The following is a 243,793-nucleotide window of genomic DNA, read 5'->3' on the forward strand; positions in this document are numbered from 1 at the left end:
CCTCGCCTGAAGCCCCAAATCACATTAAGGATCAGATCAAGTTCCCGAAGGCTGCTCGTATCTTGAATTGTTCATCTAGTCTATCGTCTATTCTGCCAATGTTCTACAAGTTCAGCATGAGAAAGGACATGGACAGAAATCACAAGAAAGGCTTCCCAACACTTGAACAAACAACCTTCTCTCAGCTGAGCTGTTGACTATTTAGAAAGGGGGGTGGAGCTAAAGCTCCAAGTCTTAAAAAGGTTTGAGTGTCTGACCTGCAGAAGCGGCGGCGGTGGTGGCGGCGTCCTCGTCCCCGCCGGGTTGGCACTCGGTGTTTGCGCGCCTGGACTTGGGGATGACGCGCTTCTTGAAGGAGGTCCAGATCTCGTTGGCGTGCTGCGTAACGCTGGCTCCGCCGCTCACCTTGTCGTCTTCACTGGCCTCCGCCTTCTCCCGGTCGGCCCGGGCCTGGGCCTGGTTGGCAGCGGGCTCGGCGGCGGGCTCGGCGGCAGGCTGGGCGGCGGGCTCGGCGGCGGGCTCGGCGACGAGCTCGGCGGCGGGCTCGGCGGCGGGCTCGGCGTCCGGCGCCTCCTCCGGCTTGTCGGAGCTCTTGGTCTTGCCGCTGATGCCCACCATGGACGTGTCCCTCTTGAGGCCCTGGAATGTCCAGGAGCGCTTGAGCTTCCACCTCTTCTGGCCCGACTCCTTGGAGTCCAATGTGGAGGAGTCTCCGCCTCCTTCTCGTTCGCCGCCGTCTTCGGCGCTGCGCTTGTGTGCTTTCTGGGCCATGAGCTTCTTGAAGGAGTGCCAACGCTTCATGTGCTTGGTGGAGGCTTTGTGATCCGCTTCCGCTGCCCCTTCGGCTGCGGCGGCGACGACGACGGCCGAGTCGTCTGCGTGAAGTGCTTGGGGATCCTCCAGGCGGTCCAGGGACTTTGAGCGCGCCTGGACTTGTTTGGGAGATTCTGCGCTGTCGTTGCCCTCCTTCTTTTCTGTGCTCCGATGGGAGAAGATCTTGGCCACCGGCTTCCTGATCAGATCTCGAACGGAAGACTTGGACTCTTTGCACTTCTTCTCGTGCTCCTTCTCTCCATTTTCCAGTGTTTTCTCATTTTCCAGTGTTCCCTCGCCCTGGCTGCCTCCTTCTGCTCCCCCCTCAGATAGCGGCAGCTCGCCGGCTTTCTCTGGCTCCTCCGAGCCGGCTCCCGCGTCGGCCTCCTCTGAGCCGGCTCCCGCGTTGGCCTCCTCCGAGGTGGCGCTGGCCTCTTTCTTTTTCCGTCCCGACATCACTTTACCCAGGCCGCTCTTGTTCAGGAAAGAGTCCAGGAGGGAGGTCTTGTGCTCGTGGTTCTCGCAGCCGCGGGGGGCGGGCGCCTCGCCGCCGCTCGCTGCGGCTTCTTCTTCGTCGTCGGCGCTCGCCCCCGCTTCGACCGAGGCGTCGTTGTCGACTGTCTCTTTGGTCAGGTTGACCCCGCTGTTGACCTCGCTGCCTTTGTCTTTGTCTAGCGCTTGACTCTGGACACTCTCTGAGTTGTGGCTGGGTTGTTCGGCCTCTGCCTGCTTGCTTTCCGGAGTCTTTGCATCTTCTTGGACCGCGGGTGCCGTGCTGGCTTCTGTTGCTGCCATTTCCCAAGGTGGAAATAAAGTGCAGCCCCCAAAAAAGTGTGTTCCTCCCTGGCTTCCTGCCTTCCACCCTGCCTTCCTTCCTTCCTTCCTTCCTTCCTTCCTCCCTGCCTTCCTTCAAGCCTCCTCTTTCTGGTGTTGGCGAGTGATTGGTTCCTCCCGTTGGGTGGCGCACTCAGCTCATGGAAAGCAAGGGTGGCGGCGTGGAGGCAAGATACTCAGCATCCTCTACTACTCCTGTGGAGGACAAGGTGGCAAAGACTTAGCACCAATGAGTCATCGCTGCCACATTGACGGCAGAAGCCCAGTAGCTGCTCGCTCGCTCGCTCGCTCGCTCACTCTTCATTCAGCCATTTTCAACATGTGTGCTAGGCCAGGAAGGGAAGGATCCCGTTCGGAGAAGCGGCCTATATGGCGGCCCACATGACATCTCGGTCATATTTCAGCGCAGCGAGCGTCGGCTAGCGCGCGCGCGCACGCACGAAGGCTCGCAGTTTGGTTTGGGCGTCGATTGAAACTTTGGTCACTTTCATAAACGTGCCTGCTGCCAAATTGGATAATATGGCTGAGTCAAAATGGCTCAGAGGGAGGGAGGCTTGACAAAATTGACAGATTGAGCCATTTGTGTGCATGTCGTCAATCTGTTTGGGATTTGCGCAGCCGCCGCCGCCGCAGCTAAGCTTTGTTCAAGCGGCAGATGATGCTAACCCGTGTGCTTTTTATCGCCAATTGTTGACACGAACGTGCGGCCGGGCGTAACGTGTCGTCCCGTCGCCGTGGAGCGGATTACGCGCCAAACTAATCCGCCAACGGAAAGGGGATTGACTTCCTCTCTGGCCACGCCGCCGTTCGCCCCGGCTAACGTTAGCACAGAGAATAATTCAGCCATTGCTGAGTGTGAGCGATGGCTCGGACAAGGTTGTGCTTTGGGTCCACGTTGGGCATCCCGGCTCGGAATCACCTTTGATTTTGGAAACGCGGCAAGCTCCGCTGCTGCTTTTTTGCCTCGGGGTGCGCCGCTGCAGTCGAGCCAGTTTGATGTCACACGGCAAATTGCAAGCCTTCAAACAAATGTCACCCTTCAACAAGTTGCGTGCTCAAAACCTCCAACGTGGAGAGCCTTGTTCCAGGCCCTCTCTGACAAACATCCTGTCGTTTCTCCCGAGGTGCGCCTTGAGCGGCCAGCACCTTGACCTCTGACCTTTCTCCTGGAGCGCCTTGCAGCCTAAAGCGGCTTAAGCCTCCAAGATGTCCATGAGCTGAGTAGGTCCGCACTCGCACTTGCCATTCAAGTTGCAAATCCAACAACAACAACAACAAGACGCGCGCGCACGCACGCACGCACGCACCTGAAGGCAACACACCACGGCGTGCGGATACTGCCACCTGCCACCCTAAGAACGGCAACCCAAAAAGGGAAGCTTGGCCAGCGTGTACGTTACAAAGTGACGTCGGGCGATGGATGACTAATTAGGAATCGCAAAGCGACTCGGGTGCGCGTTTGGCCGAACAGAGGCCCCTTCATGGTCTCCGGGCTCCCTTGACGGACACAGAGTGTCCTTTCTCTGCCTTTCTCCGTGCGCGTGACCCCCTTTTTTTTGGTTGGGGCGGGCCCGGCGGCGTGCGCATGCCAAGCCCGGGGGAAAAGGAGCAAAAGGCTGCCCCCAAAAACAAGCATCTCTTCCTCGTCGGAGCGTGCAACTTGCTCCTTTGTTTGTCGTTAACGTGCCCTCGTATGGATTGTCCATCAAATCAAATGAGCCTTGCCGGTCGGAGCGTTTGTGCCCCCCCCCAGCCGGGATCGTACGAATGCAAAGCCGCGCGGCCGCCGATGAAAAATGCTCTTGAACTTGAGGAGATTGCCGCAACCGGTTTCACTTATATATTTTTTTTCTTCGCGCAGGGCGAGCAAGCCACCTGCGAGGTGAACGTTGGCAGACCCGCGTGAATGCCAGAGCATCTTTTGGAGGCGAGGTAGGCCAGCCAGCTTTTGCTGCCAATACATCGGGCACCTTTAGCACGCGTACCTCCACCGAACACGGAATGAAATTCAATGATGAAAGCATTTTGCTCACTATATTGTCTGTCTGCAAACGCTGCAGCACCATTTGTGTGTTTGGAGTAACACCGCCGCCGCCGCCGCCCCCGGCTGCATCAATGCTAAAAGTTAGCCTGTGCACGTGCCATAGAAGTTTCTTCCCCCCTATGTTAGCACAAAGCTAGCAGAGGCTGTTTGCTAGCTCCAAAAAGCTGTATGAATTTTTTGGGCGGCTGACATGTTTACAACAACCTCCTTTCTTTCCTCCTTCCTTGCTTCCTCCTCATGTGACAGTTTTGGGGGGAGTGGGGAAAAAGGAGGAGGGGCATGCTGGAGACAGCAGGTGCTCCAGTCCCACTGAAGAGAAAAAAAAAACGAATTTGCATTTCTAATAAGCCCCCCTTCCCTCACCCATCACACACACACACACACACACACTGTGTCCTCTCCTCCATTTTGGGGCCGCAGCAAACTTCTAACATGGCGGGGGGTCGACCACCGACCGACCGACCGGGGATGCCTTTGCGTGGCACGAGGCGCTGCCTTCATTTCAGCCAAACATTCTCATCGACGCAAGGTTGCCAAGGAACCCACCCGAATTTAAAAAAAAATGCTTGCCCCCTAACTGAAAGTCCTCGTTTCTCTTCAACACACAGAAAACGCCTTGGCGGGCACCCTGATTCACGAGGGGCTTTCTGGTCTCGAGATACGAGCAAAACGCCGCCATCGGAGCGCACGCTTGCCGCGCCGCGCACCGGCCGGCTTCCTTGCGGAGGGAGGACAACCCATGGAAAGGAACGCTTTGGACTCAACTGGCGTTGCGCTTCCTGCATACGTTCAAGTGGCTTTCGCCAATTTCCGCCATGCAGTCGAGCACGTTTGAATCATTGCGCAAGCGATGCGCGCGCGCTCTCAAAGGCAGGCAGGCGTCATTTGGGATGTGCGAAAAATTCGGAGGCGATTTGACCGCCCCGCTCCAAATTGCTTGCTTTCTTATGCCAGCACCCCAAATTGGCCAGCCACAAATATGCCACGTTGGCCCGCCGCCGTCATCGCGCTCCGGCTACTCGAGCGATTTGGGCGCCATCAAAGTCCAAGTCTGATGACGCAAACAATAATATTAATCGCGACCCCCCAACCCACAAACACACGTACACAACCCCCCCCCAAAAAAAAAAAGAATCGACGACGGTCGGGCCGGGTGGACAAGTGCCCGCTAAATGGGCGGGAAGTGGCTTTGGGGGATGGGAGGGTGAATTTCTCATTGAACAAAACAAGTGAAGCGCCAAATTCCCAACAAGCAGCCTCCTTGTCTCGCACGCGCGCACGCATGTGCGCATACTCAAGGCCAGAATCACATTCAAATTTCCATTCTAAATTTGCATCATTTGGCCAGAGAAAATGGCTGAGACGTCCCCCCATCCCCCCACCGCGCTCCTTTCTGTCTGTCTGTGCGCACGCACGCTGTCATTCCGGCTTTTATTTCTTGCATTTTATGGTCGAGGCACGTAAACAAGTGCATGCGTGTGCGCGTGAGGGATTTGTGTCTCCTCGTGCACGCACACAACACACGCATGTATGACAGACGCACACGTGCGCTGGAAGATGAGGACCATTAGAAAAATGGAATTGTAATCATACAACCCGTACCAACGCCACCGCTGAACCCCCCCCCGTCCACAAATGTGCGCTTAGCATCAGAAGGCGTGCGTTTATCTGCTTTGTCGCCCCGGAGGAGAGGGAGGACCTGTAGCCTCACCTGCTCGAGTGGGGGGGGGGGGGGGGGGTATGGGAAGGCGCGAGAAAGATGACGGAATGAAAATAAAAGCGGCAAACTCACCTGCTTCCGTGCGCATAAATCCGTTTGGGAGCTCGCTCGCTCGCTAATAAGCAGCTTGTTGTGTGTTGGACTGCCAAAGACGCCACCGGCGCCAAATCCGCCCAGACGTCGTCCTCTCTCTCTCTCTCTCTCTCTCTCTCTCTCTCTCTCTCTCTCTCTCTCTCTGTCGCTCGCTCGCTCCCATTCTTCCCCTCCCCCCTCCCCTGTTGTACGTCTGCGCCCCCCTCCCCTCGTGTGAGAGGCCCGCACAGCAGGACATAGGCAAGTCCTACCCGTGCACGCGCACGCACGGGTTCACTCCTCTGGTTGCCCGTAGCAACGACAAAGACCACCAGACGCCCCGCCCCTCAACCATTTGAACGTTATGGATTGAAGGGGCATTTGTAATCTACCACATGCGCGCTAAAAATAAACAAGAAGAAAAAAATTGTCTGGAGAATAGCGTCGCGCCTTTGTAGCGTTCCCCCCCATCCCACTATGGATTCTCCATTGACGCCATTGTTTGCGCGTGTGCGCAATTGAACAATGGGAGCAAAGCATCAGGCTGACTAAGAGAATGGAGGGCGGGGCAAGGCAGGGCAAGGGGGAGGGAGGTTCTCACCCTTTCAAACGGGAACTGAAGAATCTCCCACATTGTCCACATTGCGGCCGACGAACGGGGGCCGGCGTTGCTTTTCACGAGCCGGTCGTGAAGCTGGTTACGGGATGTGCCTGCGCCTACCGTTCCTCCCTCCTCACGTACCATTTTGAAGGCTGACTTTCGGTTTCTTTGTGTGTCTTTGGCATGTGGAGAAATTGACAATAAAGCTGACTTTGACTTTGACTCTCCACGGCGTTTTGTGCGAGTGTCCCGATTGGGATTCGGCCATGTTCAAATCGGACAGGTTGCCGTAGCAACAAGGTCGGAAGGCAGCCAGGCAGTAAGGCCTACGTCCAGCGCGGCGCCAAAAACTTTTGCCTTCACATTTTGGAATCGGGACTTTGAATCTAGTAAACCGTACGAGTCCGACGTCATCGGCATGTCAGCAAATTGAAAGTAGTGACGGATGACCGTGAGCCCGAGACCGAGGAACGGAGCGAGTCAACTGGAAAAGCTTGAGTCACGTCGACGCACGGCAGCCACGAGCAGATGCGGAGACGCGCACACAATCACGTCAGCTAATTAAAGAGGGTGATTGCCGAGGGGTTGCTCTCTTAGTAGGCCAAAGCGGAGGATTGTGGGCGGGCGATAAACAAGCTGCGGCAAACGGAGACGCAAAGCAAGGCCAATTGACCCGGGGCGAGCGAGGCGCAGACGGCGAGCGCTCGGACGGCGAGCGCTCGGACGGCGAGCGCTCGGACGGCGAGCGCTCGGACGGCGAGCGCTCGGACGGCGAGCGCTCGGACGGCGAGCGCTCATCCACCTGACCGGTCAACGATGGACAAACGGGTCGTGGCAATGGACCCACGCGTGCCCGCTTGCACTTTCAGGAACTCAAATGAAGGATGAAGAGATGTTTGCATCCGGACTTGATTGCAATGCTGTTAGCCAGCCAATGCAAATCAGCCACATTTGCAAGTAGACAATGAGAAGGAAGGTGGCCAGGCCAGGCCAGGCCAGGCCAGGCAAGCCCAGGCCCACTTTTCTGTGCCCCGACCAGCTAAAGTGCACCGGAAGGCCCTTTCAAGCGGGAGGTTTGAGTCGCAAGGAGGAAAGGGCGTGATGTGACTCGACAACTTCCGCCGCCGACCATAAGTGACCCTGTGGTTGACGGCTCTGCACCGGATGAACCGGGATAGGCTCCGCCCCTTCGTCCTCTCATCGCCGGTTAATTGCTGTGCCTTCTATTTTGGGCCGTGCGGCACCCGCGGCCGGTCGAGCCGCGCCGTGATTGGCCGAGGCCGCCGGGCTATTAGCGGAGGCCTTGAGCCGGGATTAACTCCTCCCCCTCCTCCGATAGCTCATCAATCGGGACTGGCTTTGAGAAAGCGGGAAAGAAGGACGAAGAAGGGGCCGGCGGTAGCGCTGGATCACGTGACCGCCAAGAGCCAATCATGTCGTTTGTTTAGCGGGAAACCTTTGCAGCACATGACGCCGTCCGGGAGGCAACGTTGGTCTGGTCTGGTCACAGACAGCTTCCTTCACTGGAGTGGAGCGAGCACTCCGAGTGCATCATCAGCCCCCTCCGCCCCCCAAAACAAGCCAAAAGAATGGACAGGTAATCAAAAAAGAAACCCAACACCCAGTGGTTTATTTTGTATCCTATTGACCAAATGACAGACAGCACTTGTTCCTATTATGGGATGCATTTCCATGCTAATGACAAGATGAGGAAGAACATCGACGCAACAGTACACAGCATGCAAAAGTACGCACAAAAGTACACTTGGTGACGTCACGGTGATGTTGTTTTGAGCTTAGTTGGACCAGAGCCGCGCGCGGCTTGTCGGCTCATCCATACTCGCTGACAATTATTCACGGGAGCGCTTTTGTCGTCGTCGAACTGACCGCTTTGTTGAGGCAAAATCCTCCTCTCGAAGAACTTTGTCGCCGGCCTGCCTGCCTGCCTGCCTGCCTGCCTGCATGGCTGCCTGCGTGGCTGCCTGCCTGCCTACCTGCCTGCCTGGTGGTCGCTCGCTCGCTCATTGAACAAGAGCACAAGGTGGATTTAGTTGGAGACCGACCGTACGTGAATGTGCAATAATATGGAGCTGACGGCAAAGGAAGCCCAAGCGTGTGTGGCATTGCCCCAGAGTGGCGGCAAATTCTTCTGACCGGCCGCGCCGCGCCACGCCACAAAGCAAACAAGAAGGGGCCTTCAGAAACATGCTGATTGTTTGCCACGTTGGCAAGGCTCAAAGTTGAAAATGTTCCAAAGAAAGGCAGAAAGACTTTGCAAAGTGCACAAATGTTTGGGCCCCCTTTGCACTTTTGGTGCTCATCAACTCCATTTGGATTAAGTCTGCAAATGTGTGCCGCTTCCGCCATCAACAATCTGATGGATGCAGAGAACGGAGCTGCCAACAACCTTCTTGTTCTCGCCATCCAACAGACAAAAACCGCAATTTGCTTGATTTGTCACATTGCAAGCCATTTCTCCGTTCAAACCATGGATGGACGGCGTGGCTCGGTGAGATGGCTTGAAAAAACACAACAAAACCAAAGCAAAAGACAACAAGAGCTACAAGAGATGAACGTAAAGCACAAAAGCCAGCCAGCCGGCGAGCGAGCGAGCGAGCGAGCGAGCGAACGAACGAACGAACGAACGAACGAACGAACGAACGAGCGAGCGAGCGAGCGAGCGAGCGAGCGAGCGAGCGAGCGAGCGAGCGGCCGCTTTTGCAGCTCACGTGGCACTCGACCAAAAAACAAAACAAAAACTAAAGTCGTTAGCCGAGTGCGAGCCGGCGGCAGCGAGGCTTTCTTCAGCGGGAACGCAGAACATCCGATGGACAAGGCACTCAAGAAGAGTGTAAGGAAAGACTGGAGAAAACACGTGAGCTGACAGCGCGGGACGGGAGTTTGGGAAGCTCGGACCACCACAGCCGTAGGTAGGAGGAGGACGGACAGACGCACGGACGGACGCACGCACGCACGCACGCACGCACGCGCGCCTTTAGGATTGCATCTCGGCTCGCAGCATCCACGGGAACCAACAGCAGAAGAGCAACCTGAAGCGGACAAAGACGTTGAAAGAAGCGACCGGGCCTCGGCTTTAAGGCGCTCCCACTTACCTGGATATGGAGCTCTCGGAGGTCAGATCTTTAGGAGAGCGAACGGCGCTGAAGTTGCGCTTGGGCTGAGCCACTGCGGCAAAAGGCCCAAAATGTCAGCGGCGCTCACGCCAGACAAGTGGGTCCTCGGGTCGGGATACTCACTGGTGACTTGGTGAACCTTCTTCACCGTGGACATCTCCTCATTCTGTGAGCCTTCTTTAGGTCCTCCCATCCTGAAGAACAACAAAGTCAGCCAGCGCACGCACGCACGCACGCACGCACCTGACTTGACAGCAGCCGGGTGTTGCCCGCTCACCTCTGGACCCGGGAGGGCGGCGCAAACACGCCGTACTTGGGCAGGCAGCTGAAGTAGCGCACCCCGAATACGGAGCCGTCGTGTTTGCCCGTGGGCTGGTCCAGCTCCACACCGAACCACAGACCTGCCGAGTGAAAATGGAGTGAAATGTGCAAATTGAGCAAATCCCCCAAAGTCCCCTTTTCTGACCTGGCGCAAAGTCGGTTTTCCCGAAGAAGCGCACGATGCCGTTCTTCTGGCCGGCCACCAGGACTTGATCTCCCACCTGGGCGTCGAGTCCTTCCGCTTCGGGACTGACGGCCGACGTCTTCTTCTTCTTGCGGGCTGCCGAGGCACAGCGCAAAAGCACGCCTGGGTTTATTGGTCCCGCTCGACTCCGGAGCGGATGTATTGCGCTCGCCTTTCTCCTTCTTGTCTTTGTCTTTCTTGGTCTTCCCGGCGAGGCGCGAGGCCAGGTCCCGGCGGGGGGTCCGAGGGGTGGAGGTGACGGAGGAGATGTTCTTTTCCGCAGGCTTGGAGATCTTTGACGCCGGCGCAAAGATCCCTGTACGAGGGAGAAGGAAAAAAGGCCAGTCGAGCGACGGTCAGCCGAGCGACGGTCAGCCGAGCGACGGTCAGCCGAGCGACGGTCAGCCGAGCGACAGTCAGTCACCGACGGCGGCGGCGGCAAAAGCGCTGACCGAGCTTGGGCGGGCAGATGAAGTAACGAACGCCGCCGACGCTGCCGTCGTTCTTTCCCTCGGGCTCGTCCAGTTCCACGCCGACCCACTGCCCGCTGGCGAACTCTGTGGTACCGCAGAACCTGAGCGTCCCCGTCTGAAAGCGCAAGCCGTTACAAGGACGAGCCCGTCCGTCGCGGCCCTAACCCTCTGGCGGCGTCTGACCGACCTTCATGTCGTCCAGCACCACCCGCTGGCCCAGCTTCATGCCCAGCGAGGACAGCATCAGGTTCCCGGGAATGTTGTCGTAGTTTGGCAGCGTGGCTCTGGGCAGGTGGCAGCTCAGCGGGACGGCGTCCAGAAGCAGCCGCTTCAGCTCTTTGGCCACGGTGGCCGCCTCGGCCTTGTCCAGACTCATGTCCATGGGGTCGGGCACCACCTCGGCGGGGACCTGCCCCTTCTCATTCTGCGCACAACAAGACAACTCCTTTTTCCTTGCCACCTTTGGCCTCATCTGGACTTTTGCATCAAGAGCAAAAGATCAGGTCCTGACCCGGACGGCGGGATTGGCACCGTGCTCCAGAAGACACTTGACCGCACCCAGGCACAGGTTGGAGGCGGCGATGTGCAGAGCCGTCCCGTAGTGGAAGTCGCTGCACGTGGAGTTGAGAACTGGCGCACAAAGGAGTTTGCTAGCCCGCTGACCCCAAAGAGTCGCTCGCCCGAGTCGCAGCGCTTCTACCTCTGGGATTCGCCGCCTTGAGCAGGACTCGGACCAGTTCCGGAACGTCAAAGTAGGCGGCGTAGTGCAGCGCGTTCATGTTGGTCCAGCGACTCCTCAAACTCACGTCGGCGCCCAGAGAAATCAGCTGGCCGCTCAGACGCAGCGCCGCCGCCGGGTCACCTGTGCGCGCGCGCAGCCCAAACAGCCAAGTAGCAAGCGCCCGCCGAAGCTCGAGCGGCCTCAAGACGTGCGTGCTCTCTCACCCACCCACGCCGTGCGCGCCCGCCTTGCAGCTGTAGTGGAGAAGCGTCATGTCGGTCAGACCGTCGCGGTCATTCACGTGGCAACCGCGCTTCAGAATCTGACAAAGGCACACCACAGTGACCGACGGACGCTTGAAAAAGAGCCCAGAGTGGGGCCACTTTGCGGACGACGGACTCGCACCTCGTTGCCGATGACGTCGATCTTGTGCTGCACCTGGGGAACCCACTGGCGCACGATGGCAAACAGCTCCGGGATGCTGGTCCGGGGGTCTGTGAGGATCTCCAGGCAGGCCGGGTCGTTGGGGTCAAAGAAGGTGAAGGCTGGACGGCCGGCCCACAAAGGCAAAGTGCAGGTTAGCGCCGCGCGCGCGCACGCACGCACGCACGCACGCACACGCTTCAGGCTTAGCTTAAGGCAACGGAACCAACGCAGGTGCTGAGCTGGGCCTACCGTAGTCTTTGGGGAGGGGCGCCTGCGCCGAGGGGTGCACCACGGCCCGACGTGGGGTCTCGCGGACCGGACTCTGGAGCGCAGACACAGACTGCAGCTGGCTCTCGTCGGCCTCTCCGGCCAGCGACTCGTGGAGCGGCGCCGGCCGCCGACCTTGTCCTCCCTCCTCCCGCTCGTCGTCATCCTGGCGCGCCTCGGCCCGCTCGTCTTCATCTTCTGCTCTCTCCTCGTCTTCATCTTCTGCTCTTTCCTCGTCTTCCTCCTCCTCCTCCTCCTCCTCCTCTGTCAGCTCCCCCTCCCTTTGGACCCTGTCGTCGTCCTCCTGTTTGTCGCGGTCGTGCCGCTCCTTCTCCTGCATCTCCAGGTTCTCCCCTTTGGTCATGGCTGCGAGCCACACAAAAGTCAGCGCCGCTCATCATCTTGGCTCAGCTTCATTATGCGTCAATCGTCATTGTCCACTGCCATTATTTACGGCGTCTTGCTTTTGCTGACTAATCTCTTCCAAAAATCGGACTAAAAGCAAGTCATAGGAAAAGCAAAGCGGCGCTTGGCGTTGGAAATCGGGACTTCGAGACGGCTAGTGTGTTAGCCCCCTCTAGTGGTCAAAGGTTTACAATGTAGCTAAGCAGCAAGGAGCAGCACAAATTTCTAACTCCAGTTTTCTTTTTCAACTCGAATCTTCACGGTCAGTGTGCATTTTTTAATCCGATTGGCCTCAAAATTGGCAGATTGGCGGGCCAGCTCTGGCAAAAGCAGAAGAATTGTAGAGCGCCTACGACGGTGCTGGAAAGCTTTGTTACAGCTCCTCGTCGGAAGTCAGCGGTGCACTTAGCAAATGGAGCCAACATGCCATGAATATTTTGCTTCTTTTTTGTTCAATTACTGTCTTGCCCTTCGGCTTCTGTGTCGATGCTACCTGTCAACATGCCATGAAGATTTTCCTTTTTATTTTATTTTTACTAGTAAGCTAAGTGGACTTTCACTTTTGTAGACAAAATTGTGTTGATTCAAATGCACAATGTGTCATTTATGTTTGCTTTAACAGTAAACTTCATCACGGAGTGTCTTTAAACAACTTAAAGGCATTTTTGAGAAAACAATTGTTCACCAATTTGCAGCTTATTGTGAAAGGAGTTGAATTGATTTCACTGCTAGCCTTTCGTTCCTAGCAAGTTTGCATAGGCAAGTCAAAGCAATAAATAAATAGAAATAGGAAATGTTTACAAATGTAAATGGCCGAATGTATCTCGAAACTCGGCAGGTCACGTGTAGCCCAAGCCTCAAGCAGCCCATCTTGCATTTAGCATCCTAAATGGATAGCAAAGCAGGTGGATCGCATGCATGTTATTATTTTATTATTAGAGTCATAAGCGCGTCCTGCGTCCTGTGTGTAATGTAGCTATCTGTGGTCCACAAGCAAGGAGGCCGTGGCTCCCTCCCCCTCACCCCCCCCCCCCCCACTTCCCCCAGCCAGCCTCCATTTTACATCCACACAAAACGTCGCAGCAAATAACACAAAGGCGCATCGATCGCACAAATCCGAGTGCGAACTTGTCATCTTCATCAGTTTATGATTTTGATGGCGAACAAAACATTAGTAAACGAGACGCTATGAAGGCCAACGTGCGCAGGTAAACAGTTCGCGCGCGCACGGACAATACAAACGATGATATGATCAGAACAATTATTGTTTTTACAAGACGCTGCGTGCAGCGAAAGCAACGACATTTTTTGCCATTCGATAACACGTTTGCGTTCCCTTCCATCGTCGTGACCGCGCATACGAGCATGCCGAAGGTGCACGCCAATCAATGAATTTAAGAAAAAAGATGTATGTATAAAAAAAACTCAAGTTTATTATTTTCTTTCTACTTATCGATTTATCCCTTTATCTTACCTGAAGACAAGCCACTTGCTGCCAAAACGTGACGTACGACCGCGCTCAGATAAACAACGATGATGATGCTGAGGCTGAGGAGGATGGTTGTGAATGGCGATGATGCTAGAACTCTCGGGCGCTCGCTCGCTCTCTCTCTCTCTCTCTCTCTCTCTCTCTCTCTCTCTCTCTCTCTCTCTCTCTCTCTCTCTCTCTCTCTGAAATATATATGCAAATGTAAGCATTTAGGTAGCTTTTCTCTTTATTCAAATGAGCTGACAGAATGTAAAGAAACAAACTCGTAACGTCATAACCAGAAGAACGATTGACTGTACATATGTAACGAGCAGTTGGTTTTGTTCGTGTCACTTTAAGAAACCAATCTTCTGCTTGAGAGGAACATTTCTGTTGTTATTTTGGATTCACAATCAGACCGTCAGGAAGGAATAAATAGTCCCGTCACAGAAATTGGTGTTTGATCATAATATCAATGTATTGCTGTATTATAGTAATAATAATAATAATAATAAGTATGCAAAGTTAAGCAACATTGTAATAACTTTGGGGATTTGCCCTCAACCAACATGGCCAAATTGTGTCGTCATGGAAGGGCAAGCTCCTTCTTGCTTCTGATTGGCCAGTAAAGCAAGGCGCGCCCATTTAGTGTCCCCCCCCCCCCTCCTTCCCCCACCCCTCCTTGAGCCCTCGCTGAGAGGTTGTCACGCCCGTCACTCACAACCGCAGCCAATCGTGTGTATTTGTCCTTTTCCTTCGCGACGGAAGTAAGGAGGGCGTTCGCGGCGCTCGTCGCTAACTGCCATCCAAGATGTCGGCTACGTGTGTCTTCCCCATGTGTGTGCGAGCGAGCCGGGGCCTCTTCAGTTTTCGGAGCGCCGCGGCGGACGTTGCACGCACACTGTCCACGGATAAACAGCCGGCCGGGCATGGCGGTACGACAGGTCTGGCCCAGGCGATTCTCCAGGAGCGGCTCCGACAGCAGAGTCAGGTGAGGCGCGTCGGCTGTGCCGTCCAAACCGTCGGTAGCTTATTTCACCTTTTCACGCGTTTGAATGAATGAACGAACGAACGAACCCTCGACGGAGCGGGCTTAGCGACTCTTAGCATGCTAGCAGGCTAGTGCTGTCACTTGACGCAAAGGTAAGGTTCATGGCTGTGGCGGAATGACGACAGACATTGCAACGTCATGTGATGCGCGGAGCTCCTTGCATATGTTGCCTTAGCGAGTTCGGCGTGAAGGTCAGGAGCAGAGGAGAGGAGAGGAGAGCCAGCCAGCCCCCTCCTCTCTTTGCCACTCCTTCAGGTATGCTACGCTAAAGTTCCAAAAACATGCAGCGAATGAAAGCAGACCCTTGTTGATTTGCCTCTCCTTGACCCAGTAGATCCGGAATGTTGGGGTTCAAATGAAGATGGCTTTTTGTAGGAAAGACTTGCACGATATCAAGAAATCATTTACCAAGCCGCACAGGGCAAACTTCTTCTCCCGTCGACCGCACGCTCGTTTGACATTTGGTGTTGGACCGTCACCATCAAGCAAACCTTGTCAATGGAATGGAGCTTTTGCTTCCAAGGAGGTCTGCATTGGTTGTCTGGACTTGTTGCCCATTCGGCGCACGTGACGTGACGTGACGTGACGTGACGTGACGTGACGTGACGTGACGTTCAACTAGGTCAGAGAAAATCGGTTTTGTTAACCCTCTCTTTTTTGGGGCATTTATTCGAAAAACACCATTTGTTCATTTCAAAGTTGAAAAAGTTGCCATACCTGTGTTGAAAAATACAGTTGAAAGCGAACAAAGTCTCCGTTAATCCAAATAACGATTGACTAATTTGATCATTGATCAATTGTCGATGAATCGTTGTCGCTGTACTTTGTATCTTACGCTGAGTTTCAATCGGAAGCACGTGACGATTCGAGTCGGGTTGATTCCTTTTCCGCCGCGCATGATCAATCCAAGATGTCCGCACGCTTCACCCATGAATGGATTTGCGGTGTCGCCACGCAGGGCCAGCCTCCTCCTGCAGAGGGCGCCGAAGCCGCGGCCGGCGAGCAGGCGGCCGGTGAAGAGAAGCAGAAGCAGAAGGAGAACACCGCCTATGCCAAGAAGATGGCATTGAGGTTGGCGGGACTGATGGGCCTGGGCGGCGCCGTCACCGTCGTCTACGTTTTTGGTGAGCCTCCTCGACTCGTTTGTGCCGACGCTAAAGGCGCTCCGTCGCTCACCTATGTCGAAAGCACGAGAAGCGCCAGCGGCTCGGATAAGTCGCAAGGGAATCTGTTTTCGGGCGGCTCGTGTTCTGCCAGAAAATAGGTGGCGCCGTCTCCCTCGCCAGGACGCTCAAAGCCAAATTGAACTGGGTTTCACTTCACGCATTTACACCTTCCCTTTTCTTCCTTTCCAGGGTCCAATTCGGTGGACGAACAAGGAAAACGGGTAGGTTTTGCGCACCGCTTGGGAAGTTGACCAAAACGTTAGCAAGTAAAAACAAAGCGGACACGTGGCGGCGGCGGCGGCGACACCTTTTATTGCTGTGACTGGACTTTTATTGGCGCGTCTGTCGGGCCGGGAGGCATCAAAGAGCCCGACTGTCCTGACTGCGTCACTGCTCTTCAAAGGGCACACTTGTCGCACCCTCCACGGCGCACCCCGCCTGGACGCTTCCTGCTCGGCTTTCAAGCTGCCACGGCGGGAAACCTTTCAACCGTGGCCGGGCGGGCCTTGGTCAAAACGCTGCATCTTGTCTTGGGCGTCGCCGCGTCTCATCAAGATTCCTGAAGAAAAAATATGATGATGCACTTGTTGGACTTTCTCAGAAAATCTGATTTCATTGCCGTCATGTGTTTTTTTCACGCCAATTGTTTTCCCATCCTCGGCACACTTCTGGCACGTGTCGTGAGCGAGGGAGCGAGCGAGCGAGCGAGCGCGGACGGCGCACACTTATCTCACCTACGTGTGGGTGCCATTTGCCGCTTCAAAGGTTGCGGCAGTAAACTGGAAGCGCAATCCGCACTCTTAACCGGGAAGCGCTCTCTCCCGCTGTCCCTTTTGCCGCAATCCTTCTCGGGTTGGGAGCGATGCCGCCCGGCCCGGGACGGAGCGTGCCGGCTTCACGGCAGCTTTGCGCCGGCCTTACTCCAGCTTTGTGCCGGCTTCACGGCAGCTTTGTGCCGGCCTTACTCCAGCTTTGTGCCGGCTTCACGGCAGCTTTGTGCCGGCCTTACTCCAGCTTTGTGCCGGCTTCACGGCAGCTTTGTGCCGGCCTTACTCCAGCTTTGTGCCGGCTTCACGCCAGCTTGACGCTTTGAACCATCCAGTCAAAGTTGTTTGCGTTTGTCGACACTTTCTCAGCCGGCCCGTCGACGACCCGCGTGAGCCCAAATTGGACTCGCTGGTGTCTTTGCGCAGGGCGCGCGGGTCGGGCTCGCTCCGTCGGACCGCTAATGACGTGAGGAGAGCTCATTCTCCCTCCCGACGTGCCAAAGACGGGGGCCGGCGGGATGGGCGTCGCGGAGGTGCCGACGACGGCTAAATGGCCTGGGTCGCGCCTCTTTTTTTTTTTTTTTTTTTCTTTCTACTTAGCGTGCGGTTGTTGACAGAGCAACAACAAAGCTGAGAACCTGCCCCGGTTTGCATTCTCAAGGGAAGCCAATTTGGACATGCTTCTGCGGCAATTTGCCAAAAAGGCCCACGTGCATGCGTTCTATGTCAGACATTTTGAAAAAGACTTCTGTCCAGATTTTTTCCTAATGCTCGTGTCCTTTCCCTGTCTCGCAGGTTCCCGATGAGTTTGACCGAGGTGAGTGTGAAAGTCTTCCGCTGCGCATCCAAATGCAGTTGGCCAGACGCGGAGTGAAAAAAGCCCACTGTTTGTGTGTGCGTGTGCGTGCGCGCGCGTGCATGTGTTTGCATCAGCGCGCTCAACTTGTTGTTCCCTCCAGAACATTCCTGCCGTGTGTTTTCACTTAGTCATGTGGGCAACATAAACATGTGGCGGCTGTGGCTCAGGCAGTAGAGTGGCTGGTTTAGTAACCGGAGGGTTGGCGGTTCCATCCCAGCTCTGTCACAGTCACATGTTGTTGTGTCCTTGGGCAAGACACTTGACACACCTTGCCTCCAGGTCACCATTGTAAATGAGAAAGTGTTCTCAATTGGCTTACCTGGTAAAACATTGAATCACCCCCCCAAAAAAATGATGCACGCACGCGCATGCAAATGCGTGCGCGCGCGTATCATTTATTGACACGCACTGCAAAGGAGGGCCGAGTTGACGACAGATGGCGCCCGGCCGGGCACAGCGATGGTGCCCGAGCGCAGTGATGGCGTGCTCGCCTCGCCCCGTCCCGTCCCCTCTGCGGCTTTCCAAGCCTTTTTTGCTTCCTTAGCAGTGCTCTGCCTGGGAAGCCAGCCAGCCCCTCCTCAGCCCGCGTGCCAGTGCACATGGGCGGGGCTTAAGCGCCTGTCGCCCCGCTCGCTCTCACCTCAGCCCCTCCCACTTGCATTCCTTCTGTTTATCATCCTTCATTCATCTTCTTCCCTCTCGCGAGCCAGCCAGCCAGCCAAACGTTTCCGTCTTTGCTTTGTTTTTCTCTCCATCGGCTGCCTCTTTCACTTTTCACGTGATTACACAATAACCGGTGACCTTTTTTTTTTTTTTTTTTAAATCTTTAACTTGACCGCCATAAAAAAAGCACAAGTCATAAATAAACGGAGCCTTTTTGAGAAATATCAAGGCGCTAAGAAACCCGCTCCAATACGCGTGGCTCCCGTTTGATTGAGGGCGCTGGTGTGTCCCGTGCGGCGGGCGCCGCAGATGGTCACGGCTTGAGCGAGTGCGACCGTGGCTGGCAGCCAGACGCGTTATTTGCAGTGATGTCGTATCCCAATTATTCCAAAACCGATGTCTCTTTCAGAGCCTCCGGTGGTCCAGCAGCTCAAGAGAACCGTCAAGTACTTTCAGGACTACAGACAGGTGGGTGGGCCGTCGACCTCCGTGGCCGAGGTCCTCAGACTTTGATGCCGTCCGTCCGTCCGTCCGTCCGTCAGATGATCATCGAGCCCACCAGCCCCAAATTGCTGCCGGACCCAGTGAAGGAGCCGTACTACCAACCTCCGTACACGCTGGTCCTGGAGCTCACCGACGTGCTGCTGCACCCGGAGTGGTCGGTACGTCCGCGCTCTCTTTAGCTCTCTTCCGCTTTGGTTCCGGTCTCGCCCTGTAGACGCCGGCTCGCTCCCGTCCGGTTAGACGCCATCGCCGCCGTTTTGGTTAACTTGCATTTTTCTAGCCCGTCATTCAGTTGGGTCTAGTCCAATGCACCCAGTCTCACTCTTGTGGGGATCCAATGGCTTTTTTGTCATTGCGCCTCATTTGGGGTGTACATATGCGTGGAGCTGTGGCCCTTTCCACCTTTCTCCTGGCGTGCGCACACACACGCACAAACAACTCTTTTGGAGTCATGGGGTGTGTGCTTCCAGCTGGCCACTGGGTGGCGCTTCAAGAAACGTCCAGGCATCGACTACCTGTTCCAGCAGCTGGCGCCGCTTTACGAGATCATCATCTTCACCGCAGAGACGGGCATGGTGAGACATTGGCTGGCTGGCTGGCTGGCTGGCCGGCCGGCTTTTTGATGGCTCTCATTTCAACTCGATCGACTGGCCGATGTGCTCCAATCGTGGCTTTGCGCGCGCAGACGGCGTACCCTTTGATCGACGGCATCGACCCGCAGGGCTTCGTCCTGTATCGCCTCTTTCGAGACGCCACGCGCTACATGGAAGGACATCACGTCAAGGTGCGTGCACGGCCTTTTCTATTTTGCGAGCGGCGCCCCCGTCGGGCCGTCTTCAACGCGATCGGCGCCACATCCTGCTATTGTTTGCTGCGCCGATGAACTGCGCTCTTCTTGGGCCGCTTCCGCTCGAAGCGCCGCGCTCAGCGATTGTCGCGAGGTCAACGAGAGCGGCCGTAAATCGTCCACCGGCCCCTCTAAGTGCGTTTTTCCTTCCCAAAAACGGTCGGCAGCGAACGTGGCGGCGCCAAGCCGCAATCTTTTGGCCTTCCCGCTCCAAGCCCGGCCGGGTTAGGCGGGAAAGGCCACCCCGGATTGAAAAGGCGCTGATGCGGATATCTGCCAATGTCCAGGACGTGTCGTGCTTGAACCGCGACGGCAGCAAGGTGATCGTGGTGGACTGCAAGCGCGAAGCCTTCAGCCTGCAGCCCTTCAACGGGGTGGCGCTCAAGAAGTGGGACGGCAACTCGGACGACCGCACGCTCTACGACCTGGCCAACTTCCTCAAGAGTAAGGGCGCATGCCGCCGTGAGCCGGCGGTTGGCTAGCACCTGACCGCTTTTGCTCTCTGTCCGGCAGCCATCGCTCTGAGCGGCGTGGAGGACGTGCGCTCGGTGCTGGAGAACTACGCCGCCGAGGACGACCCCATCGACGCTTTCAAGCGCAGACAGGCGCAGCTGGCGCAGGTAGGCAAATGCGGGCGTGCGGCGGAGAGGAGGAAGCCACCCGAACCCTCCCTCTTCTCCTTCCCAACATTTTGACCAGCAATGCGTGTGCGTGTGCAGGAGGAGGAGCAGCGTGTCGGCGAATGGTCGCAGCAGAAAAAAGCGGGCGTATCGCTGGGCTCCATCGCTTCACGCTTTTGGCGTTCCAAGCAGCAGTGAGTGCTCGCTCGCCAGCGCGTGAGCGGACACCGGCGGCCTTCAATCAGACGCTTTTTGTGGAGCCACCGCAGCTTTTGCTGGCTGGCCGGCCCCGCCCCGCCCCGCCCCACCCCTTCCAGGGAACCAAGAGTCCGATCGGATCGGCGGGGCTCCCAACTTGGCCCCTCCTTCAGAGCTCTGCCAAATCATCAAGAAAGACAAACGATCCATCCACACAAAGATGGTGGCTGACACCGGGGCGGAGGGAGGCGCTTGCTGTCTGTCGTCACAATTTTTTTTTGTATTATTCCTATTTATGAACTTTTCTCTGTACACCGACTTGACGCATCAACTTTGTGTGTCCGCTTAGTTTCTGTCACTTATTTGTACTTTGTACATGACATCCATTTAAAAAGACAGTGAGTAACAAACTCCAAGGTCTTTTTTTTTTTTGCATGGGAACTTTTGATGTTCTCATTTGGTCAAGTCTGGCCAGAAGCCTCATGTCAACATTTGCTGAATCTTCTTTTGTCCAAATGTGTTCCCTTCTGTTCTTAATTTGCAGTGGCACAAGGCGTTGCAGATTTGCGGCGGGCGGGCGGGCTTCAGGCAGGATGGTGCAGCCCGACCCGGAATCCCGCGGGACCCAAGGCGTGCGTGCGTACGTCCCGCTGGCTCTCCGGGCCGTAAGGTTTTGTCAGCCGCTATTCTCGCGCAGCGGCACCGTAGGAGTTGCGCTTGTGCTTCTTTTACAGCCGTGTAGTTTGGTGCGAAGAATGTCGTTAAAGGCGAAAGAATGTCGAAGCGCTTTGATCATCTGGCTGCGTTCAGCTCGTAAGCGATGATGTCACGACATGGCTTTCTGCTTTTGCTCAAGTTGGACAAGGAGCGTCACGTTCCATTTTTGCATGTTCGAAGGAAAAGGACGCAAGTGTGCAGCTACCAATCATCCTCTTTCAACGGCAAACTCGTTGACTTGCCAACGTGCAGACCTATATTATGATCAAAGGAGACATCAAAAAATACAAATAAACAATGCCTCCGTTTTTGGGGGGTTGAATGTTGGCCAAGTGCTAAACAAAACACTTGCATTTTGTTTCTGCACTCACGCATGCACTCCAAAAAAAAAAAAAAATCAGCTCGTGGGTGTAAAGTGCGATGTTTTTAGTATTTAGCCAAGGACAGTTTTGCTCATCGTCATCCTGGCAAGGAAGTCACCGTACCTTTCTGGAGTCGACACGTTTGCATTGCCTGTTCTCCGGCTGGGGGGTGTCAAGATTCTCACTGAGCATCCCAATTGATGCGTGAGAACGCGTGCGGACATTTCAAAGCTCATTCTCGGCTCGCCGAGCAGTTGAAGCCATTTGGAGCTTTTCAGAAGTTTTGAAAAGAAGCAGCCTCGCTGCCACTTGATCGCTTGATTGTGATCCTTGGTGCGTGTTAAGCGTGTGAACACGGGAACACTTTATGACTGAGGACCATTTGACCCCCCCCTCCCACACGCACACACTTGTCATGCTGGTGACAAACTGTAGCGACCGAAAAAAAAAGTGACACCTCCACGCTTTCACACTTGGCAATTTGCTCGAGTCTTTCAAATGGTTTTGCTATTTTCCAAACCCAACATCTTCGGGTGCTCAACTCAGTGCGATGTCAAGGCCGTTTGCAAAAGTCCAAGTCCCGTTCTATTGTCCTTTCAGCGGCGCGCGTCGTCCTACTCCCACGCACGCACGCATGCGTTGGGTTCCCTCGGCGGCGGCAGCAAGCAGGGTTTCTTCCCTCAGCGGCAGCGAGCAGGGTTTCTTCCCTCGCGACACGCATCCCACTCTCCTCTCTCTTCGCCTCGTTCTCCGTCGTCCTCCTCACGACGATCGGTCCTCTGGCACCGGCAAGGGAAGGCAAGGCAGGTATCAACATTTGGTCACATTTCGCTATACTTCGTTGTGCATTTGAGCAGATGAAGTGTTAAGTTTGCGATGGAAGATGACCTACTTCTAGCGCTTTCAGCACATTTGATGTTTGAATTTGAATAGAGCCGAATGAGCTAGGTGTCAAGTTTGGCGCGCGTTTACATTTCAATGGCCACTGATGCCGACCGCGCACCTTTCAAAAAGCGTCGCGTCGTAATGTCAACACTTAGTCGAGTTGCCAAGTTCACCAGCGCTTGCTTGTCTTTCTTCGCCTGGTCTTGATTGACAGACAAGATTACCAACAAAAAAATGATTGCCGTGCGTTTGTTGGTCCCCTGCACGCATGCGGGTGTCGATTTCGCACCTGACATTTATGACTCGTCACGCGTGGTCGCACCTCAGCAGACGTTCCCACCACGGCACCCCGCCGGGAGGAAAAGGTGGCAATAAGGGGAGCGGGGCGGGGCGGGGCTGCCCCGCTCCCTAACCCTCCCGCACCCCTTCCTCAAAGCGACACGAGGCCTTCACACGTACGCATGCACGCCGCTTGCCTTGGTGGAGTTGACACCTTCCTTCACGCGAGCCACTTGCTCACACGCGAACAAAAGGACGCGTGGCGAGAGCCCATCCGACCCCCCGACGGGCTCGGGTGATCAATGGGCAGATGGCGCGCGATCGAATATGCATGCATTTTGCCGGGCTTGCGCTTCCTGATGCGGCGTGCACGCGCGTCTTCACGGGGCGCTTTCAAATGGATGGTTGTGTATTAGGTTTGTTTACTATGCGTGAACGCACACGCACTCACACAGTGACGCGGGAGCGTGCCTGGTGCGGGTCTGGTAGTATTCGAGGCACGCGCTGCCCTCATTAGGGCGAAAAAAAGTGGGGCGTGGCCAGTCAGGTGCCAGCGCTCTTCGGCGGTGACGTCAGTCCTTTTGCCCGCCCCTAAAATGTGCACACCGTCACCGACGTCATGGCGTCCACTGTAGGTTTCACTCGATGATTTGATGTGCTTGTGCGTGTGCGTGTGCGTGTTGTGTGTGTGTGTCTGCTCTCGGCGCAGACTTGAAGAACACACTTGTGATTCGGATATAAATGTGAATCACGTCACGTCGACTCGTACGCGTTACGTGCACGAATGGCTGGAGAAGTATTCCAGAGTGTTGATGGAGCTCGCACTTAGTGCAAAGAGAGAGGGATGTCACGTGGCTATGCCCATACATGGAAGTGACATCAGCACGTCCAGCTCCACGTTTCTGTGTGCCAACTTGTTCCGAATAACTTTACAGTGCACTCGTGTTGTTGTGTTGTGTTGTGTTGTGCCGGAAGTCACGTTGCGTCCCGCCGGCAATTGATTAACCAGAAAGCACTTTCAGTTTGACAAACATTATTTTTAGCCTTCGGGCGAGCGAGCGAGCGAGCGACATTTCTTGCAGTGGACGCGCCCTCCCTCCCGCTTTCGTGTCGGACCTTTTCCCCACCTACCCGTCTTCCTTCTTCCTCCTCCAACTAACCCCCCCCCCCCCCCCCCCCCCCACTGCTATAAAAAAAAAGTACCTCCGGGCCGGCGCTCCAGTCTTGAGTTTTCAACCTTCCTACCTGGCACTACCACTGCCGCTGCGCTCGTCTCTGTGACTGTCGTCGAGAGCGCGGCTGCCTACCTACCTCACCTACCTACCTACCTAGCCACCTACCTACCTAGCCACCTACCTACCTAGCCACCTACCTACCTAGCCACCTACCTACCTGCCTGCCTGCCTGCCTGCCTGCCTGCCTGCCTGCCTGCCTGCCTGCCGTCGCTGCGCTACGCACGTTTTGGACTTTCGTGTTGGTAACTTCTGGATGCAGCTCGGAGGCGCCATGGCGCGCTGCCTGCTGGCCGCTCTGCTCGTCATCCTAATGCGAGCGCTCACCGTCAGTACTTTGCTTTACTTTGCTCAAATCGACTCCACTTGTCTACTTTCGCTTCGTCGCCCTGACTCGACTCGTGTTGACTTCTTGACTCGACTCTCCTCCGACGCCCTCGAGCGCTTTTACGCACACGGGCGCGCGATCTTTGACTTTCTTCTTTTAATTGCTTCACGAGTCAGTCGTGAATTCAGACTTGTTGAACTTGTATGTGGCTTGCTCCTACTTCTTGTCGTGTGTGCGCGTTTTCCGCTAAGTTAGATAAGATCACGAAAGAAAAAGCAAGAGCTGAATGTCTTCAACGTCTTGACGCAGCAGTAATATTAATGATCATTTTCAGACGGGCTTTCATTTTTTTGAACGTCGACCGCCTTTCTATTTTGAACGACATTTTAGATGGTAACTTTTTTCCAAGAAAGAATCGACCGTTTTTGTGTGTTTGCATTGCCGTGATTGAGCCCCATTTTGTCTCTTTGGGTCGCGTCCGTGCCGTCGTTTTTGTCCCAATGACGTCATGGATGGTGCATGTCAACCTGCAGACGGAGTCGTCCGGCGTGTTCGAACTGAAGATCGAGTCGCTGACGCGCACGGGCACGGGCACGAGCGCGCCGCTGTGCCGAACGCCGTCGCGCGTGTGCCACCTCTTCTTTCGGGTGTGCCTCAAGCATGCACAGGACGTCATCGACCCCAAGCCGCCCTGCACGTACGGGACCGCGCTCACCGAGATCCTGGCCACTGACCCGGGCTCCATCGGCGGGAGCGATCCCCTTCGGGTGCCCTTCCACTTCAAGTGGCCTGTAAGTAGGCCCCCGCCGACCCCCCCCCCCCCCACCATCCACTGCTTTGGTCATGGACGTTTTGCTTTCCTCCAGGGAACTTTCTCTTTGATCTTGGAGGCCTGGACTGCCGAGTCTTCCGAACTCGACTCCGCAGGTACAACTCTGCTGCAGTACCTCAGTTTCTACACCGAGCGGCGCCTTCACGCACTCAAAGTGGCATATTCACCAATTGCAGCTCATGCCCCCCCAATCTTTGAAGTCATTTCCCATTGGGACCCAAAGAGCTGCGCTTAAAGCAAATGAACCCTGTGGCACCACCTTGCGGCATCAATAGGCATTGCAGTGCTATCGAACCTCTTTTTTTTTTTTTTTTTTTTTGCTGCATCTTGTTGTCTGGGGCCTAAAACAGCACCTGGAGTCGGAGAAAGCGGAACATCGAATTTTATGGCAAGCGTGTTCAAGGTGTTTTCCGGAGAACAATTTGCTGCATCATTTTGAATTTGGCTTCTGTGCAAGGGCCACCGGTTGAGGTTGTGCATCAATGACCTGACTTAGGTTGTCACCCCCACAAGTGGGCTTGGCTGTACGTATACGTTTAGTGCCTGCCTCAAGCTTTTTGAGGGGGCCTCAAGCAGCCGTCAGGTTGTCTTGTGCCTCAATCTGGGGGTGGGGGGCGAGCAACCGTTCTATAAATCTCTCCATGGCGCCTTGCGGTTGCCTGTAGACGCCACAGGGTGGCGGCAAAGCACTGCTTTTGCATTAGACAACACAAAGGCTCCTCACTAGAGCCTCGAGATGGTCCACTGAGCACCAATCTAGGTGCGTTTTCAGCAGACGACGGGGCCTGGCTCCCCTCCCCCCAAATGGCGACCGGGCGGACTTGTACTGTGCACCTTATTTGGGATTCCTCGTGAACGAGGCCCAAGAACGGAGCTCAGTTAACTCGTGCCTCAGTCCGCTCGCCTTGAGGTCCACAAAGTTGACACCTTGGCTGCGTGTGGCCCCCTTTTTCTTTTGCCTCAGAGAACCAGAACAACCTGATCAGCCGCCTGGCGACAAGACGGCAGCTGCGTGTAGGCGAGGATTGGTTACAGGACGTCCACTTTGGCGAGCGCGGCAGCCGCGTGCATTACGCGTACCGCGCCGTGTGCGACCAGCACTATCACGGCGACGCCTGCGCCTCCTTCTGCCGGCCCCGAAATGACACCTTTGGACACTACACCTGCCAGCGCGACGGCCAGCGCCAGTGCCTGGACGGCTGGGCGGGCCAGTACTGCGCTCGGCGTGAGTCCGCCGCTCACTTTGACTTCTTTTCCCAGCTTTGGCCATTCTCTCCTTTGCTTCCCTTGCTTCCTTTTCTCCAACTTTTTTCCAATTGTATTTATGTGTGTGTGTGTGTGTGTGTGTGTGTGTATGTGTCACTTTTGTTGCGTAGACCACCTGCATGCAAGTGCATGTCGTGCGTGCGCGTGGTTGTGTCGTTAGTGTCTGATAATGTGTTTGTGTAAATCTGTATGTACTTTGTACTTTGTACTGTGTGTGTTCATGCAAAAGTGCTCTGCGGTGTTTGTGCGTGCGTGTTAATATATATATGAGGGTGCAAGTATATACAGTATTATACATGTGCATGTTCGTGTAATTGAGGTTGTTTTGTGCACACTTGTGTGTAATTGTACTGGTGTGCGTTTGTGCATGTGAGGTCATGTGCTTGTGTGTGCGCACGTTCCAGCAACAGTTTGGACCTTGTTTTTTTTTCACGCGCCCTGGCTGACTTGCTGGCATCTTTGCTCCCTCCCACCCCCCTCCCATCCTTCCTTCCTTCCTTCCTTCCTTCCTTCCTTCCTTCCTTCCTTCCTTCCTTCCTTCCTTCCTTCCTTCCTTCCTTCCTTCCTTCCTTCCTTCCTTCCTTCCATCCATCCATCCATCCATCCATCCATCCATCCATCCATCCATCCATCCTTCTTTCCTTCCTTCCTCGCCTCCAGCCATCTGCGCTTCCGGCTGCAGCGCCGAGCACGGCTTCTGCGAGACCCCCGGCGAGTGCGCGTGTCGTCAGGGCTGGCAGGGCGAGCGCTGCGACCAGTGCACGTGCCACCCCGGATGCCAGCACGGGACCTGCCGGCAGCCATGGCAGTGCGACTGCAAAGAGGGCTGGGGCGGACTCTACTGCGACCAGGGTGAGTGCCGGTGCAAAGACCCCGCCGGCCGGCCGGCCGGCCGGGTCACTGTCGGGCCCGCCTGAGCGATGGGCTTTTTTTGCCGCCCTCAGACCTCAACTACTGCACCAACCACAAGCCGTGCCGCAACGGCGCCTCGTGCACCAACACCGGGCAGGGCAGCTACACCTGCGCCTGCAGGCAAGGATTCAGCGGGAACAACTGCGAGATCAAGAACGACCTGTGCGACAGCGCCCCCTGCAGGAACGGAGGCAGCTGCAAGGTGAGCCCAACCGGCCCGCGTCCGCCCGCCCGCTCGTCAATCCTTCTGTCCTGAATATCCTTCGGCCAATCACAAAGCGTAGACCGTTGACCCTCGTTATTTTGGTAATAATTGAAATCATGATTTTTCAAAGGGGCGCTTGATTTTTTGGTACCAAACGAGAAAATATTGAATCAAATCAAATAACGTTTAACACTGTAAAAATGTACGTTCCATTCTGACCAAAGAAAATGTATCAAATTGGTTATTTAAAAACAAAAAAAAGAGTGCAAATGTATCCATTCACGTTTCCTTGTCAAAACAAACATAGTGCATTGGTAACCCTTGATTTGTTTTGTTCATATAGCACTATAATCTGGCACCTAGTTCTCCCAAATGACACCTACGATGGAAATTTGTCACGTAGCGCTCCCTCCCTCCCTCCCTCCCTCCCTCCCTTCGCCAGCTCGCACAGCAGTCATACTGAGAAAAAGGGTTTTAGCTGAATATTTTTGTCAATGGATACTGTGACTTCAATATCTCCTATTTCTCCATCATCGTCACATTTTCAGCTGTAGTAAGTGGGTGGTCGACCGACCGCTACTGCATTCGGAATAATAAGAATGAAAAAAAATCAATCTTATTTGATTTGGGATTGACATAGAACAAACATAAGACATAACATAAACATTGAACGTTTTGCAAAACATATCTTGCACCGCATATTTTTCTACACTTGGTCTTGCCAAAATGTTGCCAAAATAAGCAATTTCCACTTGCCTTGCTTGTTTACAAGCGGTCCCCTATTTTTTAGATGAGTGCTAGCTAGCTAGCTCGCTAGCAAGCTCCTTGGATGAACTTGTGTGCGCATTTGTCAGAACAAGTCCGAATTAATACTACTCATCGTTTTTACGATGATGCTACTTTGCCGCTCTTTGCCCAGTCTACGCATGTCGGGTTACGTATCGACAAAGGATAGAATGGTCGCCGCTCAATATCAGGCCACATGCAGACAAACACCAGAGCAGGCAACCCACTCCAGGCTACTGCCAGCTGTTACGGGACGGGACAAGACAGGACCAGCCCATTGTCCATCTGTGCCGCCCCTTTGCCGAGTCGTCGCACTCCAAAGAATCGTCAAGTATGATTGACCGCCTTGAGGAAAGGCTCCCCCCAACGATGATTGATGAGGTCAGGAAACGCCAAGTCTCGGATGACGACAGACGGCCAGCCGGCAGGCCGGCCAGCGGGCCGGCGGGCCGACGGGCCGGCCAGCTGGCCTCGCGGCAATCCTTCGCTGATGCCACCTTGACCACTGTCAGCAACTGTCCGCCCGCCTGCCGGCCGCCTATGCTGACTTTGTTCTCTTCTCCTTGGACGTTGGCCACCGCGAACTCCCTTACGTCAAGGTCTCCCGCCGCCGCCGCCGCCGCCGCCGCCACCTCTCCCCAAGGACACAGGCAAGGCTCCGCCCAGAATGAAGTGATACCCACCACCTGAAACACCGCACGGAGAAAAGTCAAAGTGTTCAAAAGGACCCACCTGGCTGCGTCCCGTCCGCCAGCGGTGCCGACTCGCGCCGCTTCTTCTGCTACTCTCCTTCATCGTTGCCGCCAGATCTCCCTGAGGACCGAGGCACCCGAGCGGCCCACCGAGCGCTGATCTGCAGTGCCTGCCACAAAAGCAGACCTAAGGAAAACGGCAGCTGAAGACGTGGGCCCCCACACTCAAGGATGACCTCGCTTGCAGGCGCAAATTTGCCAGGACACGCTGTTAAGATGCCGACCCAAAACTGCACTGGCTGAATGGAGGCCCTTTCAACAACAGCAACTCCCTGTCAGGGCATGCGGAGATAAACCCTGGACTGGTTGCCACATTTGACGTCCCAGGACAAACAATGGATCCGTCACCAGTCAATGCCAGACTACATTTTGACCAGTGAATGGGGGGGTGTCCAAAACTGGGTCCATCTTGATAAACCCTGAACCAGTCACGAGTCAACTTGCTGGCACAGGGCTGTATCATCCAAAGTCTTCTTTGTTTGCATGTTTGGCACACTTTAATGTTTGCCATCATCAAACAGAGTTGTCAAAGAACACACAAGTTAAGACAAAGTGAATATTTTTATCATTTAGGAAGAAGCATATATACATATACACATATATATATATATAATGTACATATGTGTGTGTGTGTATGTACGTCTATGTGTATATGTATGTTTGTGTGTGCGTGTGTGTATGTGTTCTGAAGTATATACACACACACACACACACACACACACGCCATTGTCTTTTGGAAAAGGCGAGAGCGGGCCTTGTACAATTGAGTGGATGAAGAGCAGGCAAATGGGTCGCCGGTCCCCAAACTCTTTCGGCTGACTCAGCAGCATTCCAACATGATGACTAGAAAAAAGCCAACGTCTTTCAACGTAGGAACATTTAAGGCCAAATAAATGAATTAAAAATTCCTCTCCATTTTTCTTATCCTGAAATGCATTATTTGTCTTTTGATCCATTTTTGACAGTCTAGATGTCTGTCTGGAACCGCGTTAAAGCGCACAACATCCAACTTTAAAGAGCAAAATGAAAACGTGTAGGCAGCTGAAGCCAGGGGGCAGCCATCTTGGGTCGCCAGAGGGCAGCCATCTTGGGACGCCAGAGGGCAGCCATCTTGGGTTGCCGACCGACCATCGCTGTTATGTTTCGGCTGTTCTCGGTGCGTGCTTTACCTTAGGTTGGCGGACGGCGGCCCCTGACAGCGCCTTGCTCTCCGACACCCAAAGACATCATCGATACATCCGTTTTGCTGTCTGAAAGCAGAATGGCTGCCTCATCTGGGCACCTGAGATCACAGACATGCCGCTGGTGTGGTGTCTGGGCTGCTGACAGAATGAGCTTCCATCCAGCCAAAGACAGCTGGCCGAACATTTGGAAGTCACCCAAAAAAAAAAGGGATTTGCTTTGGGACACACACACACACATTTTTGTGTCAAAAACATCACGTGAGAGCATTGTTTTCCTTTTGAATGGCAAGAATTCAAATGTGCTCATCTGAGTCCATTTTCCTTTCAATTGGTCGTATCCTTTTTGAAACAGTGGCTCTTTTGAGCGCTTGTGCTGGTGCTAAAAGTCTTTTTCTTGGTTTGCTTTCAGAATTTGTCGGACGGCTACGTGTGCGTGTGTCCTCGGGGCTTCTCCGGCCCCGATTGCGGCACCGGCGGCGTCCTGACGTGCGCCGACGAGCCGTGCTTCAACGGCGGCGTGTGCCAGGCGGCCACGTCGGGAGGCGGTGGCAGCTACACCTGCCGCTGCCCGCCGGGCTACGCCGGCTCCAACTGTGAGATGAAGGCCAACCGCTGCAGCAGCAACCCCTGCGCTAACGGTAACTCCATTGCGCCACACTAAGCTAGGCCAACATTCGTCTCGAGCTTGTCGGATGGCGAAAAAAAGACTCTTAAGCGGACAAAAGTAGACTCCGAATAGTGACGCCGCCGATGTACGACGATATAACGATTCTGCTTTCGAATATCTTGAGTGTAGATTTGGATCCAGGATTCCGGGGGGGGGGGGGGGGGGGGGCAAATGGATTGTGCCCCTAAACCACACACTGTGCAGGAAACAAGGATGTTGCTAACATTAGCGCCGCTCTTGTCATTTTTGCTCGTCTCTCTTTTGGAAAAATTGTTGCCGGAGGGCTCGGCGGCACTGTGGCTAAAGCGCAGCCAAAACACAGCTGACTTGCAGCTAAAGCTAAAAAAAGACTGCAGCGCTGGCTAATCAGGAAGTGACGGACGGCGCCAGCGCGGCCCAAACAAGAGCGTGAAAGGGCCGCATTAGCCGATGGTTATCTCCCCTCGGGCGCGTTCATCTTATCCTCAATCTCCAAAACGTTCCCGCCTGACAAGCAGCAAACAAGAAAGGCCGCCGCCGCCGCCGCCGCCACACAAACGTGGACCCCGGCCAGCGGCGTGTTTACGAACACAAGCAGAGTAAACACGCTAACAGAGGCGTTGCATTGATTCCTGGACTTTTGTTCAGTAATAAATGGATTCATATGTCGCGGACCTATTGGCCACTGGCCAGCCTGGAACGCCTTGGAATCAAAGCGGCTTTATATGGGCCAGGACGAGTGAGCCAGCCTCCTCTGGCGGCGGCGGTGGCGGCCGCTTCCTGTTGCTGACATTCATTCGTTCATTGGTTCATTAAAAGCCCTTGTTGAATGTCACCGCAGCGCGATTCCGTCGGAGCGAGTCCCGCCGCCGCCGCCGCCGGCACGCCGCTGCCGGCACGCCGCTGCCGCCGCCGGCACGCTGCCGTCCGTCATCCGGCCCAGCCACGCTGCAATGTTGCTTGCGCGAGGCGCGACCTTCGACTGCGGTTTACGCCTGCCTGCCTGCCTGCCTGCCTCACTTTTGCCAGAACCACCTTTGTAACTTGAACTGCAATTTCAGTTCCTTCACTGCAAAATATGACGACGTTAAGGTTTGATTTTTAAAAGCCTTTTTTTGTTTTATTTTTTTTAATTTCATTTCGACGACGACAAAGTAAGCCACGTGTCAAGCGTGAACTATACAATAGCAAAGTGATCGCACGCTAGTTGCGGGTGGGCTTCATTTTCAACCTAGCGTATTTGTACCCGTTTCAAATGAATACATACCGTGGTGGTGGTGGTGGCGGTGGTGAAGCTATTCCAATGTGAATGTGATTCATTCATTTTGTTTTGTAACTTTTGACACATTTAACAATCTCTTGCAAACAAAAGGGTCGTCTTTGTGTAGTCACACACAGGAAGCTTTGATTTCAAGCGCGTGCTCGTGGAGGCAGGCAAATCCAATTGCAATCCCAATTTCAGGGTGCGAGGGGGCTATTTTCCATAATCCTTTAGTCAAGTCGTATTTTGATATCCTTGGAAAACAAGGAAAATAACTCCATTTGGAACACACTGGTATTTTTGGGGGGGGGGTGTCTTTCCTTTTGCTTACTTGTTCTGCTTAAAGTGCTTGTTAGTTGTTCCAATGTCATGGAGTGTTGTCACGTGTTTTGAAGGTGATGCCGAAGGATCACGTGCTCAATGAATGTGTCTGTCATGTTCTCTTGAAGGACAACATGCTAAGCTAACGTGGTGGCGTTGAAGGATGGATGACATGCGAAGGCAACCTATGGTGATGTTCTTGCTTACAGGAGACGGGTTTTTTTTTCATCATCATCATCATCATCATCAGCCAATAGGTTTCGAATGTGTTTGTGATGGCCAAAGCGCAAAAGCAGATATTTGTTAAGGCCAACATTCTAAGCTAACACGAAGGCGAATGTGCTAAATGAACTTGTTTTCGTGGCTGTTCGTTAAGGCAAACCTATGCTCGTGCTCTTTGGAAGGCCTTTTTAAGGTTAGGGAGCTACGCTGATGTGCTTAAAGATCGTTTGTAAGCCCCATGTCTTGTTTATAATGTGCTTTTGAGAGTGCAGATGACAGGAATATCTCAACGCCAAGCAATCAGCAGCCGGTGCTGGGACCATTTCCACTTTTCGTACCTCTTTTATCGTGAAAGACTTGAAAACTTTTGCTCTGCTAGGATGCAGACGTGCTTTTTCTCTTCCATTATTTGGCAGGCAGGCGGCCAGGCAGGCCACCTGCTTTGGAAGCCATTGTGTCTGTCGGTGGTAGGCTGCCACGCTAAGCCAAGGTGTTTTTTCTTTTGCCCCAAGGCGGCGAGTGCGTGGACTCGGGCTCCGACCAGGCGGGCGCGGTGGCGTGCCGCTGTCGCGCAGGTTTCGCTGGCCCCCGCTGCCAGACCAACGTGGACGACTGCGCCAGCAACCCTTGCCGCAACGCGGGAACCTGCACCGACGGCGTGGCCGACTTCACGTGCACGTGCGCGCTGGGCTTTGGCGGCAAGGACTGCTCCTTGCGCTCCAGCCCCTGCGACCGCTTCCCGTGCCTCAACGGCGGCCGCTGCTTTGCCCACTTCTCGGGCCCCGTGTGCCAGTGTCCGCCGGGATTCATGGGGGCGCGCTGCGAGGACGCGGTCTGGCCCGCCGGGCTGCCGCCGCCTTCCGAGGACGCGTTCCCTGCCGCGCTGGCCGCCGCCTGCGCCCTGGCTGCCGTGACGCTGAGCCTCCTGGCGGCGGGCGCCGTCTTTGTCTCGCGCCAGCTGCGGCGCGGCAGGGAGCTGGCGGCCGCCTCGGCGTCGGTCAAGAACAACCTGGAGGCCGTGAACAACCGATTGGTGGCCGAGGACAGGGGACACGTCAAAGTGTCCAATAAGGACGTGGTGCTGAGCGGGGACGGAGCCAGGCGCGGTACTGTCTTCAAAAACAAAATGGCCACTGACTACAACCAGGCCGTGGAGCAAATCAGCAACAAGTTGGACAGGTAAGAAAGGGGCAGGCAAAAAACATCCGCCACTACCCTGAAAAGCCGGGCCGAAAAATGCTAAACCTCCCCCCCCCCAATTTTGAACGCTAACTGTATAAAGAGGTTGGGTGTACTCCAAACGATAACATTTGAAGTGGAACAGATGAACAAAAGTTTGCCATTTTCAAGAAGCCAACAGTGTTTGCTTGCTGCACTTTTGTAACGATGACGCTGAGGGTGACCCAGGTGTCAAATCCCCATCCGGCTGGGGCGGTTCCACCGGACACGCCTCTGCAACGTCGCCGACGCTGCCTTGAAATGTCAACTTTGTGTTCGCAGCGCAGTGGCTGTTCTAAGACGTAACGGGTGGGCTTTTTTCTTCATGCGGCCGACCCTCGGCAGCTTTGTCAGCATATTTTTTCTTCCAAACTCTTTGTGTATTCCTTCCCTCAGTTTTGGGGCAATGTGCTCGGGTACCTTTTTCTCATCACTTGGCGTGAAATGTCAGGAAGGTGTTAGTGTTGTGCAATCTAATGCTTTGCCCGTCCGTCTGTCTGTCTGTCTGTCTGTCTGTCTGTCTGTCTGTCTGTTAGAGTGGAGCGCGAGGAGGCGGCGGCGACTTTGCTGGCAGAAGTGCGCTACCAGCCCATCCTGGCCCTGCCCGAGCAGATGGAACACTGCGTCTTTGCCACCGAGGTACACACACAAAAGCTGGGCGTTTGGGAGGAGGAAGGAACGGAGGGCGCCCACTCACTCGCTCGCAAGTCAGCACCCGTGTGCACTCAACAGGCTTCTCTCCAACTCAAACAGGAAACAACGTGGCGGCCCAGCAAGACACAAACTCACCTCTGACTTTTGCACAATTTGGGGGCGGGGGGGACGAATAAGGGATGACTTTGTTGGTTTTCAAGGATGTATGTGTACGAATGTGTGTGTGGTTGTGTGTCCATCCATCCATCCATCCATCCATCCATCCATCCATCCATCCATCCATCCATCCGTCCATCCGTCCATCCGTCCATCCGTCCGTCCATCCGTCCATCCGTCCATCCGTCCATCCGTCCGTCCATCCGTCCATCCGTCCATCCGTCCGTCCATCCGTCCATCCATCCGTCCATCCATCCATCCATCCATCCGAGTTAAAGAAACAAAATCACTACAACTAAAAATGAAAAAAAAAACATTCTTTTTGTTCACGCAAGTGCAAAAAACACCAGACAACAAACTGAAAGTGGATTTTCAAAAGTAGCGAAAGCGTTTAAGGTTTACACCTCGAGCGTTGCACCTAAAGATGGCTAAAGATAAGGAAAGATGGCGGATTCCGCTTCAGGTAAGACAAACTTGACCAAAGAGGTTTTTCGGCCAATGTTTCCTGGTGCTCGTACACAACGGGTGACTGAGGGCCTCCAACTGTGTGCTTGAAAACAAATTCAACGCAAGTGCGACTCACGACTCGCACACGCACAGCGAAGATGATGGGCAGGCCTTCCGCATCACGTCAGTCACTGGCATCTTTGTCTTCTTTTTCCTCCGCAGGTTTGACCTCCAGCGCGCCAAAGGATTTTTCTTAGGAAGAAGCCGACGGAATGAAAGAAACCTTTTCCTCCTTTCTTTGCTTTTGCCGGCCAAGAGCGGAAAAGCTCGAGGAAACCAAAGACTGAACGTTGCGCACCCTTTGCACTTTTCCAATCCGGGCCTCCGTCTTGCCGAGCGTGTCGTTAACGTGCGCGTGCGCGCCCACCCGCCCACGACCGAGCGTCGCCGATCGACAAAACGTGCGCACGACATGCCACTTTGCCTTCGTGGTTATCTTTTGATACCAAAATTGTGTCTGTAGTGCCAGTGGGCGGGTCTTAAATTCAGACCATGCAATGTGTATACAGTTTTATTTAATTTCTACGTCAACGTGTACATAGTTCCTATTTAACAAATGCAATCCGCATCTATTTTCCTAAATAAATGACAAAAGCAAACTCTCTGCACGCGTGTCGGTGTGTGTGTGTGCGGGCGGGCGGGCGCGTGGGTGTGTTTGACTTCTTGTTTAAAAGTTTGCAAACATTTACTAAGTCAACTTGTTGCTTCCCACAGAGCCCTATTTGGCCAACAGCTGCCCCATAAAACTCCACTAACTGTGTGTGTGTGTGTGTGTGCGTGCGTGTGTGCGTGTGTGCGTGTGTGAGTGTGTGTGTGTGCGTGTGCGTGCCAGTCTGTCATTTGACTTCCTGTTTAAAAGTTTGTAAACATGTAAGAGGTCAACTTTGGAATTTGTGTGTGGCCACTATCTCTTGGCCGTCAAACTGCAATTCTTCAGAATACTTAGCGTGTGGGCGGGCGGGCGGGCGGGCGGGCGGTTGTTATTCCTGCAGCTTCCAGGTCATATGACCATTTTGAGCATAGTGAAAATGTGTGGGTGTTTTTGTAGGACACGTTGATTCCATTTTAATAACAATTTGTGTATTGTTGCCTCAGCCTGGTACTGTACATGTACGTCTGTGTTTGTACCTTAATGTGCATGTGTGCGTGTGTGTGTGTAGGCCCCAGCTTTCCCGCCGTGACTCTTGTTGTGGCTTGAACTTTCTTTTCTTCTTGTGTGTGAGCGTGGGAATGTTGTGCTTGAGAATGAAGTGGTGATGGATATGTCACACCTGAGAAGGAGGAAGTGCACATGAAAGCAGAACACACGCACACAGACGCGCACACACGCACACGCACACACACACACACACACACACACACACACACACACACACACACACACACACACACTCATAAAATACACAGTCGAGCACCTGTCATCACTTGGTCACCCTCTGCAACCTTTAACCCAGCCCCAAACCTTTTCCCAGCTTGCCAACCGCGTGCGTATGTGTGCTTACGTTGCGTTTTTTCCTGCAAACATTTTTGCGGCTTACCTTTGTGTGCGTGACAGTTCCATTAGTGTGCTTCTCTTAACAGAGTTTGTGCCCTGGCTGGCCTAAAAATGTCTGTCACCTCCGAAAGCTTCCTACGTGTACGTCTTTGCGAGGCTCTCTCGCTTGCGTCACGTTAGCGTGCCGACCGTTAGGATTTGGCAAGCCCTGCGATGACCGTTAGCACAGCTGGCTAGCTACTCTTGGCACCTCCTTAGCATTTCAAGCCAGTCGCTGCGCTTGCTACCGCTTTCCGTTGGGCCACTCGCAACCAAGCTGGCGCACATTCTTTATATTTTCAGAACGGAGAAATGTGCCTGTCGTCGTCAAACACAAAGCAAGCGTGGGGCTTGGAGCCCAGCAGCGCTCTTGACTTTGCTTGGGCTCATCTTCACCTCATCCTCATTATGTTTTTTCTTTCTTGCCTTTCCTCCTGCCGGCTTCCTCTTTGCATCCGCCTTCTGCTGACCTTTGACCTCAGGCTCGGTGGGAACGGTGCGCAATCCGAGAGTTGGCGTGACGGTCACGAGGGCAAAGCGCTGTTGCAGACGCCGTGATGACAATAACAGAAGACACCTGTCCACGCACACACACACACACACACTAACATATCTTGAAATGAATCCTTTTTTTTTTCTTAATGCACTCTCAGAAAAAAAAGCTAAGCAAAGCCATAACTTCCCTTAGATGCATAAGTGGGTCAAAAATTCCCCAGCAAGGGTTAGTTTGAAACCCTAACCCTAGTTCCAAACCCTAGTTTGAAAGCTTAAGCCTAGCTTTAAACCCCCCTAACCCTAGCTTCAAAGCCTACTTTGAAAGCCTAAGCCTAGTTTGAAAGGCACTTATGGAAGAGTCACTTGTGCATGGAAGGCAGCATGTGCATGTTTGCTCGTGTTTAAATTCAGCCGTCCGAAGTGAATCACTTCCTAAAGTGATTCGTTCATATGACTTCAACCAGTAGATGCCGGTATTGCGCATTGAAGCTGGTGCCACCTCGCCGTAAATCAAAACGAAGAAGAAAATGACGTCACGTTGGTGAAAAATCAACAATCCAGGTCCTCCCGTTGAACCACATGCTCAGATTTCCATCGGACCCAAAACGCACCACAGCCGTCATAGTGTCACTCTTAGTAAAAGCACACAGCAACTCGTGATGTTAGGGTTAGTCGTTCTTTTTTCAGTTCATATGACTTCAACCAGTAGGTGTCGGTAATGCGCATTGAAGCTGGTGCCACCACGCCGTAAATCAAAACGAAGAAGAAAATGACGTCGCTTCCTGTTCACCAACGAGTCGTAAATTGCATTTCACGTTCACCTACTGAACGGAGCTGTGAGTGCATTTCCAGTTCATCGCGTGAAAGGATCAGTGAGGGAACGAATCGTGACTTTCCCGTTCGCGAGCGACTTCATGGGTCAACTGCCTTCGTTCCTTCCCATTGTGCATCAACGGATCAGTCAGTGAAGGTGTTGCGTTTCCCTCCTGGCGTCAACTACGAAAGCCAGAATGTCGATTGACGATTTGTCAAGGAAAGAAAGAGCCACCAATTCTTTTACGCGCGTTTTCTCCAAGCTAACGGCTAACTTTATTGCATGAAGGGATGCGCCGTGATGCAACAACGTGGGGATGATGCTTCTCTTTGGGTCATCTCGATTTTAGAGCACTTATAGTAGTTTTTAAATAACGTACATGCATATATACGCCTAAATATTGTTTCCAATCTATCTACTGCAATTTCACATTGGATTGCTGGTTTGAAATTTACTTTTATTATTATTATTATTATTTTCAAATAAACATTTATGTTAAAACTTGTCTGGTGTTTTATTCCTTGTTTTTTTTTATTCGCCAATTAAAACATAAAAATCGGACATTTTGTTAACTGCTTTATATGACAATATGTGTAGGTACACCTCATGGACACTTCAATAGGTTAAAAAAAAAAGAAGAAATATATAAAGGGTTAATTGCACAATAAAAGTATGCTTGGGTATATTCTCACACCTGGGATCGAACCAAGTTCTTACCGGGCGAAAACCTAAGTCACGTACCAGTCAGCTATTTCCACCTGACAACAAAGCATTGTCATCATTGTTTTGTACTAGTGATGTGCATTCCAGTTCTCAAGCGAACTGAATTTTTAGAATCGGTTCACTCGCCCTAAACTCCTGATTGGCTGTTTGTGACGTCACTTGGACACTCCATTAGGTACACCGCCATTTTCAAGTGTACCTAATAACAGGCCACTTTATTATCTTGTAAAACATGTTGGAATGCGGCCCCAAGGACTAGACCTTGACACCTGTTACCTTTGACCATGATATTTCCCTAATAAAGCGGCCTGTTATTAGGTACACTTGAAAATGGCGGTGTACCTAATGGAGTGTCCGTGGGATACCCTCGTTAAGTGCAGGTGCGTGAAAACTTTTAGCTCCTTTTGAACGTAAAAGTGGCTAAAAGTTTTCACGCAGCTGCACTTAACGAGGGTCACTTGGAAAACATGTTGGAACGCGGCCCCGAGGACTAGAGCTTGACACCTGTGACCTTTGACCATATTTCCCTAATAAAGTGGCCACTTTATTATCTTGTAAAATATGTTGGAATGCGGCCCCAAGGACTAGAGCTTGACACCGGTGACCTTTGACCATGATATTTCCCTAATAAAGTGGCCTGTTATTAGGTACACTTGAAAATGGCGGTGTACCTAATGGAGTGTCCGTGTGGTTCCTTCGTTAAGTGCAGGTGCGTGAAAAGTTTTAGCTCCTTTTGAACGTGAAAGAGGCTAAAAGTTTTCACGCAGGTGCGCTTAACGAGGCTCACTTGGAAAACATGTTGGAACGCGGCCCTGAGGACTAGAGCTTGACACTTGTGACCTTTGACCATGATATTTCCCTAATAAAGTGGCCTGTTATTAGGTACACTTGAAAATGGCGGTGTACCTAATGGAGTGTCCGTGTGGTTCCCTCGTTAAGTGCAGGTGCGTGAAAACTTTTAGCTCCTTTTGAACGTGAAAGTGGCTAAAAGTTTTCACGCAGCTGCACTTAACGAGGGTCACTTGGAAAACATGTTGGAACGCGGCCCCGAGGACTAGAGCTTGACACCTGTGACCTTTGACCATATTTCCCTAATAAAGTGGCCACTTTATTATCTTGTAAAATATGTTGGAATGCGGCCCCAAGGACTAGAGCTTGACACCGGTGACCTTTGACCATGATATTTCCCTAATAAAGCGGCCTGTTATTAGGTACACTTGAAAATGGCGGTGTACCTAATGGAGTGTCCGTGTGATACCCTCGTTAAGTGCAGGTGCGTGAAAACTTTTAGCTCCTTTTGAACGTGAAAGTGGCTAAAAGTTTTCACGCAGCTGCACTTAACGAGGGTCACTTGGAAAACATGTTGGAACGCGGCCCCGAGGACTAGAGCTTGACACCTGTGACCTTTGACCATATTTCCCTAATAAAGTGGCCACTTTATTATCTTGTAAAATATGTTGGAATGCGGCCCCAAGGACTAGAGCTTGACACCGGTGATCCTTGACCATAATATTTCCCTAATAAAGTGGCCTGTTATTAGGTACACTTGAAAATGGCGGTGTACCTAATGGAGTGTCCGTGTGGTTCCCTCGTTAAGTGCAGGTGCGTGAAAAGTTTTAGCTCCTTTTGAACGTGAAAGAAGCTAAAAGTTTTCACGCACCTGCGCTTAACGAGGGTCACTTGGAAAACATGTTGGAACGCGGCCCCGAGGACTAGAGCTTGACACCTGTGACCTTTGACCATATTTCCCTAATAAAGTGGCCACTTTATTATCTTGTAAAATATGTTGGAACGCGGCCCCGAGGACTAGAGCTTGACACCTGTGACCTTTGACCATATTTCCCTAATAAAGTGGCCACTTTATTATCTTGTAAAATATGGTTGAATGCGGCCCCAAGGACTAGAGCTTGACACCGGTGATCCTTGACCATAATATTTCCCTAATAAAGTGGCCTGTTATTAGGTACACTTGAAAATGGCGGTGTACCTAATGGAGTGTCCGTGTGGTTCCCTCGTTAAGTGCAGGTGCGTGAAAAGTTTTAGCTCCTTTTGAACGTGAAAGAAGCTAAAAGTTTTCACGCACCTGCGCTTAACGAGGGTCACTTGGAAAACATGTTGGAACGCGGCCCCGAGGACTAGAGCTTGACACCTGTGACCTTTGACCATATTTCCCTAATAAAGTGGCCACTTTATTATCTTGTAAAATATGTTGGAATGCGGCCCCAAGGACTAGAGCTTGACACCGGTGATCCTTGCCCATAATATTTCCCTAATAAAGTGGCCTGTTATTAGGTACACTTGAAAATGGCGGTGTACCTAATGGAGTGTCCGTGTGGTTCCCTCGTTAAGTGCAGGTGCGTGAAAAGTTTTAGCTCCTTTTGAACGTGAAAGTGGCTAAAAGTTTTCACGCAGGTGCGCTTAACGAGGGTCACGTGGAAAACATGTTGGAACGCGGCCCCGAGGACTAGAGCTTGACACCTGTGACCTTTGACCATATTTCCCTAATAAAGTGGCCACTTTATTATCTTGTTAAATATGTTGGAATGCGGCCCCAAGGACTAGAGCTTGACACCGGTGATCCTTGACCATGATATTTCCCTAATAAAGTGGCCTGTTATTAGGTACACTTAAAAATGGTGGTGTACCTAATGGAGTGTCCAAGTGACGTCACAGCTCAGCCAGCCAATCAGGAGGTTAGGGTGAGTGAACCGATTCTAAAGATTCAGTTCACAACTGGAATGCACATCACTAGTATAAAGCAGTGCTTACAAATCATTGTTGCCAGGTCAGAATAGCTGACTGGTGCGTAACTTGTGTTTTTGCCCGGTAAGAACTCGGTTCGATCACAGGTGTGAGAATTTACTCCTTTAATTGTGCAATTAACCCTTTATTTACTCTTTCTTTTTTTAACCTCGCGTAGTGTACCTGTTGAAGTGTCCATGAAGTGTACCTACACATATTGTCATATAAAGCAGTTAGCCAAATGTCAGATTTTTGTTTTCATGCCCCAAAAAATAAAAACAAGGAATAAAACACCAGACATGTTTTAACATAAACGTTTATTTAAAAATAATATTAAAAGTAAATGTCAAACCATCAATCTAATGTGAAGTTGCAGTAGATGTATTGGATAACAATATTTAGGCGTATATATGCACATACGTTATTTAAAAACTACTACATGTGTTCTAAAATCGAGATGACCCAAAGAGAAGCATCATCTCCACGTTGTTGCATCACGGCGCATCCCTTCATGCAATAAAGTTAGTCGTTAGCTTGGAGAAAAGGCGCATAAAAGAAGTGGTGGCTCTTTCTTTCCTTGGCAAATGGTCAATCGACATTCTGGCTTCCGTAGTTGACGCCAGGAGGGAGACGCAACACCTTCACTGACTGATCCGTTGATGCACGGGAAGGAAGGAAGGAAGGAAGGAAAGCAGTCGACCCATTGACTCGTTCGCGAACGGGAAAGTCACGATTGGTTCCCTCACCGATCCGCTCTCGCGATGAACTGGAAATGCAAATCACTCACTCACTCACAGCTCCGTTCGTTGGTGAACGGGAACTGCAATTCACGACTCGTTGGTGAACGGGAAGTGACGTCATTTTCTTCTTCGTTTTGATTTACGGCGTGGTGGCACCAGCTTTAATGCGCATTACCGACACCTACCGGTTGTAGTCATATGAACTGAAAAAGAACGACTAACCCTAACATCACGAGTTGCTGTGTGCTTTTACTAAGAGTGACACGATGACGGCTGTGGTGCGTTTTGGTTCCGATGCAAATCTGAGCATGTTGTTCAACGGGAGGACCTGGATTGTTGATTTTTCACCAACGTAAAATACCCAGCCAGTCAAGTCGAGACTCAGCCGCTGCGTCTTTAAAAGTGACTTTGTTCTTAATGTCGCAATATTAGAGCTAGATAGAGCTAGTCTAAAACAGTCAACAAAGCCAGAGTGATTCTTTTGGATTTTGATCACAATCACTTTCAATAGTTTGTTCTTTACACGGTCCAAAACCTTTTTTCAAAAACGGTCACTTTAAATAATACAATTTAAAGAATATTTAGTATTTATTTTTATTCAATTATTCGACTCTCCATACATATATAGGAATAGAACTTTACGTCTTTTGTTGTAATATAACTGATTTTAAAATAGAAGCTGGTGTAACACTGAAAAAAGGTGAATGAAAAAAGGTTGGGAAACACTGGTCTAGTGTGTGTTGACGTATGTATCTGTGTGATTGTGTACTGTGCGTTTGTCTCTTTTGTACAAGCGGTGCTGCGTGCTTGGCCGGCTGCTTCCTGTTTCCTGCTACTCCAAATTCTGATGTTGTCATGCGACAGGAAGTACAATCATGTACTCTCGGTGGGTGGACATTAAGGTGACAAATGTTTGACTTCCTTTGCGACCTTTGACCTGATTCCTCCCATTTTGCGGGCACGTGCGATGCACAACATGGATGCAAAAATGACAAATGATTTTTTCTAACCTGGATATGGTATTGCGAGAAGGTTGTGACTTTTTTTTTTTTCAATGAAAACCATAGAAAGGATGATCTTTTGTGTTCTGAAAGTGTTTTGCCTTCGGGCAGGCGGGCGGGCGGGCGGGCGACCCATCCGCCAACGTTCGCAACGGTTTGGTGTTACTTCTTCTTTTTCTCCGAACTCACGACGAGTGGCAGGTGTCAGGGGCAGGCTTTTCGCATGCAAGTTTAGAACAAGGAACAAGCCAAGCCGTCAAAGGTTTTGTTTTCACTTGACTTGACTTCTCTTTTTTGGGCGCCAACGTGAGTGAGCAGTCGCACCTTTCCGGTAAGTGCAACAGCAAAATGACTTGTGTCCATCTGTCCGTCCGGCTTTTGCAGGCAAGGGCGGCCAACTCGGGTCCCATCTTTTGCAGGAAGCGTGCCATACGTCAACGTGCTCTTTCATCTGTTTGAGATTGGTCTGAGGGAGCTGGGTGCCCCGGACTCTGCCCCCTCCTCCCCCACATTCGAGTGACCCACGCACGCTAAGGAGGTTGAAGATGTTGCGCTGGCTGCTGCCCCTGCTGGCCTGCGTGAGGATAGCAGCGCTGCCGCAAGATGAGGGGACCGCCTACGATGGCGACCCATACCATGGAGCGGCTGGCAATGAGATGTCTTGCAAGTGGACGTGCGTGGTCTTCACGCTGCAGTGGCCGGCGGCCTTCTGCCAGGTGACCTTCGACGCGGCCATCGTCGAGACACGTACCGCGTCGTTTGAGATGGCACGATAGGAGAGCAAGGAGGGAAGGAAGCAAGGAAAAGAATGCCTTTAGTGTCATTGTACAAATGCTATACAACAACTCCTAGGGGTGAGGATGGAAGCCGCAACCTTTGAGGTGGGAGACAAACAAGGAAGGAAGGAAGGAAGGAAGGAAGGAAGGAAGGAAAAAGAAAGGAAGGAAGGAAAAAGAAAGCAAGAAAGCAAGAAAGAAAGAAAGAAAGGAAGGAAAAAGAAAGCAAGAAAGCAAGAAAGAAAGAAAGAAAGAAAAAGAAAGCAAGAAAGAAAGAACAACAGTCATAACGTGAACCAATGACAGAGAAGCAATGTGGAAAGACTTGCTTGGCCCGTGACCTTGCGTGTTTGTTTTTGCCTTGCGGTGTGGGCTCAGTCGTTGGACAACGCTTCTCTCTGCACCATTCCCGAGCACGTCGACACCTGGACCATCCACGGCTTGTGGTAAAGCGCTAAACTCTCACAGCATCCCATTGGGTGACTCCAACTCAAATGGACGATCCATCCATCGATGGCATGTCTCGAGCGATCACGGCGAGAGCGCCGGCCGTTTGGATCATCCCGACGCGAGGCGCGCCTTCCAAAGCCACCTCAGCTACGCGCTCAACTTGCATTGTGCCTTGTCTTCTCAGGCCCATGAAGGTGCAACAATGCTGCAGGTGTTGGCCCATGTTCTTCTCCGACGTGCAGGTAAGGCCATTGGTTTCAATGTTTGAGTGCAAGCTTGGCCATGACCGGCGCTTCCCTCAGGAGCTGCACGACGCGCTGCAAGAGTGGTGGCCGTCCTTGTTGAAAAGTCGATCCAGCTTCAATTTCTGGTGAGAGAACGTGCGGCGTTTCGGTCGGCGGCGCCCAGCAGATTGGGCCGTGAAGCGAGCGAGCGAGCGAGCGAGCGCAAAGTTGCACGCAAACTCACTCGCTCGCCTGCCTCACACGCGGCGGAAATGGCAAACACCGGCAATCATTCAAATTGAAAAAAAAAAAAAAAAAAGACATTGAAAACGCTTGAGCGTTCTTGATCCAATCAGAGTGGATGAAAAGTAGCCACTGGAGGGGGAGAGAGAGAGAGAGAGAGAGAGAGAGAGAGAGAGAGAGAGAGAGAGAGAGAGAGAGAGAGAGAGAGAGAGAGAGAGAGAGAGAGAGAGAGAGAGGATGATGTGGCTGGGCAAAATTGGCTTTCAGGAGGGACGAGTGGGAGAAACACGGCACGTGCGCAGCGTGCGTGGAAGGCCTCAACTCTCCGCTCAGATACTTCCAGACGTGTCTGAAGCTCCGAGGCCGCTTCGACCTCCGCAAGTGAGCACACGCGTAACGCTGACATATCCTGCGTTACCCTGACAACAGCTTTGACCATACGTGTGTGTCACAGAGCCCTGGAGGACGCCGGGATCAAGCCATCCTGCGATCGACCTTACAAGGTAGCAGGCGACCCGCTCGACGTGATACGTCAACACGTTAAGTGCAAAAGCATGTCCCGGCAAAAGAGCAGCTCAAGCCACAAATGAAGTATGTTCACTTGCGTGCAGCTGTCTGAGGTGCAGGACGTGCTGGCTCCTCTGCTCGGCCACGCGTGTGAGATTGAGTGCGTCCAAGACGACAAGGTGGCTCGCTCTCCTCTCCTCTCCTCTCCTCTCCTCTCCTCTCCTCTCCTCACACATTTGGTTTGTTTGTTTGTTTGTTTGCCATCTGCTCTCACCACTTGGCCTTATCTTTCAGGGGCGCGAGGTTTGGTTCCAGGTTAAGATCCGCCTGTCTCGCAACCTGACCGTCGGCTGCGAGCACGCCGCTGCCGCCGCAGACGTGACCCCCATCTCTCAAGGTCACCCCTGCCCGGCCCAGGGGACCTTCTACTTGCTGCCCATCGACCGGCGGCGCCCGTCGCGGCCCTGCGACTGACGTGTCTGTCACTAAAAGGCAGGCGGGCGGGCACAACCCGCTGAGCAAACATTCCTTCAAACAAAACAAATTGTCCATGCATCAGAAAATCTGAACCCAGCCCAGTGTGGAGCTGAGCCCTTCAAACTTTGCTTTTTTTCTTTCTGGCCTTTTTTTTCCCCCCGACCAGCCAGCCGGCCAGCCACCTGCCGTCTCTGCGCTCGCTCTTCTGTTTGGTTGCTCTTTCCTTTTCCTTGCCTAAATGAAGCCATGTGGACACAATCCCATGTGGCCTGTTTCATACTTTATTGACATCCGTACGTGACTCAAATCTGATGGCGCTGCTAATAATTGTGCTGATGAACTAAGAAAAAATGAAAAACGAGGAAGAACAACAAGCAGCGTTTGGAGTAAAAGCCTCACGTTGACAGCTAAACACAAATGGGTGCTTTTCTTACGGCCTCAGTGGCCCAGACATCCCAGGAAGCGCAGGTTGAGGATCATGAGTTGGTTGTCCAGAACTTTGCGCACGATGCCGTCGTCTCCGTCGATGCTCAGCAGGGTGCCCGTGGCCTCCCGGTGCTCTCCCAGTATCACCTTCACCTGCGGGCAGACACAGCGCTCAAGTCCCAGGACGCGGCCGGGCCGGGCCGGGCCGGGCCAAGCCGAGCCGAGCCGAGCCCGGGCTTACCTTGTCGTTCTTGGTCGGCGTGACGGGCTCCAGGTGCTCGCCGCTGACGCTCACCACCTTCTCCGACTCCTGCATGAAGACGGAGCACATGCCGCCCTGCAAAAGACGCCCGGGCTCGGTCACAAGTCTTTCCTCTGAACCAACGCTTGCTACGGTGAACTCTCACCGTGACGCTGCGGATGACTCCCGTCTGTCCCATCAGGTCCATGAAGGAGTCCTTGACCCGCACGAGGATGTCGGTGGTCACCCAGTCACTGCCGCCCTGCTCGATGTTGGAGCCCGGCGTGTGGGGGTTGTAGCCGCCGGGAGATGGCGCTCCGGGCGTCATGGGGCTGTAGCCCACCGGACTCGGACTGGGGCTGGCCTGCGGGATGATCCGTGATCAAAGACGATCAGACAACGTTCAGAGATCTCCTTAGACGTCAACTCGTAAGCCGACCGACGTCTCGCGTTCGCCGTCGCGATCTGACAGCCGCCTGTCGAGTCCCACGATCGGCGACCCGAGTCGCTCGGCTCAAGCCACGGGGAGACGTTACCTGGTAGGCCATGGGGGACGGCGTGGGGTGGTAGCTGGCCGGAGAGTGGGTGTTCTGGTAGCCTACCGGTGAGGGCGCCACCTGGTGGTAGCTCTGAGGACTAGGACTGGGCTGGTAGGAGCCTTGGGGGGAGGGGGCGGTGTAAGGAGAATATTGCTCCGTGTTGTACCTGCACGGGCACACAAGGTGGAACACAAGGTGGAACACAAGTTGGAATACAACATGGGCACACAAAGTGGGCACACAAGGTGGAACACAAGTTGGAACACAAGTTGGAACACGCGACAGCGGCCGGCAGCTTTGTTTGCTGCATTTAACATTTTCCTATGTGAGGGAGGCTGCTAAGAAAAATGGTTCAATGACATGACGTGGCCTGAAAAGAAAAGGAAGCACAAGTCATTATGGAACCATGAGGAATGATGTGGAACAATTTCAAATGGATGACATGTTGAAGGAATGTGGGACTGTTACTGCGCCCGCCCGCCCGCCAAATACTTGTTTGAAGTTGAAGGAAGGGGAAAAATCGAAGCGTGACAATGTGAAAAAGGGGAACAAAACAAAGACCCGCTGAGGCCGCCGCCGCCACCACCTTGGCGAGATTCCACTCACATGGCAGGCGTGCCCGGCGTCTGAGGGTTGTATTGATTGTTGACCTGCGGAGATGGCACTTCGGGGTAACCTGGCGTCTGGGGGTTGGGGGTCCCCCCGTAGCCCTGAGGCGAGGGCGAGGGCTCGTCGTCAAAGCCAAAGTCGTACTCCTCGTCGTTCCTGCAACGTGAACATTTTGCGCATCAGCACAAGACGAGCGATTCCCCCTGGCCTGGCCTGGCCTGGCCTGACCTGGCGGCAAAATATCGATTGCAGCTATTTTTGGCCCAAACGTGTGGGCTTCACCTGGACGGCGTGTTGGGGTTATTGGGGTCCCAGGCTCCGCTCTGGCCAGGCGTCCTGCTGCCATCGTGCAGCGGCGTCTGCGAGCCGCTGTGAGGCGTACGGCTCCCTGTTTGGCAGAAAGCGGTACGAGGTCGGTGTCCTGTACTGGTCAGGTCGCGTTCTTGGCCTTCCGATGGCTCCAAATCATGAAGCGCCATTGCTCACCGTCATGCAGCGGCGTCTGAGAGCCGCACATGGGCGTCCGGGAGCCCGAGCCGTACATGGGCGTGCGCCCGTGGGTGGAGGTCATGCCCCCGTGTTTCTGCGCACCCCTGCAAAGCAGAGCCAAGCACGCCGTGTCAGCAAGGCGGCGGCAGCGCCGTCGCACGGTTCAAAAGCAAAAACGACGGCTGGCTTGCATGGTGGTCAAGCGCTGTCTGTCCACGGAGATGGTCTGACAGGTGGAGTGGAGCTCCACTCTGGCCGTGGACTCTGTGGCGTCCTTCACCACACCGATGTAACCTGGCGAGCGAGCGAGCGAGCGGACGGACATTAGGGCGTAAAACATTGCTAGGAAAACGCAAAACCACATGAAAGATAAAAACAAAAACGAAATCAGATCATCTCTGAGCGACCAACTGAAGCTCCTCCGATATTTGTGCAGATGGGGTGGGCGCTTACCTTTGTATGGACCCTGCGAGATGCGAACGGTCTGACCAATCAGCTCGTTGTCCCGTCGTCCTCGGCCCCGTCCCATGCCGCCTCCCCCTCCTCCTCCTCCTCGCTGTTGAGCACCTGCGGGGCGAGCGGCGGCATCAGACGCGAGGCCCCGGCTCGGCTCGGCTCAGCGGCGGGCGCCGCTTACCACCGCCGCCGCCGTGATGCACGGGGCTGCTGATGCGAGGGCTCATGGGAGCGAAGCCGCCCACCGTGAAGTTGGTCACGTCTCTGGGCTGAAACACGGCGTTACTATGGAAGGAGCCTCCTTCCGTCTCGGACCGCCGATGCCGACAAACCATCCAACTGGTTTTTCCCAGATCCAGACGGGCTTACCTTGGAGCCGCCGGCCAACACCAGGTGGCGTGTATTGCAGACAAACATCCCTCCGTTCTCCACCAGCTTCTTGCAGTGCAGGAAGGCGAATCCTCGGAAAAGGTGGCGGATCTCGCCTTCGCGGCCCTGCGGGCGGGCGGGCGCACATGCGTCTCAACCGGAGGGAGCGCCACCAGACTCGCTGGGCAAAGCCAGCCAGTCCCGAGCGCCCTTACCGAGTGCGGCCCGTCGATGACCTTCACGATGTCTTTGACGTGGATGTTGTTCTGCTCCGAGTCCAAGGCCACGGCAAAGCGGTTGTCCTTCTTCCGGTTGACCGCCTGGTGGCGCACCGTCAGCACTTTGCCGCGCATGTTGAGGACCTGCCGGAGGAAGAGCGGCGTGGTGCGGCGCTCAAGCGTGGACCGAGCATGCGAGCGTGGTGGTGGCGGTTTACGCCTGGCGGTTTACCTGGAAGGTTTCTCTCTCCAGCCGCACGATAACGCCCACCGTCTGCGGGTCCAGCTGAACCAACTCCCCCCACTCGTGCTGCCCCCCCGCGTCGACGCCAGACGCCGTTTCTGAGCAGAGCTGCAGATCTCTGGGCAACACCTTCAGCTGCAGGCAAGCAAAAAAAAAAAAAAAAAAATCAAAAACACAGACAATGAAATCCGAAATCCAGACGGCCGACACGACGGACCGAGGAGCTACCTCGTGCATGGTGAGGTCGGAGAAGAGGATGACAAAGTTCTCCTCTACGCGTACGATGAGGCCGGTGTCGCCTTCGTATCGGCCGGCGATCACTTTCACGTGGTCGCCCATTCGGAAATATTTCTTTAACTCTTGAGCTGGAAACTCCAGGGGGTCCTAAAGCGAAGACAATAAAGGCATACTTCTTCCAAGAGGACATGGTGAGACCCAACGTGAGCAATGGGGTCAGGAAGAGCAGAGCAGGGCACAGCACGCATGCTGCAAATCAGGAATGAAGCTTTCTCAAAAGAAAGGCGCACCTTGAGGTCTTCGTGTTTGGGCATGAGGGTGATCTTGTTGCCGTCCACGCTGAGGATCTTCCCCTGCAGGTTGATCAGCTCCCCCTCGCACACCTCCACGTTGTCGCCCGCCTGCAGGTTGTGCTCACGCTCCTTGCCTGCAGAAACACAAACGGCGATTGCTTGTGGCAAAGCGACCCCCCCCCACATCTTCGAGCAAACAAAACGCACGCCAACCTGATTCGGTGACCACCTCCAAGTCGATTCCTTCCGGCTGGTCTTCAAACTTCTCCAACTCGGACAGCGTGGGCTTCACGCCATCTGTGATCTGTCAGAGGAGACATGCATGCACACGCGCACACGCACACAACAATAGTTACTTGTAGCCCTCTTAGTTGGGTTCAAAAAAACAAAAAGAAGAGAAAAATGGAGCAATCGATCACGATTGGAGTCACGCGGAGGGAGGGAGGGAGGGAGGGAGGGAGAGCTCGCTCGCTCGCTCGCTGCTCACCACTGCCGACATGGCGAAGCTCTTGAACAGGAATCCTTTGCGGCTGTAACGATTGCCTTCGAAGATCATGAAGTCGCCGTCGTGACTGACCTCCCCGCCGAGCGACCTGTCAATCAAACACGCAGGTGTCACTGCGGCATACGGGAGTGCAGGCAGGCGGGCGGGCGGGCGGCAGACTTGGTGCGGACCTGATTTTTTCTGCATCAAAGAGCCTCTGAGCGGGCCTCTTGAACTTCTTCCTCTTGGCGTACCAGTCTTTCTGCAGACACGCAAGGAATGGGACAAAGCACTAATGCGCGTGCGTGCACGTGCCAGCGGCGACCTACCAAGCTCATCTTGGCTTTGATGCGGTCCAGTTCGATGCGAGGGATCATTTTGAGGGAGATGGTGTTCTGGCTGGGCTCAACGTAGTCCACCTGGAGGGAGCGCAAAGCACACAAATACACCGTCTTATCAGTCACAGGCCTCAACTTGCACACATTTGCTTTGGAAACAATGGTGCGTGCGGGTTACCTGCGCGATGTCTTCTTTGTACAGGCCTCGTTTGAGCCTGACCCAGGATTTGGGCTTCAGGTTGGTGACCTCTTTGACCACCTTGAGGACATCCGTCATCTCCTTGATGGGAACCATCTGCTGCTTCCACAAGCTCATGCGAAGGTTTCCGATGCCCTCGATGGCAGCTTTCACGTGCGTCTGCTTGTAGGACTCCACGTAGATGTAACCTTTCACGTGGTCCGGGGCCACCACCGACTTGATCTGGAGCGGCTGCGAAGGCCGAGCGAGGGCGGGTCAGCGGCTTCCCAGTCGTGCCCAGCCTTCCGACGAGCTTCTTACCGTGTCCGTGAACTGATAGGCGATGAACTTCCTCATCAGTGCGATGGCGGTCGCCCTCTCCTCCCCAATCTGTGAAGGCGGGAGGGACCCCATGAGCAAGTGTGTGCGCGTGCGTGCGCGCGCGCGCGTAGGAATCGCACCTTGCACTTGACAGTCCACAGATTAGGATCCCTGATGTTGACAAATGCAGCGGAGCAGTTAGAAGACGACGTGATTGCGTGAGCTGGCGGCCGCCGCCGCACTTTGCTAAAGCCGTGTTTACGTACTTGACACCCGGAAGATGCTGCTGCTGGGTGATGTCGTCAGAGAGCTCCTCCGACCCTCCCGGGTAGCTGCACGCCACAGAGGGAGGAGGAATAGGCTGGATGGCATTTGGAATATTGATGGTTTGCATATTGATGGAAGCCAATAGCTGCAAGCGCTTTTGAAGGCCCTTCAGCTGAAGACAAGCAACTAAATAGGGACGAATATGGGCTTGCCGCAACTTCAGGTTTCTTTCCACTCATTTCTGACCAACAGCCTGATTTGGGATTGCAGCGTTTTCACCCAACAAGTATTTCAAAGGCCACTTTGTGGGCAAATCCGCCGCTCCTCGAACAAGAACGAAGAGCAATCGGCGGTGAACTCTCCAAACGCTCATTTGGTCAGAGGAATACTCACTGCTCCCCTCCGGGGGACTTGGCGTACTTCCTCATGAAGTACTCGCCCATCTCCTCCTCTTGAGAGTCCCTGCGCACGCCAAACAGGCAAATATCCGTTAGCGGCCCTTCAGCACCTCGTGGCAACGCCGCAGCAGCCCAATGGCAAAAACGGCCTCGCTCTCACCTCCAGAGGTTCTGGAGCCTCCTGGAACCCGAGTGGTCGTCATCCAGGACCACGTGGTCGATTGCTGAAAGCAGGCGCTTGGTGTCACACCCGACGACGTCAACAAGTGTGGCGCACGCCAGCACGGCCACTTACCTTCAGCCTCCTCTGTGCGAGAGGAGGAGAAAATAGAATGTCACAATGAGGTAGTAGAATGAGGGCATTGGAGGCAGGTTGGGTCACACAAAGCAGGATGGCAGAAGAACAGAGCAGACATTGATGGCCACAGACCAGGAGCAGACTTAGCAGCAGTTGAGCCGCTACTAAGGAGAATTCGCACCTTTCTCCAGGATGTCCTCAGCTCCTTCCTCCTCTTCTTCATCCTCATCCTCGTCGTCCACATCTGAGAGGAAAAACGAGAGTTGAGAACTCGTGGGAGGAGGAAGCTTGATCAATAAAAAAAAGAATCGTAACAACATTCAATCGAGATTTTGTACCGGCTTCGTCCAGGATGAAGCCTCTGTGACGCGGCTTCTTCCGAGGACGGTCGTCGTCGTCCTCCTCTTCCTCCTCGTCATCATACTCATCATCCAGGTCCTCACCTTCCTCCTCAGCCACCTTGTCGCTCCCCACGGGGCTGGCCGGCTCCTCCTGAATGAACGTGAATGAAACCTGCTTGACACGCTATCTACGAATAAGGGCTGGAAGAGTTTAAAAAAAAAAGAAGCAGCTCTAACTGCGATACTTTTGCATTGAGATTTCAGATTTTCAAAAGCCTCTTCCCATGTGTTTAGGAACAAACACCCAAAAAAAGATATCATCCAGGCTGTTAGGATCCTGAACTCTCTTCCCCCTTATTGTGTTATTTGTTTATTATTTATTCACCACTCTTATTTAGTCATTGTTTGTGCCTTCTTGTTTTATTGTCTTGTGTTGTTTACTTGTATGTACATTGTGAACTATGTCTTGTCACCGTGGGATAGTGGGAACGTCATTTCGATCTCTTTGTGGGTCTTGGCATGTGAAGAATATAGCAGACAATAAAGCACACTTTGACTTTGTAAAGTTAAAGTCAAAGTTAAAGTCCCAATGATCATCGTCACACACACATCTGGGTGTGGTGAAATTTGTCCTCTGCATTTAACCCATCCCCATGTGATTTTGATCCATCCCCTGGGGGAGAGGGGAGCAGTGAGCAGCAGCGGTGCCGCCCACGCTCGGGAATCATTTGGTGATCTAACCCCCCAATTCCAACCCTTAATGCTGAGTGCCAAGCAGGGAGGCAATGGGTCCCATTTTTATAGTCTTTGGTATGACCTGGCCGGGGTTTGAACCCACAACCTTCCAGTCTCAGGGCGGACACTCTACTACTAGGCCACTGAGCTGGTATTCTAATGAACCACATCAGGTCATTACCCTGCAAAACAATGTTTGCTAATGGTGCCTGCAATTTAATTCATATGCATTGTATCAGAAATACATTTATTTAAAAAATGAATGCGGCACTGACAATTGTGGAAAAACATGGTTTGTTGACAAACATCGCGCTGGTAATAATACAACGTGGGTTCCCAAACATGAAGCGCAGAGCAAGACGACAATCATAGTTATCGTCTCGACCATAGTTGTGCAGGGAAATTAAGGCAAAAGAGGCGCACACGCGCGCACACACACACGCACGCACACACACACACACACTCACAGAAAATCTAAAAGAAGCCAAGTCCGGCGCCTTGGTTGACGTGTTGGCATTAGCATTAGCACGAGCCTACCTCATTCTCCACCTCTTCGGCTTCTCCGTCGCTGCTGCGCTCGCTTTGGTTGTCGGAGAAGTCGCTGTCGTCGCTGTCAGACATGTTTTAGGGCGCCGCGTGACTGCAGGAGCGGAAATGAAGACAAACATCAAGACAAACTCGCTCCGCTCCGCTCGTCGTTTGAATTCAGCGCAACCTGCTGTTCTAAAGCTAAGCTAACATCCACAGGCCTAGCCGAGCCTAGCCAAACGATGTTGACTTTGGCGCCAGCGGGACGTTTCTAAACGACGACCCGCTCTTGAGCTTCACAAGTTGTACGTACCGTCTTCAGCTAATCACTTGGGGCTGAGACAAAACAAGCCAAAATGAAAATGATCGCCTTGTTTCGCGGTCGTCGTTCCCAGCCGCTGGAATCAATCGCGAGAATTCTGGGGATCTGGCGGATCTCGCGAGGGTTTGGGTGGTTGCAAAGGAAGAAAGAAAGAAAGAAAGACGTCTCACTTGGAACTTGTGATGGAGGCACCTCGATGTTGACTGGATGGCTCCAGCAGATACCAGACAGGACGGAGAGAGCCATCTGATATGAACCCGAGGGGATGGTGGGCTTGCAAAAACAACAACAACGGCAAATAACACCTATCGAGGTTTCATTTTTTTCCAGTGTACTTCAATGGGCGTTTTTAGGCTACGGATTTTAGTTATTGATCTGACTCCAAATTGCGATCAACACTTAACACATGAGTTGCTATGTCCCAATCCACACACTGGCGCACCTAACAATTTTGCAAGTTCGTTCTGTCCAAGAGAAGACCAGTAGATTAATCAGACCAAATTTACCAATTGTTTATTCCCGACAAAGCAAACTAATACAGGCCTAAGTTCATGTAGTTTGCCTGCACAATCTTCGCCACCCACCAATCCACACGAGCACTCCAATACTAGATATTATATTGATATGTTTATAAGTTTAACACAACCTTAAAAAATATGTTTGCAAACTGCCGAAAGCACATTTCCCTTTAGCGTCTACTACGATTATTATTTTTGGGTGTCGCGCGCAGGTCTTGTGGGTCCCGCAGTAAACGAAGGAGTAAGCGCTCCTCCTCCGGGGATCTTTGTGTGAATGTGACGTCATACGTTGAGGTCCCAGGTTGCGTCTCGTGACGTGAGCGCAGCACAAAGTCTGTCTCAAGTGGCTTGTTTGTTTTCGTGGACTATTGTGGGCATTTCTCTCTCTCTCGCTCTCTCTCGCTCTCTCTCTCCGTCCGTCCGTCGCTCGAAAGATGAACAGCGTGGGCGAGGCTTGCACGGAGCTCAAGCGGGAGTACGACCAATGTTTCAACCGATGGTTCGCCGACAAGTTCCTGAAAGGAGAGCGAGGCGCCGAGCCGTGTGCGGACAGCTTCCGGCTCTACCAGCGCTGCGTGCAGAAGGCTATCAAAGACAAGGACATCCCCGTGGACGGCCTGGACTTCATGGGTCCAAACAAGGACAAGCCCGATGGCTGAAAAAGAGACGAGACGAGACGAGACGAGCCCGCCAACCGCCCGCCCCCAATAACAACCCTGCTGCTTCCGAGAGGCGGTCGGACCTGATCAGATGGCGGCGGCACACTCGCGCTTGCTTGTTTTTCTGTCCTCACAACGACGCCGCTGGCGACAGACAGAAAAGTCACAGTTCGGGACTAGACGAACATTGTGGGATGGACCTTGGCTTTTATGACCAATGCTCACCACGTGCACGACTGCAAGTGTCTTCATCAAATCTGTACAAAAATGGCATATTCGCTTCAAAGTGTTGCATTTTTGGGGGGGTCAGCAAGCTATTTATGAAATAAAGGGAACGGTATTTGAACAAGCTATTTTCCGTGACTTGTGATTTCAAAATATCAATCATCGAATCTTTCACATGATACTCCAGGGTACTGACTTGCGCATATACCGCCGAACGAACTGGCTGAGAAAGAATGGTAGTTAAAAAGAGATGCCAGCAGATGACGAAAAAAAAAGAATATGTTAGTTGATTTAAAAAAAAAAAAAGGTGTGGTGGGGGGGGGGATATTGCTGATGAAATAGATGCTTTCCGAATAATATCGTCGTGGGACCTGTTAAAAGACGGGATATGAGGAGTTGCCAAACCAAAGAGATGCACGCCAGTCCCTTCGGAGATTTGCAGTGCCAGCAAGTGCCTTGTAGCTGACAGCCATTTCAGGCAATGGCACTAAAAGCCGAGTTGATGCGCTCCAAAATTCTTTTAAGTTCCCGCAAGAAGTGTTGGACGTTTTCTTCTGGGTGGAGCTCACACGGACCACACGCTGACTGGTTCTGTAAAAATTGGCAATCCAAAAAAAAAAACACACACACACCCACCCCAAAAAGTGAGGAGCTTTTAGGATTTTGCGTGTCTTCGTGGTGACCATGTTGGGAGGAGCGTTGTTCTCATCAAACCAAATGCGTGGACATTGAAAATCAACTTTACTTTGCTTATTTCTCAACTGAATTTCAGAAGGTTAACTTTTGTTATATGTATCAAATGCATATCATCCTTTCTTGGCTGCTTACCTGGTTGTGAGGACCATCTTCTAAGAACTTGAGGCCCCGTTCCAAATTTTTCAAAACGTCCCCTTCACTTCTTTCCCACTCTGTGACGAGAACTCGGACTTCTGCAGAGAAGCATTTTAGGGTGTCCTTGGGACACGTCTGACAAAACAAGAAGAAGAAGAAAGAAATATATAGATATATATATATAAAATAATGATAATAGTAACAACAAGAAGAGGGAGGTGTGTGACGTAAATAGAGTACACAAAGCACAGAGCGTATAGCCTCGGGAGGGATGTTTGATCATTTTTTTAGTATAATATTTTCATTTTTGGTGTTGAAAAAATAAAAAGGTTTTATTCTTTTACTAAGCCCAAACAAATACATCTTGGAAAGAAGTCCCGAAATCTTGTTAGAAAAAAAGCATACAAAAATGTTTCAGGAAAATCGAAATGATTAGATGACAAATATATTGGTATATGAAATAACAACATATTATATTAGGATCTAAATGATCTAATGATGGGTTATTGGAGGTTAACAACTACATAGAGTGAGCGACACTCAAGTTTCGCACATTCGAGTAAACGTCATTCAAATTTGAAGAAAAAAAAAAAAGCCGTCAAACAAATAACATGACAGTCGTACCTTGTAGTCGCTCCAGGTTGGGGTGTACAACTTGCAATCTGAGCACTGCTGACACGCACACACACACACACACACACACGCAAACACACACACACACGCACGCACACACACACACAGATGACGGGATTAGATGATTACACACTCTGTGGTCAGTCACTTGATTAGGTAGAGCGGCTTCAGATTTATGGTATCGCAAAATCCATAATGGTGACTTGACTGTTGCCACTATTTTGCCGACCAAAGTGAACTGCTTCAAGCAACGTCTGCCTGCCCCCTCACTTCGTAAATGTATTCCAAAATTAAAAACGAACAAAGTCAAATATACACCGGCCTTGCGCAATACATGGGCAAGTTTTTTTTTTTTAAATTAAGTTGAATGTAAGGTTTAGAAATGTATCCAAATGGAGTTGATTTGTTCAAATCTATATCTGATGCGCTTTGGGCAGCGAAATAAGGAGCAAAGACAACATGCATTGGGTTCGAAATTGGACCGAGCCAGGCAGGAAATTGGGTCCATTTGTACCGAAGCGGGGTCGTCCCTGAGCAACTCCTTCACGTGCTCCATCAAGTCCAAACTGGGCATCGCGCGCGCCCCGCCGCGCAGCAGACAAGCCAGGCACAAAACGCAAAGGGTGACGACGAGCTTGGCAGGCGCAGTCGCAGTCGCAGTCGCAGGCCTTCCTCTCGTAGGCATGTCATCCTCGTGCTCCTCGCCAGCAAGGAACGCCAGCAAGCGCCCGAGCCGAAGCAAGCCGACCCGAAGCGAGCCGACCCGAAGGCTGCTCGCTTGTGCCTGCTCGCTCGCTCACTCGTTCGCTCTTTGCTCGCTCCTTGCTCGTTCGTTCGTTCGCTCGCTCGCTCGCTCCTTGCTCTTTGCTTGCTACCTAAATGGCTGGCAGGCTTCCGATGTCTTGGTGGGACCTTTTGGGGGCTCTATGATCCATGATAGGCACGCGCACCAAACGTCATGGAGCGGCCGTCGAACGGCGTCGGACTCTGGCACCTGTGCGTCCGCATGTGAGTCGTCTTTGCTCTCCCGCTCGCTGCCGTTGTTGTCAGCTTTCTTCTTCTTGGCTTTGTCTCTCTCTCCCTTTCTCATGCCCTCCTTCTGCTTCTCCTTCTCGTCCTCGGCGACGGACGGACGGACGGACGGCAACGCCCCTTCCCCCAGCACGCAGCGTCCGTCTTTTTCCCGGATGGGACGCCCAAGACGCGCAGCCGAGCTCATTGGCCGGCAAGCATGCAGCATGGTGATGACTAAAGCATCCATCCTTTATGTAAGCTTATTTCATAACTTCCCTGAACTTTTTTTCGATTCCTTCCAGTCCAACGGACCGCTGGAGCTGTACTGTAGAAGACGACTGCCGATTGATTCATCAGTGGCAAAGCAAGCCCCGCACGGAGGGAGCTAAGGCCAGATCAAACTCCAAGGACCGTCCGTATCCTGCGTGCTTTCCCTCCTTCAAGCCACCTCGCTGACTCCACAAATGAAATGGCTCAGGAAGACTTGGACTAACAACAGGCCTCCTCCTCCTCCTCCTCCTCCTCGTCCTCCCTCTCATGAGCAGCCTGTTCTGTACTTACTGCACTTGCGTTGTCTGCCGGCCGCCACAACGGCCCAGCAAGGCGACAACGCCGTCCAATGTTGAGGGTATGAGCGGAGACCATTTTGAGCACGGGATCTTTGTCGAGAAATAAAGCACACTAACCTCGCGGCCTACCTTGACTTACCGAGTCGATGTCGTTCGGCGTGGTGCTTCGTGAAGCCAGCTTCAGCTTGGCACAAACGAATCCAAAATGACAGGAATGGCAAGGCGCTGCTGCTGCTGCTGCTGCTGCTGTAAGCCACCGCCACCCCCAGATGCTCCCAAGCCAAAACGCATTTGAATTAGATTTGGTTTTTACACACGTGAGGGAATCCAATCGAATGGAAACCGATGGTTCCGCTGTGAAATGAGGCACGTACTTTATTGCAAAGAGTTCGACGGTGCCAAGGAAAAAGCGCAACACAATAACGGTGCCAACGGGGCGATTTTCTTCCAGATCATTTTCCAGTCAATGGCGTTCCGAGCAAACTCAAATGTCAAGTCGACTCAGTCTTTTGGAAATATTCCTTGGCCGTCAAAGCAATTCCAGGCATGACTGAATTGTGCTGTGTATCCTCCAAATGACAAAGACGTTGACAAATTGAAGGCTGACATTTGTGCCTACCGTCTCAGAGTTCATAAATAAACAATACAATGACTACAAATGGATGGTTAGCAATAGCACAAAAGAATCCCAATTTTAGGATGGTACGCAACCCAAGTGTGATTGAGCACAGCATTTGTCGGACAGACAACCTGTTTTGTTTTTCGTTTTTTGCTTTGTTTACACCAACATTTGTTTCTTTCCTCTCCGGAGAGGTGGCGAAGAGCCGCCGAGTCGCTGTGCCGGTTTTCGCCGTCCGTCCACATTTTCCACATGGCTAAAAAGCCATGGCGCGCGCCCAATTTGACGTGGTTTTCACAGCTGGCTGCAGTTGTGAGGAAGCGCAGAAGCGACAATGTTCACGCTGACTCGTCTGGCCGTGGGAATTTGTCCGCCCGCTGCCGCCGGCGCCGGCGTCTGGCTCACGCTCACGTGGGCCGTGCTGAAGGAAGTGATCCGACCACTTCCGGCGATCTGCAAGTTGACGGTGGTGGCGTAGCTGGCCTTCTGACCAGACGCGCGGCGGGCAGAGGGCGACGGCGCGCAGACGGCGGCCCGCGGAGGCCGAGGAGCGTCCGGAGGCGAGGATGGGACGGCGCGGGCCCACTTGGCCTCTGGCCCCACGTAGGCGCAAATCAACTGGCTCCGACAGCTCCCTTCTTCCAACTCTGCATCTGGCCAATCCGTTGCCAGCGCCGCCGTGGTGGACTGCGAGAGGGAGCTGAGCCGACAAGTGGGGCTGATGCTGCTGGAGGTGCAGAGGAGCCACGGCGGACTGCTGCAATGCTCTCCGCCAACGTCACAAGAGATTGGTGACTCCGGAGGGCAGGACGGTGAGCGTCCGCTCAAAGCGGACTCATGGCCGTCTTGGGCCCAGGAGCCACGCGCTTGGCCGGCCGGGCTCGGGGAGCCGTCTGACCTGTGGAGGCCGTGAGCTTTGTCGGGGTGAGGGGACCCGGTCCGGCAAAAAGTCCCATTCTCCTGAGCGGAACAAGAAGACAAGGAGCGGGTGAGGGAGCCAACTTGGGGATTCCTGGCTTTGGGCGCCGCCGCCGCCGCCGTGACACTGCAAGTCCAAAGTGGCACACCCGTCATTTGAGGCCGTGAGGAGGACCATGCGTCAGCCATCTTCAGAGTTAGACCTAAGGGAGTCGGGGAACCTGCGCCTGGAGTCTGGGGGGGCTGGCTAGCCATGGCAGAGGCAGGGGGGGGCGAGCAGACGTGCGTGAAGGGAGGGGGCGGGCTCGCCGCCGGAGAGGACTGCACGCTTGCGCAAAAGGGTCGCGCCATGCGATTGTGCGACCCAAAGGAGAGACCGTCGATGACGCTGTTAGCCAACTGCGCCTTGGCTGGGCCGGGAGAGCAGCTTTCACTCCCAAATTCACCGGGCCGACTCGCTCTCACAAACGGGGGGGAAGGACAAGAAGAGTTGGGCGAATGGTAGGAAAAAGCCGAGTCCGCAAACGGCGACCTGAGGGGGGATGGAGGGTAGCTACCGTTGCCATCCAAACAGGCCGCTCGCCAACCGGACGGCGGACGGGAAGACGGCGAGCGCGCTGCCGAGGGAGGACTTTGCAGGGATGAGCTTGGCACCGGCCGCCCGCCCCCGCCGCCGCCGTTCTTTTTTGACAACGTTTGACTGATGCAGGAGGCGGCCAAGGATCTTGTGAATGCCGACAAAGATGCGGCGGCGGCGGCGGCAGGAGAGGAACCGGGTGCGGACGGAGCGCAAGAAGGTCCCGCTCCTTTGGACAAACTTTGGGGAGGGGCGGCCCTCTCGGAGGAACTCCCGACAGGCGTCGGAGTCTTGTCTTTCTTTGCTAAGGGGGCGGGACGTGACGGAGGAATCACGGCGAAAGGTGACACGCACGTGACCGCTCTGGCGGATGGGCGGGGCTGCGCCGCGGAGGGTGGAGAAGCGCGCCACGAGACAGGGGCCGATGTTGCGCGACGGGAGTCCTCGTCAGGGTCGACGGGACTGGACGTCGCCGACGGACAGAAGGCGGTTCGGGGTGGAGAACGGCGTGCCGAGAAGAGGGGCAGGCTGCTGGGCCGTCCTGGATTCTGCTGCTCTGATTTCCTGTAGTAGACAATGTTCATACGTTTGTCAAAACCAGGCTGCCCACCCGGCCCGGCCCGGCCCGGCCCGGCCCCGCCCCGCCCGCTGCCTGCGTTCCCATTTGTCACCATTGACTTTTGCTTGACAAACGGTCAGACTTACCCGGCGCCGAAACGGACCTCGCCGGTACGGGCTAAGTCCGACGGCAATCCCGCCAGACGCTCACGAGACGTGGGAGGGACGTGCGGCTCCGCCGGGCCGGATGACGACGGAGCGGGTCCCTCTGGCGGCGCTCTCTGGAATGTTTGCTGGGGAGCTTTCTGAGGGTCTGGCAAAGACGTTCCTGGCGGCTGGCCATTTGACGGACTCTGGGATTTGTCCACGCCGGGCAAATCCCCTTTGCTCGTACGGTCGGGCCGGTGCGGCGCAGCTGCCGAATCCTGTTTGGATTGTTGCTGCCGAAGCTGGGAAAGCTTCCGAGGCGGACTGGAGTCTTTCAGCGCCGCCGCTGCCGCTGCCGCCGCCGCCGCCGTGTCTTCTCTCAGCTCTGACCTACACACAGCCGTGAGAAAAAGGTCACGGGCCTCAGGAGCAAAGCCAGACCCGATGGAGCGGATGATGTGTCACATACCCGAGGCACGTTCTGGCTGATCTTACGGACCAGAGTTCTTCATCGGCTCCGCCGCGGTTGTGTTCTTTGTTTAGCGCCGTGATGAAGTCCCTGGGCCTGGAGAGGCTGAATCCTCGCCACTCGAGTTGACAGGCGGAGTTTGCCTCTTGGCCGCCGGGCAGCGCCGCCGCTTTCAGCACACCTAGCAGAGAAGACGGGCCTCGTGGATATGGATAGCCGTGGCAGACGAGAAAATGTTTGAAAAGCACGGCGTACCGCTGGGTTCTTTCGGATCCATTTGAAGCGGGCCACAGCGCCTAGCGCTGGGTTCTTCCCGATCCCTTTTGGCCGGGCCGCTCGGGTCCTCCCGGCTCAGGGCGCGCTCACGGTTCTTGCCGTCGGGCTGGGTGCGCTTCTGGCGCTCACACAACATCTGCGCTTTAGCAGAGCTGTTCTCGTGCCGGGCTTCGCTCGGACACAATCCTTGCGATTGGTTCCGTCGGTGGCATTTGGGTCCGGCCTGGGCACGGATCGGAGCGTCATCCGTCCCGTCCGGCCTCCGTTGGGTCGGAGGCCTCGTGTGTCCGGAGAGCGAAGGCGCTGGGCTTTTGTCCGCTTTTTGCCGCCAGGGGACCTTGGCGGCGCCGGCTTTGAGACTGTACATAGTGGCGAGAGTTTGGACTTTGCTCAGGATGCGCTCGGAGTTGTGCGCGAGCGAGGGGTCGGCTTCGAATAAGCCGATCGCCGTGATGTCGGCGGCGAGCGTGCCCTCAAACAAGGCCCGCTTGGTGGAGACCATCCGAGACGGTCGGCAACCTCGTCTCGGTGCCGCGGGACTACCGGTGGCTTTATGTTTGCCTCGAGTCCGAGCGGAGCTGGTTTGAAGACACGGCGGGCTCGCTGGGCGACGACTTCCTGAGGATTCTTTGGGACTTTCCTTGCCTTCTTCTTCTTGTTGTCTTGTCTTCTCTTGTTGTGTGCTGTGTGGTCCCTCTGGAGGCCATGGCCCGTCATCTTGGTCTGCTCCTTGGTTTCCACCGGCTGCCCGAATTTGCTTTTGGACCGGATCGGGGCCGCTCGGGGGCAGATCGGCAGGACCCTCGCTTGGATTGTCAGGGTCTTCCATCCGGATGACGACGGGTGACTTACCGTCGAGATTTCTGTCTTTGGCTTCCAAAAGCACCGGGCTTGAATGCACGTCAACGTTTCCAGGACGACAATCTTCCACAAGTGCGGGAGAAGCGCTCTGGAGACGGTGGGCGCTCTGCGTTTGAAGAGCTTCGTTCCCTTGGTTGTCATTTGGCAAAGGCGGTTGAGGGGGCGGAGGCGGCGCTGGCAGCGCCAGCAGCACTGGCAGCGCCAGCAGCACTGGCAGCGCCGGATGGTTCACCGGTCCGGCGGGAATGGGTGCAAAAGGGCTGCTCCTTCCAGACGTCTGGTCTTCTTCCTCTCCGGCATCTTCCTCCTCTTGTAGCTCCGCCGCTGCCTCGTAATAACTTTTGATTTTTTCAATGATCCTCTTGTCACGCTCGGCGCCCGCTTTGGGCTCTGCGCTGGGGCCGTCGTCCGGACGGCCGGAGGAATGGCCCGCCTCCTCCCGACCACGCGTCTGGCCCTGCTCCAGGATGGAGACGCCGGGAGGACTTTCTGTTTTGTGTGGCTCGCCTTCCGATGTTTTGTCGACGTCAGCGTTTGCTTCGAATTCTTCCGCTGAACGCGGCAGCCCGTTTTGCGGCCTCTCCCTCATTTGGACCTCACTCCCATTTGGAGCGCCGGCGTTCTCGGCGCTCTCGGCGCTCTCGGCGCGCTGCTCTTGGGCGTTCTGGCAAGTTTCCGCTTCCTCCCGGAGCGCCGGCGGGGGCAGCGGGCAGGTGAAGTCGCTTTGGTGAGCTGGCGGCGACTCGGCCCTCGGCTGATCCGGGGGCACCTCCTGAGAAGAACGCAAAGGCCGTTCGTTGAGCTCCGCGCCGACTCGTGTCAAGCACGAGGTGGGCTCACCGCAGAAAGCAGTCCCTCCCTCGCTCGGCTTTGGTTGATCAACTCCAGGATCTCCTCTGTGATGGACAGAGTGGGGGGAGCGCAGAGCGCTACCAGATCCTCCTCCTCCTCCTCCTCCTCCTAGTCAAGATGAGAGTTCAGGCGTGTGTCAATGACAGTCAGACTTGAGTTCCGACATGAGGCTCACCTCCCGCTCCTGCCGGCAGAGGACAGAGGAGTCTGGCGTGCCGCCGCTTCCCGCCGCCGCCGAGCTTAAACCGTGGGCCCGCTTCAGCTCACCCTCGCTGTCGGCTCGCTGGGAAAGACGGACGGACGGACGGACGGACAAGGCCGGTCACTACATGCGTGGGCTGACGGGCACCAGATTGAACAAACTAAGGGGACGTTGTCTCACCTTCGGGCCTGCCGGGAGACGTCGCGTGAGGATGACGGGTTTTCGATGCGGAGCGGAAAAGAATGTTAGCTAGCGCAACACCGCGGCTAACCCAGAGCGAGAGCCGCCCGGCTCGGGGCCAGCTTTGGCCAATGTGCACCCATTGAAAAGCCACTTGGCAAAAAGTGGCACCTTTGCATTCACCCGATTAGGAATTTGCTCACCGTGAGGATGAAATGCCGCTCGGATGTCCTTGGCTGGAGCTGGAAGACAACAACGTTTGCTTGACTTTTTGTGACCTGGAAGATCTGGTGACATTGTCAAAGAGCTTGTTTCCTTCAAAGTGGACTTTGATGCCTGCCGAGCGAGCCTCTTTAACATGTATGTACTTTTCAGAAAGGACTTTTGATCTCCGGCTTAACATGGTCACGCACGGTGAAATGTGGAGAGAGAAACGTGGACGTCTCCAATCTGCTCTTTGGGCGTACCTACCGGACTGTCTCCTGGTGCGTCTGTAGGGCAGATTTGCCTCCAGTAGCAGCGGCAAACTCTTCCTGCTTTTTTCAGGCGTCAGGGCGAGCATGGCGGGTGGTTCTGCAAGGTCACGCAAAACATCCACGCAATTGACTTCTCTTTCTGGAAACGGACGAGCCAGTGCAGGTTCCGGACCTGAGCGCCGTCGTCCTCTGTGATAAGCGTCGTGCGGTCGCGGAGAAGCCCAAGGGAGCTTTGTGGGGCGCTCGTGCTCAAAGTGCTGGGCTGCTGACAGACAAGGTGCAACGCTTTCAGGGTCGGTTGGACGCAAAGGATTTTGCAGTAACCGCTGAAGGCTCGCCAGCCGTTCGGACGTCTAGCGCGCGCGCGTGTGTGTGTGTGTGTGTGTGTTCACTCACACTGACACAAGTCGTCTCCGAGGACCTGCCTGGCCTGCAAAGCACAACAATTGCAATGCGTCAATGGCAAATTGGGGGTAAAGACGAGCGAGAGCGTCTGGATCTTCAAAGACATTTTCACATTCTTTCTTTTGATTTCTTTCATGCTTCTCTTTCTCGAGAGAGAGAGAGGGGCGGCTGTTAAAGCCGAAGTTCAGTCCAGACGAGACGGGACGAGCATGCGTGCCTACTTGGGCCACGTCTACACTGGCGTCTTTTTTTTCTCTTTTCCTGGCTTGCTCACAACAGGAGGGTGTAACTACAATAATGACCAGAAGGGGGCAGCGGAAGCCAGCACAAAACTACTCGTGCGCCCGAGCCCGCCATCCTTTTTGCCAACCGACGGACGCGCTCGTTCTTTCTCGCCAGCCAACCTTGTGCGGAAGAGAAGCTGGATGATTTTCGATGATGAGTTTGTTGAGGTAGTGAACCCACAGCCTCTTCTCCTCCATGTTCTTGGTCTGCAGTCAACAATGAACAAACACAATGAGGACAAGAGCAGCCAGCAACACGCGTTGAAGCAAGGAAGGAAGCAAGGAAGGAAGGAAGGAAGGAAGGAAGCAGCTCCAAAAGAGTCCAAAACTTTGCCCAGCGCACACGCGTACACACACGCTTTGGGGTCTGCTTTGAGCCCGACGTGCAGCAAAAGTACGCGCTGGCTCATTTTGGGCAAAGTTTAGAGATGCCTCGCTACTTGAAATGAATCACCTGGACAACATGCTGCTGTTTTGGAATCATCAGGTCGGACACTCGGAAACACAGCGGGTCCTTCAGAGTGTCTGCCAGCTGGAGGTTGCAGCACTGGGCAAAAAAGGCAAGTCACAAACTCAAGTGGTGGCGGCAGGGGCCCAAGAGAGGGAATTGCCGCTCGCTCGCTCGCTCGCTCTTTGGCACCACTCACAAAGATGTGCGTGCTGTACACAAAGCGCTCGGCACGCTTCTTGGCGATCAGCAGCATCTTGTCAAACAGGAAGAAGGCGCGCTCCTTCTTCACCCGCTGGACCTTGAAGGAACCTTCCAGAACCAGCTCGCCAAAGCCACTCAGGTCGGGACCGCTCCAGTTCACCAGCAGCGACTCGATTTCCTGGGGACACGCGCTGGCTCTGTGGGCTGGAGTCGCCCAAAAAGCCCCCCCCCCCCCTTCCATACGCACCTGCAAGCGGACGGCGTGCTCCTGCTTCCTCTTCATGTCGTTGATGTACCAAGCCACCGCCGTCATAGTGATGATGGCATCCTCCACCACCTCGTAGCCCGGGTCGCTCTTGTCCAAATGCTTGGAGAGTTCCTGGGAGCGCGACAAACGTCAGCAAACCAAACGTACCGGTCGTTTGGGCCTAACTGCGCAACGGGACGCTCCGGTGCAAATGGGAGGGAGGGAGGGAGGGAGGCGGGAAAGGTGCATTTGCTCTTTGCTGTGCAATTGCACATCTACGGCAGTAGGTGGCAGTGCAGCTCGCATTCATTTCTTTTCAGGCAGTCTTGTCAAAAAGCCGTCCCCTTTGTTCTAAGGTGGCCGACATTCGGCGTCACCCGCCGAGGGGGAAGTCCCGCGAGTTACCTGCAGGAGGAGGTGATACTTGAGGATGCGCTGCACGGGTTTCAGGAGGTACGTCTCCAGCGGCAGCGAGTGCTTGAGGGTGGCGCGTCGCTCGTGGAAGAAGCGGACCAGGCTTTCGTTCTTCATGCACTCCCTCAGAACGGACACTGAGCTGCAAATGGAAGAAGCCCCCACAAATAGTTGCGCTTTCTCAAGAAGAATGAATTTTGGCTATGAAGAACAACAGCCGAAGCACTCAGCTTTGGATTTATGACCCCACCGCCCCCCCCCCCCCCCCCCCAAACCCACAAAAGAAAAAAAAAAACCAGCCCCAAACATTAGTTCTTCTCGGCTCCAGTTGACAAGGAAGTCAAGCAGGCTTGAAATGCTGCCCGGATTTTTTTTTTTTTTTTTTGCTTTTGCCTCTGCTTTGGATCACCAAAAGCATCTGACCTACTTTCTGGTTTGTTTTTTTCCTTAACTGAGGCAGGAAGCAAAGAAGCGACCAAGGCGCCTGTGTGTGTGCGCGTGCGCGTGTGCGTGTGCGCAGCACACAACTAAGACTGTGTTCCTTGAAAGAGGACAAAGGAGATTTTTGGGCAAGGCGTCGGCAGACGGCTGGCTGAATGCCAGAGCCAAGCGCAAAAGGACATGACTTGAAATGCAAGCACAACACCTTCAGACAATCCTGATCAGCTCACACATTTCACAAGCAATCCCGGACGGACTAAGGCAAGGTGTGAAGGGTTACATGAAGAAGGGATGACAAAGGGATGACGTTGCAGCCGACAGCGCGGCGGTGGCGGCGGCTTCAGCAACGTCATTGGAAAAATGGATGGAGCATGACGTGGACCTGCTGGCCGTTTGCCAGACTACGCAAGCCACACACGCACATACACACACACGGACGATGTACTCACTTGGGGTAGTTCATGCAGTACAGCGTGTAGATGTCAAAGGCTTCACTCTGTGAAGACAAAATTGGGTCAGCAAGATATGCTCTTGACTTCACGTCTATCTCTCTTTGACATTATGGTAGCACCGCCACATACACTCAATGCAAGCAAAGACTTTTTACAGGGTGTTGGTCTGATCCTCAGCAGTGGAAGTTCAACAAAGTGACGTGTGTGTGTGTGTGTGTGTGTGTGTGTGTGTGTGTGCGCGTGAGCGAGCGAGTGAGTGAATGACCTGCTGGTTGTGACCTGCTTCCTGTTGCACACGCATGCACGCATGCACTCAGGCAGGCAGGCAGGCAGGCAGGCGGGCGGGCAGGCGGGCGGGCGGGCGGGCAGGCGGGCAGGCGGGCGGGCAGGCGGGCGGGCGGGCAGGCAGGCAGGCAGGCAGGCAGGCAGGCAGGCAGGCAGCCAGGCAGGCAGCCACGCAAGCAGCCACGCATGCAGGCAGGCAGCGGGCGGGCGGGCGGGCAGGCGGGCAGGCAGGCAGGCAGGCAGCCACGCAGGCAGGCAGGCAGCCACGCAGGCAGGAAGGCAGGCAGGCACACGGGGCACCTGCTTCTCACCCTTTCCACAAAGCAGTCGGCGATGGCGGCGGCATGCCGGCTTCTCTCCAAATCCTCCAGCAGTTCACTGCGGAGAGAGACAGATGCCAGACCAGGTGAGAAGATAGCCCGGCCTCGTCACACTGGCGAGGTGCCGCCGTTGTTAGTCACCGACCCAAACTCGATGTTTGTTAGTTTTGTTTACACATGGCTTGGGTTCTTTTTGGTGGGTGGGTCAACTCATGCACAGCAAGTTGAAGGTGGGGCGCTGAACCTTCCTCCCAAATCAGATAGGCAGCGAGCGAGTCGCTCGGACTCCCTGCACTCAGACTTGAGCAGATGTTGTCATGGAAACGTGACCATGTCATTCACGTGAGGCGAGCCATGAGGCGAGCCATGAGGCGAGCCACGAGGCTCGCGCGCCTCATTCTCCCCCTTTTGCCCCTTGCGCTCCCTCTTCTGGCGCCAGAATACATTTTCAGGGGGAGGGTGGACGCCGGGACGGTGGAAAGGTCTGGCTCACGCTGTGGAGCGGAGCCAGCCAAAGGCAAGTTTTGGAGAAGCAAATCACATAACACCACACCAGACCAGACAAAAAGAAAGCAAAACGGAAGCTGAGACAAAATCTCTTTGAACTCCGGCACACCGAGTCAAAAAGAACGTCAACGTTCACAATGTGCAGCAAAGCTTACACAACACTTGACTGTGTGCGCGCGCGCGCGCGTGCGTGCGTGCGCGCGTGCGTGCGTGCGTGCCGCCACCTTCCTCCACGCCGTCGCCAGCGAGAAAATGATGGGACGCAAGTTTATCATTTACGTGACTAAAAGAAGACAAATTGCAACCTTGGAGAAATGAAAATGGCTGCCGGCACTCGCTTAAGTATACAGTGTGTGTGCGTATGGGGAGGGGGGGGGGGGGGGGGCAGGGGGCATCATGCTGCTCCAAGTTCCTGCCGCAACGCTACGTGTCCACATCAAGTCAACGTGAAGCGAGGCGAGGCGAGTTGCGGGCGCAGCACCGCAATATAGAGAAGAAAACAAAGGAAAGCATCTCATGAACACAATCAGAGAGCATGGAAACAAAAGCAAGTTACGGGATGACCGAGCATGCTCAAAACATTCCTTCAGCTCAAATTACGTTGGACGCGCACGCGCAGCCGCTGCATGCTTTTGGCCGTCCCGCATCTGGCAGTGTGTGTGTGTGTGTGTGTGTGTGTGCATGCGCAATGTGGAAGGAAAGCAAGAAATGAGGTCAAACTGTTTCCTGAGCAGGAAGCCAAAGTGAGGTGTGTGTTGGGGCTGGGGTTCTACTCGTTAGCTGGTGGCTTGTACAGTGCTCTCATCAATTCATTAAGTTGAACTTCATTACACAGCTGTGAGCGAGCGAGTGAGCGCATGCGCGCGTACACACACACATTCTCCTTTGCTGGCTCATACAAAAACTTCCCATGAGAACGCAGAGGCAGGAAGTCTGGAAGGAATGAAAACTTTGTGTGTGTGTGTTTGGCCTCACACATGCGTGCTTTTGTCTGTGTGTGATTTATGGGAGACTGTGTGTGTGTGTGTGTGTTTGCTAGCACTGAGCGTAAAAAGAGAATTCTCAGCAATTGACATTTTCAGGAGGAAATTCAGCGTGGCTGCATTTTGAACAAACAAGAAGATGCTGCTGCTGAAAGCAGCTACTTGCTTTCCTTTCCTTTCCTTTCCTTTCCTTTCCTTTCCTTTCCTTTCCTTTCCTTTTTTTACGACGGGAACTTTGGGTCCCGGCGGGAGCGGAACCTGAAGAAAAGCCGCCGGCGCCAGCTTGGCCGCGCTCCTGCCTGCCTTTCCATCTTATCTGCTGTCAGCGCCAAAGCGTTGCCACAAGACGTTTTTTCCACCATCTTGTCCAACGTCAGAAGCAAAAACTCGCCGTGACCTTCTTCTCCTTTCAACACGTTTGCACATTTTTCGCTTGGGGGGGGAACATCTGCGCCGCCGCCGCAGCGCTTCTGCTCCGTCATCTCAGAACGATATGCAGCAGCTCGAGCGGAACCGGCCCACTGCAAACCGGGCCTCTAACTGGACTGACAAAACATGACGCACGCACGCACGCACGCACGCACGCACGCACGCACTTTTAAGCATTCCAATGAGCTCCTCCCATTTTGGGCCGGCCGAGCATTCAATCGCACACAGCGTCAACGCGAGGCCGCTTTGCACCCATGTGGGACCAACTTATGGCCATCAGTGAGGACCGTTCCTCGGCGCCGCCGGCTTACCTGTTGAACTCGTAGATGTCCTCGATGTTGCAGAACAGACCGCTGACCTGCTCCGGCTTGACGGGAAGCGCGGCGCAGTCGATGATGCAGCCCAGGTAGTCCTACGCGCAACAAAACCAGCGGATCAGGAGGAGGCCCAATGCGCTCGCTGCGCGGCGCTCACTTTATTAGGTCAATTTGGAGCCGAGTCCGAGCCAAGTTGCGGCCCGAAGGTGACAGCGGACGCCTGAGGTCACGTGACCCCGGCTCGCACGCACACGCTGATGTGAGCCGTGTTCACTCTGCGCCTCGTTGTCATTTTCTTCCCTCTGACCCTCACTCACGCTGAGCTCAGCCGGCTTGGCCACGATCCTCACGCGTTGTTTCATACTTTGGCGCGCCATCATCTTTGCCCCCCCCCGGCCGCTCGTCTCGTGTCACGTCCGCACGAGACTCGGCAAATCCGATGACTTCACTGAGACTGTTACCGGAAAAGCGGAGGAACCGAGAGGATCCGCTTCAAACGCCTGACACACACACACACACCATTGCCGCCACTTTGGGGGACTGCCGCAAACTCACTCACTCACTCACTCACTCACTCACTCACTCACTCACTCACTCACTCACTCACTCACTCACTCACTCACTCACTCACTCACTCACTCACTCACACACACACGCTCAAGGGCTTACTATGGCAGTTGATTCAAATTCCCAGCGAGCGTGACATCATGTAGCTTCAATCAAATCCAGATTTCAAGCAGACCACAAAAAGGGGGGCGGGGGGGCATGCGCACACCAGCGCACAATCAGGTTTTGAGGAATTTGGGCTTTCTTATCAGAAGACTTTGAGCATTATTAAAGCAGGTTGTGTGTGTGTGTTGGTATGTTCCAAGGTTTTTTTTGATGATTTGCATCCTGTCTGCTTCCAATTTGGCTAACGTGACGAGCGTGAAGCGCCATCGACGCTGGTGGCCACAACGCAAACAACCCTTTGAACTCTTGTGCTCTCTCCCAAACGACTCCGAGCACGGAGCCCAAATGTTCATTTGGTCGGTCGGGCCCTTGTCTCACCTCCACGATGCTCTTGAGGTCCCTGACGTAGGCTTGCTCCGTCTCCACGATCTCCATGACAACCCTCTCCAGCCGGGACAGTGGCCTGGGCACGGCGGCGCCCGCCACCAACGGGGTGAGGTGCAGGCTGATGTCGGAGCCGTTCCTCTCAGGCGGCGGCGAGGCGGCGGCGGCGGCGGCACCGTCGGCCTTGTAGGCCGGCACGGCGCCGTAAGGGAGCGACGAGGACGACGAGGAGGACGAGGACGAGGCGTCCTGCAGCGATACGGAGGAGGCGGACGACGACAGCGAGAGCGAGGCCGGCCGCTCGCAGTCGGAGCAGACGCTGTTGACCGACGTGCAGGAGGAGGAGGAGGCGCCCCGCTCGCCCGACGACATCATCCTGCCCATCATCCCGCTCAGCGACGACGCCGACGACGGCCGCTTGGCACCTGCGTGACATTTGCGTGTGCCCCCCCCACCGCAACAATGAACAATCAAAAAAAATCACGGCCTGAGCGAATTCAAAATACGCTCCCAAGTTCAATCGGATCCACACGGACGGACAGACCGACGGAATGACCAAATAAATGCCAGAGAGCGAATGGCAAATGGGCCCGCGATGGACGGACAGACGGACGGACGGACGGACGGACGGACGGAGGGACCGCTCCGGAGGCCAAGCAAAGCAACAGAGAGCGATCGGGGTGGAAAGGCGCTCACCTGTGCCGCCGCCGGATGATCTGGAGCTCCCGCGACGCCAACCCTCAGGCATAATGTGATGATGAACGGGAAGCAACCTGAAGCAACGACACAGGCGCAGGGTGGGGCTTAGGCCGGCGCCGCTTGGTGCGATCGTGTGCACGTGGACCTCCTGCCAGGCCACTGACGCTGGCACGGGTCGACCCCATCTGCACTCGTCCGCTCTGGTGACAGCAGCCAAATCAAAGTCGCTCTTCTGAGCAGATTTTCCGTCGCTTGTGATCGGCTGAGCCCCCGACAGAACACGCGCGCCAAAAGCAGCGCTTGCCCACAAGGTGCCAGCAACAATAACAACAATCTCAGCCCAAAATGGTCTCCCAGAAGTGCACAGGTACCATCAATAAACCTTTTGGATAACAAAAGAGCGGGGGAAAAAGAAAGACAAAATGGTTTCCAGATCTGCCATTAGAAGATCTGTACGGATCGGGGGGTGGGGGGGAGCAAACGCAGTAAGCGCTCAGCTCGGCCCGGCTCGGCTCGGCTCGGCTCGGCTCCCCGCATGCAAGCACTGTGCAAGAGCACTGCAAATGCAACCCAGCCGACCTTAGGCTGGGTCTTGATGGACAGTCCGTTAGAAAACTTTGATCACATGACTCGGAAGATCACAACGTGTCTCAAGCTCGCTGGAGCCAGCCGGCCGGCCGGCCAGCCGGCCAGCCGGCCGGCCAGCCGGCCGGCCGGCCGGCCAGCCTGGCCGGCCGGCCAACCAGCCAGCCGGCCTGCCAGCCAGCCAGCCAGCCAGCCAGCCAGCCACGCAAGAGCAGCAACACAGCACTGCTGTTGGCCTGCTGCTTCCATTGTGCCCAAAACAACACCACGACATACATACGTACACGCACTTGCTTGCTCGCTCGCATGCTAAAGTCGCAAACGCTTACAAATATCTGATACGTTAACTTTCCTCCTCATCATCCGTGGCCCGAAATGGTGGCGAGTGACCTGCTCGCATCCTCGCTGCCGCCCCCTGCAGGCCAACCGCAGCCACGTCTGGTCGCCAACAAACGGCAGGCGGGCGGGCGGCCTCACCAAAGTTTGCGCCAGGAAAGGAGCGCACCGAGGCCGTGACCGCAGTGCGGCTTCATGCGCTTGCGGCTGCATCGGGAGCCTCACCTGCCTTCCGGACGACGCTTCCCGGCCTCCGCAACCTTCCCACCTCCGCACACGATTTAATGGCCCTCACAGGCGTCAACGCTCAAAAAACAACCAAAAGCCTCCACGGCACGCGACGTCATATCGCCCCAAGTCGCTGGCTGCCCCGGGAACTCCGCGCGGGCGCCCTGCACGGCGGCTCAGATCCGCTCTGACTGAGTGAGCCGGGGGCGAGAAGGGAGGGGAGGGAGGGACGGAGGGAGGGACGGAGGGAGGGAGGGGGGAGTAAGGGAGGAAGAGTCTGAGCGGCAGAGAGAGCGAGAGAGAGAGAGAGAGAGAGAAACGCCAGCTGCTCGCAAGCAAAGGAAAAGTCATGAGCAGCTGCGCAAAAAGGCAAGCAGGAATGTTTCTCATCTTTGGAGATTTGCTGACATCTTCGCCGTAAATGGCGCCGTGTCTCGCCTTTGAGCTGACTCACAACACAAAGCAGACACACACACACACACACACACAAAACCTTGCTCCCAAGTGTCTGACTGACAAAACATGGGCCGACTTTGGGGATGCGCGAGTGTGTGTACACTCTCCACACACACACACACACACACACACACACAAACACATGACTCCCATTGACAGAAAACGGTGCACTTAAGTGTCTGACAAACATTAGTTGAAGAAAAAACCCCCTACTGACTGTGTGTGGAATCTTGCATGTTACACAGACAAGACAAAAGGTACAGGCATTTGTGTTATCCCTTGTAACGAGCCTCACTAAAGCACTGCATTCCATATCATCCAAAATACGCTCGGGCCAGCTCCCGGGTTGATCGCCAACAAAGCCGGACGGTCGTCAAGGCGACTGACGACAAGATGGCTCACCTTACGAGGAGACAGCGTCGTCGTGACGACAGACGGCCATGACGGAGTCGGCGTCGTCATCAGCTGAGTCGGCATTTTTGATTCATCCGCCGCAGCTGCGGCTTGAATTCTTCCCCCACTGAAGAACACAAAAAGACATTTTAGCTCCATCACTCAACATATGTAAACGTTAGGTGACCATAACATTGTGGTGTGTTACAGCACCGCAAAAGAAAATCAGAGAAGGATGAGAATTTTTTGGAGGATAGTCACAATTTGACGAGATTAGCTGTATTTTTCAAGTTGCCCCCCAAAAAATCTTGGAAGCATAATAATGCCATAGAATCTCTTCTCTTTTTTGGGGGGGGAGAAAGAAGGCATTAGACAGAAAACAAGTGAACTCTTTGCCACAAGTCCTTCAGACTTTGGCTGACACACACGTTGGTCCACCCAAAGTCATGTTGATCACTCAAATGGGCTCAGGCAACTTTTTCAACATGCATGCAAATGCACAAATTCTTTCAAATGCTTTCATTCCCAGCTTTAAAGCGGACAAACAAAGTATCCAAAGATGTGCAGGCAACACACACACACACACACACACACACACACACACACACACACACACACACACACACACACACACACACACACACACACACACACACACACACACACACACACGCAAAGGGAAGCTAGGCTAAGCTAAAGTGCTGAGCCGGCACTTTTCGTGTGTTATTTCAAGTCAGTCGCCCGACTTTCCTGCTACCATTTCCCCGAACGCAATCGCCCTGCACCTCTTTGCAGGGGTCAAAGGTCAGGGGGCAACAAAAGGACAACGCGACCAGGGAAGTGAAAGGAACTGCGGACGGATGCGGTGGTCAACATTTCACATTTCCACCAAAAGCGTCAACGGCGCCAGGCTTCGTCTCGTTAGCTTGCGTTGAGAATTGAAAAGGAGGCGCAGACGTCAGAGCGGGCCTGTGAAAACGTGACGCTGGCTCAAATTGGGCGTGCGTGTGCGCGTGCGTGCCTATTTTGCACTCGTTCCCACGACACCAAATGACCCGCCGGCCCGGCCCGGCCCGGCCTGGCACAGCCCGACTTCCTCTCTTGCTCGCTGGCCTAAAAAGGAGAAAATGTCCTCCAACTGTGGGCTGTCTGAATTTCAATTACGATTTCCGACTGAGATTTTTTTTCTTTTTTTCCCCCGTCAAGGCTGCGGATTTAAATCGTACATAAAGTGATGGCACTTTATGCCTCGTTGTCAAAACATGCAAGCAAGTTTTTCTCCACTTACATGGGCCGCTTGCGTGGCGTGCGTGGCGTGGCGTGGCGTCCAGCGTCACCGTGTGACGTCGGCTGAATGTCACCTGCTCGTGGGTGAATGATGCGTTCAGGAACGGCTTGCAAATGTACTGCACGCCATGGAGTCCCAATAAGCAGGTATGCTTGCTTACTCACCCAAAGTGGTTGGGGCGGGGCGGGTGTTATGATGACTTCATTCCAAAGCTTCTGCTTGCTCGTTAATAAAGGACCCCCCCCGCCCCCACAACAACCACAACAGTAGCTTAATACTCTATTTTCGGTATCAACATAAGGTGACTGCACTGCTCTCTTTTGGTTAGTTTGCGCAACTTCAAGTTGGCGTTGGACCCAAAGTTGTCCGCTAGAGGGCACAATAAATAGGCGAAGGGATTGGGACGCGGATCTTCCAAGAATCCATCAATCAGAGTCTTTCATTCAGGACGATTATTGACATTTGGGATGATCGACAAACGAGCTGAGTTTTTTGGTTTTAAGTATGAAATGCTTTTATTTTTGCTCTTTCTCCGTTGCGCATGTGATCCTTCACCTCCTCTCCTCTCCTCTCCTCTCCTCTCCTCTCCTCTCCTCTCCTCTCCTCTCCTCTCCTCTCCTCTCCTCTCCTCTCCTCTCCTCTGGTTTTCTGTCATACCCCGCCATCTCCTGGCTGGCGCGTTTCCTCACAGGCTCTCACGTTCCTCCCATCCATCGTATGTCCACAGTTCGGCCGAGGCCGCTTTGCTTCTTCTCAGCTCAGTCTCCTCCGCTCTCATCGGCACGCCTGAGATGTTTCCTGACCTCCTCGGGTCCTAAATGTTGCTGAGGCTGGGCGCGGCGGTGAGGGAGACGCTCCCGTCCCCTCTGGACAGCTTGGCCAGCAAAGACTCTCGAAACTTGTGGCACATGAGGAAGTAGATGACGGGATCCAGGCAGACGTTGACGGCGGACAGGAAGAGCGTGGCCTCCTTGGCCTGGAAGAGCAGGAGGCGCGAGGCTGGGCTGAACCCGGACGCCGGCATCTGGCTGAGGGTGTAGGGCACGCGGCAGACGTGGTAGGGCACGAAGCAGATGAAGAAGACGGCCAGGATGCAGAAGATGCTACGGTTGGACTTGCGCCGCACGTCGTCGCCGCGGCGGCCACTGCCGCCGCCCTGGGGGCGGGATGAGCGGTAGATGCGGCGGGTGATGGAGGAGTAACAGAAGGCCAGAACCAGCAGAGTGAGCCAGAAGAGGCCCACGCTGAAGAAGGTGGACACGCGGTGCCACTGCACCCCCAGCGGGCTCTTCAGCCTCATGCAGTGGCGAGACGTCTCCTGGTCGGCCGGCCGGCCGGTCAGCACGGCGTTGGGCAGCACGCACAGGATGAGGAGGCTCCAAGCCAGCAGCGCCAGGAGCCGGGCCGCGCCCACCCTCTGAAGGAAGTGGGCCGAGGCGGAGGCGCCCGAGCGGCGCACCACCTTGACGTAGCGCTCCAGGCTGATGAGGCCCATGAAGAGAATGCCCACGTACATGGACGAGTAGAAGAGCACCGAGGTGTAGCGGCACAGAACCACGTGGAGGCGCCAGCCGCCCAGCCCCAGCTGCGCCGCCACCCGGAAGGGGAAGGTGGCCAGCATCAGGAGGTCGGCCACCGCCATGTTCTTCAGGTACACCACCAGGGCCGAGTCGCTGGGCACCCGGAAGAAGATCCAGGCGGCCGCGCCGTTGAGCGGCACGCCCGCCGCGCAGAGGAGCAGGTAGAGCCAGGGCAGCACCCCATGCGTCAGCACGCCGCTGGCGTCCGATTGGTTGACGGTCAGCTGTGTGGCGTTGACGGGATCCATCCCTGCGAAGGTCAAAGGCAGCCTTCAGCATTGCGCTCCTTCTCAAGCATCATTCGCACTGGAAAATGGCCCATCTTTTGGAAATCAAGAATTCACTTCTCCCAACCAACGCAAAGTAGCCTGCAGGTCGTTTGTCTGATCAAAGCTGTTTGACACGCTCTACTCACGCGAGTCTTTTCCCAGTGGTCGCGTCGCGGCGTGTCTCGTCTCGTCTCGTCTCGGCTGTGTCTCGTCCTCACGCTGGCCGGCCGGCCCGCCCGTGCTCTCTGCTCTTTGTCCCTCGCGCGAGTGGAGGTGCTTTCCCAGCCTGAACGAGAACTTTGGAACAATGCGGCGCAATGCCTGCACGGGGGCACGCCGGCCTGCTTTGAAGTCCTTCCGTGCGGAGGAGATAAGAGGAAGCGCTCCTCTCAGAGCGAGCCGGCCGGCCACGCCACGCCGCGCCGCGCCACTTTGCGGGAGAATGGCAGGAAGAGCGCGGAGCAAAGGCCGAGCGCTCGGCATCTCTCCTGAAACAACAGGCCGAGCGCCGGGCACGTCTCCTGAAACAACAGGCGAGCGACTCCTCGGCCGACTATTTGTTTGTACAACGAAATGTCTTTGATGCATGCGTGCTGTCCGAGGGAAGAGCATCCACTGCACCTAACTAAGCTTTCTTCTGTCTTCCTTGCTCTTTGACAATCAAATGTCAATTTGCTACAACCCAACTCTTTTGGCTGACTTGAGTTGCGCTTTGGAGCCCGTTTCCTTGTTGTTAGTCAAAGAACAAACGCGGCCAACCCTATTGCGAAGGCCGGCCCGACCCACCGACCGACCCACCGACCACCGCTGGCTTGAACCCAAAGCTTTCCGCTTTGGGCCTTGAAATCAAACCTTAGTTTCCCCACAACAATTCGATCCATTTCTGATTTGAATCGATTTGTGTCATGTGATTTGGTTTTCAAACCAAATGTTGCTTGATTTTGGCCAATACATTTTTTAAAAAAAAAACATGCTTGCCTGACTTCCGGGATTCCTTTTATTTGATTTTTTTAATGAATGACTTCATTTTCTTATTACAAACCACAGAAGAAAAAAAATGATGCTATTAACAAAATGTCGTAATGATAAACAAGTGACAAATAGAACAGACGTTAATGTTATTTGGGCACTTGAAGATAGCAAACCTAAACATTGATTCCCGCTCCTGAACGCCACTCTCCAGCGTCCCAACAATAAACACTCGATGCTTCTCATTAGCCTTAAGCGATGCAAGCAGCTGACGGTCGGGCCGCTCCGACAAAAAAAAAAGAAAATCGGATTTGCGTGACAGGCAGCATTGGCGATAGTTTTCTTTTTTTGCTGGCTTGTTGACAGGGTAACCACGGCAACCTGACAGGAAATGGCACCAGTGGCTACTTTCTATCACACGGGATCTGAGAAGATGGTCAAATATTTTGGGCTAAAGGTTATGTGTACGTGTGTGTGCGTGCACCTGCACTTCACTGCTCCTGCTAGTCACAGCGGCTGTCAGAAGCTGGTCTCGTTCATGTGCGGTTTGGGGCAGGTTGCCGGGGCGGCTGTGCCGTTTGGGGAGGCCGCGCCGGGTGGACCTTCGGGTGACGCGGCGACATCCGACGACGGGGAAGCAGCGGGGTTGGTGCCGCGGCGCCCCGAGGAGGGCGTCTGCGAGCGTGTCGGGGAGGTAGCGGCGACGGCCGGGCCGGTGGGGGACGTGGGCGAGGCCGCCCCGCGTGGTGATGGCGCGGGTGACGGCGTTAGGGATGAAGATGCACCGGCGTGGGGGTGGCGCGGGGCCGGCGTCCTGGGGCAAAAGCGGGATTCCAGCTCACCGCACGCAGCCAGACTCCGCCTCGTTCCTTCGGCCCCCCCCGCCGCCTCGGAGCCCTTGGCCAGCTCTTGGCAGCGCTCCACAAAACTGCCCCTGCGTGCCCAGCCGCACTCGCGCTCAAGCGGAGCGCCCCCGCGGGCCCAGCCGCAGTCCGCCGGCGGGCGGGGACGCGGGCTGGAGCCGCGGAGGCGCTGGGGTCCGTAGGAGGGAAAGGCGAAGGCCAGGGAGGGCGGCGCCGGCCCCGAGGGCGGCCCCGAGGACGGGACCGGATCTCGGGAGGACTTGGCCGAGTTGGTGGGGGGCGGACCTTGGCCGGTGTGACTAGTGCAGAGAGAAGAGCCGCCGGCGCCGCCGCCACCTCCTCCTCCTCTTCCTCCAGAAGAGCAAGTTCGATCCGCTCGGAGGCCTTCGCATAAACCTGAAGAGAGGCTGAACATGTGCGCGCACACAAAGTTGCCGCATGGCATGAATGAGACCAGAGAGGGGGGGGCAGCTGACTTGCGTGTCGTGATCAAAATCTGCGTGTGTGTGTGCATGTGCACCTGCACGTGGAGGTTCTGGGTGTGCTGTCCGGAGTTCTGGTGAGAGCAAGGTCACACTGGTCCAAGAGCTCCAGCAGCTCCTCCTCCGTCGGCCCACCCAGCGCTGCAAGGCAACCAGTGAGAGCCGAGCGGGCGGGCTGGCGGGCGGAAGCGCTGCGCCGCGGCTCACCTCGGATGTCCACCTTGCCGGCGATCTCCATGGCGGTGGTGAGGTCCCACATCTGGATGCTTCCGTTGGCGTGGCCGCTGAACAGGTAGCGGCGGGGTCGCGAGCCGATGCGACTGGAGCCCTCGCACTCGTGCACCACAAACGCCGTGATGGAAGTGCCGTCCACTGAGCGCACCTCGCACACCCTGGCGCACACGTGCTCTTTGAAGATGGCGCTCGCATTTTCTCATCTCGTGCAGGAGAAGCAGCTCATCAAGTATTCGGCAACATTCAACAAATGGCTAAATATTTTGGATTTCAATTCATTGAAATTGTTTAACTTTTAAATCCTCCAAAGCTTTGGCATTTCAGGCTAATCTTTCATCTTTGAACAACATTTTTCTGACTAAAGCACCTCTTCCCGTTAGACGAGAGTCTGACGTAGAGTTTGTCGGTGTCCGGGACCACTCTCTGGATGAAGACCTGCTGGTCGTCTCTCTCGCCGTACGGCCCTGACAACGCAGCACCCAAAAATATATATATATAGACATGTCCCCGCTGGCTGGCGCTCCTCGAGCTAGCGGCATGGCATGGCGTGGCGCCGCCAACCTATTTCTGTGCCGGCGCTGCAGCCTCCCTGCCCGTCCACTTCATCCAGGCTGAGGATCTTGAAGGAGGCGAGCGGCGTGGATCCCGGTTGGGTGGAGATCATCCCCCGGAAGCGGGTCACGGTCCAGGTGCGAACGTGGTTGTTGTCGGCGCAAACTGGCGGGCGCGAGCGAGTGAGCGCCACGTTAACGCGCAAGGCGGGAGGCGCCTGAGGTTACCTGAGATGAGGTGCTTCTCAGACAGCATGATCTTGGTGACGGGGCTGCGGTGGACCGAGAATGTCTGGAAGAGCTGCGGGCCCGAGCCCACCGTCTCGGGGTGCTGCACGATCACGCGCACCGCTCCGGAACTGGTCCCGTAGGCGATCTCGATCCAGTTGCCGCTGTCGCCTGACGTGCGGCGCAAATGTCCAGTTAGGGTCCGGCGGAGCATTTTTTTCCCATGACCTGCTCAATGTACTCGCAGCAGCAGCAGCGGCAGCAGCGGCGGCGGCACACTCGTTACGCCGTTACGTGAAAAAGCTCCACAACCGTCCCGATTATTTTGAGTGCATACGAGCGAGTGCGCGGACCTCAATCTGGATATGGGGGGGGGGGGAAAAAACGCTCAAAGGCTCTCCACGCAATGGTCCCGAGTGGCCGTACTGGTTTTGGGTGTGAGGTAAACGCTGACTGCGGTGATGGCATCCTCGGTGGCGTCTCGATAAAGTTCTGTCACCAGTAGGTCGTTGTCCTTCATCCTCAGAGGAAACTTCTGAACATCTAGACATGCCGCAACAGGTGCCATTTGGGGCCAAGACAAAAAAAAAGAAGCGACAAATAGGTGAATGGCATCAACCACTTCAAATCGTTCTCCCAATTATGGGATCTATACAATTCAAATGAAAATACAATCTGACAAAAAGGGGCTTGCGCAAGTGTACACACCCTCTTCTAAGTTGAGAGACTTGTCCGACTTGGACATTAAAAAGGAATGAGCAGACGTTTGCTCGCAAACGCGCTGTGATGCGCGCGCGCCGTACCGATGTAGTAGATGGAGCCGTTGTTGCAGCCCAGGATAAGGAAGGATCCGGCCGTGGTGTAGCTGCTGATGGGAACCACATCCTGGTTCTGCTCGAGTGAGGCGACAAAAGACACGCCACCTTTTCACCTTCAACTCGATAGTCGTGGGCTGGGGGCGGCCGTTCACCTGCCAGTGTTTGGTGACGGCGTTCCACACGCCGACCTTCCCGGTGTGACTGGTGGCGGTCAGCTGGTTACCGACGAAGAAGAGCGCCTCCACCGGCACGCCGAGGCTGAACACGCCTGCAAAACGTCGTCGTCGCCGTCAAGACCGACGCGGCGGCCGGAAGAAGGGACCGGCCATCCTCACCGATCTCGTTGCCGTTGCCGTCCGGGCAGATGGACCAGAGGATGATGTCCGTTCCCGAGGCCACCGCCACCATCTTGTCGTTGTCCCCCAGGGAGCCGCCCATCACCTTGGCGTTGAGCGCCACCCGGTCAATCAGCCAGTCCAGACGAGGAGAGGTGAAGACCTGCTGCCACCCGGTGGACTCCTTCACCCTGGCGCACAAATATGCCCGCGCGTGACAGACAGACATAGGCGTGAGCCAGCGAGCGAGACGGAGCCATGGATCAAAGAACACAACATTCATTGTGTGTGCACCTGTGACAGGCTACAAAGTGAGAGTAGGCCACAGCGATCCAGTTGTGATGGCCGCAGATGATCCGAACCAAGCTGGGATCAGATGACGGACCTGCAGCATACATACAATGTCGCAGGTCAGGTGAATTTGTTGTGCGTGTGTGTGTGTGTGTGCGCGCACGCGAGCGCTTGCTTCCCCCAACCTGCCGACGACGCCCTCTCCTCCGCCCTGGTCAGCATGCCGGAGTTCCCCAGATTGGGCGGCATGGTGTTGCTGCGTCGTACCGGGGCCCTCTGGCCGGGAGCGGGCCGACCCGCCGTCAACTGGGAGCCGGCCACGCTGTGCCGATTGCGCCGCTTGGCCGGGTGCGCTGCCACGCAAACGGGAAGTGAGCGACGGCCCTCGGCGCCCGTCCCGCAGAACGAGAGCGGTCGAGCGAGCCTTTAGAGATTACCCGGCGGAGGCAGATAGCCGTTGAAGAGGACGTTCCCGCAGGAGGAGCGGTCCAACTCGTCGCACAGCTGCAGCTTGCACACTGAACACGCGGCCGCGTCACTGGAGCCCAGCGGGAAGGACGCGCGCAAACCGGCGAGCCGGTTCTCAACAAAGACTCACCGAGAGGCGTGATCCCGTAGAACTCGGCCTCGCGCATGAGCATGTGCACGCCCAAGGAGCGCGGGTGCAGCTCTTTGGTCCGCAGGAAGTTGAGGATGGGCGCAAACAGGGAAGGATCTCTGTCGATGAAGACCTACGGAGGCCAACCGGAGGCGTTCAAATAGGACTCGGAGAAAAGGAAGTCGCCGCGAATCCACTTACGGCTCCGGTTTCGTCCTTCAAGGTGGAGATGCGCCCGCTCAGGAGACTGAAAACAAACCCGCACAGCGTCGTAAGAGCGACTTCCATTCTCGAGCTACGTCAACCTTTGTGAGAAGTTGGAATTGCAAGAAGTGCACACAATGCCACCCATTTTCTGAAGCAATTTATTGGATCCATTATCAGCCAATACATCTGCATTTTTACGATTGTTTTCACGCTTGGAATATTAATATTGTATTGGCCAGTTGTGTTCCTCACCACGACCCGCTGAGGATTCACATATTCTTTTTCAATCAAATGCGGCACTCCAACACACGTCCCATCCATCCGTCCGTCCGTCCGTCCATCCATCCATCCATCCATCCATCCATCCATCCATCCATCCATCCATCCATCCATCCATCCATCCATCTTGTGTGAGCTGGTGCGCTCGCTCGCTTGCTCACCTGGAGAAAAAGGAGTCCGGAACCCACGTGAGCGTCTGGCGGGAAGTGCTGAACCTGCAAAACAAGCACACGCAAGTTATAGTTGCAAAGTGTCTTTTGAAACACCAACTCCTGAGCGTGAGGAAGCACCTCACTCACTCACTCACTCACTCACTCACTCACTCACTCACTCACTCACTCACTCACTCACTCACCAAGCTTTTCCAACGGCCGCAACTCAATCAAGAACATCAATCAGCGGCTCAATTAACGAGCAGAATTCAAAACCGCACAATAGGACGTCAAGTGGTTCGTTCGACTTGAGTGCAGTTCGCGTTTCGTCCTTCTTCTGCTGTTTGCGATTGAAAAAATATCAAATACATACAATACATGCGTGCTGCCGAGTTACAGGCCACAATTTGGGGTACTGCGCGGACGCTGCCATGACGTTAAAAGCATAGCGAATTTAAACCCTCTTGATGCTAAATGCTAGCCACAGTTAGCCCGAATGTTTCTCGCTCACCTTTTCCCGCCCACGTTCAAGTGGATCAGGTCTCCGCTTCTCACAGTGTTCGACATCGTGCCGACACCTTCCATCGACTATTAAAGCAAAAAAACACACTTGGAATCCATGTTTTGGGACGGAGTCACTTTCCGTTCTCTTCTTGTCGTCGAATTTTTTGTTTCCGGACTTGCAATGGGGACGATGACGGGAGAGAAAACCCGAAATGGATTTCTGACTGGTGGGAGAGAAAACCCGGAATGGATTCATGACTGGTGGGAGAGAAGACCCAGAATGGATTCATGACTGGTGGGAGAGAAGACCCAGAATGGATTTTAGACCGGTGGGAGAGAAAACCCGGAATGGGTTCATGACTGGTGGGAGAGAAGACCCAGAATGGATTCATGACTGGTGGGAGAGAAGACCCAGAATGGATTTTAGACCCGGAACGCATCTATGACTCTAACGGGACTCTGATCCCCCCCAACACAAATGTGTGAGAAATGATAACTGAGCTGTGTAAAATTATAATTGGATTTATTTGATCACACAAATAAAAATGTTCACACAAATGGGGAGGCAGATACATTTTGGAAAACAAAAGAAAGATGACAGTGAGACAAGACTAAAACACAGGACGGGAGGGAGACAAAATTTGAAATTTCATTTATGGAGAAATATTTACAAGTCCAGGATACGAGCTGTGGTGCCCCACCGACTCACGCACGCAACTAGAGTTAAGTAAAAAAGAAAACAAACATATATTAAAAAGTATAAAAGCAAGTCTGAAAGTGAAACACCGCCTATTGGTGAATGATGATGTGAATAATGTCGCAAATGGAAAGAAAACAGCCAATTGAGCTTATGTAGCGCTACAAACAAACCACCACTAACTTGGGAATGTTTTTTGTTGTTGTTTTCTAAAGTGAAAAACGGAGTCAATCAAATGTGTAACTTTTTGTCCTGCACAGCGCCGCCATGGTCAAAAGAAAAATGTCAAAACTCTTTGGGCGACTTGACAGCAACTTTACACATTGGCGGGGCTTCACCTAAAATCAAATCTATTGCAGGCAATCATCCAATTTGGTTGAAAATTGAAAATCGGAAGTATGACGAGACCAACGACATTTAAGGCAAATTCTCCGCCTGGATACACGCCTTAACTGGGTGAAGACCAAATGCTAAGGCTAAACTTGGACTTAAAATTGGACCTTGGCTGGGACTTCCCGAAGCCGGTTGGAGTCCAGCCGAAGGTTCACTTCACATGCTTTTGTGGTCTCGGCGTCTCCGCACCACTTTGGAGCGGTTCCGTCCGGTCCGGTCTTGTTGGTCCCCGTCCAGCCTAGGCGGGCACGCAGCGGTTGAGCGTGCGCGACATGACGTAGCCGCGCCGACACACGCATCGGAAGGAACCGTCCGTGTTGACGCAGCGCGAGTTGACACACGGGAAGTCCACGTCGACGCCGCCCTCGCACTCGTTGACGTCTGCCGACAAAACGGGAAACGCCGCCAAACGGCCGAGCTTAGACCGACGGCGTGCTTTCAAAGCCAAATTTGAAAGCCTCCCTTGCCAAGCCAAGCCCAGCCCAGCCCAGCCCAGCCCAGCCCAGCCCAGCCCAGCCCAGCCTACTTTAAAACCTTAGCTCTAGTTTCAAAGGCGTCTCACCGATGCACGTCATGGCGGTGGCGTCCAGCCGGTAACCGTGATAACAGTCGCAGGTGTAGCCCTCATCCAGGCGGATGCACATGCCGTTCTCGCAGCCGTCCAGAATGCCGCAATCCTCCTCCGCCGCCGCGCTGAAGCCGGCGTAGGCGTCGTAGCGCCCTGGATAGCACACGTCATCACTCACCGTGGCGCTCCTTTTGCAGGCAGCGAGAGAGTCGTTGCACTTTGGTCCACTCACGCTCATATAGCCTCCCGGGGCCGCCTTCGGCGTAAGGCCGGAACGGCGCCGCCGGCCCCCAAGGCTCGGCCTCCTCGTCGAAAGGAGATCCTCGGGGGAGCGGAGCCGAGCTGAGGGGAGGCGCGCCTAGCGGCGGCCCCGCTCCCAACGCCCGGCGTGGCGGCGAGTCCTCGTAGTCTCTCCCCGGGTAGTAACCGGCGCTGGGCACAGCATGACAACACACAACATTAGAGACTAATGTTACAAAGTGAAAAAAATGTATGATATCAAAAATCAAACAAAGATGTTCCAAAAACACTTCATTAAGCGCGATCGACCGAAGCAGTGATTGTTTGACCGACCACAAGAGGGCGCCTGCGCGGCACCCTCGTTTGCAACTGCCTTTGTTCCTACCCGAAGCGCGGTGGGCCGGCGGGATAAGCGACGGCCGGCGGCGTCCCGCCCGGGAACTCGGAAGCGCCCCCTACGGGAGAGTAGTCGTCGTAGTCGGCGGCGGGAAGGAAGTCCGGGGCGAAGGCGTCGCTGCTGAACGGTGGGAAGAAAGGCGGGCCTGGGGGCAGCATAGGGCGGGCGCAATGTGTCATCAACCCGCAACAAAGTAACCTCAAGGAACCACTTGCTGCTTCACCACGTCCAAGGACTCGCCTCACCATTATAAGAAGAGCAAAAATTCGGACAGGAAGACGAGTGCTCCGTCTTACCGGAGATTTTGGTTGCCTTGCGTTACCGTTTGTTCCGGCACGGCTTCTTGGCAATGTCTCGGAGGCCCAAATTTCATGTTCGAAGTGAGCGATGAACAAAACCAAAACAAAGTTTGTACCTCCATCTCGTCCCGTTCCGAGCGGTTCCCTTCCCGGCGCCTCGGGGAAGACGGCGGGAAGGAAGGAACTGCACAGACTGCCAAAGTCGTCTGCGGAAACAACCGCCGCCGCCGTCATCATTTGTCGCTCTTTGATTTGAACGAGCGGCCGGCCGGCCCTGGCGGTTACCGGAGTCGCTTTGCGGGCAGAGCGCGCACTCCATGCCCCAGCCCTGGCCGTAGAGGCAGCAGCAGTCGCTGAAGGTGACCTGCGCCCCCAGCAAGGGACTCTGACACATCAGCTCGGCGCTCACCGTCTGCCAGCACACCGACAAGTTCTCATCTGCCCACAAGCCAAAGACATTTTGTCACAGCAATCCCATGCCTGACGTTTGGAGAAAGACTCTCGTTCAGGAAATGGTATCGGATCAAATCCTGACCGTTCCTTCTTACCCAGGGAGAGGTGAGAGGCGTTGACGCACTTGCGTTGCGTGTCGTCCAGCGCCAGAGGCGGCGGACAGCTGCAATAATAAGAACCCAAGGTGTTGACGCACGAGCCGCCCTCGCAGCCCTCCTGCTCGCACTCGTCCAGATCTGCAAACGCGAGGCAATCAAAGTTGGAGCGCCTGACATTGACCGCACGCTAATGCTAACAAGCCATGCAAAACGCCCTTGACGAGCTACCAAAGGCGCTAGAAACGTTTGAACACAAACAGTTGACAAGCATGTTGACAAGCATCAGGCTAGCGTGACCAAAGGATACATTTGCTGCAACCAACCAAAACAGCAGGCCCTACCGACAGCCCAAGCTTTATGCTTAGCGACGCTAATGAAAGCAAATGAATTTCATCTTCCCCATTCGAATGACCGAATGTTTGGCTTTTTGACTGGGCGGCCGCCGCTTTCAAGGCTTGATGATGTCATGGTGGAAAACCGGCACACCAATGCACACCTCACCTCCAAGGTGAACAATGACAGCATGTGTGAGGGACTTGAATGTCTTTCCCCACACGTGCTTTTATGGCGTGCGCGCACACAATCAAAACATTGTAAAGAAAGGGGATAGCGTTGATCGGTCCAAACCTCGGGAAAGCGCATGCCGCAGCTATTGGTCACACAAAGTTTGTCGGGAGCACCATGAGACTGACAGACGGACAGATGAACATGTGGCGCAATTGCAAAAGCGCCCATGCGTGCGCGCACGCGCGTACCGACACACTCGAGGAGCGCGACGTTGTAAACAAATCCGCTGGAGCAGTAACAGCTGTAACCGGGAATGTTGTTGACGCAAACGCCGTTCTTGCACACTTCCGGATGGAAGCGCTTGCACTCGTCCACGTCTGGCGCAAAAAGACAGAAAAGGTCAACATTGGTCGAGGGGAGAGCCAGAGAGAGCGAACTGGCGGCGGTCAGCCGGTCGGTCGGTCGGTCGGTGGTCGTGGCAGCGACCCGACTCATTCTGACTGTTGGCACCTGTGTAGCTGAACTCCGCCTCCCCGGCTGTCACGTATCCTCTCCCGCTGGGACACAGCGTCAGGAAGTCGGCTGGGCACAAACATCACGCGTGACCTCACCCTTAAGCGCGGCCGCCAACGTGACCCGGAGCCAGCGCTCACCTGAGTGGGCGGGAGGGCAGGCGTGGTACCTGCAGCCCAGGCCCCAGCCCTCCCCCAGGGTGCAGCAGCACTCCTGCCAGCTGCTGTTGGCGGCCAGCAAATGACACGACGAGCCCACGTTGTAGTAGCACTCGCGCAGCTCGCTCGGCACCTCCGAGAAGGACGGCGAAGGCGAGGAAGGACGGACGGGGAAAGCCTCTGCGGGGAACAACAAAGTCGTCAACGCCGACAGCTTTGCAAAAACAGTGTAGCTTTGGCGCCGTCTGGTGGCAACTGGGTGCCAAAAACAAGTACGTTGAGGAGCTCCATTCACACCTGGCGGCGGCGGCGGCAGCAGCGGCGCCGGCAGCACGCTCACACATTGTCGAGCGGCCGCGTCAAAGTGTTCCCCCGGCGCGTCGCACTGGCACACAAACGATCCTCGGGCATTTTCACAGCGCGCCGAACCGCACACGCCCGGCGTGGACGCGCACTCGTCCACATCTGGCGGAAGAGGAGGGGGAGACGCACGCGCGTGGTCGTACGGTACGCTTTGGCCCCTCCGCCGTCGCCCAACTGACCGTGGCAGCGTCCGTCGGCCCGGGCCCGGAAGCCCGGCCGGCAAGAAGTCAGGCAGCGGTACGAGCCCGCCGTGTTGTGGCAGCGCTCCCGTCCCCCGCAAAGGGATCCGTCGGACGACGCGCACTCGTCCACGTCTGAGAAGGGCGGAGGCGGGCGCGCTTTGTCACCGTCAGCGCTCGCTTTGGGCCGAGGTCGCCGAGAACAGGTCGGTCGGACCTACCCACGCAGCTTGTGTTGTTGCCGTGGGCCTGGCTGAGCGCGTAGCCAAGCGGACAGGCGCACGTGAACGAGCCCGGCGTGTTGATGCACTCTCCCGTGGGGGGGCACCAGTTCTCCTCCAGACACTCGTCAATGTCTACACAAAGGAGAAAGATGCGCGTACGCCGCTCCGCTCCTGACAAATGCAACACCCAGCGAGCAAGCGGACTCACCTCGACACGGTCTGCCCCGGCCAAAGGTTCGATACCCCGGTAAGCAGTCGCAGCGGAATGAGCCGGCGGTGTTGACGCACACGCGCTCCGCCTCGCACGCGGACGCATTTGCGCACTCGTCCACGTCTGCGGGACATTCAGTGTCTGGATGTGTGTGTTTCTGTCTGCGTATTTAACGATGCGTATGGGTGCGTACCTTCACACAGTCCATTTGTAGCACGGTAACCTTGGCGACAGTCCACACACTTGTAGGAGCCCTTGGTGTTGACGCAGCGCCCGCCTGGACACAGTGCTCCATCCTCACACTCGTTCACATCTGTCCAAGACAACACATGGCTGTTGAGATTTGTGCGTGCGCGGGCGCCTTTGTGAGATGGCGCGCGCGTTACCTGCGCACTGTTTGTCGCTCAGCACGTATCCCGGGCGGCAGGACACGCAGCGATACGAGCCCGCAGAATTGACACACATCTGACCTGGACACTGAGACGGCTGCGCGCACTCGTCCACATCTGGACAGAAGCAGAATGCTCGTGATCCTAATAGTAGTAATACACGGCCACAAACAAATGTTCAACTTTCACATGTGATTGATTGGGTGGCGCGGCCACCTGCGCAGGTGTTGTTCTTGAGCTCGTAACCGTGACGACAGAGGCATCGGAAGCCACCGGGTCTGTTTTGGCACTCTCCGTCGGCGCACGGAGCTCGGACGCACTCGTCGATGTCTGAGTGTGCAAAAACAGAAAGAAAGAAAGCAAGAAAGAAAGAAGGCAATCAAATGGGAAGGGGCCACAGCATCAAGATTTGGACACAAGCGGCCGTTACCTGCGCACACTCCGTTCAGAAGTCCGAATCCCGGCCGACAGGAGACGCAGCGATACGAACCGGGATTGTTGACGCACTCCTGACCGGGACACAGCAGAGGATCCTCGCACTCGTTTACGTCTGGGTTGGCGCATTCGCCGCAAAAGGCACGTTGGCGACGTTACATATCCGTACGTACGTACGTACACGTGTTGCTCTCACATTCGCCTTCTTAGCGACGGGAGGCACTTTAGCTCAGTGATCCGTATCGGTGACACGTTAGCAACATTAGCGACGTGAGCTGCTTTGGAAAGTGCAGTCATCACATTGTCAAACGTGGAGCGCCGGCGGCGGTCACCTTGACAGCTGCTCTTCCGAGCGTCCGTCTTGTATCCGGGCGGACAAACGCATCGGTAGCCGCCTTCGCTATTCACGCATTCACCTGGAGCGCACACACCTCGAGACGCGACACACTCATTCACATCTACAGACACACACACACACACACAAGAGTGCGTCTTCTGACGTCGGGTGGTTTTGGTCGGAGTGGACGACTGCGCGTGCGTTTGCTCACCCTGGCAGTGTGTGCGCTGGGCGTTGGCCCGGTAGCCTTGGTGGCACACACACGCGTGTTTGCCGGCCGGCCCATCCACGCAGCGACCGGCGCCGCACACGTCGGCTTTGCGCTCACACACGCCTCGGGCTGGCGCACACAAACGCAGCAATGAGCCCGTCTCGAAATTGAAAAGTGGCCTGTGTTGTTGTTGTTGCGGGGAGGACTTACGCTGGACTTGGGGCGGCCGCGTGGTGGTCCGCGGCGGCGGCGACACATCTCTGTCGGGGATCCGCTGAGCCGGAGCCAGGTCCGGGAGGGAATCTCCTCTTCCCGGCAGAAGAGCTGCCCGAGACACGGTGGTCTCATCGGATGCGTGTTTTGAGAGAGGCTTCCCCTTGGTGGGGCAATTTGGGGCCTACCTTGACTCCCACTTGTTCCTTGCTTTTTGGGACTCTCACTGGCGCCTTGGCCGGCGCCTTGGCCGGCGCCTTGGCCGGCGCCTTGGCCGGCGCCTTGGCCGGCGCCTTGGTTCCGATCGGTGGCGTGGCTCCTGCCGCTGCCGCCTTGGCTCCGAGCGTTGCCCGGGTTTTGATGGACAGGTGGACTGGCGCCCGAGCTCTGGCTGATCCCTTGACCCGGACTGGCATCGGGCATTCGGCCTGTGTCATTGCCTTGTTTGTGAGCGGTCGCTTGGTTCCCGTCAGCGTCTTGCCTCCCGCCGGTACGTCGGTCCCCGCTAGCGTCCGGGTTCCGACTCCAGCTTCGACTCCCGGTCACGTTTTGGTTCCGATTTGAGCCTCGGTTGCCGGCGATGCCTTGGTTCTGCCTGGCGATGCCTTGACGCCCGTCAGTCACGGCCTGACTCCCGACAGTTCCGTGATGGCGGCCCGTACCGCGACTCTCGCCGGATCGCGGTGGCGATTTGACCGGAGAGGCGGTCGGTTCCGGGCGGGTCGGCCGCGGCTTGTGCCGGGCGGCGCTCCCGGGAGTCGCGGGTCTCCACGACGGCGGGCTGACAGCCAGGCGAGGTGCGGCGGAACCGGGTTGGCCGGGGGGGGGCTTCTGCTCAGACCCGCCGACACCTGTAAAAGGAGAGAGGGACAAATGGATCTCGGGCTAACGCCGCCTTCTGGCCCGGAGCTCGTACCGTGATGTTGCCGGTTGGCTGCTCCTCGGGCGCCCAGTTGATCTGCCGTCGTCTTCTGGCTGAACGGCAGGACGGAGGCGGAGTAGTGGTAGCCCGGACCGGCGGGGCAGATCTCCCTGAAAGCCGCTGGGAGGGCAAACATCACGTCGGGCGTTTTGCCCACATTTGGAGGGCGCGCAGCTCACGGGAGCGGCGGCTGGACTCACCCGAGCCAAAGTGGGGGCAGCGCTGGCAGTCGGGCCCCCAGGCTTTGCCCACTCTGCTGCAGCAGCAGATCTGCTTGGTGATGTTCCTGAGGATGGGCAGCGAGCAGGAGGACGGGCCCGGACCGGAACCCAGGACCCGGTGGCACTGGCCCTTCTCCTCAGATATCACCCTGTGGGCTGCGCCAGGCACAGGAGACGAGCTGTCGGATGAACCTTCACGCTCCTTGGAGTCCCTGACATTTACTCACAGATGCAGAGTCCATGCGAGGCATCCAAGATGAAGCCCGGCTCGCAAACGCAACTGTAACTCCCGGCCGTGTTGACGCACAGGCCGTTCTCGCAAAGGCCGGGCCGCAGGCACTCGTTCACGTCTGCGCACAGAGGCAGGCGCGGGCGGCCAAACTTTACCAAACTTTGTGAAACAAACGGGCTCATCTCCGACGGCGACGAGAGCCGACTTAAGGCCCCGAAACGGAGCGGCCGTTTGGGAAATGGATGGCCAGCCCCGCTGCTTTGGGAACCCGGCCGGTTGAAGCAAACAGCGACCGAGAAGAAGAACAATGACGAGTATCAACTCACCAAGGCACTTGCTTCCGTTGCTCGCTCGAAAGCCGACGGGACAGCCGCTGTCGTTTGGAGCTGCCGTTTTATGTGGGGTTGTCGCACGAGCCCGCCCGCACGCACGCACGCACGCACGCACACACAAAGCAAACAACTGACTCAAAACAGCTTGGATGACATGCGTTGAATTGCTGCGGATGTTTTGATTGTGTCAGTTCCGCTGCTCTGCGACCATTCAACAAGATAGTAAATGTCCATGACGCATGTGTGTGTGTGTGAGTGATCCAGGATGTGTGGCTGACCTGCGTGCGGAGGGCAGAGGGCGCAGTCGCCCCAGGCCTTGCCCGCACCCCGGCAGCACATCTCTTTGCTCCTCAGCCCCGGCAGAGGAGAGCTGCACTGTACAACGACAAAGGGGTCACGGATGCCTCCAAGGCTCGGGTCGCGCCTCTCACCTGTCCGTCTTTGACCTCCCTGAAGCAAAACTTGAAGCCGGCGTGCTGGGCGTAGACGCCTCGGTCCCCGAGCGCCCGGACGCCGCCCTCCGCCCGAGCCGGCGCCCCCGCGGAACCAGACAGCGCGCCGGCCGAGACTCCCGCCACCTGAAGGCGAGCCACGGTGAGCGCCACCAAACCGACGTCGAGTAGGGCGAGGGAAGCTCGCACCTTGATCACCTGATGAACCTTCACGCTGGCTTCGGGGGGGTGCTGCACCGCCACCTTCACCAGGGATGCTCCGGCTGCCGCTCCTGGAAAGGAACACAGAATCGGGTGGGTCCGAGCGTCTGGCTGAACCGCAAAAGACGGACGGACGGACGGACGGACGGACCTGCCGCTTCCAGGTCCAGCTTCGAAGCCCCCAGCGGCAGCAGAAACTCCGATCGGGTCAGATCGGTGTTGACGACCTCGTTGGGTGAGGAGGACCGGGGCGTGGCCCGCGAGGTGACGGGAATCTGGCAGAACTTTCCGGTGAAGTTTGAGGGGCAGAGGCATCGATCCCTCAGCAGACACACGCCTCCGTTCTTGCACAGCAGACGGCAAACAACTGCACAGAGAGAGGCACGTCGGCCCGCATGGGTGTCATGGAGGCCATTTCAAATCCTCTTTTGAAAACATTTCCGAGGTTCCGTGAAAAACAAATCCGACTTTAGCTAGCAACTTACTAAAATTGCTTTTCTCTGGAGCCAGGCAAAATTCTGCCGCTTAAATGGCATTTTTGACACGTGCACGCACGGCAACGACGACAGTGCTCAGCGACTCACAGACTCTGAAGGCGTCCCCGTGGGGCGGCACCGGCGGGCCGCTGAACAGGGTGGTGACGTTGCCGCGCTCGCAGTGATTGACGCAACGCTGCTGGCTGCAGCGCACCTTGCAGATGGTCGGCGTGAACTTCACCTGCACCCGGTCCACCCCCCCTGCCTGGCCGCCCGCCAGGGAAAAGGAGAGCGCCAAGGATGACAGGAAGTAGAGCAGCTTCAGACGCAGCATGACCGCTTTTGGACTCCTCACAATGTCTTTGGCATCATTCAAAAGAGGAAGAGGAGGACGAGCACCGGGACAGAGTGCGGGCGGCGGTCCCTGAGCAGCACCAGAAGAAGGACAACAAAATAGAAGAGAAGAGAAGGAGAGGGAGCTCTGGAGAAAGAGAGAAAGTCCGGTGGTTCTTGTGTGTCTCTCCGCTGCAGAGCGAGCGAGCGAGCGAGCGCTCGAGACTGGCTGCAAAGCAGCACAACAACAACAACAACAACAACAACAACCGCAAGCGGGAGGAGATGAAGAAAAAGCTTTCCACAAGGAAAAGTCTGCTTCCGGAGGAAGACGGCCCGGTCGGCTCCGAAAGAGAAAGTCGGCTTCCAAAGGAGAACGTCTTCTTCCAGAGGTTGTGCACCGCAACTGAGCGAGACTTGGAGAGAAATGGAATCCAAAGCAGCGAGCCGCTCGGGCTCAAGGCCAACACAAACGCTGCGTGGGAACACGCCCACTCCTGCCGCTCCCGCCCTCCTCCGCGGCCTTCCCGGCTCGGCGAGCGAGCGAGCGGCTCACGCCGATGATGTCAGGATAGTCAAAAAAGGGTTGAAAAAATAAAGCCCAAGGAAACTCTGAAGTCTTGCACGAGCACAGGCACCAGATTGTGCGGCTGCGTCTGGAAGAAACACGCAGTTGTTGACACCCACAAGCAGGCACCAAGGAATGAAGGAAGGAAGGAAACAAGCAAGGCAGGCAGGCAGGCAGGCAGGCCTGCTGCCGCCATCCGTGTGCACCACCACCACCACCACCACCACCGGCAAGCACAGCCAACAGCCAGCCGGGTGCTCTCAACCTGCCGGAATGGGCTCGGCCCATTTGCGCCATCAAATTCTAGCCGGATGGCCCGCCCGCTCGCTCGTGGCACCCGCTGGCCGCGCCACCCGCTGCCCGCGCTCACCTCAAAAGTGAGTGACAGCTGGCCAGCAGGTGCAGAGCTCCTCACACTTGACAAAGAGTCAACAAAGAGTTGAAGCCATTTCAAAGACGCTAAGGCCACAGGCAGGGGTTCGTCTTTGGCCGCTCAAGCACCTCAAGTGGCCGTCTCGTGCCCAAAACGTTTTTTTTTCTCGCTTTTGCTCTTGGCTGAGGGGAAAAACAAACGACGACAACGTGGCCGTCTCGATACATAATTGCTCCCTTGTAAATCTTATGGCAATACGCTCAGCACCGACTGACTTGTGTTTTTCCGACCGACGCCTTAAAAGAAAAAAGGCCATTGCGAGGCAACTTTTGAAAGGCTCTCAGGTGTGGCGGGCGGGCGCGCGGGCGGGCGCCATAAAGACAACTTGTTCTTGTTTCTGTTTGGCCATGAGCTCACGTCTTGGCGCGCCACACGTGAAGGCGAGCGAACGCACCGACGTGGGCCTCGTCGGCCCCAACATTTCTTGAAAATGTTTCTTTTTCAAAATCATATGAGGGGTGCTTTGGGGGGCAGTGAAGGATTCATTCCAAAAGAGGAAGTTGTTTCGAGATACGCTGCTGACACAATGAATGAAATCAGCTCTGGTTGCTACGACATATTTTGCTTGACAAAGTTTGGCGCAACAACAGGAAGTGGCGCTCGCAGGAAGGAAGGAAGGAAGGAAGGACTCAGCGAGCGTGTTCACGTTCCTTATCTGAAGCTCACAAAGCCCCAAAGCGCCATTCCTCAACAGTGACATCACCACCAGCTTGTTTTGACTCGGCGTGCACGCGTGCATGCGTGTGTGTGCGCGTGCGTGCGTGCGTGCGCGCAACGCGTCAATCACCAGGAGCAGATCTGCACATTCCCGATTAGGGGGAAACAATGAACAGGAGCTTTGAGACAATAAATGGATGGTGACTGGATGTTAGCCTGATTAGCTTAGCGGCATTCTGTCAAGATCAACTCCCAAACGCACGCACGCGCGCGCGCGCACAGAATGAGGTCAATGGAAAATGTTCAAAATAAGATCATGGAAAATTCATGTCTTGCCGTCCATGGCACTGTTAAAAAAAACGCCATAATGTCTACTTTCATGAAAAAGTATACTGCATACACACACCCGCTATCGTTTTGTATTCCCACATTATAGGATCTGGTTTTCAGCTCGATATCGATGAGGTCATTTTTATGCTCTTTGCAAAAGTTGGAATGATTTGACGACGTTACGTGCAAGAGTTCTCATTTTTCATCGAGTTCATGAAGTGAACCAGTCAAGTTAGCGCTGAGCGCTAAGGCGATGCGATAAAATTGCGTCAGCGCTATTTGAGAGTTCACAGGTGGGCAAAATGGAGCGCAACATTGTGCTAAAGGTACGCCATCAAGTTCCATCATGTTGCCGTACCTGCGGCGTTGCGTCCATTCTTCTCCTTCTGGAGATGCTTCACCAGGACGGTGAACATCTTGTCTCGTTTTCCTGCCACCATCTTCCTCTTCAGGACGGCCTGAGCCTCGCGCACACTGTCAAGTTGTTCATTGTACAATTCAAACATCTTTGGCAATCCAGCAATAGAACATCGAGAAATGATACGATTTCCAGACAATGGCAGCTGGCTACATTTAGCATCTAGCTATCTTGTAGTCGTCCTTTCAGTTAAGCTGTTCTGAAATGCAAATTGTTTTATGAAATGACAGACTTGTGAGTAAAAACGATGCTGACAACAAAAAAGGAAACTTCTCAAATGTGTACAATTTGACACAATAAAGAAAACTGGAGGTGATGAAAGGGATCATGTAGTTCACAAAAGAGGCAGTTATCAGTCAAAACAAACTTGGAGAATCTCCTCTTTCAGAACTCGCGAATTTCGCCGCACTCCAATTTGCGGCCGTGCTTTAATTGGCATCATGTCGTGGCCAAACGACGGCGACGCATTTGGACACAGCTTGAGCAACGCTCGCTGAACCAAGCTCACCTGAGGAACGTCGTCGTCTCCTTCTCTGATCCCGCCTTCAGCTTGCTTGCGCTGCTCCTCAATCTGCAACACACACACACACACATGCAGCGTATGACTTTTCCATGCTCGCTTCCGCTAACCACCATCGAAACACAACGTTTGGTTCCAACAAAAGTGGGAGAAAGCAAAGTGATGAAGATTTTGGTTTTTTTTGGAATGATGTTCAGGCAGATGAAGGTTTGAAGTCTTCCCCAACGAACGTCGACGCCCGCAAAAGTCAACGCTAAGCGGCAAAAGTGGCGAGCTGGCGCCAGGTCACGCCGGGGTGCGACAGGAAGTCTTTGCTTTGTCCCGTTTGTTGACGTCGCCGAGCGGCGCAAACAAAGCGCGTCAGCAAGAGAGAGGATCACGCCGCCTCCGGCCGAGGATTTGCAAGTGAGGCGAGCCGGCGAGCCGGCGAGCAGTGCGGGACAAGCAGTGAAACAACACATGTAGACAGACAAGGAGACAATGCTCACCAAGCATACTTCTTGCCAACAGCCAGTAGTTCAGACATCAGAACTCAGTGAATCATCCACCATTAAAAAGAAAACAAACAAGGCTAAAAACACAATTGAGCGAATCATAATGGCAGACTCTTTTTGGCCTTTGGTTTCTTCTGACTTTGTGTTTCAAAGCCTACTTCTTGTGTCTGTTCAACCAGTGCTTCCCGAGACTTTTCTAAGGGTTGAATCTTTGCCAAAGAATCTGATTGAGAATCATTGAACAGGTGTCCTGTCCTCCTCCTGCTGCTGCTGCTGCTGCTGCTTCTGCTCCATGACCTCTCCAACATGTCTCAAGTATCAGCTCCATGATCAATTCAACTCAACGGAACTGAATCGAATGGACTCAAGTGAATTGCAATCAAATCAAACGAAATCGCGCACTGACCTCCCCTCCATCCCAGGCAACTCCGCTCTGGGGAGTCCCGCGGCGGCACCCCTCCTCTCCTCCAGCGTTTCCAAGCCGGGGCTGCGCTGACCGGCCTCTCTGTGTCGATGTCGGTGTCGGTTCCGGTGCCCGTCGGCGGCGTGCACGCCGAGCATCCACGTGGTCGTGCATACGCAGAGCAGGAGCACGCGCATGGCGGGGGAGAGACAATTCTGCTGCAAGTGGCAAATTTCAAACTCATTTCGTCGGCGTGTGAAATTGGCAAGGGGCGGGTGGGGTGGGGTGGGGTGGGGGACGGGGCACCGCACCGCACCCCAACTTGTGTGCGTGCGGCGGACAATTGGGACACGAACGGCTCGGCCAATAGGCAGCCAGCCAGGAAAGCAGACGCTAGCCTAGTCAATGGTCACGTGAGACCTCGGGGGTCACATGGGCAACGTCCACTATTCTGGGTGGGGACCGTGGGCCCAAAGTCAAGCGAGGAGTCATCATTTGTTCAATTGGATTTATTCAAATCGAATGGCTAACAATGTTGCTACACCACACAGACATCAGTCTAAGACTGACTACATTGAATAGAAATCAGTTTCATCGAATATTTGGAGGATTGGAGTTACTATGCCTCGATCTTCTGGAGACAACGATTGGCTGCGATGGCGCGTGACCACCACTAGAGGGAAGCATGGCGACTCTGGTGACGTCAGTGGAAACCCCATAGCTCGACTGGATGTCGCAATCCGCAACAAGACAGGAACTCTTAAGTTCCGCCAACACCCACGCCACGCCACGCCACGGCACGCCACGGCACGCAACAGTTCGAATCACTGGAAATACTGTACTGACGCCGTCCGTCAACTCTTTAGTGAGTTAGTTCTTAACGTCCAACAACTTTTGGGCTGCGCATGCGTGTCCCGTGTGTCAAGTGCTCGTCGACTGCGACCAGGCGCTCCCTTTTCGGCCCGCCCGCCCGCCAGCCCAAGTCTTGGTACCGTCCGGACTGTAAAGCGCTTGCAGATACACGCGTCTAACTCGTGCTGATGTAAGTCTACTATTTGTTTGGCTCTTATCTTGGTCTTTTTCTCTTCGGACTCGGATGCATTGTCGCTCGCGCTTTGTATGTTCCTGACAACATGACACTCATTTGACTGCATGGAAAATGGAGCATTTGGAGGTGGGCCTTTCATGTCATGTGTGATACAAGACGAAAATAATATAGCATCGAATGAAATATGACACTTAGCATCCATTGACATTATTGATTGAGCGTTTGAAAACGGATCTTGTTGGTGCTAGGGGGAAGAGAATCGCGTCTATCTGGTCATTGGTCAACTTCCTCGCGCCTTTGCTGGTTGCCACGGTGATGGTGAATCTTCACACGTCCACTGTTCCAGCAGGTAGATGATAGCAACTTGCCGTTGCTGCTCTTGCTTCAACTTGAAACAAAGGCAGAAGCGCGCGCCTGGCTGGCTGGCTGGCTGGCAGGCAGGCAGGCTGGCTGGCTGCCTGCCTTGCCTGCCTGCCCGCCTGCCTGCCTGCCCGCCCGCGTTAAGGTTTCGCTGCTGGGCTTGAATATCATTTGTCATGGTATTTCCCAATGTTAGAAGCGAGGTGCCAGGACTTGGGTGAGTTGCGTGTCCTGGAAGGTGAGGCGTCGTGGGTGCGCTGTCCCTTCTGGGGCCTCGACAATCGCTCGTCGTCGCACGCCCTGACGTGGTACCGCCTCCTCCCCGGACACCTTGAACGACCAATCGAGCACAGGTTAACTTCAAGTGGCACGCTGCTAAATGCTGTGTTAGATCGCTCCTCACGTTAAGATGCTTCATTGTGTCGTTACGCGGCAGTGCGCGTCTGAGCACCGAGCGCAACCGCTTGCACTTTCAACCGGCCGTGGCTGAGGATTCGGGCCGCTACGCCTGCCGGCTACGGTCAGAAGCAGCGCCACACGCACACACACGCAAAGATAAACGTACCCAAAAAACACACGCTGGCTTACACGTGCGCGATACGTTGCCGTGACGGCCGCCTCCTCCAGGCACAGGTCGGCGTGCGTGAACGTGACGGTCGTCAGCCGGCCGCGGGAGGCGCCGGAGGATCCGAAATGCCATTGGCCGATCGCCGCCCAGCCCGGTCAGGTCGTCGTCCCTTTGGAGGGCGACAGGCTTCTGGAGTGCCCCGACTGGCAAGAGGCCGCCACCGTGGCCGACGTCGCGCCCACCGTCAACTGGTTCCACGTGAGGACCCGTGGCTCGGCTTCGGCCCGTCTTTGTGTCGCACGCTCGCCTTCACGTGCAGCTCTTTGCGCACGTCAGGCTTGCGAGCAGCCCGAAACATGGACTAGCGACCGCCAGCAGGTTGGCGCCCGTCTTCAGATCCACTACATGGTGGGCTTCTACCAAGGCCTTTACGTGTGCCGGGTGCGATACCAGCGAAGCGGCCGAGCGCTTCATTTCACACGCGGCCTCGACGTCACCGCTGTCTGTGAGGACACGCACTCACTCACTCACTCACTCACTCACTCACTCACTCACTCACTCACTCACTCACTCACTCACTCACTCACTCACTCACTCACTCACTCACTCAAAGTGCGAGCAGCACTGCAACGTCGCTTTTGGTGTGTCCAGCACCCACTTCACTGCCCAAAGAGCCCAGCGTGCTCCAACCGACACCCGAGTATGTCTTCAGCGTCAAACGGGGTGGGTGAGCGAGCGAGCGAGGGAGCGCCTCTCGAGGATATTTTGGTGACGTGGCGTTTTGCGTGGCGCTCGCCGCCAGGTCGGGACGTACGTCTGCTATGCACGGGACACTTTCCCTACTTGGACCAGGACTCGGATAGGGAAATCTGGTGGAGCGTGGACGGCAACAGGCTGGAGCAGCTGGCAGAGCGGCGATTCTCCGCAAGCATCAGGTACCAAAGCTGGAATGTTCCCGATACGGTATGGTATCTATCCATCGATCATGTTTGCGTTTGTATCCAGGCTCTTGCGCAACCAATCCGGCGATCGCACCGAGGAGAGCGTCCTGCTGATTCGCAACTTTGGCTCCGAGGACCTCGGCAAGACTTACAACTGCTCCGTGAGGAACCGGAAAGGATTCCAGACGCGCAGAGCGCAGCTTCAGGAGGAAGGTGAGCGCCATTTTCTTGTTTCCGTCTGTTTCTGCGGGCGGCAAGTCAACTTGCGACAGAAGTGGAAGCCACCCAAGGCGGCAAACGGGCTTTTCTTACCGCTTCAGCGTCCCTGCCGTGGCCGGAGCTGGCTTGCGGTCTCGCCGTCACGCTGGTGCTGTCGCTGTTCGTCTCGGCGCTTTACCGCGTCTTCCGGCTGGAGCTGCTGCTGCTCTACAGGTCCCGCTTCGGCACCGACGAGCGCTACACGGGTGAGAGCAAAATCAAGTCAGGCGGCGGCGGCGGCGGCTAAAACCAATTTGTCAAAAAGAGTGCAAGCAAAGACGGACGGGCAGCCCCCTCACTTAACATTTAGCGGAGGTCATTTGGACAAAACAGGAACGCAGCCAAACTGTATTTTAGGAGAGCCATAAGAGTGAATGTCCATCATTTCGGAACAAAATATCTGGAACGGTTGAGGCACTTGTATCCTGTCAAGTGAGTGAGTTCCTGTCCGCGTGTGCGTGTGCGTGCAGACAATAAGGAGTTCGACGTGTACATGTCGTACGCCAGGAAGAGCGAGGAAGAGCAATTTGTTCTGAGAACACTCCGCCGAGTCCTGGAGAACGATCTGGGATACACCGTGTGCATCTTTGACAGAGACAGCCTGCCAGGCGGGAGTGAGTTGACACTTGAACTCCCACACATGATTGAAAACAGCTCGTGTGAGTGTGTGTGCGTGCGTGCGAGTGAGTGACTTGATGCCGGCCAATCTCATTTGGATCCATCCCGTCTTCCTTTCCGACCGGGCGCTCAGCCATCACGGACGAGACGCTGAGCTTCGTGGCTCGCAGTCGCCGCCTGGTGGTGGTGCTGGGCCCCGGCTACGCTCGACAGGGCTCCCAGGCCCTGCTGGAGCTCAAGGCGGGAATGGACGGCCTGGCGGGCGGCCACCTGCGCCTGGTCCTGGTCCAGTACAAGCGCATGCGGCGGCAGGAGTGGGTGCGCGAGCTGAGGCGGGCCCGCGTGGCGCTGGCCACGGTGCGCTGGCGGGGCGAGCCCTCGCGGGAGCTGACGTCGCGCTTCTGGAAGAAGCTGAGGCTGGAGCTGCCCGTCAGGAGGCCGCCCGGCGCCCGTGGGGATGAGGAAGGAGGCGAGGGGGCGGGGCTAATGACCACCCCCAACCGGGACCAGTCTCCTCTCAACCCCGAGGCCTCGTGAGCTTGCCACTTCTGCACAAAGTGCATCCATTGCGCCTTTTCCTCCTTCAGCTGACTTGGGCAGAGGGGAGACCAAGCAAAGTGGTCGTCCAAAGCTCACAACTGCGCGCCGGCCGTTCTGGAAAATACGCCGCGTGAACAAATTGGGTGCTGCCCGATGCGCTTTGCTCTCATTTCATTGTTGCTGGTTGTCACAACCTGACGCAGGCGAATATTTAAATAGCGCTAGAGATTGGCCAGCTGGCTTCAGCCCTCCCGACGGCGGAAGCGGGCCGCCCAGCTGCTGCCGCGTGACCTCAGGCAGGGCGCGCCTCCGAGCACTGCCCTTACCGACCGACCGACCGACCGGTCAACGACCCCTGATGACGTTTTAGCTCACATCAGCATTTAGGGTTCTGCCAGGCAGTCCCCAGAACCAGAAGAAATCACTTTGAATGCTGAAGTCAACGTGCTCATTTCCCCCGTGACACTGTTTGTGTGCCGATGATCCGCTTCCGTGTCTCTGCCGCTGCTCTAAACTGTTGCTCTATGCACTCACTCACTCACTCACTCACTCACTCACTCACTCACTCACTCACGTTATCACCAATAAAAAGACTCCATCCATCAAGAATTGGCCATTACTTTTATTGTGTAGTTGATGAAACGACCCGAGTAATCATTTGCAGTACGCAAGCTACCGTTTGCAAACGGCCGTTTGAACAGAAACACGACACATTTCCACCAGTCCGCTGCGGTGCAGTGGTGGTCGCGTCGTGACCGCGCTGTACAGCGAGCGGGTCCTCGGCTTACGACGGTCAGGTCAAGAAGGCCACGCAACTGTCCGCAGGCTGGAATGAAGCGCATTAGGGTTAAATCTCGACTGTCTGTGCATGGAAAAAGTGATCGTCGCGCAGTTTGCTTCATTCCTCTTGATGTTCCGTCATCTTTCACACTGCCATTTCTTCACAAAATGGATGCACATGCAATTTGAAGTCTCGCCGGCTACTTTGAATACACGTCGTTCCACCACGCCGCACAAAGATGCCAGCCTCAAGTCATAACTGCACAAGTCACATTGTAATGAGTGACAATGCAGAGTTCAAAGTTTTGCTTTTCATTTTCCTTCCTCCAATTGCGGTGAGTTTGACTGCGTGCGTCTCTGGGAAGCGCAACGGCGTCAGGACGCAACGGCGCCCCCCGCGGGAGAGCGCCACACCCGGACGTGACAGCAGAGAACGTAGAAGAGCGCCACTCGGAGGCTCCGATCCCTCAGCCCGTAGATGAGAGAACCCAGACAGCGGGGCAGTTGAAAGAAGCACACAAAGAGAAGGGTCTGGACCAGGAGAAAGTCCGGCCGGCTCAAGGAGCTCGCCAGATGCGCCAGGATGATGCCGTAGAGCACCGACATCAGGCTGAGGACAAGCTGCAGCAGGTGCAGCAGCAGCGTGCGGCCAGCTTTGCGGAGAGAGGCTTTGTCGGTGGCCGCCGACCTGGCCGACAGCGCCACGCCCACGAAGCTGAAAAGGATGCTGGAGCCGGCCCACGCAAACAGGAAGTAGGTGAAAACGTCGTAGTACAGTTTGGACACGGGCGAGAGGAAGAGGACGCTGATGGTGCACAGCTGCGTCAGTTGCTCAAAGGGAAAGGTCTTCACCAAAAGGCCCTGGACCACACCGTTGAGACAAGAGACGGTCCACACGGTCAGCACGGCCCGCGCCGTGTTCCCGGCCGTCGCCACCGAGACGTGGCGCAGCGGCCGGCACACGGCCACGTATCTCTCCAGCGACATCGCCGCCAGCACCAGAGGCGAGATCCTGCCCAGCAGATTGGCCAGCAGGACCAGCGCGCCGCAGGCCGAGTAGGGCAGGCTGACGCCCAAGTTGGAGAGCAGGTAGAGCAGCTGGCTGAGGCTCAGATACAGCGTGTCGGCCAGCAGCAGGTTGAAGAGCAGGACGTAGCGCGAGGTCTCCCGAAAGAGGCTTTTACTTCGCAGGGTGAACAGCGTCCAGCTGTTGAACATGAGGAAGATCACGCAGCAGCAGGTGGTCAAGACGCCGCCCGCCGCTCGCTGAGAGAGGCTGGCCCTGGCCGCCGTCGCGTTGCCCGCTGACACAACTTCCATCAAAGTGGAAGAGACCTTCCGCACCAATAAGCAGAAAGAAGCCACGCTCCAGATGCAGAGTGGCGTCAGAGCAGAGCGCGTGTCCGTCGGGCGCTGCCTCCGCCGCGCTTTATACCTGCCAAGCCCCGCCCCTCGGTCCAAAGGATGCCGGAAGAAGATGGTCGAGAATGCAGCAGTTGAGAGTATTGCTCGCCTCGCCTCGCCCAAGTCGCACCAAAGGACGTGGTCGGGAATGGCGGTGACCGGGCCGCGCCCTGACTTCAAACCTCACGCAACACGTCCAAGAATCCATGAACGGCGTGGACGTTTCACAATACGAAAAGGCAACAAGGGGCCCATTTGATCTCATCTATTGGGACAATCTGGAGCGGTCCGGTCCGGTCCGGTCGGTCGGTCGGTCGGTCAGTCGCCGGCACCCCAGCAATCTCAGGCGGCAATCCCACAAGCCTCCAATTGAGCTCAGTCAACGATTAGCAGCAGCTAATGCTTCAGCGTCGCTATTGCATCATGCACGCTGATAACATGGAAAAGTCAACTTTGGGTTTGTTGTTGTTGTTTGGCCTTTTCTTGACAAAGCGCTGGTTTTCCCCGTGCGACCAAGGGCCTTGCCTTGTTTTCCACAACTCTGAGCCAGTCCCCAAAAGGCTCATTGAGGCCTTTTAATAATTCAAAATGTTGACGCCGTTAACGAGTCCTGCGGGTGTTGCGTGCGGGCGGGTGTTGCGGGCGGGCGGGCGGACGCTCGTCCGCGGGGACACCGCTTCACTTTGGCAAAGTTGGGTAGACGTAGGTGACATCACACTTGATTTTAGTGAAGCGGCCTCAAGCATCATTCAGATATTCCTATCATATTTGATCCAAATAACAACAACAACAATCACTCACTCACTCACTCAAGTGTGAAAAAGGAAGCGGTTGGAATTGTAACAAGTGTGGACTGCTCCGGTTCAAAGTACCAAGAAAGCAAGATGATTGGGACTCTCCGCATTTTGACGCATTTCTATGTTATGGAATAAAAATGCAGCTTATTCACCATCGCGAGAAGGCGGTACCGCCGCCGATGGCGTCGCCAAGTGTTCTCAACATTTTGGCGTCCTGTCCTGTTTCCACCTGTAAAAAACAACAACAACAACAACAACAACAACATCGTGTAAAGGTAAGCTCTGTCAGGTTTGGCTTTGATACACCCTTGTGAAACCACTAAATTGCTCCGATGGCCTACGTTCATATTTGTTGACAATTTATGGACACAAATGACATTGATGATTACTGGCAATTGACACGTGGCCATATTATTTGAGCGACATCTAGCTTAAGCATGTTTCTACTCCGAGTGTGACCAGTTTACAATGAGCAATCTCATCTCAGTCTTTTAGGATCCGCAATTTGGTAGAAAGCTAAAGGTTCAAAGAAAAACAAGATCCAGCATTCACTTTTGAGTCCAAACAATCCTGATCAGTTTTGGGTTCCACTTTCCGCTCATGTTGCTTCAACCGCTAAGCCACTAGAGGGCAGCACAGTACCGCACATGAAAAGCCGCTCACCAAAGCGGCCTGCTTTTCAGCCTTGTTTTCTCACAGTCCAACTCTTTCTTTTGCCTTACGTGTGCTGCCATAATACTTTCTTCATTGCAAATGATGATGACCATTCCTTTGGAACTAAAACGTTTCTCAACATCCCACATTTGTGAGGGGAAAAGACCGTTTTCATAAAACAGGAAAATACGGCCTTTTTGGTTCAACAAAAGTTGACAAATTGGCTACTTTGTTGAAGAAATGTAAAAAAACAAACAAAACAACCTTCTGGCTACATTTAAAAAAAAAACCAACAAACTGGTAAATGTGGAAAACAGTGTAACAACCTGTGGCCAAGTGAGGCTAATGTACGTCCGTTGAGGGCTCGGCAATGTGCGAATCCCAGCAAACGTTGTGGAAAGCTTCCTCTGGGCTGCTCTGAGCCAATGACTTCATCTGTCAACAATCTCCAAGTCAATGGTGACTTGGATGCTATCTCCTTGGAAAAATGGCCCAGCGCACCACATCATGACCGAGCCAGCCAGCCAGCCAGCCAGCCAGCCAGCCAGCGTTGTGTTAGGTTGCGTTTTACGAGCGGGCGAGGAGCACGGAGCCCATGTTAACCTTGTTGACTTTGGGTTAAAAGAGCCATTTTCATTACTAGGCATGGGTGAAGGAGGACCAACAGCAGTTATCGGTGCCGACGGCGGCCTTTACCGATACTTAAGGCAAACGTGGATTTGCACATTTTTGTTCTCCTCCCTCCACTTCCCTGCTGGTCATTCTATGCTTCTTTGTCATCTCCAAAAATGCTTGCTGCCAAGCAACTCCACGGAGGAGGAAGGAGTGAAGCCGTGTGAAGCGCTGGGCGCCTCCTTCCGGCAGAGCGCCCCTGCCACAACAACGTCACAACGCATCAGTCGGCACGACGCCACGGCATTTTGCTGGCGTTGGCCGTTCTTTCCGTCCGGCCGGGCGGGACGGGATCTGCCAGAACAACAACGCCGGCTTCAAGAATGGAGAGGAACAGCGCAGAGGGGCCGACTCGAGGCGGGGGCAAAGTTTTGAAACGGGATCAACTGGGCCCGGTGGAGCGAGAATGAGCGCTGGAGCCATCAGGCACGTTTGGGAATAGGGACTGCAAACTTGTTTTTGTAGCAATATTTGCGCCTGGTGGCCGTCCATCCGTCAAACAGACAGACAGACATTTTTCCTGACTACGTATGGAGATCCCAGAGAATGCGGGTGACGCCCAAATGGGATTGGCAGGCCTTTGGCTTTTGATGACTTGTGTTTGGCCCAAAAGAGGAAAAAACACATTTTGATGTCCTCAAAAAATCAAAAGGCACGCACGCAGCAAATGTTGGCTGGTGTCCTTTTTTTGCCTCCTCAACTTGCATCTGTTTGTCATTGCGGAGCGGCCTGGGCCTCCCTCCGGCACGTGAGGCCATCCCCGACCGCAATGATTTTTTTCCATCTTGCATGCAGCCGGGACGTTTTCCCCGCCCAACTTCAGGGGCAGCGCGTGGACACAAAACGGCTCGTTTGTTTGGAGGAGGAACGCGAGCGAGGCGGTGGACGGAGCCGCTCAACTGGAAAGTCTTGCCATTATTGAACTTTTTGGAATGAAATGCGAGTCGGACAAGGTGGTGCTTGGTAGACGTGCGCGGCGCTAAGCTTTACCCGATCGGGACTGGGAAGACGACGGCCGTTTTTTCAACGAGGCAAGGCTCCAGGTTTCTTTGGTGTGGCGTCATGCTTTGTCATGCTTCGGCATTTTGTCACCCTCAAAGCCCGTGCTTCTTTTTCATTTTTTGTCTACGTTGCGTCACTGTGGCTTGAAGACACCAGTCAAGCCAGAGTCCAGCAGCCAGGTGAGGGAGGGAGGGAGGGAGGGAGGGCCACATCTTCATCAGGCTTCATCCTGTCTGCTGCGGAGACCCACCGAGGTGGTCTTCCTGCGAGTGGCAGTCGCTCGGGGGGATGGGGACGACATATGCCCCCCCACCCCCTGCAGAATGGAGTTCAAAGGTGAGCTGCGGTGAGAACCACAAATGAAGTTGCAAGTTGCCGCCGCTGGCTCAAAGGCGGCCGGCCACCCGTGCGCACGTTTCTCTGACTGGGCTGACAGGCGGCTGGTTGGCTGGCTGGTTGGCCGACCGACCGACCGACCGACCGACAAGCAAGATGCGCAATGTGGGCCGGAAAGGAGCTGCGACCTGCACAATGGTTGCAACAGCCACAGCCTTTGCTCTTTTGAATTTTGCCGTGTAGGAAATGACGCTCGCGAGGGGGAGCGCCGCTGATATTTGAGCCGCTGCCTCAGATGTAGCCGGGGGGGGCGGGGGGGTGTTGTGCTGTGCTGTGCGTTTTGCTACACAACAAGCCACGTTTCCACCAAGCACGACAAGATTGATGGCAGGATCTAATGGCTACTTGTCAGAAAGGCAACGCAAAACAATGACAGCCGTGTCGATGAGGCCACATTCAACTCAGTCGCAATTTTGTGGCACGCTTTGGAATTTCCAATATTTTTTGAATCAATCAATCAATCGGACAAAAGCTTGCCACTTTTTCCATCTTGCCTTTGTTTATTATGTATTGTTTTGTGAAAACAACAAGTAAATTGCAATTAAACAGAGTCACACAAGAGTGATTTACGTTGTACTCGCCAAAAGTTTTGATGCTGAGATAAGAGCAGGAACGACATCATACGTGATTTCTATTTTGGCATGCTCATGCTCTGTACTCCGTTTGGTCTTTTTTTTTTTTAGTGGGCGGGGGGGCACAGGGCAGATTATGGGTTGCACAGTGGGCGCCCACACTAAGGCCTTACTTACTGAAGGGGAGGAGAGGGGAGGGGAGTGGGTGCCTCAACGCTTTTGCATGGAATTCAGTCTGGTTCATTCTTAACACAAAACATTTCTTTTGCATTTAACAAGTGTTTGCTTCCAAACATTCATTTTCTTTCATCTACACAAATAGCACTCTAGCCAAACCCGCTAAAGGAATGTCAAGTGCCCTCAGATGGCTTAAATGTACGTGTGTGTGTGTGCGCGCGTAAAAGCACATTGCAACAGCCTGTCTGAGTAATGGGATTACTTTTGATGTTAATCCTACAAGACCTTATGGAAGGAGGTCACTCACACTCACCATTAATCACAAACGTGTGTGTATATAAATGAAATGGTAACATGGTCTGTTTGTCATTTTTATCATGTGACGAGAGCATTTTAGCTCAATGGAAAGCAAACTTTGGTTTGCCGACTCACCCCATGATCCTTTCTTCTCGTCAGCCATCTTTTCATCTGTTTCTGTTGTTGCAGCAGCAGCAGCAGCAGCAGCACGTTGCCAAAAGAAGTTCACATGAACCAGGGCGTCAGGATTTGACAAGAACATGGCGGCGTCAAAAGACTCCTTGACAACATTAGGGCGCAAGCTCGCGCACCTGTCCTGTGAGGTTGTGGATGCGCGACCTAGACATTCTGTATTGGAAAGACATCCACGGAAATTTGAGCTGACCTCTTTGATCAAATCACATGTAACAGTGTTTGGACACGTTCGTAACTCGAAAAAGGGAAGTGAAGGGAAACACGTCGGTCAGCGCGCGTACTTCCGCCGGCCGCCATATTGGAGCGCTACCGACGTCACAGACAAAACGTTGGTCAACTCTTCATGGCTGCATTACACCAGCGTCGTCGCAATACAGCTAGTTTTCGACGGCTCAACTCAAGCCGGGATGCGTTACATATGGCAATTTCAAAAATGAAGAAAAGTGACAGCCAGCTTTAAAACACAGCATATGGTATTTTTATTTTAGTTATGAAATTGACAAGCACTCCTCATTAAAACATTATATGCGCCGTCCGCAACGCATCGACTGGCGGCGGCGCTGCTGCTGCTTTCAAATAAATACTTTTTTTTTCCTTTTTCAAAATGGGGAAAAGAAAACAGACATAACACGTGAGGCTCAAACACGCGAGACGCACGGACAGACAAACTGACGGACTCTCCAAGTCCACCTGACTAAGTATAAAAACAGCCAGAAAGGATTTGTTTTCCCCTTGAAAATACAGAATCGTACAAAAAGTCACTGTCAAATATCAGCTGGCATTATGAGAGAATGTCGGTGTGTGCGCGCATCTACTAAGTCAAAGAACAGAATGTGCTTCTGTATTTGTACATGACGTATTCACGCGTTGCATTAAATGTAATGAATGTACATTTTTACAGTCCTCCGTCCAGGCGGTGGCGCTGTGAAGGAGACGATCTCCTCGCGTGTCCGTCGACACGTCATCTCGTCGAACAGATTCGCAACGTTCACATTTTCCGTTTACAAAAAAACAACCCATGTTGATAATAATAAAAACTACTACTCTTAAAACTCTTCAAAAATAAGGGCAAAATAGTCATGAGAACAGGGTAGAGTACAAAAGGTGGTCCGGCCGGGAGTTAGCACATGAAGCATGCACGTGTGTTACGTTTGCCCTCTCATGCAAGAAAAAGGCCACATGGATTTTCCTTCACTTTGAAATGCCCACTCACTGGTCCCATTGGCCTCTTAAGGATGCACAAATTCACTTTCTCTGCTCCGTCCGTCCGTCCGTCCAAAGCGGCTAAGGTTGCTTTGCCCAAAACAAAACGAGCCTGGTGAATTTTCCTTGTCGGTCACGAGAATGTAAACACATCGAGTTTGGTCGACACGAGATGAGGGAAAACTCAAATCCGACGAGACCATTTCCCAATTTCCTCTTCAGTGCGCTGCACAAATTCAGGCAGCAATCCAAGAAAAGATTTGTACCCAAGCAAAATGACACACTTCCCGTGTGGCCAGTCGTCCGTCGTCACCTTTTGCTGCCGCCAGGATACGTGCCGGGTCGAAAAGGTTCTAGCGGAGCGCTTCAAATCACATTTTGTTGATTCGAGTCTTTTTTTAGACATGCCTAGTAAATTGCACGTTACTCAGTCAAACAGGCTTCACGGGTTGAGTTTTCCTGAAAATTGCAGAGCTGCGTTCTTCCCAGTCACTGGTTTGACAGCGTCTGGTTGCCGCCACGCTCCACCAAACGCATACCATGCCATGACGAAGCCGCTCCATTCCTGCCCATATGGACGCCATCTTCCCAAATCTCCAGGATGGGCTGAACTTTGGAGGAGCTGAGCTGGCCCGATCCAACGGCAGACTTCCAGCGTCTGCTCGGGTTTGGCTTCTCGACGTGCCTCGCAAGTTGCGTTTGGCCAAGCCGATGAGCCTTTGGGGGGGCGGAACGGTCCAAAGACTCACAAACTCGTTCAGGTAGCGGACGATCACGTCGAGACCACAAGCTAACGTGCCGGGGCGACAAAGGCGGACAAATCTGATGGAGTCGCCGGCCGCAAACGGACCGGAGGGGGCGGGGCGCTCGTCTGAAGAGCGACACGAGGCGCTTCTCGCGAGGAAAATGCCACGCGCTGTCCGATGATGGAGAAAGCCGGGGTTCCTCGGAAGGGAGCGCCTGTGTGCGGGCGGGGAAGCTTGTGTGAAGTTTGCATAGAGGGTGAAGGACGGAGCTGCACATTGACGCCGTAAACACGAGGCAGGCGTGAGCCACGACGGTGCCTTCCTTCCCTCCATCCATCCAAAGTTCAATCTTCACCCTGCCTCCATCCCCTCACGTACCGTTGGTGAGAGAGAGAGAGAGAGAGAGAGAGAGAGAGAGAGAGAGAGCGCGAGAGAGAGAGAGAGAGAGAGGGGTGAAAGAAAAAGGGTCAACTTCTAGGCACTCTTTGATTTCCAAGGCAATTTTCACACAGAGTGAGTTGGTCAGGTAGAAGGGTGGAGCGTGGAAAGGTGGTCGGCGCTCAAGCCATGATCTTCTGGGGGATCTCAATGGAAGCCTTGACAAAGACGCAGTTGTCGCGGACGTAGTTCCTCTTCTTGATCTCCTCGTGCGAGATGAACTTGGGGTAGCCGAAGCCCAGGGTGCTCTCGTCCAGCGAGTTGCGAGCGCCGCTGGGCTTCTGGAAGTTCTTCCAGTTGGGGTCCGGATTGAAAGTCTCAGTGATGTGCTGCGGCTTGGAGAGCGAGGGGTCGCTCTGGTCCAGGATGGAGAAGGTGACCTTGTAGGCGAAGGGCCACTCCAGGAGGTTGTCGTACTCGCCGGGCAGCACGCGGATGTAGACGGAGAGGTGCGAGCCCTCGCCGCTGCCGTTGCCGTTGAGGAAGGCCGACACCTGCAGCTTGTAGCCGTAGCGGTGCGTGTAGAAGGGCGGGCTGAAAAACTCGTGGTTGCTGCGCAGCTTGGCCTCCTGCAGCTTGCGCGAGTAGTCGCTCAGCTTCCAGATCAGGACGCCGTCGTGGCTCACCGACAGCTCCTCCATCTCGCGCCGCAGCTCCAGGATCTCCTGCCGCTGGCGCCCCACCAGGTTGCACATCATGGTCAGGTGCGACTTGGTGCTGTCCTCCAGGTGCCGCCCCACCGCCAGCTTGGGGCACTGCCGAAGCGCAGAGCATCAGAGCCCGGGGTCGGAGCCCGGCGTCGGAGCCCGGCGTCGGAGCCCGGCCCCGGAGCCCGGCGCCAGAGCCCGGCCCCGGAGCCCGGCGCCAGAGCCCGGCCCCAGAGCCCGGCCCCAGAGCCCGGCGGCACTTACCCGATGTTTGCAGCCGGCGTCTTTGAAGGGGCAGAGCACCAGGGCGCTGCCGCAGTTGTCTTTCACGTGGTTGGCCAGGTCTTCGCGGGCAATGTTGGGCGTGCCGCACTGGTTGGGGCACTGGACGGGGAAGCGAGGGCAGTGGTACTGGTGGTTCTGCGGGAAAGGAGCCATTGAGTCAGCGGCGCTTTGACGTCGGCCGCTGCGCCGCCGCCGCCTTGCCCGTTTCTCCACCCAAACCGACCTGGATGGTGTCAAAGACAAACTCCTTGCCGCAGTACTTGCACGGCTGCGTGCGCTTGGGACACTCGGCCGTGCCGTGCTGCGACAGCAGGCGGCGCATCATCCGCGCCCCGCATTTGTTCTCGCAGTAGACGCTCTCCTGAGGACACACGCCCTGGTGGTTCTGGAAAGAGCACAAAACAAGGGGCACCTCTGGAGAAGAGCAAAACAGGCAGGCAGGCAGGCAGCGGTCTTGTTTTCTTTACCTCGTAGGCCTCGCCGGTGAACTCGCTGCCGCAGAACTCGCACTTGACCTTGCGTTTGGGGCAGTCGTGCTGCAGGTGGTCGGGGAGGTCGCGGCGAGTCAGCTTGACCGAGCAGCGGTTGGGGCAGGGGATCACGTTGAAGGCGCAGGTGGAGAAGTGGCCCTGGGGGAGGAGGGGCGAGGAAAAGTCACCCGTGACGACCGATGGACAGCGAAGTGCGGCAAAGACCCCAGCAGAGGGGAACCTTTTGCGCTCACCTGCAGCTGCTTCATCTGTCCGGTCCAGCGGCAGCCCTCTTCGCTGTGGATGCAGCGGATGGGCAGCGCCAAAATCTGCTGCTCCAGCTCCGGGTCAGGGTAGATCTGCAAAACAAAAGGCCCTTGAGAAGACCCGACAGGCCCGTGCCACGAGCGGGGCTGCTGCTGAACTTTGGCCTACCTTGGCGTAGTCCAAAGGCAACTGGTCTTCGGGACACTTGAAGACTCCCTCACTGCAGAGCAGACACAAAGAAGGCCCTTCAGAGACAACCTGCACCACTTTGCTTCACCTGCGTCTTAATGGAGCGCTCGCTCTTTGCTTCCTTCCTCTCGTGCGGCGTTGCCGCGTGACTGACTGTGCGGACTTTGGCCCAGAAGGGGAGGGGAGGGGAGGGGAAGGGTGGGGACAGTCAATGCACGAGACCGGCCTCATTCTGCTCCCTGCGGCCAGCAATGAACAAGCCACAAAGGCCTGAGAAAGGGACTCCATTTACGCTATTTCACGACGCCCTGAGAGACACACCCGATCGTCGGCCTCCAAAGTTTGCCTTCAGCTTTTGTCGGATTGCCAGCCAATTTCGACCTTAGTCTGAACAATGACGCTAAGATTAAAATGTCGAAAATGGCCGACTTCCCGGGTCAAGGGGAGGCCGGTGGTGGCAGAGGACGAGTTTGCACGGATAGCCCCGAGCGTCCCGCGAGCGGAAGAGATGCCGAGCGACAGCTTCTGCACTCTGGAGCGCCGTGCGAGAGGCGCCGTGATGCCAGCGCAGGCAGGACGGACCGAGGCAGACTCGGACCACCGCGCCCCCACCCACCCACCCACCTCGCTCGGCCTTTCCGCGTGACGCACACAAACGCAGACAGGCGCAAAAGGCCTCGTCACGGGCTGTCAGCGCCATTCCTCGGGCGCCGGAGGGCGGGCGGGCGGGAGCGTCGCCGCCGCGCTGCTCGTCTCTTTGTGACAGCGCATTCGGGGCGGGGGCGGGGGGGGGGGGGGGGGGGGGGGGGGGGGGGGGTTGGCCCCCAGCCGGCCAGCCAGGGCACTTGCTCTCGACTCCATCACGGCTACACAGGGAGGGAAAGGATAACGCGGAAGGACAGACGGGGCGTTTTAATGAGGCGCTCAATGGATGGCGAGTGAACGAGTGCCTCGCTGCGCTGCGCTCCGTGACCTACAAAAGCAAATGCGCCGTTTAAGCGGCAAATGTCTTGAAATCCCAAACTTTTTTTGCCTGTGGCGATGATTGAGGTCTTTCAAACGAAAAGTCATACAAATGTCGTCAAAACGCCTTTTCCTACTTTTTGTGGTGAGAATTCAGCTACCATTTTTTGCCACAAAGAGTGAGCACGGGGCGCGTAAGCAAACACCAAATGTGGACAAGCGAGGCGTCTCGTTCCCGCGCCACCCCAATGGATCGGGTGGCGTTTTCACCCGCGTAACCTGATCTGCTTCCTTGCCTCGCCTCGCCTTGCCTCGCCTCGCCTCACCTCACCTCGCCTCGCCTCACCTCGCCTCCAGGTGGACGGGCTCAAAACGCACCACTGTAGCGAGCGGATGCACCCAACATGCGGCAACAGGCGGCTTCGACAGCCCGCAACAGCCTCGCCAGTACGAAGGAAGCGGCGGCAAGCGGCGGCAAGCGGCGCCAAGCGGCGGCAGGCGGCGGCAGGAGCCGACCAACACGGCGGCAGGAGCCGACCAACACGGCGGCAAACACGGTGCCAAATACTCAGGCTGCGTCTCGACACGGATGACGTGAGCCTCGCGTGTTGGCTTTCTTGGCCAACTGGAGTTGCCATTTTTTTCCTCCCACCTTTCGATAAATGTGTCTACTTTTCATTTGGTTGCTTGGCCAGCAGAAGCCTCAAAAAAAGGGAAAGAGGCACTACTACGACGGCACGCCTGCGTGGCTGGCCCGTTTCCCGCGCTTCCGCCTCCACCGGCGTGGGCCAATATAGCAACGCTGGGAAACAAAACATCCAAAAGATTGTACTACGAAATGAGCCGCGCTGGCAACCGAAAAGAAGAGGAGGCGTGCTCCCCGACATGTGGACCGCTTCCTCTTCTCTTGGTCTGCATCATCTTTTCTTTTCTTCCCTTTTTCCCAACAGCTCGGCATGTGTGAAATGTGGCTGTTTCATCACAGATGGCGCCACTAATTTTAGCCGGCCGGGGCCTCCCGAGGCAAACTGCAGGGATCGGCGGGTCGGGCCGTCATGGCCAAAGGAGAAAAAGCCCGCTCTTCCGCCAAGCAAGAGGAGACACACAGCAAGCTTTCGTTTGACGCTCTTTCCTAGCTCGTACGTTCCAAACGACTAGTGCAATCATATTTTGGGGGGGGGGGGGCATTTTCTCAGCCTGCTCCACTTGCCGGACGTTGTCGTTAGCCACGCCGTCTCACGTGACGAGGAGACCGACAATTGTTCTTCTAGTGTGCCGGCAACTTCGGGGTCTCCATGGCAACTGCTACGGGAGGGGAGAGAGGATCTTTTTCGGGAGCAGCTGGCAGACGGCCACGCAAAGGCGTCTTATCGGTGGGATCGGAATCCAAATCCAGTCCCGAAAACAAGCGCTGCCTCACGCCGCATCAATAGGCTTCCGGAAGGACGACGCAACAAAGTGGCCTTGGCAGATGCCACCGGAACCAGCGGCAAAAGCGCCATTCATTCTGGAGCGCACCTGGCTGAGCCTGGCCCACGGGGCACAGGGGCCCCTTTCACAGGGGACAGGTGCCCGCCGGCCCGCCGCCAGCTTCCGGAGCGCTCCGTTTGGCTCCCGCAAGATCCACTTTCACACACAAGTTGCACTTCCTGAAAAGAGCCAGCGGCTGGCTCCACGCAGGACGCGACGTGACGTGACGTGACGCAAATGCTCATGAAAGCAAAAGCTACGGATGGACTGCAACAAAAAAGGAGCGCACCCTCATTTCTGTGGGAGTGCAAGCACGTGCACGTCTGCTTTCATTAGCGTGATCACTGACCCGATCGGGCGCGACACCAACGCAAGAGGGGGGGGGGGGGGGGGTTGATACCCGTGCGGCCTGATTGACTAGGAGCAGAAGACGAGCCACGCGTCCGCTTGGCAGCGGCGGGCCGAGGCGCTCCGGCGCACCGCTGGAATGTTTTCCAGGTCTGAAAGAGCAGGACAAGTTGAGGCACGTCTGTCCACGCGCCATGCAGGGGCCACCGCCTCCCTCCTCACTTTCTTTTCTCTCCAGCCATCGGGCTCACGTTCACTTCATTTGATCCATTTAAACGCGACGCATTGTCGCTTGGCACTGAGATGGCGCCATAGCACTGCTTTTGTTAGACAAAAGGGAGGAATGCCAAAAGAGAGTAGAATGCGCCCGCAGGAGAGAAATTCGCTCGGCTGCCTCAGTTGGACCAGCGCCTCAGACGCTAATGGACCGCACGGAAGGTGTGTGTGTGTGTGGGGGGGGGGGGGGTACACCCCCCTGTGTGTGTGGGGGGGGGACAAAACAGCCATTAGCCCCCCCCCCAAACACACATTTCTTCGGCGCCTTCAAACGGAGCGATTTGGGCCATTTCCTGGGCTGGCTCGGATTACGTTGCCAAACGTGAGCTCACAGCTTGATCCACTTACTTCCTCAGCTTTTTGTTTTTTTGCTCAGAAATGTGCTCGCATTGGCGCGGCGCGAAACACGGAACAGGCTTGCGAGTCGGGTTCGGTCGTTCAAACACAGCTTAGGATGTTCTGAAACGGAGCTTTCCAGCCTGGCTGAGGGATTCGAGATTCAAGATTGGCTTTGCGACAAAGCCGAAGGCCCCGTCCCACCCGGCGAGCAACGATTGCGAGGCGGCCAACGCGGCGTGCTCGTGGGCTCCATTTGCCGCTCAACGCAAACAAGAGCGTCTGTGTGGGTGAGAGGTCCGCCCCTCCGGAAGCCCACCTGCAGGGGGGACTGCTCAATGGCTCTCAATGTCCGCCATGGCCGCTCAGGCCGCAAAAGCCCGCAGCTGCTGCGAGCGAGTGAGCGAGCGAGCGAGCAAGTGAGCGAACGTGCGTGCTGCCGCTCGCTCGCTCGCTCCCTCCCTCTCGTGCAAAAGTCAAAGCCAACTCGGCCACATGGCTGCAAAAGAAGAGCTGCAGTGTTTTGGGGGGGGGGTGTTTACCAGGCTATGCTAAAGTTAGCGTGACAGGACGAGTCAGCCAGGGTGGCGTCATTAGACGGAAGGCGGAAGGATGACGAATGCGGCAGTCATGCCGCGCGGCAGCATTCTTGCCTGCCGCAAAGAGGGCAAAGAGCGGACCGAGTGGAGCGACCCGGGCACGGCGCCAGCAGGCCGACCTGGCTGCCGAAGGAGGCGAGCAGCCCTCGCCCTGTCCATGAATTGCCCCTGGCTCAGGTTGGTTCGAGCAGCCTGTTGGAGCAACCATGTTTGGATCAACCCTTTTTCGACTTCAGAGCCCGGGTTGGTGTTGGTCAATTCTATCATTGCGGCGGTGTCAATGTAGCGGCCGCTGGGCTAGCCTGCTTACCGGGCGTTCAGCGCTAAATCCAATTTCCACCTGGGCCGACCCCTTGACCCGGTCACGGCCGGCAGTCGGCAGGTCGGCTTACTTTGGCCGCGGGAGAGCGCGTCTTAGCCGGGCTTCCGGTTCCACTTTCGAACAAGGCCGCGGGGCGCTTCCTGACAGCTCGTCATCACAAACCGGCCCTTGTCTTTTGGCTCGGGTTCAGCGTCATCGTCGGCCGTGTTCCTCTTTCCGCTCGCTAGTGAGTTTCCTCCCCTCGGGGTGTTTTCAGGCTTCAAGTTACAGTCAACGTGAGAGCGCTTTTTTTCCTCCCTTTTTTCCTTTTTTAAAAGGTGATGAAAACAACAGCGAACCAGTTTGGCTGAACTCAATCCGCCCTAGCGCCTGTAAATGCAGCACGCAAAGAAAACCCGCAACATTCCTACGACGCATCTGATGACTTTTTCAAATGTATTTTTAGGGGTCGCTGTCAGTAGAACAAACAGCGGTGAGCTAAAAACAAGAAGAGCGTGCTCGCTGAACGAGAGGCTTGAATGGAAGGCGAGCGGACGAGAAGATTCCAGGGCAAGGAAAACATGTGTGCGAAAGCCACATATGTGGGATTGAGGGGTGAAAAAAATCCACTCAATATACAACAATATCGCTCGCTGCAAATGATCACTTGACCAAAACCATCATGAGCCAAGTGGCATAACTGCTGGCTACGTTTGCTTTCCTTATTTTCACCATTTCAATTCAAACAAATAAGTCTTTTTTTTTTTCCTTGTGTGAAGATTTGTCAGTATTTGTAGTCAGCAATCTGCAAAGGTCAAACAGGGGCCTCCACAGCTGGCTTCGCATTTGTGTCATGTTCAATTGAATGGTTTTTCGGGACGTTAATGCAGGCGACGACGCATCTACAGCTTGAAGGCTCGTCCGCAATGTCATGGAAAGTCCAAGATGCTTTGTTTATGTCATAAGCGTGTCGTTCATGCACGTAGTTGCCCAAATGAAACCCGAAACACATCCCGGACGTGTCATGGCAGCCAGTCCATCAACGCTGCAATTTGTTTGGTGAATTGGCTCCGTTTTCCATCCGGTTGAGTTGACAGACTTCTTTTGAGGTGTGCTTAGAAGCGTATCATGTGCTCAAATATGAACAAAGACGTCTTTTGGTGAGCTGAGCAGCAGATTAGAAGGTGAAGCTCGGCGATGGCTTGTCCGACCTCCGAGGGAGTGAAAGAGCTCCCCACGGAGGGAGTCTCTGTGTCGAATTCCATCATAACCCGGAGTTCAATTCCCCAAAAAACCAAAGGATGAAATCTGTTGAGCACCCCGATGACGTTTCGCGTGCATGGCGTGGCGCGCCGTGCCGTGCCGTGCCGCGCCGCGAGTGCACACGAGCGATGGAAAAGCGTCCTATCTGTCGCGCTCGTCTCACGCCACTGGTGTCATTGTGCAATGTAAACAAACACAAGACCGAGGAAAGGTGAGCAGGACACGCCTACACGTCCCTCTCTCTATTTAGCTAAGATCAACAGAAACTGCAGTCTCCGGTATCAGTGGGCGGGCGGGCGGGCGCGCGCCCACATACACGCACACGCGCACATAGACCGAAACGCAGATTGAATCGATGGATCGATCGATCGAACGTACCTTAAGAATTCTTGCAGGCAGGTGTCACAGAAGCGGTGGCCGCAGGTCGACACCTGGACGGGCTCCCGCATGGCCTTGCTGCACAGCGGACACTGGAAGCGTCTCTTGGGCTTCTCCAGGAACTTGTAGTCGAAGCCGGGCATGGTGGCTCCTACCGCGGTGGCGGCGGCTTGGACTACGGCTGGACTGGGCTGGGCTGGGCTCGACTCGGGCGTTCTCTCTCGGCCTGGCCGCCGTACGTCCCTGTCCTTGCGGCGCCTGCCTTCCTTGTGTTTCACGCCGACGAAAGGCTCATATCACGTCGTCCGACCGGGCGGGGGATGTCGCTCTCCTCTCTTCGCCCCTCCGGCCGGCATACAAAAAGGGAGGCCGAGCTTCAAACGAGGGGAGGAAGCTTGGCGCTGCTGCGGCGCTGGCTGCGGCAGGCGGACTTGCTGCTGACGGACTGAGGCCAGTGTGCAAGCCCTCCGACTGTTTGGGTGCACCGAGGCAGGCAGGCGGGCGGGCGGGCAGGCAGGCAGGCTAGCAGGCCCGCCTCCTCCTTCCTGGAGCAGGAGGAGTCAAGAAAGTGCTCGCTCGGGCTCGGGCTCGGGCTCGCTCGCTCACACGACTCGATCGCTCTCACTCTGATCTCCTCTTGAATTGCGCTTTTGTCCACGTCGGCGCTTGCCCATGGAACCTCCCGTATTGCCCCAGCATCCGCGAGCCAGCCAATTAGATGCGCGTCGGACGCCGATTTGCACCTAATTAGGCCAGCAGCAAATACAAAAGAGACTCACGCGTCGTCGAGCACAAGCGCTACAGTGCCACCTACAGGTGCACCTGCAAAACAAAGGAGAGACAAATGATGCAAAAGCGATTTTGTTTAGCGCATGAAGCGGTACAAATGTTCATGCTCATTCGAAGGTTAAGTAGGCGCTTGGCGCTTCAACCGTTTTCCTCCCTTGGCAATGCACCCACCACGCGTATGCACACAGAGACGGAGATGAGTTTTCACCTGCTGTATTGCTACAGCATTACATCATCATTACATCATCACCGGGGGGGGGGGGGAACAATGGAGGGAAACGTGCAGAATCATCTTTATTTCAACAACAACAAAAAAAAAAAAAATGGAACAATGCTGCGTTCACGACCTAAAAGCCACCAGGCTTGTGTTATTAAAAGTACAATTCATCGAGTAGATGTCGCAAGCCTTTTTTCACTGTGTCCAACATTCAACGTTGCTGCTGTACTGACGAGCTCAGAAGAGCTGAGACGCTCTTGTGAATCAGTCCGATTCAATGAAAGCAAAGGCCCATCTGTCAAAGACGAGACTGCTAGCTAACGTCAATTTCCGCCAGCAATTCATCTGAGTGACAGAAACGTCAATCAATTTGCCAGTCATACGAGAGTTTTTACTGGTTGAAATGCAGATGACGGCTGGCCTACTGGTGGAATATCTTCTTCAGTTTACCTTGTTTGAATTTCAATATCTTCCCCTCATTGATTTTTGGTCATCTGGCAGGGGTTTTGTCCTTCCGCTAATCCAGTGGAGCATAATGTGAGCAGTGTGTCTGTCTGTTGGCTCGGTGCGGGTCACTTGACTGACATCTGACTTAAAACACTCCACTCTTCTTTCTAGTGTGCATTGTAAACGTCTTCATTCACAGGAAGGCTTAAGTGTGGGGGCGGGGCGGGGCGGGGCGGGGCAGGGCAGGGCAGGGCAGGGCAGGGCGGGCCTGGAACCGGTTTGGACTCTTACGGCCACAATGGCCGTACGGCGGCCGCAGGGCAGACGGCGGCCTGATTGATGGCGTCCCCTCACTGACGGGGCCAAATGCGGCACATGCTCCATTTTTTTTTTTGCCGCCTGTGCCTGGCGCTACGATGGCAAGTCATCAAGTTTCCCCAGTGAAACAAATGGAATCGGTTTCCCCATAGCCCCAAAGAAAGCAACAATTGCTGTAAGGTGTATTTCCCCAAAGAGTGCAATTGATTTTATATTTGACTGGATGACAATGACATCATGAGAAGAATTCAAGCGCATGTGGCTCGGATGTTTTCTTTCTCACGGTCACATTGCTCCTCACGACGAAAAGAACGCTAAGCACGTCCTTGGCGACACGGCTGGTTGCTTGCGACCGTGCGCTATGCGCCGACGTACGTGCTGTGAGCGTACTTTGTCCTTCCTCGTAAACTTGATTATCATGTGACATTTCAGCTGCTAAAACGTATTCATTGCAATGATCTTGTTCCTCCTCAGTTCTCTATAATAAGGCGTTCTGGAAGGAACATCTCGCATGTAATTACACGTAGCTATATGTTTAAAAAGACGACATGTGCGTGTGTTTTCAAGGCTTTTTTTTTTTTTTTTTACTTTGACTTCTTTGAAGACATGTCAGTACTTTAGGAGCCCGATACGAGAGCTCTTTTTGCTGCCCCCACATCCCTGTGACGACTGTGGGAGCTCTTTGGGGAATTTCCCTTTTCTCTTCCCAAAATCTCTCCAGGCACACACACGCCCAGATTTCGTTGGACTTCCTGAAAGAGCGGAAGGCGATCATCCGCTCTTTTGCGCCGGTTGGCCGAAGGTGTCTTTTCTGCGTATACCTCACGTTCCGATAGTTTGGGGTGAAAACAGAGAACGCCGGCTCGGTCCTTCAGGGAAGATTCCGAGGGGCTGGAGTCGGGTCGCGGACGCTATCACCTCGAGGCGGCTTCGTCGAGCAAAGCTGAAAGGAGCGAGGAACGAGAGAACCGTGAGAAACGACACGTGTAACAAAGCGTCGATCAAAATGCCGTTGTGAAGTGTCCAAACACAGTCGGTGGTTTTTTTGATTGTCTCAGCGGCGGCAAGGATTAGCAACAACATGACTTATTAAATTGTCATGCAATGTAATCTTCTCTAAACCTGCATCTATTTTTAAACCGGACTGGCCGCTCCAATGGATTATTAAACCGAGCGTCGTTGCCCCGCAGCTCTCTCGGGCAAACGCTTCAAATTGTGTGGCAATTTGACAAGCGCCAGCCACTTGAAGCGCGCCCGCCACATGGTGCTAAAAGTACCACTTGAAAATGGCGCGGCTTTTGGGCGCAGCTGGCTTTAGGGATGCATTCAAGTGAGAAGAAGACTGAAATCCACGAGTTTGGTGTTTGACAGCCACTTGACCAGCGTATGGGTAAAACCTGATAGGACAAATGTGGCCAGTTGAAAAGAAAATGGCAGACTTTTTGTGTCTTGCTTTGCTGGGACCTTTGGGGGCTGCTCGCTGGCACCATTTTAGGCTGAAACACTTTGACAAAGCCTGGAGGTCTGTTTGAAGTTACAAACGGCACTGGCGGAGGGATTAGTACACTGCCCTCCTCCCCCTGCCCGCCCGCAAAATGCCAGTGTGTAAAATATTACGTTTGACTGCCAGCAGGCTGTTGCCATGACAACAAGCCACCGAGGTGACGGTGAACGGTCGGCTCTGGTCCAGCTGCACCGCCTTGGGTGTTCCCGAGTCCTCCTCTTTCCTCCCCAGGCGCCCGCGGGCGCCCTTTCCCCACGTGTACACCTCGCCATCTGTCATGACAGGGAACATGAGAGGAATTGAGGTCAGCACACAACACGCACGTACGTACAACTCCATTACTTGCTTGGCCTTATGTGGACCAACATTTAGTGACCCCATATAAAAAAAAAAAAAAAAAAAAAAAAAAAAAAAAAAAAAGATTGCTTAGTTTTGCAGGGACAAACTTTTTTGTTTCTCACAAAAAAATCATCCACACACATGCCCCCCCCCCCCCCCCCCCCCCCCCCCCGAGATCTAGCAAGGTGTCTCCTGCAGGGGCAACACAATGGCCCCATCTGCCAACAAAGGCGTCCCTTGATGGGCCGAAGCTGCAGGAGGGCAGGTCGGCCGCTGTCGCCTTTCACACCGGGGGAGCCAATCACTGGCACAATGTGACATTTCACCAATCGTCGCCTCCAGCACTTTGTGCACACGCAAACGCACTCGCGGATTTGCGACAAACCACTTTCACCGCACCCCCCAATGCTTCTACCCCCCTCTACTGGCAGAAGGTTGATACTGCAAGTGTCTATTCAGATTCCCCCCACCAGGGCATGGATGGATGGATGGATGGACGGACGGACGGACGGACGGACGGACGGACGGACTGACGGATGGCCTTCCTGATGCAAGCGGCCCATTTAAATGCAGTTTTTTACCCGTTTGATCGGGTGCAAATGACTATTATGTGAGCACTCGGCGCATTGCCAGCAGCTGGCGCCGTGTATCTAAAACACAAGCAGCAGCAGCAGCAGAAAGACTCCCCAGGCGCACTCACTCACCGGACTTGATGGCCAGCGTGAAAGCGTCTCCGCAGGCCGCCACGGTGACGCCCCGCAGGCCGGGCACCAGGTAAGGAGCGCGGCCGCCCCGTCGCGACCCGCAGCCCATCTGTCCGTGTTGGTTGCTGCCAAAGGTGATGCACTGGCCGCTCTCTGCGTGGGAGGACGGACGACCGACCGACCGACCGAGGTTGAACAAATGAGGCTCAAACTTTAAACGGGGCAACTTCAACAAGATGAAGAATGAAATTGCTTTTCTCTCTCGTTACAGACATAAAATGCGCGGATTTGAATTTGCACATCGACGGAGGCTGGATTCGACCTGTCACGGCGACGGAGTGGGCGGTGCCGACGTCAATGCAGACAATCTTCTCCTTGTCGAGCGGCGCCGATCGGACGGGCGCGAACGAGTGCACCTCCTCCACCTGGTCGGAGGGCGTCGGCTCCTCGCCGGACGTGATCTTGTCCAGACCCAGCTTATTGAACCTACGGACAAAATGCGGAGACACGGCGGGAAACAAGTACAGATTGTGAAATACAAAAGTAATCGGCCGACTTGCAAGTGACAAAAGTACGAGAGCTCGGTGACCACGCTTGACTAATGAATGACCTGTTGCTTCCGCAAGCCACTATCCCGTGGGCCGCGCCCGGGCTGATGATCATGGAGCAGTCGACGGCGCACAGGACCCTCTGCGGCTCAAAGCGGGCGGGCAGACGCACCTGCTGGGGAGAGTTGTGGGTGTCCTGGGTGCCCAGGCCGAGGCGACCTGGCAAAGGACGGCCGGCGTCACAAACAGACAAGGGGGCGAGGACTTCCCGGGAGGCGTCACTCCTCCCACGTTACCGTTGTCTCCTCTTCCCCAGGCAAATACTTCTCGTTCGTTGGTCACGGCCAGAACGTGGGACGCGCCGCACGACACCTGCACCAGCTCGTAGCCGAGCAGCGCCTCCACGATTTTGGGCTGAGCCGGAAGGAAGCAGAGCAGAAGGATTACTGCTTGGATTCTTTGAATTGGGATCGCAGTCACGCACGCCATGGTACCTGCGTGACGTCATTAAAATTGCCGTGGCCCAGGCAGCCGTTGCTCCCGCTTCCAAAGGTCATGATGATGCCTCGGTCTGCAAAATGATGCGGGTACGAAACTTTTGGCACTCGTCTGCGAGCGACTCGCTCACCACCGCTTTTGCCCAAAGTCAGCCGAGACTGGCCCCGCCCCGCCCCGCCCTGCCCCGCCCCGCCTGCTCCTTGTTGCCAGAATCTCTCACCTGTCATGCAGGCGGTGAAGAGATCTCCGCAGGAAACGGACTTGATGGTGACTCCTGACTGACCCTCCAGGAAGCGCGAGATGAACTGCGGCTGCATCTGCTCCACCGCGCCGGGCAGGCTGACCTCGGCGGAGCCCGCCCACGGCGCCTGTCCACATCCCAAAGCAAAGCAGTTGGCAAGTGGAATGACAAATGTCGTAGCTCGCCGAAAGAGCCAGCGCCTTTTTCCCGACGCGACTGATGTTCACGCACCTCCCAAGCGATGAGGCGGCCTGACTTGGTGACGCCCATCTTCTGCGTGCGTCCCAGCGACACCTGCAGCACCTCAGTGTTGAGCACGGGCAGACGCAGCGGGGCCGAGATGCCGCCGCCCCACGTGTACACCGACGACAGCGGGAGGGAATGCAGCTTGCCTGTGCCAGCTGTGGACGGGAAGAAAGGCACTTTTTTGGAATGTATTTGTGCTTTGGCATGGCTTGCTCCCCCGTTTGCTGTTTTTGTGCTCAGGCCATAGCGAAAAGAAAAAGAAAGAAAAAAGAAAGTGGTTTGCTACCTCTGGATCTGCCGGCCGGCACTCGCCCTCCGGCTCTGCCTTGTGGCCCGGTCTGCACAGTGGACAGTGGTTTCTCAATCCTGGGCACAAGACATTTCAACTCACGGTGAGACGGGTGGTAGGTTTTGTAATTACAACGCAAAAAGCTTCTCTTTTTTTCATTTTTGAGCACATATCTCGTCGTCGCAGAAATCTGCGCTTCCTAGCCATTGCTTTTGCAATGATTTCAATATTCCAATACAAATGCAGTCTGGTGAATTTTCCAACCTGCGCATCTTGACATTGCCGATGTCCGTGCAAAGATTGAGCAGCGGGCGTATGCAGATGGGGAGCGCCATGATTTCGTTGAGTTGAGGCCGCTTGGAGGGATCCAGGTTGAGCATGTTGAGGACCAGCTGCCGCAGTTCTGGGCTATAGCGGTCCGAGATGGGGGCGAAGGTCCCGCTCATGATCTTCAGCACCAAGGCGGGCAGATTCTGAAAAGAAAAAAAATTGGATTTTGCGGCGACGGCCGCCTTCGGAGTCACGGCTTGCTTGCTTTCTTTCTTTCTTTCTTTCTTTCTTTCTTTCTTTCTTTCTTTCTTTCTTTCTTTCTCACCGCCGCCTCAAAGGCTCTCTTGAGGCTGGCCAGCTCGTAGAGGACACAGCCCAGAGCCCAGATGTCGCTCTTCTGGTTGTACGGCTTGCCCTCGCAAAGCTCCGGAGAGATGTAGCACGGTGTTCCCACCACCTGCAGAGGCACGCACAAGATTGTTTTGGTTTTTTTCCTTGGAATAACGACAAATCCTTGTCATAAGATTCGATCCTCCCGGGCGACAGGTGCGCCGCCCAAGCGGAACACAACTCACGGTGTACGCTTTGCTTTTGCTGACGAGGATTTTGGAGATGCCAAAATCGCCGATCTTGACGATCATCTGATGCTTGTCCAGCAGAATATTCTGCGTCTTGAGGTCCCTGTGGAGGATGAGCTTGTTGTGCACGTGGTAGAGGGCCAACAGGATCTGCACAAAGAAGTGAAGGATGGTGTCCTCATCCAGCAGGGAGTTGCAGCGCTTCTGGATGTAGTCAGCCAAGGTGCCGCCTACATGGCAACAAAGGTACATTTAAAAGGTACATTGTGTTGAATTTAATACTGGTGAACCGGACTCGGACCCAAAAAAATCATGTTGAGTCTTACCGGGTGCGTATTCCATGGCAATCATGAGCGCCTTGTCCTCCAGGAAGTTCTCGTAGTACTCGATGATGTTGGGGTGGTTGAGCAGCTTTAGTACCTGGCACTCATTCTGAGCGGCCAGACGCTCGTCACGGGACATCTGCTCCACGGGGATCTCCTTCAGGATGACCAAAGCTCCGTCGCTGCGCCGCCGACACAGGTGGACGATCCTGACAGACAGTTTGGCTGTGGATTAGCGACGACTCAAAGCGTCTTGACCACCAAAGTGACACCTGGGTGCCATTTGGATGAGCTACTTTTTGTTTAATCGTACTATTTCCATCGTCTCTTTTAAGGTGAGGAATTGTTGCCTAGCCTGAAAATACACGGGGGGACTATTGGGGTAAAGGACGTCGAGGACGTGCTTCCCCCCTTTCGATGACTTTCGTGCGTGTCTGCTAGTTTCGTTAGAAACAAGCTAGTTTAGCCGAGCGCTCGACTCGCTAAAACGTGAGCCCGCTTTCCTTCCGTGAATCGGCTCAAAAGCGCGGTGAATGGCTGCGTTAAACGTCGCTTAGTTTACCCGAAAGCTCCTCTTCCGACAACTTTGATTTTCTCGTATTTCTCCATCGCAACAGCTCGGAAGAAACATTCCCGCCGTCTCCCTGGGCAACCCGAGTGGACGTCACGTCCGTTGCGCTTCCTCATTTCTCCCATCACATCCGGTAGTTTGTTGTTTCGCCCAGCAGGGGTCGCGCTGTGCTGAGGAAAGATTGGCTCGTCTGGGTGCTGCGGATTGGCTTTTGCTGCTTCTTCTCCCTCCGCTTTTCTCTCGAAGACTATCGAGATCCACAATTGATCAATCCTGCATGACACGTTGTCCTCTCATTGAGTGACATTTGGAAGGGAGGAAAAGGACGGATAAAAAGGAGAGCGACCAGACCACCGCCACCATCTCGTCTTGCCATCGTAAGGGCTTCTTTTCTTTTCTTTTCTTTTCGGCCACTTTCAGCGTTCGCGTCCATTCAAGTATGCAACGACAAGTTTTCTTTCATCTGGGTGTGTGACAAAGGTTTTTGCAAAAGCACATTTGGGCTGATGTTCCCTTAGAAGTGGAGTAGGAACCCGCCCGCCCGCCCGCCGACGCTTCGTCAATTCGTCTTCCACATTTTAGGAACGATAGGATTAAAAGTAAGACGAAAGAAAGATAAACCGATTAAAGTTGTCTGGTCCTTCTTTTTTTTTTTCGGCCTGCTTTTGCTGCGGGTTTTTTGGCGTTGTTTGCCATTTCCAGTCCACGCCGTGAGTCACCTTTTCTCCCAGCATTCTTCAAAACGAGCCTTGGCGGAGGACCACACACACATCGCCGCAGAATTTTACAAAATCATTTTCACAATATTCAACATCATTCTGACAAGAGTATAATTAAGTCGTGTGCCGTACTACTAATAAATGGAGACTTTCAGGAGGCGACAAAGTTTTAAGAGGGGTTGGACGCATTGCTGTTCTGTTAGTGTCACCATGGCAACGGACGCCAACGCCACTTTTCACGTTGCCTGTTTCAAAGAACTGCCTAGCGGTCGATGGACTTGAGTTGTTGATGGGACCAAACCAAATGTTCTATAGCTGCTTTGAGAATCTGTCAAATAAATCAACAGGCCCGATGTCGACGCGAGGTCCAAGCATGAGCGTCTTACCGCCCGTTCGCAAGGATCGCATCATTCCGCAGTTTCCTCAGGTAAAATGCAACAAGTCCAAACATGTGAACGTGGCTCAAATTGGGCCAGAAGGCTATTAACATCCATCCATCCCTCCCTCCCTCCATCCGTAGTGTTTCTGTGAGGAAGCGGCGCTCCAGGCGGGGCGCGACTTTAACCCCAAAGTGAAGGCCGCGTGCCAGCAGCAGCGCACCGGCACGGTCGGGTACGTTGCGGGGCAAGAAAGACGAGGCGAGTGGCGACGAGGCGTTCGCCGACTGATGCCTCTCGTCCCGTCCTTTCCCGCAGGTTTAAAATTGCCAAGGTGATTGTGGTGGGCGACTTGGCGGTGGGCAAAACCTGCCTGATTAACAGGTAACCCAGCTCTGACCGCTCAACGAGTTCCTTTTGACGTGACGTGACGTGATGTGGGCGCTGTCCAACTCAGGTTTTGCAAGGACGCTTTTGACAAGAACTACAAGGCCACCATCGGCGTGGATTTTGAGATGGAGCGCTTCGAGGTGCTCGGCGTCCCTTTTAGCCTGCAGCTGTACGTTTCCAGCATCGATGGCCGAGCCACCGGCGCGAGCGAGCGGGCCGGGCCGGGCCCGCTGTGACTCAGTACTTTTCCTGGGCTCCTTTAAGGTGGGATACGGCCGGTCAGGAGAGGTTCAAGTGCATCGCCTCCACCTACTACAGGGCAGCGCAGGGTGAGCGAGCCATTCCGACGGACTGGCTCCGTCAAAATGTCTCATGGCCGTCCATCGCCTGGCTTTTTCTCGCAGTGGTGATAATCGTGTTCGACGTGACCGACGTCGCGTCTTTGGATCACACCAGGTAACAACGTGGCACCCCAAGCAGGTTTGGCTCGGTCGGTCGACTTTGAGCCCGTTAGGACCGGGAGGCTCGGACGGATTAGCGTGTCGGTGAGCCGCCACCTCCGCCGCCTTTATCGTGTCGTTCCAGGCAGTGGCTAGAAGATGCCCTGAGGGAGAACGACCCCACGGCAGTTCAACTCTTTCTGGTGGGCACCAAGAAAGACCTGAGCGTACGTGGCCTCCGCGGCCCATCCTACGTCATTTGCAAGGTGATGGATGACCTTGTCGTTTGTCTGGCAGTCTCCGGCTCAGTACTCGCAGATTGAGCGAGACGCCCTCCAGGTGGCGCGGGAGATGCGAGCCGAGTATTGGGCGCTGTCGTCGCTCACAGGTGAGCAGGTCGCCGGCCCGGGAGAAGGTACCAGGCGCGGCGACCTCACGGCGGCCAGCAAACACAAAGAAGTCAAATGGACGGAGCCGCTCCATTAACTGGCCTTGTCCAAAGGGGAGAACGTGAAGGAGTTCTTCTTCCGTGTGGCGTCGCTGGCGTTTGAAAACAACGTCCTGGCCGAGCTGGAGAAGAGCGGGACCAGGCAAATAGGCAACATCGTCAGTGAGTAGAGCGTCCCGAGCCCAAAGGGAAGCGCTTCCAGCCCGTGACCGCCGTGCCGTCTGCTCCCCGTAGAAATCCAGAGCGCCGGCGGCCAGCCGTCCAAGAAGAGGAAGCAGCCGGCCTGCTGTCAGTGAAAAAGGGCCGCACGCCGGAGGGAGGGAGGGAGTATGGGAGGGAGGGAACGGAAAGGCCTCGTGGCGTTTTCCTGGCCCGTTAACACCATGTTGAGTCACTCGACAGCCACACAGCGCCGGGTGCCCAAAGTGACGTGGGCGCCATCAAAGCGTCCGCCGGTGCTCGTCCCCAAGTATTTCAACAGCAACCAGAGCGTTTGATGTCACTGGTGCCGAGCAGTTTTTCATTTTCTGCATTCACGCAAACTGCCGCCACCGACCGTGCCAAAGAAATTCATACTTAGTTCACGGAATTGCTGCGGGCATTTTTGCTTTTCCATTCCTTCTTCAGATTTGCTGCCAGTGATAGCGAGAAGGCCTTTCTCGCTGTCTCGCTAAAAGGATGCAAACTTTGTGCGTCTTTTGTTGCCAATGAGTGTTAAAAATGCGTGCAAAAGTTGCGTGCTGTTGCTTTTAAAAGTCCACTTTTTTTCTTTGACGGGAATGTTTCAAACCCGAGTCGAGTCCGTTCATTTCTCAAAGCTTTTGAAGGAGTCCAAATGTTGCCCATCAATTTGGCTCTGGAGTTCCTCAGGGATGCAGTGCGAGCATTTGTAATGGTCTCGAATCCACTTGCCTCCTTCCGAGTTCTCCACCGCCACGGCGGCCACGCCTCAAAACCACAAGACAACGCATCAGAGTTGGGACACCAAATAATGAGAAGAAAAGAGTGGCGAGCCTTACCCACCACGGTGGCACCCAACCTCTCCAGCAGCTGGATGGCGGCCTTCATGGTTCCTCCGGTCTCGATCCACTGGTCCACCAACAACACCCTCACGCCTTCCACACGCGATCGCACGATTACCGAGAGGGAGGGAGCGACGGCCGGGCCGGTCCCAGGCGCAATCGCGACCCCGCTAATGCGCCGCTGGCGACTCACCCGCTCTGATGACGTCGTCGTCTCGTACCTCCATGGTCTTCTCCCTGCCCGTGTAGTCGCTGTAGGTCTGCCGTTGGCTGCTCACGCAAAGATGTCCCGCTTTGCGCACCGCCAGGAAGCCTTTGCCCAGCGTGCTGGCCACGGACGCCCCTAGCCACATGCACCGGGTCAAAGGTCACACGGTTTGAACAAAAGTTTGGATGCAGGAATTAAACATGATCCCGTTAATATGTAAAAGGTAGACCCTTGTCATTTCATTCAGTATCATGTTACAATGTGATCAATTTAACCTGATCAAGTCCACCTTAGGTTTATGTTATGCGAGAAATTTTACATTTTGACAACAACCACAAATGTGTTGGTTGGGGGAGAAAATAGAGTTCATATGTGCTTGTGCGGCCGTGCGTGGCCTTCTCGCACAGCTAATATTAGCAACTCGGGCGTCGTTACTGACATCGGAGAAGGCCAGCGAGCAGAGGCCTTGCAAAAATATTGGGACAGCTCAGGCCAACAGAAGGGTGGCATACATTTTACTTGAAAAAAATATTTGTCACAAATTTTCAAAAGTATCTGAATACAAGTGCTTTTGTTCTCTTTCCACTGGTTTATTTAACTATTTTTTTTTAAATACTAAATGTATTTTACTTGATTTCTGAGGTTTTTGGTAGTGTTGCGACATTATTGTTGGCAGAATGACAAAGATCCAACTTGTGATGAAATGACAATCATCGACCGGGCTTGCCCTTTGCCCTCCCGGGTGCGGGTCAAATGCGCGAGCAACTGAGTGGCTCCCTCGTACCTAGGATGAATCCCATGGCGTCGATGCCGGCCACCAGGTCGATGGCGTCGTCACGGAAGGGAGCGAGCAGGTCTTTGACGCAGTCCGCCAGAGCCTGCGTGGAAGAGGGCCAAGGATCGCATTCGAGGGGTTCAAGCCGACGGAAGCCATGCAGTACCTGCGAGTTGCAGTAGAGTCTGGACGGGTCCAGCCAGGCGAAGGCCGGCCCTTTGCTGTTGGGCGCCATCAGGGCCAGATACCAGCCTTTAGCTTTGCTCGCACCGTCCGCCGGGGGTGGCGCCCACACGTCCATGCCGCTGCGCCGCGCCACGCTGCGCTGCGCTGCGGCTGGGCTGCTTGCCTCAAAAGGCAAGCGAGGCACTGAGGCCAGGTGGGAGGGGCAGGTGGGACGGGCGCTCTCCCCCTACCTCCCTCCCTCCCTCCCTCCCTCCCTCACTCTCCCCCTCCCTCCCTCCCTCCCTCCCTCCCTCAAAGCAAGCGAGACTCCACTCTTGTATGATTTGTCAACAAGCAAACACTGGGGTATCAAAATAATCATTCAAAATTCAACTTCACTTCCAGAAAATGTCCAAAATGTCTGCTTTTGCTCCTGAGGAGAAGCGTTTCAGATGACCAATGAAAGGAGGCGCGCATCCAAGTTCAGTACCCACTTTCGTCCTCTAGAGGGCAGTTCACCGCAGCTATATAAGAAACGTACTCGTGTTCTTTTTTTCATCCAAAATGTTGACACTTTAGCAAATGAATGCAGGGCACAATTAAGCTTTTTAAAGGTAAAGTTGTACAAAAGTATTTTTGGATTATTTGTTCGTTTCAAAGTATTCCTCAACAGGTTGAATCGTACCTACAATCAGTCAGAAATGGTTGTAGTTTAAGCCCCTATTTAGAAATGATTCTCTCAGCTCCCCGTGTATTAGTCAAGTCCCCCCCGAGGAGGAGGGGAAAACAATGCTGGAGCTGTGCCTGCTCCACATTCCACCAAGAAAGAAAGAAAGACTTTTTTCATTACGATGGCGCTCACGGAGGAGGACACATGCTTGTTTCCATGGCGAAGAGGCAACCTCCATGCGTGCTCCCAAAGTCAATCTTAGCCACTGAGGGAGACAGAAGGGAAAAGGTGGCTTGGGTGGGCTGAGGGAGGCTCAAACGTAAAACAACAAATAGACACTTCACAAGAGCTCGTATCCCAAAAATATCGTCCCAGTATGTTGTTTGTGCTACCTGCTGGAGCCAGCAGCCAGTCATTGTATGTCCTTCTGGCGCCTTCTCCTTACCGGGCATCTAATATTCGGTGCTATTGAACACCGGAAGCTCCTTGCACCTTTGTGGTCATTTCAGCAATTGCACAGCATTTGGGGTTTTTTTTTCACTGGCTTTAGTTGAAGCTAACTGGCACAGCATTTGATCTCAGCTTCAGCTTTGAAGTATTTGCACGCAATTGCGTCTCCAATCTCCTTTCGATGCAATTGTTTTTTTGTCTTTTCAGCGTGTCCCTCCTACTCGTTAGTAGTGGGAGGGAGGGAGGGAGGGGGGCATGGTGCTAGGTTACTGGCGGTCATCCCCGTGACCCCCGCTCCCCTCCGTGTTTGCATCCTGCCCCACATTGCGGCAAAACCCCTCCTCGTGTTGGCGAGGAATTAAACATCACACCACCCAAGTGGGAGGGCATCCCGAAAGGCTAAAAGGCCCCGTAGAAGAGCTGCAGCGGCGCCCGCCCCAGCCTTCACTTGCAATCCGTTGCCATGTGGTGGGTGGTCCTGGTGGCTCTGTCTTACCTGGACAGGGAGCTGGCGGTGGGCTCCGGGGTGGGCCCGCCGTCCCGAGGGAGGCTGTCCGAGGAGTGCGGCGGCCCGCGGGGCTCCCGGCCTTTTACGCCGCCGCGCATGGACGAGCCCAAGAGGAGGGGCTCCGAGGTGACCAGGAGAGCCAAAAGAGGCTTCACGTATCCCGGGACCCTTTGGTGCGGCGCCGGAAACATGGCAGACCATTACGACCAACTAGGTACATAGATGGAGTCGTTTTGGGCCACCGACCACCTTCATGTGTTGCAATTGTCGCGTCTTTGTGAATGTCAGACTTTCTACAGAGTTGGCAGGTTGGAGTGTGTCGGACGGAGCACATCTTCATCAACAGAGGAGAAAAGAAATATGCTTGTTTGTTCCTTAGGGGAATTTGAGGAGACGGACAGCTGCTGTCGCACACACGACCACTGCCCCCACGTCATCCACGCCTTCTCCTCCAAATACGGATACACCAACTTCAAGTGGCACTCCATCTGTCACTGCGACTGCGACCAGGCGTGAGTAGAAAACACCGACCGATGGTCATGTTGACAAATATGGGGGGGGGTGGAGAAGAGCGAAAAAAAAAAGCCTCCCTCCGTGGCCAGGTTGAAGGCTTGCCTGCACCGAGTCAACGACACGTCCTCCCGGGTGATGGGGCAGGCCTTCTTCAACGTCATCGCCGCGCCGTGCTTCCAGCTGCTCTACGAGGAGCGCTGCGCCGAGCGCCACTGGTACGGACCGTAAGTATCACGCGTCCGCCGCCCGCCACGCGCCCGACATTCCGCTCTAATTTGCCCGCCCGCCGTCGAGGTGCAAACGCTACGAGAAGCTGCCCGTCGCCGTGGTCAAGGAGGCCGTCCCGTACGAATACGCCGACATCGGTTCTCCTGAGACGAAGACTGACCACGAGAAGGAGGAGAGCGCCACGCCGGCCGCCCCGTCGGGCCCCGAGGCGCCGTCGCTCCCCGCCGTGGAGAACTTTACCGAGGCGCTCGCCACCATTGTTTCCTCCACATCTGCCGCGCAAACTTCACACAATAAGAGGAAGAAAAAGAAAGACAGAGGCCAGAAGACGAAAAAGGCAATGAGCCAGAGAAGCAAGTGCAAAAAAGGAGCCGCAGCGACACTTCCTTTGACCAAGTCCATCAACGATGTCATAACGGGTGAAGCGGCGCCGGAGACCGCCCAGCTGCGGCCGACGGGGCGACCGAGCGCTCACCCGCCCAAAAAACGGAGAGCGAGAACGGGCAGCGGAGGGCTCAAAGTAGCCCCGGCGGCTTCCCCTGAGCAGGCGCCTCGACTCGCGGGCTACAACCTCACCGCCGGCCTCACGTGGCACCCCAAACGTCGCCCGAGTGAGGAGATCCCGCAACCTCCGGTGCACCTGAAGTCTCCTGCCAGGTCTCCGTCCAAAAAAAGGCTAACGAGGAAGGAGGAAGTGGTCGTGACTTTGCCAAAGGAGCCGGTCCAACCTACGGTGGCCGACGGCCACAGTCAGCATCAGCACCCCGGTGAGAAGATCTTTGCATCTTCAAGTAGCGCGATGGGAGCGTGGCAGCCTGGAGAACAAAAGCCACCGGGAGCTCCCGACCACTGGCAAGACAGAAGAGACAATGAGGACGGCGAGAAAAGGAGGAAAGGACGGCCGGATTCAGGGGCTCAAAGCACCGGAGCCCAACCGGCGCAAAGTTTGGACGTCCCGTCCGGAGCACGCGGCCGGTGCAACCAAAGCACAAAAGCGGCTTCTCAAAGCGCAATGAGCCTCGCGAGCGCCGAGCCGTCCCGTAGCTTTGCTCCCACGAGCCAGATCGGGAGGAACGCTACGCCCGGCGGCCCAGCGTTCCCGGCTTTGCCCGCCGAGGAGAGCGTGGCGAAGCGGAGGGCCGGGGCGTCCGGCCACCTTCGCAGCAGCGCCGTGCTGCGCTCCGTGGAGAGAGCCCGACGGCAGTTTGCCCGCAAGAAGAAAAGGAAAGCCGCTCGGACGGTCAGACTTCCGTCGTTGGCGAGACGTTGAATGTGACGACGCCGTCAATCAATCAATCGTCACACAAATGGATCCCATTTGACTGTCATGTGACGATCATAGCTTGAATAAAACGTGAGTGAACCTGCCTGCCTGCCTGCCTCGGCTCTGCTCTGCTCTGCTCTTTTCTTTTTGCTTGGCTCTGTTGATCGACTGACCCCAAGGACAAATGTGGACAAATGTGGCCAAATGTGGCCAAATGTGGCCAAATGTGGCCATGTTTGCGCTCATCAAATTCTTGTGGTCAGGCATGCGCATGGCTCTTTGTGGGCTCCTTTGTTGCGGACTCTGACCCGACCCGGCAATTCTGGCTGGCAAGGTCACATTCTCCCAAGAGATTTAGGGTATTACTTTCTCCTGCCAATCGGGTTAATCAGCTGACTCGCTCTCGCTCTCACATGCTTGCCCCAGACTTGCTTGCATCTTTTCAGCTCAAATGTCTGCAGATGCCTCGTGTCGCTCGCATGCATCCCACACAAGGACAGAGTAGAAGACAATCAAGTCTTTCTTCGTCATTTTAGCCATTTTAGTTGGGCGCTCACGCCCCAAGGCAAAAGGGGAGGAACTTTAGTCCGGCGGCAAACTCCTCGCAAGCGTTGCAACAACAACAACAACAACTGCACACACAAAAAGCAGCGCGTGTGCAGAGCAAACAGGGCAAAAGCTGACCGCTGTTGCTGCAATTGGAGCTATCGAAAAGGCAGACAATGCGTGCGTTTGGGCCTTAAGCTGGGAGGAGATCGTTCGCTTGCTCGTTGTTCAGGTACACTTACAAACATTTGTCAAGACAAATGATGGAAGAAAAAGCACACCAACCAAGGGGCGAAATCGTCGTCGTAAGACTCGTCTCCTCCTCCGTCCTTCCTTCCTTCCGTCCTTCCTTCCTTCCTTCCTCCCTCCCTCCCTTCGTGCGTGCGTGCGTGTTGGCCAACACAAAAGTTACCTTTGGACGGCAAACTTCGTTCCTACTAATAATCACCACGAGAGGGCGTAGCAACACCCAAAATGGTAAAAACGAGAGCGGCTGGCTGCCCATGTTACGTGCTCGATGAACTCAAATAAATCCTATCTATTATTTTATTCTTTATTATTATTTTTATTATATCATTGAAAAAATGATGAAAATTATTATTATTTTTATTATATCATTGAAAAAATGATGAAAAAAAATACTGCATAGACGCAAGTCGTCCTTGTAATCAGGCCACATGCGAATGTTTCAACTTGAATGTCGGTGCTATCTTGCAAGACGTTTCGCCCAAACATCGTGAGGGTCAAAGCCCGTAGTCAGCATTGCTTTCAATGCCCTCACTGACTTGCACTTCAAATGATGAGAGCAGTGAGCGTCCAGCGACCCCACAAACACATTCAAACACGTTTAATTTGCAATGTAACAAAGAGAGTCAAACGCACGCGCACACACTCGTCACTTTATAAAACACACGTTGCTGTTACGGAGGAAAATGCCTGCTTTTTTGGGGGGGTTTGCTTTCTTTTTTTTCTTGTTCAAACCAAATGCATCATGATATGCTTAGTTATTTTGAAGAGGCACCGCGCGGTGGTCAAGGCACTACAGAAGAGCTCACAAGTGGTTACGTCCTCGTTTGAGTCCACGTGCTTTGTTAAACGGTTCAGTATTTGGATTCTTTCTGCTTGATTTATGGCACCACTTGTATGTGTGAAATGCATTTAAGCGCTTGCAGACGTTTACCCGAGCGAGCGAGCGAGCGAGCCATCTTTGAAAGGGAAACACAGGTCAGAGACATTCGTGTCTTGAAAAGCCGCTGCCAAATGAGAAACGGGCAGCCCATTCTCACAATCTCTCAATCGGTGATGAACTTCTTGGAGGCACGCGTGCCGTTGACGACCGGCTGACCGCTGGCGCCGCCCTGCTGGAGGAAGTCGGAGCGGATCAGGCGCCACAAGTAGACCAGCATCATGACGTTCATAATCATCAGAGTTGTGACGAAGAAGGCCGAGTTGTCCAGCCTGGAGTAGTTGGAGCCGATGTACCAGGTGAGGTAGAACTGCGTGGCCAGGCGGGCCACCACAAAGGTCAACACGTTGAGCACCTTGTTGACGCGGTAGACGGGCGACGAGGTGGCGCCCACCAGCTTCAGGAGAAGCCGCAGGTGGAGCGTCACGCTGTTCACCTCCACGAAGAGCGTCAGCACCGCGCCCGCCACGTACAGGTGCGTGTACAGCGTGTACAAGAAGCACCAGATCACCTGATGCACACGCGCACACACACGCGCGCACACACGCACACACAGACACACACACGGCGGGCATCACCAGGGGAGCAAGCGCTCCCTTGTCTTGTGGCGGCTTCCCGGAGGAGGTCGGTGTTCAGCAAAAGGGATTTGCTGACACCAGCCGGCCTGGGTCAACGAGCAAACAGAACGGCACCGGCGGATTCCAATTGGACCAAAACAAGAAACGGTTCTGAGCGGTCGGTGGGCAATTTTCATTCATTTTCCAGGGAAAGACGTATGAAGGAAATGAGCAGCCCACCGGCTGCTCGTATGTCCGTTTTTGGGGGGTGGGTTTCCTTCTCCTCGACCTCCTAGATGTGAGTGAGTGAATGAGTGAGTGCGTTTCCTTACAAGCGTGTGGTGGATGAGGAATTCCCAGGATCCTCTGGCGTGTCCCGTCAGGATGATGTCGGCTGCGTCCTGAATGAAGTACCCTGGCAAGGGACCGCATTGAAAAATCAGCATCTTCACATTTGTTGAGGAGATTTGCATTGCAGGGGGGGGGGGGGGGGGGACAGCTGCCGCTTTTGCGGAGTCAAAAACGCTATTGTTTCTCTTTCCACCGATAGTAAGATTGGAGTATGGCGAGTATGGATGCCAAACGTGCATGGCACTTTAGAAACCAGCACGGATCTCCAGCCAATGCGAAGATCAGACGGTGGCCTGTTCTGCGCATGTCTCTGTATCCGAGCGCGCCCCGGCCACAGCAATTCCACTCACTGAGGGCCCTTTTGTGCCTGGGAATGACTGGCACGCCGTGGCAGACACGCACACACACACACACTCACACACACAACACAAGCAAGTGTTGTCAAGGGACGTGCGTCTCGGTGATGACACACGAGAGAGACGGAGACGCACTGAGGCCACAAGCGGAGTCTCGGGCGCAATAATCCTTCGGTCGCCACGGTGATTTGGGCGAGGGGGTGGGACCTTGGCAACAGGTGAGGGGGCGGGACCTTGGCTCGTGTTTGACGGCACCTGACAAAGTGAAGGCGACGCTCCCTGGCCCGAAATAACTGCGCTTGCTGCATGTGTGTTTTGACTTTGGGATGCCATATTTTCACACACATGCACTATTTGCACAAACCCCCAAATGTGAAAGGGGGGGGGGGGCTATCCATCTATCCAAAGTTGACTGACCTGTAGAAATGCAGATCAGCAGGTAGGAAGGCGGCGTGTGGTGCGCGTGGAGGTCGCGCAGCGTCTCGGGCCACAGCAACACACTGCCAGGAGGCAAAAAGACACACAAGCTCTTCCGGTGAGCACCAAAACGCAGTTTCATGCAAGACGTGAGTGACTGAGCGGGTCAACTCTGCAGTTTGGCCTTTGTTGGCAATGAGCCACAAGAGCGTCAATCCGGCGGAATGTGAACGCAAATGAGTCACCCAAAGTTTCGTTTGCGCGGGCGGCGGCGGCGGCAGGTTTTTCCGGTTCTTCCGTGACGAGTTGGACTCGTATACTTTGACTGCTCGCATACCGAACGCGGCCAGCTTTTTGGGGCTTGTACCCTTGTCCAAAAGAACAACAAAAAGAATGTATCGACATGAAATGCACACGCACAACCTTGTTCAACAGCCTCCTAGGAGAAGTCAAGTTTGGCTCATTGAAAGCCCATTCATTGAAATCAGATCTGAAAAACACAATGCCGGGCTTCCAAATACTCTTTTTGACTACGGTTTGTTCCCACTTGGATTTGAAAAGCGTTCTGGTTTTGATTTCTTGCAATGAAAGGAGGTGCGCGATTTCTCAGCCACGTTCTTTTGCTCCCCACGGTCAGAAAACGACAGATAGAATTGGCAGTGACGGCGACAATCTATCGTTCCGTCACGACTCCTGTCACCGATCCCCGTTGCTTCAATCTTGTCAAGATGGCTGGCTCCGGCCGGCTGGCTGGCTGGCTGGCCGTCCGGCCGGCCGGCCGGCCGGCAGCTCTCTCTAAATTGCGGGCCGGTCACTTGGGGTCAAACAGAGGGAAATAATCACACTACCAATAAATAGGTAGACGGGAGACGGCTGGCGGGCATCGTCTCTGTAAGCCAGCCAGCCAGCCGGCTTCCACCTTGTACTTGTTTACTTGAGTGCATGAAGGAAGCGTTCGCAGTTGTTGACTCGGCGCGCGCAGACGCGCAGACACGCAGACGCAGACGCAATGTCCTCCTACCTGGAGACAGCCCACGTCCCGGTGAGGATCGAGTGCACCATGGACACGGAGAGGTTCCTCCACTTCCACGTTCGGAACTCGTCGCGGAGCACCACCTTCGGGGGGGGCATCTTCTCCAAGAGCACGTGGACCACCCTGAAGAGGACGGCGAAGACCACCACCGAGGCTCCCGTGTGCCTCTTGAGCACCGCCACCAGGGCCTCCATCCTTGCTCACCTCCGCCGCGTTTTCGCGGTCTCTCGTCGGCCTGAAGTGGGTGGGTGGATGGGTGGGTGGGGTGGAGCTAGCTCGGCCGCGTCGCGCACTTTCGAGCACTTTGCTTCCAGGCAAAGTGAAGGGGGAAAAAAAGCAGAAGAACAAAGTCTGGCGGACTTGGGTGGGGCAGCAGTCGAAGGAAGGGCGGGCGGGCGGGAGCGAGCGAGCGAAAGCGCAAAGGAACGAAGGGGCTCCGCTCGCCTGTTGCGCCCCGGGAACTTGGGCAGCGGCTTGTCTTGTCGCGTGTGCGTGCGTGCGTGCGTGATTGCGCGAATGGGTGCCGCCTGTCCTGCTCCAGCTGCAGCGCAGCGCAGCGCAGCGCAGCTCAGGCAGCTGCACCCATCGCTGACACAAACAAGGAGGGAGGGCTGGCGAGCGGGCTGGCGGGCCGGCCGAAACCGACGAGACGACTTTAGAACGTGCACAAGAGTTGAACTTGGGGACGCGCGAAGGAAGCCATGCACGCAACGGCCCTGGAAAGGAGAAGCATACGTATATCCTTCCTTCATTCTTTTGACAATTTGGGTGACGACTTGGGAAGGAAAGCCCCAAAGAAATAGACAAGCGGAGTCGGTGTCAATCATGAGAGACACGCTGCCTTCCTTTTTATCAGCAAGCACTGCGCCGATTGCAAGGTCGCCACAGTCTTATTCCAGAGCGAGCGAGCGAATGTCAATGTGTTTCGGAACTTCCGGCAAGACACTTCCGGTCAAAGCTCCCGTTGCTTCCAAACCAGTGCGTTTGGCTTCCCAGAGCGAGCGATGGGCGTATGGCGGATGTAGTTTGAACGGTTTACTCCAGCGCCTTTCGACGCGGCCTTCGGCCCGCCCGCCAGCCCGCCCTCATTGGCGAAATCAACCAATAGGAGAATAGTCAGACTTAGGACCGCCCCCTCATTTGAATAACATTTCCTTCTGCATTGCGGAACGAGAACCGCCACTATCAAAGATAAAGAAAAGTGAAAATAAAAAGGAATATACAAATATAATGGGAAATTGAACAAGAAATGTGGAAATAAAAACATCAATATTTAGAATGCAGTAAAAATAAAACAGATCTGACAACTAAAAATAGAGCAAAATAAGAGTGAAAAATAAATGTTAAGTTTGCATTTATATATAGAAATACTTTTTTTTTTTCAATGATATAGATTTTTCAATATCGATTTTATTTTTCACTCTGATCTATTTTGGATTTGGGCAGTTTTGGGCGTCCATATGTGCAACCCCATTATCTCAGTGGCACGGCCCTCCCAAGCATTTGTCTGGCGTGCCTACTGTATGGAGCCGCTGTGAAGTGTACGTCCATGTGACCATTACATATACACAGGAACAAGAACAAGGTGAGGACCACTTTGGATATAATCCAATTGTGCAAAAATAGACAGGCCATGATGCAAGCAAGGGCGCTGCTGAGCTAATCTGCAGAGTCATGCACTCGCTCGCTCCATCGCTCGCTTCCCTCCTGGCACATCCCAGCGTGGCTTTCCGTGAAAGAGTAGCACTGGATTGGTTGCATGTCAAATACAAGCATAACAGACGAGATGTTTTTTCAATCAGTCAAATAAGTATCACACAAAAGGGACTTCTTGTCTTCTCCGTAATTATTTTTGCAAGAACGGCTCCAAAAAAAAAAAAAAAACACTCCCTATGTCAGATTCTGATGCTTGTCTTGGGTAAGCGTATCTTGTCATCATTGAACAAATGTGGCATTGTGCTAGCTCCATGGCTTGGAGAAAAACAACAAGAAAGCAAACGCACATTTACAAATACCAGATGTGCATAAAATGTATTGTCTTTATTTGTAAAAGCACAACACGTTTGGCAACATTTTAAAAAAGATTCAAATACACAAACGTGGAGCAAAACGTATTTACCTGTCTTAATAAAGAGATGAAACAAATGCTGGACATTTTTCGTCCTTTTACTCAAACGTATCAAATCAATCAAGTCTCCACAGAGCCGTACATGATAATTGCATTGACGAGTACAAACCGAATTAGGACGCTAATTAGGAATCTAATCCCACGGCAGTGGCTGCAGAAAGTTGGACGGCACCAAACCTCGCCGTCCTTGCAGGTCGCCCTGAAAAGAAAACAACGTCGGTGAGCGGGAAAGAAATCATCGAGTAGAAGAGCGAAAAGGCCTCACGTAGTAGAAGCCGTCGGGATCCATGTCGCCCAGCACGTAGATGATATCGCCCGAACGGAAGCCCAGTTCGGCCTGCGGCAGAGACGGACGGAAGGACGGACGGACGGCCAATCAGAAAATCGCCATCCGAGCGCTCTTCAAATGGAAGCGCACCGCTCGCAGGCATCCGATGGCGTTTTAGCGCCCCGAAATCGCCGCTAGCTTGCTCACGTGACTTTTGGCGCCAAAAGGGTTTGAGCAACCCTTGAGCGAGCTAGGCCCTCAAATCATCCCCGTGTGGGGCTCCCTCCCTCCCTCCCTCCCTCCCTCCCGGCTACGCCAGCAAAAGGCCCGTCCCCGTTTCTTACTTCGCTGTCGGCGTTGGGCGAACTTTCCCACGGGTCGTAGTCGAAAAGGGCCACCATGCGACGTACCAGCGCATCTTCTGCGACAGCCGAAGCGTCCGTCAGGTCGGGACTCAAAGACATTCCTGTTTGCAAGAAAAAAAATGGGGAATGGACAAAACAAAAGGCAGACTTGCCCGCGTGTGACCTTGCAAAACGACCTAACCAACAACTGTTTCAACAAATGATCGTAGAAATGAATTGACAGAGTAAGAAATGAGCAACACGAGACTGAGCTGAACTGGACTCATACGAGAAGGAAGACAGAGGGAGAGAGAGAGATAGAGAGAGAAATGGTCACCTGTTTGGTCCACTGGCATGAAGCCCTGGCGCATGAGCAAATGTTTGAGGTACCGGTCATCCACGGGGACTTCGGCCACCAGGTTGCCGGCGACGTAACCCCATAAGCCGCCCGATTCGCCGTGATAGAAGCCGTCCGAGTCCTTGTCTCCAAACACCTGACGCGCACAAGGAACATCTCAGCAACTCCACGCAAACGGGACCATAAACTCCTCGCCATCACCTTGATGATCTGGCCAGGCACAAAGGGCAGCTCCTCGGCCGCCGTGTCCGGGTTGGGCGACATGGCGGCGGGGTTGTACGGGTAGAGCGCCACAAAGAGCCGGGGCTCGGCGGGCGGCGCCGACCTCTGGCTGGCCGTCTCCAGCTCCCACTGGCGGAGGTCCTCGGGGGTGGCCGCCCGCACCTCGTCGGGGTAGATGAGCACGTCCAGCTCCACGCCGGAGTCCATGGGGAGACGGTGCCGACCGCAGATGGGACACCTGCGCTAACTGGGCTAAGCGACGGGTGGCTACGCTAATCCTCTTTGCGCGCCCTCCTCCGCAAGGTGCGCACACACGACAACGCTTCTCGCTCTGTCAACACAGCAAGAGGAGTGTGTCTTGAAAAGGGGACAAATTGCAGAAGAAGAAGAAGAAGCAGCAGCAGCAGCAGCACAGGAGGCAGCGAGCGAGGTCCCCCGCTGACGTCACGCCGGCCGCCAACATACAATTGCTGTTGTCCTGCTGGTTTCTTCTTTGCAAGGACGAGGAAGTGCATTTAGCAGATACAGCTCTTCAAACCACGGAGCGAGTTTGTGATCGCCGCCAACGTATGGCGGTTTACCCAGTTTGGCCGATGAGCCACACGCTGCTTCAGCCATTTATCCGTGACATGTGTTCTTGGTCAGACTTGGCTCCTCGCCCCGCCGTCACGACTTGACCCACTTCACGTCAAGATAACACTTCCCCTTATGACCCGACACAAACTCGGCTTAAGGCCAAATAAGCCCTTGTGCGCCACTCTCTTATTAATATAAAATACACGCATTACATTTCTTGAAGCAATACTGCACACTACATCATTACAATTGTTTCGATGAATTTTTTTGTGCATTCCTCAAGTTGACCACACGGCGGCAATGTTCAGCATGAACGTCCTGACCCAACCCAACCCACTCACGTCCAGCCATCCATCTAGCTTTCATGACCCCAGTTGGCCAAAGATGCTGAGCCGCTCAACTACATTACCCACAATGCTTCGGGGCCAAGCGGCCGCGACCATTACGTCATTGGCACGGCCACCCACTCTTATGCTGCGGGATGACGCAAGCAAGGGTGAGCGGGCGGTCGAGCGAGCGAGCAAGACGAGCAGACAGCAGCTGCAGCATTCACTTGTCGTCGAATTTTCACCGCATTGCGAATTTAACTGTAGGGAGGGTAAAAAAAAAAAAGAAGAAAAGAATATAAAAACCCGAGCTCTTTAAATCACAGCGCAGCAAAATCTCCAGGCAAGCGGCGCCGCGCTTTAACGGTCCCCTCCCTCTCCCCCAAAGAGCTGAGCTGAGCGGAGCGGAGCGGAACAGAGCAGTGCAGTGCAGTGCAGTGCAGCGCAGCGCAGCGCGGTACCTCCTAAAAGTCCGACTCGTGGACTCATCAAGCCTGTCCGTCAGTCCAAAGATGGTCGACCGCGAGCAGCTGGTGCAGAAAGCCAGGCTGGCCGAGCAGGCTGAGCGGTATGACGACATGGCGGCCGCCATGAAATCGGTGAGTGCCTTAAAATCGTGCACCCGACCCGACCCGAATCGGTGACGCTCGTTGCCAAGGCTGTATGGTCGCCATCCTTTCCTATTGTCATGAACAGAGGACGGATGCTAAAGTCACTCTCTTTGTCGCGTCATATTGTGCAAATGTCCTTTTCTTTTGTAATACTGTCAGCATTTGGTGATGCACCGGCTCCGTTTGGGCGGTGCCTTTCCAAGCACGCAAGCATCACCACCACACTGTCCTTTTCCCGAGCTTCTTTTCTTTTCTCTATCTTTTTGTCAAACCAATCGATTCAATGAAAATGATCATTCCACACCTCCAACGGGGTTCCGTTTAAAGTCACCCCCAAAAGAGTGCCTCCTCGCTGCAGGGCGCGTGAGCTTGCTCCTGCAAGACCTGCCCCCTCCCCTCCTTTTGTCTTAATCCAAAAGCTCTTCTGCAAGGATGAGCGAGGAGGAGGAGGCGGCGGCGGCGGCGGCTTTTTGGCTGCAGGCGCACGTAGGTGGCAGTGGAGAAGAAGAAGCCTTCTAGAATATTCTTTTGTCATATTGCAGTATGTCACCATAAGATGTGCCGTGTCACTTCAGCAAGCGTGACGACGACAGATTGCACTCACGGGCTCCGATTGACGAGGGCGTTGAAATGCATGACGGGACAAATGGCATATTCTCACCAGCAGGACGCTGGCCGATGAAAGGGAATTCCCGGGCGGGGTGACGGACGGACGGACGGACGGACGGACAGACGCTCAGTCGCACTTGAGTCATCATTTCATCGGAATCAAATGAGCGTGCCACTGGAGGGAGCGTTGCCAGTTACTTCCAGAACATTTCCAGTCCTAAAAATAGGACGAGAGCGTCTGAAGATAGCAAAGGGGTCGCTTCAAACAGGAAAGAAGGAACGTGAGACAAGTTTTAGGCAGGCAGTGACAAGACAGACGCACGGCACGACACGGCACGGCACGACACGGCACGGCACGGCACGGCACGGCACTGCGGTCGTTCCAGCCCACCCAATGGCTCCGTTGAAATGAAAGCCAGCGGCCAGGTGGGCCATCTGTGGCACTCTGGTGCCTTAACAAATGATGACGCTTTTCAAACAAAAAAGAAGCGCAAGAAGTTCATTTTAGAACGGCCAAAGGTCAGCGTGGGCGGCCAGGCGGGGTTTTCTTTTACAGCGAGCGCAGCTGCCCGCAGCGCTCAGTCGGCTTCCGGTCGGGAGGGGGCGAGCGAGCGAGCGAGCGAGCGGGCTAAAGCGGGCTGCCCTTTCCTCCTCAGGTCACGGAGCTGAACGAGGCGCTGTCCAACGAAGAGCGCAACCTGCTGTCGGTGGCCTACAAGAACGTGGTGGGCGCCCGGCGCTCGTCCTGGCGCGTCATCTCCAGCATCGAGCAGAAGACGTCGGCCGACGGCAACGAGAAGAAGATCGAGATGGTGCGCGTCTACCGCGAGAAGATCGAGAAGGAGTTGGAGGCCGTGTGCCAGGACGTGCTCCGCCTGCTGGACGACTTCCTGGTCAAGAACTGCGGCGACGCGCAGCACGAGAGCAAGGTCTTCTACCTGAAGATGAAGGGAGACTACTTCCGCTACCTGGCCGAAGTGGCGGCGGGCGACAAGCGCGCCGCCGTGGTGGAGTCGTCGGAGAAGGCCTACGACCAGGCGCACCAGATCAGCAAGGAGCACATGCAGCCCACGCACCCCATCCGTCTGGGCCTGGCCCTCAACTACTCCGTCTTCTACTACGAGATCCAGAACGCGCCCGAGCGGGCCTGCCAGCTGGCCAAGACGGCCTTCGACGACGCCATCGCCGAGCTGGACACCCTCAACGAGGACTCCTACAAAGACTCCACGCTCATCATGCAGCTGCTGCGCGACAACTTGACTCTGTGGACCAGCGACCAGCAGGACGACGAGGGCGGCGAGGGCAACAACTAAAGCGCCCGCCGAGGCCGAAGACCACCGCCGTGACCCACCACAATGGCAGCGGGAGAGAGAGAGAGAGAGAGAGAGAGAGAGAGAGAGAGAGAGAGAGAGAGAGAGAGAGAGAGAGAGGCCGCCGGACTTTGGCGGCCGCTTTTTGCCCGCTCGCGCAGCCGCTGCCGCCGCCGTCCTTTATTTTTGCGCCTTTCCAGAAAAGAACAACAGAGGACGAGGAGTTCCCGATTTGCAACACTTGCCAGTTTCAAAGCAAAAGTGACCTCACTTGCACTCTTGTGTGAAAAGAAATCATTACGCTGGTCCACTCCAGGAAATAAGAAGTCGTCATTCCCCGTTACAAAACTCCAACCCTGGGAAAATTTACATGAATCAATCGATCCAAACTATTCTGCTATTTCATATTTGGAGAGTATAAATCACACACCAGTCTGCCCAGATTTCATTCGTACTCAGATACTCGTCAATTTCAGGAAGAAATCAGAGCCCAAACCTAATTAGCTCGTCACGTTCAGTAAGTAGCCCCAGCCCGAAATAGTCAACAACCAAGCCGTGCATTGGCCCAAACTTGCAACAAAAAGTAATCATTGACTGTGTTTGTCATGCATTCTTTTTGCAGCAAATAAAAAAAAAAAAAAAGAAAAATCAAAGAAATGTGATAGCAAAGCAGCTTTTTTGTTTGATTGGATGACCCGCACTCGCCTCCTGCTACGATACGATACGATACTTCAGTGTACAACGATGAGCATAAGAAGAAGAATCATATTCAATCTTGTGCATGCTGTTGATGTATTTCTATACGCTCGCTTGACTTGATTCACTTCCTGTTTACTGTGGACGTTAAGTATTTATAGGACTGAGAGAAAAAAAGCAGCCTCCTGTCTAACTTTTTTTTTGAAATGATTATTTTCTATACTGGTGATTTAAAAAAAAAAAAAAAAAGGAAGCGTTGTTTTAGAGATCAAAGAAAAGGGAAAAAAAGGATGCTAGAACTTCACTCGTGCTCTCACAATGGAGAAGGGGGAAGAAAAAAGAAAAAAAAAAAAAAAACCAGATGACCACGGCAGCATTAATCTCCCGTCTTGGATTATTTCTGCGCCATGACAAAGACGTTTGGACCACATGGAATGGGATTTGTTTGCTCCTCTTTCTCTCTCTCGCACTGTTTTCCTCACGTGACAAAAAATAGCTTGAATGTGAGTCATGATGTAGCAGTTGCACAAAAATATTAGCTAGGATGAAGAATAAAAAAAAAGGCTGATGACGACTGAGCAAAGCGCCGGCCGGCGTTTGTGTTCCGAGCCTCATTTGCATACGGCAAACACTTCAACTATGACGACGCTGGAAAGACCTCGCTCGCTCGCTCGCTCGCTCGGATCATTCACGTTCTGCATTATTGATATCGAGCGGTGGCGGCACAACGCAGGAAAGCGTCCCAAGCGGCTGGCTGGCGGCTGGCGGGGAGAGGGAGCTAGGATTTGCTCAGAGCTATCTCAGGCTGGAGCGGGCCTTGAGGCCGCCGTGGCAACGTTGGCAAGGGCGCATTGGTTCCCATGGTGATTTGATTCCGACCGACCCGGATCGGCGCGTGTGAAAACAACTTATTTGGAAATCTCCCAAAAAACAATGATTCACTACTACAAAGGTGTCACGCGGCTTGATTTGGAAAAAGGAATAGGAAGGCCATGATTCTTGCACGGCAGCAAAACCCTTGAACGTATTTGCAACCACCTTGGAGGCCAAATGTTAAGAGACAGCGAGAGAGAGAGAGAAACCTTTTGAATTTGGGGACGTCAAAAAAAGAAGGGCGCAGGCTCAAACTCCATGAAAAGCGGACAACGAGCCGCCGAGGTACTTTTTGTGCTGTTGCATGGCAACCGTTTCCACAGAAATCTTGCCTCTCAGCTCCGCTCGCAAGTGCAGCAGCAGCAGCAGCAGCAGCAGCAGAACACAATATGACTCAGGGCAAATTTTGGGGCATGTTCAGAGCATTGATCGCGAACGGATGGAGATTAAGATGAAGAGAGATTCACGCACACACCACAGGTGGCCCAAGTACTCGCACTCGTCATCTGTTCCGTAGTCAGATGATGCATACTGCACATGAATTCTCTTGAGAAATGATGGCAACAGCGCCACCTCGTGTTCAAGACTAGAAACAGACCAGCCCCCATCTGTCGGACAGCTTTTATTCTCGTAGGAAAATGTAAACAAATATATTTTGCAACAGCGCCACCTCGTGTTCAAGACTAGAAACAGACCAGCCCCCATCTGTCGGACAGCTTTTATTCTCGTAGGAAAATGTAAACAAATATATTTTGCCTCGCCAATGCGGTCGATTCTAATGCGCGGCCCGTGTCACTAAACTCCTGAGCTACGACCGTAACCATGGCAACACAAAAAAAGAAAAAGAAGCGAGACAAGAAGAATGGTGGCCGGCGCCGGCCAACCAGCCAGCCAGCCGGCCGGCCAGCCAGCCGGCCGGCCGGCCGGCCAGCCAGCCGGCCGGCCGGCCGGCCAGCCAGCCAGCCGGCCGGCCAGCCAGCCGGCCAGCCAGCCAGCCAGCCAGCTCAGGTTTGGTCGGCGTCCGCGGACTCCGTGAACGCTTCGTCTTCGTACAAGTCCTCCAACTCGCCGTCGCGGCTGCCTTCGCTGCTCCTGCCGGTATTTTGGATTTGGCCACAAAAGATGAGAAGAAGTTGAGAATGACAATCAAAGGGCAAGGAGGGGGAAGAACTGGTGAGGTTGGTAAAACGATGACAATATGAAGTTGGACAAGGCAGCATGGTGACCAGAAGAAGCTGGGAACTACCTACAAAAAGCTGAACAAGTGTTGGGGACCAAAACTGGGACTGGCCGGGAAAAGGAAAATCGGGGATGAGGTTGAAAAGTCGCAGCGAGGGAAAAACGGGTCGAGGAAAATTGCGACTCAAGACAAAAGGCACCAGAAGAAAAGGAGAGGGAGGCCTCAAATTCATTACCTCAAAGACGGATGGAGCAGAGCTGACGAGCCCAAAAGACCCCAAGAACCACTGCAAGAAACACACGGCCTTCACGCGACCCGCAAAGCTCGTCGGCTACCGACTCAGCGAGGGGAGGTCCGTTTTCCTCCCAGCTCGCCCGCACTCACGTGAGGAGCCCACCGGGAGCCGACATGGACCTCTCGGCCCGTCTGGCCTGACACTCAAAAGGGTTGCTGAAGGAGCGCTTGCGGAGCATGGACTTGACCAGGATCTGCCGAGTCAAATGACCTCAGTGATCAGAGAAAGAAATGGCAAAAGAGACGAGCGGCGCGCCAGCATCTGAGAAAAGCAGATGCGGCCCAAACGCAAAACCCGACGGCCGGCCGCTCGATCCGTTGGTTGGTTTTGCCCACGGGAGACGCGAGCGCGACTCACCACCGTGGAGAGGCTGGAAACCAGAGTGACGCTGTTCTCGACCTCTTCGGCGCTGACCTCCACCGCCGTGCAGTGATCCTCCTCCCGGGGTAGCGGGTGGGCGCCGCACTCCGTCACCCACGGGTGCAGCTGCCGACGGATGGGCACGCGTGAGTCGTCCGCCCTGGAGCCGAGCGGCGACCGCGACTCACTTTGATGTCGGGGAGCGTGATTCTGCTCTGCGGGTTCTTGTCCAACATGCTGCCAACCAGATGCTTGAGCCGCTCGCTTGTCTGAGGCCTGCGCAAAACGAAAAGCACAGTCAAGGCGACATTGACGCCGCTTGACATTGTTCAGGTCCCAATTCTTGCTCGACTCACGCGGTTGGAAATTCCACAGCTTTGTTCTTGATCTTGTTGTACAGGGAGACCACGTATTCGTCATAGAAAGGACACTGGCGGGGCGGGGCGGGGCGGAGCACACCCAACGTCAGTCACGCTGGCAGATGGATGCTGTTGAACATCTACGAACCGAGTCGCAGGCGTACCTTCCCGTAGACGAAGCAGAAGAGCGTCACCCCCATGGCCCACACGTCCAGCGCCTGCCAGCAACACGCACGCGCACAATGAACGGCGCCGTTGCGGCCAGCGTGCGCTTGCGAGGGCGGGCCCGACCTTGCCGCTGAACTCCGACCAGTGATCCTCCATGGTCTCGGGCGCCATGAAGGCCGGCGTGCCGGCCGTGCCGGACAGCATGGCGTCGGCCCCCTCAAACTCGTTGCTCACGCCAAAGTCGGCGATCTTGACGTGGCCGTCGTCGCCCAGCAGCAGGTTGGACGGTTTGATGTCCCGGTGGATGATTTTGTGATAGTGCACTGGCCACGCACGCAAATTCAAACATTACAATGTGAATGAAGCAAAAAGCCGCACTTTATATTTACTACGTGGCCACTGAACCCCAATTCAAATCAAAGACAGAAAGGAAATGTTGTCGGACGTACGATACTCGATGCCCAGCACCAGGTCTCGGAAGTAAAAGCGAGCTCGCTCCTCCGTCAGCGGCTCGTCCGTGGGCACCTCCATCACCGGCCTGCCCCAAAAACAAAGAGAGCGTCAGCAGCGACATGGAAGCGGCGGGCCGGGCCGGGGCGCGGCGGGAACACACGTACCCTTTGGTCATCAGCTCGAAAGCTCCCCAGGAAAAGAAGAAAGGACAAGACGTGAGTGAGTGAGTGAGTGAGTGAGTGAGTGAGTGAGTCAGAGAGTCAGAGAGTCAGTGAGTGAGTCAGAGAGTCAGAGAGTCAGTGAGTGAGTGAGTGAGTGAGTCAGTGAGGCTGTAAAGCGCCGCCACACGTAGAAAAGGCGCAAACGGGGCGGTACCCATGTGAAGGCCGTCTTCTTCGGGATCGTCCAGCACCTGCAAGCAGGAGCAGCAGTCAGAAAAGATCCTCCTCTGCGCTAGGTGCAATCATCATCTGCTATCAAGTTGTTTTTTTGCGTGGGACCAACCTCCACCAGCTTGACCACGTTGTGGTGGTGCAGCTTCTTGAGGATGGCTATCTCGCGGTAGATCTTTTCCAGCGGCATGGAGGCTTTGGGGAAGGCCTCGCGCTGGCCCGGCGTGGCGCGACCTCAAGTGACCCCGACGCACGGCAAACGTCAGCACGCGCAACGCCGCTTACGGCTCGTAACACGCGGGAGCGAAAGCTGCACTTTTTTCTACTACTTTTTTTTCAAAGAACGCATTCTACATTGATGACTCACGCAGAAAACCAAACTGCTTCATGAGCCTCTTCTTGGAAACAACCTTCATGGCCTGCAGAAGGATAAATATGAAAGATGGACGAGCGCAAAGCATACGCTTGTAGACGGAGAGAGGCCTCGGCTTACGTAATAGCGCTCCGAGTCTTGGTTGTAAGCCAGTTTGACGACGCCGTACGAACCCTGCGGAGTGTGCGACAAGCAGCGCATCAATGCCAAGTGCTCCTGCTGGCTGACTCAGCAACAAACAAATGCCACTTCCCACCTTCCCAATCTCCTTCTTCAGCTTGTACTGGTTGAGCTGCACAAAGTCCTGAAAGGCAAAACAATGTACAGAATTTGGAAAAACTCTCCACGGCAATCGCTCGACTGCTATTTTTTACACTCAATGTTTGTTGCCTTGAGAAGTGCACTGAAGGAGGCCCATCTCATCAAAAAAGATTTGAAGCTGACAAGGAAAATATTGGCTTCAGGATTTGGAATCACGCAAACTGCAGGACTTTGCTGAAATGCCTTTAAGCATCCTAATTCCATTCAAGTCACTCGACTTGTCATCTTTGTTATCGAACGGGAGCGCAGGTCAATGAAAAGGTCAAGGAAATGAACCGGAGCAGCTCTACCTGCGCGTCCGTGATGGACACCCTCTTGGTCTCGACGGTGGGCTGCCTGACCACGCGGCCGCCGCGCTCCTGCAGCGACAACTTCCTGTCGGAGAGGCGGGCTCGGCGGGAGGCGTCGGGCGCTGCCTTGACGCTCATGGCCGCCAGCATGTCGGCCAGCTCGCCGCCGTGCTCGGCGTCCGGGTCGTCGCTGGGAGTCGTCGCGCTCATCACGGCCTCTGGGCTGGACTGGGTTGGACTGGACTGGACCGGACCGGGCGCTCACGTGGGTCGCATGCTGCTGGGCTGGCCGACGGGAACAAGACTGCAAATTGCAAACAAACAATAGGCGGGAGGCTCCAAGCCCTGCTATGAAACCTTGACCCGGCCGGGGCCCAAACCCAAGTCATCATTTGGAACCCTATTTGAATTGACGTTGTTTATTATTGGCTTGTTTTTAAACGCTTATGCAGACAAATGTCAATTAAACGTGTGCGCTTGTGGGTCGCTGCCGCTGCAAAAGACGAGCGAGCTAGGGCGAGCGAGCGAGCGAGCGCTGCCCTTCGCAAAGCTTCTTATGCAACAGCAAGACGCAACGAGGAGGGTATGCCTCCCCCTCCTGGGTTCCCAGTTGCCTGACAAAGGCAGCATGCAAGAGCTTTGTTAGCGCAGCAAACACAAACCCCGAGACGAGCACACATCCGCAAGGCATTTGGACGTCATCGGTCGAGACTCACCGAGGAAGGCGAGGGTGGGTCCCTCACGAGAGCTTGACAACGCAGACGAGGTCTCGGTGCGACTTTGACTTTGCTAATGAGGAGGCGCGGCACGGCGCGGCGCGGCGGCAGCGGCGGTCAACGGTCGTCTTAGGGGATTAGCCCGCGCCGCATTTAGCCCAGCTGAGCGCTGCCACAACATGAGGACGCACGAACGCGCCTTCACGCAAATAACAACACAACAGGGATCCCTGTTCTAAATAAATGCACTTTTGCCGGTGCGGGCGCTCACAGCTGACAGATTTCAGATGCGGTCAAGGCGTGCAAAGAGAACCGTCCTGAAAAACTTGGTAGCGGGCCGCATTGTAGTCATAGTTTCTTTCAGCGGGCTATTATACTGTCAACATTCTATCAACGATGCGGTCAAGGCGTGCAAAGAGAACCGTCCTGAAAAACTTGCAGCGGGCCGCATTGTCGTCACTTTCTTTCGGAGGGCCATTACACTGTCAACATTCTATCAAGCCAACTAAACGTATGAATGCCTCCCTCGTATTCTATAGAGTATAAGCTACAAAACATAGTGACACATCACTCGTTTTCAAGTCAGACGAGTAAAAACTGCTCCAATATTTTCAAAGGATGACTTTTAAAAGTGAAGACAATTTGAATAATGACACGAATATGATGCACGATAAAACGGACGGCTCCGGGAGAAGTCCCAGCCCGAGCCGAGGCTTTCCCGTGGCCATTCCGTGCTGCAGCCGCGTTGTTGTTGTTGTTTTCAAATACAGGGCCACGACCCACCAGACAGGTTAGAACGAAGCCTCCAGGGACTTGTGCAATTTCGCCGCACCTCTTTTAATTTGCTCGTAACTCATGAACATAACAATGTTCCACGAGCCCAAGCGGAGGAAGGAGGCCGTGAATCTGAAACAGAAACAAAAGAGTTCATTTTTGTCATTTGCACAAAATGTTCTGCCCTATGTGCCACACCTAACAAAACATTTATCGAAACAAAAATAGACATTTCTTTTCTAGGAATAAGAATACGCGATTGTTGGATAGAATTTTGAGTTGAAACACTGAAAAGTCGCAGCGCGGCAAGTGGAGACTCGGCGCCTATCCTTCGGTGGCTGCGCGCGGCGGTTTCCAAAGTTGCTTTTGCAAGCCCACCTATCGCAAATCGATCGTGCCAATTGGTCAGCAGCGGCGCGAGGCTGGATTGCGGTTGACGGCTCGACAGGAAGCGGCGGCCAGCGCATGACTACGTCCGTCCGGACGTACCCTTTATAGAAGGCGGAGGCCCCCTCTTTGAGCAGCATGGAGAAGGCACAGTTGACGGCGCCGCCATACTGGCCCGGAAACGAGTTCATGTAGCGCGTTTTGATCACGTCCACCGGGGACGCCACCACCGTGGTGCAGAAGCCGGCGGCGAAGGCCGCCGTGAAGTGGCACGGCATGTTGTCTGGGGGTAGAAATTGCATAGGGCAGATGGCGTGCACGAGGCTCTTGGGATGAGCGCGGCGGACGCTTGTGAGCGCAACTGTTTCTCTGGTGAGTTTCTTTCTACTTGCCTGTCATCAGCTTGGACAGCAGGATGTGCTCCTTGATGATGTCATAGGTGACCATCTCGCAGCAATTCACAATGGCGTTGCGGGCGATGTTTGGCAGACAACCTACGCACGATGAAAATGATGTCTGCCATTCATGGTTGATTCTGGAAGCCCGCATGGGTGTGCGCGCTGTTGCGTCCCGAACCACCTTTACCTTTCCAGAGACCTCGGAGCCCCTCGTCCCTGGCTATGGTCCTGTAGGCGTCCAAGGTGCCGCCGTACCTGGTGGCCGAGCCGCCCCGGGGCAGGCGTACCTGCGCCTGGAAGCGGACTTTGACCACGTCGGTGGGCTGGGCCACCACCACCGCCATGGCGCCCGTGGTGCAGCCCGCCAGCAACCGGGCCGCGATGCTGGCGCCTGTGAAAGCGGCGGTCGGGAATGAGAGCGAGTCAAAGCGACAACGGTTGCCCATTCATTCTGTGTACTGTCCCATTCTATCTGCTTGTCCTGATTTGGGTCACAGGTGAGCCGGAAGCTACCATTTGAATTTGAGCTTGAAATGAACATACCGTCTGAGTGAGTATCTTGTTGCTGCTTTTCCTGTTTTTAGGCACGCTTCAAAACAATGTCTGCAATGTGCGAGCGAGCGAGCGAGCGAGCGGTGCATTCACTGGATCAAACACTGTCAAAGTGTTTTTCAGCGCAGCCTTTTTTGTTTGAGTCTCTTACTCTCTGAGCCTCCGCTGTAGAAGTGCTTCATGGTGTCATAGAGGCCCACTCGCACCGAGGCGAAGCTCATCTGTCTGTGCAGGCCGGCCACCAGTCCGCTGTAGAGGCCCCGGGGCCCCTCGCTCCTCACGATGGTGAAGATGGTGCCCATCACGCCTCTGTACGTGGCCCTCTGGCCTCTCACCAAGGGCTCCGACTCGCCTTGAATCTAAAGGCGGGGTAGAAATCGGACAACTGGATCTGCCGCACGCACGTCGGCCCAGTTAACGCACGGGCACGCGCTTATGTGGAGCCGTCAAACTTCAAAGCCCTCGCACTGTCAAGTACGAGGCTCCCATTTGGTTGCAAAATCACTTGACTCGGGTGACGGCGGAGCGGCTTCGATTCTCACTCAACGCTGGCAATGCGAACGTGTCAATTAGCTGCCGTCGTCGTGCAAAAGTATTTGCTCTTGCTCGACTGACGCTGACGAGTTAGTTGCCTTACGTGGAAAAATAGAGCTTAGATAAATCAAATCCAATGAAGACAAACCTGGGACCAAATGTGCAGGTTTTGTCAAGAGGATTCAAACGTGCATTGCACAAGCCTCGGAAAAAAACGATTTTGCCTCGCAGACCAAAGCCCCAGAGGCAAACTGCAAAGGTGTTTGATGCGGCGCGGCACGGCGAGGCGAGGCAAGGCAAGGCGAGGCGAGGAGAGTGATGCCCATACATTGCAGCTTCTACATAAACAGGGGGCCGTTAAAGAAATAAATGAACAATAATTAACAACCGCCTTCAACAAACAAGGGTCCAGTTGCCTTCGTGCAATTGTCTTCTGAAATTTCAAAGCGTGGACTTTAGTAAAGCTTCCCTAAATCTTTGTGACAACCAACTACCAAACCTTTTGATGAGCCTTCAAGAATGTGCAACCAAACCCAAAGCGTTTAGGGCTCACCTGCAGTCTGACTTTGGCCGTGTCCAGCGGGAAGGTGACCAGGTCGGCCACGCAGCCGGCCAACCCGGCCGAAACGATCTTGACGGCCGCCGCCGAGTCGGCCGAACCTCCCGCGGCGACCATGTTGGAAAAAGAAAAGGTCCGGCTGAGGACCGATGTGTCGTTAAGCACAAAAACAGGCGAGCCACAGCCAAACTAGTCACAGACTAGCGTCTGCGGGGAGGTCCTTGGAGAGCCGGCCAGCCGGCCGGCCGGGTGCAGGTCTGGCGCCTTGAGCTGCACACCAGCTGCAGACCGTCGCGCCGTTGCCAAAAGACAAAAGTGGCAGAGGCGGGCCGCTCAGTCAATGGCGTGTGCGTGCGTGTGTGCGTGCGTGCGCGCTTGTGCGGCAGACACGCCTGGATGCATGCATGTACTGTGCAACTATTTGCCTTTGTTCCGCCTTACCTTCCGAGCGTCACGAGTCCCTTGGAGTGATGACAACAAATTTCTTAAATTCATATTTATTTCCAAAAATACAAAGTATGACACTTACTTTATAGCAGCCCGCTCAAGCTGCCATTTCTATACATAAAAACACACGCACACAATCTTGCGACACGTGCTAGTCGTCGTCGTCGTCCAAGCGAGCGGCGCATATTCGGGCAAACCTTTCCGTCTGCCTCTTCCTGGAAGTGGGCGACATGTCGGGACAGTGCCGAGGACCCCTGCGAGGAATTTGAGGCGGAGTCGGAACGCGCTCCTGTCGACGAGAAGCAGGGCGCAAGAAAATGCAGCTTCAGCAACAATAACAAACCAGGATGATACGGTGTGTAAATTGAAAGCATATTCCAATTGAAATGAACGTGAAAAACAAACGCACCTGAGCATTGAATTAAGATGCACTCAGAGCAGCGAGGAGGAAGAGAAGGAAAGACAGAGAGAGAGAAAGAAAGAAAGAAAGAAAGAAAGAAGAAAAAGCAAGAGAACACATTCTGGACCCGCCGGGGTAATGGCTTTCTGGCAGACACGATTTTCACAACCGCTTTGACAATGCTCAAAACGCACGTTCTGATTATGATTTTATTAGACAGCTTGTATCACGGAACGCAGCCACAAAGGCTGACGCACGGATGCATGCTTCTTACCTAATGATTATTGATTAATGATCGGTGGTGTGCGTGTGTGTGTGTGAGAGACAAAGACACGGCGTGATCTCCATCCCGCCTGCTGTTCAAGATCAAAGTGGCGCAAATCTATGGCCTTGCCTCGGCTTTCACGTTCGTGTCAAAAGCTTTTGGTGCCTGGCCCAAGAATGAACAATCAGTAGTACTCACCGTGTCGCCGGATGAATTGGAGAAGGAGGGCGCCAAGCGTACCTCTCTCAGCGAGGCCTCCAGCTGCTGAGAGGGCAGGAAAAAGTTGGGAAGCGAGCTTAGGGCGCCAAGAGTCAAAGAAGAAACACCTGATGGCATGCCACTTGCCCCGAGAGCTTGTTTGCTGGAGGCGCAGATGTAGCAATGAAGGATACACTTGTTTGGGCCGTGCGGAACCTCCGGCGCCCACCGCGTCGTCCTCGCTCGGAGAGATCGAGGCGTCCTCCGATGACTCGTCCATGCTGTCGGGGGGGCGGTCGTGAGCGACGGCTTCTTGTCCCCCGCCGGATTTGGTCCGACTCTGGTCCGGGTGTGACGGGACGCTATTCTGCAAAGCGCTCTTCTGGGTGGAAATGGGCAGCTCATTCAAATGCCTGGGCTCCACCACCACTTCCTCGTAATCCTCCTCCTCCTCCTCGCTGCTGCACCGTGATCGACATTCCCCATCGCCGTCGGTGCTTTCCGCTTCCTCGCTCTCTTTTTCCTCAGGCTGAGATGTCGGAAACGACGGCTGGCGGGAGGAAGCGGCGTGCGGGCTGGAGCTCGCGTCTGCGTGCTTCTCTTTGGCTGACCTACTATGGAGGATGGAGCAAATGGCTTCTTGGCTTTGACCTTCAATTGAAAAGCACACAAGTGATTTGAGTTTGGAAAGGAATTCAACGACACGGATCTGCAAAGATCCGCCGAGTTAGCGGCTCACCATTGTGCGGGGACGTGACGAGAAAGTGCGGCGCGGCGCCCTCCTCGGACTCCCGCTCGTCTGGCTCCGAGGCCGTCAGGAAGGCGGGCGGCGCAATCTTGCTGCTGAAATATCTCTGGATGTTGTCTTGCTCGCTCATAATCTTCCTGCGTGTTGAGATGCTTGGTTTAACTTCACCGCTTTGGGAGGGAAAAAAAGGGTGAGGAGCCGGGGGGGCCACGCGATGTATGTATCCTTTGTGCGACGGCAATGTGTAGGGAACTTTCAAAATGAGCGGCAGCGGAGCCTGCTTGGGCGCTATTGAATGTGCAGATGATATACCAGGGAGGGCGCAATATTTGGAGGGGGAAGCGTTGGCTTGCCGGGCTACCTGATTGTGGAGAAGAGCAGAGAGCTGGAGGGGGTGAGCTCATCGCCGCTGCCCCAGTGAAGGCCGGCTTGCTCTTGAAGGCTCCGATGATGAAGACGCACATTTTGCATGTGCTCGTGGTGGCGCTCGCTGTCACTGGGCGCCGAGCTGGTCGAGGAATGGCAAAAAGTGCAAAAGTGTCGCGCCATTGATGAAATTGTAAAGCGCTGGGACGTAAACGATAAAAAAGCGGCGACGCCTACCTTTGGGGAAAGACGGCGTCCACGCGCTTGGGTGAGGAGATGTGCTGCTCGGGGTACCGACTGATGTGGGAAGGGAAGCTGCTGTAGGTGGCGCTGGTCCGGTAGCTGCGAGGCGCCAACCCCGACGAAGGCTGCGAGCGCAACACACGGGACTCAAACGGCGGAACGTCTGTTCATCAAAGCATTTGTTTCACAATGCCCGACCGACTGAAGCAAGCGCGCCTTCTCTTGACAAATATACACTTTCTATCAGTGGAGAAATGCAGTGAGGTGTTCTTCCAAAGACGGGACAATTGCCTCGCGTACCTCGGCGTCCGCGGCGGCGCCGGCTTTTCTCTGCCCTCGGAGGTCCTGCACCCACTCCAGCGGCTGGACGCTCACTTTGAGCTGACCGCGGCAATGGCCGCCAAAGTCGGTGACGTTGTACCAGCCGCACAGCGAGCGCAGGCCGCACAGCAACGGGGTCAGGTCGACGGAGGCGAAACCGATGGCCCGCTCCGCTTCGGCGCCGCCTTTGTGCCAGACTTTGAACACCAAGCTCTGTTGAGGGTCGAGGAGGAGCTGCTTGGACAGCCTGATGAATTCAAAGCGAAGGCATCGTCAAGCGGCCCACTGCGGAGATTTGCGCCATCTTTTCTGGGGCACCCACCGGCAGTCGTGTTGGTGGTCCCACACGGGCCGGTCGCTTTGGGCCGCCACAGCCGTGGATACGGGTTCCGCCGAGTCGGCGACGACGTACGAGACGTAGCAGCGTAGCGTCCCTTCGCCGCTCTCGCCTAGCAGAAAAGCAGGGAGAGGCAAGTTCTTACTCGCGTGTTGAAACGGTGATGACACGGCACCCAGTGCGAGTCTATTGTTTTGTGGTTTAAAAGGGCCGTTGCCTAGTGAGCCACCTCAGGAATAGGGTCAGCGCGGTGAGCGAGTATTGCAGCTGAAATTTCAAATGAACTCAAATTTGGATCAGGTTGAGGGTTTACCCTGCCAAGCGCGATTTGACATGCTCACCATTTAGACTGAGGTTCTTGGCCCCGTGCACGGCAAGCGTGACCGGGAACGACAAGTCGTCACTCATCACTTGGGCGGCGCGCGACGAGGCATCATCTTGGGCGGTTTGGCTTTGCGTCGGTTGAGGCGGCAGGGGAGGCGGCGGCGCCGTTGGCGGCGGCACCGTCGGCGGCACCGTCGGCGGCGGCGGCGACAGCGGCACTGCCGGCTCCTCGACTAACGTTTCTTCCTGGCTGTCGGAGTCCGCCGGGGGGTCTTCCGCCGTCGGAAGGTGACCGTCGGCGGTCAGGCTGATGTGCACCCGCAGAGCGGCGCCCTGCAGGTCTGCCGCCGAGCGCCTGAACAGCGGATACACGCCTACCGAGCAGAAACGAATATCAGACAATTGTTCTTGTTCTCATTCTTGCACGCTGCACTTTGTTTGTGACAAATCGCTGCCTATTTCATACCACTGAGAGTCAACTTGTGCCCGTGAGCCTTGGCGAGCGAGGACAGATCGACAAAGGCGGAGCCCAGCAGGCGGTCCGTGTCCCGGGGCCTCTGGCCTTTGTCCTTCTGGAAAGCCACCCACACCTGGACCTCCAGCCTCTCCTCTCGAAGGTACCACAAGAGCGGCTGCGAGCTCATCAGCTGCAGCGTGCGACTCCCCTGGAAGGTCACGGTGGCCCGGTCGCCCTCGGTCGCCTCGCCGGCGCACGGGTGCTTCATGTGCGAGCAGAAGGCCTCGTCCTCGTAGAACTTGTAACGGAGGTAACAGTAGGTGGAGCGCTGCAGGGAGTCGTGCCCCGGCAGGAGCAGGCAGCGGAGCGGTAACCAGGCTCTGGGTACGGACAAGGTCAGGGATAACTTCCTGGCGCTCAGCTCCCAGGCGCCCAGCTCATCACAGTCCACCTGAGCCCGGGTCGGATCCCAGCCCAAATCCCGAGCCACGCGAATGAGCCGCTCCCGCTCCGAGTGGTGGGCGAAGCCGATGGAGATCTCCAAGCCGCCGACCGACGCGTGCTGACTTTGAGGAGATTCCCGGGCAGCGGAGATGCCGAACCAGCCGGAAATACCTGGACGTGAAGCGACCGACCGCCATGCCATGAAATGAGTCTCCGATTTTTGCAGGAATGCTGTACAAATCATTTTGGTTGATGACCGACCATAAAGGAACGATTCGCAATTGGAGGGTCAAAAGCGGCTCTCTGACCCGTTCTGGATGGGTCACAGAAAGCATGACGGCACGCCAAGACTTGATTTGTGATGAATGTTATTTCAAGCCTTCACTCAGTCAATGAATCAATCGAACTCAATTTGCCATCGAGCGCAGAGCAGCGCACCTGTCGTTTTCCGCAGGAGGTCCACCAGCTGGATTTTCACTGTGCCCAACATCACATCCGGAGGCCGGCAAGTCGCACCTGCGCACAAAAAGAGGCGAAGGCAACGTTCACGCTGCAGCTCCATTTGCGGCCATCGTTGGACAGTGTTCATACTTGTCAAGCAGGACCAGGGCTGAAACTTGCAAATGAATATACCGCAGAATCTTTTGGGTTTGGTGGCGTGCCCTAAGGTCTTTGCCATGTAAAGTCCACGCCTTGGCTCACAATATGTTGGGAAACACCAAATTACAGACTGAACCAACCTCGGCGGCTGTCTTTATTCCAGACGGCGAAGACGGCCCAAGCTTCGGCCAGCTGCTCGGCCAGGCTGCAGGTTTCACCGCCGCTCTTGCGGACCAGCGCGTGGCAGCCCACCTCGGCGAGGTGCTCAAACTCGGGGCAGAAGGTCCTGGCGGCCACGCGGGTGCACGTGGGCTCGTCGTCGGGCAAGAAGGACAAGCGGACGCTCACGTAGGAGTTGACGCCCACGCTGGCAAAGTAGTCGTACCTTTCGTCGTGCTGGGCTACGGCTCTGCGCAGACCGAGAGAGCCGGGCGAACCGGATAGGGCGTGCGTGAGCGGCCGGCCGGCCGGCCAATGGAGCTGCGGGAAAATGGGCCGACGTACCTGGCCGCTGCCTGCAAACCGCACGCTCTGTGCACTTGAAGCACGAGGGTCACAGGACAGGAGGCGGCTCCTCTGGCGGCGGCGGCGGGCGCGTCCGCTCTCGCCGGCCGGTAGTTGTAGCGAACGCGCACGTCCAGGAGGCCTGACAAAACACACGCAAAGGATCGATACAAAGTTCTCCTGGGAATGGCCAAACACGCACGTGGGAGCCAGCAAGAGCAAGACGGGTGAGCCACATTTGACAAATGAGGTAAGTTGTGACGTCTGGCAAAAGCAACAGCTGCTATGCATGAGATTTGCTCATGGAAAGGCCTTCCTTCCGCTTGCAGATGAGGGACTGTTTTTGCTCTCGCTTGACATCAAAAGTTGAAAAGCGCAGACCAGAGGGTAGAGGCTGATGTGCCGCCAAGTCGTCCGCTGTGGGGAGCAGGGGTATGGAGAACATCCGGGCCTCGGCGGGATGCTGTCCCTGCATGGTGACCATGGCGCACAGCTTGGACAAGGGCAAAATTCCTTTGGCCACCAGCTGCTCTCGCACATTGGGATAATAGTATCTGCGGGAACGAACGGCTGGGGATCAAAGGCTGCCGCCGTTCCCTCCGAGCGTTGCTGAGCGAGCGCCGGCTACAAACCTGCACCACACTTCAAAATGGACCCCCCCGCCGCCGCTCAGACCCTGGCTGGAAAGAGAGCTGAGCAGGAGCTTCTGAACGGGAACGCCTTCAGGAGCCAAGAGGGCGTGCGTCTCCGTGTGGCCCAACACTGGGTCGGGCACGCACAAGGTGGTGGCCGTGCGAAAAGGCCTCAGGTCGGTGTCTGTCAAGAGATGATTGATACGGAATCACCCTGAAATGTGTGGACCAACGTGAGCAAAAAGCAGTGCGCCAACGTTGTATGTCGCAACGTCGCTTACTGTACTCGTGGAGCGTGGCGGCGTCCGCATGGGCGCCTTCCTGGCAGGGGAAGGCGTACTGGACGTAACAGTCGGCCTCCCCCCACACCGTCGACTGCAGGGGAGTCAGGCCCGTCACCTTTTCCACTCTGATCGTGAACACGTGCTCGGTCATCGCTGGTGCCCGCGCCGCGAGAGAGGCAGCGCTCGAGTCCCCCGCCCGGAAGTAGCCTGCCGCCTGCGTGTTGTGGACAAACGTGAGCAAAATACGGATAAGCGTTCACTACGCGGACATCTCGGGATGAAAAGCACCAAGGCAGTAGAAACCTTGGCGGGCAGGCCGGCGGGCTGGTGCTCGAGCAGGCGAAGGGGTCCGAGGGGCGGGCGGCCCGGCGTCTCGCCCTCTTCGTCTCTGGCGCGCTGCAGGGCGAGCACCTGCTCGCAGAGGCCCATGGCCAGCGTGACCCGGAGGCTGCCTCGGCAGCCACCCGAGAACACGTCCACCACCGGCATGTAGCAGTCCACCCCTAAAACGGGGTACTGCGCCTGCAGAAGGAGCTGGGCGATCTTTGGATCCCTGCGCGGGAAAAATACAAGTGGAGAGACCCAGCGTGTCGCCAAATGAACGTTCAAAGAAATTCACAGAAGCGAGCTCTCGGAGCAAAAAGCACCGGCCGAGAGCAGAGAGATCGATGCCCAACGTGCCTGAAGGACATGTAGAACTGGTGTAGAGGCAGCTTCACGAGACCGAGGAGTCCCTCGTGGCCGGAGCCGCCCGTCTTCTGCCAAACTTCGATCACCATCACGTTGTTCCTCATCCGCTCCAGTAAGTGCGCCGTCAAAGCCACGGGAGTTACCTTCAGGCAGCAAAGGGCAAACGTTTACTTGCGGACGTGGCATAGTATTTCGTTTTTGGGACATTCATTTTCATGCTTTCCATCACATCCCACCTGGACAAAGTTAAAAGAAGGGTTGGCGCGTCCCCAGCTGACCACAGACCTGGCCACCTCGTCGCACCAGAACATCTTGCAGTTCAAATACACGTTGACGGCCTGCGCCGGCCCACCGGTGAAGTTCTTGCCGTCCGGCACCATCAGCAGCGTGTGCAGCAGGACCTCGGGCGCTTCGTCCGCGCAGCGCGCGGGGGGAAGGGTTACCGCCGAGCGTCGAACGGGCGGAACGTTCGGGGCCGAGTCTTCCGAAGGGCGAGCGGCCGGCTCCTCCGAGCAAAACTCGAGGCGTTGCGAGGACTCTCGAGGTGGACTCTGTGTGGAGCGAGTGGACGAATCCTCTCTTTTTTCACACATTTCAGAGTCACTGTTGCCGGTAGAAAGTTCCAGCAGCACCTGGGAAAAGGCCACATTTATTCTTGAAAAGAAACTTGGACTTTGTTTTCCTTGACAAAAAATAGATTGCATAAGATGACAAGTTTGTTTGTTGAAAAATGCTAAGTGACTCAGAATGTGACTTGATTCTTTCAACCAAATGACTACTGGGGTAAGAGTTTCCAGCCTATTTTCCTTTACCTTGAGAAGACAGAGTTGACGCACAGCGCCGTCCACGGTGCGCACCGGCAGCGCCAGCGACTGGCTGAGCCGTTGGCTCTGCAGCAGACATCGCAGCGGATGAGAGGCCTCTCCCATGACGACGGCCTGCGGCCACAACAGCCGCTCGGGTCAAAACTACTCGTCCAATCATGCCCTGCTATGCTATGCTATGCTATGCTATTCTGAGCATTTCATTTGCAAGAAAAGGAAGCGTTTTCAAAATATCCTAAATGTGTAGGTTTTTTTCCCCTTCAGATTTTCTGGATTTCACATAATACACATTGCACTTTATTTGATCGTACATGACCAAAATGGGCAATTTGTTTTATCATCATTTTGTCGTCATCGTGCACTCACTTTCTTTTGGTCCTTTTTTCGGACGTAAATTCGAAAAAGGAGCTCGGTTGACCACCAGACTTCCACCGTGGTTTTGCTGAAGCGGACGGGAAACACAGAGAGCTGATTGAAGCTCACCACTTTGAAAGGCACAAAGAGAAGCATGTCAGATGTCCAGCCAGCGCCAAAAGCAGCAAACAAAAAGTACACAAGCGAGCGAGTGAGCATGCTGTGGGCTGCACCTCCTTCCGTGACGTTACTGGAAGCGGCCCTGGTCACCTCCACCCCTGGCACCACGCTTCGGCCGTGTCGACCGGAGGAGGAAGTCTTGGGGAAGCTATACTCCACAAAATAGGTGCTGCCAAAAAGAGGGTTGGCATCATTCTTGACCGCTACGCTTTAACAAGAATCAAGTAAAGCGCATCACGGTGCAGACGTCACCCCACCCACCACTTCTTTCGACGTAACAGCGAAGGAGATTTGCTCGGGGGCTTCTCGGTCGGGGGGCTGGCGCAGCACGCCGGCACGCTCACGGAGCAGACGGTCACTTTGACCAGTCGCATGAAACTCAGAAAGGTCAGCCGCTCCTGGCTCAGAGTCGAGGCACCTTGAAGCTCCGCGGCGACGCTGGAAAAAGGTTCCAACGAGACACATTTTAGTTTGCCTTAGACACATCCGACCCGCGCGGGCAGGTAGGAGGAGCCTTACTCGTCGCCCGTCGTGGACGCAGACGGCCTCAACTGTTTGTCTGTGTCTGTCGCCGACGGACTCTCGGTCTGCCTTTGGCCGTCGGCCGCTGCCTCGTCTGCTCTCGAATCTGACATCTGCATCACGAGAAAGCCTCTTTTCAAGACTCAACTGGGCCGTCTGTCCGTCATTTTGACACACTTGGCGACTACCGACGGGGGTTTTGTAGAAGAGATTTTCCAGCAAGCTGTGATCATACTGCGGGTCGCCAAGCTCGCTGTCTCCGCTCGCGCTGCTGTGAATGGACAGAGTGTCGGGGAAGGAGCCCTCGCCCTGCCACGGAGGCGGAGTCTTCGACCTGAGCAGAGGACAGGGAGCAACGTGACACCTTACGAGTTCCGTTGATTTGGTAAATTGCCGCTTCATTACTTCCCGTTAACTTTGCGAGGCCAGCCTGAGCCCATTTAAAGCACTCGTACAGTAAAGGCACGCACCTGCCGAGGAGGAGATCCACAGCTCTGAGGTCCACGTCAGACGAAGAACCGAGGCGGCGGTCTCCCACCTCGTCGTCGGCCTGGGCGTGCGGGATCTTTTCAAGGACCGCTTGGGAGGGCCTGAAAACATTCGAAGAGCCATGAAGGGTCTACTCGTAGCAGGCAATGCAAAGGGTGCTCAGGCCCACAAGTAACTCCAGCACGTCTACGATGATGCTTGCTCGTTTAATATACGTAAGTGCTATCCTCCGGCAAATAGTCATTCCGTAATGCCTTGTTGCGTGCGTCACTCACATGGAAGGCGCTCTGGCGTTGTCCCTCTGCAGAGGCAGTTGGAGGTCTTTGAGAACCGGGGCAGCGTCCACGTCGCTTTTCAACGCTGACACAAGCATAGCGTCCCGAAGTTTGCTGCCACGCTCCAAAATGACTGAGGCCAAGACAAGGCAAGGGGGTAGGTTAGTTGGACCGTGAGCAAATAAGAGCTCCTCGTCTAACTTGTTGAAAATGTCACAGACGAGTCAATCTTTTGTCTTTTTTGTGAGCCACCTGACAGGATGTCATTTCTCGGCCGACCGTCCTCTTTGTGACCGTTTGCTTGCAACTTGAAGTTCTCCACGGTCTCATCTCGATGCGTCTGCGGGCCATCTTTCCCTCTGAAAACAGAAATTGCAGAAGCGTCTTTGTTTTTTCCAGGTGCCGATGCGAAAACGCTCCTTGACAAACCTGAACGTGTTTCCACCGCTGCTCACGTATGATTTGTCGGTGGCGGGAGGCGGAGCCTTGTCAAGGGTGGCCACGTGAGGAACGTCGCTGCTTACATCGGCGCCGGATCCACGCTTGCGGCACGCTCCGGCCACAGGCTCCAAATGGAGCGAAACCTGCAGGCGCAGGGAGGCGGCATTGAACTTTGCCCAAATCCTCAACGGAGACCGCGAGCGACGTGGCCGCCGGCCGCCGAGGCTTTACGGCACATTCGCAAGGCTCATCAAACTCAAATCGACACATACGTGAATGACTGCTGTTGAAGCTCTAGTCTCGTTATTTGCAAATTAAGACAAGACAGAATTCAGTTGGAAATACCCTGGTGGACATTTCCTCCAACTTTAGTCTTTGTTGGTTTGTTATACACCAATCAAGTGGTCATGGTCCCACCTCCAACTGGCCGAGCTTCTTGGAGGAGGGTGACACCAGGGCGTAAAATCCGGTGATGGGCTGCGACTGGGAGAGGCGAGAGATGTCCGGCACTCGAGCGTGTGCGACGGGAAGACAATCGTGCTTGCTCAATACTTCCAGCACCAAGCTGCCCATATCTGTTGCAAGCCGCAAGTCAGGTCATGGGTAGCTTCCAAATCTCTTGACGCAAGCATTTCCTGCCACAGTTTACCTGCCAGGTAGGAGGTGAGCTGCTTGGTGCCGCAGCGCACGGGGAAGCGCGCCGTGGTTTTGACGCTCCTGTGCGAGGGAGATGCGTCATCCCGCCGGGGGATGAAGAGCGTGCCGTCCGACGACTCCCCCCACCAGCGCAGACGCACCCGCGTCACCGGCGGGGGCCTGGCCACGCTCCAGCGCAGACGGCTCACGGTCACGCGCAGGAAGCCGCGCAGCTCTCCTTCCACGAGGGGGGGCAGGCTGGTGGAGGCCGGCACATCGCCCAGGGCTGCAAAAGACACGGCCGTTCACGGTCAGGCGCGACGAGAACGGTGGATGTGTTTAGTTCAGCGTGCCCCAGCGGTCGCCTTGTCCGCAACGCTGGTCGCCGAGAGCCGCTGTCCTGCCTGCTTTCGAGGTTTCCCACCTCCAACACACCTCATTCAAATGATCAGCTTCTCAGCGGTTGCTGGACGAGGAACATTTCGAAAAGAGGCAGAAGAGCAGCTCTCTTGGCGTAGTGCGAGAGCGATGGGTGCTACGACTTGAGACCCTGTGCCGCATCACTGATTCTCCGTGTAACTTTTTTTTTTTTCCCTCCCATCTTCCAAGTGATGGGAGCATTTGTTAGTGCGGTTTTGTGCGTCAATAATGACTTGGTGGAGACGTCATTGCTGCTTTAATAAGGCCCTCTGTAAGTTGAAACCTGGTGGTGGAAAACTTAACAGGATTGAAGAAAAAATAAAAAGTGACAAGACAGGACATGACGATTATCATCCTAAAACAGAAGCCTGAACTGTTGCCTTTGTAGTATTGTTATCATTCCAACAACAACGACGAAAAGCCAAATTTGAAAACGTATGATTTATTTAAAAACAAAATAGGACATAGGGGCCACCAGCCGGGCCGACAGCCAATTTAACAAGCTAGCCGGCCGGCTAACAACAAGGTTTTACCTTTGGGCTTCGTGAGCCCGGCGGCTTTGACCGAGCCCAGTTTTCGGCTTTTCATGACGCCAATCCGGGAATATGACGTGCGAACGTGGTCGACGAGGCGATACCGACGTCCGTAAGCATATTTATGCCGTTGAAAGTGATGAAACACTCTCCAAGAGTGTCCGCAGACAAACGGTCCCGCGCTCAACCGTTGACTGTGTTGCGCTCGACTCTAGTCCCGCCCCCGTTGCCACCCGCCAGGGCATGACGGGAAATGTAGTTTACTACGGGTAGCGGCACGCAGACATTTTGTATCGCCATTCATATTGAAGTTGTTGACGCTTTGGCTCCTGATGCCTATTTGTTGTTTTGCCTGCATATCCAAGTTATTTTGTTGCCTTTCCACAAGAAAATTCAACAAGATCATTTGAATGAAACGGAATTATTATTATTAGTAGTAGTGGTAGTAGTGGTAGTGGTAGTAGTAGATAGATAGATAGATAGATAGATAGATAGATAGATAGATAGATAGATAGATAGATAGATAGATAGATAGATAGATAGATAGATAGATAGATAGATAGATAGATAGATAGATAGATAGATAGATAGATAGATAGATAGATAGATAGATAGATAGATAGATAGATAGATAGATAGATAGATAGATAGATAGATAGATAGATAGATAGATAGATAGATAGATAGATAGATAGATACTTCAATTTGTAGACTCAGTTGTAACATTGATCCACCCTGCACCTTCTGTCAGTAAGATCAACAGAGGTGGGATTTCTGTCAACACTCCAAGTCAACTTTTGGATAATTGCTTGTACCAGTCAATGAGTAGATTGCATTTGCGACAGACACCAACAGTTTCGTATTTGTGCTTTTTGGTAAGAACAACAAGTTTCGATTTTTCCTTGAACTTGATGGCAGTTATGATTTGCAGTTGTTTGTCTCTCTCCTAAGGTCTCCCGATGAGGTTTGGCTTCGGTTAGTAATTATCGGACAAGCTGATCATTAACGTCACAGCATTGAGTAACATCCAGTTCTCCCGTTGTTTACCGAACACGTTGACTCTGGTGGCGGTAGGTGGGGCGGGGGGGTCTCTGGGGTGGGTGGGGGGGGGGGGGGGGGGGGTCAATCGCTGGCCTCTTCTATTTACGCAAGTTCTGCGTCACGGCAGGTCTCCGCGTCCAAAACAAACTCACAGAGCAAACACAGAGCGGATGGCCCGGTCTTTTACCAATCGGCCAACACACTGGATTTTTGGCCGGACAGCGACATGCGGCCTCGCAAACCATCTCTTGTGTTTGATTTGCAGATGGAAGCACGTCCTTTTACAACGAGGGCACAGACACGCACGCACCTTTGAACGATTGTGCACGCTGAAATCATTTCTGACGTCCGCTTGCTAGGTTTAACGTGACTTCAATCAACGCTACGACACAGCAAGGCTTGTGCTCTGGTGAAAACTGGCCTTGTCGGCATCCACTCCTAGCACCAGTTGTTGTGGCCTGGGGTTCCATTGCATGGTACAAAACACTCCTCAGAAATAGAAAGTCTGGTCCATTTTTGTCATAGTTACAGCTGTTGTCAAAGGCGCACTGTAGTTGTTCCCACTTGTGCTACCAACCATGAAGGCCAAGGAAACCAAGAGCCATTGCTTTTGTTGTTTTGCCAGCCCGGTCAATCATCAGATCCCATTGGTGACGCCAAGTGCAGCGTGTCGTTTTTAAGGCCTTCTGACTGACGTGCACGTATGCAAAACGCCATCGTGAGGATAGCAAATGGTTGGAATACTATGTGCGGACGAACCGCATGCTGCTTCACCACGTCCAAAGATCAACTCGACGATTATGTGATGGCACGCAGCATCAGACTCTGCGAGATGCACGTACGTAGCCTTGGTGGCCTGTTTTTTGGGGGGAGGGAGGGAGGGAGGGAGGGAGGGAGGGAGAGTGAGATAAGGCGAAACGAGCGCATCAGCGGGCAGAGTCAACAGATCAATGACTTTTATTACGCAATGTGACGCAGCCCCACCGCTGCATAAATAGCGGCCGGCGGCAACGCTACTCAAGCAAAGTGCGCCTCCGAAAGCTACAGAAAAAGAGAGCAAAATGCAAGCCGTGTGTTCACGTTCGACACGTTCCGTCCGGACCGGCGGACGACTTTTGGCCTCGCGACGACACCTTCACAGCAGGAGAGAGGCAGCGAGCGCACCATTGCTCAGGTACCTTTTTGCTCGATGGGACTTCAAAGTGAAAATTGAAAAAAAACCATTTGCAATTGGCTTCTTAAAAAATATGTTTAATACGTTCCATATTTAGTTTTACAAAAATTGGGTGGTGTGTGGGGGTAAAAAAAACAGGCCCAATATTAAAAAAAACAGATGAATTCTACTTACATGACTTTCATCTAATACTCGGTTATGTGTGTCATTCAACTTGAGGAAGGAAACATTTCTTCTTTCTTAAGCTGTTCCCTTTTTTCCTTCCAAACCAAAGAAAGTGAGTCAATCCCTTTTTGTTGTGCAGCACGGCGGGCGTCCTCTTGAGCAGCAGAGAGCCCGGTTTGCTGCTGGCCCAGCAAGTGTGCTGCTCAAGCACCAGCGCGGCGCTTTCCAGCATGAGCCACCTCGACGCCGCTTCGTCCTTGCAGGTGCGTGCGTGCTTGCTTGCGTGCGTGCGTGCGTGCGTGGGTTACTCGGCCCTCTCTTAGAACAGCGGTAAACGCATCTCCATTGTGAGCATGCAGCACACAAAAGGGAGTGCAGAACTCACCACGTACGCTTCCAAATAGGAACGGAATTAGGAATTTTGGAAAAAAAAGAAAAAAGATTGGATGAAGGGGCTAACAATGCACTGGTCCCGGCCGGCAGCAAGCGGAGCAGCTGACGCACGCCGCCCTGATCGGAAGGGCGACGTCGCTGGTCGCCGACGGCACCGGCACGCTCCTGTCGCAGAGCACCTTCGCGCTGGTCGACGCCCTCCACGGCTACGCTGAGGTGAGCGCGTGACACGAGAAGCCATCTTTGCGAATAGTTTGTCATTTGAGGAGAGTAAAGCCAAACGTCTTCCTTTGGAATGCCAGCATATATGAGAGGCGTCACACTTTTGCATCTTGTGACAGAGACCATTCTGCTGTCAACTTTCATGGTCTTTTTCTTTTTCAGGCCGTGCACACGCGCATCGCTCTGCAAAGACGTTTCCTGATCTCGCTGGGGAAAGTGAGCCCGGCCGACGAGGACGCGCTTCAGCGGGCCATCTCTCAACAGAAGGCGCAGGTCACTCGAACTCTCCATGGCACATTTTGAGCGGGCAGGATCTCGCTGATGGCTCAAGTTACAATGAAGCACGTGGCGTGGCGTGGCGTGGCGTGGCGTGGCGGGCCGGGCGACACACGTTGTCTGACCTTTGAATGGCGTCTGTGACAGGTCAGCCAGCATCTGGACCAATGCAAACGCTTCGAGAGCACCTGGATCAAGGCCGTCGACTTGTGCCAAATGACGGCGGAGGCAGCGAGCGCGTCCGGTGAGTGACGGCGAGACGGGCGGCGCGCACCAGGCGCCGTGGGTGAGCCGAGCCTGACGCCGGTCGTCACCTGTCGTCGTCCTCAGGGTCGGAGCAGGCCTCCGTCATCTTGACGGCCAACGTGCAGCTGGCGCGCTCGCACACCCAGCGAGCCCGCGAGGCGGCGGCGGCGGCGGACAAGAAGCTGGCCGAGACCAAAGTGGACGAGATCCAGAGGATGGCCGAGTACGCCTCCTCCCTGGAGGATGCTGACGAGCTGGAGATACACGAGGCCTACCTGAGAGAAGACTGAAGGGGACATTTGTGACATTGTGACATTCTAACAGGGAACTTGAGGAGTTTTGTTTAGACGCCACCTAGCGGCATCCCGGTGTCAAGAAACAAGTGTGCCCAATCAATCAGATGAGACAAAAATGGTGCTTTGGCACCACCGCTTTGGTGTCATAGGCACTCCGTTCAAGTGAGTTACGGCACTTGACAAACAAATTCCTGGTTATGAAAGCTTATTTATTTGATGGATTGATGGATTGATGGATTGGTGGATTGACTGATTGATTGATTGATTGATTGATTGATTGATTGATTGATTGATTGATTGATTGATTGATTGATTGATTGATTGATTGATTGATTGATTGATTGATTGATTGAGAGCAAATTGACGGTCCAGGTCGTGAAACTGCCTCTTTGTGCTCATTTCTTGACATTGTGATATTATCTGGGGGGGGCAGTGGAGCCCATTTGCTTTGAGTCCAGTTTGTCTTGCTTTTATTTATAATTGCAACTCTCACTTTTATTGTATGATTACAGTCAAGTGATGGCTCACCTTGTGTTTCAAGCACACATTTGTCAAAGTTTGATGTCTTTATCATAATGATAAGTGCTTTTATTTTCTCCATTGCATTGCCTTGTTCACACTCATCTGGAAATGAGAAATAAAATATGTTTTCAACACATGGCCTTTTCATTTGAATTGCACAAAAGGCATCGACCGACACCCTTAACAGAGACCATTTGAAAAGAATGCCGAAGAAGAAAAACAAGATGGTGCGGATTCTGATTTTATTCTGTAACTACACACAAGACACGAGGCAACATTGAGAACACGGACACACAATCAGAATAGCGCAGGCATGAAACCAGACGGGCTCAGACAAGTCTATTCAAATGTTGCACTTTGGATTCGATGAGCAGCTTTTCCTCTTTTCTGAAGATAGGAACAAAAGGGACCATCGTCCCCTTTTTTACGTCTTCGAAAGCCATGAACGGCGGCGCCCGTGGCAACGTACAAGTCGCCTTTCCTGCCACGCACGCCCGCAGAGCACGTACGACTTGAGCACCTTGAAGAACATCTCATCCCTGAGGCCGTAGACCAAAGGGCTCAGGCAGCGCGGAGAGAGAATCAACACCACGTAATTGAAGGTGCGGATGTATCGGAACAAGGCGTTCTTCCAGTCCTCGATGGCCTTCTCCACCGTGGGGAGCAGCAGGTACAAGAGGCACAGAAGCAGCTGGAAGGAGTGAAGGCTCACCGTGCCCAGACCTTTCCGGGACGCCGCCCGGTCCCCGGCCGACGCCGCGTCGGCCGCCTTCATGATGCGCACGTAGCAGAAGACGATGACGCCACCCATGGCCATGAAGTACAGGAAAAACATGACCGACCTCAGATAGTTGTGCCACGGGTACGCTTCTAGGTTTTGAATGCTGCACCTGAGCTCCTCCGCAAAGTCGCCGCGGATCACCGACGGGAGGATGGCCGCGAAGAACACCACGCAAGGTACGGAGCTCACGGCGCCGATGAGCGCCACGGCGCCCAGGGCTCGCCGGCCGGAGCACAGGTCGGCGTGCCGCAGGGGCACGCACACGGCCACGTAGCGCTCCAGGGTCATGGCGGTCAAGGTGCACGCCGTGGCCATGTTGGAGATGGCCAGGAAGAAGTAGATGAGCATGCACAGCCACAGATCGATGGCCACGCCAAAGGAGTAGAGGAGGAACAGCAGGTTGCTCACCAGCAGGAACCAGCAGTCGTTGAGCAGCATGTTACCGAACAGGATGTAGCGCGTGCACGACGTGAACTGCTCCTTGGAGAACAAAGCCACCAGCTGGAAGACGTTGATGGCGAGGAAGACGGCGATCAGAACTTGGATAAAGTTTAGGATGCTGTCGAAGTTAGACCAGGCTTGAAGGTCACCGCTCCCCACCAGCGAGCTGTTGCCGGCCATTCGACAAAGCAGAAACAAGTTGGGAACGGACGGGCAAAGTCGTCGGCAAAGTCGCCAGCAAAGTCGCCAGCGGGGCTGTGTGCTTTGCAGGGAGGGCCGCCCAATTTGTAGCCCCTTCTCCCATCCGTCATCGCCAAAAAATGCACGCCGCGGCAACCATGGTGACCCGGGGGCGTCGTCATTCCCTCATTCTGTGTGTGTGTGTGTGTGTGTGTGTGTGTGTGTGTGTGTGTGTGTGTGTGTGTGTGTGTGTGTGTGTGTGTGTGTGTGTGTGTGTGTGTGTGGGGCGCTCTTGCTCCTTCCCATAGTCATAGATAGATAGATAGATAGATAGATAGATAGATAGATAGATAGATAGATAGATAGATAGATAGATAGATAGATAGATAGATAGATAGATAGATAGATAGATAGATAGATAGATAGATAGATAGATAGATAGATAGATAGATAGATAGATAGATAGATAGATAGATACTTTATTGATCCTCTATTGAGGCTTGTGGAAAAGGCTGCCACTCACAACGGCGCCACAAAAATTCACTTCCAAATAAAAGCGGAACGGCCGGCCGGTTGTGTGCGTGTCACTTTGCTGGCGACTATTGTTAAGCGCGCTGCCGATTGCCTACTTGCTTCACGTCAGCCGCCGTCAACGCTAATCGTACTGCATAGAATAGATGGAGCTGGAGACCATGCAGGTTGTAGCTTCGCATCTTTCAGCGTGTGTGTGCGTGCCTTTTGAGACTACCAATACTTCATTCAGTCAGCACTCGAGAGGACTCCATCTAGTTCTTTAACGCCGCAGTCTAACGAATCAATAATACAGGGCCGGGCCGGTCCGGGCCGGGCCACCCCATTATGATTTGTATCAATGGCATCACGTCAACATTCATCTGGAAATATACAAAATGCTCAGAGTGTGTGTCTTTTTATTTTGTAACCACACACGAGACAACATTGGACACACAATCGGAATAGTGCGGGCATAAAACCAGACAGGCTTAGACAAGTCCATTCAAATGTTGCATTTTGGATTCCATGAGCAGCTTTTCCTCTTTTCTGAAGATATGAACAAAAGGTGACTTGCGGACCATCGTTCCCTTTTACGTCTTGGAAAGCCATGAACGGCGGCGCCCGCGGCGACAGCAATGTACAAGCCGCCTTTCCTGCCTCGCACGCCCGCAGAGCACGTACGACTTGAGCACCTTGAAGAACATCTCATCCCTGAGGCCGTAGACCAAAGGACTCAGGCAGCGCGGGGTGAGAATCAACACCACGTAGTTGAAGGTGCGGATGTATTGGAACAAGGCGTTATTCTGGCCCTCGATGGCCTTCTCCCCCATGGGGACCAGCAGGTACAAGAGGCACAGGAGCAGCTGAAAGGCGTGAAGGCTCACCGTGCCCAGACCTTTCCGGGACGCCGCCCGGTCCCCGGCCGACGCCGCGTTGGCCGCCTTCATGATGCGCACGTAGCAGAAGACGATGACGCCAGCCATGGCCATGAAGTAGAGGAGAAACATGACCGACCTCAGGTAGTTGTGCCACGGGTACGCTTCTAGGTTGTGAATGGTGCACCTGAGCTCCTCCGCAAAGTCGCCGCGGATCACCGACGGGAGGATGGCCGCGAAGAACACCACGCAAGGTACGGAGCTCACGGCGCCGATGAGCGCCACGGCGCCCAGGGCTCGCCGGCCGGAGCACAGGTCGGCGTGCCGCAGGGGCACGCACACGGCCACGTAGCGCTCCAGGGTCATGGCGGTCAAGGTGCACGCCGTGGCCATGTTGGAGATGGCCAGGAAGAAGTAGATGAGCATGCACAGCCACAGATCGGTGGCCACGCCAAAGAAGTAGAAGAGGAGCAGCAGGTTGCTCACCAGCAGGAACCAGCAGTCGTTGAGCAGCATGTTGCCGAACAGGATGTAGCGCGTGGACGACGTGAACTGCTCCTTGGAGAACAAAGCCACCAGCTGGAAGACGTTGATGGCGAGGAAGACGGCGATCAGAACTTGGATAAAGTTTATGATGCTGTTGAAGTTAGACCTGGCTTGAAGGTCACCGCTCCCCACCAGCGAGCTGTTGCCGGCCATTCGACGGAGCAGAAACAAGTTGGGAACGGACGGGCAAAGTCGTGGGCAAAGTCGCCAGCGGGGCTGCGCGCTTTGCAGGAAGGGCCGCCCAATTTGTAGCCCCTTCTCCCATCCGTCATCGCCGCGGCACCATGGTGACCTGGGGGCGTCGTCATTCCCTCACTCTGTGTGTGTGAGTGTGTGTGTGTGTGTGTGTGTGCGTGCGTGCGTGCGTGCGCGTGTTACTGCTCCTTCCCATAGTGACCGACAAACTTTTGAACTTCAGTTGAGGAAAAACATGATGATGGTAAAGCAAATGGAGAAATTTGGAAGACAAACCACCAACACATAAACAAGGCCAAGACATTTACCCCCACTGCATGGGTCCAAAGAAAGAAAGAAAGAAGACATTTAGTTGGATGACGACCCAAGCTGTAAGCGCGTATACCCTTCGGCCCCAAAAGCCAGCTTCACTGAGCATCGTGAAACTCGGTCGACGTGCCAATCAAGACAAAGAGTCTCAAAGTATCAAATTGCTGTCATTTTGGTTGACGTAACTGCATTCACGTTTGACTTTCGGAGCGGATGCCAGTCCAAACAGGCCGACAAGGTTTTGCTACCCCCACTCGGTCGGATGGCACTTAGTTAGCAGGTCCATCTGTTTGTTTGAAGAATTTGCCCACGTGGCGTCTCCTGGGGCAGCACTTTGGAAGCAGGACAGGACGACGCTCTTAAGTCATTTTGTCCATGTCACTAATCTCCCAAGATCAAACAGTCCCTGTGAAACTCATTAAATGGAAAAACATTCATTCATTATTCAAAGTGTTTGGGAAGAAGGTTTTTGTGCAAAATGTTGGCCATCATGGGATGCAATTATGCAGCTACACTAAAATTGTTGTTGTTTTAAAGCGTCATCATGTGTTTTTGCATCCAAGGACGCCGTCCTGAAACATTGTCCTGGGTGTTGATGATCAAGTCCGATGAAACTAATTAGCAGCAGCAGCAGCATTTATTATTCATAAGTTGTTGTTTGCCCACGACATAGTCCTGATGTCATACGACCTTTTCTTTTTATTCTCTTTTCCAAATGAACATAAGGCCAGGTAGCCCTTGGTTTTGTCACGGGTTGCATTTTAATTCACTTTTCAGCCACTCGGAAAACAAAAACGCCTTTTCCGAACTTGATGCGAAAGTAAACACGTACGTTTTGGGGCCGCCATCTGATGGATGCCAGGAGAGCGGAGCTTCAAGCCGGAAGTGACGAAGCCGGAAGCGGACGTTGACTGAGACCGGACCAACATGGCCGCGCTCGGGCGGGGAACAGCTTTACTCCGTTTGCTCCGGTACGTCCTGTTTCCTAGGAATTTCATTCAACATTTCGCCCGAATAAGGACACCACTCGTAGATATAACGCCATGTTTGTACAAAGAAGAGAGATTTTGATGAGCTTCGACCGGAAAGGAAACCTCCAGACGTTGGAATGCACCTGCAGTGACGCAATAGGTGCTACCTCCATAAACTGCAACATCGAAATGCGAGTTGTCAGCGAGCCGTTTTTGAAAACCTTGACTGTGTTGATTGAGCCGAAATGGAGCTCATCGAAATATTGCCACGTGTAACGTGTATACGTATGGCAAAGGGGCGACAAATCAATACTGTCACATCAAGTCCCACCTTAAAAGCTGTTGCCATCAATAAAGAAAGGCAAAGAATTTCAGAAAGGTCAACTAACTTCATGCTAACCCACGCAATGCAAAACAAAATGAGCGTTGACGCAGTGCTAGTCATGAATACCCTTTCAGTAAGCCTCCAGCAACCCATGTCAACAGACGATATAACAATGCTAACATGCCGATGGATGTTCTTTATGCTTTGTGGGAAAGGACTAAGCTGCAGCTGATCTTATTTTTGAATTCTATTGTGGCTGTTTGCAGGAGCAACGCTCAGGTGCTGCGGAGGCACGGCAAAACAGCGGTTGGCACCTTGGCAAGCTGGAGGAGCGCGGCGATGTCTGTGGCGGCGGCGACAGGCGGTGGGCTGTGCGCCGTCCCCTTCACTCAAGTAAGCGCGACGGCTGCGCTTCGACCACGTCGCCACTTGCCGTTTCCTGCCCGGCCGTCATTCGTGTAGGCTGGCATCGGGGCGCTCGACTTCTGGGAAACTGTTTCTAGTCACTTTTTGATTGTTGCTTTCCGACAATTGAATGGAAACCTATCTCTGCCAGCCAGCCAGCCAACTGTTCCCTGTCAAGAGCCAACTTTCACGTTGATTCCTTCTCGTCGAATTGCGTGCATTCCCGTGGAACGTTTCAAACTTTATTTGACAAGTTTTGTTTCCGGTGTCGCGGCAGATTCCGAACCTCTCCCACGAGTCTCTGATCAGACGAGCGGCCTCGCTGGTGACGGACGGTTCCAGCACGTTCCTCTCGCAGAGCACTTTGGCCCTCATAGATGCCATGGCTGAGTATTCAAAGGTGACTTAGAAGTGACCCGCAAGCCTTTGGTCCGCAACGGTGGCCTTTTTCTTTTCTGTGCAGGCGGTGCACACGCTGGTAGCGCTCCAAAAACGCTACTTGGCCTCACTGGGGAGTCTGAGCCAAACGGAGGAAGAAGACATCTGGCAGGTGATGATTGGCCAGCGAGCCAAGGTGAGTCACGGCCGCCGTTACGGCGCCGCAGCGCTAGTCGTCACCTATTTCCGTCCGTGCGTGACAGGTCAGCGACAGACAAGAGGAGTGCAAGCGTTTCGAGGCGGTGTGGAGCGGCGCCCTCCGCTTGTGTGAAACGGCGGCTGAGGCGGCGTACATTTCAGGTGGGCAAATGCACGGAGGACATGTCACACGTGAACGTTTCCTGCAAAAAAGCACATGTCACACGTGAACGTTTCCTGCAAAAAAGCACATGTCACACGTCGACGTTTCCTGCGAAAAAGCAGATGCGTGCCTCGCTGACAACGTGCTGAAAAAGGCTTTGGAATTGGTGAGGGCTGGCTGCCTGCCTGCCTGCCTGCCTGCCACACAACGGCGTGAACTCGCTTCTTTACAGTGCCGTAAGACCAGGCTGCCACCTGGTGGCGCCAAAGGATTGGAAAAACTCCACTCAGTTCAATCCCATCAGCCTTGTCGCTGTCATGTCCCGAGATAGTACTTTTTTTCCTTTACTTGAATGGCAATTTGCTCTCATTTATTCGCCGCATATTCATATAAAAACTGGATCACAGAGGAAATAAAGTGCAACTATCCAGTGGAGTTAGATCATTCACTCAGTACATACCCGTCCGTCGTCCAAGTTCCAAACGAGCCCTGGCTCAAGACTGGGCACGCCGGGGCCCTCTTGCCAGAGGCACTTTAGTCACTTTGCCGAGCGTTGGTTCGCAGGGGCCGAGCACGCGTCCGTCACCATGCGGACCAACGTGGAGCTGGCTCGCTCCCAGGTCGAGGAGGCGCGCAAATTCTCCCGGGATGCCGACAAGAAGCTGGTGGAAGCCAAAGCCCTTGAAATCCAGGCCGACGCTCGGCGCGCCGCCGTCTCGGAGAACGGCGAGGACGACGTGCCCGAAGCGTACCTCCGGGAGGACTGAGATGAGTTTGGCTTCGGCGAATGGGAACGGCCTCGGTGGAAATGAAAGAGCTTCCGCTTGGGTCCGCCGACCCTCGCCTGAGTCTCTGCACTGTTTGTTGTACTATTGCAGGTTTGTCACTTTGCTGTTCCCTTCTTTTTGGAGAACTTTTAATAAAAGCATCACCAAATGTGAGCGTGCTCTGACTGGCAACATCTCAAAGAGGATACAAATGACTGCCAGCAGAGAAAGCGAGCACCTTGACGACAAATGACGACAGCCTTTGTCGTCGTTTCTTTCAAGTCGGGAGCTCGCCGAAAATTCCCAAATGCTTCCTGAGGAAGTGTGAAAAAGCACATCCGTCGTGCGGTGTCCGTCCGTCTCCCATACGCAAGCTTGACATTTGGCCTGGGTCAGTGAAGGCACCGTTGCGCTCGGGACCGCTTCCAAAAACCCTCGGCCGTCACCTTGTCAATTTTGCTTTGTGTGTGTTTGGGGGTTTCATTTTACGCGTTCTTTTGCCAGTCACTCAGCAGCGTATTTGCTACTAAATGAAGCGTGCCGACGCTCATTTCAGCCGTCGCTGCCCGAGTCTGAGAAACTCAGGCCAGGGAAGGCTGGCTCGCGTAACCCGCAGGAACATTTCCGGTCGCGCAAAATGTTGATTTGAATCAAATGTTTCCCAGGAGAATCAGCACATGACAAACAAAAAGACTTTTGTCTTTTTGGCTTGTGGGATTTCTCCTGATTGTTTGCTCCCAGAATGAACTTGCATCCACTTCCACAGAAATGAAGAAATTTAAGATTTTTTTTCTTTCTTGCCTGTTATGTGCTCCCTCCCCCCCCCCCAAAAAAATATCCCTGTTGTCAAAACTTGGCCACTATTTGTCAAACACTTTACTCCCTTGCAGCAATTAAACCAGCTAGTTGTTGTTTAAGTTGCAAGACGGGCTGAAATTTTTATTTTTTTTTTTTGTTGGCAGGGTCAAAGGCTATTGCCACACATCATAAAAACGCGCAAACAAAGAACCATGGGCCGAATTGTTCAGCTGCCCACAAAGCTGGAGTCACAAAAGATTGGCTGATATCATGCATGTTTGAACTGCCGACTTTTTGTTTTGTTGTCACATCAGAAAAACACAAAACAGCCACGGAAAAACGTACCGGACACGCCTGGAAGAAATGCTTGAAGTCTGACTGCAAATATCACTTCAGTTTGAGTTGACTTTTGGCGCCGGCCCCGCGCGGCCCTCCCTTTCGGAACGCCTTCACACTTCCTGAGCCAGCGTCACAGAAACATGACATTTGGTAGGCACATCTGTCATGAGTGCAGTGCCCTGGGAAATGAAAAAGGGAAAAAACACCTCTACTCAAGAAGCCATTCCCCCCCCAAAACATGTTTTGAAAGAGTTTTCATCTTCAACTTTGGACCTTCCGCAGCGCCTTTGTTTATCTTAAGTGAATGAATGGATGTCTCCTTCAAAATGCTGACGGTGCAGTCTTGTCAGCCCGTGCCAAAGTGAATGATCATACTTTGTCCTTCAGGAAGCAATCTCCTGGACTTGATTTTCACTTGCTTGTTTAGCAACTCCTTTCCCCCCTTGCATGTTTCCTGACACCACTTGAAGGACTTCACTTTGTCATTTGCCCAAAGTAAAAGGCAACCATACCATTTTTATTTTGAAAATGTCTTCACCAATATTAGTTGAATCTTTTTGTACCTTTATTATAGTACAGTGCTGCTAGTTTTTTTTATTGTTACTGTTGACTTGAGAATGTCATATTTGTGTATTTTTCATCCCATAGCTTTGATGGAGTGGAAGTACAAAAACGTGGTATTTCTCACGCTCTAACGGTTTTTTGGTGGTGTTGTTGTTTTTTTTTTTACTTGTAGTGGTACATTCCACTTTAGTTTCCAGGCGAAACGTTTTCCGTCCGAGTGGTACAGCCCACTTCTCCAGCGGAGGGTAGGAGAGAGACAGGCAAGCAAGCAAGTCAGGCAGGCAGGCAGGCGAGCGAGCGAGCTGACGGGCAGGCGAGCTAACGGGCTGACTTTCATCCCCAGTTGGGACGCGCGATGTCGAGCACACTCCGGCGCAGTCCAGCCCACGGAGCCATGGAGCCGCTCTACCGACTTTTAGCAACGCTCCTCGTCGTTTACGGACCCGCCGGTGAGTCGCTCAGTTTCTATATGGACTTGCACGAAGTTTGCTCTGTTTTCGTGCTCTCCTCCTTCCCAACATCTGCCGCGAGTGACCGGCGAGTCGTGGCTGCCCGCCCGCTCGCTCTGCTCGTCGTTTGCTACTAGCTTGGTGGGCTTTGCAGCCCGCACTCAAAAGTCATCGAAACGAGGCAAAATGGCGATCAAAGACACGCCGAACGATGAGTGGTGTGGGCCTGTTGACTTTGACACGAAGAAGGTCGTAGTGGGCTTGTGTGGGCGCGCGACAGCGGGTAGGCAGCGCAGTTTGCCCCGCTGCGGGCTGCCAAGTCTGGCTGGCACACAGCGAGCGAAAAGGGGAGATGAAGGGCAGCCATCCCCTCAGTCTTCCACCCAACTTGCATGTGCTCTGTCATGTTTTGTATTCGTCATATTTGCCTTTTCACCAGTTTTTCCATCTAGTATTTTAGTTTTCCCTCTTGTCATTTAGTTTTTTTTTTGGGGGGGGGGGGGGCAAGGGGATGGGCTACAACTCGGTACCGAAATTTGGTTCCATTTTCCACATATTTGAGGTTTTACCATTTTTTGGGTTTAAAAAAAAGTCAAAATGTTGTTTAGAGTCCAGTTGACTTGAAGCACCTGTGCCTAAAGCCAAACTGTGGAGGAATTTCAACTTTCTGGACCTAGATTTGACACTTGCATAAGTTGAGCTATTTTCTCATCTAGTTGAATGAGTGAGCTTTTTTGAAAGACACGAACAAACAAATTCAACAGTCAAAACAAGATGACCACGATCTGGATGATGAAGAGGGTTTACAGACAAAAATACCATTTTTGTAAGAACATTGCTTTTTTTTCTGATCCGGTGACATGAGTCAAGAGGCAATCGGACTTGGCGTGCTAACTTGCGAATGATTTCTAAGCGGTTGCCTAGCGCTAACGATGAAACTCTTCAAAGCGACTTCAAAGCGTAGTCGCGGTCTGCCGAATGGCTTGAAGGGAGCGTACGTGACGCAATACGGGAGAAGTCAAAAGTCCATCTTTAATGTCGCTCTGCCAACAAGCGACGAAACAACAAAGACGAGGATACGCAACATAGGACAAACGTATCAACTGGCCCGATTGCGACGCAGCCTGCTCGCTGAGGCCCGGTCTACAAAATGACCTTTCCAATCGCCCCTGAAATGCTGGACGTTTGGCCTCGCGATAATATCGATTGCTTCACCCAATATCGTTTTTCAATATTTTTGTGTCCTGTTATTTGAATATTTTCCACTCACTACACTTTTGAACATCAGTATTTGTCATCTTGGAGTCAATTTTTGGTCTATAAAGTTCAAAGCAGTCCTAATCTTTTCCCCCACAATTTTGGTGTTTTCCAGAACGAGTTTAGAACTTCTCACCTATGTTGTTTTGTTCCTTACTCGTTTCGCTTTGCCCTTCAAGACAAGTTCCAAAGTCATAATGAGGCATGAAGGTGGCGATAGAAGACGAGCCGATGGGAGGACAGTGTGTGAGGTGGATTGTGGAGATTGATGGCCTGGCCTGGCCTGGCCTGGCCTGGGCTTGAGTGTGTTGTGTGTTGTTTGTTTTGTGTGCACAAGGAGGAGGCAGTTTGGATTTTTGGGGGGGAAGGCAGAAGGGTCACTCCAGGGGAGGCACTGCAGCGTCTCTGGGAGGATTGACCTGCAAGTTGGGCTGAATTCCAGCTGGAGAACAAACACCCCCCTCCTATACATTCCCTGTTAACAGTCCTCTCCAAACTGGTGTAGTGCAGCCTTTTTTTTTTTTTTTGTATGTGTTCTGGACCCCCAACTAAAGCCACATGTCATCTGGAGATCTGAGGTGAAAGAAACAAGATGAAGATGGAGGCGGTATTTTTGGTAGCGCAGGACGATTGGCACTTTACACTTTCATTTTAAACACTTGTTTTTGTCGTCTTATTTTGCATTCCTTTTGTAGTTTGCCACAATGCCCCCATTTTCTTTTTTAGTCTTGTTAAGTCTATTTGCAATATTTGAATGTCGGTCGCCATCATTTTCTAGTCTTTTGTTTCGTGGCGGCGGCGGCGGCCGGCCTCGCTCCTGATTAACAAGCGCGGAAGCGTTCTACATTTGCATCAATTAGCGGTGCCGCTGCGCTCGCCTCTTTGGAAAATCTATTTCTATCTTGAGCCTGTAATTTGGGTGGCTCCATTACTGCCACATTTTATTTATTTCCATGTGAATCACAAGGAGGGGGCCACCAAAACCACCGCCAAAGTGAGGTCTTCAATTAAAGCCACCTCGCAGCCTTTTGCTCCACCTCGCCCCAATCCAGTCGACACCCCCATCTTGAAAATGACAGCGGTGGGCGACTTGGAAGCTAATCAGCAAAGTTGACTATGTTTCTTTACCAAGAAGCGGCGGCCTTTTTTTGACGACAGGCCGGTCGTGCGATGACGTTTGCGGCCGAGAATCCCAAAGCTAATGGATGGACGGGAAAGGCGCGCGCGTTAGATGGCCAGGACATTCCACACATTTGATGTCCCCGCCAACGCTAAATTGCAGCGTGACAGTAAACGTGCTTGACGTGTCGGTCGCAGCTCGGGACAGCTTTTACAAGTCCCGAGAAAAAATGAGCGCAAAGCAAACTGCGTGACGTTTGGATGAAAAGGTCACCTCCCTCCAGGCACCGCATCGGCCATGCCGTTGCAGCTGACGCCGCGTCGCCGTTGCGTCTGCGGCTGCGACGTTCACCGCCGCCGCCTTTTGCCAAAGCCATCCATCGGCAGATGAGCGCTGCGCTCGCCGCGAGCGGCCTTCTGTCGACTCCCCGCCCCCCCTTCATTTATTTCTTTTCTCTGACAGATGTGACTGTTAAGGGAAAGGTTCTCCCCGGCGGTCCATTCATGAGCTTTTCTTTGTGTGGGTGCGGCCGGAGGCAATAAATGAAGAGGCGCTATAATAATGTTGGTGATTTAGCGCTCGCTTTGCTCGTAGAAAACGAAAGTACTTGCGGACTCCACGGGTCACACAATGATAGATGATGTCACAGCTCTCATTGGCCCTTCTGTCATTAAATCAAGCGTCGACTTGCCAACTCACCTGGTCTAACCTCAGCCAGCGTGTTTGAAAATGTCTTCATCCTACCGGAAAGGACAGAAAGTCAAAAGTTGAGTTGACGCAACGGAAAAGGCAGCGGCAGCAATCTTGTGTTGTGTCTAAACCTGGTCAGCTGCTGCCACAAAAAGTCAACGCCTGTGTCAAAGGAGTCTGCGTCCATTTTTGCCTTCCAAAAGTCGACTGACCGAACTTGACCTTTTCCTTTTGTCCTTCTCGTGTATCCAACAAAGAGAGCCTGCCACTTTTCCTCTTTGACGTTTCTGCTGCCTGAATGGCTGCACCCAAAAACTGAAGGAAAGTACGGCCGCACCGGTAGCCTTGTTTCTGCTGCACTGGGATTCCGTCCGTGTCACTTGATGGTGACTGTCTCAGCTCAGGTCAGGTCAGCTCAGGTCAGCTCAGGTCAGCTCAGCTCAGGTCAGCTCAGGTGAACAGCTGCCTAAACAGGCTGCCACCAAAATGGAACAGTCACTGTAACTTGCATTTTTCTGTTTGGCCGTTGTGTATAGACGCAACGTGAAGGAGATGGGCTGGTGCAAAACTTGTGCGTAGACCCCTCCCTCCCTCCCTCCCTCCCTCCCTCCCTCCCTCCCTTTTTCCCAGCCGGCCAACTAAATGGAGTCAAGCGACGAGGCCGGATGACGCCTGCGTGCGAGGCAATCGGGCCATCTCGGGACGGCGCTGTGAAATGTAACATGGGGCCATTTGTCTTCCCAACAAACCATTGGACAAAGCCGCCTCAATCTTAGGCGGGCCGGGCCCGAAGGTGCCTGCTGCTGCTGCTGCTGCTGCTGCTGCTGCTGCTGCTGCTGCTGCTGCTGCTGCTGCTGCTGCTGCTGCTGCTGCTGCTGCTGCTGAGGAAAAAACAAAGTTGTGCTGTCAACATGGCACAGGGCTCCCTCCGCATTGTGCTTGCTCTTTATCACAGGAACAAGTTGAGCCGTCGGCCCTTCCTGACAAAAAAGTGCCAAACGTTGTACGCTGCCCACCGTTGCTTTACTGCTGCTGCTTGCCATCTTTGTTTGTTTGTTTTTGAAGCGTCCGTGGACAAGACATGGCCTACCACAGCAACATACTTGAAGGTGCGGACGTGGTGGAAGGTGACATGTACCTTATGAATGAATGAATGAATGAATGAATGAACGACTGAATGGAGGCGCTCACGCGGTGCTCCTTCGCCATCGGGGCCTAGCGTCTTTCCTCGACAGAAATCCGAGCCCTCCGCCAAATGGTTTTTCCATGATCTCCTTTTCCCTCCCCCGCTGCAAACTGTTTGCGGCGGCGGCAGCAGCTTTCTAACGTTTGACAAAGAAAAAGGATGCCAGTTAACTGAGACTTTTCACGACGCGCTGCTTGGCGGATTGCCGATTGTCAGCGTCATTCATCTTTGGCACAGCCGGGTGGGAAAAATGAAGGAGGAGAAGAAAAAAAAAAAAAAAAACAGTCGACTCTCCCTCTTGGCGGGCAGGCTCATGCGGCTCCTGCGGCCTCTCCTCGCTGGGCGCCTTCGCTGGTTTCCGCTTTTCACATGACCTTCAATACATTTTTAGGGGGAAATGTGAGCAAGGAAACCTGCAAATGGTCCAAGAGAGAGGAATGCACTTTCTTTTGGGCTCGGTACCGTCCTGCAGAAAGTAACCGCTCGAGTCCCTTGAGTTTCCCGAGCGACGTCGCCCGCCCGTACGGCGAGCCGTCTCAAATCGTCAAGAACAAAGCTCAAATGGTTATTGTTGGAAATGTCAAGCGTCGAAATTTTGAACAATTAGAGCGACGCAATGCCGATCGGCTCAACCCTGCCCTTGGAACTTTGGGGAAAGGCCGAGTGGAGCGGAGCCTCTGGCCCGGCGTGTCGTTATCATCAAGTGTATTTGTGCAGGGCGACAAGAACCTTGGTGGAACGGACCCCTTTCCTTCCTCGCATTGTGCCCAAGTGAGGCCAGACAAGTGGAGGGTGGCAAGCAGCCTTCTCCTTTTACAAAATGGAGCCTCGCTGGGGTTCCAGACCGCTGGACCAATGGTTCTTGTGTGAGTGCGCCTCATTGGAAGCAGTTGACCCGCGTGTGGGTCCACGTTCCGAATCACAGCAGCCCGGCAATGGTAGCCCGCCCTTTCCCGTCCCGTCCCTTCCCTTCCCTTCCTGCCTCGTTGTTGTGCCTCTGCGGCGAGGCCCCCTTTTCAAAGTGAAGGGAAGCAGGAAGAGGCTGCGGCTGGGCTGGGCCGGGCCGGCCGGGATGGGCCGGCCGGGCTGGGCTGGGCTGGGCTGGGCCGGGCCGGGCCGTGTCGGCTTTCTTGGGCTGCTGTGGCTAGCAGCAGCAGCAGCAGCAGCAGCAGCAGCAGCAGCTTAGCTCCCTGGAGGGAGGATTGCTGATGACTTTGGACACAAGCCACTGTTGTATGCGGCGCGGGTAGCTGAAAGGAAGCCCGGCCTTCGCACTCTTTGGCTTTGGCTTGTTGAACAGTCCTGCGAGAGATTAAGGATTGTTGTTGTTGTTGTTTTTTTGAGCAAATGGCAGTGACATTGCACTCTAATCATCATGAGTGGACACGATGGCCCAGCCCCGCTTTGATTGTTGTCATGTTTGGACGGGACATGAAGGGCTGTCCTGTCCTGTCCTGTCCTGTTCATGTTTCTGCTTTTCCTCCTGCCTCCAGCCTACATTCTTGATTGGTGAGGTTTTGAAATCATTCCCTCATGACCGCCTCCACACGATATTCCATTGCAGCAACAGGGACGTCTTTCGTCCTACGCGCGGCGGCGGCGGCTCTCCGTCCCGAGCCGGCCCAACGTTTGCGCCGCTTTGGCGGGCCGGGCCGCCAGGAGAAAGGTTTTGATTTAGCCTTTAGCGGCAGCTTGTCACAATTAGTGATGTCATAAGGCAAAGAAACAAATATTCAAGCACATCTGACCTCGCAGCCCACCATAAAAGCTTTTTGGACTCTGATGTCACACGTGCGTCGTCGTCAGTAGTGATGGCAAAATCGTGCTGCAACGCTCCTTGTTGATCCCGCCCGCGCCATCCATTTGTCAAACTGCGTTTTGGCCAAGCAGTCGCTTGCCGGCACCGGCCCCGCCAACTTTCCTCCCCGGCTGTCGGCATCCCACGTTGAGGCCATCTGTCCGCCCTCCCTCCCACCGAAGGTGGAGGCCCCCGCCCTGTGTTTATGACGCTCGGGCTAAAGCAAACGGCAGAGCAGACTGCGCGCACGCCGGCTCCGGTTTCTCAGTGTCGGAAAGCCGACGCCCACGCCAAGTGCCTCAGTCAGTCAGTCAGTCAGTCAGTCACATGTGGCGCGCGCGGGCAGCTATCGGCCGTGTCATCGACGAATGCGTAGTACAGTCAGTCAGTCAGTCCAGCGGTGTCATGTTTTTTGGTGTTGTCACAAAACTCAAGGAAGGCTGGACTTGGCAACGTCATGTCGACACCTCCGTTAGCTTTTGAAGCTAGCTGCTCTAAAAATAGCAAAAGTAAGCTTCTCAGGCAGGAAGCCCCTCTTTCAAATCAAGGCGGGGCGGGGTGGGAGTCGTGAGGTCAAAAATCCCCCACTTGCATGTGGGCGGCTCCCGCATCAAATGTTTTGAGTGGAAAAAAGAAATCAGGAAAGCCCGTGTGAGAGCACAGCTGGCAAGTTTACATCACAATTGAACATACACAGAGGCAAGATGTCCGCCTCACACACGGGCCTTGTTTTGCTCCTGCGTATGTGTGTGTGTGTGTGAGATGAGGCAAATTACAGAGGACGCCACAGAGCGCAGGAGAGCCTGAGCCCGAGCCCGAGCCCGAGCCTGAGCCTCGCTCGCTCAAGAGCATTGCTGCGGCTAACCGCTCGCGTCGGTGCCAAGGACCCAAAATACCAGCCGGTGGGCCACTTTTATAGCTCGCACATCCGACATTCCCAAATAGAACCAACTCGGGCGGTGGTTGTAAACATGTCAACAAAGCCAAAATGGAGCCCGGTGTCGTTAAACATGTCAACAAAGCCAAAATGGAGCCCGGTGTTGTAAAAAAAAAACAAAAAAAAAAAAAACGAGCGCATTAGCGTGAATGAATGGAGAACGGGGGCAGGCGTCCGCCTTCTGCGAGCGAGAGAGCGAGTCGTGTCGTTTGATGATAAGAGCCTTTGTCACAAGATGGATTGAAAGCTTGACGTCTCCCCGCAGGCGTCGGCGGCGACCTGGTGCTGGCCCCCGAGAAAGCGCACGCCGTGCTGGGCAAGAGGATCACGCTGGGCTGCCACATCAAGTTGGTGCCCAACATCACGCTCATCCAGAGCTCATGGGAGCGCCAGATCGCTTCGGGCAGGGAGGTCCTGGCCGTGTACCACATGGAGCACGGCACGTACGTCCAACCCGAGTTCGCCGCCCGCGTGGCCTTCGTTTCCACCACCAACCGAGCGGTCAACATCTCCCTGAGCGGCGTGACTCTGGAAGATGCGGGCGAGTACACCTGCAAGGTGTCCACTTTCCCGCTGGGGAACGGCCAGGCGACCACCCAGCTCAACGTCTTAGGTGAGTGGCCGGCCTGCAAAATGGAACACAATGCGGACACGCAAGCGGGCGGGCGGGCGGGCGGCTGGCTGGCTAATCGTTCAATTGTCTGACGAAAAATGGCCTCGCTTGTTTTCCGCTTCCTCTCGACCTCGGCAGAAAAGGTCAACATCTGAATGATGAACAATTTCCCAAGAGCGTCTTGAATTTATGTCAAAAGTGCACGCCAACGCTCCACTTGGCACAGGAGCTGAGCTGAGCTGAGCTGAGCTGAGCTGAGCTGAGCTGAGCAGAGCAGAGCGCTCAAGCCGCCCGGACGGCTTCCATCAGACGTATGACGCTCACCATCGGCAAAATGCGTATGGAGGGGAGGCACGATGCAATGTGCAAAAAATAGACGTTGCAGAACTAGTGGAGCAACTACAAGAATCTGCGATGAGATGCAGACACGACCCCCCTTCCCCCCTTGCAATGTGTGGCCAGCAATGCAGCTTTTTTTTTTATTTTTTTTATCCCTAGTCAGAAAAGTGAGAGTTCAGCAGCGCATCAAGATTTGCCGACTCATGGAAAAGGCGACGCGTAACTGCTCGACTGCACGCCGGCCGCTCAGCCGGCTTTTATGGCGAAACATGCGAGAGCATCCGCAAATCAGTAGGCAAGAACTGGCCTACTCGCTGTTGTCGAGACAAAACACGTCCGCATTTATGAGAATACAGAACCATAGCAAAACAAGCGCCGAAGCGTCACGGTGCAAACGAGGAGCGCTTCACATTCATCCGAAAAGAATTCACAATTGCAAATGGATTGGCAAGAGGGCCACAAGAGCAACATTTGCCAGCCACAGATTGCACATCCCATTCCAGTAACTCGATCACGATGACGTTGGTGCTGTCCCTTTGAATGAAAAAAAATTCCAGCTTTTTAGTCCTTTTTGTTCCCAATCTGATTGATCAAACAAATGGCAGCTTAATCAATGATCCAATTTGCAATCGGTGTGCAGGCTCTTGATGTTGGGCACCAGCATGGAGCAGCTCCCGTTTTTGTGAGCACGGGGGGGGGGCGCAAGAGAGAGGTTGACGACTGCGGCACGAGTGGTGCCTCCCATCCTCCCTCCCTCCCTCCCTCCCCTGCTCCCCCGCCACAGCCCCGTTGGCTATTTTTAGAGAATGGGGTGCCGGGAGTTATTTTGGGAATTTGTAGCAGCAGCTCCTGCTGGGGACAAGGGGAGCAGATGTCCCGAAGGTGATGGCCTTTTCTCGGGGAGGAGGTGCTGGCGCCCCCCCAAAGCACACACACACACACACACACAGTTTGCCTTTGTGCAGCTGCTGGTGCTCTTTAAAAAGCCGGCCGGCTCCACACATGGAGCCAATGGGGTCATTTTGTCTCGATTTGTCCCCCTTGCCCGGTCTTAAGTCTTCCCTGGAGGTCCTTCGGTCGGCCGCCAGATATTCCGTCAATGTCGCGTTGCTCAATCATTTCCCGGATGACGCTCGCACGGGCAGTTTGTATTGGCATGGCTTCAGACGCTCTCGCTGTACTTTTGCGTGCCAGTCCAACAAATGCAAAATGTAATTTGAGCCAAATGCTAAACTTGATATTAGCCTCATCCTAGTTTGCACGTCTCACGTTGTCATGATGTGTCCATGTGGTCCAGTGGAGCCCAAGGCGTACGTGTCGGCCGGGCCCGACACCCTGCTGGAAGGCGAGGCCGAGTCGCTGGTGGCCACCTGCGTGGCTGAGCGTGGCCTTCCCGCCGCCGAGGTCTCCTGGGAGACGGAGCTGAGCGGGCGCGTGGAGACGCGCCGGCGCGACGAGGCCGACGGCACGGCCAGCGTGCACCTGCGCTACTTGTGGACGCCCGGGAGCGCCGCCCAGGGCAAGAACCTCACCTGCGTGGTGCGCCACCCCACGCTGGAGACGGACTTTCGCATCGTCTACGTGCTCAATGTTCACTGTGAGTGCCCGAGTGGCGTGGTTTGAGCCCAGCCCGGCGTAGCGTCGTGCGTGCATGCGTCCGGCCAGCGGGATTACGGGAGGGAGGGAGTCACGGACGGACGGACGGACGGACGGACGGACGGACGGACGGGGGAACCGATACGGTCGCTTCCCGACCAGCTCGATAAACACCGGCTGACTCGGCGTCCTCTTTTTTTGACTCGCTTGTTTGTTCCCCGGAGAAATCAAAATGGGCAAAATTGGATCTCCGACTCTGTTTGCTGTGTTTTATTACAGCCGCACGTAACGCCCCCCCCAATTCCCCTTCAGATTTTTCCGGAGTTTATTAGCTGTGCAACCTTTTGCTGCAATTCTTCTCCAAGTTGCTCATATCTTTGTTTCTGGCTGTGCCAAAGCTTTCTCTTGCTTCTTGTAATATAATTTAATGCCCGCTGTTTTTTTTTTTTTTCTCCCCCCCCCCCCCCCCTTCTACAAATGCTTGTTGAGCGTGGACATTGTGCCAAATATGCTTTGGTCAGCAAAAGCCGGCCGTCGCTGAAGCTCGCCTTTGTTGTGCTTTGTTTTTCCCGCAGTTGCGCCGACGGTCCGCATGGAGGGCGACGAGCAAAACTGGTACGTCGGACAAGCCAACGTCACGTTGAGCTGCAGCGCTCGGGCCAACCCGCCCGTCCGGGAGTATCGCTGGGCCAGGTGGGTTCACGCTGTTTGGGCAACGAAATAAAAAAGTTGAATGTGTGACTCGCCGACTTGGAAAATACCAGCTACGCCTGTGCTGACTCTGCAGTTATTTTGCGCTCGTGAAGACTTTGCGTGAATAGTCTGTGCATGCGCCAAGTCAGGCTGGCCAAGTCAGGCTGGCCAAGTCAGGCTGGCCAAGTCAGGCTGGCCCAGTCAGGCTCGCTCAGTCAGACTCAATCGCATCCTCCCGTGATGTGAGAAGGAGGCTCACGGCCAAGTCTGGTCCGCATGACTGTCCAGACAATAGCGCTCTTCTTCCAAGCGTTTTCCCAGACCCTTTTTTTTTTTTTTATCTGCAAATAAATGCTTTCATGACCTTTTGGTAATGACGTCGTCAACAAATCTTTCGACCAAAGCGGCTCGAATGCCAAGAAGATGCATGTTTTTGGTCATTCTTTACAGTTAAAGCCGTAACCTCCAAACGTCTCAAGATGTCTTCCCCTCCCCCCAGGTTGGACGGCCCGATGCCGGAGCGCGTCGCCGTCACGTCCAACAGGCTGGCCTTCACGCGGCCGCTGACGCTGAACGACTCGGGCGTGTACCGCTGCCAAGCCATCAATGACATCGGCGCGGGCAGCCGGGACGTGTCCCTCTGGGTCCAAGGTAACCGCTTCTTGAATAAAAGGCCGCAGCTAAAGCCTGAGATGGATCCACATCTGCGCATCAGGCCGGGGCGTGGATCCTGAGAACGCTCCTTTTTGTTTTCATTCCTGCGTGGCTCCTTTGTGATCCCTCTCCAAACAAAGCAAGCGCTGCCCCCCCCCCAACCTTCTCTCCCTCCCTCCGATGGCTCGGCTTGGCCGCGCCCCAAAAAAGCTGTCACGCTTCATCTGTTCGCAGGCCAGAGTCCGAGCCAAAGCGTCCGAAAAAGGCTCTGCGGGCCAATTATCTTGCCTCTCGCTTCAAATCTTAAGACTCGGGGCAGGCAGGCAGGCAACCTCTGGCCTCCCCCACCCCGCCCCACCCCGCCCCGGCCTCCCCCCAACAGTGAAGTTCTGCACTCCCCTCCCTTCCCCTGCGAGCGAGCACGCACATGCTCTTAAACTTTCAATTTGGGTGGTATTGACAGCAAGGCAATGTCATTTTTTCACCTAATGTGACCTGACTTGAGCCAAAACAAAATGCTCAACTGGATTTGGACCTTTTTGTTTTTTTCCGCAGAACCCCCTTCCACCACGGCGGCGACCGCTACCACCAGCCCGCCCGACGGTGGCGCCGCGGCCGGCACGGCGCGCTCCCCGTTGGGCTCGCCCACGCTGGCCCCCGCGCAGGACAGCGAGACGCTGGGCCTGGTGGCGGGCGGCGCGGCGGGCGGCGCCCTGGTCCTGATCCTGGCCGTGGTGGCCGTCTGCTTCTCGTTGCTGCGCAAGCGGCGCACCTTCCGGGGCGACTACTACACCAAGCAGTACCTGGGCCCGTCGGACGTGCAGAAGGAGACGCAGGTGGACGTCTTGCAGCCGCACGACCTCCACGAGGTTTACAAAGGCAGCCAGGAGTTCAAGTCCAAACTTTGCGGCGACGTCATCTGCGACGGCGACGGCTGGGCCGAGCCGGAGCGCGCCTACCGCCCCGACGGTTACCAGCAGACGCAGCACGAGCCGCACGGGCTCAGCAACGGCTCGCCGTACCTCCCGGACGGCGACGGCGACTACGTGGCGCACCAGGACGGATCGGTCATCTCGCGGCGGGAGTGGTACGTCTGAGCTCAAGCCCTTCACCTTAACGCATTGACCTCTTGGAAGCTCTCGCCGTTGAGTGACAAAAGGCGCGAGGCTTTCCGACACACTACTGAGATGTGCCGGCCGGCGTTGGCTGGCTGGCGCGGATGTCAAAGACACACGCGCACACACCTGCTGGAGCGCCTCCGTTTACCAAAGCTTGCTTCACATTTTCCTCTCGCAAAGGCCAAAGCAAATGTGATGGATGTAACCCGCAAGCAAGCAAGCAAGCAAGCAAGCTGAGCGACAAACTTTGCATGTGCAGGAAACGCTCGGAAAAAGCTCGACCAGAAATATCGGGACAAATCTTTGCGGCCAATCTGTGCTCCCAGTGACATCAGGATGCCCCCCCCCCCCCCTCCCCCCCCCCCCCCCCCCCCCACCAGAAAAATCGAAAAAAACTAGTTTGGCTGGAGGAGGAGGACGTCTTTGTGGAGACATTGTTAGCCGCTGACATCAGCTGAGAAAAAGTGCAAGAAAGTGGAGAGGGGAAGACACGTTCCCCAGAAAGAGGAGGAGACTTGGGGCCTGTGTCGCAACGGCGCTTCGGCAAAGCGCTGACATCATCGCTAACTTGCACTTTTTTCCTCTCTGCCCTCCAAGAGGAAGGAAGCGTGGAAGCCTGGCGGGCGAGAGCCTCGCTGTCCGCTTTGGCCAAAGCAAATCCAGCCGTGCCTTGCCGGACAGAGTCCAGATGCCTTGGGATGATTGATGGCTTCTTTCCAAAAAAGAAAAGAAAAGAAAAGACGTGTCACACGTCACCTTCAGAAAGGGGCTAGCTAATGGAAGTTTGAAGCAAAAGCACCAAAATGTGATCTCCACAATTATTTTTGGTGAGGGGGGCGGGGGGATGCGTTGCCATGTGTCTCCACCTCTTTGGGGTTTTTGTGCTGCCGCTTGTGGGCGCATCGCGTCCCCGCCCTCGCTGAGAATAAACCTCTTTAATGTCTCTGGCGCACGCGCACACAGAGAAGCCTGCAGGGGGGCGCGCTGGGGTGGGCTGGGCTGGGGCGCGGCGCGGCGCAACAGCCCGCAACTCCAATCTCCCTGGCTAAATTGCGCCTTCTCGACACATCTGCGCGCCTCACTGCTGCAAAACAAATCCACCTTTTGCCTTTAGGAGGCACTCTGGAAAGAAAGAAGTTGGCCTTTTGAAAAAGACTTTTTGTTGTGCACACCAAAAAGTATTTTTGGAAGCGCTCATCGAGGGTCTGATTCAACAAAAAGGTCCAAAGTATTGTTTCAGTTGATCGCTAAAGTGTTTTTTTCCCCATGTTGTCAGATCCCTTTTTTTTTTCTTCCCCATGATGAATGCAAAACTTTCTGGATTTCAGGAAGGAACGTTTGTATGCGGAGCACTTTGCTTGCATGCATGCATGCGTGACGGATGTATGTGCAACGTCTTCAAGCGTCTTCTTCACCTCATCAACCATTTGGTGCGCTAATGGTTAGCGTTAGCTTCGGCCGTTTGGGTGCCTTACTTTGTCTGAGATTTCGAGACGCGACAAAAGCTTGTTTGTCTTGCGCGTTTTCAATCGGAGGCGTCTAACTCGTTAGGTTAGCGAGCCAAAATTGGGAAATATTGTCTTGTACATAAAGTGTCATTTTTTGACAAATGTTTCTTTTTTTTTCTACGTGTAATATTGACGCGTTTTGTAGCGACTGCTGGCGCTGTCCTGGGAAGCGCCGACGAACGAACGAACGAATGAATGAATGAACAAGGTTTTGATTTGGTTTGCAATAAAAGTTTGCGACTTTAGCGCACGTCACCGCGTCTTGGCTCGTTGCTCACTCGAGGCTTAGCGACTCGAGTGGTCCGTTTATCCTCTCGAGTGAGTCGCCGTTGTTGACTCGGTTGAGCGCTCGTTAGCGCGCGTCACTCATCTTCTTGCTGCGGCCATTGTGGCGCGGATTGAACAGGCTTTGCCACCATTAGCGCTCCACTCAAACACTTGAGGGCTTAGGCCTCGTGGATTTCTTTACAAAAGACGGTTCAGGACACCCTCAAGATGCACGGAGAAGGAAAGAAAACACCAAGGTAGCCTGTGGGCTTTTTCTTTTCAATGGCCTCTGTAATCTGTTTTTGCCTGAGCTCCCTTTTTTCTCGTCAACTGTGACCATGCTGGCTAAATGAAGTGTTTGACTTAGTCCTCTTGGTCATGGTGGCTGATGCTTTTTTTTTTGGTCCTGCCTGGATGACGGCGGAGCACGGCCACCTACACGCCGCCCCTGCTTTTATTACTCACAAAAGGCCATTTTTTTCTATGCGGGAAATAGATTGAAAAAAAACTGGTGAGCCATTTTAAAACTATTTTGGGGGCCTTCATTTTTCCATCTAGGAAACTCACTTGTTAGATTTTTTCCCTTTTAGTTGCATCAAGATTGAAATGTATTGACCCCGATGCAACCTTTTCCCCAGGTGTGCACCTGGATGCCAAGTGACCACCCAGCAGTAGGTGTCCGCAAACATGGCGAGCTTTTAAGAGAAAGGACGCGTCTCTGCAATGTGGCGGTGGTCCCTAATCCGGCTGGGCCCTAAATGGTCGCCTTTAACCCCCCCGTTCGCCCTGCCTGCTATCAAAGGCGTACGTGTTGTTTAGTGAAGTGACTCCTCTGCCTCCCCCCCAGATTAGAAGGGGAAAGCTGATACTTGATCCCCAGTGGCATGCGAGTCCGATAACGCCCTACCGAGACGTCACTTTGCTAACCCGCGGTTAATCCATCGGCGCGTCCAAGCGTCGTCCCGATCCGTCAGCAAAGGTTTTGTTATGGCAACTGCCAACTTTCTTTCGGCCATCTCAATCTCTTTGGGTGCCTTTCTGACAATCCTCACCGTCGTGATCGGTCTGCACACCACAAACGAATCGATTCCCCCTCTTTGAGCGCAATTTAGAGCCCATCAGCGGCTCAAAGTCCGCCTTCCTTCCTTCCTTCCTTCCTTTTGTCCTTGACACAATGGCGCCGTGTTGACACGAAGATGCTTTTGACCTTGTTAAAGGCAGCCGCCATCGTCCGCGCCAGGCCGCAACACGGGGAAAAGGACGAGAGGAGCGTTGCGGCCGGCGGCGGGTCACCGGTCGGGAAGGGGAGGGGAGGCCCGGCGGGGAGCTCGACGAGCCGCGTTTAAAGTCGACCAGCGTGAAGTCTTAATTAGTGAGACTCCAAGCTGGCGTCACGCTGTCTTGGGCAAGAATTGGACGAGGAAGAGAAGGACGGCGAGCTGAAGACAAAACAAAGCCGGTTGTTGACGCTTGATTAACTGTCAGATGAAAGGCCTCATCCTGTTGTGCGCTCGGCAAATTGCACCTTTTTGTCCCACCTGATCCCTCCTGCCGCTTTACACTTTGACGCACGCTCAGGTTGATTGGTGCTAATGATCACACTGCCCCCCCTCCACATGCCAACGGATCCAAAACGGGGTCGAGGGGGGCCGCCGCGCAAGTCAGGATCTTGACAAAATTGCCTCAAACGCAAAGTTGAATTCAGGAGCCGGCACGGTGACCGACCGTGGGCCTGTCCCCAAAAAGCGCTCGGTCCATGGATTGTCCGAAGGAACGAAATGAAAAATGTCTCTCGCTTGTTGTTTCCGTCTTAATTCCAGCTCGCTTCTTCAATGTGGAGCCCGGCTGACAGCGTGGAGATTTACTCGCCCGTTTGAATTCCTGCCTTTATTTTTCCGACTGCATCTGGAAAAGGGCCGTTTCCAAAACACGGAGTGACGCTTTTGAGCTTCGAGACGAAGAGAGGGAGATTTATTCACTGAAGCTAATCTACAGGTTAACTTGGCACAACTGGACTTCCTAACTGGATGCTTCTCTGCGCGTGTGTGTGATGTCACTGATTTATCCTGGTTCCATTTTCAGGGCTCCAAATTGATATTCTCCTGTTTCCAAAGCTTAGGCGAAGCTACTTTCCAGTCTTTTGATTGGTTCCGAGCGGGATCCCCTCATGCGACCGCCAGCCACCGCTTGCCAATGACGTAGATGCATAAATGCACTACTTGATCATTAGGCCTCTCTGCACAAAAGGTTCAAAACGTACAATAGTTGTGTGTTATTGTTGGTAGCAGAAATAAGCGGCACTCTCCCTCCCTCCCTCCCTCCCTAACACACAGGGCAGCCGCCTAATCACTTAGCGCAAGGCTGCCAAATGCGGAGTCAGCGCAAGTAACGCAAAGGTGACGCTGGCTGCTGTTTGCTATCGGCAGGCAGGAAAGCAAGGAGCTGCGTGCGCTCGCGCGCACGCGTCTTGGGATAACACCTGCAATATGGGCTGCTATAGTTGGAACGTCACTCCTCGTGATAGGCGGAACCAGATTCAAGCGTGATTCTGAGTCGAGGAAATCGCAAGTCTCGTCCGTCGTTGGCAGTCACGCTTTGTCTTGTCAGCTTTGATTTTCGCATTTGCGTTCCAAGTAAGTATGGAGCAGCGACGGAACCTTGGTCGGCTCCAACATCTTGCTTGTTTTCCTCTCTGCTGGAAAACATGGGCCACCAGATCATAGCAGAGCCTCATTGGTTTTGCGATCGAGTCCAATCAACTTTTGCACGAAGTTGAGTCGCATGAGCGCTGCATTGCGTGCCGTTTGACACCCGCTGGCTGCAGCGGTGCCGATGTGCTCGAGTGCCAAGCATCTGATCTTTCTTTCAAAAGACGCCAAGCCAGCGCGAGCAAGGGAACGCCGCCGGCCGCGTGCAATCGCCGCCACGTCCATAAAGTGGCATCGATTTGCGGGCGGGCCAGCGGGCGCTGGAGCCGTTTGTCCTGCTGCTTGCTCGGGGCTGTGCGTGGCAATTAGCCCAGATCCACGCGCGCATCGTCATTAAGTTCCTTAATTAGGAGCTAGCTGCCTGCCAACGAAGGAAGTCTTCGACTCACTTATTTAGTCAATATATTTTTCTTCTCATTTAGGTCTAGTATTATTTCCTCATATTTATCAGAATCCTGACAAATGTCAATTAATGGGAGAGTGACTCATTTGAGTCAGCTAGGCGTTACCTGCTAACTCGACTCGCTCCGTTTGTTGGCTAACTCGACTTGGTGGCTCAGAGTATGTAACTGCATCTTCGACATGAAAATGTTCATTTACGACCGGTCGACTATCCCAAGTGGATGAAGCGCTAAAGGAGATTCAGCTCAGCCAGTCCGCTTATGGCGAGTAAACAAATGAAGCAACTCGCGTTCAGTTGCATCAACGCACGAAGCACTCAGCTATGCGGCATAATGAGTCGCCGACTCGCCACTAAATGCCTCTTGACGGCCTGCCTCATCATCTGCGAGTCATTTCAAGTCCACTAAGGAGTCATTAGGCGCACGAGAGTGGATGAGTTGAACTCTTTAAAAGCTTTGCGGCCATGCAGAGCCATGCAAGGCGCATTTGCACCCGGGTGGCTGCTAAAGACGCGCACAGTGGCACTGCGCGAATCCGTCCATCCATCGAGCCTCAGATGGATTTGAGTTGATGACTTTTCAGCGCCTTCCTGGCCATTGTTCAAAGTGAGCCTTTGTTTACGGTTTGAAATGAGCTCCGTTCTATGTTTGTTTTTCAGCCATGACACGGTTGAATTCTGAAACCTTTTGAGCGCATCCCGACCGGGTCGACCCCGTCGAACGTGACCTGGATGGACATCTGTGAAACGGAGCGGAGGGTTCGTGCGCAAACTCCCTGTCTGGGAAAGACATTCCGGCCCAGAGCAGCGAAGCACTTTGGACGTTTTCCGGACTCTTCATCCAAGCTTCCGAAGCATTCGACAGGGAAGCGCTTGGGCTGCTTTAATTAGCGTGTATAAGTGACCTCCACACTTTCGTTCCTGACGTTATTACCTTGGCTCCAAGCGGCGTGGCAAGTGTGTGCGTGCGTGTGCGTGTGTGTGCGTGCGTGTCCAAAAATGGAATGTTCCATTTCGTTCCTGAACTGTGTTTCACCTTCCTCCAACATTGTCTCCAATGCTAACCAGCTAACTTGTTTAGCAGAGGCAAGGTGGCATGTGTACAGCTACAGTATAAAGCTGCAGGAGTTTGAAGACAAAGCGCTGACTCCACAATTCTTCTCAGTGCCGTCGTTTCCTCAGCCATCGACGGGCGGACAGACGTGGCCCGTCACTGACCGAGCTTCTTCAAAAGCTTCTAGGAACCACAAGTGAGTGGACTCGGCCTCCTGGCGGGCGCCCCGCTGCGGTGAAAAATGGACACGAGGCGACAAGCTTGTCGTAAAGTAGAAAACTGCTTGTTTTCTTGATTAAAATGGAGCTATCTGCAGAACGTCTTTACATTTGGAGCTCACTCCATCCAGGAGTTGGAATGAAAGTAACTTCCAACATGGCCGAGTTGACATTTTTCAAGCGGCTTGGCCGACACGTCCCCAAGTCGTCAGAGGTCTTCCGCTGCTTATGGGTACCCGAAGGGCTTAAGTGGAACCTGGATTGCCGTATCGAAACGCCGCTTTGCTGCAAAAGAAGCCGCTAAACGAGTGTGCACCTGTATCAATAAAACTGCCTGGAAATGGATTTATTTCTTCCATCCAGTGTCTGAGCGCTGCGCCGCGCCGCGCCGAGCCGTATTTCACCACACAACATATTGACTTTGGACGTGGGCGCGCTTGGAAAAAAATCGCGCTCTTGTTTTACGGGCCCTGGTAGACTTGGACGGATCTTTTGGCCGCGCGCTGGAGGGGCCGCTTTCTTTGTCAGCGCGCCACGTGACTCGAAAGCGGCCTTTACGAGCCTCCCAAGTGAAACCATGACACGGATGCGCCGCTACCTTGCTCGCTTGCTTCCTTGCTGCGTTTTTTTCCTGCGCAAAGTGTCGAAGCAGACATGCGTAGCGAGCGGGAACACGGTGCCGGCCGGGTGGGCTAAGACATTTCTTTGGCTGTGTGACCGGACGGAGGTCGACGGCCATGTTTGGGCCCCACTTGACCTTTGCGCTGCGGCTGCTGCAGCTGCTGCGGCGGCTGCTGCTTGATTTGTAAACGCGTTTTGATGTGCAGGAAAAACTCAAGGCAGTCGTGAAGGGTGTTTGGTTGACTTTGGTTTAGAATGCGATTTGTTTTTGTCCCATTTCCCTTTTCTGGCTGCTCGTTAGGCTTTCATTTGCAGCTGTTCTCGTCAAGGCCGTCAAGCGATGGCCGTGCTCCAGCTGCACGTGTCTCCACACGGTCGGTCACACGCTGCCTTTTGCAAAGGCGTCATTTTTGGCTTCGGGTGCGCTTTGTTGAAACTATGTCACCTCGGGAAAATGCCACCTCGGGAAATACCTCGTGTGCCAACAACCCGGCTGAAAACTTTCAAACAGGAGCAAGCTCGGAGGCAATTGGCAACATTGCACATCAACACCAAGTAAGTTTCATGCTTTGATTCCAATAAGTTGTATGCCAGCCGCTTCATACAAGTGATTTGAAGGACTTTCTCTCACTTTGACTTGTGTCATATTATTTTGAAGAGAACTCTTCAGCCAATTCTTAGCCCAGGATAGGTTAAGTCGGGGTCATACCGGGCCGGAGCTTAGGCATTCGTGTTTCTGCTGGGGTTCGGCTTCGGTTCAGCCAGAGTTAGTTTGGCTAAAAAAAAAAGAAAAGACGATGACATGCTTGGATGCCATTCCTGTGCAGAAATTCAATCTGCCTTTGGCCTCAGAATAGAAAGAAGTCCATCTTTTGTTCATTTTCCTGTTGGAAAGAAAACGAGTGAGTCATTTGATGTGGGATGTGCGCTTTGCACAACTTTCCACACGGGCCGGCGCCGCTGCATGGCTCGCTCGCCTCTCTCTGCAGTGTTGATGAGATGAGCGGCGGCGGCGGCACATATTGTGGGCCTCGCACTGGCCGGGGCCCGCTTTTGCATTGGGGCGAGCCGTCGTGGAGGAGGACTGGTATAACTGGGAGTTACAGTTGTTCCTTTAGTCGAAAAAAACCAATCGCTTTTGAGAGCTTTCCCATTCTGAATAATAATTGAGTAACTATATTGGTTGGAAAGCAGATCACGCCTCCCTTGCCAGGACGTTGTTTTGTGCTCACATTCAACTTATTAGTGAATCTGGGGAAAGTGTGCATTGAGGCTGTCGTGGCCTAGATTTGTTTGGAAAATCAATAATAGCCCATGAGCGACGTGTGCGTGTCGGCAAGTCGTCCAAGCAGTGCAGAAGTTGGACGCCAAAATAAAGAGCAGAACTTGGACGGTTCGGAGCTAGCGCAGAAGGAGTCAATTGACGAACGGCAACCAAGGGAAAGCAAATCATTTGAAAGTCTTGCCAACCACCCAAAAATGAAACTACTCAAAGAAATGACGCCATAAACAGCCGTTTGGTTACATTCGATCATGTTCATGTCGGCTTGTTGGGGCGCTAGTTTCTTATTTCCCCAGCACGGCGGTGTTAGTAGGCCCCCTTGCGGCTAATGCTGACAAGTGCAGCAAAAGCAATCAAAATAGCGGCCGGGGAACTGGCTCAGCCAGCCAGCCAGGCAGTTTCTATTCCACTTCTTATCCTAAAAGAAATTTTGATGCCTGATTATTCTTGTAACATTACACTTTCAGGACTGCTGTAAGAAAACCTTTCTTCCAAGGCTTCATTGTCATCGTGTCATAAAATGTTGACTTGAATTATTTCACATCATTTTCTATAGTTGAAGGAATTGCATACAAAAACAATGATTCAAAACAACAAAGAAAACGTGTTCATATCTTAACAACTGTACACACGTCCACGCTAAAAGCTTTTTCAAAAGAAATCCTCATTTTGAGCAAATGTGTTGTTAAACGTGGCTCTGGAACAAATCATCTCTTCTTGTACAAGCAGGCCTTCAGCTGCAAGCCGAAATTCTTGACGTTTGGCGGCGCGTCGCCCGTCTTGATGAGGTCGAACGTGTAGAAATGAGTGTTCTCCGTATCCTACAAAGAGAGAGAACGCAAACACAAGATTACAAAGGCTTCCTCCTTAATATCATAACATGAATTAAAAAAAGGGCCATTTATTGCAAGCAAAATGGAAATATCAGTGAACACCCCCCCCCCCCCCCAACCTTTCACCTTCGACTCCAACTTGAACCCCAGCCTAGTCAGCGCCGTGAGGAAGTTCCTCACGTTGTCGAACCTGCTCGCCACCTCGGCGATTTTCAGCTTGCCCCTGAAAAAGGGCCAGACTGCTCTGAGATACGAGTGAGCACCATCAAGACGCTGTCACCCGTATCATTTTTTTCACTTTTCTGCGGCAAATTGCCCGACGGACCACTTCTTCAATTTACCCTCTTTTCAAGACCCGGTTGGCCTCGGCAAGGAAAGCGGCCAGGTTGGTCCCCATCAGCGACAGGCAGAAGACGGCGATGTCCACCGACCTGTCCTGCAGCGGCACCTGCCGACAGAGAGGCCGTCGGGGGGTGAGCAGTTTTGCAAAGACGCACAGGCACAGGCACGGGCTGGCTCACTCACGTGGGCCATGTCGCAGACTGTCACCAGGTCGCAGAGGGCCACCAAGTCAAAGCTGTGCACTTTGTTCTTGACGCTGAGCGCGATCTTACAGTCGCCGCAGCCAAAGTCGGCCACCACCAGCGACGGAGGCCTGAAAGCGCAACAAAACGACAAAGTCTTGCGTGGGATGCCCGCCACTAAACAGTTTAGCTTGAAATGGACCGCTGCCGCTGCGGCGTCTTACTTGCGTTGAATGTAGTCGATGATGGCGTCCACGGGGTTGGCGGGCCAGCGCCGCACCTGCTCGGCGAAGCCCCGGTGGTAGATCCCGAAGGCCGGCGGGTCCTGCTGGAACATGCGCTTGGCCTCGCCGCTGCTGCTGCAGTACAGGAACTGGTTGATGTGGCGGAAGCGGGCCGCCTCCAGGCGCTGCTCCATACGCCGGCGCAACCTGCCGGAGCGGTCCTCCGGCGCATCCTCGGCCTCCTGCAAAACGGGCTCCTCCTCCTTGTCCGGCTCCTCCTCCCGCTCCTCGGCCGCCCCGAGAAGCTTGCGCAGGTGCTGGCGTTTCAGCCTCTCGGCCTTGAGCTGCTCGGCTTTTTGCCGCCCTGTCCGGGAATCCCGCGTGGACCCGTTGACCGGGGGGGTGTCCCTTTGCCGCTTGGCGCTTTTAACGGCTTCCGTCTCGGCAGTGGCAGCGGCGTCCGTCTTTTTCCTTTTCTGCGGCAGCGCTGTGTGGTCTGGCGCTTTCACTCTTTTGCCCCCGTGGACAGGCGCGCGCCTGGTCGCCGGAGATTTGTCCTCGTCCTTCTCGGCGGCGTTGTCCTCATCCGTCTTTTTCTGCGGCAGCGCTTTCTTGTCTGGCGCTTGCACTGGTTTGCCCCCAGTGAGAGGCGCGCACCCGGTCGCCGGACATTTGTCCTCGTCCTTCTCGGCGGCGTTGTCCTCATCCGTCTTTTTCTGCGGCAGCGTTTTCTTGTCTGGCGCTTGCACTGGTTTGCCCCCAGTGAGAGGCGCGCACCCGGTCGCCGGAGGTTTGTCCTCGTCCTTCTCCGCTTCCTTTTGAGCTTTGATCTGCTGGTATTTATTTTTACATTTCCTCTTGTTCTTCATTTTGTTTTTCCACTGCTGCCTGTTGAATTTCAGGGCATCGGCGGCCGACTTCTGCACCGCTTCTTTGTCCTCCGTCTCGCCTGCCGGTGCCCGAAGACGTCTTTGCGTTATTTCTATTGAACCACAGAAGGCAAGTCCTTGTTTGAACAACAGGGGTGTGTTTTTAAAAGAATCCCATCACTCACCAATTTTCTTTTCCACTTTGTTCTTCTTGGTTACACTTTGGTCTTCCTTAACCTCAATGTTGTCCTCCCGCTCTTCTGTTGTCGAACTGGCTTGTTTCGTCCTCTTCCTCCTCTTTTTCTTCCTCTTCTTCTTGGTGTGCGGCGCAGCGGCTTCGAGGTCGCTGTCGCTGTCAGGCTGAGGCTCGTCGTCCTTCCAGTCTGGTATGGATTCCAACATCTGCAGCGTTCGCAGGAGGCTCTTCTTTCCCACATGTTTGGACTAAGCAGAATGGAAAATACTATGGATGTGGCAACTGTCACCCCAAAGCCCTTTTCCCTCCTCGGGTTAACAAGACTCGATGGTGCCACAAGGGGCTTCGATGTGATTTTGTTGTGCAGACTGCACAGCACGCCGTACCTTTCCATTGGGGCTCTTGCTGTCTGGCTTCTTTTTCACAACACTTTGACTGAGGACGTCGGCAGCGTCATTCCAGTCTTCGTCCTCATTAAACATAGTCCCCCCCCAAGCTCTGTATATTGCCGAAACATTCATTTTTTAAAGTAAGACCGTCCCCAAAATCAGCTCCAATTTTACTTACCGGTCTGCGACGTGTCTAATCGAGTCGACAGTTGATGAAAACGGCCAAGTTACTATTAAATTTCGTTAACTATATTCTGTTGAGTATGTTAAACTAGGAGTATATAAATCATAAGATGCTTGCTGTTTGGACCACGTTTGTCGCTCTAGTAGGATGCGCGTGGACGACGCGTAAGAGTTTACGGCGCGCTTCGATGACGTCGTGAACACGTCTCTGCTCAAAACTTTTTTTATTTGATTTCAAATGTACAAAAGCATTGGCATTGTACATTTGCCACCCAAAAATACTTTGCTTAAAAAACGCCATTGTATTTTATGATTCTTTTTTTCATCGAACATATCAATTTTGGGGATTTTTTAACTTTATTTATTTAATTTTATTGTTATTTTTTTTAATACAAGAACCGTCCCACCTTGACTTCTCCTGTCTAGACACACTCTACATACATTTTGATTCAATTTAGATACAGATATAACTTTAAAAATATATACTATATAGTGGATATTGGTATTTGAAGGCATCGTGAATGACGTAAATCGTGACGTTTCCATTTTCCCATCCGGCCTCAAGATGGCGGAAAAGTATTCCATTTCGTTTAATTTGATAACACTTCATTTAAAAGAAAATCAAATTCATCAATTTAATGACTACACAAGTAAAGACAGACAAATGATTCATCACCGAGGAGACAGGTAAATGGATTTAATACCGCTAAAAGAAAGTACATCGATGTAATTTTGTCAGTGCGGCGGTGTTAGCTACGTCTGGTCATTTTCTGAATGAAAAACAGCTATTTACGTGTGAGATGTCATTCTTAGTTTATTGGATAATTATTGTTTTACAAAGTACTTTTGAAACCGGCAACAGTCTAGATAGCGGTATTAAAAAAGCTGGCCACGCTGGTTCGTACAGAGCCCGGATAGCTCAGTCGGTAGAGCATCAGACTTTTAATCTGAGGGTCCAGGGTTCAAGTCCCTGTTCGGGCGGGCTCACTTTTCTTGTCGTAAATTGTTTTGACGTCCCCCCATGACGACGAATGACGATACACAGCAACGTTAGGTGGTTGGGGAGCTCCAGAGGTAGCAAATGTACGTTAGGTAGTGACATACTGTACTGTATGTTTCAATGGGTAGGACACCTGAAGGAGTTCCCTGGACCCCCTTTTAAGCTCGAACATTTTTTCAAATGTTTTTTCCAGAGAAGTTAGGAGGAAAGAAAAGTTCTGTGAAAGCCAAACGAGAGCTGTGTGTTCAGCACTCACGAGTAATTAGAGCACTTTTTAATCGTTGGCTGTAATTCCTGTTCAGTCAGCGATTTGGAAAGAATAGATGGGCTAAGTGAAACAAGGCGAAACTCATTACCCTAACACTCGGGTGAAGCTGCTTAATGTGTTGTGAATGACACTTGGCGACCAGATGCAAACTTCCAAACCTCACTTCCAGTTTCATTTAAGCATGAAAATAAAGGAAGCACTTTCATGGCCTGGTCATCCTTCAAGTAATAATAAGCTTCACTGGCATTGCTGCTGCTGCTGCTGCTGCTGCTGCTGCTGCTGCTGCCGCCGCCGCTGCTGCTGCCCCAAAATCAGAAATGTTTTCTCAACACAAAGGCTTCAGAGACAAACTTTTCCCATCGTTACCCATTTTTAACGATGCAAACTAGACAGATGGCTGACGCAAAATCACAGGGCAGTGGACAATGTGTTAAGACGCAAGTATAGTAAGTCCAAGCTGGAACAAATGATCCAGCCCTTAATGTGTACTTGCAATAACACAAGATATAAATCCACCTGGTGGTGAGAGCGTGGGGGCTAGTTTGTCGCTGTAATGAGGGCCCCAACACTCTTGGAATTGGTGTCTTTCAACTAAATTCTTGGAAGAAAAACACCTGGTTTTCCCAGTCCTGATGACCATTTTTATGGGTGCCCACAACCTGAGTCAATCAAACCCAAAACATGGGCTGTCCAGACTGGAGAAAACGAACATCTCCATATATAAGTCTGGAAGCAGCCCGACCCATTAAGCAGCACAAAGCAACGAGCGTCTCACTCACGTGCCTCCACGCAGGCTTTCATCATAGCTTTAATGGCTCCTCGACAGCAGCCGTATAAATAATGCAAATATGTTCGTGCAGCCTGGTGTCAAAGGAGCACAAAGACTAGCTGGGGGTAATCATTACCTCGCCGGCTTGGCCTGGCCTGGCCTGGCCTGGCCCGGCCTGGCCCGGCCTGGCCTGGGGGGAGGAGGAACATAATGAGAGAAAATCCGCTGATGGCTGTGACGGACGGATGGGCTCCTCAGATGTGCAATACGTTGATAGATGATGCGAGACATCATCACCACCAAAACTTCAAACGCCTCTTTTAACATTGCCCAATTCGCAGCGAGCAGCCTACGATGTGACAATATTCCCCGGTCAACTTCCCTCGACACATTCCGTCCGGGCATAAAATGGCAGCAGCTTTTACGGGTGCTGTAAAACGGGCAATTGGCAAGCGGGCGGTCCAGGCAGGTGGCGGCACTCGCTCGCTTGCTGTTTTGGAGCCGAGCAGATGCGGTGTGTCGCTTTACGTGCTTTTCATTTTCCATCAAAATGTACGTCTGACTTTTGAGAGCGGTCCGCCCTTTCCTTGCTCCACTGAGCATCTTGGAGTAGCAGCTGTGCACGCCTGTACCGGGCCGGCCTTTTGGACTTCTCTTAAGTGCCTGCTCTCTGCATACGTACACAAAATGTATAACAGTCTTTGTTTTTTCTATTTGTCCATTTGAAGGCACCCTCAAAGTGCGGAAGCGGTGCTGACGAGGCATCTGTCCATCCGCCGTGACCGTCGTGGGTCAACCGAGACGAGCCACGTTTGCAAGCGGCGAAGGTAGAAGGTGCCGCCGGCATGATTTGTATCGGGGTGGCTCATTGTGATGTGAGGAAACTCGCATGCTAAGCAGATGTAAATGAGCTAGCTGACTTTGCAGCGGGAGCTCTCGAGTGTGTCTAAAAATAGTCAGTAAGCATCGCAGGTCCGAGGCGCTCGGTCCGGCCGGCTGCATCCCGCCCGCTGATCAAAAGGCAAATAAATGGGAGTGAAGGTCGCGGGATGGAGCACGTCGATAAAAGTTATTCTGAGCGCGTCCGCCTGTCCTTATCCTCCTTATCGATTGGAAAGGGGAGGGGAGGACTGGGGGAAAAGGATCAGGAGGTCATGGGAAAAAGCTTTTTAGGAATGCGAGCTGCAATAAACCACGCAAGGCAACCTTTTCCATAAACATTTATTTACAAAACAGAATCATTTGAGGCGTGAATACAAAACAAAACAAAACAAAACGTGCCATGAAGATAAAAGTACGTGATCATACACAACATAGAAGATATGCGGCCTTCTTTTTTTGGGCGGGGGGGTTATTGCATTTAGGGGCTTTAAGGCAACGATGACACAGGTGAGGAAGAACACTTCACGTTACATTGAAGTGGGAAATCATATTGTTACGCAAGTCTTCATCACAGGACACAAAAACATCAACAGGTTGAAGAAAAAGACAAGTGGTTCCATAAATCAAGCACCACAAACAGCTGCGTGTGCGTGCACATGTGTAGCTAGCACACCAAATGCGTGAAATTTCCCGATGAACCTCAAATGCGCTCTGACCTTTGACCTTCTTGAAATGTTTGAACGCCCAGCTGCTCTCTATCAAGGATTCTCAACAGGTGTTCCCACGAGTCCTTTGACTTTTTCCAAAGATGTCACACGTTCTCCGCATGGATAACATTGATAACAGTGTGATGGCAATTAGCAAAATCCTTGAAAAAATGCGGCAACACCAGAAAGTGCCTCCGTTTGCAGGTCACAACAGAGACGCAATGGAAGACTCATGGAAAATTGGACGTCCTTGGAAAGCGTTCCATCCTGACCCGGTAGGTAAGAATTGAGCTTTTCAACTTCTTGGCGTACTGAAACATTGAACAATTGAAAAATGTCCACTCACTCAAACCAGGTGACTCGCTAAAAATTACAGTTCACGTTGGGTCCGTTCTGAAATGTAGGTACGGTCGACTAACCTTGACTCAAATCATCAACATTTTGCGAGCAATCAGTGCACACCCAAAAAAGCTCATAATTCCTACACGTGCCACAAGAGGGCGCCAAAACACCTTTTTCCTGTTAGACATGACAAGAGCCTGACCAAATGAAGTCCTTCCTTTCCTCAGGACCAACACCAAAGCAATATTTTCAAATTTGATATGGCTGTGGTCTGTACAAAAAAAGCAGATAACACAGGATTTAAAAAAAAAAAAAAAAAAGAGGATTTGCCAATATGCGGTGGTTCACTGTACGCCTTCCTTCTGTTTTTTTTTTTTGAGCAGTGTTGTTTGTGTGTGTGCTGCATTATGAAAGAGTCCCTGCAGTTTTTCCCTCGCCGTGCATCGTCGCCAGAGCTCCTCCGACCTTCAGTACGGGTACTGCTTCTGCTTCTTGCCGGCGAAACACGACAACCAGGCGCACAGTAGCATGGCGCCCGCCGCCCCGGCCCCCGTGCAGTAATAGGCCCAGCCGATCTGGCAGGAGCCTGCAAAGAAAAATATAAATGAACCGAGGCGCTAACGAGCAGGTGGTGTGATGTTGTTAAAAAAAAAAAAAAAAAAAATTGTTGAGGTTATTTGCAGCCTTGGAGATGTTCTCAACGCTTTTGGCGCCAAACATGCTTGTGAGAGCGTGCTAACAAGCTTGTCACGTATGAGAATGCAACCGTACGTGAAAAGTTTTTTTAAATCATGCTAATTTGATAGCGATGGTTGCGTTTGGAAAATGTCATGAAGAAAATCTCTCGTTTTCTTTTTTTTGCTGCCATATTGGATTCAATTCAAATACTGAAGTATTTTTTGGGGTTTTTTAGCGATTGCATCATCTCACCGAGCTGAAACTGGTCTGAGCTGTTGCTGCACGTCTGTTGCACTTCCTCGCTGTCCCATCCGAGTGGGTAGAGCGCACAGCCCGATCCGATGAGCAGGCCTGCGAGATGAGGAGGCCACAGGTTAGTGATGATGACTGGGAAAAATACTGTAGACAGTCATCCCCCGCTATGATCCCATTTCAACAAGTTAATCAGCTCTCAAACTCGTTTTACAACTTAACTCTTAAAAATAGCTGATTAAAACAAAATACACAGGAAGTGCACATGGACTGTGTTCCCCCGCCCGCCTCAAGTCTAAATTCAGAGTTGCTTTGAATGTAGTAGCACAGCATGTGGATAAGAAGAAGAAGAAGAAGAGGCAGAGAAGGTCCCCTAATGAGCTCTAGTGTGTGTTTTTAATGACAAACATTGATGCTAATTTTCCAGACATGTGAGCATTAGGCGAGCGGACTTTCCTTTGACCAAATTGCGGCTGGCTGTTTTGAATATCCAATGTGTTTTTTGTTTTGGAGGTGAAATCATGACTCGCGAAAAACACCTTTGCCGGGGATTATTATAATCACACGTCGAAGTGCGTAGCAAAGTCCTCGCTAGCGGATGTTTCTTCATATATTCATAAGTTTGCCCATAATGAGCGAGCGAGGCGCGGCGGAGCTTTAGGAGGGCTCCCGGCCGGCCTCCTGGGAGGCGTACCCGAGCCCGCCTTCTTCATGTCTCGCTTTTGTGTTTGACTTCAAATCCTCCACAACGTACACAAGCTTGTGAGACAGCGCTCGGATTCACGCGTTGCCACTACTTTCGTTGGCATTCTTCTCAACTCTTGTTTATGTCCGTACAGAGGCCGACAAATGCTAGACCGGCCTCAAATAAATGTTTTGACACTTTTAAAGATTCGACAATTATAACACTTCAAGTGAACAAGTTGCACCAAATAAGAAAAAAAATACATGGAGTTTACTGTACAAGCAATTCAAGTGAATCATCTGTAATGAAACATGGATACAAAATACTATATATATGTTTATATAAAAAAAAAAAACGCTTATGTAATTCCAGCTCAGGATCAGAGAGGCTCAAAGGATTTTTTCCTCCCCATCCGTGACAACTTAACCGCTTCTCCTTCCCAAATTTCAACTTTGAGCCACGCATCATAGAAAAAGTGACACACCGAGGGATTGGATGTAAATCCTTGTGCGAGCAGCCAACACGAGCACGCACACGCGCTGAGGTGTTGTGGTGTTGCATAACATTGTCAAACGTTGTTTTGATTCAAATTTGCCACCGTTAAGAGTGAAAGTAGGCGCATAATGTATTCCCCATTAATATTTAACAATATCCCGGATTCCCTTTGAAGTGCAACACTGACTGAGACGCGGCGGCGGCGGCGGCAGCAGCGTGTCATCCAACAGAATTTTCGCCCTTCTCACCACAAGAAAGTGGAGCGTCGATGTATTCTAAGAAGAATCTTTCTTGCTTCCAAAGAGTCCAGATTGGCTTTGATTTGAGCGCGTAAAACAATAGAGAGGGTGCCACCCTTGTGTGCTTTCAACATGAAGGAAATCGAAAAAAGGCGGTGTGAGCTTTGACCGTCAAGCACGCGGGCCAAAGGTGACGCCCTCCGCTTTCCGAGAAGGTCAAGTGCTGCGGCCCGCATTCGCCCGTGGTCCAAGAAGACCGACAAGTTCCCGTGAGATTGAGTTTGGATTGATCTCCATTATCAGAGCGACTATCTCCGGCCTTAATGGCTTCTCTGAAAGGCCGCCGTGCCGCGCCGCGCCGTGGCGTGGCGTGCCGTGCCGACTTCCATAAATGGAGTGGATCCCCTCGCTTGCTCGCTCGCTCGCTCGCTCGTGCGCGCTGATCTTTCTTCATTTGCCTGGCATTTCATCAGCATCCACTCACTTTTCAGAGTTCATTGTCTCCTCCAGGCTTCTTTAATCCCCATCCTTTTATTTGGTTACCTGATGAAAAAGCCCTTTAACAGCCTGCTGGCTCTTTTTTTTTTTTGTGTCGAGGTGCTCAGTCGAGAAGCTAGAGATAATCCCTTTCAAGGTCACCAAGCAAACAAAAACCCCGATAGCCACTCAGATGGAACCAAATAACTATTGATCAGTCGTCCTAAACCAACTCACATGCGTAACTGATCAATGAAATCACAAACTAACTAAGCAACTAACCTAAGACCTGACAAGCTAAAAAATGAAAGCCGCAACCACTTTTCACACGAATAGCGCCCCAAATGCGGTGAATATTTCAAAGTCCTGTTTGCAGACATCAAAACGCATTGGTGACGTTTTCCTTTCAAAAGACAATGCCACGGCGGGCGCTTGGGGGGGGGGGGCGCCGAGATCCTTCTACCAGCAGTAGCGTGCGTTTGTTTTGTAGCCGCTTGGCTTCCAAGTGGTGCGTTCACTTCACAGGCGCTAATGTTTTTTTTCCCCTCGGGGTTGCGAGGAGTGCACGTTTGAAAAGACAACGCAATATTCCCTCAACACCCAAGTGCAACACACACACACGGCGAGGCGTGCTCTAAAAAGCCGCTTGCTTGTTTTTAGCCAAGTTTGAAGCCAGTATAGGATAAATGACACAACGTTTCGAGCAAGTTGAGTCAAGTCTTTGCTCGGGTTAGGCAAGTCACATCAATTTGTTCAAAGGTTTTTGCCATGCTACGTTAGCTTTCTTTTCAACGCCCTTGTTAGCTTTTCATTTTTGACCTCTGAGCTAGCCTGCTAAATTAGCCATCGCCTCTTATTCAGTGTGCTAAGGCTATTGTCAGATAAGGCTACATGTGGTTTTGGAGTCATGTGCGGCTATTACCGCCTTGGAGTGCACCCAGCCCAAAAAAAAAAAAAAAAAAAAAAGATATACTACGTAATGTGTAAGGTAACACAATAGGGGAGCACAAAAGGAGAACCTGGGCGTGACCCAACGTGTGCGAGTGTGCTTGACATCTCGCAATGTATCAAGCGGCTGCTCCCTAATCATATATCATATCTGCTTGATCCTGCGTAGCCGTGGATGAAAAGCGCCCTTTGCTTGGATACGTCGCAAGATTGAAAGCAAAAGGGAGTCAAGAAAGGGCGGCCCATTGAAATTCACACTGCGATTGCGCCTTTTGTCATTGCCTTGCCGCTGAAAGATAAGAAGAAGAAGAAAGAAAAAGGGCAACAAATGCCATTGTGTCATTTTTCGAGGTGTGAATTACTTTGGACGTGTGAGTGAGTTGACTTTAGAAGGAGAGCCATGATTTGGAGCTGTCAAGTGGCACAGTTTGAATAGAGAAAACAAATGCATGAGATCCTCCCATCCAAATCCGGCTTCATTCATTTGCACCAATGAGGGTTTCTTTCAACGAGACAGAAAGTGATACTTTGTTGACCGGCGCACGACAGAACAGCTTTCTCACAAATCATGTCCAACAATTGTTTCTGGGAATCTGTTGGCATTGTCGCAAATGCTCCCTGGTTCGCAATTTATCCAGATGAACACCTGAAAGTGGCCCTCACTGCCTCGGGCGATGCGTTCCTCTCATGATCACAGATGATTACAGGATAATAAGTTGTTGTGATAGACACGTTCGTGAAAGCGCTAAAGGCCTGGAGGCAGAGCAGCAAAAATAAAAAAGCAGCTGGAAGAGAGTGATGAATGCAAAAGTAGTTAAGCAGGCAGGCAGGCAACGCCCCGGATTGTTTGAGATGAATCTCTGCTCGTTCTATTATCCCCCCGAACCTCGTGGAAAATTCAGTCGAGCAGCAGCTGCGGAGGGAGCGGCGCGCAATGTCCTCCTAATCGGACAAGAATTTTTCATAAAAGAGCCGTTTTGGGCCAATGATACTTGAGAGAGTACAGATGGAACGCGGCCATCCGCCCACATACTACATATGGCTTCCATTAGAGCCATGAATGAATTTGACTTTCAGGAAAAAAGACATTCCTGTAGCTCACCATCGACCATATCAGAAAAGAAATCACCTTTATCATTTTAGAAAGTGAGCCTATCAAATCAACTGCCATCTGTTCGCAGCTAAGCCTCGCGGATTTGGTCTTAGAAGATATCTTCTTGTGGTACCTTGTTGTCAAGGAAGTATCTTAAAGTCAATTGAGACATGCCCAAGTTCATTTACTGGACTTGTGTTGATTGACAAACAAACTGTGGGCACAAGAAGGTTCCTCTTTTACATGCCCCACCAACCACTAGAGAAGTTTGGCCAAATAAACTGTTATTTCACAAAGTTAGCAGTTTGAGTAATGACCAAAAGAATGCGAATAATAAGTTCACTTGAATATGGCTGCATTTTCCTAATCTCTTTTTCTACCGTCGCTGACTCGGACATAAATTCAGCGCGCCGGATGCAATTTTGATGATTCACGAGCCTTCCCCATAAACCTTCCGCTTTATTACGCCGCATCCGAAAAAAGAAGCGGGCAAAACTGTACGTTACAAATAAAGTCAATTTGCACAGGATTAGTATGTATTACCTGTCCGACTCAACCGGCACGGCGGCGAGTCATTTGCGGCGCACTTCCACTTTTAAATTTGCAGACGGAGCAGACTCGTGTCAGGATTAGGAGAATCAACAATCTAACTCAATTAGGCAAAATCCCCCCCCACCCCCCCTCCCTCCCGTTTTATGAATCCTATACAAAAAGTCGCTTCATGACAATTCATCAGTATTCATGAACGTGAAGGCGTCTGCGGCTCCAATTGAGAGATAAAACACGGTTACGCCGCAATGGCGAGAAATTAGGAAATGTGTTGCTGTGAAAAATGGCAAAATTAACTTTGAGCTGCCGATGTGCTAGAAAGCACCACTTTGCAAACAAAGGCTGCATTTTCCACACCGTGGGTCCAAGTGGCCACTTCTCCTTTGTCGCCCGCCCGCCATCCCATTTTGGTCAATTTCCATTACGGGACTTTTGCTCATTTGTATTGCAGATTTTTTCCCACATAACAGATCATTTTTCCAGATGTACGAAGCAATTAGCATGAGAAAAAGTATAAATGTTAACGATGCCAATGCTAATCCTCTGGCTGTGGGCTGCGCGAAGGCCGCCGCAGGGGTCGCCGCCGGCTCGGCATTCCGCTACACTCTGATTGATTGAGCCGTAAAGAACGTGTCCGTGGACCCGACACGACTCGGAGAAAAAAATCAAGAGCCCGTTGAGCTGAGATGAATGTCACGGCGCACGACCTCGGGCTAGCGGTGCTGAAAGATTTACACGATGTGAGCAGGATAAATGGCACCTCGACGGCGGAGATAGACGCACTCCCAGCGACCGGGTCGGCCAGGTCCAAAACCTTGGCGAAATTACAGCCATGAAACGGAAACTGATAATTCCTTCATCCGTCCTTGAGATTGACCTGTGAGAGGCAGCCAGCCAAACGAAGAAAGAAAAATCGGAGCAGAACAAGAAAAAAGATTTGCCCTCACACTGATTTTTAAAAAAAATATCAGTTAATATCTGATTCATTGACGTGAGGTGACATCTAAATCTAAAAGAAGCATATGCCTGCCTATGTTCTCCATTCCACATTCCTCGTTGGTGTCGTGCCCCTTGCCCGGACTGAAGCTGCCTCATTAGTATTCTGTGAATTTATTAAGGAACAATAGCGGCTGTCTGGGAACGCGGGAGCTCTTGATGGAGAGGTTGAGCCTTAGTGGGTCAAGGCCCCGCCTCCCTGGTCCATCAACTTAAAGCTGAAGGTCACCGCATCCTTGGCGGGGGTAGCCATGTGAAGCTCGATTGTAAGACGGACGGACGGACGGACGGACGGAGGGGCGGACGGCTTTGTGCCAGGCGCCGCTGCCGCCGCCGCCGCCGCCGCCGCTTGACTTTCAGCCACAATTCACTGAGCAAACAGGAGCTTTTCCCTCCTCCTGGTGCGCTATAAAAAGATATAAATGGGATCAGACTTTGCCTGAAGACCATCCACCGTAAAAATTAGATGAATGAACGGGGGGAGGGGCCCGGCTGGAAACGCGCTAAACGCTCCCTACGCGAGCGAGGGAAGTGAGATTCGGCACCGAGCGACCGAGCGAGCTAGCCATGCATCACGGCACTTCAGCCAGATTAATAGAAACAAGAAAAGAAAGTCCAGCCTGAACGATTCCAAGCAGTAAGTCACAAGGGGAGGGAAAAGATTGCATTACGGCGTGCGTGTACAAATCCCACTTGCTTGGAATTGCTGCCGTGGCTGGGGCTTCCTGCTGTGATGAAAACGAACCAAGCCGTAATGATTAAACACTGGACAAACGAGACAATTCCATTTCTGGAGAAATTGCAAGCGAGTGCTTGGAAGCTGACTTCATTTCAACGGAAAAAATGGTGAAATCTTCCATAAAAAGTGAAGACAATTTGTCATTTTAGTAATGACACCAAATCCATGCAAAATTCGTCTTTGCGGGCCACATCAAATGATGTGGCGGGCCCTATCTGGCCCCCGGGCCTCAAGTTTGACACCTATCCTCTGTAAAAAGCATGTACCGATGAACCGTTTCTTTGTACTCTACGTCCATTTTCCATCCTTTCATATCTTATTTTGGATCCATTTCTTCATAACGGCCACTTGTGACGGACGGCAGCGACGTCACGAGCGCATCCTCCCAATTTCCTCCTCGCATCCTCTTCACGGCCGAGCAGAGATACAGCCTGCGCCGCTTGTGCAATAAAACTAATTACCAATAAAGAAATATGACAATAAAGGAACGGCGGCGCTCTCACAAGCCGCAGCCCAAACACAAACGTTTACGTGACGTTTGCGAGAAGCCGTCTCCGCTACCGCACGTGACATTTACATTCCAATAAGAATCAATCTTGACATTTCCATGTGCGTGTTACAGTTGAATTCCTTAAAAGTGGCCATTTCCAATGTCAATGAGCGTTTCCAAGTACTTCCAAGTTGGCCCACCCAAGGAGCTCTTCAGCTGAATCTGCAATTCCCCTCCCCCCCCCCCGAAGAGCGTGGAAAGCGATATCTCGGCGACAATAGGCCGTATTCATGCGGCGGGTCAAAAGGAGGTTGTTCCCCGGCGATGCCTATCTGTTTCATATCCCCGTCGTTTCCAGCTCGTATTTGTTGACGCAGGTAGATGCGTCACGCGCTGGGGAATGCGCGAGCGAGATAAGGCGGGCGGAGAGGTTTACGACAACGGCGCTGGCTGGGATTAGGCCTTACCCGCAGGGCTGCAGATGGCACACAAATCCTCAGCGTGCTGCCGGCGGAAAGGTCAGAAAATACAGCCGAGACACCTATTCCCCAGCCCATCATTGCTCCCCCCCCCACCCCCACCCCCTTCCCTGGTAGGCTGTCATCAATCCTCCGAGCGCAAGCATTCTTTTCAGCGCCGTGACAGGGAACAGAGTCGAAATGTGGCTAAATGTCAAATAGGAGCTGACTTTTTGGATGTCGCTCAAAGACTTGGCGGCAACTCGACAGGAGCCTGCAAGTAAATACAGTACACTTCTTTAGTGACTTTTAGTTCTGCTGCCATTTTGCACTGAGCGGATGGCAAAACGTCACTCTCGGGAAATGAAAGCTTGCCCACTAAGATGTTTTGTTGTCACTCTCACAATACTCAAATGTTCGAGCGTCGATAAAATGAACGTCTGCTCGAATAGAATGCAAAACACCGTAGATGGGCTAACTGAGATTAGCACGCGTGCTACGGTGGCAAAGGGAATACAACTACTTCATTCTGGTTCAAGTGACACAAATAGGTCATTCTTCCGGCGCGCTTCTTCACTTATGTAATGTCGCGCGGCTGTGCGTGTTGGTGGCTGTCTTGTTTCCCTGCCTTCCTTTCCTGCCACCATACGGCGCCCTCCTCCCCCCAGCCATCCCCATATGGCCAGGCCACACTCAGCACTACCGTGTTCTCCGGCCCAACACGGTGGAAAACCTGGAGAAGCTCCGAGGAGGAGGAAGTCAAATATCAACCTCGTTGCGGATTGCTTTGGCTCATTTTAGCACTTTGCTACTGGCAGCTGTCGGCCACATTTGCATTTGCGAATGAGAGACTCGTAAATTGGTGTCAAGGAAGTGACGTGACGTCGTCTGGCTTGTTAATGGAGAGAGAATCTTTGGTGCTTTGTCTCCACTTTTTGCTCTGTCGTTTGGCCAGGGGGACGAGTGAAATGATATTACACGCTGCCATTTTTTTCGGTATCTTTGGCCCAGTACCAAGTGGGGACCGCAGACTGCTGCTTGGGGATCCCTGCACCGTCGTCTTCTCGCAATCCATTATCAAAAGGAATTTCAAATTCTCACGGAAGTTGCGAAGAAAGAGAAAGACGTCCGCGGGGAACCAGGCCGACAGCTGAAAAAGCAATCTCGGAGCAACCCGGGAGCCGTTTCGTTGACGGCAAGACTCGGGAAGAAAACAAAGAAAGGGAAAAAAAGAAAAGAAAAAAAGCCAGCTGCTCGCCTCATTTCCCGTCAGGTTGGCTGAACATTTCGGGTGACAGTTAGCCATGACCACCGTTAACGGGCGTTCACATGAAAGACAACAAGGCGAGACGGCGAGTCAAGTGCGCCCGCCGCCACCGCCGCCGCCACGCTTTTACGAGTGAGCCTGAGTGATGTTGTTGACCATGCGCAAAAGTCTACCAAAGGTGCTCTTCACCGTGGCAACCAAAACACGTTGGCTCCGACAGCCCAGCCTGGGGCCTGACGTGCATTGCAAGTGCTTGCTCAAGCACACACGCACGCACACTGCTCACCTTGGTGAATGTTTTTCCCTTTCCAAAGAGCCCCCCCCCCCCCCCCCCCCCCCCCCACAATGAAATCTTGAGGCTAGCAAGTATTGTTAATGTTTGCTCTTCAGAAATCTGACAGTAACTGACGTGTCCCTCACTTCAAAAAAAAAAAAAGTGGATCATCGCCGATATGAATCATTTAAAGCAGACCTTGGCATCCTTAACGCCAACTTAAATAACCCCCCAAAAAAGCCACAAAGGCATTTTAGCACTTAAAGTAAGGATAAGACTGAATCTGATTTCTGAAATGGAAGCCAAGATTTTTCCTTCATGTTACAAACAGATTTTGAACTTTGGAGGAAAACAGATGCTTGCTTGCAGCTTCCCGTTCAAATGAAATGATGTCTTTGAGTCCTTCAATGATTGAAAGTGAAGGCAACTTTCACCAAAAATACCATCTGCTTGTGCCGTCATCATTTTTGCGCATGCATGTCCACAGTGTCAAAAGAAGCCGTCTGTTTGCCAATTAGAAATTTCATTTTTGCCGCCTTGCGTGGGCACATTAGGGCTGCAGACGTCTCCTTCACTTTCGCACGCCATAATCTGGCCTCTGGGAAATGCAAGCCAGGTTTGTTTGGAATATCCTTCACGGAGCAAGTGAGCATGAAATGTTTGCTTTCCTTCAGAAATGTTTCTTTTCCTGGATCGATCCATTGTTTGCCTAACGGGGAAGTCGAATAGCTGGCTAAATCACGGCGCCAGGTGTCACGTCGGTTTGAATTGATTCATTTTAGTTTCATTCGTATTATTTCATATATTTAAATCGGCCTCGGTTGAATGAGACGACTCCTGAAACGTTGGCCGTGTTGGGCTTTGTGCTCAAATTTGGGGGGGGATTTGACAGCTCCGCTCCAACTCGCCACGGGGGCCAGCCGGCAGTGAGTGACAGCTGCCACTCAAACTCAGCGGATGCGCAGCATTCATCCTCCGACTGAATGGGCAGGAAGGAACACGTGTGCGCTTGGCGCGGTCGGTACAAGCGGTGATTGATAGCGGAGGCCCGGCTCGGCTCGGCCCGGACCAGACGCGTGTGACTGATTACAACTTGTAATGTGTCGCTGATAAAACAGCACACGGTGATGAATTGAAGGAAGGGGCGGGCCGGCCGGCCGGCCGGCCAGCGCCCCCCGAGGGAGCCCTGAGACTTCCATTACACATCTGATTAGCGTCTGCCGCTTTGCCATCACTTAATTGATCCTCTGAGGAAAGCCCGTCTTGAAGGCTTCACGCTCAATCTCCGAGTGGGAATGCAAAGAATGGAGACGTGACACTCCCACGTTGACGGCGTGCAGCCGACCGTCCGTCCGTCCGTCCGTCCGTCCGCTTGTTTTTGTAGTTGTCGCCAGAGCAACCTGATTTAGGAATCTTGGGCTGCATTTTTCTGTGTTTGCGCGTGTGTTATCTCCGCCGGGCTCGCTTTTAAGTCGACAGCAAATTCGATAGCCAAGCGTGTCTATCGCCTCAGTTTATGATGCGGCGCTGGAAGCCAGCCAGCCAGCCAGCCAGCCAGCCAGCCAGCCAGCCAGCCAGCCAGCCAGCCAGCCAGCCAGCCAGCCAGCCAGCCAGCCAGCCAGCCAGCCAGCCAGCCAGCCTTCCTTCCTTCCCACTTTCTTTCCACAGAGAAGGCCCCTCACTTACTCCCGCACCACTACCCCCTTTTCCTGTTGCTACCATCCCCCCCCCCCCCCCAACCCGTCAACACTGGTGGCAGCAGAGTTTCCAAGTCTGGCGGTTGCTGCTGGTTTTGGGGTGACCAGCTGAAAAAACATCTTTAACTTTCACCAGGCTAGAAAGAATGTCCACACACACACGCACAGACAGTTCTCGTGACAATGTGCAGCCGTGGATGGTGATAATCGTCAAAGCCATTTTTGTGATTATGACCTCATGACCCCGTTTCTACACCAAAGCGTTGCAAGCTAAACTTTCGGAACATCAATAACAGCCGCTAATGGCAGGCCGAGTGGTCTTCCGCCTCTCTTGGCCATTACTGATATGAAATCCAATGCTATTAGCCCCACGCTAATAAATGATGATGCAGAGTGAGAGCAGCTAGCTCCTTCGACCTCCTCTTCTTCTTTGCTGAAGTTTGCTAAAGCTGTGTTTGACTTCCTTTGTGAGGGAGGGAGGGAGGGAGGGAGGAACAAACAAAAGGGCGGCACGGTCGCAGGCGACACGTCCTCCGCTTTGCCACAAGCGTAAGACTTTCCACGTAGACTCGCCAGAACAAACGGCTCCACTTTCTTGTCCGTCTTAACAACGGGGCCGCTTGGTGGGCTGTGGTACCGTCCGTCGCTTGCGGTTAAAATGTGTGTTGAGAGTGACTTTGGCGTCATCAAAATAGAGATGATGTCAATTATTTATATTATTTAGTCATGTGAGCTGATTTCGACGATTTCTTGATACATACAAATAAATGTTGAGGGGGGTTCAATTATAGGGTGGCAGAGCCCCCTCAAAAATGGGCTATGCATCTACCGTTTTTTTTCACGCAGTCAGTGCACAGCATCTCGGGCCCTTCCTTTGATTTTGTCCTTTGCCATAAAAAAAAAAAAAAAAATGGATTCATAGTCCCAATGGGCGGGCAGCAATTAAGGAAAGCTGCGTCAACATATCATCCATCGTCTTCATCTCTGGCATAATTATCTCGTGTTAGACCTTGAGCTGCGAAGGTAACACCTATCCAAGGGCGCCCTCGGCGCGGCCCGCTGAGTCTCGCGCCGGCTCGGCTCGGCTCGGCTCGGCTCGGCTCGGACGGCCATCTCGGGCCGAGCGGTGGGGGAATCGGGCCGCTGGCACGTTATTACTAATGTAGACTTAAACGGCCATGAATTTGAACGCATTTGAATATTCTGGTTTCCTTATTTAGCTCCAGTACGTTAGAGTGATTTTTTTTTTTAAATGCTGAAATTGAATACAAACAAAACATAACCATCATGTAGAAACTTTAAATATAGAGTGAGAATTCAAATATGTACTGATCATGGCTCCAGCTAATTTATAAAACATAATTCTGAATACATACTTCATGATCTCATAAATGAATCACTTCCAAATTGAGCATCATCTTGAACTTGAACGCTAGTACTGGATTGCCTTCCATGGCCTTACAGTGAGCAGTATAAATAAAACACATCTTGAAAATCCTGTTATACGATCACATGATTGCCCCTCACTGTTGAAGTAATGAACAAAACACAAAAAAACGGAATCCAGCAGCAGCAGCAGCAGCACCAGCAGCACCTCCTCCTCAATGGACCTCCATTGTGCTATGGCATGTCAACTGTGATCCACATCTAATCCACCAAGCCAATAGTGAGGTCCCCGCAGGGAGCCGGGGGCCCCCAGACCCGACACCGCCGCCTCATCTGTCTTCAAGACAGGTCCGCGGGCGGGCGGGCGGGCGGGCTGATTTGCTAGGCAGCACAGCGGGCCATATGGTCACCAGGTGGGCCCCGGGTGGGCCCCGGGTGGACCCCGGGTGGGCCCCGGGCTGCTTAGTGACCATAACTTCAACATGTTGTGAGTGCCTTGATTTACGGCTCTTCAAGTAACAAGCCACCAGTTTGTGGATTTTTTTTTTGCATGTGAACGCTGACATGGTTGAAATCTAAATAGTTCATTTCAGAATATGACCAAAGAATTTTCAAGCGGATTTCAGAATAAGAATTCAACCAAATTTCAAAATTCCAGCATACAATCCAAACTTGCAGTGTACGACCAGCGAATCGGATATTTGTAAATCCGTTCAAAGAATCAAAACAACAATCTCTTGTGATCTCAGCTGCAAGCGTCCACGTGCTTGTCAGCTGTTGCTTCCAACCCCTCACTCAGGAAGCGAAGGCTCACTGAACTCCAGACACGGCGGAGGATGTTTACTGTTAGCAAACCTTCCTTCCCCAAGCGGGTGGGCGACAGCTGTCAGCGCTTGTACCCGCACTATCCTGCGGCTACGCTCAGCTGACGGCAACTTTGGGGCACCTGCTGGGATTTCTGACGGGAGTATTTGGGGCGGCAATAAGAGTCGCTCACTTGCAAAAGAGTCACAGGACCTCCCCTCGGGGCATTTTGATGACAGACGCATTTTGAAAAGCGGCCACTCAATCCGACGAGCTGGTTAGCCAACACCTCCGAAAGGCCGCTCGCTCTCTTCAGAACTTTCTTCCAAGGCCAAGTTAGAATCCGACAATGCTCTTTTCCCGTTGAAACATTCACAAAGTTGTTTCCACTAAATAAATAAACAGAGTCTCTCGGAAAGGCGGCGTAGCCCGCGGCTCCGAGCTGAGCCTTTTCACTTTTAATTGCGGCGGCGGCGGCCAACTGCAGGCAGCTGGAGACCAGTCCGGCCTACTGATTATGTTTGCGATATACCAACACGGCGGTATGGCAGATGGCAAAAGAAACGCTCCCCAGGTAGCAAAGTGGATTCGGCATTTTTCTTTGCCGGTTTAACGGCAGCCAGGTGAAGCGGCGCGCTCGGAACGGAATGTGGTTGCGTGAGAGCGAGCCTCGTTGTGGATGGCCGTCCAGTGACCAAACGGCGTTACGCGCTCGCATGGGTGTGACACGCATACACCAGCGAGTGATTGTTTCGCTTTCACCAGTGCGTGATTGTTATGCCACACGCAGCCTTGACATGCCATACATAGCTGACGAGTAAGCGGAGCGGAGCCTAATTCTCGTCACTGTGCAAATTGTTGCCTGTGAAATAAAGCTGCCGCAGAGTCTCGTGGGATTCAGCTCAAGCCGCCTCCTTCATTTCTTTCTTTCTTTTTGCAGAATTTTGCAAAGTAATAGCGTAAAATAAAAATGGGTTGCCGATGTTAAAAACGTCATCTGCCCATTTGGTCTCGCCAATCTTTTTGGCTTTTTAGTCCTCCCTCAGAGGACCACACTAACAACATACTTAAGCAAACGGATCTTCTGATTACGTATTACAATAACTTGTGGTGGAAATGATTTTGGGCTCACGGCTTTTATTTGTTTTTCGAATTGCTTCCTTCGCAGGCTCTCGCGGGGCTCGAGGCAATCGATACGTTGCGGGTGCGATTAAAACGCTGGCTGCGGTAGTAAAAGGAAAAAACAAAAAGCTTTTATTCCTTCCAATGAATGGATTTCGTTTAGGGTGAAAAACACAAAGCAGACAGATGGACGCCGCAGAAGCTTTGCCATTCCACCTCTTCAGATTGGTGTTGCCATTAGCCCGTCTCGTCCGTCCGCCAAAGATAAAGAAGTCCCGTTTAATCAGTTTGCACAAACGGGCCCGGATCTCCCGCTCCCGCCCGCCAGGCAGGACATGTGATCTGATCTCAATGTGACAAAATCCAGCACTGCTTTGGCTTCGCTAACTCCAACTCCGATGGCCATGTGATGAAAAAATAGCGCCGCAAATCTTGCAATAATCTTACTGTTCGTGTCACGTGCTCGTTGGCGAGCTCCAGATGTTTGGGAAACATGTTCAAGGTGGCCGGCCATCCGTCACTTACGTATGCATACCTTGACGCTAGGGGAAAAAAAGAACAGGCTTGACTAAACAAGATGAGGGCTATTTCACATGCTTTCTGCTTCTTGCATCAACTGTTGAAGTCACATCTGTGGCTTCCAAACATCTGAAGCACAACAAGTCCATATTTGGCCTTGCTGAGCGCTGGCATGGTGTCGAAGGGCTCGTGTGCTGTTTATAGTCACGCTTGGTGCTTTCCAACCACAGCCTCCTTTGGATTTCCGGAGACGCCTATCAGCTTGGGCGGGCGGCCTATTGTTGCTGTGCAGCAGACGTGCAGCTCTCGCTGGCTCATCTCTGACTTTTTTTTGTAGGAGGCGGCATGTCGCTAGGAAGCCGAAGCACAAGGCGGCCATTGTTTGGAGAATCACGCGTGACAACATGACTCGCGTCTGGACTCGGACTCTGGATTTAAAGCATCCATCCGTCTGTTGAGTCGGCCACCCCGTTTGTAAACGCTCCGCTTGAGTAGGTGGTGGCGTGCGGTGACGTTTCAGCACAGCGCTGACCGCTGCAGGACCCCGGGCGGGGAAGGGCTTTTTTTGTTGAGCCGCCCTCCTTCCGGGTCGTGTCGTGTGACTGATGCAGAAAAACACATCCTATAACGGGAACGAAGGGCCCACCCAGCTGCCGGGGAAAAGCGAAGCCGGGATGCCGCAAAAATAAGCTCAAGTGGCTCAGCTTGAGAAATATCGCCGTGCGGCACAATGACAAGGATTGTCGCTAATGACATGATCCACATTGGCGCCGACGTGTCTTTGATGCAGCTTCAAAGAAAAAGAATTGTCAGAGATGCTCGCTCGTGTCACTCCTCGGCATGAAGCTTCTGAGCTAAATATAGACTTCAGGATGTTGTTCAAGACAACAAAAAGCAGACGAGCATGTTCGTCCATGAAATATAAATCCGTGCTGGAGAAAAGGAAGTGCGGGGGCAGGGCCCCTGTCAAATAGCTCTACTCCAAATTCCTGGCATTCCTCAGGGCACACTGCGAGGCAGCGGCCTCTCAGCAGCAGCAGCAGCAGCAGCAGCAGCAGCAATGCCGGCCGGCTGACTGGCCGGCTGGCCGGCCAGCCGGCAGACTCCAAATTCCTCTTGGGCGCGCCACCAACAGGAACATGAGAAAATCCAACGGTAGCCAGCCCGGAGAGTGAACCTCGGGTACATAGTTTAGGCTTTCCAAAATTTGTCACGCCAAGAAAGAAATGAAAGCTCCCTCCTTCGTGTTTGTCAATGGACTGAGCGATTGGCCGACGCACAGGAGCACAACCTCAGCTAGCGTTATTTTGCCACTTAGCGCATCTAACGGGAGCTCGGCCATTCCGTTTAACCGGAATTGACGGTGGGAAAAGCGCTCCGACGTCAATTAATCCCAGCGTGTTTGAGGTCACCGTATTTGCAAAAGCCGCTCAGCCCGCTCAGCCCGCTCAGCCCGTCTTCCATTTTGCCGGCCTGCTATTTGACCCGAGCAAAAAAACAGCAGCGACCCTCGCATTCCACCCCTGGCCGGGGTATAATTAACTGTAGCAGCGGTGGCGGCGGCGCCCCCGAGACTGTAACACGGCGAATGAATGCTGAGTATGTGGACCTAATGTGGGCCATCCGTACGTACTTTGTGGTGTATTGAGGCTTTCCTGATTGAACGCTCAAACGTTTCATCATCTCCTTTGCTTGTAATGAGACACGACACATGGCCCAAGAGCCATTCTTTTACCTGCCTCATTGTGGCGCCTACTGCAACGGGCAATTTCCCTTAAGCTAACGGTGGGGGCTAATATTTGCACTTTAAAGGCCTCATCCGTGTTTTGCCGTGGGTCGGCTGGCTTTAGGAGAGGAAACAAGTGGAGAGAGGAAATGTTCCAAAAAGGCTCCAGTTTGAAGTCCACCGGACTAGCTCGCTGGCTCTTTCCCTCTCCACTCGTGGCTTTTTTTTCCCCTTCCATCGATGAGGCCGAGCGCCCCGTCATCGTCGTGGCATCGCATCAGCGGTGCGGGGGAATACAAATGATACAAGTGTTTGTCTACATAAGAGCAGCACCTACAGAGTATTTGGCGCTCTCTCGCACCTGGCCCATCACCGAGCTCTTGAATTGATATTTGACAATATTTTCACGGGCTGTTCAGCCGCGGCTATTCAACACTCGCCTTGTGGACTTTCGAAGATACCATCAAGTTCATCTGTAAAATGAGTGCATCTTAGGTAGGGTTGTGCTAAAAAATTCTCAATACCTAAAGAAGTACCAAAAACGAATCAAATGGATCTTCTAAATTTGATCCTCCCTGACGCAAGGGGGCGCTGATGCTTTTTTTCCCTTGGAGTATATGGTTGCGTTCAACATAAACGAAGGAGCCTTAAGGCCGTACTGTAGATTATTGTACCATCAGGCATCATGTGACACTGTGTACGAATTGTATGGCCGGGTTGACAAAGATATCTTAGCTACATCCTGAAACTTTTCACAAGTCGTGTCAGATGCGAGCTTCAAAGGCATACCAAAGGCGCAACCTTCTTGCTAAAATGCCCCTTTTTTTTTTTTTAAACCACAGTCAAGCTTGTTTGGCTTAGCAACAGTAACTAAGAGGAGGGTGGGCGGGTCTTGGCAAAAGGTCAGCAGAGTGACAACGATGAGCTCTTCATCGGAAAGGACTGGACGTACGTAAGCGAGCTCGGGGGCGTCGAGTGCGAGCCAACTGCTCGCACGGAAACAAAGGATGATGCCGGCTGTGCGGCTGTGCTGCTATGCCTTGAAAAACGGGACAACACGCCGGCCGGCCGGTCGGTCGGCGTGCCAAAGAGCCCTTGGCAACGGCGGTACGGAAGGCACAATCTGTAGCGTGCTGACATGTCTTTTAAGCGGATGGATCCGAGCCCAACACGTGACCCCGGGTGGACGCGCGCTTTTGGCCCACGGCGCCGGCCGGCCGGCCGGGAATGTTTCTGCGGAGGCAGATGAAGTGAAAAGCTTGTGAGGCAGCCACCGAGCGTCTTGCCGCCTAACACGGCTGTCGGCATGTTGTTGATGTGGAAAATGCGCAATGTTGAGCTCAATGTCATGGCAGTGAGGACCAATAAGAATCCCCTCCACCCTCTTGAAATATAAAATTGTCACCAAATGTGGCATGGGTCCAGCCGGCGCTCGTATTTCATTGGCAAAGCGTCCCAACCCAGAGGTCAAGTGTCATTCAATGACTCTAATCTCTAATAAATCCTCTCGGCCCATCCGGCGGGGCCTCTCAATTTTCCCCTGAGAGTCGAAATTAGAGTTATAACCCAGAATTTACGACGCGCACATAAAACTCCTTTGCTTTTGGCTGTGGGAAGCGAAAGTCACACAACTTCCTGTCTGCATCCTATCCTAGCCTGTCATTTGGTCTTCAAGGACGATGCGGCTGCGCAAAATACAAGCCTGTTGCACGCCGCCTTGACACAACACAACACTTTTTTTGAGGGAAGTCCTCAAATTCATCGGTGAGAGCTAAAAAAACTTTGTGACGGCACTGATGCAGATTTTCAGCTCACTGTACTTGAGTATACGCCTTCCCAACAAAAAATGGGTGGACAAAACTGGCTAAGCGCCGTCTGTTGCCTCAAGCCTTAATTCAAGCAATCCCCTCAGATGTAAGGCTTAGCTTATTTCTTCTTTGTCTGACGAGGTCATAGTGTCAATCATTAGATGCAGTCCACTGATGACGGCAATTCCTTTTCATGAATCGACCGGCACGTTCATCTTCGTCATTATTATATCATTTATTGATTGGGTCGCGAGTGGCTCGAGTTTGACCCTTCACAATCGACATCTTCGTCATTTTACTTTGCGGCAGACTCAGCAGCGCCCCCGCTGGGCGCATTTAGGTACTGCGACACGTTTGCCAACCTTAGCTCTCTAATACTTCCTGACAGTCCACTCAAGTTCAGTCATTAGAAGCAAAGGGAGAGTAGAAAGTCCAAAATGACACCATTAAAGAAGCCATAGGGAGTGTCAAACAAACAAACAAAACAAAAAAAGATGAGAGCAGGCTCTGCAGGGAGAACTGCCAGCGGGTCCAAATCCCTAACAACCTAATCCAAGTCAGGAATCTTTTTTGAATTCCGTTATTGGAGTTTTGATCGTTGAGGCGGATGACTCTCCAGAGGACATTTTGGCGTCAACATTGGCGACAATGGCTGCCATTGTATTCATGAGAGTGGATGCAAAAATTCCAAATGATTGTTTCTTTGACGCCACCCACGCAAACTGTCCCGGCGCCGTTCTCATGGCACGGAGCGTTCCAATGGCCGCTCCCCCCGCGCCCGCCCGCCCGCCCGCGTCTGCAATGCCGGCACAATGCCGGCCTTCCCGATTGTGTCACTTCCAATTAGCCCTTGTGAGACTTTTCAAAGATCTGAGCGACGCTTCAAACACACCACAACAACCACTTGGCCGCCGAGCATGACGGCGTTGAGGAAAAAAAAAAAAATGGAGCAGCGTACTGCTTTTTTTTTTTTTTTAAATCTGCCAACTAAAAATAGCAAATTGTGAGCTTGAAATGAGATTCTCTCACATGAAAGGCAGATTTCATTTTGTCTCCTCATCCCCCGCAAATCCATTATAATGAGCAAAAACAACGACTCAAATTGAAAAAGTGCTTTAAAAAGGCATGCTATGGAAAGCAAACTCCGCTTCGAGCGTAAATGTCCTTTGTTTTCATCTTTGTCCATTTCAAATACATTGATTTTGACAATTGTATTTTTCTCACTGGTCTGATGCAAGCACGTCTTTTCTAAAATGGGCCACGGTGGTCCTTATCCACCTCCCCATCCGCACGCTCCGTCAAATCCGTCGGCAACCTGCCCGGCCGTCGCTTTTCCAAGCCGAGCGGCGTGACGGCGATTGCAAATAGCAGCGCGGCCGGCCGCGGAATGCGAGCGGGCGACGCTGGCCCGCTTAATGAGAGGGCTGCCACGTCCCAAAGGAGGCCGCAAAGCCTGGGCCCGAGTCCGGCCCTCACGAGCCACCGACGGACGTAAACAAAAGCGCGCGCGCGCACGCACCGGCGAGGGAGGGAGGGAGGGAGGGAGGGATGGAGGGAGGGCGTTGATCAAATTGAAACAAACCCAAAAGAAAAGAAGAAAAGGCTTTCATAGCTGGCCTGCAAAGACACAGCGTGGGCTTCCTTCCTTTCTCCAGACGCCAGTCATGTGACGCTTCTGGACACCACTTGAAGTCAAAACAACATTTTGGAACATTGGCCAGCATGTGTGCAGCACACGCCAGCACATACCAGCGACAAACACAGCGTTCGCACCATCTCAAGCGTCACCCTGATCGATCGACAAATGGATACACAGTTTGGCGCTTACCTCCCACAAACTGAATGCCCCCGGCCACGCGACCGATGGTACGCGAGATGAGCTCGGAGATGCAGCAGCCCATGAGCGCCGTCAGCGCCACCAGCAGGAGGAGGCCGCAGCCGACGCCCGTCACCACCGTGCAGATGCGCCACTCCAGGCTGGGGATGCCGTGGAAGGAGGCGTAGCGGCCGCACTGCTCCAGCATGACGGTGGCCTGACGCTCCTCGTCGCGCACCGGGTACGAGCAGCGCCGGAAGGTCCCGAAAGACACGGCTTTGTCCATCTGCGTGCCCAGCAGCCAGTAGGGCATGAAGAAGCCCACGCAGGAGGCGGCGGCGCACAGCAGGGACAGCAACGCCCACACGACGCCGGCGCACGTCAGACTGGACGCCATGACGCCGGGGGACTGGCGGTGGGAAGCGAGTTGTGGGATGGAGCCGTTGAGAGAAGGAAGCGTGAGGCAGGCGAGGCAGGCGAGGCAGGCGAGGCAGGCGAGGCAGGCGAGGAAGGCGACGAAGGCGAGGCGTCTTCACCTCCTCATCGGCTGCCGGACCCTGACGGCGACGAGGGAAAAGAAGTTTTATATGCAGCTACCGGGTCCTTCAGTTCGCAGACGCATTTTATAGTTCATAGAGAACGCAACCACAAAGTGGCCTTCACTGGACAGTCTACTTCCTTGAAAGTGCTGGCTCAAAAAATGATTCACCATGATTGAAGTGGGCTGTGAGCACTCCCACAGCGGCGCAGCCCTCTGTCTCTCAGATACCAGCTGACCAACATCATTTCTACCTTACCTCTGTGTAGTGACATCATTCACCAAACTAGAGGCCAACGTGTTAATCATTACATAGAATTGTGAACTTTTTTTCCCCCATTATTCTCCTCGGATAATTAACGCTCCAATTATTGCGTGTGCGCAAGAAAGCTTGGAAAACTTGAATAGTATGGCGTTAAAACACTACATTGTCGCCAATGTCATCTTTTCTACACGGTGTTGTTTGCTGACTGTAAGTGGCATAAAAATAATACCGCCCGCTCGCTCACTCGCATAGCTCCAATGTATGAAGCGGATGTTTGCTTGGCGCTGCCGCCGTACACATGCATCCCCTGCAGGGAAATGCTTGCTTCAGCGCTGACTTATCGCAGTGCTCACACCGTCGGAATGTTAATAATAAAGGATATGAAATTCCTACCGGGAGAGAAGAGAAGGCAAGGGAAGGGAAGAGAAGAGACGGGGAGAAGGGCTTACATGTTGCGAGAGCTCCGGAATAAAGTGCGCCTCTCGCCAGCGGCTTCTTCTCAGCCGCGGACTCCAACTGCGGTCCTTGGAAACTTTTCCACAATCGGTGAAAAAAGAAAAGAAAAGAAGAAATTCCTTCAGATGGACGCGAGGAATTTCACAGGTCACCTCGTCCTCATTGATACGTTTGACGATGAGCGGGTGATCGATTTACGCACGGCTGCGTGTTCGCGTGGAGAAAGACACCGGCCCGAGTGACAAATGCGCGGAGCGAGAGAGCTGGCGAGCGAGCGGGCGGGCGAGCGAGCTAGAGAGCGAGCGGGCGGGCGGGCGGGCGAGCGAGCGAGCGAGCGATCGTACGCGCCTCTCTCGAGGTGACTATCAATCACGCCAATCCCCACCCACGGGCTGGACCCGCCGCTTCTAGCGGTCCCTGAACGCGCCACGATGTGTTCGACGTTGCCTTGTAAAATCCAGATTCATGACCACAGTGAAGTGAGATTTGATTCGAAAAGAAAGCTGATAATTCTTACTTTAGTTTGGCGTTTTTATTATTCTAACATTGGCACTCATTTCTCCAAATAACACCAAAAGAATTGAATAAATATTGTTGCAACAATAATGCAGTGCAGCACTATTGCAGCACAGCGCAGCATTGTATTCTTAATACTTCAATCGTCTTTGTATAAAGCACAGTGGATTACCACACTGTTATGTCACAATATTATATAACATTGATAATCATTCAGTCCAGTTATTTGGGTAGATTGAAAATACCAACACATTTCGTATTCAGACTGGCTCAGCATCTGATCAATTGCTAATTACAAAATAGCAATTAGTTCAGGAACGCTAATCTGTTTTGGACTTTACTGGATTAGTTGAATGTCTTATTGCAAAATCAAAAATGTCATTATGTAAGATATTTTTGTTGTTCGGTGTATTGCATGTTTAAAATTAGATTGATTAGAATTGATTTTCAACACTATTATAGTACAAAGCAAACTGTCATCGTATTTTAACGGGGCCACAAAGTATCGTAATTGATCGTAAAGCGGAACCTCTTCTCACTGTTGTCTTTGTTTCTACTAACCAACCGGACGTTGATTCTGCACGGACCAAAACAAAACCAGCTGACGTGGAGAAGAACGACGCCTGCTCGTGTACAATGGCAGACGCGAAGGTTGAATCGGCAGCCGACAGCTCCTCTGCTGCTTTGTTACAGAATCCAAACGCGACTTCTCAGCCCAACAACCCGCTATCGAGGAAGCTGAACAAAATACTGGAGACGCGACTTGACAATGACAAGGTAACGCGCGGACCGCGACTGAGTTTCTGGACGCTTACTTAGCCAGCTAGCTAATGCCGTGTTAGGCGCAATGGGGGCAGAAAAGTGTAGTTTCATCGGTGCAAACGTAATTGGAGTTGATTGTTAGCATCTTCAGTTACATCATGAATTCATTTCTAGGCTGCATTGAAAGCCCAGACATGACCTTTCCATCCCTTTGGTAGAGGCTCATCTCTGTCTTTGGAAAAATCCAGACTGTCATATTGCGTTTTGTGTCGCGATTGCAGGAGATGCTGGAGGCTCTGACGGCCCTGTCGGCGTTCTTCACTGAGAACAGCCTGCGCACGCGGAGGAACCTGCGAGGTGACATCGAGCGAAGGAGCCTGGCCATCAATGAGGACTTTGCGCGGCTATTTAAACAAGTAAAAGAGGTAAAAGATGCTTTCAATGTGTCCCAAGCGTTGGAAGCGGTACCATTTCTCCTTCCGTCTTTCCACAGGAGCTCGAGAGTGTTCACGAGGACGTTCAGGCCATGAGCACCTGCTGCGCGGAGATGACCAGCCGGTTAAAGGTGCGCGATAATGCATCGTCTTGACGTGTTGCTCAATTTGTTTGACGTCATGTACGTTTATGATTCTCTTATTTTCAAAAGGCCGCCAAGGAGCAAACCCAGGACTTGACTGTGAAAACCAATAAGCTTCAAGGAGAAAAGTAAGCATACATACATTATCCGTCCGTCCGTCCGTCCGTCCGTCCATCCATCCATCCATCCATCCATCCATCCATCCATCCATCCATCCATCCATCCATCCATCCATCCATCCATTTTTACAGCACTTGTCCTCGTTTTTTTAAGTATTAGCCTAGCAAGTCACAAAATATGGCAACTTAAGTTGGGTCATATATATATATATAGTCTCTCCTGAAATGTTTCTCATCCCAAGGCATGTGATAAGAAAAAAAAAATAGCTGGTAGTCTTTCTTGCAAGTGAAATCATTTCAAAAAGTGCAAACTCAAAAATCTGTATTTATGATGAGTTCGAGTCATGAATGAATCATTTGGCGCATGAATATATCCACTTGTATTTGCATAACGAGGGTTGGTCACTACCCCCCCCCCTCCCCCTCCAGCGCTTGACGTTGAGATGCACATCAAAGCGGTCCCCGCTCCCGAATCTCATTCAAGATGCATTGTTGTTATGCAGCAAACAATTTTTCATACTTGCTGACAACACAGAGTGGAATTTATTTGTTTGCGTGCCAGACTTGCGAATAGCATACATCCACGTAGAACTGACAGCCGTTCTAAATGCAATGAAGAAAAAAAAGTATCGACGCAAAAAAAAAAAAACTCCGCTACCCAGCCTCCACTGCACTTAATATCCCAATTATTCCCCAAAATATTTCATTTGTTAATCAAATCAAATTTTTCACAAGAGCGTTCAGCGTTAGCTCGCCTCGCCTCGCCCGCTGCTGGCTGCAAGCCGGAGCCCGGCCTCATTTGCATGCGTGGCTGCGACCTCCGTGCTCAGCGACCTTGACGGGAACGCGCCCGTGTTTTTGGCAAGAAAAGGTAGTGGTGACAGCAGCTGTGATGTACCACCACCGCGGCAGCAGCAATTCCCACTATGCCTGCTTGAGTCGAGCGAAAAAAAGGACCGACATGTCAGTCAAAGGGACAGCGGGGGGGATTAAAGCTCACTTAAGCACAAGATGCTTTTGCTAGCTTAAATTACACCTCATAGGAAATAGTATTTGGAAAAGTTCTCCCCGACTGCCGCCTCACAGCAAAACGGAGCAAATGTGCAATCAGCACGTGTTCAGTAGCAAATGATTTGATTTGTACTTCATATTTTCATTCATAAAGCGGCACAAAGCTCCAAATGACAATTCGGTCGGCTTCGACCTTGTGGCAAGTGCTTTTTCTTGTCGCGTACGCGACCGGCGCCGTGCTCTCCCGTTTTCCTCTGCATAATAGCCAGATTTGCCACATAATCTCCCAATCTGAGCCGGGCCGGCCGGCCGGCCGGGGAGAGCAAGCGAGGCCCGCTGTGCGGATGCCGGCGCGGCGTGTTTACTCAGCAGGCCCGTCGCCACCCTCCCCCTTCACCCTGCGTTGCTCGCTATCTTATCAGCCGGCGGCAGCGTGTCATTTGTCAGCTCTAATGAAACGGAAAGGAGCGGCAGATTGCACGAGCAAAGGTGGCAGGCGGCCGGTCGAAGGGGGGGGCGGGGGGGGGGGTGAGCCGTGTTCGGCGTGTTCGCCCGCCGGCATTCTTTTGTCATCCTTCCGCTGCGCAGTGTGCGCCTTGTCGAATGACGCTGTCGGCGCCCAAGCAACTTTGCACCTGGCCGGCGCAGCGGCTCTTTGACAACGCACGTAGTCACGCCCGACGTGTCCCGACGTGTCCCGACACCGAGCCAGAGGCGTTGGTTGCGGTTCAAAAGACAAACCAATGAGTCACGTTTTCTCCATTCGCCCAACGCACTTTTAAAAAAGGCTCGTTAGAGTCAAATGTTAAAAGAAAAGGGGTTTTAATTGCTTCTATTAGTCATTGAAACACAAAGCACACCACCAACAATAGAAGATGTACTTCTTAGCCGCAGAAAAAGACATTGTCATTTCCTGGGGATGCCGCAAGGTGGTGGCAAAGTACTCTTTTGCTATTCGACAGGGCTTTGGACTGAAAAAAACAATGCCCCCTCTTTTTTTCATTCAATGACTAATGGATGATAAGTGCAAATGATGAATAGGCCAATAGCCCCCCCCCCTCCCCGCCCCGCCTCCCTTGTTAAGTCCAAGCCAATGTTGCCAGTGTGACCTCCACAGTGCAAATTCTCCCGAGAACAGGCCGGCCGGACGACAGCGTAAACAAAAGCCATCACGCTTGAGCTGACTGTTAATCGTCGCCTGGCTGCTCCCTGATGGGACCTCGCTCGCTCGTTCGCTCGTTCGCTTGTTCGCTCGCTCGCTCGCACCCCGCCACCGCCGGCCGGCTGCCGCTCTCGCAAACTACGGGACAGGCGGCCATTAAAATCCTGGCCAAGATGGAAGAAAATATGCATTTTTCCTCTATTTTGCAACTAAAATGGCTTCAAGTTTTTTTTGGTTTTGTTCTTTGTTAGAGATTCACATTCACCTCAGCAGCTAGTCTGTTTCGAGAAAAAGAAAAAGAAGAAAAAAAAACGGACTCGTCGTGCTCTCAGTCTCACTATTAGCTGGTCTCTTAGCGAAATGAAGTCTTCACCGGTAACGTGAGTGTTTCAGCATGACAGAGCCATTAACGGGATTGTATTGTACGGCTTCAGTCATTGTCGCCACTGGAGAGATAAAATCAATCAGTTGGTGCGGCGGGCGGGGGGAGCTCAGCAAAGCGGACCAAACACGGCAAAATGTTGAACGTTGCTGCTTCTAAATCCATTCTGATCATTCATTTACATTTGATGGACGGAAAAACTAAATAACAATCAAATGGAAGTCGCTCGCTCGCTCGCTCGCTCGCTCGGGTCCTGTGAGGATAGCAAGGCCGAGACGGAGTCTGTTTTTGCAAAATGTGCGCATGGCTAAGTTTGATTAATGAACAAGTTGGCACCGCATACATATTGTATTCATACCTCATAGTAGAATATGATCAACTCGCCCCCACTTTTTTTCTACTACTGTTTGCAGCGTGCGTGTTGAATTCAAAGAGGTCACTGACTCCTTGTCAACATTTGGTTTCATCGGTTGTAATGAGAAACTTGTTCAAGCCGTCATTGCGACTCATGAAGAAAAATGATGACTGCGGCAAGCTCCTTTTCCTACATCAGACCCTCGGAACGCTTCAGCAGTCGGACAAAGAAAAAATGCTATGTCGTGCCCAACTGTTTGTACCCGAATTAGCATTTTATGCACACGTAGTCTATTGTGCTATCTATCCTATGTGGGGCTCAGAGGTATTTCAAAGTTCTCAAGTTCATCCCCTGGCCCCCTTTCCTTCCATTTCCCTGATTTCTTATTTGAACACTTTATTGGAAATCAAGAAATGAAAGGTCAGACAGACAGACAGCAGGCTCACGGAATGAATTTGAAGTCAGCAGCCACCCAGTGATTTCCTGATCCAAGCCGGTTGGAAGTGGACAGAGGGAGGGATTGTTGTCCCGACCCAAGTTGCCAGTGTGGTTCGGCTTGTTACCATGGAAACTATCACCTCATACAGACAGCAATGATAGCAATGTTGCTGCTGTCCAAACACAGCCTCATTCAGTCTTTGCGGCGTCACCCTCCGTTGTGTATGGGTCCTTTTTTTTTCTCTCTCCTGATGTGAGACCGCCACCTGCTGGATGGCTGGTACTACTGCACACGCCACCTGCTGGATGGCTGGCACTACTGCACGCATTGAATCGCCCCATTTTTGGGTGGTGTTGCTTGGATGAAAGCTTTTCATTTTGCTGCGACTTGTCGTTTAGCCGTCGTCTTGAGGTGAGGGCCCAGGTGGCTCAGGCCTTCCTCGCCAAGTTCCAGCTGTCCAGTGAGGAGATGAGCACCCTGCGACGAGCCAGAGATGCGCCCGTTACGGAGGTACGTTCATTTCTAGACGTGGGAGTGATCAAATGTGAGCTTTTTCCCGCCCTCGGGCCTGACGATGGGTTGTTTCGGAAACCTGAGTGGGCTGTGTTTATTAATATGCAAGTTTGCAAATCCGCACGGGCCGAGACACTGACACCTTGATGGCGGCCGCCCGCAACTGAATTTGTTTTGAACATTTGGGGAAAAATATTCAAATGTTCAATCGGGAAACACTGTTATGGACATGTTTGAGGTTTTTTTCCTTTTATGTTTGAGTTTTTTCTTTTTTCCTTCTTCTCTTGTAGGACTTCTTCAAAGCCCTGAGTCGAGTGAAGCGAATCCACGAGGACGTTAAAATACTGTTGCGGACCAACCAGCAGACTGCGGGGTATGTATTTTTCATCCAGCACTGCTACTCTCGGTGTGAATGTAACCTAAATGCGGTGTAGGCTGGAGATCATGGAGCAGATGGCCGTGTTGCAGGAGGAGGCGTACGAGCAACTCTACCGCTGGGCTCAAAGTAAGTCCGGCACGCTGACACACACAGCCAATGAATACTTAATAGCAGCCCGTAGCTATTCCAACAGTAAGCTACAGGCTGCATCAGATAGACGCTTCTTCCATTGTGCCAACAGGTGGCAAATGTCACAAACATCACCAGATGATGCTATTGTGCTTGATCAAAACATACAGTAGCAGTTTTTAAATGAAGGAACCGATGCATATGCTGTTCATCCAAACATCTGGGCTCATCACTACGGCACGAATACGACTTTGACCGCTTTCCGTATTTTGTCCCCAGACGAGTGCAGAGGATTAAGCCAGGAGACGTGCGATATCAGCCCCATCTTGACGCAAGCCATGGAGGCTCTCCAGGATCGGCCCATCCTTTACAAGTAACGCACGCGCACAGCACCGCACCGCATTGAATTTGTCCGGCCGCTGCGTCGAAAAGCAGCACTAGGGGGGAGTGCTGCGCCTCACGTCGACTGCCTTTTCCATCCTGTGGTTCTTTTACCCACTTGTTGGAATTCATAGGACTTTTGAATGGGAGCTGCTGCAAGGAGTAAACTTCAAAGCGGTTTTACGCTAACATTTAACAACACCTTTAGGATTGTCGGCTTTTTTGGGGGGCGTGCAGTCTCCTAATCCCAATCCCTCTGCCGAATACGCGTGCGGGTTCTCGGTTCCAAATGATTTTCATGGCCAAGGCTTAATTGGTTGTTATTTGCAGGGCAGTGACGTCCTTTCTACTTGCTGCAATAATATCAGAAAAAAACCAAGCTAATACAAAAATGAAATGTAACGTGGACTCCTGGTGGATGCTGTCTTTCCACAAGGTTGCTGGTGTCCATGAGTGTCTTGTCACTCTCCTCAAGATGACAGTGAGCCAAATTTCACATGTTCATCCTACAGTTTTTTTGTTCCCAATGGCCAACATTCGCCCCCCCGCCTTCCTCCAGTCAAGGTCACGCTCGCAGCCGGCCGGGTTTTTCCTGGAATCTTGACTCGGCTGCGCTATCTGCTGTTTAGTCTCACAAAGCCTTCACCTTCCTTGTGGAAAGGCCGCAGGCCGGGCGCCCCATTTGTTTCGCAAACGACCTCCACGGCACCAAAACACGGCCGCCGAGTTCCCACACGGCCTCTGCGTCTCTTTTGCCCGCAGGTACGCCCTGGATGAGTTTGGGACGGCACGCAGGAACGCGGTGGTACGCGGCTTCATTGACGCCTTGACGCGCGGGGGCCCGGGCGGAACTCCCCGTCCCATTGAAATGCACTCACATGACCCCATGAGGTAACATCGCCAAGACGACACCGACATCCATTTTATTTCTTTCTTTTTCACTCCGCTGCAAAAGATGGCGGCAATGAACGAACGCATCAGGCTGCATCTTGTGTTTTTTTTACTTGAATATTTTTGTCAGTTATTTGCCCAAATTTCTAAGCAAGCGTGTGACGGCTGAGAAGAGGCAGATGTTGGTTGAATTAAAACTTGTAGCTGACTTGGCCAAAGCACAGCAAGCGTAATACATCTACTCTTACTCGAATAACGGCGGCCAAGGGCGTTCAAATGATTTTGCAGCTGCGAGCCTCTGTCCTTGTAAAGATGTAGAAGCCAAAATGGAAAATGACTGCTTTTGCACCACGTCCATTTTCAATTGGAAAATAGAGCGGTTGAAAAGCGGCTAAGCTAGCAATCCAACACCCACCGCCATTTTGCAAACCGCGCATGCACATCCGCTCACGACAATGGATAATTGTCCAATTGGATCACCTTAAATTCCGTCCAAACAGAATGTTGAAACGGACATACAGCATTTAGTTGTGCTTTATTGTCTGATCGGGAAGGCGTCTTTGTCCTCATGAGTAGCCGTCAAATTCATAAGATGACCCTTCGGCTTGTTAGGCCGCCAACGACTCTTACCGAGCGGATATTTGACGAGCGCGTGTCCTGATTAGCCCAGTCCTCCCGGGAGATTTTCTCAGAATGGTCCGCAGAATAGCCTTTACTTAGTCGTTAGTCGGAGGCATCAGCGATTCTGAGAACATTGAGTTGTTTCTCAGCACCCCCCCACCCCCCTCCTCTTATGCATGCACACACACTGGTTGTACCTAAACCTTGTTGTCTTTGCAAATATTACATAAAGCGCCAAAGGAGCGAGCGGCGTTGTCTCTGGAGGGGAAATGAAACATGATGGCCCATGATTGCGTGTTCCCTCCCGCCGGGTTAAAATTAGCCCGCCCTTCCAATTCACCTCGTCCGTTCCGGCAGGTACATCGGCGACATGCTGGCCTGGCTGCACCAGGCCAGCGCTTCGGAGAGGGAGCACCTGGAAGCGCTGCTCAAGCAAGTCACCCTGCAGGGTATGTATAGCAACTGCACCTTTTGTCCTAAGCTAAATGAAGGTGGGCGTTTGAATTTCTTTTATTTTTTTTTTCTCTCTTCTCCCCCCTTGTGTCGGTCCAGGCGTGGAGGACAACATGCAGGAGGTGGTTGGACACATCACAGAAGGAGTGTGTCGTCCTCTGAAAGTGAGCGGCGCTTCAACAAATAGCAGCTCTCCTCGCTGCTCTTTTGGCTCTGACGTCTCGCAAACCGCTCCCCAGGTGCGCATAGAGCAGGTGATCGTGGCCGAGCCAGGCGCGGTGCTGCTCTACAAGCTGTCCAACCTGCTCAAGTTCTACCACCACACCATTAGCGCCATCGTGGGGACCAGTGCCGCCTCCCTGCTCATGACCGTGGAGGAGATGCACATGCTCAGCAAAAAGATGTTCTTCAACAGCCTCAGCCTTCATGCCAGCAGACTCATGGACAAGGTACGCCGGTACGACCAGACGTGGTCCTCCTGAGGCAAATTTGGCGGCTAAAGAAAATGCGCACGTCAGACTCGACTCATTGTTTACAAAACGCGTACGTAAGCTTCATTGAAGGCGTCAGCGATGATTATGAAAACATCAAGCTGCTGTCTGTCACCTTTGTACATTTTCATCCATTGGCCCCACAATCTCTATTCTGGAGCTGTGGAAAACATTTATCCCCCCGCCGCATTCATCCAAGTGGCCCTTACCGACTATCCGAAGAAAAAACACGGGTCGGGCCACTTCTTCTTTTGCTTAAATTGCCGTCCAAATGTACGGCAGCACGTAGCGGTGGGCTCCAGCTGGCTCCCGATCGATATCCGCCGGGCCCGCCGCTAATCCGATTGAAGGCCTCCCCGGGCTTCAGTGTCGATTGCAGCTAATGCCGGGAACGCGCTCTTCTGGTAATGAGCACCATTAGGTGCACAAAAGATTGCCCGGATCCTTTTTTCCTTGTCTACCAGAAGATTTAATCGCCGCCCTTTTCATTAGAAGCGCAACTGACTCACAGATTACCTGTGGAGGACATACTGAGATGTATTGGGACACGCATTTGCAGCTTCTTTAAAATGGCGGAGGGCGAGAATCATGTTGTGTGGGCGGGATTATGTTTACAAAGGCGTTTTCGTGTCATTCTGGAATTTCAGCCAATAAGAAAATTAGGCTGGCTGGTTTCTTTTTTTTTTTGTAGGTGGAGCTCCCGCCTCCTGACCTGGGCCCCACCGCTTCCCTCACCCAGACGTTGGCCCTCCTCAGGGAGGTTCTGGCCTCTCACGACTCCTCCGTGGTCCCCGTGGGTGCTCGCCAGGCCGACTTTGCCCAGGTAATCAATCGAGTCACCTTTTCGACCCGTCTCGTTGTGTCCTTTGAACGAGGTTCCCCTTTTGTCAGGTGCTCTCGTGCATTCTGGACCCCCTCCTGCAGCTGTGCACGGTGTCTGCCAGTAACCTGGGCACGACCGACATGGCCACCTACATGGTTAACTCGCTGTATGTGATGAAGACCACGCTGGCGCTCTTTGAGTTCACAGATAAGAGGCTGGAGATGCTGGAGTTCCAGGTAGGCACCAGCCCATTCCAGGTTTCAATAATAAAGTGTCCATCCATCGCTGTTCCTTCCTGTTTCTTTAGAGGACTCCAAAGTAAACAACGTCCAGCCGCCCCTTTCAAAGTTTTTTTTTTTTCTTTCCTCCTTCCATTTTTATTTTCCTCCTCCTTGTCTGAGGGGAGGGGTGAGCAGTTCCACGCACCCCTCCTCCTCAGCAGAGAGCGCCAATGCTAGTTTACTTGCTATGTTGATACATTGTCTTAAAACAAAAGCAAAAAAAGGCGCGAGTTACCACCAAGGACAATTTGCGGTGGACATCCGAGCGATGGGACTCTGCTTTGAAAAAAAACAACAACATCCATGAACATTTCTTACCATGTGATAAGCTCTCGTTCCCTCTCTGAGGCGCGCACATTAAGTTTGTCGTCTGTCTATCACTCGTCTAATTTGAACACGTCCTTTGTGTGTCGTGCAACTGTGCTGCGCTGCGGTGGAGACGCTCCATTAGGCTCGAGTAGCGTTTGCTCACAATGGCAGCCCCCCCCTACCCCCCGCTTGAAGCACTCACCGGCTCCGCTTATTCTGTTTGGGCAGATCGAGGCTCACCTTGACACGCTGATCAACGAGCAGGCCTCCTACGTGCTGACCAGGACGGGCCTTAGCTACATCTACAACTGTGTGCAACAGCACAACGCCGAGCAGGTCTCACAAAACATATTTTCATTTGTTAGCTTAGGCCGGTCGGATTTATGACGACTGCCTCGTAGAACCATGCCAAGTGTCGTTGTTTACGCCGCCCTTAGTCGCCACGGTTACCATACCGCCCGAGTCGTATTGTATGCTTTGATTTCTTACGCTATGAACACAAGCGGAGCGTGCGACAGTCTGGGCCCGCCGCTGAGTGACAGCCACGACGGTAGCCATAGCTGCGGTGCGTGTCGTGACGGCGCGGGCTGGTGGGTCACGCCGAGACAGAAGCGCCTCGCCTCGCCGCGCCCCGGCCAAGCGTCATCGTCTTCCCGGGTGGCCTTGCCCGAAATAGTTGCGCGTGTGTTTGAGGAGAGCAAGTTTGTGTGTGTGTGTGTCTGCATGGCATGGCACGGCACGGCACGGCGACGCGACGCGACTATTCTTGGCCTTCAAGGTTGTCTTTTGCTATCTGCAAAATGTTTCCGCCCTGTCATTTTCTCTTGTACGAGACAAGAAGGCGGGATGGCCGTCGCTTATATTGTTCCTCCCGAGGCAGTCGACTTGCTACGGCGTTTATCATCACTTACAGTGAACTTTTTTTTCTATTTAATTGATTATCTTTCATTTGACCTTTTATTCAAATGATTTGTAAAATGTTGGCCTGAGAAAAAAGGCTTGTCTGTACGTTGTCGTGCTTCATTCAAGGTTGCTACGTGAACAAAATGGCTGTGTGACAACGGCGATATGATAAGCCAGTCATTTGACTGTCAGCGGTCGGTCCAGCCGAGAGGCCTAAATCTTTTGTGCTGGCCTTGACATTTGAGCAAATGAAATGTTCTTGTGGTTGCCAGGGTCCTATGTCCCTCCTGCCCGGCATGGACGTCTCCTCGGTGAAAGCGGCTATGGTGAGTACATTTGGTGCGGCAAATGGCCAAAGGACAGACTAGTTTGTTTTGACAAACATTGGCGCCAAGGATGCTAATTGTCTCTAAGCGTCGCTAATGTTTGCGGGCCGACAGGTCCAGTTCGACCGCTACCTGTCGTCTCCCGACAGCCTGGTGATGCCTCAGCTCAACTTCCTGCTGAGCGCCGCCATCAAGTGAGTGTGATTGGACCCTCACATGGCACACTCCACTCAACGCTGCCGCGGTGGCGACTTTTCATTTGTTTGGTGTTTGCCCATCTGACGCGGAGGGAGGGAGGGAGGGAGGGAGGGAGGGAGGGAGGCAGGGGTGGAGGGAGGGAGGGAGCGAGCGCAGCGCGCACGTGAGCTTTTAGCCGCCGGCGTGCTGTGAGTCGCGTTTACTGGGAAGTGCGGCCGGCCGGCTTGAGGTGCACTCTGTACCTTAGGTTAATGTTCTCTATTAATGGACGCCGCAGGTCTAATGGGCAGGACGCCATTAATTAGCTTCCGGTCCATTTCGGCGGTTCTCTGAAATCGCCTCGATGGCGCGCGCGCGTCCAAGCAAAAAAAAGCACAAAGACCGCAAATGTTCTATTTGTTGTTTTGTGCTTTTTCTTCTCTTGAGCAAGATGTCTTGCGTATTGAGGTTGCAAATGACTGGAGAATTTCTCAATGGGAATTTCAAATGGTGGATTTTGGAAAGACCCCTGTCCGTCCGTTTGTTTTGTACATGAAGTCTCTTTATTGACAAATGTCGATGACATGATCACATCTTGTCGCAGGGACCAGATCTTCTCGCAGTCCACCGAGCTGGTGTGCCGGGCCTACGGGGACGTGCACGCGGCGCTCGGCAGCCCGGCCAACGCCTACAAGGACCCCGAGCACCTACTGCCCAGATCCCCCCAGCAGGTCCGGGCCCTGCTCTCGTGAGAGACGTCCGTCCGTCCGTCCGCTCCCGTTGCAGGTTATTTCCAGAGCGTGGTCATGTGTAATCATAACACAGACGTGCGCACGTGTGGCCGGCCCGCGTTAGGCGGGGCCCTGTGGCCTGTGAGTCAGCTCCCACGTCTTGTCTGTGGAAGCTCACCAATATTGTTATTGCGTGAGTTAATATGCCGCAAAGAACTCTTTTTATATGATATAAAGCAGATGTTTATGCCCTTTTTGGGGTCATTCGTCAATATTTCCCCATACCTTTCCTTCTTTTCTTTCCCTAAAACTTGATTGAGCATAGATTGTACATTTGGCACAACAGCAAACTCACCTCTGTGCGACCAAAGCGAACTCGTACTCATCTCGTGACGTCAGAATAAATGAAAATATCAATGCAAGTTTCTTGTGAGGACGTTGTATATTTGTAGAACTGATTCCCAAATTAGGCTTCCAAAATGGAACCGTACCTAATGAGTTGTCCGTTGTAGCGGGTGCTCCAAATATCACAACGTTTGTGTGGCATTTTGCAGCTCGGCGAGGAGTTTGCACCGCCGTGCTGACACGGCTGCGTCTGATAGCGTATCGGTGACACACGCACGCACACACACACACACACA

The 243,793-nt window shown here is 53.6% G+C and overlaps 31 protein-coding genes, 3 long non-coding RNA genes and 1 other non-coding gene across 72 annotated transcripts in view; 14 read left to right on the top strand and 21 right to left on the bottom strand.

Moving 5' to 3' along the window:
• The window catches only part of si:ch211-137a8.4 (uncharacterized protein DDB_G0286299), a 7,848-nt gene extending 2,144 nt beyond the window's left edge, over nt 1–5,704 (bottom strand). Inside the window, exons 1-3 of one of the 2 annotated variants that reach the window (XM_049725998.2) lie at nt 5,484–5,704; nt 258–1,842; nt 1–6 (exon numbers count right to left, since the gene is read on the bottom strand). The exon at nt 1–6 is cut by the window's left edge and continues 525 nt beyond it. In XM_049725998.2, coding sequence (XP_049581955.1) covers nt 1–6; nt 258–1,608 — 1,357 coding nt within the window. In that variant the 5' untranslated portion in view covers nt 1,609–1,842; nt 5,484–5,704. The remainder of the gene's footprint in view (nt 7–257; nt 1,843–5,483) is intronic. The other variant, XM_049725997.2, reaches the window with a different exon arrangement.
• Nucleotides 5,705–7,685: 1,981 nt separating this feature from the next.
• On the bottom strand, nt 7,686–13,646 carry clip3 (CAP-GLY domain containing linker protein 3). Its single transcript, XM_049726000.2, has 14 exons — nt 13,490–13,646; nt 11,593–11,976; nt 11,323–11,462; nt 11,146–11,239; nt 10,897–11,058; nt 10,708–10,826; nt 10,384–10,620; nt 10,176–10,311; nt 9,896–10,039; nt 9,685–9,819; nt 9,496–9,619; nt 9,342–9,412; nt 9,198–9,270; nt 7,686–9,134 (listed from the first exon to the last, which is right to left on the bottom strand). The coding sequence occupies exons 2-14, from the start codon at nt 11,972–11,974 to the stop codon at nt 9,080–9,082; spliced, it is 1,872 nt and encodes a 623-aa protein (XP_049581957.1). The 5' UTR covers nt 11,975–11,976; nt 13,490–13,646; the 3' UTR covers nt 7,686–9,079.
• Nucleotides 13,647–14,211: 565 nt separating this feature from the next.
• timm50 (translocase of inner mitochondrial membrane 50 homolog (S. cerevisiae)) lies at nt 14,212–20,568 on the top strand. Of its 2 annotated transcripts, none has more exons than XM_049726031.2 (11): nt 14,212–14,474; nt 15,493–15,658; nt 15,890–15,921; nt 17,263–17,284; nt 18,399–18,457; nt 18,532–18,651; nt 18,964–19,068; nt 19,179–19,277; nt 19,628–19,784; nt 19,854–19,960; nt 20,040–20,568. In XM_049726031.2, exons 1-11 carry the CDS (start codon nt 14,295–14,297, stop codon nt 20,178–20,180), a joined length of 1,188 nt encoding a protein of 395 aa, XP_049581988.1. In that variant the 5' UTR covers nt 14,212–14,294; the 3' UTR covers nt 20,181–20,568. The 2 variants fall into 2 exon arrangements, with proteins under 2 accessions (XP_049581988.1, XP_049581989.1); XM_049726032.2 differs by having other exon boundaries at nt 14,217–14,474; nt 20,060–20,568.
• Nucleotides 20,569–22,937: 2,369 nt separating this feature from the next.
• dlc (deltaC) lies at nt 22,938–35,487 on the top strand. Of its 4 annotated transcripts, XM_049725983.2 has the most exons (10): nt 23,580–23,961; nt 24,495–24,752; nt 24,828–24,888; nt 25,758–26,018; nt 26,720–26,911; nt 27,004–27,173; nt 30,308–30,536; nt 32,861–33,527; nt 34,103–34,205; nt 35,046–35,487. In XM_049725983.2, exons 1-10 carry the CDS (start codon nt 23,890–23,892, stop codon nt 35,049–35,051), a joined length of 2,019 nt encoding a protein of 672 aa, XP_049581940.1. In that variant the 5' UTR covers nt 23,580–23,889; the 3' UTR covers nt 35,052–35,487. The 4 variants fall into 4 exon arrangements, with proteins under 4 accessions (XP_049581938.1, XP_049581939.1, XP_049581937.1 ...); XM_049725981.2 differs by lacking the exon at nt 23,580–23,961 and adding an exon at nt 22,938–23,032 and having other exon boundaries at nt 34,103–35,487; XM_049725982.2 differs by having other exon boundaries at nt 23,577–24,354; nt 34,103–35,487.
• LOC137840446 (uncharacterized) lies at nt 27,604–32,316 on the bottom strand. The gene is made up of 3 exons (XR_011087095.1): nt 31,812–32,316; nt 29,884–30,113; nt 27,604–28,824 (listed from the first exon to the last, which is right to left on the bottom strand). It is a non-coding gene; the product is annotated as an uncharacterized lncRNA (long non-coding RNA).
• Nucleotides 35,488–41,831: 6,344 nt separating the features above from the next.
• rnaset2l (ribonuclease T2, like) lies at nt 41,832–45,867 on the top strand. 3 transcript variants are annotated; one of them, XM_049726041.2, is made up of 9 exons: nt 41,832–43,263; nt 43,352–43,648; nt 44,087–44,154; nt 44,343–44,400; nt 44,461–44,528; nt 44,893–45,006; nt 45,080–45,128; nt 45,237–45,311; nt 45,427–45,867. In XM_049726041.2, the coding sequence occupies exons 2-9, from the start codon at nt 43,478–43,480 to the stop codon at nt 45,604–45,606; spliced, it is 783 nt and encodes a 260-aa protein (XP_049581998.1). In that variant the 5' UTR covers nt 41,832–43,263; nt 43,352–43,477; the 3' UTR covers nt 45,607–45,867. The 3 variants fall into 3 exon arrangements, with proteins under 3 accessions (XP_049581998.1, XP_049581995.1, XP_049581996.1); XM_049726038.2 differs by having other exon boundaries at nt 44,343–44,528; XM_049726039.2 differs by having other exon boundaries at nt 41,832–43,238; nt 43,317–43,648; nt 44,343–44,528.
• A 2-nt stretch (nt 45,868–45,869) lies between these two features.
• Nucleotides 45,870–54,089, bottom strand: supt5h (SPT5 homolog, DSIF elongation factor subunit). Its single transcript, XM_049725969.1, has 30 exons — nt 53,932–54,089; nt 53,628–53,730; nt 52,353–52,506; nt 52,196–52,258; nt 52,012–52,023; nt 51,877–51,940; nt 51,712–51,780; nt 51,318–51,383; nt 51,192–51,222; nt 51,052–51,120; nt 50,731–50,982; nt 50,544–50,633; nt 50,406–50,476; nt 50,218–50,323; nt 49,944–50,034; nt 49,728–49,864; nt 49,429–49,584; nt 49,189–49,335; nt 48,954–49,100; nt 48,739–48,864; nt 48,551–48,638; nt 48,367–48,480; nt 48,105–48,207; nt 47,911–48,017; nt 47,707–47,812; nt 47,422–47,580; nt 46,813–46,981; nt 46,443–46,640; nt 46,277–46,372; nt 45,870–46,188 (listed from the first exon to the last, which is right to left on the bottom strand). Exons 2-30 carry the CDS (start codon nt 53,709–53,711, stop codon nt 46,048–46,050), a joined length of 3,216 nt encoding a protein of 1,071 aa, XP_049581926.1. The 5' UTR covers nt 53,712–53,730; nt 53,932–54,089; the 3' UTR covers nt 45,870–46,047.
• A 176-nt stretch (nt 54,090–54,265) lies between these two features.
• On the top strand, nt 54,266–55,470 carry triap1 (TP53 regulated inhibitor of apoptosis 1). Its single transcript, XM_049726065.2, has one exon. The coding sequence runs from the start codon at nt 54,893–54,895 to the stop codon at nt 55,115–55,117; it is 225 nt and encodes a 74-aa protein (XP_049582022.1). The 5' UTR covers nt 54,266–54,892; the 3' UTR covers nt 55,118–55,470.
• A 1,888-nt stretch (nt 55,471–57,358) lies between these two features.
• LOC125972401 (uncharacterized) lies at nt 57,359–59,048 on the top strand. Its single transcript, XR_007482797.2, has 3 exons — nt 57,359–57,814; nt 57,969–58,047; nt 58,123–59,048. It is a non-coding gene; the product is annotated as an uncharacterized lncRNA (long non-coding RNA).
• A 4,354-nt stretch (nt 59,049–63,402) lies between these two features.
• Nucleotides 63,403–77,981, bottom strand: plekhg2 (pleckstrin homology domain containing, family G (with RhoGef domain) member 2). 5 transcript variants are annotated; one of them, XM_068651479.1, is made up of 20 exons: nt 75,466–75,483; nt 75,302–75,374; nt 74,023–74,140; nt 72,013–72,089; nt 71,311–71,741; nt 70,255–70,355; nt 68,016–68,082; nt 67,417–67,463; nt 66,518–66,668; nt 66,113–66,244; nt 65,861–66,043; nt 65,668–65,760; nt 65,334–65,420; nt 64,921–64,954; nt 64,697–64,786; nt 64,520–64,621; nt 64,049–64,290; nt 63,842–63,949; nt 63,655–63,774; nt 63,403–63,586 (listed from the first exon to the last, which is right to left on the bottom strand). In XM_068651479.1, the coding sequence occupies exons 4-17, from the start codon at nt 72,062–72,064 to the stop codon at nt 64,118–64,120; spliced, it is 1,743 nt and encodes a 580-aa protein (XP_068507580.1). In that variant the 5' UTR covers nt 72,065–72,089; nt 74,023–74,140; nt 75,302–75,374; nt 75,466–75,483; the 3' UTR covers nt 63,403–63,586; nt 63,655–63,774; nt 63,842–63,949; nt 64,049–64,117. The 5 variants fall into 5 exon arrangements, with proteins under 5 accessions (XP_068507580.1, XP_068507581.1, XP_049581968.1 ...); XM_068651480.1 differs by having other exon boundaries at nt 72,013–72,215; nt 75,302–75,507; XM_049726011.2 differs by lacking the exons at nt 74,023–74,140; nt 75,302–75,374; nt 75,466–75,483 and adding an exon at nt 73,162–73,386 and having other exon boundaries at nt 72,013–72,215.
• A 147-nt stretch (nt 77,982–78,128) lies between these two features.
• Nucleotides 78,129–83,867, bottom strand: shkbp1 (SH3KBP1 binding protein 1). The gene is made up of 17 exons (XM_049725978.2): nt 83,669–83,867; nt 83,167–83,220; nt 82,721–82,766; nt 82,520–82,652; nt 82,359–82,439; nt 82,107–82,274; nt 81,925–82,015; nt 81,631–81,821; nt 81,448–81,563; nt 81,281–81,368; nt 80,904–81,020; nt 80,478–80,648; nt 80,260–80,415; nt 80,066–80,162; nt 79,672–79,856; nt 79,503–79,605; nt 78,129–79,389 (listed from the first exon to the last, which is right to left on the bottom strand). The coding sequence occupies exons 1-17, from the start codon at nt 83,740–83,742 to the stop codon at nt 78,639–78,641; spliced, it is 2,622 nt and encodes an 873-aa protein (XP_049581935.1). The 5' UTR covers nt 83,743–83,867; the 3' UTR covers nt 78,129–78,638.
• Nucleotides 83,868–84,167: 300 nt separating this feature from the next.
• LOC125972338 (latent-transforming growth factor beta-binding protein 4) lies at nt 84,168–97,750 on the bottom strand. The gene is given in 33 exon segments (XM_068651477.1): nt 84,168–85,132; nt 85,314–85,472; nt 85,552–85,751; nt 85,945–86,101; nt 86,372–86,461; nt 86,541–86,693; nt 86,804–86,944; nt 87,562–87,690; nt 87,824–87,895; nt 87,967–88,164; nt 88,282–88,527; nt 88,530–88,731; nt 88,734–88,882; nt 88,959–89,084; nt 89,155–89,274; nt 89,348–89,467; nt 89,567–89,680; nt 89,781–89,900; nt 90,118–90,243; nt 90,334–90,462; nt 90,544–90,657; nt 90,735–91,397; nt 91,463–91,588; nt 91,669–91,845; nt 91,917–92,039; nt 92,248–92,307; nt 92,532–92,628; nt 92,685–92,831; nt 92,895–92,977; nt 93,058–93,273; nt 96,062–96,177; nt 96,630–96,692; nt 97,542–97,750. Coding segments are annotated over 33 exon segments (5,073 nt in total). The 5' UTR covers nt 97,736–97,750; the 3' UTR covers nt 84,168–84,989.
• Nucleotides 97,751–98,291: 541 nt separating this feature from the next.
• On the top strand, nt 98,292–102,480 carry LOC125972660 (interleukin-1 receptor accessory protein). Of its 3 annotated transcripts, XM_068651344.1 has the most exons (12): nt 98,292–98,580; nt 98,835–98,935; nt 99,143–99,299; nt 99,383–99,466; nt 99,574–99,772; nt 99,851–100,019; nt 100,166–100,237; nt 100,317–100,449; nt 100,520–100,668; nt 100,776–100,919; nt 101,184–101,372; nt 101,465–102,480. In XM_068651344.1, coding segments are annotated over exons 1-12 (1,803 nt in total). In that variant the 5' UTR covers nt 98,292–98,578; the 3' UTR covers nt 101,869–102,480. The 3 variants fall into 3 exon arrangements, with proteins under 3 accessions (XP_068507445.1, XP_068507444.1, XP_049582448.1); XM_068651343.1 differs by having other exon boundaries at nt 99,574–100,019; XM_049726491.2 differs by having other exon boundaries at nt 99,574–100,019; nt 101,184–101,327.
• On the bottom strand, nt 99,855–101,185 carry LOC125972671 (uncharacterized). Its single transcript, XR_007482886.2, has 2 exons — nt 101,018–101,185; nt 99,855–100,911 (listed from the first exon to the last, which is right to left on the bottom strand). It is a non-coding gene; the product is annotated as an uncharacterized lncRNA (long non-coding RNA).
• Nucleotides 102,479–104,629, bottom strand: LOC125972664 (odorant receptor 131-2-like). Its single transcript, XM_049726502.2, has one exon. It carries the CDS (start codon nt 103,969–103,971, stop codon nt 103,027–103,029), a length of 945 nt encoding a protein of 314 aa, XP_049582459.1. The 5' UTR covers nt 103,972–104,629; the 3' UTR covers nt 102,479–103,026.
• Nucleotides 104,630–109,272: 4,643 nt separating this feature from the next.
• On the bottom strand, nt 109,273–119,140 carry traf4a (tnf receptor-associated factor 4a). The gene is made up of 7 exons (XM_049726501.2): nt 118,997–119,140; nt 113,042–113,093; nt 112,861–112,965; nt 112,604–112,765; nt 112,360–112,521; nt 112,116–112,271; nt 109,273–111,959 (listed from the first exon to the last, which is right to left on the bottom strand). The coding sequence occupies exons 1-7, from the start codon at nt 119,137–119,139 to the stop codon at nt 111,327–111,329; spliced, it is 1,413 nt and encodes a 470-aa protein (XP_049582458.1). The 5' UTR covers nt 119,140; the 3' UTR covers nt 109,273–111,326.
• Nucleotides 119,141–120,066: 926 nt separating this feature from the next.
• Nucleotides 120,067–127,009, bottom strand: nek8 (NIMA-related kinase 8). 2 transcript variants are annotated; one of them, XR_007482882.2, is made up of 16 exons: nt 126,870–127,009; nt 126,311–126,516; nt 125,982–126,214; nt 125,732–125,863; nt 125,401–125,609; nt 125,134–125,213; nt 124,833–125,002; nt 124,581–124,728; nt 124,357–124,433; nt 124,159–124,276; nt 123,925–124,081; nt 123,637–123,800; nt 123,315–123,467; nt 122,385–122,543; nt 120,453–121,710; nt 120,067–120,347 (listed from the first exon to the last, which is right to left on the bottom strand). XR_007482882.2 is itself a non-coding variant. In XM_049726490.2 (15 exons), the coding sequence occupies exons 1-15, from the start codon at nt 127,001–127,003 to the stop codon at nt 121,682–121,684; spliced, it is 2,169 nt and encodes a 722-aa protein (XP_049582447.1). In that variant the 5' UTR covers nt 127,004–127,009; the 3' UTR covers nt 120,067–121,681. The 2 variants fall into 2 exon arrangements, 1 of the variants encoding a protein (XP_049582447.1); XM_049726490.2 differs by having other exon boundaries at nt 120,067–121,710.
• Nucleotides 127,010–127,108: 99 nt separating this feature from the next.
• Nucleotides 127,109–131,095, top strand: rab34a (RAB34, member RAS oncogene family a). 5 transcript variants are annotated; one of them, XM_049726506.2, is made up of 10 exons: nt 127,109–127,255; nt 127,945–128,024; nt 128,118–128,209; nt 128,293–128,358; nt 128,432–128,533; nt 128,629–128,820; nt 128,950–129,031; nt 129,102–129,192; nt 129,307–129,414; nt 129,487–131,095. In XM_049726506.2, the coding sequence occupies exons 2-10, from the start codon at nt 127,950–127,952 to the stop codon at nt 129,546–129,548; spliced, it is 870 nt and encodes a 289-aa protein (XP_049582463.1). In that variant the 5' UTR covers nt 127,109–127,255; nt 127,945–127,949; the 3' UTR covers nt 129,549–131,095. The 5 variants fall into 5 exon arrangements, with proteins under 5 accessions (XP_049582463.1, XP_049582465.1, XP_049582467.1 ...); XM_049726508.2 differs by lacking the exon at nt 127,109–127,255 and having other exon boundaries at nt 127,887–128,024; nt 128,629–128,693; nt 128,769–128,820; XM_049726510.2 differs by lacking the exon at nt 127,109–127,255 and having other exon boundaries at nt 127,887–128,024; nt 128,629–128,693; nt 128,769–128,820; nt 128,950–129,007.
• On the bottom strand, nt 127,692–131,638 carry zgc:174895. 3 transcript variants are annotated; one of them, XM_049726512.2, is made up of 5 exons: nt 131,424–131,637; nt 131,267–131,360; nt 130,468–130,617; nt 130,276–130,367; nt 127,692–130,200 (listed from the first exon to the last, which is right to left on the bottom strand). In XM_049726512.2, exons 1-5 carry the CDS (start codon nt 131,556–131,558, stop codon nt 129,967–129,969), a joined length of 705 nt encoding a protein of 234 aa, XP_049582469.1. In that variant the 5' UTR covers nt 131,559–131,637; the 3' UTR covers nt 127,692–129,966. The 3 variants fall into 3 exon arrangements, with proteins under 3 accessions (XP_049582469.1, XP_049582470.1, XP_049582468.1); XM_049726513.2 differs by having other exon boundaries at nt 130,272–130,367; nt 131,424–131,632; XM_049726511.2 differs by having other exon boundaries at nt 127,692–130,367; nt 131,424–131,638.
• Nucleotides 131,639–132,845: 1,207 nt separating this feature from the next.
• Nucleotides 132,846–135,162, top strand: proca1 (protein interacting with cyclin A1). The gene is made up of 4 exons (XM_049726494.2): nt 132,846–133,264; nt 133,430–133,562; nt 133,653–133,787; nt 133,858–135,162. Exons 1-4 carry the CDS (start codon nt 133,006–133,008, stop codon nt 135,059–135,061), a joined length of 1,731 nt encoding a protein of 576 aa, XP_049582451.1. The 5' UTR covers nt 132,846–133,005; the 3' UTR covers nt 135,062–135,162.
• A 1,271-nt stretch (nt 135,163–136,433) lies between these two features.
• Nucleotides 136,434–140,008, bottom strand: tlcd1 (TLC domain containing 1). The gene is made up of 4 exons (XM_049726514.2): nt 139,490–140,008; nt 138,469–138,551; nt 137,677–137,759; nt 136,434–137,298 (listed from the first exon to the last, which is right to left on the bottom strand). The coding sequence occupies exons 1-4, from the start codon at nt 139,693–139,695 to the stop codon at nt 136,894–136,896; spliced, it is 777 nt and encodes a 258-aa protein (XP_049582471.1). The 5' UTR covers nt 139,696–140,008; the 3' UTR covers nt 136,434–136,893.
• Nucleotides 140,009–141,520: 1,512 nt separating this feature from the next.
• si:ch211-105f12.2 (RIMS-binding protein 2-like) lies at nt 141,521–143,028 on the bottom strand. Its single transcript, XM_049726520.1, has 5 exons — nt 142,801–143,028; nt 142,579–142,735; nt 142,242–142,363; nt 141,895–141,966; nt 141,521–141,828 (listed from the first exon to the last, which is right to left on the bottom strand). The coding sequence occupies exons 1-5, from the start codon at nt 143,026–143,028 to the stop codon at nt 141,763–141,765; spliced, it is 645 nt and encodes a 214-aa protein (XP_049582477.1). The 3' UTR covers nt 141,521–141,762.
• Nucleotides 143,008–153,183, bottom strand: camkk1b (calcium/calmodulin-dependent protein kinase kinase 1, alpha b). 8 transcript variants are annotated; one of them, XR_007482883.2, is made up of 16 exons: nt 152,014–153,183; nt 151,659–151,706; nt 151,523–151,576; nt 151,397–151,448; nt 151,142–151,263; nt 151,013–151,049; nt 150,802–150,823; nt 150,634–150,722; nt 150,308–150,507; nt 150,181–150,234; nt 150,014–150,087; nt 149,846–149,933; nt 149,655–149,783; nt 149,387–149,490; nt 144,996–145,160; nt 143,584–144,403 (listed from the first exon to the last, which is right to left on the bottom strand). XR_007482883.2 is itself a non-coding variant. In XM_049726497.2 (15 exons), the coding sequence occupies exons 1-15, from the start codon at nt 152,221–152,223 to the stop codon at nt 143,089–143,091; spliced, it is 1,347 nt and encodes a 448-aa protein (XP_049582454.1). In that variant the 5' UTR covers nt 152,224–153,183; the 3' UTR covers nt 143,008–143,088. The 8 variants fall into 8 exon arrangements, 5 of the variants coding, with proteins under 5 accessions (XP_049582454.1, XP_049582455.1, XP_049582456.1 ...); XR_007482884.2 differs by having other exon boundaries at nt 144,939–145,160; XM_049726497.2 differs by lacking the exons at nt 143,584–144,403; nt 144,996–145,160 and adding an exon at nt 143,008–143,152.
• ywhag2 (3-monooxygenase/tryptophan 5-monooxygenase activation protein, gamma polypeptide 2) lies at nt 144,180–147,532 on the top strand. Of its 4 annotated transcripts, XM_049726518.2 has the most exons (3): nt 144,180–144,322; nt 145,600–146,239; nt 146,277–147,532. In XM_049726518.2, the coding sequence occupies exons 1-3, from the start codon at nt 144,236–144,238 to the stop codon at nt 146,516–146,518; spliced, it is 969 nt and encodes a 322-aa protein (XP_049582475.1). In that variant the 5' UTR covers nt 144,180–144,235; the 3' UTR covers nt 146,519–147,532. The 4 variants fall into 4 exon arrangements, with proteins under 4 accessions (XP_049582475.1, XP_049582473.1, XP_049582474.1 ...); XM_049726516.2 differs by having other exon boundaries at nt 145,600–146,321; XM_049726517.2 differs by lacking the exon at nt 144,180–144,322 and adding an exon at nt 145,250–145,369 and having other exon boundaries at nt 145,600–146,322.
• A 152-nt stretch (nt 153,184–153,335) lies between the features above and the next one.
• LOC125972665 (dicarboxylate carrier UCP2) lies at nt 153,336–156,311 on the bottom strand. The gene is made up of 6 exons (XM_049726503.2): nt 155,928–156,311; nt 154,992–155,199; nt 154,476–154,679; nt 154,283–154,384; nt 153,993–154,173; nt 153,336–153,635 (listed from the first exon to the last, which is right to left on the bottom strand). The coding sequence occupies exons 1-6, from the start codon at nt 156,048–156,050 to the stop codon at nt 153,521–153,523; spliced, it is 933 nt and encodes a 310-aa protein (XP_049582460.1). The 5' UTR covers nt 156,051–156,311; the 3' UTR covers nt 153,336–153,520.
• On the bottom strand, nt 156,073–168,082 carry c2cd3 (C2 domain containing 3 centriole elongation regulator). Of its 3 annotated transcripts, XR_007482880.2 has the most exons (34): nt 167,868–168,082; nt 166,928–167,200; nt 166,696–166,853; nt 166,267–166,421; nt 166,090–166,196; nt 165,838–165,970; nt 165,544–165,663; nt 165,266–165,407; nt 165,071–165,186; nt 164,813–164,989; nt 164,605–164,720; nt 164,384–164,502; nt 164,006–164,131; nt 163,430–163,825; nt 163,185–163,336; nt 162,807–163,056; nt 162,501–162,717; nt 162,220–162,403; nt 161,969–162,141; nt 161,588–161,729; nt 161,224–161,492; nt 160,922–160,999; nt 160,049–160,654; nt 159,600–159,956; nt 159,244–159,370; nt 158,901–159,168; nt 158,595–158,725; nt 158,353–158,499; nt 157,983–158,161; nt 157,438–157,894; nt 157,244–157,340; nt 156,463–156,669; nt 156,375–156,394; nt 156,073–156,214 (listed from the first exon to the last, which is right to left on the bottom strand). XR_007482880.2 is itself a non-coding variant. In XM_049726489.2 (32 exons), the coding sequence occupies exons 1-32, from the start codon at nt 167,920–167,922 to the stop codon at nt 156,532–156,534; spliced, it is 6,132 nt and encodes a 2,043-aa protein (XP_049582446.1). In that variant the 5' UTR covers nt 167,923–168,082; the 3' UTR covers nt 156,415–156,531. The 3 variants fall into 3 exon arrangements, 2 of the variants coding, with proteins under 2 accessions (XP_049582446.1, XP_049582445.1); XM_049726489.2 differs by lacking the exons at nt 156,073–156,214; nt 156,375–156,394 and having other exon boundaries at nt 156,415–156,669; nt 157,983–158,128; XM_049726488.2 differs by lacking the exons at nt 156,073–156,214; nt 156,375–156,394 and having other exon boundaries at nt 156,415–156,669.
• A 1,741-nt stretch (nt 168,083–169,823) lies between these two features.
• LOC125972583 (diablo IAP-binding mitochondrial protein-like) lies at nt 169,824–172,336 on the top strand. Its single transcript, XM_049726349.2, has 6 exons — nt 169,824–170,082; nt 170,387–170,510; nt 170,731–170,856; nt 171,025–171,135; nt 171,286–171,382; nt 171,469–172,336. The coding sequence occupies exons 1-6, from the start codon at nt 169,970–169,972 to the stop codon at nt 171,672–171,674; spliced, it is 777 nt and encodes a 258-aa protein (XP_049582306.1). The 5' UTR covers nt 169,824–169,969; the 3' UTR covers nt 171,675–172,336.
• Nucleotides 172,337–172,437: 101 nt separating this feature from the next.
• On the bottom strand, nt 172,438–173,692 carry LOC125972594 (odorant receptor 131-2-like). The gene has a single exon (XM_049726365.1). The coding sequence runs from the start codon at nt 173,602–173,604 to the stop codon at nt 172,627–172,629; it is 978 nt and encodes a 325-aa protein (XP_049582322.1). The 5' UTR covers nt 173,605–173,692; the 3' UTR covers nt 172,438–172,626.
• A 783-nt stretch (nt 173,693–174,475) lies between these two features.
• On the bottom strand, nt 174,476–176,738 carry LOC125972593 (odorant receptor 131-2-like). The gene has a single exon (XM_049726364.2). The coding sequence runs from the start codon at nt 175,689–175,691 to the stop codon at nt 174,708–174,710; it is 984 nt and encodes a 327-aa protein (XP_049582321.1). The 5' UTR covers nt 175,692–176,738; the 3' UTR covers nt 174,476–174,707.
• Nucleotides 176,739–176,862: 124 nt separating this feature from the next.
• LOC125972597 (diablo IAP-binding mitochondrial protein) lies at nt 176,863–179,423 on the top strand. 3 transcript variants are annotated; one of them, XM_049726370.1, is made up of 6 exons: nt 176,863–177,013; nt 177,605–177,731; nt 178,021–178,143; nt 178,207–178,317; nt 178,385–178,481; nt 179,047–179,423. In XM_049726370.1, exons 1-6 carry the CDS (start codon nt 176,970–176,972, stop codon nt 179,247–179,249), a joined length of 705 nt encoding a protein of 234 aa, XP_049582327.1. In that variant the 5' UTR covers nt 176,863–176,969; the 3' UTR covers nt 179,250–179,423. The 3 variants fall into 3 exon arrangements, with proteins under 3 accessions (XP_049582327.1, XP_049582326.1, XP_049582328.1); XM_049726369.2 differs by lacking the exon at nt 179,047–179,423 and adding an exon at nt 178,605–178,917; XM_049726371.2 differs by lacking the exons at nt 176,863–177,013; nt 179,047–179,423 and adding exons at nt 177,025–177,173; nt 178,605–178,917.
• A 162-nt stretch (nt 179,424–179,585) lies between these two features.
• nectin3a (nectin cell adhesion molecule 3a) lies at nt 179,586–193,753 on the top strand. Its single transcript, XM_049726363.1, has 6 exons — nt 179,586–181,399; nt 188,653–189,000; nt 190,637–190,936; nt 191,511–191,628; nt 192,128–192,279; nt 192,838–193,753. Exons 1-6 carry the CDS (start codon nt 181,306–181,308, stop codon nt 193,377–193,379), a joined length of 1,554 nt encoding a protein of 517 aa, XP_049582320.1. The 5' UTR covers nt 179,586–181,305; the 3' UTR covers nt 193,380–193,753.
• Nucleotides 193,754–202,042: 8,289 nt separating this feature from the next.
• Nucleotides 202,043–204,869, bottom strand: rrp8 (ribosomal RNA processing 8). 3 transcript variants are annotated; one of them, XM_049726359.1, is made up of 8 exons: nt 204,672–204,869; nt 204,491–204,602; nt 204,094–204,352; nt 203,040–203,988; nt 202,817–202,946; nt 202,633–202,739; nt 202,418–202,514; nt 202,043–202,279 (listed from the first exon to the last, which is right to left on the bottom strand). In XM_049726359.1, exons 2-8 carry the CDS (start codon nt 204,584–204,586, stop codon nt 202,166–202,168), a joined length of 1,752 nt encoding a protein of 583 aa, XP_049582316.1. In that variant the 5' UTR covers nt 204,587–204,602; nt 204,672–204,869; the 3' UTR covers nt 202,043–202,165. The 3 variants fall into 3 exon arrangements, with proteins under 3 accessions (XP_049582316.1, XP_049582315.1, XP_049582314.1); XM_049726358.1 differs by having other exon boundaries at nt 203,040–204,021; XM_049726357.1 differs by having other exon boundaries at nt 203,040–204,045.
• A 715-nt stretch (nt 204,870–205,584) lies between these two features.
• trnak-uuu (transfer RNA lysine (anticodon UUU)) lies at nt 205,585–205,657 on the top strand. The gene has a single exon. It is a non-coding gene; the product is annotated as a tRNA-Lys (tRNA).
• A 2,259-nt stretch (nt 205,658–207,916) lies between these two features.
• On the bottom strand, nt 207,917–230,693 carry LOC125972599 (lipoma HMGIC fusion partner-like). Of its 2 annotated transcripts, none has more exons than XM_049726372.1 (4): nt 230,415–230,693; nt 229,175–229,719; nt 209,575–209,673; nt 207,917–209,230 (listed from the first exon to the last, which is right to left on the bottom strand). In XM_049726372.1, exons 2-4 carry the CDS (start codon nt 229,557–229,559, stop codon nt 209,112–209,114), a joined length of 603 nt encoding a protein of 200 aa, XP_049582329.1. In that variant the 5' UTR covers nt 229,560–229,719; nt 230,415–230,693; the 3' UTR covers nt 207,917–209,111. The 2 variants fall into 2 exon arrangements, with proteins under 2 accessions (XP_049582329.1, XP_049582330.1); XM_049726373.2 differs by lacking the exon at nt 230,415–230,693 and adding an exon at nt 229,872–230,159.
• cog6 (component of oligomeric golgi complex 6) lies at nt 209,555–243,574 on the top strand. The gene is made up of 19 exons (XM_049726354.1): nt 209,555–209,695; nt 231,539–231,714; nt 231,981–232,124; nt 232,193–232,264; nt 232,346–232,404; nt 236,143–236,254; nt 236,548–236,630; nt 236,692–236,762; nt 237,045–237,138; nt 237,909–238,037; nt 239,016–239,107; nt 239,211–239,275; nt 239,351–239,560; nt 240,294–240,425; nt 240,494–240,661; nt 241,244–241,351; nt 242,191–242,244; nt 242,359–242,438; nt 243,026–243,574. The coding sequence occupies exons 2-19, from the start codon at nt 231,574–231,576 to the stop codon at nt 243,171–243,173; spliced, it is 1,962 nt and encodes a 653-aa protein (XP_049582311.1). The 5' UTR covers nt 209,555–209,695; nt 231,539–231,573; the 3' UTR covers nt 243,174–243,574.
• Nucleotides 243,575–243,793: the final 219 nt, after the last annotated feature.

Source organism: Syngnathus scovelli, chromosome 7 (genome assembly GCF_024217435.2).
Source record: "Syngnathus scovelli strain Florida chromosome 7, RoL_Ssco_1.2, whole genome shotgun sequence".
NCBI lineage: Eukaryota > Metazoa > Chordata > Actinopteri > Syngnathiformes > Syngnathidae > Syngnathus > Syngnathus scovelli.

Bases quoted from the DNA above. Each gene is read 5' to 3' on its own strand.
- triap1 (XM_049726065.2), top strand. From the start codon at position 54,893: ATGAACAGCGTGGGCGAGGCTTGCACGGAGCTCAAGCGGGAGTACGAC.
- plekhg2 (XM_068651480.1), bottom strand. From the start codon at position 72,064: ATGCCTGAGGGTTGGCGTCGCGGGAGCTCCAGATCATCCGGCGGCGGC. The intron at 68,083-70,254 runs GTAAGCCGGCGG...CTCTCTCCGCAG, and splicing joins GACATCTACGAGTTCAACAG to TGAACTGCTGGAGGATTTGG. The intron at 64,787-64,920 runs GTGAGTGAACAC...GTCTGTCAGCAG, and splicing joins CGGAGACGACTTGTGTCAGT to CCCAGCACTTTGAGCACGAG.
- c2cd3 (XM_049726488.2), bottom strand. From the start codon at position 167,922: ATGAAAAGCCGAAAACTGGGCTCGGTCAAAGCCGCCGGGCTCACGAAG. The intron at 162,404-162,500 runs GTAAGCGACGTT...ATCTCTTGACAG, and splicing joins CGCCACGCTCCACGAGTACA to ACACCGACCTGAGGCCTTTT. The intron at 162,142-162,219 runs GTTTGTAGCCGG...TCGTTCCCGCAG, and splicing joins CATTTTGAAGTGTGGTGCAG to ATACTATTATCCCAATGTGC.
- dlc (XM_049725980.2), top strand. From the start codon at position 23,890: ATGCAGCTCGGAGGCGCCATGGCGCGCTGCCTGCTGGCCGCTCTGCTC. The intron at 26,019-26,719 runs GTGAGTCCGCCG...CCTCGCCTCCAG, and splicing joins GGGCCAGTACTGCGCTCGGC to CCATCTGCGCTTCCGGCTGC. The intron at 26,912-27,003 runs GTGAGTGCCGGT...TGCCGCCCTCAG, and splicing joins CGGACTCTACTGCGACCAGG to ACCTCAACTACTGCACCAAC.
- LOC125972583 (XM_049726349.2), top strand. From the start codon at position 169,970: ATGCAAGCCGTGTGTTCACGTTCGACACGTTCCGTCCGGACCGGCGGA. The intron at 170,857-171,024 runs GTGAGCGCGTGA...TTTCTTTTTCAG, and splicing joins CCCTCCACGGCTACGCTGAG to GCCGTGCACACGCGCATCGC. The intron at 171,136-171,285 runs GTCACTCGAACT...CGTCTGTGACAG, and splicing joins TCTCTCAACAGAAGGCGCAG to GTCAGCCAGCATCTGGACCA.
- LOC125972597 (XM_049726369.2), top strand. From the start codon at position 176,970: ATGGCCGCGCTCGGGCGGGGAACAGCTTTACTCCGTTTGCTCCG. The intron at 177,014-177,604 runs GTACGTCCTGTT...GGCTGTTTGCAG, and splicing joins GCTTTACTCCGTTTGCTCCG to GAGCAACGCTCAGGTGCTGC. The intron at 178,144-178,206 runs GTGACTTAGAAG...TTTTCTGTGCAG, and splicing joins CCATGGCTGAGTATTCAAAG to GCGGTGCACACGCTGGTAGC.
- rab34a (XM_049726504.2), top strand. From the start codon at position 127,887: ATGGGACCAAACCAAATGTTCTATAGCTGCTTTGAGAATCTGTCAAAT. The intron at 128,534-128,628 runs GTACGTTTCCAG...GGCTCCTTTAAG, and splicing joins GTCCCTTTTAGCCTGCAGCT to GTGGGATACGGCCGGTCAGG. The intron at 129,415-129,486 runs GTGAGTAGAGCG...TGCTCCCCGTAG, and splicing joins GCAAATAGGCAACATCGTCA to AAATCCAGAGCGCCGGCGGC.
- nek8 (XM_049726490.2), bottom strand. From the start codon at position 127,003: ATGGGAGAAATGAGGAAGCGCAACGGACGTGACGTCCACTCGGGTTGC. The intron at 125,003-125,133 runs GTAGCAAACCAC...TCCCGTCCACAG, and splicing joins GCCGGCCGGCAGATCCAGAG to CTGGCACAGGCAAGCTGCAT. The intron at 124,082-124,158 runs GTAACGTGGGAG...GTCCTTTGCCAG, and splicing joins CTGGGGAAGAGGAGACAACG to GTCGCCTCGGCCTGGGCACC.
- LOC125972593 (XM_049726364.2), bottom strand. From the start codon at position 175,691: ATGGCCGGCAACAGCTCGCTGGTGGGGAGCGGTGACCTTCAAGCCAGG.
- traf4a (XM_049726501.2), bottom strand. From the start codon at position 119,139: ATGCCCGGCTTCGACTACAAGTTCCTGGAGAAGCCCAAGAGACGCTTC. The intron at 112,966-113,041 runs GTAGGCCAAAGT...TTTGTTTTGCAG, and splicing joins TGCCTTTGGACTACGCCAAG to ATCTACCCTGACCCGGAGCT. The intron at 112,766-112,860 runs GTGAGCGCAAAA...CTCCTCCCCCAG, and splicing joins GACAGATGAAGCAGCTGCAG to GGCCACTTCTCCACCTGCGC.
- camkk1b (XM_049726496.2), bottom strand. From the start codon at position 152,223: ATGAGCGCGACGACTCCCAGCGACGACCCGGACGCCGAGCACGGCGGC. The intron at 151,577-151,658 runs GTGGGAAGTGGC...CACACTCCGCAG, and splicing joins TGAAGAAGGAGATTGGGAAG to GGTTCGTACGGCGTCGTCAA. The intron at 150,824-151,012 runs GTACCGCCCCGT...TTTCCTGGGGAG, and splicing joins AGAAGACGGCCTTCACATGG to CTTTCGAGCTGATGACCAAA.
- supt5h (XM_049725969.1), bottom strand. From the start codon at position 53,711: ATGTCTGACAGCGACGACAGCGACTTCTCCGACAACCAAAGCGAGCGC. The intron at 48,481-48,550 runs GTAAGCGGCGCC...CTCGCCCCGCAG, and splicing joins GCATCACGGCGGCGGCGGTG to GTGCTCAACAGCGAGGAGGA. The intron at 46,641-46,812 runs GTAACGTCTCCC...ATCATCCCGCAG, and splicing joins CGTCCCCCATGGCCTACCAG to GCCAGCCCCAGTCCGAGTCC.
- LOC125972660 (XM_068651343.1), top strand. The intron at 100,920-101,183 runs GTGAGAGCAAAA...GTGTGCGTGCAG, and splicing joins CACCGACGAGCGCTACACGG to ACAATAAGGAGTTCGACGTG. The intron at 101,373-101,464 runs GTGAGTGTGTGT...CCGGGCGCTCAG, and splicing joins CATGATTGAAAACAGCTCGT to CCATCACGGACGAGACGCTG.
- cog6 (XM_049726354.1), top strand. From the start codon at position 231,574: ATGGCAGACGCGAAGGTTGAATCGGCAGCCGACAGCTCCTCTGCTGCT. The intron at 238,038-239,015 runs GTAACATCGCCA...CCGTTCCGGCAG, and splicing joins CACTCACATGACCCCATGAG to GTACATCGGCGACATGCTGG. The intron at 239,276-239,350 runs GTGAGCGGCGCT...ACCGCTCCCCAG, and splicing joins GAGTGTGTCGTCCTCTGAAA to GTGCGCATAGAGCAGGTGAT.
- ywhag2 (XM_049726518.2), top strand. From the start codon at position 144,236: ATGGTCGACCGCGAGCAGCTGGTGCAGAAAGCCAGGCTGGCCGAGCAG. The intron at 144,323-145,599 runs GTGAGTGCCTTA...TTTCCTCCTCAG, and splicing joins TGGCGGCCGCCATGAAATCG to GTCACGGAGCTGAACGAGGC. The intron at 146,240-146,276 runs GCGAGGGCAACA...CCGAGGCCGAAG, and splicing joins CCAGCAGGACGACGAGGGCG to ACCACCGCCGTGACCCACCA.
- zgc:174895 (XM_049726511.2), bottom strand. From the start codon at position 131,558: ATGGACGTGTGGGCGCCACCCCCGGCGGACGGTGCGAGCAAAGCTAAA. The intron at 130,618-131,266 runs GTACGAGGGAGC...GCATGTGGCTAG, and splicing joins CGCCATGGGATTCATCCTAG to GGGCGTCCGTGGCCAGCACG. The intron at 130,368-130,467 runs GTGAGTCGCCAG...CGCGTGTGGAAG, and splicing joins CGACGACGTCATCAGAGCGG to GCGTGAGGGTGTTGTTGGTG.
- shkbp1 (XM_049725978.2), bottom strand. From the start codon at position 83,742: ATGGAAGGTGTCGGCACGATGTCGAACACTGTGAGAAGCGGAGACCTG. The intron at 82,653-82,720 runs GTAAGTGGATTC...TGGCCTCCGTAG, and splicing joins TGAAGGACGAAACCGGAGCC to GTCTTCATCGACAGAGATCC. The intron at 81,021-81,280 runs GTACGGCGCGCG...CGGCATGTCTAG, and splicing joins CGGCTCCATCTACTACATCG to ATGTTCAGAAGTTTCCTCTG.
- nectin3a (XM_049726363.1), top strand. From the start codon at position 181,306: ATGTCGAGCACACTCCGGCGCAGTCCAGCCCACGGAGCCATGGAGCCG. The intron at 191,629-192,127 runs GTGGGTTCACGC...CCCTCCCCCCAG, and splicing joins CGGGAGTATCGCTGGGCCAG to GTTGGACGGCCCGATGCCGG. The intron at 192,280-192,837 runs GTAACCGCTTCT...TTTTTTCCGCAG, and splicing joins CGTGTCCCTCTGGGTCCAAG to AACCCCCTTCCACCACGGCG.
- LOC125972665 (XM_049726503.2), bottom strand. From the start codon at position 156,050: ATGGTCGCCGCGGGAGGTTCGGCCGACTCGGCGGCGGCCGTCAAGATC. The intron at 155,200-155,927 runs GTGAGCCCTAAA...CCCCGCCTTTAG, and splicing joins CGGCCAAAGTCAGACTGCAG to ATTCAAGGCGAGTCGGAGCC. The intron at 154,680-154,991 runs GTAAGAGACTCA...CCGCTTTCACAG, and splicing joins CTACAGCGGAGGCTCAGAGA to GCGCCAGCATCGCGGCCCGG.
- rrp8 (XM_049726357.1), bottom strand. From the start codon at position 204,586: ATGTTTAATGAGGACGAAGACTGGAATGACGCTGCCGACGTCCTCAGT. The intron at 204,046-204,093 runs GTGAGTGATGGG...TGTTCAAACAAG, and splicing joins CAAAGTGGAAAAGAAAATTG to GACTTGCCTTCTGTGGTTCA. The intron at 202,740-202,816 runs GTGAGTGAGCCA...CTCTGTCGGCAG, and splicing joins CAGTCTGCGACATGGCCCAC to GTGCCGCTGCAGGACAGGTC.
- timm50 (XM_049726031.2), top strand. From the start codon at position 14,295: ATGTCGGCTACGTGTGTCTTCCCCATGTGTGTGCGAGCGAGCCGGGGC. The intron at 14,475-15,492 runs GTGAGGCGCGTC...GTCGCCACGCAG, and splicing joins GGCTCCGACAGCAGAGTCAG to GGCCAGCCTCCTCCTGCAGA. The intron at 19,069-19,178 runs GTGAGACATTGG...TTGCGCGCGCAG, and splicing joins TCACCGCAGAGACGGGCATG to ACGGCGTACCCTTTGATCGA.
- si:ch211-105f12.2 (XM_049726520.1), bottom strand. From the start codon at position 143,028: ATGGACTCCGGCGTGGAGCTGGACGTGCTCATCTACCCCGACGAGGTG. The intron at 142,364-142,578 runs GTGACCATTTCT...TCTTGCAAACAG, and splicing joins CATGCCAGTGGACCAAACAG to GAATGTCTTTGAGTCCCGAC. The intron at 141,967-142,241 runs GTAAGAAACGGG...TCTCTGCCGCAG, and splicing joins CGCCCAACGCCGACAGCGAA to GCCGAACTGGGCTTCCGTTC.
- tlcd1 (XM_049726514.2), bottom strand. From the start codon at position 139,695: ATGGAGGCCCTGGTGGCGGTGCTCAAGAGGCACACGGGAGCCTCGGTG. The intron at 138,552-139,489 runs GTAGGAGGACAT...GCCTCCTGGCAG, and splicing joins GGGACGTGGGCTGTCTCCAG to TGTGTTGCTGTGGCCCGAGA. The intron at 137,299-137,676 runs GTAAGGAAACGC...CGTGTGCATCAG, and splicing joins TCCTCATCCACCACACGCTT to GTGATCTGGTGCTTCTTGTA.
- LOC125972664 (XM_049726502.2), bottom strand. From the start codon at position 103,971: ATGGAAGTTGTGTCAGCGGGCAACGCGACGGCGGCCAGGGCCAGCCTC.
- LOC125972599 (XM_049726372.1), bottom strand. From the start codon at position 229,559: ATGGCGTCCAGTCTGACGTGCGCCGGCGTCGTGTGGGCGTTGCTGTCC. The intron at 209,674-229,174 runs GTAAGCGCCAAA...CTCATCTCGCAG, and splicing joins GGGCATTCAGTTTGTGGGAG to GCCTGCTCATCGGATCGGGC. The intron at 209,231-209,574 runs GTGAGATGATGC...TTTTCTTTGCAG, and splicing joins CTCAGACCAGTTTCAGCTCG to GCTCCTGCCAGATCGGCTGG.
- LOC125972594 (XM_049726365.1), bottom strand. From the start codon at position 173,604: ATGGCCGGCAACAGCTCGCTGGTGGGGAGCGGTGACCTTCAAGCCTGG.
- proca1 (XM_049726494.2), top strand. From the start codon at position 133,006: ATGTGGTGGGTGGTCCTGGTGGCTCTGTCTTACCTGGACAGGGAGCTG. The intron at 133,265-133,429 runs GTACATAGATGG...TTTGTTCCTTAG, and splicing joins AGACCATTACGACCAACTAG to GGGAATTTGAGGAGACGGAC. The intron at 133,563-133,652 runs GTGAGTAGAAAA...CTCCGTGGCCAG, and splicing joins CACTGCGACTGCGACCAGGC to GTTGAAGGCTTGCCTGCACC.
- rnaset2l (XM_049726038.2), top strand. From the start codon at position 43,478: ATGTTGCGCTGGCTGCTGCCCCTGCTGGCCTGCGTGAGGATAGCAGCG. The intron at 44,155-44,342 runs GTAAAGCGCTAA...TTGTCTTCTCAG, and splicing joins TGGACCATCCACGGCTTGTG to GCCCATGAAGGTGCAACAAT. The intron at 45,007-45,079 runs GTGAGCACACGC...TGTGTGTCACAG, and splicing joins GGCCGCTTCGACCTCCGCAA to AGCCCTGGAGGACGCCGGGA.
- clip3 (XM_049726000.2), bottom strand. From the start codon at position 11,974: ATGACCAAAGGGGAGAACCTGGAGATGCAGGAGAAGGAGCGGCACGAC. The intron at 10,040-10,175 runs GTCAGCGCTTTT...TCCCTCGTACAG, and splicing joins CATCTGCCCGCCCAAGCTCG to GGATCTTTGCGCCGGCGTCA. The intron at 9,135-9,197 runs GTAAGTGGGAGC...TGTCCGCTTCAG, and splicing joins TCCGAGAGCTCCATATCCAG to GTTGCTCTTCTGCTGTTGGT.